The sequence below is a fragment of the Rhamphochromis sp. 'chilingali' genome, assembly GCF_963969265.1.
Source record: "Rhamphochromis sp. 'chilingali' genome assembly, chromosome: 8".
Taxonomy (NCBI): domain Eukaryota; kingdom Metazoa; phylum Chordata; class Actinopteri; order Cichliformes; family Cichlidae; genus Rhamphochromis; species Rhamphochromis sp. 'chilingali'.
Genome location: NC_137935.1, coordinates 7,372,404 through 7,616,196, shown reverse-complemented (window position 1 = coordinate 7,616,196; position 243,793 = coordinate 7,372,404). Strand labels below are relative to the sequence as shown.

Below are 243,793 nucleotides of genomic sequence, written 5' to 3'. Positions count from 1 at the left end.
AGTAAGAAGTGCAACATGAAATTATTTGAAATCCTTCCTCAAGTGGTTCCATAACTGAATATATGAGCAATTTGTACACTGAAGATTTGAACATTGTGAAACTTTTGAAAATCAATATTTCAGTCAAGCCAGATGAAGAAAGAAGCTGCCAGACACGGATTCAACTTTATTCTATCAGTCATGGAAATTCACACGTGTTTCAGTGCAGCAGCAGAATGAGCAAATATGGAGCTTTGAGATAATCCAGCCAATTTAAACTTACGGAGGGATACCAAAAAGAAGCAGAATAGTGTGACCTCTTTACTGTTTTGTGACTTAGTTTCACTTTAAAGGAACCCTCAGATTCCCTCAACTGATCCAGGTTTTACTGTGGCCTGCCACCCAGGGAATCTTTAAATCAGGCAATATGTCAGCTCTACGAAAGGTTCGCTGCACCTGGCTTTACTATAAAGTAGGCAATGATGCAGTAAAAGGCCAAGCGATGAACTGGATGCTCTCTTGCACAGCCAGACTTCAGACCAAGGATAAACCCCACATTTACCTTTGTCTCCTTCTGTCATGGAAAATAGAGAATGGGGGCTGCAGCAAGGTCTTAGTGGCAGGACAGGACAGTTCAATCAGGAAAGAAGCCAGTGCATTAAAGACACCGATAGGACTTTGATTCATCTGATTCTAAAAGCAATGAATAAAACATTAGGTATTATCTTTGAATCTACTTACTATGAAGATTGTAAAAAAGTAGCACATTATACCCATAACCTAGACAAAAAACCAGAAGGTTATACTAATGAAATTACATACAATTTACAAGGAAACAATACATTTCAGATCATTTTTGGTAGAACTTTCAACATGTTTAATCCCACAGATCCAGCAATAAATGTCACCTGTGTAGTTTTAATGAATGGCCCATTGATGGCCAATGAAAAAAAAAAATACTACTACTAATAGTTACCTCTTTGAAAAGGAAGTGATGACTGCTCTTTTTCTGTTCTGCAATTTAGAAACAATTAGATATTATCGTGTGGATTCACTCTACATTCCCTATAGCCTTAAAATGTTTAATTTTTGAGAGTCTTTCTGAAACTACTTTTCATTTCTATTTAAGCAACGAGAAATAAAATAACTGGGGTTTAAACTAAGAACTTATAAAATGATTGCTGGGCAGTCAAGTACTTTCATGCATGCCTACTGGATTGACTTGAACATAGCTCTATGGGGCATATAATATATGCTTTTAATGATTTCAGATCATGCTAAATCCACAAGTAAGTAAGAATATTGTGAAATGCCTCTAGATTAAATAGCTGAATTCCTATCAGTCCTAACCTCTGCCCGATGTTACTTTTTAATGTGAAATTTTAATGACAGTGTGCCATACAGAGTTACAGACAACTTTAGATATGAGCAAATTGAAAACAGAACCACAATCTTATTAAGATACTTTAAGGTCAACAAAACTGTGTAGCTGAATATATTTATTCAGGGTGCTTGAACCAAGCTTCAAACTGGTCCTGAAAAACTTGCACAAAACTCCTCATGAACACTATTACCCTTAGACCATTGCAACAATGTATGTGTCATGGATTACTCTTATAGATAATTCATTGTGTTTGTTATTGCTTCCCTTAGAAGCAGATATTATGAAATTGGTGACCCCCTGACCTTCATGCATGTGTCACCTTTGGGTCAAATTTAGTCTACTTTTATATATTCAGCTATCTGCACAGTGCAATTGTGAAAGTAACTGCTAACTGGGTAGATTATAAGGTCTTGGCAGAGGTCTAAACTAAGCTGACTGCTTTCTTGCTTGACCTTTAAATCTTCCTATACAGACTGCTCCTTCCTTATCCCCAGATTTACACATCCATCCCATTATATTTCCTCACACAATGGGTCTTGAGAAAAGTAGCTCGGATCTCCAAAACTGAATCACCACTGTCTCCAATCTGTAGGGATTTGGCTGAATTCCAAGATCTGTATAAACAAATCACCATATGTGACTCTTACTTCCTGAAAGGAAATACACCTGCAGGCAAAAATCTAGGAAATGTTGATTTTTTTCTCTGTTGAGCAGCATGAGACATCATATTTGGAAACTATTTGCAGGCAGACATCATGTGATTTAGCAAGCGCCAGACATTTTCCCATATCTCATTACTATATTTCAGTGGTAAATGTTTAGAGTAGAAACAGAGGAAAAACACAAAGTGTGAAGAACAAGAAGAAAGTTTAATCAACCAGATTTGTCATCTCGCTTCTTAGATTTACTCTTAAATGTGTCTCCCTAATGAGGCCTCACTGCGGGGCCCTTTTGCTTTAATTTCTTATGAGTGAGGATTCACAGTATATCAGATTAACTGGCGTATTTCAAGAAGTTCCCCTTTAATAGTACACCATCTGCCAGCACACAGGCAGGGTTTAGTTCTGAAGAGGGTATACTTTATACACTACACTTGTACTTGTTTTTGAATTCTGAATTGAACAACACTTGTTCAAATATCTTAACATTACTTAACCTGGAGACTTAACCGGCAAACCAAGTGACATTAATTTACAGCTAATAGGAAGGATAACAATCTGAAAATAAATTATGATGCAAGAAAAAAATAGGAAAACAATTTTATGTCATGTAAAGGTCAAAAATATTGCACATACTGTGCATTTTGGTTTCCTCAGAATAAATGGTCAAGAAGATGATTTTAGAGGACAAAAGACATCGTGTTTGATGATTAGTGGACTGATGCAATACAATGCTTTCTGTTGACTCTCACTACAAAGCGCTTCCTTTAATCCTTCTGTTTACATTCTTCCCTAATTCTCATTCTCTGCCATTCCTGTCACTGCCGGGGGGGCCAATAGGCTGAAAATCCAAACATCACAGAAACCTCGAATAACAAATTCAAATTAGCTTGCAGAATCAGAAGTCCCAAGAGTAATATTTTTACATTTAAATACCAAAACATACAGCGTGACCTGTAAAGCAGACTCAACAGCTAATAAATGATTTATATATACAATTTTATATTACATCAGATTTATATCACATATAAGCCTGTAAAAACATACTACTGTAAAAATAACCAAATATTTCCTTCAATTTAGTAGTATCTGCTAATTGTCCTAAAAGAAGATTCAGAAAACAAACATATTCCCATGATAAATCTGTCCAAAACTGTATGATTTAAGACCTTTTTTTAAGTGAAAAAACATGGAAGTGCATGTGAAAATCTCTTACTGTATGATATTACAGTTTACCTCTTACTGTAGCGGCTGCATCTGTTGGAGGACCCTTCTTTGCAGTTCTTCTCTGGCAATTTCAGGACGAGTGTTAAACTGTGACCTGCCTCAAAAGCAAAGTCACAGGGATCACTCAGTTCTAAATCACAAAGCGATTCCCTGAACAACAACGCTGCAAAGACAATTTAATACTTGACTCTGTAAGTTTTATAAAATGGAAGGACAGTAGGGAATGCATGAAGCGGCAGTATGAAGATATTGGCTGGTTGTTTTTTGAAAGGCTGTTTTTGACACAGCAGAGTCACTCTCCTTGTGTGCATGATGCAAGTGTCAGAGAAAGCTAACTCAGAATGACAAGGGGACAACCTTTACACGTGGCATGCTAGCTTCAAATCATCCAATCTGTTTTGAAATTTAAATTCCAAAAGTATTGTTTTCGGAGCAAGGTTGCTCCGCTTTCGGTTTGACATTTTAGTCGGTGTGTGGCTAACCCAATCAAAACCAGTGTAGTGTGACTCCTTTAGTCACACTACAGACAGGTAGGCCAGGTTATACACACGTTAGAAAAATGTACCTAAGGTAATATTTTTATGTCTATTTCTATGGCCAAGTCATTAAAAATATTCAAATACTACAGTAATAGCAGCTTATTTTTAACATACAAAATGTAACTACAAGTAGTGTCATCAAAAACAGCAAAAATATTGTTTTTTTAATCTCAAGCAATATGCATTAGACCCAATACCATTGAATATACTGTAGATTACTAAAAAGCACAGTATATCCTGCACACATCCACATGCATGCACACACACACTGACATTAACCTAGGGGGAGTTCATGTTTTAATTGCTGACACTATAGCTTCTGGCTCTCTGAACCAAATGGGTCCCCTTGCTGGATACATAATCCATTATCATAAATCAGATGCGCCAACACAGTCAGGTGCTGCATGAATAATTAAAGGTTGGTACATTAGCACTTGTGTGGAGGCATGTGTTTGAGCCGACATCATTGAACAGGCTAAAAGCACCACAAAACCCCTCCATTGACATTAAACAGCTTAATGCTTAGCACTACAGACAGAAATGATGTACAAGTTAGAAAGAGGAGACCACTCTCACCATCCTCCCCTTTTGAACGTAACCAAAACAGAGAAGTCCGAAAGAAGAGTATCTATGGGATAGACACTGCTCGGAGCAGTGTTCGTCCTCTGTTCTGCTGTGTGGTCGTATCTCTTGTGGTTGAGCCAGCACCCTTGTCTGAACCTGCGCGGGTGAGCCAGGTTACTCTGACTCTGTAATAGAGTCCACAGAGCTAGAGGCAGAGGAAGCAAAAGGTCGGTTCAGGCAAGAAGGCTTTAGGACTATAGATCTCCATACTAACATTAATTACACTTGAGGCAAATTCATTTGGATTTCTGCCCTGTAAGATAAGCTTTTACTGCAGACAAGGCAAGAGAGAAGCCCAGGAGGAAGGAGAGATACTCTTGATGCTGTCCTATTTGGCTCTGCAGAGTGTCTTTTATCACACAAAGTTTTGCGGCCTCTAATGCCACGCATGTGAAATTTAATCTACCCATATCTTACATGACACATGGCCAAGACTCCTTAAAATGCAAACCTGTGTGATAGCTCAGCAAGGTTCTATATGATTTGAGTTTTAGTTTAAATATGTGAATGAATGGCCTGTTGTCCTGATGGAAGCAGTCATCAGAAGATGAGCACCTGATGTTGTAGTCCGTCTGCTTCAATGTTTGACCTTTTGTGTCATTTTTGTGTTCAGAGATGGTTTTCTGGATACCTTGGGTGTAGCTACTGGATATTAGAGTTATTTCACGGACACACACGCACACACACCTATACGAACAGACATTCTGAAAGTCAGAAATTCCAAAAACAATCATTTAAAAAATATACATCACATTTATTTGTACTGACACCAGGAGTCCGTACAGAGCTATCTTTGTCTATTAATGTGTTTGGGCACAGCATGTACCCAAACCACTGTTTCCTACTTCCATACATCCAACAGTTAACAAACTGTATCACCAAGCATTGCTTAATTGCTACCAAAAAACAGAGTTTGACATAGCTGACACACACCACTGTTTTTCTCTAAAGGTAACACAATGTACAAAAAGCAAGTCTGGAAATAGTAAGATTCTTGGTTCCATAAAAAAAACTTTTTTCTCCTCAATGTGTGAATAAGAAAACAATGCACTTATCTCTACTGAGCCTCTGCTGCATTGCTTGTTAGGCAGCCAAGGGGTAAATTGATGCAGATAAGTAATGAAAAGAAACAGGTCGGCTGATCCCTGTATTACTACCACAGCAGCTTTCAAGGAATTGTTCATGCTCTGTAGAGCCCCGGAGCTGTAGGAGCCGTCTGGAAGTAGTTAGATGCCAGTCATTGAGAGGAACACATAATGTTAAATTAAGTGATTAAACAAATCCTTCCACATAATGTATACTACAGTACAACACTATTGTGATGTTGGAAAGAATGGCGCAACTCAAATGTCCGGGGCCTCAAAGAAAACTGAATTGAAAAGGAGGGACTCTGAAGAGCTGCATGTGAACTGGCAGAATCAAACCCCTTCAGCACACCTCAGGCCCTTTGAGATGGGTAAGGCCGAAGCAAGCAGGCAGTCAGAGAGAAAAAGGGAGCAGAAGACTGGTGGCTCCCTTCATGAAAGTGAGGACACCACCGTGGCCTCACCAGGAAGCTGAAGGCACCAGAAGAACCAGGAGGATTGCAGTCCATGTTAGGCTCCGTGGCAAGCAGTGCACTGAGCACTGGTTGCTTTTTGCTCGGACACCTAAGGAAAGCAAGTGGATGAGAGGAGAGTCAATACAAAGATGAATTCTTTTTTTAATGCTAAATTATGTATTCAATATAGTGGTCTATATATCGGGAGCGTGTAGCTGCATGGAAATAATCTTTTTCCTGAAGGGTGGAAAATGAGTGGTGGAATATAGAGACAAAGAGGAAAACTGCAACTGCCTTTAAAATCTGGCTGGTCACACGTAACACTGCAAAGTTTCGGTTCATTCTGTTGCTTAGAAGTTAATTGGCTGTGCAGGAGTAGGAAGGTTTGTGTGGGCGAGGTAATTAAAACAGTATTAGCCAAAGAAAACTTGGCTCGCTGAACAGCTGTGGTGACTAAATTAAGGGCAGGACATAAGATTGCTACAAAGAGAAAACAGCTTGTGCATAGAAATTGGATTTCAGAGGTCATGTAATGTGAGTGAGAAGAGAGGCAACTAAGCAGCTTCCAGCTTACCAGAGGAAGTGACAAGTCGAACTTGGGAGCTGAAGGCTCCCTCTCCCCCTTCACTGAGCGCCCGCACCTCGATGACATAAGTGCCTCCCTCTGGCAGTGAGAGCATGGTTGAAGGGTTAATGGTTCTTGTCACCTGGTTGTGGCCTCTGCCCTCCTGTTTCAGTAACACCTGCATTACATATGCACATTGAAGGTTTACTTCACTTTTTATTTCCCCGTATATCACACTAAAAGTGCATTCAGACCCCTATGAAAGAAAAAAATGGTCAAATAAGCTAAGTGTATTTGCAGATATATTCTTATTTGTTACAAAACTAGGTCAGTAGAAATGCAGCAAGCCAATCTTTATGAGAAAGTAGTAGTTTGAATGTAAACCCTGCTGAAGGTAATGGTAATACCTATTGCATTTATATAGTTGTGTATCATAGGTCATTTTTCAATCTTTTCGAGAGGTATCATTTCTCTAAGATACAGTCGGGGAAATAATTATTTGATCCTAATAATTATTCAACTTTTATGTAATGTGTTTTTGTTTTCGTTGATATCCCGTCTCTCTCCATTAAAATGAAACGACCATAAACATTAAAGACTGTTTATTTCTTTGCGAGTTAGCAAACATACGCATTCAGCAGGGGATCAAATAATTATTTGCCACAGTGTATAAACTATAAACATGGCTACTCATGTGGAGACGAGGAGAGTTTGAGATCAATCTTTAGCAAAATCGAGGATAGGATACTTTGTTTGGGAACTTTTCCTCCCTGCATTAACAATTTACCAGATTTTATGTAACTGAACAATATAAGGATGGATCATTACCATGTACCCGATGACATCAGACTCATTGTCTTTTGCCTTCACGGGGTCCCAGCTTAAGGACACATTGTTGCCCTCCTGAAGCCAGTGAAGGTTGGCTGGTGGCTGAGCAGGAGCTATGGATATAACACAACACCCAAAGTCCAAATTTAAAAAGACTTTAAAAGAGAGCTTCAGCCAACTAGGTCAATTACTACACTTTCTACAGGCAAGCAAACTTAACAAGTAGCCTGTATTCCATATATAGTATTATGAGATTAGTGTCAGTGCTGTACTCACGGGGTTTCCTGGTCTTGGCTGTGACAGCAGTACTGCCAGGACCTTGGCCAATGCTGTTGAAGCCTTTTACTGTAATGGCATACACACTGTTCCCCTCTAATCCTGTCAAGACCATCGATGTCTCATTTTTTACAGTTTGTTGTTTTTTTCCTGACTCCTCCAGCTCCATATCCTTCCAGTAGCTGACCTGTTAATAGAAATTAAGGACAGAAAAATGCAAGAAGGAGAACGTTTTACAAAATGTCACACACCAAAAGTGTGCAAAGAAACAATCACAGACATAATTTATACAAACCTCATATCCTCTTGGTTTTCCAGGACCAGGCGTGGGCGATTTCCAAGTCACTCTAATTTCTGAGGAAGAAATGCCGTAAGCTTTCACATCAGACGGCGCTTCCCTTGGCTCTGTAAAACAACAGTGAAGATCTAATGGAGAAAACAACTCCTCCTCTGTCTTTAAAATTCATACAACCATGAATATTAACTTACCCCCCTCAGCAGAGTGGATGATGACAACTTTGCTAAATGGCCCATCTCCCTTATTGTTGTAGACACCAACCTTCACTTCAAAGGGGGTAAGAGGAGGGAAGGTCTCGTCCCTGTATTTGTACATCGTAGAGTCTGCGGAAGTCACCATCTTCTCCTTCCACCCTCGTGTCCCGTTGGCACGAAATGCAACAATATACCCAAAACCCTCACCATTTTGGAACTCCTCAGATACAGGCTGAAAACACAGAAAGAGGAGACTCAATCACCATGGAGTGTATTTCACTGGTATAAGAATACAAAAGCAGCTCAGCAGCACTTAAACTCTTTGACTGAAAGTGCATCATTTTCACAATTTCCAATCTGGACAGCTTCATCATTGAAAGCAAGGATCTCATTGAATGAAAAAAGAAGTTTCTCCTCTGCGGTAATCCCGTTTAACCAGCTTTCAATTTCCTACCCATTTACTGCAACTGTCTGCCAGTATTAATAAAGATGCAGTCAGTCTTGAGCAATGGAAACAAATCATATCTGGCTCAGTTGTGCCCATTATGTAGCTATTTATCTTTCCATGTCTGACAGGAGGATTTTGGGGACACGGGTTTCCAGTGATTATCTGTGGTTTTCCTATAGTGGTGAAACTGGGAAGTGTCTTCCACAGCTGCTCTGTACTTAATCAAATCAAGTGCCAATTTATTAAGTGAGCTAGAATCTAATTAAAATATGAGCAGCAGGGATTAAATCTTTGGCTAAATTTATTGACAAACACCTGTACACCTGTTTTTGGCAAGTATGCTGCATTTGCTGTAATGTGTTGATTTGCATAAGCTTCAGAGTGATACAGTCCCCTGAAGGCATCACCCGCATTAGTTATCTAGTCTGTAGGGGGATTGCGCGGGAATAGAGATGTAGTTCACATTTCATTCGACAATGACCAATCACCGTGACTGCCTAATTACAGGGATGATCAGTGGAAATGAATTAGCTTCCATCAAAATTATTCTCACGGCTGGCAGAGATTTGAAAGAGATGCCAAGGAACACAGGTCTTTACAAAACAGCGTGAACAAATTAGCTAGTTAAGTTCAGAAAGACTTTGGGATGTGAGATAGTCACAGATAAGCGTGGACACAGTTTGAACTGAGGTAAGTCTTAAGGCTCAGTGATGGGGACTATGGAGGCATCACTAATGGTCCTCCCTTTAGCTACAAGTGTAAAAGCAGTCTCTCACAGTCGCCTCTAAAGAGATGGCTGAATGAAGCTGCAGAGACTGTTTAGTCATTCATCCTGCTTAATAACCCTGCCCACCATGGCTGTCCAGGCTCTGACAACTTTCCACAGATGATTGGAAAGGCGGAACTGCCATGCGCTCACATGCCCTGACTGCCAAAAAGGGCTAACATTCCTGCTCCGTCTCCTCTAATATCCATATCCATTGATCACTGACAGAGTCTTGATTTATTTCCAAAAGCATTTAGCAGAAGCAAGAACAAATAGGGTAGAGCTAAAACTACTTAAAATGCCAAGAACCAGAAGGAGGCTACTGTATCAAAGTGAAGTGTCTCAGCATTGTGCTGTGATTCTCTCGAAAACTGACACACTTCCTGATGGGTGACCAATTCTTGTACCTCAAAATTGGCAGAGAGACAATATAATTCTTGAAGAAGCACTTAAATTTTTCACTGTTGTAGGCTCGCTACTTCACAAGTGACTTGATCTGACTGGAGAAAATGTCTGAATGAAAACAAATGAGGAGACTGAATAATGTTCGCTCTCACTTTTATGCTGAGCCACTCGTGGAAGAACCTAATTCTTCAGATCATGGATGTGCGTGAACGAAAGTCACAGCTATAAACCTTATGAGGAGAATCGTGAGCAAGAAATTGCTGTTTGTAATTATTTAAATTCACGCATGACTCATAAGGGCTCTTTATTAGGCTTTTGTGTCATACCAAGCATCAATCGTTATTTTATGAGCTTTATGTGTCCCTCAACATGGGGCGCTATGGTATTTATAAGATGGATGTCATTGTGCTATACTAGCCAAGCTAATGACACTCTTGAGTTATAAATAGGAAATGGTCTACCACCAAACAGCATCCCATCTGGAATGGACATTATCCCCCATAATGTGCCATGGAGGTGCACATCTCCTGATGTGAAGGTTATCTTCCCAGTGGCAGTTGGGCTCCCATACTTAATAACTACAAGAATAACTGTCAGTTGCCTCTACATCTGTTCACTGGTCCCCTGTTAATGTATCCTTCAGCTGATCTCAATTGCAAATTCTCAGCTCTGCTCATAGCAATTCAGTAGCTGCATTGGCCTGAATCTGGCTGAGAGCCAGGCTGTCCACTTGGAAATGGTTCATACTAATATCCCGCTTACTTGTTGTGAAACTTATTATATTTTCTACAACTATTGTAGCTTGAGATTACAAACAGATTTTCATAAACACCTCTGGATTTAGAGAGAATGACGCTAAGAGTCAAGGTTAATCTTTACTGCGCCTCTCTGGTGGGACCAAATTTTAAATTCAGTACATCTTAATCACTTGCCAGACTGATGTAGCTCTGTGTAGTAAATGGCCCAGCTGGCCGTCTTTGAACCGTGTCAGCAATTTTTGCAATTATTACCAAGTTGCGCCCTCTAACTTTAAGATCCGTGATGTTTAAGCAAATTTCTCAAGGCTAAATTAGAACCCTGTTTAAAATGCAATGAGCTATGATCTTGAGCCACTCCTTGGCCACTGTTAATAATAAGCTTGTAATAAACATGGTAATATTGCCACAGCTCCCAACACATCATCTATACATGTTGAAATGCAGAGCCATTTATAACCACAATCTGCACATGTGCTGGAAATGACTGTAGACAGATGTTTAGTCTGTTATCTCGTGTATGTTCTGCCTTTGTACAACAGCCAGTTCAACGGTTGGTCCTGAGGAAAACTGTTCTGTCCCAGTGGGCCAATGACTTTCCATATCTGAGTATAAATTCAATGAAAGTCAGAGAAAATCATCCAGTATATCACAGCAGATGGGTCTCCCACGTCTCTGTGTCTAAATGGAAAAAGGTCACTTTGCCCTAATGATGAATGTTCACCTGAGCCCCTCACAGCTCACATGGCATCCTATGTGATATACCCCTCTAGGAAAGGCAAGGGAGATAATGTGCATCTCCCTTGCCTTTCCTAATAAAAGGGTCAATGCTGCCTTGGAGTTCAGTGCATCACCACCTGGGTTATTTTATCTTTGTTTCTACAGCTGAGGAACTTTCCAGTATGTAGTGCAAACTGTCGTGTTTGTTGGAAATGACAGCTGCAGTAAGTTACAGCAACAAAGAAGTAGAGAAATTCTTTTCAATCAGCAACACACCGAGGGCCCAAGCTTCAAGAACTTTTGAGTTTAGGGTGTAAAAGCGCACTTTGGTCTGCTTTTGACCACCTACACCTGACACAGCTGATGAGAAAGAATTCTGTAGTGCTACAGCTTATGTCACGGTAGTATAGTTAAATGTGGTTTACCTCTTTGTTTCTGGTGTTCAATAAAAAAATAGATAATCTTACAGTTATGTCTTCTCTATGCAACAGTGCACAATTGTATTTGGTTTGCAAATCAGTCCCACTGTCGTGCCACATGTAGAATGGAAGTAGAAATAAAAGTGTATTCTTATATAAAAAATATATAACTTAGGGTTATCAAAATTCATTTTCTAGTTTTTAGGAACATTATTTACATTTTTTCCAAAACATCGCTGCAATCAAGCATACAGACTATGCACACCTGGACTGTAATTAGAACTGCACACCTCCAGGTGTTACTGTGGCCAGACATGTTCAGAAGAAGATGGAGTGTGCAGCTGTTTTCCCTGGTTGCCCGGTGTTGTGAATGGAGACACAAGGGGGAAACTGACATGAATGGTTTGTTTTGAGGAAATTATCAGTGGAGAAATAATTTCTAACGGATCTACATGTTTTTCAACAGATTTCAATGTGCGAACCGTAACAATCTGTCAAGAACACGGCCGTAGAATAATTAATCAAAATGAAAAGGTTGGTGAACATAAAAAAACAGGTTTGGGTATTTTGCAACAGTCAGGTGTTTGATTAATAACTTTTGGAGTGAATGCCTGTATTTGTGGCTTGACACTGGGAAACACTGCTTGTTAGAAACTTTATAACGTGTACACACAGAAGGTGTAGTGGGCCAATAAAAGCAACAATGCCATGATAAGAAACTGTATGTGTTATTTTTGTGATGTGCTGAAAGTGGACAGATGAACAATGAATAAATAATTCAGGTTTCAAGAGCTTTGTATTTCACAAAAGGAAACGATAAAAACTTATGTGAACTCGACACTTGCGCTCTCAGTAGGTAAGCCTTGATTGTGGGTAAAACACACTCATGTTTGACACCATTCTGTCACGGTCCTGGGCCTGTGGCCCAGTGTTTTGATTCTATATTATTGTTTATTGGGCTGTTTTCCTTTGGGTTCTTGGCTTATGACTACTGGTGTTTTGGTTTCTGTTCTATATTTCTTAGCTTGTGTATTCCTTTGCCTCCTGTCTCTCCTGATGTTCTCTTGTGTATTTTGGTTCTAGCTTTCCAGTTTAGGTTTTCTGTTTGGTTTTGCTTTGGTCAGCAATAAAGCTGCCTTCAAGTTCACGTTTTGCCTCCGTGAGTCCTGCATTTTGGGTCCAATTCCTGCCTGCCACACAGCACACCATGACACATTCTCGGTAGTTGGCCACTCTACCAACTCATTATTGAGTTGTCTCCTTTCACTTTGGGGCACATGAAGTCACAAACAGCTAGAACTGAAGAAGCAACCTCAGTGTTTTCAAGTTCATCCTTCAACTTATGCCTACATGTAAATAGAGCCCTGCTGTTTATGAACTATGGCCTTTGCACATTGTCTAAAGACATTTTAATTTTGGAAGTTTTAAGTGAGTAGAAAATGTCTAATGAGGTATATTTGTGCACTACATAATTTTCTCTGATACCTACAGTACTGTGATAAAGCTGAGTCACCCCTCATCTTGTTACCATTTTTCTTCCAAGAAGCCCGACTTTCTTGTAAAGTTAAGTTGTTTTTACTTTCAAAGTTTTCCTTTGGACATTGGCTGCTTTATCCATCATTTTTTGGCCTAGTCCTTGTATCTGAACATTTTAAGAGGAATGTTTCCCTTTCTTGGTTAAGCACTTAACACTAACCTATGTTGTGTTTTATGACCTTATATATTCAAGCACAGAAAAGTCACCTGAATCGAAAGATGAACCAGTTCTGTGTCTAGACATTCCGTAGCAAAAACAACATATCCATGTACGTTAGCACATTTCCAATTTTTCCAAGGAAAATATAAAGAAATGAGAGTTGACTCTCCACTTTTGCACAGTGCTGTATCCCAAACTTGGTTCTTACAAAAGGAAATGTAAAACCTTGTATTAGCAGGATAGTGTAATCACAGGTACTATTAATTTGTTCTATACAAGAGTCACAACTTCTCTAAGATCTCGTTTTATTTTTTCGAGCTGCTGAAACTTTTGTCTATGTGTTAATTAGATCTCCCGCTGATGGTTCTGGGAATAGCATGACAATTAAATGCAAGTCCCTAAAAACACACCGAGCGTTACTGCAGCTAGTCATCGCATCTCACCTCAAGTGAATGCAACTGACTGGAAACGAATGCAATCATCTGTGTATCGTGAAACCATCAGACCATTTCCTTCAAGCTTAGAACCACAAGGACTACCGTCATCCATCAACCATGCTTTATCCTCCTTAATAATGTCTGACAAGTATTCCCAGGAAGTGAAGTTTTTTAGGATGAGCAGCACATGCAGCTCATGTGATGGCAACATCTACATGATTATTAGATGATACGCATTTTTTTTCTTTTTGGTAGTCACTGTTAAACAGTGAATAAAGTCAGAAATGTACTTAGTGATGTTTACAATAAACCTTCTTGCAGTGGGCTCGTTTTTACTCTCGGATTACATTACTGATTCTCATCATGCTGTTTCAGACGCGTCTAGGCGATGATAAATTTCCTTACACAGAGTCCCATTATCACATTTTTAATCCTAGTGAGTAATACTTCCTCAAGTTAAATGATGAATATTTACAGGCTATAGATGTCTTCTTATGTTTACTCATGTAAATGATCCTAAAAATAATCATCATGATGTGCCTTTATGCATGTGGGTTTCCACTACCAGAGGCACTGCTTTGTTCTACAGGGTCACAAGAGAAAACGAGAGGCACTATTTTATGAATCCAGAGAATAAAAGTAATCGGAGATAAGATAATAAAAATGGTATTAGTATTTCTAAATCCTTTTGGGGTAACATTTATTATCAGGGTAACTTTGACTTGCACTGATTATTGCAGTCATTATTCCTTGTTCTTCTATCTTCAATCTGGCCTCAAGACATTGACAAGCTTTTTATAAGATTCTGTAAAAACAGGAGTATGTTTATATATTTAGCATCTTGAATTTCAAAGAAAAACCCTTCTATATGTTATTTATGTGCTATTTCTGCTTATGATTATACGGTCTCAGAGGAATTCCAATGTTTGGATCTTGTGCTCGTGAGAAGTATTATTTTTAAATTAAGGGATTTGCCTTTAACACATTTAATTCAACGGGGTTTTTTTTTTGCACATTGTCAAACTTGAATGAAATTGGACAGAAAACCTACCTCCCACGAGATGACCAGTTCATGTCTGCGCCCATTTCCTCCACTAACGTTTGATGGTGCCACTGATGGGACTGTGGAAAACAGAGAGGTTAACACTGACTACAAAATCTCCTTTTTTAAAACTATAGTCAAAGCATCAGAAAACAGCTAAAAAAAAAAACTACCTTATTTGGTGGCTGTGCCTTCACTGAAACATCTGTCAATCAAAGTGAGAGCTATTGTAGGTTTCCAGTGCTGTGTTTTGAACTGGAACCTATTTGTTGACATTTAGATCACGTATTGTAACTTTGGGATGGATTACCACAACTGTGCGTAGATACAGCTATTAGTCTGTTAATTACGCTGAAGAGATGGGACAGATTAAATAAGCCACTTTGAAATGACCACTGACCTTTATAATTATTGCATTTTGTAGACGGAAAATGAGCAGTTAGTGAAGCAGCACAGTGAATTTTTGCTCACCGTAAATGCTATATTTTGCTGTGTTGTTGCCTTGGGGCTTTAAAAGCCTGGCTGCTTTTACAGAAACACTAGACTTGTTGAAATTCACATTCATAAGCAGCTTACTTTCAACGTCCTCCCCAATTAAAATAGAGTACATAAACAGTGGGAATACAACATGGTTCTGAAGTGGCATATGGGGGCAACAGCTAAGCTCTCTAACAGCAATAAGTTATCAACTGGATTTTGAATTGACTATAATAAATATAATTGTGCTCTTACAGCTGATGTCTGTCAAAATCTGTATTACCTGCTTCTTTAGTTCTAACTCCTCTCGAAGGTGCACTAGGATCTCCGGTCCCAATTGCATTGGTGGCCACCACTCTAAATTCATATTCCACCCAGGGGTTGAGCTCCACAGCCATGGCTGACTCCATGTCTCCTGTCACTGGCTCTGGGTCTGCACACAAGAGTATTTCCTGTGCGTTTATTTATTCAGAACAACGTTGCAGTTATAGCACTTCAGTTTTCCTTATGTACAGTATATAATAGGTAAGTACCCTAAGTGCCAGCTTAGCGCTTTAAAGGTGTTTGCGGAAAGCACATTGAATAAATCAGTAAGGTATCATATGCCTTTTCTAAAATCCTCTCCAAAGAATAGTATAGCATGCAATAAACAGAAATAAAATGCAACCAGGAGAGGCCAGAGGTTTTTTTTATGGCCAAACAATCAAAGGTTTTGACTTCAATCATGCAACTAAGTAAGTGTTTCACTGTGAAAAGCCACTGAAACAGGCAAGAAGTGGAACAGATCTGGAAGAGCAACACAGCCTGGATTGTGGCCTACAAAATTTTTTTTTTTACAAAGTCTGTTGACATAGTCTACATATGAAAACATACTGTGCATAACATTTCTTAAATCTAATCCTGTCAAACTGTAGAATGACATAAAAAAGGGTCACAATTTATGCCTGTATGCAAAATGTCAGTGTTGGGAGATTTTAACCTGCCTTTCAGTTAAAAACTAGTGTGAACTGAGCCAACAAAAGATTCCTTTGTTCTTATGGACTGTACAACTTCTTTATCATCCTCACAGATTCACTGTGACTTGTTATATTTTCACAGCAGGTGGTGATGTTACACAATTTGCTTTAAAGGTGATATATGGCATTTTGACGCATGAACAACAGCTTAAAACGTTACAGAGTGAAGGTGATTTCAACCATTTTTTGCAGTTTCAGCAGAACAAACCAATGCAATTAAATTACAGCCTCAGACTAAAGGAAAAAAAATCTGATTTTATGAATGTATTTAGAATAGAATTACAAGGAGATAATGCAACTAATCTAGTTGCTTCAGCACTGCCATGATCAAGCGTTGTCAATATTGATCCTGCAATAACAAACAAACATTGACTGAAAGCATATCCATGTCACAAATGAACCAGAGGTCTCTAAAGCAGTGGAGCTTACACTCTTATCATTCACAGCGGCTCACGATGAGATCACTCTGTCAAGCAGGCTGCTCTCCAAACATGAGCTGATAACTCTGTTTGTAAGGAGCAGGAGCTAAAAACCCAATCCCCTTCACGCTAATCTTAACAAGTTCAACACTGACAATATATCAGAGAGACCTAATTGTGCTTTATCAAATTAAATGTAGTTGAACAGACATGATGTGAGAGGAGGGTATACAAAGTATGATTTATATATCTGTGGGGATGAATCATTATCACACCTTAAACTCTGCTATAATTATCACACGCCATATTAAGATGGATTACACACGACGCTTAGCAAGCCTTCATTCTTTAATGCTAAGTGATAGTAATTGATGGCTATTCCATGTAGTTACAGAAGAAAAGGATTTCTTTCTAAGCACTGAAAGTGCGTTTTTTACTAAATGAACATAGATCGGTTTTATAATTCAAGCCCAAAAGGTTAATTTCCTACTTACTGCTGACATGACACTGACTAAAATTCACACCAGTGACATTTGATATGTGCTCAAATTACTTTCTGCTGAGCACCTCTGAACAATAGCCGAATTCAACTAGAAAATGACAGAAAACTGTGTTTCATGTTCTTTATTAAGACCGACTAGCTGTCGCACTACAGCACCAGCCTCAAAGACTGAAACAAACGGGCGCATCAGCCACATCTCCTCCTTCGCTTAGTGTCTGGAGGAAGATGAAGTGACTCTTGCTCAACACGCACAAGGCAAGGAGCAAAATGAAATTACCCTTTTGAGAACAGTGGTATGAGTGCAAGAGGGAAGGGTAATATGTTGTATTAGTTAATAAGTGTTCTTATTTAAACTTGTACTACTGTACTACTACTTGGTAAGACAGTATTTTTTTAAAGCCATAAGCATTGTCGGGATATGACAGTGCTATTTTGTTGGAAACTGCAGTTTCAAAAAATAGTCAATTCCAACAGAGTCTCATTTTAACTTTACTGGAAAAAATAAGCATGTTTAAAACTTGACATAAATGATCCCCATAGTTAATTTTAGCCTAAGACAACTTCATAGATATCGACTTTTAACATATCTTCTTGTGATTTGTTTAATTGTACTACTATACACGACAAGAGCATTTTTAAAGCCTTCTAAAATTAAAAAATTTAATATTTAATATTACAGTTAGTTAAAAATGCACTTGCTAACCAGGTTATCTAGAAACAAATTCACCAACTTCCAAGGTGCAAGGAGACGTAGAGGTAAGTTCAGCTGCATATTCATGACTCACATGGACAAGCAGATAAACTAGAACTAAAATAAACTCAGACTGCACTGGAGTGACTTCATACTCTGTTAGGCATAGCCTTCATTCAAACACTTGAATGAATGAAACAGTGAATACGATCAATTTGCTTCTTATTTATCCTATCGTATCCTATTCCTACTGTTAAAAATCTCACACGTAGAAGGCAATGTTTACATGGGCATCAGAGAGCACTGTTTTCATAGTTTTTTCTATAGCAACTGTTTAAAACGAGGAATTCAAACTTTTAATATAAGTAAGAGAAGATTGCCAAAGAAAATTGTATTTGTTTCTCTTGAAAACAGTAACCTTGATCAGGTTGGATTGATTCTCTATCTTGGTATAGAACTTTGGGCAGGATTACGACCTTTGTATATATCCTCACATTAACCTCCCAGATCTACAGGCTGCAATTTGCTCCTTATTGATTACCTGTTTTGACAGTTTGCCAACCTAATGAAAATGGGCTTCGGGCCTGTATATTATAAGTGCTGATAGGGCTGTGGTTGTCGACGCCACGTGTCCACGACAGAGTGGCTGTGGTGTCTGTGATCTCCTCCACTATCACCACTCCAGGTGGTCCGGGGGGGCCTGGTGGAAGAAAAAGGAGACACAGATAAAACATGTTTGAAAGTTTAAAAGAAAAAAACGCTTCTGAAATGGCCACGCAAAAAAGGAAAAAACCAAACAATCATCAATCTTTGCTGCTGTTTGAATCAATTTTTAAGCTGGCCCATTGTGATGTTTTCATTATGGGCTGTTACAATTAGATACACTAATGGATGCAACTGCGGAAGCATTAGGAGGGAAATGCAGCTGTGCGTGTATGGTGACAAATGCAGCTCCCTGTTGTAATCTTTACACAAACAGACACCAGACAAGAACACAACATACTAAACTGACTAAAGTGAAGCAGGATGCAGGTTGACACAGATTCATTGCCAAGGATTTGACGATGATTAAGGGATAGCGACGCTTCCTTTTTGGATTTTTGGAGGGAATTGCCAGTTCTGCTCAGCGTGACTGGACGGCAGGCCTTCCTCTGTTTTAATACAGCTGAACATATGTTTACCTAAGTCTTCAGAGGTAAACGTATACTGCAGCTAAAGCAAACATCTAAGGACTCTAGAGGGAACAGCTGTAAATGAAAAAGCAGACAGGTGGCGCGCTCAGTGAAAATCAATCTACTGTGTCCCCCCAAAAGTGCCCATGAGAAAGCTACACTGCAAGGGCCATTTCTTTGCACTGTGGGATCCAAATAATTACTGTCATAGGCGTCTATATGGAATGTTTTGCCAGTGTTTGGGCAGTGAATGAGTTGATTTCTATTAGCTACAGCTAGTTAGCAGCTTAAGCTTTGACAGGTAGGAGACAACTTACTGTTTATTTTATGTCCTTTCTTATTAATAGTATATGGTATTTAAATGTTGTATCTGCAGATGATGCAGATGCTTAAAATAACAATTTGAATTGTAGATGTTTTGTACCTTGGAAACAAAGATATCTTCATTATATATAAAAAAAACTGAAGTCTGCATGCAAATAACTGCATCAACTCAAAATTAATGTGAACGATACATGCTAGCCATTGCCAGTGATAAATACCATCCTTTCTGCAGATGTGCAGTTGACATGACAAATATCCACCTATAATGATGTCCGGGGGATGCATTCGTGCTTCTCTACCATGTTTTATATTTTTTGTTATTAACTAATGCATTTGTTTTGTTTTGTCAGCTGTAATGAAAACATATTAAACTGTGGCTCATAACTAGAGGTGCATATTAAATTGCATACTTTACATACTCTGCTAATAATAGCGCAGATAATAATTCATTTCTAGGGAGCTGTGTTGCAAATCCCCCCACCGTTTTTCATCCCAAGTTACCTGTCTGATTGCTCACCATAGGTTTTCTAATAAAAGTGAAAAATCCACAATGTCAAATGAAAAAAAAGAAGAAGTAAAATAACGACAAACAAAACTATTTTTGTTGTACTGGGTTTTAGTGGAGTTTCTGTTCATAGTTCCTCTCCCTTAAAGAGTAACTTTCTTTCAACCTATCTCCCCTCTGATTGGCTGGCTGTCAAAAATGTCACACAACTGGTATGGGTTACTGCTATAAGCCTGAGATGACCATATTAATGCCACAGCATCCCTACTCAGTGACATCTTTACATATAAGCGTAGTAATAATTTTTTTAGCTGAAGGTTAAAAAGATGACTTCATTACTTGAAATTATGAAATTATAATTGTTATATATGAGAGAAAATGAAACACATTCGAGGTTTACTTTAAACCCCAACACTAACAGTTTGAGTCTACCTGCACAACAGTATTCCAGTGTCACTCACCAACCACTGATATTAAAGTATTGCCCGATTATAACACAGACAATCAACAGGCAAAGCTTAACTTGACATAGATTTGCTTTCATTATAAATATTCCTGCCATCTCCCATGAAAACTCCCCAGGCAATGAGGCTTAAATAGTGTCACTCATAAAATGATGATTAGCCTGACAATGCGTTAATGTGTCATTACAACAGTCAAAAAAAACAAAAAGCCCAGAACTTGCATGGGCAATTTTCAGCAACAATCAAAAAATAACCAACGCATTTGATCACTAGACATTTCAGTCAATCTATTTAACAGCACATAGCAAACCTGTTCATGCAGATGCAACATCTGCTGAGGACATTCACCATGATAATGTAAAATTAGTAGAAATGATCAAAAAGGGGCAATAATGTGGAAGTAGTCTTGGCGCAATTGTCCCCAGCAGGAGCAAATCTCTAATGATCACTGTAATTAACCAACTTCCCAGATGAGCTGCACTTGTAACAAATTGGGCTAATTTAATAGATTCCAAGAAATTGTTAACATTATTTCAGAGAATTACTAATAGCTTTAAAGCACTGGCTCACTAAATTTGAAAGTCTGTCTTGGGCCCACATGTGCCCAATGCCCATATGTTCACCGAGATAGTTTTTCATTATGTCAATGTTCCTGTTCACCTAAAAGCTAGCCAAGTGGCACAGTGACTTGGACTAAATTCTCCAAGAGTGTGCAATACGGTAATTCTGTACTGCAGTTGTGGATTAGTTCAAGAGAAGCAGTAAGTCGCCAGCAATAAAGAGCGCGCAAGACGTCACAGTGTACTGCCAGATAACAAGCTTACCTCGCACAAGAAGTTCTGCCTCTGCAAATACAGTGTCAGCGCTGGTCTGGGCTCTGCACCCGTATTTCCCAGCATGCTTCAACAAAATGTTCCTAATCATCAGATCCACTGTTGAAGACTGCTGCAATTGGGAAAGGAAAGCATTAAAAAGTTAGGTATTAGGCAAGCCTAAATGTGCTCGACACAAAAAGTGTGATTCCTTTACATCTTGTAGAGGCTCATGTGGCTTGAAAAATTCCTGTTTAATTCAGGTGCTTGCTTGGTGCTACATTCTTCAGCTACCCGTATTTTCTCTCTGCTGAAATGAGAAATGCCTAAGGCAAGACTGGGAATAATTCAAAGTCTACAGGCAGCTGTTTAGCAGGAAACCTGATTAAAATTACAAACCATGCATCAGCCAGGCTTCTGTTGTGCCTGTAAAGAATTGTCACTGCAAATACTTCCTCCCTAGAGGACAGGTTGTAGCAGAGGACATATCAGGGCAGATGTGATTTTAACATCCTCTGTTGATAAAGGAATAGTGACATAAACAGGACTCCCTGCTAGTAGCTTGCTGATTTGTTTTCAACTTTAACATTTTATGGTTGGTCACAATTATGGTGACCAATTATTTTTTTGCAGAGAGGGAAAATAGCACCTCTGAAAAAACACAAAACTAAATTAACTTGTATAAAAATGTTGCACCTTGAGGCAGAAAATTATATATTGATCTATTGATCATCAATTGATCTGCTGGTCCTAAACAAACAAGTGAAACATAGAGGTCAGAAGCGGTCCAGCAAAAATAACAAAGATAAATATGAAGAAGGTGAAAAGACAAGGTTAGTGAAACAGTCCTGTAGCTGAGGGAAGCCAAAGGTTACATTTCTTTCTGTGTATATTCTGCTTTTGCTGGTACATCGCATATAAAGGATCATTGATCCTGTATACCCTGGTCAATTCTAGAGGATAAAAGTCAAAGAGGAGATACTGTGCTATATTAACTCTAGATGGGAATAACTACCGTGTACTTGTTGTGAGCAGAATCTTAGACTTTGCCATAACCAAGCCAAGCTTGTCAGCTTTGAAGAAAAGCTGACAATAGCCTTACCTCTCATACTAAATCACTGGTGACCCTGATAAACCTTCAAAGCTGAGCCAGTATGAGTCAGTGTCTCATTTTCACAGTTCACAGGTGAAATTCAAAACAAAAGGACTGTCTTTGATATGCATAAATGGGTTATTTATTGACTCGCTTTGATGATACCACAAGGGTGTCTGACCTTTGGCGGACCTGATTCTTTTTCAGGTGTAACAAGTGTTCGGTTCAATAAGAATACTAGTAGGAAAATTAACTTAAATAGGTTGGTTGACAGGCTCAATGAATGTGGAAAAATTAAAATTAAACAAAAGGGAAAAAAGCCTTCTGTTTACACAGAACATATGGATATTTAGGCAGATAATTAGATAGACAGAGATAAATAGTTAGATAGGAACAAAAGCAAATGTGTTAAAATTGCTGTTAATAGTACTATTGCTCTTACTCGGGCTCTTACTGTTTGGATGTATTCAAAGTGGCCACCGTCATACTGAAAGTTGATTGGTTTCTGGTTGAAGAACCACTGGAAAGCCACATCCAGTGACGTGTCATGTGTCGCCTTGCAGCTCAGCACCACACTCTCCCCGACAGTCACCTCCACTCTGCTCGGGCTAAGCACCACACGCATGGCCTCTGAAAGCACAAAGCTGCTGCACTGTCACCTCAGGCTAACGGAAGGCAGTGCATTTAGCTGTGACATCAGAGGCAGAGCAATCACGGGAACCCAAGCCTAACCTGGGCAAAAACACTCACCTTTGTCAGATAAATATCCTGGTTAGCTCTGTTCTAAACTGTGCGCAGTGCAGCTATGAGACATACTATTACACTGCTAGAGTGTGTCCTTGTAATATGATTCTTGAATGTGAGAGGCCTTCTTCACGGCTGAGCAAGCACAATAAATTCCCTGGCACCCGAGCAAAGGTGGGGAGGAAAAAATGACATTGGGGACTGTTTACTGGTGGCCGACTTGTGCTAATTTGGCAGAACATAAAGGCCTTCAGGGCATCACTTACCTTTTACCCACAGTATGGCAGTCATCTCTGCCGAGCCCAACTGATTCTCTGCCCGGCACACATAGTTCCCCTCATCCGCTCGGCTGGAGTTAACAATTTTCAGAGTGTTGTTCCGTAACAGCATAATCCTATAAGAAAGGACACAAAAATCAATACTGGTATGAGAAACAATTCAAATAACAAGTTCAAGCATGAGGTTATATGTTTTGGGGTTGTTCGGGTTACAAGAATAGTAACATTCACTATCGGTAAGAGCATATGCAATCTCATGAGATATGCTTGAAATACTAACAACTAGATCTACATCTTAAAGTTGTTTATATAACTCAATTTCAACAAACTATGAAAATAAACACATGAAATAAAGATTAATCATAGTAAAAATGTGAAAATGAATTTGATTTTTTGATACCACTAAATAGCTCCACCATGCACAGGATTAAAGGGAAATGCTTTTAAAGATAATGAGGACAAGGTTTTGATGTCAAGAACAGAGAAAGTTATTTCTCTGACTTTCAATTCCACTACAATGCTTTGCTATATTTAATCTTTAAAAGAACACAATCAGCTGCAATTTATTCTAATTGCAGAATAATTTAAAAGTCACTGATGAAACATTTCAGTACAAAATCTGCAGAGAACACTACACAAAGTAAAATAATAAGAATAGATGACAAGATTCTTTGTTAGGTATACATAAATAGTGCATTCATCTTACAGACTGCTCATGGTAGCGCCAGAGAAACCTTAAATGTTCATTTAATGTATCTAAAGCAAAAACTGTCAAATGCAGATGTACATGTCACCAAGCTGCCCTCCTTAAATACACACCGGAGACACAAAAAGAAACAGCCACAATCCCACAGCTTTCCCGTCTCCAGTTGAAAGACAATAGTAATTAGGTTTTAACATTTCTCTCTGAGTTGTAAATAACAGCTGGAAAATGCATTGGTAGCTGTGGCTGTAACTATATACAAAAAGCCTGAGAGCAGGTGTGTGAGCAGATGGCTATAGAGCAGGATTCATGTTAAAGTATGGCATTGTGACCATGTTGTGATCATGTCACGCTGCTCTCTAGGGCAAACCGATTCCTTTGTGATGTTTATGTTATGTCTAATTTTAAACGGGGAGGTGGTTAATACTTTGAAATTATTGTTAGTTTTGTTTTTTCAAATTCTTGCCTTTGAGGCAAGATATATAAAAGTGTATGAACTCGCACCAATTGGCAACTGAGGTGCATCCACGTACTTTTTCTTTTTAATTAGAAAATTAATTTCACTTGTCAAAAATAACAAGGGGGTGTGAGGTTTTCCGGTCTTTTGCCGTAATTTAATTCACATTATTTGGCATTCACATTTACAACACTGAGCACTTTCATCATGGGCAAGGTGATTAAAATTGGCAAGGGGATCTTCACGAGGGCGTGACTAAAAAATCTTGCCACACATACACAATTCTGTGGCAATCTGCAGCCAGGAGACATTTTTCAATTAGCGTAAAAAAATTTACATCTGACAAGGACACTGAGGCAGAAAGGACAAGATAGGGAACGCTGGGTAAACAGAATATGTGATGTAAACATAAGAAGATCACAGCTAAACTATAGGATTTGAAAACTTCATCTAAAGAAAGATCTCTGAAGTGAAATAAAACAGATTGCAACAATATACTAATTCACATATGAAATTAGTAACCTATTTAAATTATTTGTGGAAAACATTTTGCAATAATAAAAAAATGGTGAAATTATGCTCTTCCTGATTGGCTCTCAAACAAAGTGTTTGTAGATTTCAAATGAGTCTGCCATGTGCTTTCAAACTAATAGGATTAATACTTTCTATTTAAGAGACAAAAGCCCTGAACATTAGTGGAAATCCATGTTAATTACAAACCTTCATTAAGTCAGCACAGCTGTCAATGCCAGATAAACGTGACGCTCGATTCCTCCCGGTCTTTCATGAATAGGACGTCTCTACACCCATAAACTCTTTACTATTGGAAATGGCAGAAAATCCTTACAGGAGTCACTCTGACCAAGACCTGCAAACGCATATCTCCTCGTCTCTATTTTGGATTTTTCAGATAGAAATCGTCCTCTCACAAGATTGATCTCCATTTGAACAGCACCTCCCACAAACACACAATTACCTGCTTAACCTACTATAGCGACCTTAAGTTGCAATGCATAAGATGTCAAATTGTAATTAGATCTGAGTCTGCGATTATCAAAACGCTGAATATGTTAAGAGAAAATCTATACGTAAATGTGAAACACTGATTGTAGAGCTTATAAAGAAAAAAAACAACACCTCACAAATCTAAAGATCGCACTTTATAGTGAATTATATATTACTAGGAGGGGAGAGATTAGCAATTTCAGACAGTTTATTTGAAGTTAGATATTAAACAAGATTAAGGTTGTGTTGTGATATGAAAAACATCTGCAAAGGTTTGACAAAAACCTTAGCGCCATTAATCACGACCCATCCATCAGTTGCAAGAAAAATGTCAAAAAAGAACCCTATGAAGACTATTTTAAATTTAATCGAAAATGAAATAAATAGCACAAACTTCCACTAACCTCTGAAACGGTCCTGATAAACTAATCCCTGAATATTCTTCCACCTGTTAGAGAAAGGAAGATTTGTCCCTGCCTGTTTGAAGGAGCCACATACTGAGGATCTGATTATCAACTGGCTGTCCTTGCTGTGAGGCTGTTCAACAGACTGCTGAATCTTGGCCGATAAACAAAGGTTCCATTCTCTCACTCAAAACTTGAGATGCTCAGCCATGACTGATAATTTCAGCGGCATCGCTCAGTTTGATTGATAGACCCGCGCCTTGCTCAGCCCCCTCTAGGTGCAATGGAGAGATGTTTCTCATAAAAGATGATGCATCAAACTGCATGTGAATTCCAAATGCAATTGTGTGGTCTAAATTGTCAGCATCCTTGAGAAGGAGGTGGGGTTGAGTATGAGTCTCCAGAGCTTTGCCAGTACCTAAGGTGTTTTATTTTAGCAGTGACACTTTATTTCAGTTACAGTAATGAAACTGTGATGTGTTACAACAAGATATGTAGACAATTCCTCAAGGGCCTGAGCTCCAATGATAACAGTGGAATTTATGCCATAAAACTAGGATGAATAACAATATAAAGATATCGAGGGAGACAAACTTTTCATGACTTCATACATATTTTACAGAGCAATTAACTTTCTCTCATAATATTTTATTCTCTAAACTGTACAGATGAACTAAAAATCAGATTCTATTACAAAAAAGAGCTGCGGCACTGTAAATCTACGACTATTCAAAGAAAATGTATGCTGCCTCTCCCAGTGATAAAAGTGGAAATGAATCCTTTGTCAAGTCTAAAAGATTTCTTTCCAAACACTGAAACAATTCTAACAACATATTATTATACAGGATGCTCTACTTAAGATAGATTATGTGTTTTACATGTTTATCTTAGTTTTTACACAAATACTTGTACATAATCTTAGGCTTGTGGTGATATACTGTTTAAAAGCAAAAATCATAATTAAGAGTAGAAATCTACCCTACTAATAGACACGCCTGTAACATTGAGCCCCTGTACACAGTGCACACGACATGTATCTACAGTGGTTTTTGAAAACAACCATATCACACCATACACCGTGTTGAACATATGTCACATTTCTAAGTTTAACATGATGACACACACATTACACACTCAAATATCCTAAGCAGAGCTATTAGCTCTGAGGTTCTTGCAAGTTGCATGTAAAGGGACAAATGCACAAAAACAATTTAAAAACTCCATGCATTCTAATAAACAAGATCAAAATAAGATATCCAGTATGTTAAAAGTTACTTTCATTTGAGAGTGGTCATGTTTGTACCTTTTATTTGGTATTATCCTCCGGTCTCCTCTCTTCCATGTTATCCGTGGTTTGGGTGATGCCTTTGGTTTGCAATCTAATGACACATCTTTTCCAAGTGTGGCTATGACCCGTATGGGATTGGGGAGAAAAACGGGTGCTGATGCTGTGTAAGACAAACGACAAATATTTCTTTAATAAAGATTCACTACTTTAAGTGCTTATTTTAAGGGACATTTGATCGTGGATGTAGCTTTAAAACAATCTATGAATCAAATGACTTCTAACAAAATGCAGTATTACCATCTTCTACCAGAATGTAAGCCCCCACTTACAGCAAAATTCCACAAGCTAGCTGAATAATCTGTTCAGTGGAAATTTGGATTCTTGTTTTATTTTATTTCATCTGAAACTGTTTTCAAATTCACCTGCTTACTTAAGAAATAAAACTAAATAAACAAAACAAAACAAAAAAAAAACCCATATACCTGATGCTTATTGCTGTTTTAATTACTGTGCGATTGCTGAAACTTAAAAAAGTTAAAAGCATAATGCAGTTCTGACTTTTCAGCTGTGGTATTTCAAAGTAATTATTTTAAAAATGCTAGAGGGTTCAGGCTGGCACATCATGACTCAGAACACTGTGTTAATCGAAATTTACTGCAAATAACTACAATTTTCATAACAAGTATTACAAGGAGAGCTTTTATGCATACATGTATTCTTTTATTTACTGTGAAATGAGCCACTTTGGCTATGTATTATAATCACACACACATACATATATATATATGAAATTTCAATTAATATAAGTGCCTTGCAAAAACAAATGAAGCAATAATTTTGTAAGAAAAAGGCTTCAGGCATTAACGTTGTGGCGCTAGCATATAGCTTAGTTACAAATCAAGGCCATCTACAGGCTACAGGGCTTAGTCAACTGTGATTATTCAAATTCTGAATGATGCTTCATAGGTGACATTATACACAATGACAATTCAATCCCATCTGTAGCTACAGGCTGACCCCCTCTCTCCTTGTGACACTTGTGTCTTTGAGCCTCAGTAGCTGTCTGAGTGGCAGAGGTCCCTCTAGACACGAAAGTAGCAGAAAACAGAGCAGTTGCTGTGCGTATTTGTTTTAATCAAAATAAGAGCAGGCCTACAGCTGCTGGTGGCAGTACCCGTATTACTTCACCCGCCACGCTCCCATAAGAGCTGGATCGAGGACAAGATCACAGACGTGAGGGCAGCCGCTGCCCCCACATAGCCTCTAGTGATCGCTCATCTGCAGGCTGTTATTAGTCATGTAATCTGTCCTGATAGTGTTTGCTTGTGGACATCTCCACAGAGCACAGGTCACCAGGAAGATGTGCCTGGGGGTTATACTTATGAAAACATTCGTCAACAGTCTCTAAATATCACAAGTGTGACTCTGTCTCCAAGGAGGGCAAAAAGCACCTCCTCGTCAGCACAGATAAAACTTTTTAGAAAAACATCACTTTTGGTTCTTGCAGGCAAGCCTTTGAATTTAAATCAACTGAGCAGTGATTGTTTTACACTGGTTTTATACTAATCTTTTAAATATTGGGCAAAAAAAAAAAAAAAACATATCCACTTGCAGTAAGATTTTCAAAAGGCCACAGACTTGCCTTCAAAAAAGGGCAAGCCATACAGACAGTAAATCAAACTGTCCCTCAGGGAAACATGAAAGGGGAATGGGTGTCACAGATGTGTCCCAGTATAGAAAATGACAGGGAGAAAATACTGCATCAAGACAGAACAGTGGACAGCTATTCAGTATGACTGTTATGTTTTTTACCCAGGAGCCTCAAGAAAGAACACAGCTTCTTTGGCCTTTAATATCATTAAAGTGCTTCTGATGGAGGTTTTGTTATGTACAAAAAACCAAACCAGCAACAAGAAAAAGATACATATACTCTGATACTCTGTTAGAAATGATGAGAAAACTTCACCATCAATATATAGACCATGTAGGCCGATATATTAATGGTTATAAGTGATTATTAAGTGATAATAGTAATGACTGACTAATAAATGGCCGATGAAAGTCATGTCCGGATCGAAGATTTGTTTTCCTAAGTAATGGGAGAAGTAATGTAGTCTGGGCTTTGATGACAAACGATAGAGCGAAGATAAGATTCTAATGGAGTCATTAAACTCCATCAAAGAAACCATTGATGTCTTCCTCTTAGTGTTTGCTCCCATTAGTATAAATCTATACCTACAAGTCATTGGTTTTTGTTTTCAGAATAAGGTAGAATTATTCAGGACTCTCCTAAGCTTAATGCTTGCAGACACCTCACTGAATATAACTATAAGAGGCGTTCTTTTATTCATGCCGCCCACCGCCTGGGTTAAATCAGGGACCATTGATTGGCAATCAGCACATCTCACAGTTCAGTGTTCTCCGCTTGCATTTCAGCAACCCGCCCTTACCTATCATGTAGTACCTTATTCAACTGTCAATACTGAATGTCTGCAATTTATTCTTTGCAGACATTCAATAAAACAATATGCAGAAAGGGAAAGTAACATAATTAAAGTAATTCACACCAACCCTTTCTGTTTTTGATACATTCTTTTGCTCAACTTAAATCCATTTAGCTGATACCTAAAATCTGGAGTTCAGCATTAGAGTAGATGGCCGCATATTTGTTTTCTGCAACACACTGGTACATTCCCGAGTCCGCCTGCTGCACTTTGTGAATGGTCAGTTCCCCATTCACTATTTCAAGTCGACCCTGGAACAAAAAAAAAAAAAAGAAAAAGAATAAAGGAATATCCCTCCTGGATGCGGAGATAATTTGCAGGATTGTACTGCATATAGTCGATGTGAAGATTCACAAGGATGATTCAGATGTTCCATAGAGCAAAAGAAAGGGTACTGTGAAGTAAAATGGGTACCTGCGATGTCAAGGGCAAACCATTACGAAGCCAGCGATAGGTGGGCCGGGGCCTCCCAATGGCCTTGCACTCCCATTGGAGCTTCTCTCCACTATCCATCTGAGTATCATTAATCATTCTGACCCACTGCGGGAGGGCTTGAAGATAGAAAAAAAGATTACGAATAAGTAATGTATCCTTGAAGTGCACACCAGGTACAAGAACGTGCATGCATGAATACATCGTCAACGTACAACGTAAAAGGCTGAATTTTGTATTAGAGTTGAATAAAATCAGTCACTGATTAAAAATAAACTATTACGATTACTAATTTATAAATTAAGTTTCAAATCAGATGTGCCATGTATTTGATGTTTGTGTACATGTTGCTTTTATTAATCTCAGTAATATTTTATGTTTTAATTAGTTAATTTGAGCATTTTAATCTTTAAAACCATCACGTCTTTTGTTTTTGCATTCTCTTTCATGTACACTAATGTTTTTTATTTGTTGTTTATCACTTAACACAAAAGTCCTCAAATCTGGGCACTCCTTAATGGTTTTTGGTAACATGAAACAGAATAGCATGAAAAAGCAAAAGAGAAGTTTTGATTCATGTACTGCACAACAGATCTATAGCTTATTTTGGGGACAAGAAGTAAGTGTATTAAACCTTTATATTAATTAGTACTACAGACCATGCAAATTGTTTTTGCATGTATTTTGCAAGAAAAAAAATTTCAAGCCCAGCTTTTTATTGGGGCTCCGATGTGTAGAAAGCCACTCTCGTAGGGATCACTTTCATGTTTTTGTGTTATTGTCAAGCTAACATGCTCAAAACTGTAGGGAGGTGATAGTAACTGAAGGAAATCAAGAACTAAAACTTATGTCAAGAGGCAGGAGCACTTTTGCACTGAATCAAATCAAATCCCAAGTGAGTAAGCACTGAAGCAATTTTGCTTGTTTGTTCGCTACACTTATTTGTATCATGTATGTCAAAATCTTCTATCTTTCCTTCCACTTCACTGCTGGTCCAAGGCCAAGGCAAACTATGCAATAAGCAACTGCCCTTCCTGGGGACTCACCATCAGACTTTTCTCTTTTTCTCCACAGCCTACTTTCTTGTGTTCCCAAGGCTCCATCCACATTTCCTGTTCAACTCCACATACTGCAGAAAATCTCTCTCACAACTCAAGATCTTAACACTGTATAGGCTGTAGGTTTTTCTTTTTATCTTCTAGTCTCTTTCCATCTTGCACCTCTGATCTGTGGTTGTGACTTTTTTAAATTCTTGTACATTTACAAGATTATAAAATATACAAGAACTTTTTACTGGGGCAGGAACATTCTGTCAGTCTTGTGCGGGAAAGAAAATGCTAATCAGCGAGTCACAAATCCAGAGTATTTCTAGTTTATTTTAATCCCTTTTAGCTTGAATGTCTTTCACTCTCAAACAAGACCTTATAGGCAAACATCAATATATATATATATTAGGGGTGCAACGATACACAAAATTCACGGTTCGGTTCGATACTTCGGTGTCACAGTTCGATATTTTTTCGATACAAAAAAAATGTTCATGCTTTTTTAATTTGTCATTTATTAAAATTATAAATATATTTTAACTCAAAAGTACAGTTTTTAAATGTAATGTTGCTGAAACAACAAAGTAATAAAAAAATAAATCTATCTGATCCAGAAATCACTCATCTTTGGAAAAGAGAGTTTATTACAGAGAAATGGTTCTTTCCAAAATAAAAGCTATACTATACGCTTCTTCTGGAGTATATTCTCAGCAGTGTTGCCAATTTAGCGACTTTGTCGCTATATTTAGCGAGTTTTCAGACCCCTTAGTGACTTTTCTTCTAAAAAAAAGTCGCTAAAAAAAGACGTGAAAGTGCGTATCGCTTTTACTCTCAACAAGCAGCGGGTGCTGTAACGCAGTCAGTTCTTCTTTTACTCTTTTGCTGTTTTGTGGATCACAAGGTTTAAAACTACTTATAAACACACACACAAAGTAACTCCACCAGAGTGCCTAACACCGGTCCAAGCCCGGGTAAAGGAGCAGGGTTGGAATTGTGACATTAAAAAAACAATAATTGCTAAAAGAAATTTAATTTGTAGTTCTAAATAAACTCTAAATGCATTTAGGACATTTTTTACTCACTTTATGTCTCTTCCACGATGTTATTTCTCTCTCCAACAACATAGGTTACAATTAGATTAGCATGACCAATTATGCAAATTAGGCGATGACTCATTTAGCGACTTCTAGCGACTTTTAGGACAACCAATAGCGATTTTCCTTACTGAGGAGTTGGCAACACTGATTCTCAGCAGCATATTAAACATAGCAGATCCCCATAAGGAGAATCATGTGCTAACGGCTGTCTAAATGACTCGGGTAAAGTTTGCAGCATGCGTACTTGTTGTTTTTGTCTGCTTCCACTTGTCTTTGCACTAGGGTGGTGTCAGCATAAATGTGCAGTCGTATTCATTGTGTTCCCACTAGTGCTGTCAGCTTTAATCTGAAATGACGTTAACGCCACAACACGGCAAATCTCCGTTAACGAGCTACCGCGGATCACCCCGTGCTTCAGCTGGACATTAACGAGCAAACTGCGCTAACGCAGTAGTTCCCACCCATGTAATTGAGCATTGCATGGCACATTCGACATACTGTTTTACTTTGCTTACCTTCAGGGTCATACTTCACATGAAAACCAAAATAGTTCCAAAGGCCAGATCTGAATGAGGGTGGGGGAGGTTCAATTTGCCATGTTGCAACAAGCTTAGCTTCTGTCTTGCTAGCTTGTGCTAGTGGTTAGACTACACGCCTTTGGAACAGAGGATCGCAAGTTCGATTCCTGCCTGGGGCGTCTGTATCCAGTAAGGGTCCTAAGGCTAGACCCCCTATGCTAAGCAAGCCTACCGCAGACATGAGCGAGACAGATAAATATGAAGGCATGCCGGCTCGGACGTCGCCCGGATCAACAAGGTCTGCGTCAGGTGTTGAGGAACCAGGGCACCCTGACGAAAAGTGGGCTACTGGAACAAGAAGGCATCGGTGGGCAAGAGACGAAAACAGGGCGTTGTTGGAATGCTACTACGCAAGTAACCCCGGCAGAAGGGGCTACATGAATAGGATGAGGGACCTATGGATTCTTCGATACCCAACATCCACAATGACGGCGAAACAACTAGTAGCTCAGTGTTCCAACATTCGAAAGAAGGGACTGCTCTCACAGCTAGAGATTGACGAGGTACAACACAAATGCTACGGCAAGGAGGAGTCAGGACGCCAGGTCAGGGGGGCGATATCATCACCCCCACCCGAGATTGGGTACATAGCCCCAAGTGCGATAGGAGAAGGATCGTTGAGTGCGAGAGGAACTGACCTGAAAAATAGGATCATGGCCAAGCTTGAAACCTGGATCCCCCGTAGCCGGTTACCAAGATTACGTGAAGTACCCTCAGAAGGTCTGCTAGATTATGTTAATGCAGCACTACGGGCAATACCTACAACCACGATTACCGACACTAACAAGCTGATCTACAATACGGCAGCAGTGATCAGTGAGATGCTTGGCTACAAGTTGAACAGCGACAAGGGGCAGTACCCTCCATGGAGAAGGAGGCTAGAGGGCAAGATCAAAGTAGCACTGCTGTTCTGCATAGGCCTGAACCCCCTCAGTGAGATCATTAACAAGACTGGCTACGGATACCGACTACGGAACGGAGCAGTTGTCAGCCACCTCCTGTACATGGATGACATCAAGCTGTATGCCAAGAGTGAACGAGACATCGATTCACTGATCCACCCTACCAGGCTATACAGCAATGACATTGGAATGTCGTTCGGACTGGAGAAGTGTAGCCGGATGGTAACAAAGAGAGGGAAGGTAGTCAGAACTGAGGGGATTGAACTACCAGAAGGCAACATTGCAGACATAGAGGACAGTGACAAGTACTTGGGGATCCCGCAGGCGAATGGGAACCATGAAGAGGCCGCTAGAAAAGCTGCAACCACCAAGTACCTGCAGAGGGTCAGGCAAGTCCTGAGGAGTCAGCTGAATGGTAAGAACAAGATCCGGGCCATCAACACGTACGCCCTACCCGTGATCAGGTACCCTGCTGGGGTAATAGGCTGGCCAAAGGAGGAGATAGAAGCCACTGACATAAAGACAAGAAAGCTCCTTACCATGCATGGAGGGTTTCACCCCAAGTCCAGCACCCTGAGGCTGTACGCTAAGCGGAAGGAAGGGGGCCGGGGACTGGTGAGTGTCAGCACCACAGTCCAGGATGAGACAACGAACATCCAAGAATACATTGGGAAGATGGCCCCAACTGACCGAGTGCTCAGTGAATACCTCAGGCAGCAGAAACCCAAGAAAGAGGAGGGAGACGAGGAACCATCATGGAAGGACAGGCCCCTGCACGGTATGTACCACCGGCAGATAGAGGAGGTGGCTGATATCCAGAAATCCTACCAGTGGCTGGACAAAGCTGGACTGAAAGACAGCACAGAGGCACTAATCATGGCAGCACAAGAACAAGCTCTGAGCACAAGATCCATAGAGGCTGGGGTCTATCACACCAGGCAAGACCCCAGGTGCAGGCTGTGTAAAGATGCCCCAGAGACAATCCAGCACATAACAGCAGGGTGCAAGATGCTAGCAGGCAAGGCATACATGGAACGCCATAACCAAGTGGCCGGCATAGTGTACAGGAACATCTGTGCCGAGTATAACCTGGAAGTCCCGAGGTCAAAATGGGAGATGCCCCCAAGGGTGGTGGAGAATGACCGAGCTAAGATTCTGTGGGACTTCCAGATACAGACGGACAAAATGGTGGTGGCTAACCAACCGGACATAGTGGTGGTAGACAAACAGAAGAAGACGGCCGTAGTGATCGATGTAGCGGTTCCGAATGACAGCAATATCAGGAAGAAGGAACACGAGAAGCTGGAGAAATACCAAGGGCTCAGAGAAGAGCTCGAGAGGATGTGGAGGGTGAAGGTAACGGTGGTCCCCGTGGTAATCGGAGCACTAGGTGCGGTGACTCCCAAGCTAGGCGAGTGGCTCCAGCAGATCCCGGGAATAACATCGGAGATCTCTGTCCAGAAGAGCGCAGTCCTGGGAACAGCTAAGATACTGCGCAGGACCCTCAAGCTCCCAGGCCTCTGGTAGAGGACCCGAGCTTGAAGGATAAACCGCCCGCAGGGGCGTGCTGGGTGTTTTATTTATATATATATATATATATATATATATATATATATATATATGTGTGTGTGTGTGTGTGTGTGTGTGTGTGTGTAAGTCTAACCAAAAAGTTGTAATGCTTCTTGTGACAACTTTTTGATGATGTTTTTGGCTTTAGAACTCACTTTAAATATATTTTACTTAGCTTAGCCAAAGCTTATACATATATTTCTGGCATGTTTTTGTTTAAGAAATTAAATCCTCCAAATAATGTCCATATTAGCGTATACTATGACACACCTTCCCAACTTAAATGGTGCACATTTCACTGTGGTTTATTTCTTGTGCAGTGTGCAGACAGTGTGACACCCGCATTATTGAGCTGTTTCTCTCACAATAACATGCCAAGCACGTTCTATTCTTTCCATATGGCACCTTCAGTAGAATACTTTTTTTGTGTGGTTTGATTGAATGATTATGGTCAGAAAGGTCTCCCTCACAATAAAAGTGCAAACTACCAGCTAACCTGTGTAAATTACATTTAGTGTGAGGCTGCTACAAATTAGGCTCACTATTCTCCTTGTGATGTCAAGAGAATGGAGGTTGCCAAGAAGAACAGGGCCTTGAAAACGTGTCCTACCAAGGTTGAAGCAGTCCATTATCTTGGGCCTAGCACATGGCACAAATACTGAGGAACTGGGAGTCATGCAGCCTCAAAGATAAGTTTATGATCACAGAAGGCGACAAACCAGGCAGAAATTCATTATTAGAAAACTAAAAACTGTTCTTAGGTGAAATTCACCCCAAAATGAATAATCATACACAAATACAAAACAGATAATGAAAATTCTTGATTAAATTTTGCAGTTCTTCAGTATTTTTTAGATGAGATGTATCATCAATAAATAAATAATAATTGTTAATAATATAAACAATACAGAAAAAAAATCAAATTATGCACCTGGGAGCAAACACAGAAGTCTATTAAGCATCAAATGAACAGGGATGTAGTTTAGAAGAAGACACACTTATTAAGTTCTCTCTCAGCTCAAACAAAACAACACATTCCTTGCTGTGATGAATCCTTGCTCTTGGATTATCTTGGGTAGATCAATACATAATTATAGCACGGGCTGTTCAGCAAATTCCTAAGGAACAGTCTTCAATTTGAAAACACTAAGTGGCAAAGATTACTTTATGAAAAATGAGTAAGAAATTCAGAAGGACCAAAATAGCAGAGCTGCTGGTTAGACTGTCATTCCTGGAATGAATGAACACTTGTTCTAATACAAGCACATTCTTAGATAATGCATAATAATGGAGTGTGTGTGTGTGTGTGTGTGTGTGGTAGTGGTGGGGTGTTTGCCAACACCACATAATCAAAATGTGCCATTTTTTTCCCTAAACCAGTGAAGACAAAAACATGTAAAAATACTTAGACTCACTGTAGACCTGCAGATGTCCCTTGAAAGCAGTGCTTCCTCTTGGATTCTCAGCTTTGCATTCATAAGTTCCCGAGTCCTCTAGTTGAATATTGGGAATCTCTAGCACAGCCTGAGATTTACGGAGTCTTGCTTTCTTGGGGATGTTGCCATTTATCTTCCTCCACGTGATGGTTGGCACTGGGCTGCGAGAAGAAGAAAGTAGCATGGCACACCACAGCATGTAATACAGTAGCATAAATAATACTGAACTACAGTATAAAGTGTACAAGCAGAATTACATACAGTACGATCATGATTCAATTCAGAAATAATCATTTAAAGAAATTCAAACTCAGGGCTTCCTTAAGAAAAGGGACTAGAATAACATGTACCATATACTCACAGATAAATGATCTTGTAATGACACTTTCAAATGCTCCAAGAAATTTAGGACTTGTCTTTAATAAATTTTAAATATATGCAGCCTGTGAAAGCTTTAAAAGATATTTAAACCTTTTGCATCTTCAACTCTCCATCACTGATATCCCTCTTTAATGATCATTGACTTTTGAATGATGAAAACAAGTGGTTTAAAAGTTTGAAGTAAGAATCTTTATGGTGCTTTTGCATTGAACTTTTTTTGACTCATAAAAATGTATACAAATACAAACTTTATGTAAAGAGCTTTAGCAGGGGGACCTTGCAGACACTGCAAGACTAAAATCCATCACAACGCAGTTTGTGTTACTCTGCTGTTCTTGGTGGGTATCGTCCCAACTGTCTTCTGAAACTCCTGCCATATTTTTTGGGCTGATTCACCACGTGATCATCAACACTCCATGAGGCAAGATTTTGTATGAAGCTCTGGATCAAGGGTGATTTATGACCATGTTATATTTCTTCCACTTCTAAATAATTGCAGCAACATTAATCACCTTCTTGCAGGCCATTCCAGCTAGGGCTGTGCGATATGACCAAAATCTCATATCCCGATATAAGAATTCTATCGTCCCGATAACGATATAAATCACAAAAATGTAAAATTTTCTGTAAATTCTGTGAATCTCGGGCAGCTCGTCTTGCGGGAAGTGTTTTCAGCTGCGCGTCATGTACCTGGAGTCGAGTGTTTTAACCGATGCATGAAACGATACATTTTTAGACATAAGTTGTAAAGGCCGCCGTTTCCTTTGTGAGTATTTATTACACGGCGTGCTGCGGGGAAAAGCCTGTCCTAACGTCTGCGTGTAAGGTTTATTTTTTAGCACCTGGCGGCTCTTTTTTAATTCTCATCCGTAAATAATCTGCTCTTTCACGTGATTCCGTTTATTTTGAAAAGTCTCAACAGGATCTTGAGCTTTATTGCGAAAGGTTTATGTGGAACATAAACAAGCGGACACGCGATGTATGGCGTTATTTTGGTGCCACTATTCTGAGCACACGTAAAAAAAATTTGCAGGTGCAAGTGTTGCATTTTGAGGAGAAATTTATTTTGAGCAAAGAAAAGCTAAATTTGAGTGAACAAACTTCATTGCTGCGTGCAAAAAATGTATTTCAGTGTTTGAAATATTTATTTTGAGTGAAGAAAAGCTTTCTCCTCAAAATGCAACACTTGCACCTGCAAATTTCTTTTGCGTGTGCTCAGAATAGTGGCATAAAAATAACGCCATAGTAATGCTGTTACCGTTGTTGTTGCTAACCACAACGCATAAAAACAGGCGCTTGTCCGTCTGTAGTGTGGTTATATTAAATATAAGAGAAAGAGAGAACTTTAAGAAATTAATATAGCCACTACAGTGACCATCAAAACGATGAAAAAATATTGCCGTAAACAGTTTATTTTGCGACACCACGAAACGATAGATGTTTTTATATCGTCATCCGATATATATCGTTATATCGAACAGCCCTAATTCCAGCCTTCTGCAGGTCTACAGTTTCTGTCCTTTGACAGCTCCTTTGGCGGTGAAGAGGTTGGTGAGGTGAGGTTGAGAGGTTGGAAAGGCAAAAATTGATTCTGTGGACAGATGTGCTTCATACACACTGAGATTAGGAGTATTTATAATTGACTGAATGATTCCAATCTGTGGAAGCCAGAATTCTGGCTGGTTTGTGGCAGATCAAATACTTTTTCATGTTACATGTTTTTTCCTGTATTTTTGGTTCATATCATGTCTCTCTGTAACTACCATAAAAATTAGAGACTGCTCATTTTATTTATTTTATTGATGAACAAACTCACTCATTTAATTGAGCGTGTTTCTAAATACAGCAGGGGATTGAATAATTAGTTCCATCACTATGCTGTATAATTTCTATCAAGATCTTGAGGTAAAAGACAACTTTGGCTGTCATCTTTCATTTGCACATAAGTCATGAAAACCCATGATAGTAATTTAATGTTCTGCTCTGCATATCAAACAATGACCCTTTGACCACCCACGATAGATGTGTCTCACTTGTTACAGTAAATATATATATAATAGATATAACAGATACCAGACATTCGAGGAAAAGGGACATTATTCAAATGAGGTTATTACAAGATCAGGGTTTTTTCTTTTTAAATAATTGATATTCCAGCAACCATTATCAACGCCTGTTTATTCATGTATTCCCCTAAAGATCCCTTTGATAGATTACTTGCACATGCAGAGAGTGAATGTCATCCTATGTATAAGCACAGTATCAGTAGTGACTATATGACTAGATTTGACAGTTTTGTGAAAGATAGAAAAGTGACACCATACAAAGCTCCACTGAACCCATCAATCATTTAGTCAAGACAGAAATGTTACTCCCTTGAGCTGCAATGGACTCAAATTAGGATTCATATCACGTTTTATTAAACAAATGTTTCTTTTTCATTTTGGACAGAACCTCCGTGTGATGTTCGTGACTTGTGAATAGGAATAGTTTATAGTTTCCAGAAAGAACATGTTAGAATTACCAAAACCCCAGATTTCTGAACATGAGTATACTCTTATCTTTACTAGAAAGAGTCACAAAGACTTAATCAGTATTCATGAATATGCCATTGAGTTGCTGTGATGCACTTCATTGTATGTTATTGATGGACAATTTTCTGGAGACCTTTGCTCCAACTAAACTGTTGACAAGTCAGATAACAAAGGAAATCTGTAGGGACTATGAGAGGTTGGACGATGGGGGTAAAACTTCCTGAGTCCATGGAAGGATTTTGCTTTGGAGACTGAATAATAAGCACTGGGCCTGCACATGTTTGCTGGACTGGAAGGGAACAGGTTCATTCATTGTATGAAGTCTTCCTGTCAGCATCTTCCTGAAGCTGCAGACAGGTAGACAGTAGACTCTGAAACCCTGGTGATTGTGGTCTGTTTCATCAAACTCTAAAAGTAAGCATTTCATACCCTAACATTTTGAATGAGTCACACACTGGAGTTTATGTGAGGTGTTATGGTTTTCAATTGAAAAATGTACCTAAAGGCAAGCTTTGCAGATTACATATTAATTAGCAATCCACACAATTGATGCGCCCTCATCTGGACTTGTTCCATAATAAAGGTGCAAAATTAAATCTAATACCAAAATATAATAAAGAACTTGATTCCTAGATAATGCCTCACTATTTAGCTAATTTGCTAACTCTCAATTTCTTCTTTAAAAAAAAATAATTTCCAAACCATTTTAAAAGAAGTATCCAAACGAAAGACAAAGGTGTTTTTATTAACGTTTGTATCAGAGCACAAACATTAACAACAGCACAGAGAGTATAAAATGTGCTGTGTTAAGAGGTACAGTTTCATGCTGACTAAGTGGTCAGCTTTAACTGCAGGGCTTCAAGAGCTTTATTCCCTCTGGGATCACTGAAACTAAAAAGTATATCTACTACTCTAAAGCAATTTGGATGAAACCTTCTAACACATGCTACATATTATATTTTAAGTGGAAATGAGTGGGTTGAATGTGTAACCCATCGAATGTACAAGGCTTTTTGAACTACAATGAACTTCATAGTCTAGTAACCCTTGAAATAAAAGCAGCTAACAGAATTGCACTTTCCAGAGTTACTTATAGATGATCCTGTGAAGGCAGGATTTCAACTTGAGGGTGCGTGGTTCTGGCATTTATAATTATCAATCCATCTAATGTACAATTATCCAAAGTTAGGTCACAGTAATAACAGGCTGAGCATTGTTTTTACATGTTCTTCTCTCTAGCAACATTTTCTAGTACCTCCCGGGGGATCCTTGGGTGTTCTAGAGCTAGATGAGATGTATAATCTGTCAGTGGGTTCTGGGTTTATCCTGGGCTCTCTTCCCAGCTGGGTGTGCCTGGAACACCTCCAGAGGAAAGCACCCAGGAGGCAACCTAACTACCTAACCTACTGAACTACCTAACTCTCCTTTTGACACGGAGGCTTTAATCCAAGCTCCTTCTGGATGTCTGAGCTTTTCACCATATCTCTAAAGTTCAGCACAGCCATCCTACGGAGGAATCTTATCTGGCTGTTTGTTTTTCTGAACTTATTTTTACGGCCATTACACAGATTTTGTGATCAAAGGTAAGGGTTGAAACAAAGATGGACTGGTAAACTGAAAGCCTTGCCTTTCGTCTCAACTCTCTCCTCAGCACAACAGTCCTATTGCTATTGCTGCACTAATCTGCCAGCCCACCTTCCCATCACTCATGACTATGATCCAAAGGCCTCCCTCAGTCCACAGCGTTCTCTAAGAGAACCTCAAAAAGGCCTCAGACTTTTCAGGGAGGCAACATTAAAATCAGCACATCATTGATAAAAACTTCCAAAAGGCCAAATATTTATGAGTGGAGCTTGAAACCAAAAATGTCTTTTTAATTAGTTAGATTTTTACTTTATCTAAATTTCTGCTTTTAAAAATACCTTTGAAATTATTTTTCAAAGGTTCTTTCAAAGTCACTGGACTCTGGAATTACTGTATAACTGTAATATGTATTTTGCTTATTATTTCTAGTCAAAGCTGTAATTTACCTTTTTTATGGATGAAGGAACTCAGGAACCACAGTGATTACTAATTCTACATGGTGCAGTTAAACAAAAATCTTGATTAATTCCTACAGACATCACTAAAATAGCTCATGATGTGAACATAGTTCAAAATTCCTTCAAGTTAAGAGCAGTATTCATATTGTTTTTGTTTTCATTGTCTCATTGTTCTCTTCGCCCTTCAGACAATCACATCAAGGAGCTTTGGCATTCACACAAAGAGCTTTTCTGCCCTGTACTAGATAGCAGTGCCATCATACATATTGATCAACAGGAGTACAAAACCCATTTTAACTTCATTTTCAGTGCTATATAAAGACTGGCATTTCTTAATGGGGTGCATTGATAAATCATTCATCTCTGCGTAAAAGGGTAAGTCACTGGGATCACTGTCTGACTGAAAGCTATCATGCACAAATTACTTCATTGAGGGAGGCACAGGGCAAGAATTCAAGCTGTTTGGCTGTTCAGTGGGTTTCCCATCAAGCAGACTGTTCAGAAACTCCTGCTTTGCTTGATAGAAAAAGCCAAGGGGAGTGAGATTATAATACAGTGTCTATCTATTTAGGGAATGACCACCATAATGTGGATAATTAAATTAAATCAAAGTAAACAATTATGAGGCCCTTAGTCATCCGCAGATTAGAGACTGTTTGCACTTAAGATAGTAATGAATAATTTATACTGCATAAATACTAAATAAAGAGCAAAGATGATAAATTATTACCAGAATTATTTTGTGTCATAAAAAAAACACCACTGCAATGGTTTTGCAATCTTGCTGATTAGACTGATTTTACCAATAAAGTTCCGCTTTTCGTCATCTAGCCTACCTGTGTTTAGAGATAAAGTCTTTCCCAATTTCAGAACTTTGACAAAGAAAATAAATATTCCAAAAGGCAATATTGAAGCCAGTAGCACTAACTTTAGTAACTGTGGAGAGTGGTTTGGATTTAGTCTCTGTGGAATAAAGAGTGTTCCCTCCTGGCAGACAACTATTACCAATTTCCCTTTTTTTTCCTTCCAAACACATAACCTTGGCTTTCTACATTCATAACGGACCCTGAAAGCACCCAGGAAACACAGCTACATTAGGGCTCTCAATTATAAGAACACATGGGTCCCTAGGGCTGAATTCCCCATTCAGTCCCCCCCCCCCCCCCCCCCCCCCACCATGCACTAACATGCCATCTAACAGCCAAGCTACGATGCAGCACTTCTCTACACTCACTTAACATACTGCCTGAAGACAAGATATGCCTGCTTCCCATTCAGGTAATGGAATAATGTAATTTAAGGAAGAAAGAAAAAAAAAACACAGGCAGGATTATCTAAAGGATCTCTCAGCAACAGAGCAGCGATAGGCTGTACTTTACTGTTCCTGGTGATTAATATGATAGTGCTGTAATAAACAACTACCAATATTTGCGCAATATGTCCTTGTTTACTTACTTTCCTAGAGCGAAGCACTCCAGTCTGACAGTGACTCCTTTGGCAACCAGAACAGATGTAGGGAAATGCACTTCAATTTTGGGCTCATATTCACCCATGACACCTGAAAAGGGTTAAGAAAGAGAAATTGTACTCATTAGAAGCAGGTATTGCAATAGCTGGTTGGTCTCCAGTTTGCTATTATTCCTTTGCGTCTTGCAGTGTGGACACAAAAACAGACTGCAGTGATTTAACAATTTGATGTTATGGCGATTTGTTCAACTTTGTTGCCCATATACAGACAAACAAAGAAATAAAAATAATTTAGGCACCCATTTCCTCTTTCACCTGCAATTTTTTCAAAATAAGAGTAACAACTGAAGGATAAAATTATATGCTATAAATGTATTCTTCCTAGAGATTTGTGTTGGTTAAACCTCTTAAAATGAACAGTATGTTAAATCAAAGCAGTGTTTAGGTGTGGAATGCACATTGTGCACACCATCTGGAAAATCATTTTAACCATGAACCTTAAGTTTATACAGTGTTATTTTAATAAGACTATTTAATTGACAGAGCTGTAAAGCACACAACTTAATAATTATATTTTGAATCCCTACAAAAACAGTGGGTTAAAGCATGAGCAAGATTAGCTAGGGTTAGCACTTTGGTAGATTGCAATTTAATTTGTCTTAATATGTCGCAGATACTTGGAAGATGTGGGAATGTAAGGAAAAGTCTGTAGGTGACATATTAGCTTTATACGAAAACACAAACAGCACATTAAGATGACGTACAAACAAAAAACAAACATTCTCCAGCAGAAGAGACAAAATGACTCCTACTATTGTCCTCAAGAATTAGTAATCCGCTCAACAATTCACAAACACATTGTGAAGGACACAAGTGATAACATGTTATCAGTCTTGCTAAGTGCCACTATGACTAACACCTCTGTTCTAAGCCATCGCCAGAGGACGTTTCCTTTGTTTATTCATCTGTATGTTAAGCCGGCTATTTATTTTCATTTACTAGGATGATGTGTCAGAGATGGTAATAAACAAAAAAGAAAAAAAGTGTAACAAAGAAAAACATCATCATTTAAAGGGATTTACTGTTATCTGTCTTATTAAATGGGTGTTTGCAATACGAATATTATCTGAATGTTTTACTTTTCTCAAAGGAAAATATGTGTTATATTTAAATCCTTTATTTATCCAGGTAAAAGTCTCACTGAGATTAAAATCTCTTTTTCAAGAGCCAAGGCCAGGATAGAAGCAGCATTTGTAACAAATACAAATATAAATGAGCAAATATAACTGACACACAACAAGCAACGAGCAAGCAAATACAGCATCCAGTTCACATGCAATAATATGAGAACAAACGCATCCTCAGGAGCATTCACACTGACCAAGAGAACCATTTTTTGATCCTTAAAAAATGATATAAAACCCCTCAAAGAAAATCTATTCTGCCAATTTCAGGTTCTTCTGTAAATGATTCCAGGAAAAAAAGGGGGGTGACATACTTTAAAGCTCTTTCTCCAAACTGTGTTCTGACTCTGGCAACGATTTGCAAAATATTGTGCCAGTGAAGGCAATACTGACTACTTTTTACACAGAGATTAACAGTGTATACATATATAAACAACCAACAGGAAAGTCTGCAGGCATACAAAGAGAGCCGCTTAGCAGCAGCGTGAAGAGAACGGTGACATACGGTAATGTTAAATACACAATCATTGCATTTGAACATCACACATCCACAGCTGAACTTGAATACACATCAAAACATATCAGAGCATGTGTAGCACGACTCCACATGCATTATAAAGTACATGAGCACCAGGACAAATGACCTGCTTGACATTTGAGAAACCATAATTACACCTTCTACTACATGCACCTGACACTTTTTATGTGATAAAATGAATGAAGAAAGGGAGTGGGGTTATTGAATTGTGGCCCACTATGCATGGAAAAGGAGTTTTATGATATTTGTTCCAAAGAACTTTTCAATTTCAATCTCATTCTCAACATTTATGGCTCCAAAGCAGCCCTTCACATATAATGAATTTGCAATATTTCACTGGCTCTTGCCATAGTATATTCAATATCATATTCAGTCTCAGTGGCTGGACTTGATAGAATTGGAAGAACTAATGTGTAGACTCGGTGTGCTAAAACATTACCAACCCTACAGCGTAGCATTATATTTTATGTTCCAATTTCATTTATTAATCACATGAAAATTTGATTATTTTCTCGTTGTATTTCATTCTTCTGCCAACCAATTTCAAACTATAATGCCTGTTAACTTTTACCGAAAATCCAAGTTAATACAAATTTAAAAGAATGTATTATTAGGCCTCTGACCCAGCAACAGATAGGTTTTATGATGCCGATCAAAATCAAAACTTCTGAAACTTTAATTGAAAATAAAATAAAAGGAAATAATAAATTGACAACTCCGGGTCATATATGCACTTGATTAATTAATCTGTGCATGTACAGATTATATGCATTATATGCACATTATATATTTGTTTTCATTAAAAATAGCACATTTAACGCTCTTTAAATTAAATGTTTTTAAACTTCAAAAAGAACATAGACGTATACAATGTGCTATTAAGAACAATGACAATTATTTTCTTTCCTTTTCAAATGTGTATTCATTCAAGGACAGGGAGTTGTTTTGACTATGCCTCTACAGTATGTTGGCCAAAAAAATCATTCTGACATCCGATATATCTATGAACCAGAGGTCTTCAATAATAATTTAGTAAAGTGAAGCAGAGAAAAACATGCCCATGCGTAGATGTGCCTGCAAACATTGTCTTTCACTGATATTATTGACACAGTAGTGAGACAGAAAATATGTTATGACATTAATGACAGCTGTGCTGCCGAAGCCCAAATAAAAATTGCAGCACTTATCTGTATAAACGATAAAAATACACCATAGATTTTGGTTGCATTTCTGTATTTATAAGGTACTCTCCCAGCTACATGAGATTTATTGATGGATAAATTCCTTATTTTTCACTAACCATAAGACATGAATATATCTGCAATTTTTAGTCCAGTTTCTTGAATTTTGTTTTATTACCTCAGATTTAGCTACTGTTTATCCCTATAATGCCATTTGTATCATATTTAATACATGAGTTTCTGAGACCTCTATCTCATCAACATGATCAATACTAAACTTTTTTTTTGTCTAAAATTGTTGTTAACAAAAAGTTGCCAAAAACAACCAATGTATCAAATGCGATATCATAAACACCATGATATAGCAAAAAAAGTGCAATTGCTTCGAAATTCACTAAAGCAGAAAATCAAAGAGGTGTTTCTGAGATGAACTGTTTTTAAAAGGTGTATTAGTCTGGAGTTTAGCGTTTAGCCCCGTTCTGCTGAAGGTGGATTGTGATCTGACGATCAATGGCCTCCAGCTGGGTATAATGGAACCCAGATGCTTGTTTTGATTAAGAGAGTGAGGGCTGGAGCTGACAGTGGTGAGCCACGCACAGATCCAGCTTGAACTGTCTGCTGTGTAATAATCACTCATTTTTACTGAGGCACAGATTGCAGTGTCTAATTGGTCAGACTCCAATGACTGAAGGGTGGGAACAGCACGGCAACATTTGGGCGACTGCTGTGAGGTGCGCCAATGTAATTTTCAGAATTTTACACCCAAATTCACAACATAAGAGGCTGCTAAGCATCATGAGATTTGAGCAAGAGATGCCAAGACGTTCTTTGGCGTAATGGACCTACAGGTGTAGTGATTAGATTTGGCCGTGTTGTGTTGCAGGTGAGGGTGCTGTTCTTCAACCCATGTGTCATTACCAAATAGGACACGGTTGGTGCAGAACTCATTTTCCTTCGTTCATTCACTATTTGAAAAAAACAACAACACAGCAACAACTAATCTTCTGTTTCTTTATCCAACCATGAAAAATATTAAAATGCTAATAGCCGACTGACCATATGCCCTTATGACTACATTTTGCAGCTCAGTTACAGAGACACAAACCAATTTAGCACTGTTATGTGCAAAGTGTTTTGTATGTCTCAGAGGGCCACTTCACACAAGGTTATGCAAATACAGAGCAAGAATCTTGCCGGAAGGCATGTAATTGTAAAGAGGTAAATTTGCGTTGTAACATTTGGAACAAACGTGTTTCTGAGGCACAGAGGCCATTTCACAGATTCACTGGGGATGTAATCTCAGTGGCTCTTTGAAACCTTGACAAAGACAGGCACCTGCGTGAAGTGATGGACGTTTCTCTGTGTAGTCGGATGTAAAAAAGCCTGTAGGTGAAATCCACACCTGTATCCAACAAACAGCTCCACACCATGGCTCCTGAGAGGCTAGTATAAAAGAGCAAATTCCCATCCACAGCAAGGGCCATTGATTCAGTTAATTTTATGCAGGAAAATGATTTCCCCGATGGCCAGTTTCACCAAAGCACATTGTGAGCTAAGAAGGCTCCCCGCACTAATGTTAAAGCATTGCTCACTATCTATTTATGGTGTGTATGGAATTCAAAACGCCCTCTACAAACATGAGGCTCAGTGGAAAGCAGAAGAACACCCGACTTTATTAACCTATCTGATCTGAAATTTTCCTCCAAATGCATTTCTACACAATATTGTACACACACAGAATATAAAATGTAGTTTTAGCTTTCTGTTACTGTCAAACAAACATTGAACTTTAAAATTTTCTGTGTTATGTACCCAAAAAAACACTCACCGTCGGTTTTCAGTGTCAGAGGTGTTGGGGGACTAAGAACTCTTGCATTTGTCACTGTGTTTTTCACCAGACAGATGTAACTTCCTACATCAGAGGGCTGCACCTTCGAAATATAGAGGTTTCCCGTGTCCTGGGAAATGAAGCGTCGACTGTCCTCGGCGACAAACGAGGGGAATTCATTAAACACCCAGCTGTAGATAATCTCTGAAAAGCAAGTTAAGACAGATACTGTAGACATTAGGAAAAAAACTTTTACATGTATGAATTTTGATCAGCTCTTTATCTGTGTAAGAGTACCCAAAAAGGTCTTCTTAACCTCTTTAACAAATAAACTATTGCAATGTACTGAAATATAACATTTATATACTAAAAATACACTGGTTATGAAATGGTCTAAAGTACTGTATAGACGCATTTTGCATTACTGCTTATTGCCTAACACTGCTTAATGCTCAATATAATACTGAAACAGTGATGATTTAAAGGAGTCATGAGTATGGATTTTATGTAGCAACAAAGCCAATTGATCATCACAGACTAAATTAATCTAAAAAATAATATTAAGGTGCTTAAAGTTCAGAGAAGAAGACTTTAAAGACCCTGTTATTTGCAGGGAGGTTAATCTAATTAACCGGTGATTATCAGAAAGGTAAAACTAGCATATGATAGGGTATCATTCCAGGACAGAGTGATTCCAATAAGCTTGGTCATGTGTATGAACGTGCTTATGAATGTATTCAGAGTCATTAAAAACAGATTTAGCTGGCTTTTATAGCAAATAATTCTGAATGATTATCGATGTAGATGGATCACAATCTTTTTTAGATTTCAAACAAAATGCAGTAAGAGTAGAAGATATAAATACCTGATACCTGTAATAAAGTACTTGGTAAGATGTATTGTATTTTAGCCATTTGTACCTTATGAATGTGGCAGAAGCGACAGTTTAATGTATGGATAAATGGATAGATGAATATGGTAAATACAGAGCTAAACTGTGACATATTTCCATGTGTTACACATTTATACATAGCCAAGATCAATATTAAAGTGTGAAACACAATTAAATTCAATCTGTGGAACGCTGCATCCCATTGAACATTGAACTTTTGTGCTACAACTCTTCGATCTGGATCCATAATCCATGAAAGAAACAGACAAAGAAAGGATAAGCTTCTTGTCTTCTTGGTAAATAATGAATAACTGATGTTTTAAAGATGCAACATTATTAGTGCACAGATCTTATGACTAAATTCAACACTCAATTTAAGCTCAGTGTTAGTGGACTCCTAAATACTGTATTTTAACAGATTACTGTCCAAAGTTAGCATCATATGTTGCTATTCTTCCCCGAAGAGGGAAGAACAGGTAAAATAGTGATATTCCAGATTCTGGTCCACAAGTCAAACAGGACCCTGTAAAACTAAAAAGAATAACTTAACACAGAATATCATTGCTGATATAAAAGATAACAGACCTTGTTCTAGACAATAAGCATTGTCAAAGACGCCAGAGTTTCATTACACTCTTTCTATTCTTTATACGCAGCATTTACCCAAAACACACAGAAACTTCTCAAAACCATCAAACGGAAGATGATCAACTTTTCATATCTCAGTGACTCACAGCTATTTTTACTCACAAGGCCTTTGCAAAATAAGTGACATTTTAATGTCTTTGAATCCTCCCACAGCCATTTTAGCCCAAACATTTTTTAGCACTCCCTCTTCAATATGAATTTGAACTGTGACACACCAAAGCATTCATCACAGTAGGATATTCTATGGATGAGGCATCTAATCAAAGTTTTTTGAGATCATTTTTCATTTCGTGTAAGCAATGCCGAAGAAATAAATCATAATCTTACCTGTATTGTGTTTTTGAGTATAATCTGTAAATATGAAAAAATAAGCATCAAAATAAAGGCTCAACAACATGTTGAGACTGGCCTCTCATATCCCTTTTAAACCTAAAAGTTAATATCACAACATAAAAAGGGGAGATCAAGTACTATTCATTTTTGGCCTAAAGTATGATTAGTGTAGCAACGCTTTTTGTGGATAAATGCAATGCTGTAAAAGCTTAGAAGCTTAGGTTTATAGTTGAGGGAAGGTAAGCTTATAAAATAGAAATCAAGACAACAATATCCAAGCTTGTTCCCTGACAAGCAGTTTGTATCTTACTGTATCATTTAACCACATATATACACAAAGCACAAATGTATTTTGTAGATTAAATTTTCAATGGATTTTCTTATTTACTCTTTAAATGCTGATTTTCTGTTAGACTAATACATTTTAAATCTAATGCAGTTGCCCTGAATTACGCATTTAACGGCTGAGTGATTGTATAATATATTCTGTATTGATCCACTTGGCCCGCATAATGAATATAATGCAAGCAATTCAACACGGGGGACTTAAAGTATGTCATTATGAAACCTGGGTCAATTTTACAGTTTATAGTAGTAAGACTGCAACAAATTTCAAAAGACAGAAAATCACTATTTCCATTATGCTGTCATCATGCTAACATCATCGCCAGTGTTTGATTTCAATCACATGCCAATCAGAGTTCCAAGCATTCAAGAAGAGACCTTGGTCAAAAAATTAAATGCATGTATGTATGAGGGGTTGATTTTCAAACTCCCTGTGAAAAATTCATATTCACACATACTCCTTGAGCAAGGGCAACATCTGCACTATGACTGATGAAAAACTTTAAGGTTGAGAAAACTCTGTACTACACTTACATCTGTCAGTCATTACGCAACATTAATTATTGACTGCGTCTCTTTTAAACAAGCTATTTTGTCACCGACTCTCTGGTTGCTACCATGAGATGCAAAATGGCATCTAGAAATGTGTATGGGTGCTGAAGAGCACTTGGCAAACGTTCCCATGGGTGCAGTGCAGGAGAATGACAGAGCTGATGCAAACAGAAAACCCCATAAGAGCTTATATTTAAGGACGACTATAGAGAGGGATATTAAATATATGGCATTAAAGATGGTGGCTGTGTGAAATAATTGGCCGTGTAACATTTCTTTCTAGTTGTAATGATCCAGTAAATTTAATCTTTCATAAGTGGAGTTCTGGCTCTTTGGTCACTGTAACTTGGCACACTAATATGAACAGCATGGATAGATGGATAGACAGGACAGTGAACAGCTATGAAATATAAATAATCAAAATACAATGCATAACATAAAAATAAACAGTGGGAGCAATAACTCACACTGGAGTGGTAATAAAAGCAAAAAATGAATTTCTTCTTCTGCCTGTGATTGAAAAACTAAACTCTTACCTGGTGAATGGGGAGGAGGGGTACACATGAGTACCACACCTTGGCCTTCACGCACAGAAACCCCACCCCGGGCCTTTGTACTGAAAGCACCAAGATCTAGAACAGCATGGAAACGAAAGCTTTCAGTGCAAATAAAAACAAATACAGTAAGATATAATGAATTTATACAGAACCATCATTATTTCTGCTGATAGCCTTTGACTTCATCATTTGATGAGGGAAGTAATTTTGATTTGGTGAGGTAACAATAAAGCTTTTGTTCTCCCCGAGTGATAGTACCTCCACAAAAACATGCTGTACTCAGCGAGAGACAAAGAACAGACAGCTTATGTATTTCTTTTGAAACTACGTACTTTGAACCACTACAGTGGTAAAAAACAACAACAGGAAAATGTTAAAAGCCAGTAAAAACCAGAAAGTTGCATTTTCTTTTCTATTTTACTTTTTTAATAAGTTCTAATTTAAATCACATGGAACTTTACAATTATAGAGTTATGTGTCCAAGTATGTTTTTTTGACCCTGTTGTTACTGTTCATGACTAGAACAATGGATGTTTCATTCCAGAATTGTAGCTTTTTGGAGCATAATGATGGCTGCTAACATTTAGCTGAAGCAATGGCAAAGTGTGGAGATCAAGTGACAGACCTCTAACCTGGGGCAGGTGATTAGGTCTTCATGGCCTTCATTCCATAGTCTTCACAATTATGCCTCAGAGTGACTTGTGAAACCGACTTTGTGGCACATTTAATGAAAATTGTGGTACATGCCCTTTAAATATCATGTTTATATATACACAGCATAGTCAGTGTCTTTAAAAACTGAAATAAAAAAACCCTCACTGGATTACTGAACTTTGTTTTGGTGAAATAACTAAAGGATAGTTCAGGTAGTGACCACACTGAAAGATTAAGAAAAAAAAACAAAACAAAAGAAAAAACATTGGGTATACGGCACTTTTTCATTTAAACACCCAATAGAATGACCTGCCACACAACTCGGATTTGCAAGCACTCAGTCCACACCACCAATCAATTTGCTATGCCCACCATTTCCTATGCCTAGAAAGAGACAGATCCAGCACTAAATGGACAGTTTATCAGCTCCTGACAGTGAGCAATCTTGGAACAACAACACACAAAATTAAAAATCCTGGAATCCCAATGACTGAAGATAGCTTCTTTTAATGTCTAATGTCTTTTACAAACAACTGTGATTGATCTTTTATCTAAAATTGATTCCAGTCACATTTTACATTCAATTCAGTGTTAGATGGGGACAATTGGCTTGTCCACATTTCAATGTTTTTCACTGTTGTTGACTTTAGAGATAGGTATTTCTATGAGTTGTACAGCTAATACTGCCAGTGGGGCGGCACGGTGGTTAGCACTGTTGCCTCACAGCAAGAAGGTCCTGAGTTCAATTCTACCATCTGGCCAGGGTCTTTCTGTGTGGAGTTTGTATGTTCTCCCCGTGTTTGCGTGGGTTCGCCCCGGGTACTCCGGCTTCCTCCCACCGTCCAAAGACATGCACTTTGTGGGGATAGGTTAATTGAACAATCTAAATTGCCCATAGGTGTGAATGTGAGTGCGAATGGTTGTCTGTCTCTGTGTGTTAGCCCTGCGACAGACTGGCGACCTGTCCAGGGTGTACCCTGCCTCACACCCAATGACAGCTGGGATAGGCTCCAGTGCCCCCCACAACCCTGAAAAGGATAAGCGGAAGCAAATGGATGGAATACTGCTAGTACCTACTTACAATTTGGATGATTTACCAACTGCTTATTGATTCCTGTATTTTTTTTTTCTTGGGGTTTTAGAATTTATGCAACTGTTTTATTTTCTCTGCGCCTAAATAAAATTTGCTAAAAGAAGAAAAAGAAATTGTTCTGATGCAGGAAACACATCTAGCTGACAAAGATCATGCAAAACTTAACAAATTAGGTTTCAAACATGTCTTCTATTCCTCCCATAGTTCTGGGAGGCGAAGGGGGTGGCAGTTTTGATATCCTCAACTTTGAACTATGAACATATTTCGGAATTTAAAGATAAAGAAGGCAGATATATATTGATAATGGGTAAAATTCAGGGTATAATGACTACTCTCTTAAATGTGTATATTCCCCCAGGCAGTGACTGGTCCTTATATGAGCAGATTTTGAATTTGGCAACAACAAGGAGTCAGGCAATTTTCATTTGCGGTGGTGACTTTAACGTCACATTAAATGCCAAGTTAGACTCTTCAAATGGAAAAGGCGATCAGAGGAGTATTGGAAGAAGAATGGTGCATTTTATGGACGATTTTGGACTACTAGATGTGTGGAGAGATCTACACCCAAATGACAGAAAGTATACCCACTTCTCAATTCCACACAATGTATATTCTAGGCTAGATTATATTCTCATGTTTAAGAATGACCTATTTAGAATTAAAAGCTGTGAAATAGGCGCTTGTACCATCTCAGATCATAACCCGGTTAATCTTGAGATCTGCCTGAATAGCAAAAATAGATCAACCTTATGGAGGCTGAATACAAACATTTTAAATTATCCAAATATTAAAGAGAGTTTGAAAGAGGAAATAGAAACTTATTTAGAGTATAATGAAAATGAGGAGGTATCTCCAGGAATATTATGGGATGCATTGAAGGCAGTAATTAGAGGAAAAATAATTAGTATATCCTCTTACCTGAAAAAATCTAGGTGGGAAAACCGTTGTCAATTAGAAGACAAATTGTTAGAGCTACAACATCTACATTCTGTGACGCTGGATGATGATATCAAATCTGACATAATAAAACTTAGGAAAAAAATAGATGATTTAAATATGATAGATATACAAAAGAAAATCGTTTTTATTAAACAACAGCAATGCGAGGTAGGGAGGAAATCACTAAGACTTCTGTCTCTTAAACTTAGGAAGCAACAAGCAGAGAGGACTATACATAGAATAAAGAATCCTCTTAATGGACAAATAGAAACTGAACTGGGGAAAATTAAACTATGCTTCCAGAATTACTACAGAAAACTTTACTCCCAATCTCCTGTAGATAACAACTCTATTGTCAATACTTTCTTTTCAGGTCTAAAGTTGCAAGGTGTGACAGAGGAACAAAATAAAATGCTGTTGTCCACAATAACTAAAGAAGAAATTTACTTGGCAATTAAAAGATTAAAGGGAGGGAAAATGGCGGGGCCAGATGGGTTCGGCCCTGAATGGTATAAAATAATGCAGGATCATTTGATCCCCACCACGATAAAGACATTTAATTGGGTAATGGAAAAGAAAATTATCCCTCCTTCATGGAGGGAAGCAATAATTTCCATTATACCAAAAGAAGGAAAAGATCAATTAGAATGTAGCAACTATCGCCCAATCAGTGTGTTGAATATCGACTACAAGTTGTTCACATCTATTATCTCTAAGAGATTAGAAATGATATTACCTAGGTTAATACATAATGACCAAACGGGTTTTATTAAACATAGGCAGGCCCAGGACAACATCAGAAAGGTTTTGCATATATTGCGGCAAGTTGACAAACAAAAATTAGAGACCTTAGTGTTAAGCTTAGATGCTGAGAAGGCGTTTGACTCAGTGAGATGGTCCTTTTTATACAAAGTGCTTGAGAAGTTTAATTTTGATAAATCTATAATTGATATTATCTCAGAGTTATACAACAAACCAACAGCTAAAATCCAAATCAATGGGGACCTCACCGAATCATTTATACTGGAACGAGGGACACGACAGGGTTGCTGCATTTCACCGCTGCTTTTTGCTTTGTTTATAGAACCATTAAGTCAGTGGATTAGGCAGAGTCAGCATATAACATGAGTACGAACGCCAGGAGGGGAACAGAAATTAGCATTATTTGCTGACGACTTACTTTTAACATTAACTTGTCCCTCACAGGCACTCCCCCATCTCATGGAAGCACTATCACAGTATGGTTCTTTATCGGGATATAAGGTCAATATAAATAAAACGCAGGTATTAACTTTAAATTACGAACCACCAGTTGAAATCAAGAATCGTTATAAATGGAAATGGGATGCAGATAGCATTAGGTATTTAGGGGTGGTAATACATCGTGACTTCACCAAAATGTTCAATGCCAACTATGCCCCTCTAAATGAACCCATAAAATCAGATATACAAAGATGGAACACTATTCCATTTCTGGACCTACACTCCAGGATTGAATCAATCAGATTAAATATTCTTCCCCGACTGCTGTATTTGTTTCAGTCTCTACCGATTACCATACCACAAAAACAGTTTGCGGTATGGGATAGAACATTGTCAAAATATATCTGGAATGGGAAAAAAGCTAGAGTTAAATATAAAACGCTTCAATTAAAGAAAGAAAAGGGAGGTCGTGGGCTTCCCTGTCTACGAGAATATTATTGTGCAGCTCAGTTAAGACCGCTGATTTGTCTCTGTTGTCCAAACTACACCGCCGGATGGAAAGATGTTGAAGGAACAATAGTAAAAGAAATACCAGTTTCAGCTTTAATATCGGACATAAAATTACAGAATAAAATACATATGGCAGATAAACCTATACTGCAAATAATGATATCAGCTTGGAAAGAAGTAATAAAAATTGGTGGTTTGGAAAATGCCTCTAAGGTTTTAAGATGGTGTGCATATGATTCGGATTTTACTCCAAATCAATATGATAATAGATTCAAAAGCTGGATTTCAAAAGGTATAACCAATTATTATTCATTTGTCCATAAGGGTGCATTTCAAAGCTTTGAATCTTTAAGGAGTAAACATGACTTGGGATCTGATGATTTTTTTAGATATCTACAGATCAGAAATTATTTTAATCAAAACTTAAAAGTGAACCTAAACGAATTACAATTTGTAGAAACATTCTTATTACTAACCAAATCTGAAGTGCAAAGTAAAATTATTTCTAAATTATATAACAGCATCCGGCGGTGTAAAAACGACATATTAAAGCGAAGTGGGAAAAGGAGGGTAATTTGACAATTACAGAGAAGTGTTGGGCTCACGCATGCAAGATACAGTGGGCTACCACTGGGTCTAATGTTTGGCGTGAATTTTGCTGGAAAAGCATTATGAGATTTTTCATTACCCCTGCTCAACAAAGATATCGAGGAATTGGTGATAAATGTTGGAGATGTGGGGGAGATGGAGCTAACCATTTCCACATCTTTTGGGACTGTAAAGATATTCGCCAGTATTGGTCTCTAATCCATGATCATTTACAAAATGTTTTTTCATTTGTTTTTCCTTCAACTTTTGAGACCATGTTTTTGTGCAATGCACCAGTGGATAAACTGAATTCCAACGACAGAAGACTCCTGTATATCCTTCTGGCCGCAAGTAAAAAGCCTCTTACGAGAAGATGGCTTAAGCCTGAACCACCAACGATAGAAGACTGGATACATTCTGTACAAGAGATCTATACGATGGAAAAAGTGTCATTTTCTCTTAAACCTCAGAGGGATACCTTCTACGGAATATGGTCTAAATGGACAGACTATGTTAAGCATATGAGGTGTGATTTTGTGTATGATGTTACAACCCTGAGTTCTACGTAAACCTACCTGCCCTGCTGCCTCCTAACCCTAGTTTTTTGTTTGTTTGTTTGTTTGTTTGTTTGTTTGTTGTTGTTGTTGTTTTTTTTTGGGGGGGGGGGTGTTTTTGTTTGTTTTTGTTTTTTTCTTCTTTTCTTTTCTCTTCTTTTTCCGTCTTCTTTATTTTTCAATTATAAGTTAAAATGTGACAGCAAAGAAAATGTAAAAAGGCAAACTACTGTTATGTTCAACAGCTGTCCCAATAAAAGAGATAATAATAAAAACAATAAAAGAAGAAAAAGAAAAAAGTTTGCACATTTGCACATGCTTCACAGTTATGACTTTGATGTCACTGTTGTGCAATGTGCTCATGTCAGAAAACATGCCAGCACTGATAAAAGAAAAAAGCAGGAGTAATACAGTTCCGATAGATTGGAACAGGTCTTGAACCGGAACCAATTTCTGATTCCCATCCGTAGCTGTCTTGCCATTTTTTCCTGTTTTAATTGTCTTGGACAGCTATCCTAGAGATACTCTGTCATAACACCTTGGCCCATTTGGAAACAGCATGCCACCAGAGCACGGATGGAAATGATTGTCTCTGCGCTCCCTATTGATTCACCCGCAGCTGTCACCACCCTGTCTTCTATTGTCAGTGTAGCTTTGCTCTACATCTTTTCCCTTTTTTATTCCAACATAACTCATGCATTATCTTTGATCAATATATTTAATTAGTAAGCAGACAATGAGGAAGCTACATTGATTTTTTATCTAATGATAAAATAGGATAGAATATGAAATGACTGAGTGAGTAATTGGTGAGTAAATAACACAGACACGAGTACAGCCACAGTAATTACAGACCTACAACGTGGCTGCGGGAGTTGGCAGCAACCAGATGTGGATATGAGCGTTTCAGTATATTCTCTCCCTTTAATAAATTCTGCCAGGCTACATGTTGTGGAGAGAAGGGTCTTCTTGGGCAGCTTGCCTAAATTTGTCAATAATGAATGATATTCCAGACCTTAGTATATTTACTTTAAGGGCCTACACTTGCTATGATGTGTGTCTGAAACACACGGTAAAGGTAGACAATTCCTGGGAAACAACTCCAGGCACACAGGAAATTCAACATTTTACAGGAAGAAGCAACACAAGGGGGATATCAGGTAAGCACTAAGAAATCTGAAGTACTATTTGATTAACAAGTGCAAAAAGCTATATAGACAGAATGATCATTTAACATACAGGACAAATTAAGACCAAGTGGGTGCTTCAGTCATTAAATATGGTATGAAACCAGAAGAAAATATAACGTCCTTTTACAAGCTAAAGCTATGTACCCGAGTTAATATTATTGACTTTTTCAATAATGTAAAAACAAAAACAAAAAACATGGCCATTAAAGCTTCCAGAAAAATTACAAGTCAACATATGTCCATATAAATGTTTAAAATCCAAGTCAGTGATGAAATCTGCAGCAAGCAAAGGAACAGGTGCTTAATGTAAATCCGATATTTCAAGGTCAGTATGAATCAATTCAATCAATGAGCTTTACATCTGATAATGTAGAACATATCAGAGTGGTGTGTGTGGCTCTTCCAGTGCTTGATTTAAAGCATCCTGATAATTTCATTACTACTGTACAGCTTGGAGTGACTTGAGCCTTGGCCAGCCTCACGTCCGCAAAAAGAGAGAGGGGGAGAAGGACTCTTCGGAGAGAAAGATCAGACGCCTCCTTTCTGCCTGCTGCCTTCAAAGTCACGGCTGAAAAGCAGCCCAAGTGTGAGTTCAGTAGCTCAGAATTTCAAAACAAAGAGAAAAAAAGCATCCTACTGAAACATCTTTCGAACAGAGTACACGACCAGTGGATAGAATATATAGAGCCTTGACTCAACCTTTCCCCATGCACTCTGCCTTGTCCACTCTTTACTCTCTCATGACTCAGTGAAGCAGGGCTGTGATCAGTATGGCCGCTATCTATAGCGAGATAAATGAATACAGTGCATTAACATAGAGCCACCACCATAAATGAGAGACACTGACAGCCTACTCAAATTGATTCAGTCCAATAAGTTAAAAAAATGTATTTATTTAAAATAAATTTAAACGAATAATAAGATTAATTATTATTACTATTATTATTATTATTATTACTATTATATAACATAACCAGAGATGCAATAGCTCATCTGACTCACTATCCATTACAATTCACACATTACTGTAATGTGTGAAATAGAGAACAAAAGTTTCCTGAGTCATATAAAGTAGCAAAAACATTTAGGTGAACTGACACACACACAAGGGCTGTGAATGTTTATTATGATGATATTATGATGAGGCTTTCAAGATGTTCTCTGATAGTACTTATTAAGTTTTTGTGCAAAACAATATCAAGCCCATTAACCTTTAGTATTTTAAGTAGGCGTGAATCAAACTCAACCTGCTGCAGGTACTATATAGAAGTTGGAGGCTTCTTTCAGACCAGGTAAAGGACTTTAGTATTTACAGCGCTGTGCTTTAAATTCTACAATCTAACTGGGGTAATCATGTTCCAATCTAAAGTCAAAGTTACAAGAAGCCAGGTTTCTATATGCTGTTTAATATGCGTGTAATGCATTCCACAAGTCACATAGCTTGAACACTGATTTCTAGTTCAATAAAGCATCAATTACTCCATTAAAACGTTCAGTTTACATGGAAAAGAAGTACCCATATGAATCTGAACCAGGTAAAGCAATCAACCACTGTGCTACTGCATAAAAATGTGCAGTGCTAACATGAAAAGGGAAGGAAAAGTTGAGCTTCATGCTGAGTGATAAATACCCACCATTTGATATGCTGAAAGAGCGAAGGAAGGTTCTGCATTTAAATGTGTGCTGCAGGGCACCTTTCTTTGTTTCTGTGGCTAGCCTTTTGAAGGGCTGCACTTTAAAGAAATGTAGCCTACTGCACATTCACGCTGCTGAATATTTGTAGTGCACGAAGCAAAAGAAACAGTCACACAGATGTGTTATTTTACATGGTAGAAAAAACCCTGGAATGAATCTAGTGAAGAGAAGAAATGATTGGACTACTATTTCTGCTCATGGTTTAGCAAAGGCAGCTTCAGTCACACAAATCCCATGTTAAATATCATTATTAAATAAACAGCAAAGCAGCTGGTAAACATAGTACACAATCTTTGAAATTTTTTAGAAAGTTTCTCTTATTAGAGCTTATTTTTTTAATTACATCATAACAAAACATATGAATTTTGTTTTCTGTGCATACATATTTTTTATTGCTCTCAGGTATAACAGTTTAGCATAATGAACTATGTGTAAGGATTGTATCAAACAGCAGTACTTGCAGTGTTTGATACTCATTGAATTTTATATCTATATATATCTATATAGATATATCTATATATCTATATATATATCTATAGTAACAACATGATGACCTGCCTGTTATTGAAACTAGAAAATCCAATTTTGTGGAAAGGTTGTTTGGATGAAGTTGATGTGTGACAGTTGGCCATCATCTCACCTGACACACCTGCCAATCAACACAACATATCCCTAACCTCACTATCTGCTCAAACCACATTTTTTTCAATATGATTACCAAAGCAAAATGCACACACTTGAAGAACTGCAACAGTAAACAAAGAGTGACCAAAATATGATCCACAACCCCAGTTCCAAAAAAAGTTGGAATGCTGTGTGAATAAAAATGGAATGATTTGCAAATCTCACAAACCCTTATTTGCTTCAAATCAAATCATATGCTCTGGAGGTTGCCCAAAAAATGCATCTTTACTGATTTTAGATCAATAGAAATGAAACTTAAAAAGTATTTACACAAAACTAAAAAAGCTATACATAAAGAGTCCATTGCAAAACAGAAAACTGATTCTTTAAAACACAATGCTGAAAAACAACAAATGTACCTCTTTAAATATGATGGTTGATACAGAGTCAGGCCAAGACAGTTTAAATTTATCGAAACAATGGTGGACTCTACAGTTTTATTTGGTACTCTACTTAATTTTACTGGGGATTACAGACATTTGCTGTCATTCAGTGCTGTCTGAAGTTGTTGTGTAAGGCCTAAAACTTCAGAAGCACACTACTAACCATCTTCTAAGAAAAAACAAATACCCTAAAAGGGGGAAAAAAACCTAAATGAATTAACAGAGTGTGTTAGTATGGGAAGTATGGTAAATAGTTGAACAAAGTTTCAGTTCCAACTGAAACTTTGTTCAACTTTGTATTAATTTAAAATCATCAGTTCCTCCAAGAGGAACCGAGTGGATCATGAGAACGCCAGCAAAATACCCACAGTAGTATAACATAGCCACTTGATTCCCTGAATATAGAGGATGAAGGTTCATGTTTACCTTTTAAATTTTCACTCACATGTATCTATTCTTATACCCATTGCCTCGGATATGAGAACTACTTTGAGATAGTCAACAGCATTAGCTGTCAGGGTCCTCCACTGTGAAACCTAAGGAAACACCTTCTATACTTTCCCATGTTTGCCATGTTCAACATCTTTATGCTTTGGGCTTAGACTTATAAATACACTAGGTGCTTAAATGGGATAATAAGAGCATAGCAGTAAAATAATGCTAATATTAGGTATAGATAATGCAACCTGATAAATTGGTTGTAGATTAGTTTGTTTTTTTTAGAAGTAAAAAACTCAAGCATAAATTTGTACATGACCCTTAAGTTTAAAAAGGAGGAGAAAAAGATCTGGATATGTTTGAGAACACAGATGAGGGTACATGTTGAAGTACATCTTGCGTTCCACACAAACAGGCACAACTTTTTTGAAGCCTGTGCATTCCAGCCTGCCAAGCAATCTGCCTTACACTTAAATTAGGACTGGTCCTCTTTTGATTTTTATTCACTTGGATCATATTGATATATATGAAACTTTGTGAATGAATGCAACCAAAAGTAAAGAAAGCACTTGGTTCTCTGGGCGTCAAGAAATGCTGTGTTTTTATAGAGAAGTTCATCCATTTTGCCTGCTACACAGCTGCAGGCCAATCTAGTGATGCCTCTTAAGTAATTCTGTAGGAACTCTAAAGCTCCATAACACTGGATGAGACTGTGTACCTTTCTTTCTAGCAACAACTCAGTGACTGGGAAGGGTAAACTACTGGTAAGAGTAGTATGGTCATTGCCCCCTGAGGAAACTGAAGAGCACCCCAACAATGCATTTTGACTAAAGGATAGTGTCCCTGGTGATTCCATGTGTGCCCTCTGATATTTATTATACTGTGGGAAGAAACGTGCAGTTTGGTCTCATTTAACACTTGCACTCGAGTGCATATACCCCTTTAGCAGTATCAGATGGAGCTTGTGGGAACTATATTCAGCAACAAAACAAAACAAAGCATAGTGTTTATTTATCCCTAGAACCAAACAGGGCTATTTTGACTCAGAGAGACAAAAGGGCTTAAAGCTAAGTATTTGCTTCATAGAAGTTCTTAGTCTGACAAAAATGAAATGCACTTTCCATTTGTTTTAATAAATACTGACTTACAGTGCGGTTATCTGAACTTTACTAGGTAGAAAGTTGGTGTAATAAAGCAGAGAAATCATACTCACATGCAAACTGTAATAAAGCATCTCGACTGAGGACAATCCCAATGCTGTTCTCTGCTTTGCACTGGTACTTTCCATAGTCAGTGATCTCACTTGCATTGGAAATAATTAAGTTTCCGTCGATGAATGTGTAGCGGTAATCTGCCTCTGAATCTACCTGCGTCCCATTGATGTACCAACTGAAAAACATAAGAGGAATAAGGTTTTTGTTATATTTGTGATGAATGACCAACTTATTTTCGAGTTAAAGCTGAAATTTCAATTAGCACACAGACAAACGAATGCCACACCTGTATGTGGGTGGTGGATTCCCCCGTGCCTCACAGTGCATCACCACTTTCTTTTCATCAGAATCCAAAGGAAAAATAACATCATCTGGCTCCTGGATAAAAACAGGCCCAAACTCTTCACTTTCTACAACAAAAGAAGAGATGGAGAGAAGATGATTATAATTATCATAACAGAGTGCCAGGGGGCTTTCTATGAACTCTGGAATTTGATTTGTGCATGAAACAGTAGGAAATTTGCAATTTTTCACAACATTAAAACCACCTGCTTAATATTGTGTGTATCACTTTTATTCTGTAAAAGCAGCTCTGACAAGTCAGGGCAAGGACATGACAAGTCTGGGGTGCACTGTGGGATTTGGGGACTTTAGGTTACAAGATGGGGCGCTGTGGACTGGACTTGCTTTGGTGCATTTTTGATGGTCACCAAGATTGGGATCTAGAGAGCTTGGAGGCTAGGTTGATGGACTCCTTGTTGTGATTCTTAAGCCATCAGGTTACATTTTCCTGCTGAGGGAGGTTGCTGCCAGTGGTTAGTCCATGTCAAAGTAACAGTTAGATATATGTGAGGACCTGAGGGAAGATCACTGCACTATGGACAAAATATTCCCTTCACCTGTCTGTTTTTTAATATTGTGGCTAATTAGTGCATTCCAGATTGAGCGATATATTTTATAACTAATCTGTTAGTTCTAACATTACAAAGAACTGAGTAATCCTCAAAATGGCACTCTAAACTGAATTTTGAGCAAGAACACCTGAAAAGCATTGTCCTTCCAAGAGCTATAACAGCTTTTGAAGTTAGAAGTGATCCTTTCCTCAGGGTAATCTTTTAGGTTTCTTATGTTAAAAATGAATGATGATATAAGTTAAACCTTTAAGATTATCCATTAAGCTTTTATCCCATTTCTTTTAGACGTTTTTGGACACACTGCTGTTTGACTAAATGGGCGAGTGATTAACGAAAGACAAGTGATGGTCCTGACTTTGCTATTTACTAAAGTATTTTTGTTGCCCTGGCTTGGGAGTGCAAAGCAGGGAGTGTACATCTTCTATCTCTTTGGGCTTTGCACTTGATATCCAAGCACATACAGTTTGCTAAACAAAGGTATCAAATGGTAAACAACCATGTTAGGGGACTGATAACATTAGTACGATATTGTTATCCATCTTCTCTTCTTACAGATTTGTTTCTGTCCTTTTACAGAATAATTTAAAGATGCTGCCACTGAGCAGAAAACAGGCATTTTTTTTATTTGTTGGAGGGAATATTATAACACAAGCATTATTTTTTCTGTCAATCTTTCTGCAGTGTTCACCTTCTTTGCTATGGTGGATACCAGGCCTCTATTTCTTTCTTTCTTTTTTAAAATAACACTCTTGGCAAGCAGAAGAATACATTAAAAAAAATAAAAAAACAACAACAACAACAACACACACACACACACACACACACACACACACACACACACACACACACACACACACACACACACACACACACACACACACACACACACACACACTAAAAGGACCTTATCTGATATTCAGCAAAATTATTTACTGTATGTAACTCTAATATAAGTGCTTTAATATGGTATTAATCAATTGCTATATACAAACAAATGTAATAAGACAGACCATTGCGTTTAAATGGGAACACAAGCTCATTTCAAATACGCTGTATTGAAAATAGTATTTGCTTGTCTGCCTTAATATGCATATGAACTTGAGTGACATCCCGTTATTAATCCATAGGGTTTAATATCAGCCCGCCCTTTGCAGCTATACAAGCTTCAAGTCTTCCAGGAAGAAGACTTGAAGCTGGAACAATGGGAATTCTGACCATTGTTCCACAGTTCATTTTATATTCTGTTTATTTTTTATTGACATCAGTTATCTTGTATCTTTATTTCTTACACCAAATTAATAACTGCACATTGTTTAGAGGCATTTACTACTCTGTTACTTTTGTGACCTCAAGTTAAAAATCTATCTTAGATCATTATTTTAGCCTCTGTTATTAGTAAGCAGTAGGTAAATGAACTATTAAACTTATAAATGCATAATGCGCACTAGAAAATTACCAGCCATGCGTTACCACATCACTGACTTCCTAACTCATAGGATATCCCAAAAGCAAAGAAATATGACATTTTGAACACTTTTGATCTTTCATTTTAAGGCACAGAGCACAACTGTCATCAAATGCATGTGCGCGGTTCAAAGGGAAAACTGTCATACTTTTGTTCTTTTAGTTGAAAGCGTGCAGCATACATGGGGGACACATGGGTTGTTAGGAGTCCAGAGGTACCTACAGTGTGACCTCATTAAATAGATTTTAATGAAAGAGCTAAGATGAAACTGTCAACCAATTTGCTATACCAATATATACAAGACACGATTGTTTTACAACAGTACAGAGAAAACTTTAGTTGTAAACGCCACTGAACTACAGGTTACAAAAAACTTACCCAGACATCAATGTTTTTTGGAGGTATAATGTTTTCAATGTCCTTCTAGCTCTGACACAGTAATGTGTCAATAATCACATCAGAGGATATGTGTCAGACAAGGAAAACTAAATTGTTATGACACATATAAGTTGATTTACTTCAACTGAAGGGTTCTTTGGTGCATAGATTTTAAAATCCATTTACAAAACACCCAGTTTGTTACCTATTGAGCGGCAGACTGCAAAATGAGCATCTAACAAAAAGGCAACATTTGAGTTTGGGGTGCAGGCCAAACAAAACTGTGCAGGCGTCCTTGCAGCCTTCTTGCCAGCAAGCAGGACAGGGCACATGGGTACATCCTCTCTCAATGTGCCAGTCTTCTGCTTTTCTCTGAACAGATTGCAACTCCTCCCTCCCACAAAATGGGACCTGTTAAGGAGGGGTTACACATTCTGCCATGAGCATCCACCTTTCGGCGACAAGCATGGTGCTGGAGAAAATAGTCTCACTCCTGAGGAAGGGAGCAATAATGATGGGCCTTCAGAGGGGCGTCTCCTCTAGTGTTCGGTGTATTGTAGCAGTAAGTAAGTAAGTAAGTATACGAATTGATCGTTTTTACGCCCAAAAAATATTTTTCAGTTTTTCTATACTGGTGCACATTCCTAAAAAAAATCATCCCAAAGATTGTAGAATAATTAATTATTATCAAACAGAGCTTCTCAAGTCAGCCGGGGAAAAAGCCTGCCTTTTAAAAAAAAAGAAATATATAATAGACAGAAGCGAAATGTCAGTAATTTTTTTATTTATTTCAGTATCATTCAGCCCTGGAGTTTTCTGCTTGACAGTCCCTGTTGCAGTTGTGTTGTTTCTTCCGAGTGCTCTTTGTTTCATTCGGCTGGTAACAGAAAAGTGATGCACCTTGTACGGCAGGCTTCCTAGTTGCATTACACATCAGATTTACAGACATTGCAAAAGACAGCTGAATCTTGTGTTCTTCAAAAGAATTGCACATTTAGGGATATTCTAAGCTCTGTAAACAGAGCTTCTTTGAAGTTTGCATGTGACACAGGAGAATATAGTAGCTGAATATATATATATATATATATATATATATATATATATATATATATATATATATATATATATATATATATATATATATATATATATATATATATATGCAAGTCATGCATGCTGCTGTTTAAATCAGTAGTTTAAGCAGCAGCATGCCCTCGTCAGAGACTAACACGTACCTTCCCTACCTTTCATTGACATTAAAAAACTCAAAGCTAAGCATGATAATATCAGCTATTTTTGTTAACTTCATAATCATTGAACTTCCAACCTGCAGTGGCTCCATGCAATGCCAATGGGACAGCCAGCTTAACAACCAACTGGTTAACAGACATAATTACACTGAGCATTTTGCTTTAGTTGGCCTTAGGGAAGGTTTTTATCCTATATTTTGCAATACTGTTTATTTATGTGATACTTTTGAATTGGTTTAGGAGAGAAAAGAGAAACAAATAACAGAAGTAACTCTGCTTTATTTTGTCACAAAAAATGATTTTTTCCCCCTGATAACACTAACAGTTTCAGAATCTATCAGTACATTCAGTTAATGGCAACTTTGCTAGTGTAAAATGTAATTTTTATAATTTAGTTAACTTACATAACAATCCTCAATTGAATTCTCTACTACTGAACTGAAATTCTTGCAGCACCCAGTTTGGATGTGAGCCACTTTCTCAAGATTGTTTTTTACAGTCTCCATGTTTTGGCTCTGACATCCAAAATATTTGTCACATTTGTGGCCACAACTGTAACCATAGATTTAGTTCAGTTAACCGTTGTCATTAAGAGCAGAGCATCATCGTGTGTGAGAGTTGGAGAGATAACATTTGGAAGATAAACATGGCAATAACAATCAGAGAATTATCCCCAGAACCCATTTTAATACACTTAGGGCATTCATCACTAGCTGACACTGCATTTGATCTGGTACATAATGTCAGCAATGCAACAATACGAGTGACTCAACCTTGAGTATTTGCCGCTATTTACAAATAATCCAATGACAAAATGGGAATCATGTTGTTTTTTCTTCCCGTGCTGTATATAATCTCTTTCATACTGTCAGCAATTCATTGTTCTACAGGGAAATAAATAGCTTTTGAAGTAATATCCTCATCACTGGAGGAAAATGAATCAATATTAAGTTGCAAACCTTACAGTGCATATAAAGCAACTGATGTCAGTCCTTGCAGTGTTACTAGTTCTAAAAATAAAAGAAGCCCATCAGGTCTTTACATTTTCTGCATCTTATTTAAACATAAACTCACATAAACTCAGCAATATCAGTGTGCTGCACCTGTCCTGCTTAGTTTAGCGAATGGGCCACTGAAAATTATTAAAATATTTGTATTTCAAACACAATCAAGTTTCAGGTGAGTCCATGTCATAACATATAATATATGTTGCTAAAAGGTGCAGGAAATGCCAGAATTGACTTATCATAATATACATTCACATGGAATTTATATGATATTTATATTTATATTTATATATTGCAGGAACAGAAAAACATAGGGACAGACAACCTAAAAAACGTAATTAAACTCAGGAAGTGATATTAGATAATATCGAGCTGAGCAGCACCCATTTTTATTGTGATGTCAATCAGCATACAAATATGTGGACCTAATTCATCAGTCTAAATCATATTATTATAAGAATGATATATTATTACATCTGATAATAATATATAATATATAATAACATCCAGCAGTATTGAATATTTAAATTAAGTTTCATCCCCTTAAGTGAGGGAAATATGTTTAACAAGGAAGAGAATTCCTACAGTGTTCAATCAGTGAGGATGTAAACACCTTCAGATTAAAGCAGAAAATTAACACTTAAGCTTCACACTTAGTGTTTAATTTTAAATCCAGTATGCTGGAGCCTAAACAATAAATGACTATCACTGTCTTTCTTGGCAACACTGTAATTCTGGTACACAGTATATTATTTACAATGCATTATTGTGCAGACAGCCACAGGAAAAATTCATATGCATTCTGTTAGCGCTCAAAGGCAAACATAATATGGATTTAACTGACTTTACTATGGGTACGGTGGGGCAGTGCTATATACAGTCGCCTCAGGGTTTGAACCACTGAATGACTGGCACTTTTCTATATGGTGTTTGAATGTTCTTTTGGTGATTGTTTGGGTTTTTTCCAAGCGTTCCAGTTTCCTCCCACAGTCTAAGGCATGACTGTTAACAGTCTGAGACTGAACTCTATCCTCCTACAGCATTCTAAATTGGTTTTAGGTCTACATGTGAGCGTCAGTGGCTGTCTGTCTCTTGGCTATCTCTTTGTTAACCCTGTGATGCACTAGCAACTTATCTCAAGAGTTTGTCTTTGGAGTGTGACAAGAAGCCAGAGTACTCTGATGGAGTACACACGCACATGGAGAACATCCACACAGAAATCCACCAGGACACATTGCAAAAAGAATGATTGAATTATTGATTGATAGACTGATAGAAAGAGCTAGAGTGGTCAGTTGGTGTCTGCTCCAAAGATCTGGACAGGGCAACTTCAAGCTAATGTTCTGCAAAACCCAGGTTGCAGCATTATTTTAGTGTGTCCTAGTACTCTCTCCAATTTGAAGGCCAAGTTCCATATAATATGGGATGTCAAAGACAGGGTACACTGGCAGCTGGTGGATTTTGGTGGATGCAGTGTGATGGTGTTGGGCAGCATATCCCTCACTGGCAACGTTTGTCATCACTGGAGCCAATCCCGACACTGAGAGATCAACTTGAGAATCTGCAACAAGTGGCAATCCCATATCTCCACAGTCTGAGACTGAACTCTATCCTCCAACATGACAACACTCGTCCTCACAGAGCAGGGTTTATCAGGGACTCCCTCCAGACTCCCTTGTGAGTGTAGAGGTTGGAATGGCCTGCCTACAGTGCTGATCTTAACCCTACTGAACACTTGTGGGATCAGCTTTCGCATGCTGTTTATGTCAGAAACACACAATCAGACTGGCTGACTTGCTGCAAATGCTGGATGAAGAATGAGATGCCATCCCACGGCAGTGTGGTACTATGCTGGTCACTAGCATGAGGATGAAAGGCCAGGCTTTTGCAGCTGTGCATGGTTGTTCCAGATGCTACCAAGGTACCTGCTTGTTAAATTAATACATTTGTTGAATGTCAATTTGTCTAAAGTTTTTCATGGGTGCAACCCACATACTCAATTAAGGAGAAATAAACAGGCTCCAGACTTCCCTCAATTTTCAAGGCTTCTGGGAAAGAATCTGCGCTTCAAGGACAATTTTTTCCTCAATTATTTGACACAATTTAATGACATTTATATGAAAAGAAACCTGACAACCTGAGTAAATACAAAATTCTGTTCTGACAACATTGTATTTTATTCTATTGTATATAGTATCTTATTCTATTGTGTACAGTATCTTATTCTTATTCTCTTATCTTATTCAAACGTTTTTGCTACTGTAACTTTGTACTCTCCACTTTCTGCTGTAAGATAACAAATTTTCCACATGTGGGACTAATAAAAGTTATCTTATCTTTTAATTGCTGATTTAACTTACTAAGGGAAAAAGTAACTACCCTGCTTGTTAAATAATTAATTAACTGTGATTAAACACTTTTTAAATGCATTTATTTTTATTTAGGGGCAGCATGGTGATGCTGTAGCTAACACTGTTGTCTCACAGGAAGAATGTCCTGTGTTCGAATCCACCATCTGGCTGGAGCCTTTCAGTGTGTTTGTATGTTCTCCCTGTGTCTGTGTGGGTTCCCTCTGAGGCTTCTAGTCACACTCCAAAGACAGCCTCCTGGATAGGTTGCTAGTGCATCACAGGTTTAACAAAGAAACAGACATGAGACAGATGGCTACTTGTGCTCATATTTACACCTACAGCCAATCTAGGAATCCCAATTAACTTAACAGCCAAATGCTTGATTGCAGGTTTGCTGCCAATGGTGGCACAACCAGTTATTAGGTTTAGGGGGCAATGACTTTTGCCAGGTAGATTTGGATAGCTTTTTTCTATTTTCAATTAAAATCGATATATTTTTTTTTACACTCGGTATCTTAGTCTAATAGGAGAATCTGTTTGATGTGTCTAAAACATTTAAGTATGACAAATATGCAAACAAATTACTAATCAGGAATGGGACAATTACTTCTTCACAGCAATACTGAAGAGCTGTTCAACCAACATGTTTGTGATAATTTGAAAACACTTGAGAGTTGGATAAAAAAAAAAAAACCCCATATCATTCTTTAAGTGCATTTGTATTTGTTTATGTGTTTGTCTGTAGAAAATACAAACACATACACAAGCATATGTGTCATTCAACTTCGAGTGTCATGGCCATCTGTCAGTCATAGAGTCAAAAAACGCAATACCCCCTTCAATCCACCAACGGTACATTACTTATTGGCATCCATTTCATCCACTGAACATCAATCCGGTGCAATGGTATAATGGTCCTGTCAACACTGACAGTGGAGAGGCATTACCTTCACCTTGGTTATATAGATGTAAGTCATTTTATGGCTACCTAGTGATAATGCTGTCAGAAAGTAAAAAAGGCAGAAAGATAGGCAGAAAGGAATAGACAAGCGCCTGGAACAGAAAAGAAGGTAACAAAGGAAACAAAAAATGAAAAAAAAAGGATAGATATTATAATTTTATGCCTGCTTCTAATATGACTCACTTTATTAGGAACTACTGATCCGGTTTGACAATAGAGAAACTGCTTCAGATTTCCATTAATGAGCCTTCCAGATGCAATAAGCATGATGTAATTAATCACATCAAAGCATCAATGTGTCATTAGATCCTCAAGACTTATTAATTCTTGAAATCAGGACACTAAGTGACCCATGTAAATTTATGATGTTGTGTTTCCATTGTGCATTTTGGGTATTACATCTTGTCTTTGACATAGCTATCCATTATTTCTTTCTATGCTGGCAGAAGCACAGTGAGCACAATATTGCAATGATCCCACTTCAATTTTACAAAGGGCATGACCCTGGTCTCCCCGGAGAATGCGGTGATAACGGATAGGTACAATTCATTTCCAGACCAAACCTAAACAGAGAGAAACATATAAAGTCTAACCTAATATGGCAAACTCTTGCCAGAGTGCAGACATAGCAGAGTGCATTCACACCAATTACTTTTGGAGGAGCTCAGTCAAACTCTGGAGTGCCTTCCCTTTTGGTTAGGCTCATTTTGGCGGGTGAGAACACTGTCATCTGAACTTCACAATTCAGGTCTCACCCCTGTATAGGGTGACTTGAAAGTAGTTGACCCCGACTGAGAATGTAATCCAGAACTAACAACAGAAAATAGCGTGAAAAAGTGGTGCTCTCTACTTATAAGGAGTTAGAAGCTGACATTGATAGCTAGTAAGACATACTATGCCATAAAAGAAAAAACATACTCAGCTTTCTCTTCCTACTTTGCTAAACAATGTATACTATAAAGTGTAAATTAAGTCAAAAGGGATCCAAATATTAAGTATCCATGGATAAAATGGGAGATGACTTCTATGCAGCAAAACAATTGTCCAAATTCTCCCATTAATAAGCTTTTGTGTTTATATATATGTATCCCTGTTGAAACATTTGCTTGTATATATGCAAGTATGAACGCAAACTCTAACAAATCAAAAACTTTTGAGAGAAAACAAACTGAGATTTTGACTGCTCCATTAGTTTTACCTTCGCTTCTATAGTCCTCCTGAGAGCTATGCAGACTCAGGGCTGACAGGGGGTGACTGGAGAAAGCAGGCCAGTCAGGAGTCACCAGCCCACTGCTGTAGTGTTGAGGTCTGCCGCGTGAGTTGACCACTGAAGAAGAGCTGTCTGGCTTCATTCGTAATACTGCTGCATATGATATAGGCCGTGCTGCAACAGCTCTTGCAAAATCTGGGGGGGAAAAAATGTGGAACACAGTTTAAGGATAAATCATTTATGTTCAGGATGTTAACTGAAACTGAAGTTAAATTTGTCAACAATAACAACAAATTCAGTTTTAGTGGATATTTGTTGCAGCAAGTCGATGTCCAAATTGAAAGAACAAATTATGAAAGCACTAACCTTTTTAATAAATAACAAAGAGAAAAGTACTCCAGTGTAGTGTATAGTATAAAACTCAGCAGCAAAACAACTCTAGTCAGTTTTCATTCTGCAAGGAATAGAATAATTTGGAGCAAACTAGTGCTTACAAACGAGGCATAGCACACAGGCAAAAATAAAGGAGAAAGCAGGTGTGTCGTAAAACTCAGACAGTGAAATAAACAGAAAAAAACAACTTACAATGTCTAAAAAATGCATAGAAATGATATAGTTGATCTAATTTCTGAGTAAAATTGTAACCACAAGGTCTAAGAGATTTGTGTAAGATTAAATATCTGTCTGTTAAAGTCCCAATATCCACCTAATATAAAAGTCATTTTCAAAATCACTACCACAGTACCTGTTAAAAAGGTGTGAAATTACCCATAAAGATTCTAATTTCTTTTTTAAACATTTTTTTTATTCTACAATTTTAATCTAGGAGTCTGTTTTCCCATTTGCCTCTCATACAGTCTGTTTTTTGTTTTTTTTTGGAGCATCTGCTGCGTAGCACCATTTGATGTACTGACTAAAAAGGCACTTATGATGCCTTAGGTGAAAACATGCAGTTCTTAAAAGGAACCACAGACACACTGCATATTCTGGAGATTACTGTCATCAAAGTCTCAAATTGAATAAAATGGTAAGTGTAACAGAACAGGAGAGAAACAGATTCCTTTAAAGTCAAAGAGACCGTGGAGGTTCAGAATAATATCCTCTCTGAAAAAAGATGTCGAGGCTGTCACTAGTCATCGCTGTCACCATAAATGTCTGCAGCATATTTCTGAAGAATTCAGTCCACTTTTTTAATGGTATTGTTCCAATTCGTTTTACTTTTGTGATACTATTAATATAACTCAAGAAAACATAAACAATTAGTGTATTTTTCTGCTTGAAATTTAATCCTCGTTTCACACGTTTCAAAGCAACTGCACGATACAGCTAAGGAATAGCTAAAATTACTGGTACTATGGAACCAATCCTGTGCAAATATATGGCTCAAACTAAAATGCATAAGACTATAATCTTAAAGCTCAAGAAGAACTTAATCAGATATCTGCAAAGAAGGGTGGGAGTTTCTTACCCTACATGATAAAGAGCTGTGAAAGAACTGAACAAAACTGAGAAATAATTATGTGTCCTTGGGGACTTGTCAGCTGCAAAAAAAGAAAAGAAAAAAAAAGCAATCTACAAATGGAGAGCAGGCAATTACAGTATTACATATTCTGCTGAGAAACAGGATATGGAACTCCATTTGAAATTAAAGATACTGTGAGTTTGAACATTGAAAAGCAAAGCAATTAGTAGATGGTTGGTAGTCAGTTAAACCATTTATCCTGCCAAAAATCAGCTTAGTTTGTGGTATAAATCATATTCTCACTGCTGATGCCTGCAACAGTACCTTTCAGTACTTCATTAAATGTGCCTTTAACACCTGGAAAGGTACAAATCGTATTAACTTGAGAGAGAATTCCAAAATAAAATTTTAGCTACTTTTTAGAGCCTCAGTAATACGGCTTAATGGCATTGTAATAATGCAATGCATTTATATTAGCACTGTTTGTAATGTTCAACATAAATATTTTAAATGCAGTATTTGTTAAAAAGCGCTCCTGTTATGACGTTATTTTTGTGCTGCTATTCTGAGTGCACATAAAAAGACTTTGCAAATGCAAGTGTTGCATTTTGAGGAGAAAATTATTTTGAGCGAAGAAAAGTTTAATTTGAGCGAACAAAATTCTGCTGCGTACAAGAAATGTATTAGTGTAGCTAAACCTATTTTTGGTTAGTATGTTATTTGTTTTAAAAATTTATAATTTTTAAGCCCATTGTTGGTTTTAATCTAGCTTAAAGCAAACCACTCCACTGGATTTGGCTACATTTTGGACAGTGCTTCCGGAATAGAGTAGCTAGTGAGCTGATTGGAGAACAAAACAGCTAATCACAATCTTCGCATCCAAGTCTGTGAATGGTTGGTTTTGTGGAACATTTATAATGTGTACAGAAAGAGTTGAGCGTGTAGGGTGCAGAGATGTTGAGCAACACACTGAGAGCAGGTCCGCAGATATCTGTCAGCACACAGAGCAGAAATCTGAGCAAGAGCAAATGCAACAACTGAGCGAGAGGGGCTGTTATTGTGTGTGTATATGGATAATAGCAAACACTGAAATACATTTCTTGCACGCAGCAATGAATTTTGTTTGCTCAAATTAAGCTTTTCTTTGCTCAAAATAATTTTCTCCTCAAAATGCAACATTTGCACTTGCAATTTTTTTTAAATGTGCGCCCAGAATAGAGGCACAAAAATAATGCCATATCCTGTCATCCCATGCATTACCTGCATGGGAGGAGCATGGTCCCCCATCAGAGTCCAGTGGGGGTCAGGAGCGCTACTACAGGGTCCCATACCTACCATCCTAGATTTTGTATACCCAAATCCAGTGGAATTTGCATGGTTGAGGATGGCCCAGGAAAATATTCTCCCAGCAGATGCAACAAAACGCTTCAGTTTCCAGATATTATTGGATCACCTTAAGCTGCTTATTGCCGACTCCTGTAGCAACTTTAGGTTCCCTTATACCAACACAATGGATGCCCTCAACCAGCAGTATGGATAGCTGACCCGTCAGCGTATTGCAGAGTTAATGGACAGGCAACTTCTCATATCAGGAGATACCAAGACCTTCAGGATATTTGGTCTAAAGGTACGATTACTGGTCAGCATGCTTTCACAGTTACGGAGGGAAGGAATTGTAGAGATGGAATGTGGGTCTCATGTGTCAAGGCTGCTTGAGAAACTGACCCATGGTATTAGGTGTAGTTTCCAGCAGTGACACATTCACCCTCAGAAAAATGAGCTTTGAAAACCCAGTTGTTACCACACAGACGAGGGCCCTCAGTCACGAGAGATGCTCTCTTTGTGACAGGCTACTAGTAACAAAGTGCCTAAAGATATGATTTAAATTTCATTTTTTGCTAAGTTATCTATAATGTGTAGACACAAAAGTGTCTCATCCTTAGAGTTAGGGGCCTTCAAGGATTCACAGGTCAGTGCCAATAAATCTATGAAAATGGTCAGGTCAGTGTATTTTAAATCCAATCATTGGAAACGGGTGAAAAACTTTGAAAGCGCTTGAAGACAATTGCTCGAGACCACTTTAAAAATATAGCAAAGAAGTTTGACTCTTTAGTAGACAAAATATATAGACATGAGGTGTACTTTTGCACAGTATTGTAGTTACTTATGTATGAGATGATGGGTATGCAGCCTGGCAACATGACCCTGTAGGCCTGGTGTAGGGTAAAGAAACCCTGGAGAAAAACTAGAAAGATCTGTCATGCCCTGCAATGAACATTTAGAGTCACACAGGAATACAGAGTGAGTCACACAAAGTTCTGCTTATGATCGTGTTTGTCACACTGATTTTTTTTTTGCAATTCAAGCAGAGCTCAGAACATAATATATAACTGAATTTTTTATAACTGAGCTGAGGCCAAGCTATCAGAAGCAGACTGGTGTTAAGCATATTTGATGCAAAAATGTATAAAGCAACTTAGTATCTTTGACTGACAGCTAAGATGTAATGGTTGAAAGAAGCTGAATGATTACAAGGAAACAGCTTGTAATAAAACAGGTTGATCTGTTAAAAGATGACAGCTGCAATGACTTCATTTAGTCAAGATTTAAAATACTGTCAGGACATACAGCTAATTTCTCTCGCTAAACAGGACATCTCCACGTAAACATGCCGTATCTCATCAATGCCATTTGGCATACTTCCTGCAGTGGAAATAAATAATAATGTTACTAGATTCATCAGACTTTAACGGTGATAAATAATAATGACTACAACACTATGAATGTGCATATATAGAAACGGATGTATCATTTTGTAACCAAACCACAGCACCTAAAATCAGAATCAAATCATTAGGATACCTGAGAGAGTACAAAACTATGAGGGGTAATTTTTACCAAAGGACTAGTGAATCAAATAAAAGCTTACCCCAAGAGTATTAACACAAGCCTTTGATGCAAATTCAGACTGGGCCGGAACCATAAAAAATAGCCCAGAAGTGTTTTTCACAGTACAAAATGAGTCATACTTATTGGGAGCATGGGATTTTAAAATACTCATGAGCTTGAGCAACATTATGGTTTCATTTAATATATAACATACTGTAGCTATTGTAGGACTATCACAATTCTGACACACTCAGATATGATAATCTAGTGTTTTTTAAATATTAAGGTCTAAGTAGCTTTCATTTTTTTGACATTGTATTATACTTGATGTACCTAAGTGTCCCTAAAGTAATAAACCAGTAAGACAGTCATAACTCCTGACAGTCAGGTTGATACAAGCTAAAGAAACTGGTTACTAGGTATTTTTTGAAGGATTTTCTGAAAAACTTTTGGATTGGTGGCTTTGTGAATTTGTGCTATCCCGTGCGCGACTTTTGTTAAATCAACGGCATAAGCTACTGTGTAGCTAAATAACTGTAACACAGTAATTTCCTAACCGTTGGAATAAATAAAGCATTTTTTATATCCTATCTTGTCTTGCCCTTTGTGAAACAATATAATACTTGTCATTGCTTTTATAGGTCTAATTGTATTATTAATTGTTTTAATAGCTTTTACAATACATATATAGACTTAGCACGTGAATTATACTTCTGCGTCAGATCTACATCGTAACTTTCGCCATAACGGGAACCCCATTTTAACCCAATGCCACAACCTTCTGTGTAACTTGGAGTGCATCTCCCGAGAAATGTCTGTATGTACTACTAGTTTGGCTGAGGCATACCACAATGACTTTGAATGTCATGGAAGGTTGCAGTGTAGGGATAAAAGGAGTTTCTGGTTACATGATTTAGGTAACCTGAGTTGGGATGTACATATTTCCTGCAGAAGACTAAATCAAGCATTAGACTGTTACACACTGAATGCACTGTGAAAAAAAAAACCAAACGAATTTCCAAATCGAAAGTTGCCGTGTAACGTATGTAGACACTGAACGTGTTGCATTTTTGTGATGAATTAGTCATCAAAAAAATGCATTATGAAAAAAATTACGTCAACATAGAGGCATGATGAGCTGGTTCTGATTTCTCTTAACAATAAAACTAAGAAACTGAGATTCTGGTTCATCCAATTCTCACGAGAAGGCAGCAGTAGGGAGAATTTCGTAGTTTGATCCAGGAGTTGAAACTTTATCATGCTTTTGTACATACTGCAGGATGTAAGTAGGGCAGTTTGAGGTCTTGTTGGCAGGGCTGAGATCACATCTGAAAAGGCAGAGAAATCATTTCAGAGAGCCGATTGACCCGGATCAGCATCTCGCTGTGTCTGACGTGAAAGACTAATATTTTACTATTTCCACCTCATTGTGTGTTCACTGCACATCTACAGAAATTCAGTGATCTGATTTGTCCGATCTGTTTAGTCAGATCCCCCCAAAAATCTAAAAAAAATCAGAAAAATTGAGCTTGATTTAAAAAAAAAATGTTGCAAATTTGTCCAGTTAAATTACATGGTTGGTGTGAATGGTTGCATTAAGAGTAGATGAGTAAGAAAAATATTTTCAACTCATGAAATATTGGCATGGATTTTATGCATCTGGTGTTTAGAGAAGAAGCAGCGATGAAGCCTTTTTCTCCTTCATATCAGTAAACTAGTTCTAAGTCACACATGAACAGCTTAGTTTCACCCATTATGGATGAGTAATGCAGACACACCTGAGTTTAGTACATAGTCGTTGCTCATTATGCCAGGGGTTCAAGATGGTACAATAAAATACTGTGAATTACTAACACAGCTTTACCACTTAATGCAATAGTAAAAGTGCAGTGCCTGTAAAGTACATAACAACAGTGGTGATTAAGCTACTGTCATTTCAATGAATTTATATTGTAACAGCCATCCAAATATTATTTATTGTTTCCACTGACTTCATAAAAAAGATATACACTCACAAGCCACTCTTTAGGTATTATATTATATATAAAAGGTGCTGAAACATTCCTATGAGATTTTAGTCCATATCAACATGATAGCATAATGCAGTTAATGCAGATTTGTTTGCTGTACTCCTATGGTGTGAAACTCCTATTCAACCACATCTAACAAGGTGCTATTACATATATTGTCATTCTCAGATTACTTGAGCTTTGGGGCATGCTGCTTTATCCTTCAGGAAACAGCCATCAGAGCATGAGTACATTGTAGTTATAAAGGGATGCACATGGTCAGCAACAACACTCAGGTAGGCTGTGGGATATAAATGATGCTCAGTTTGTACAAAGGGGCCTAAAGTATACCAAAAAAATATACTCACTACAGCACCATCACCAGCCTGAAGTGTTGACACACGGCGGAATGGATCTGTGTTTTTATGTTTTTTATGCCACATTGTGACCCTACCATCCAAATACCGCAGCAGAAATTGAGACTCATCAGACCGGGAAACATTTTATCAATCTTGAATTGTCACATTTTGGTGGTTCCTTATGAACTGTGGCCTCAGTTTTCTGTTCTTGGCTGAGTGGCACCCAGTGCAGTCTTCTCCTCCTATAGCTGCTCTGCTCTACAGTCATTGCTTCAAGGTAGGATGTGTTGTGCATTCAAAAATGATCTTCTGCATATCTTGGACAACAAGTTGTTATTTGAGTTACTGTTGCCTCCTGTCAGCTTGAAGCAGTGTAGCCCTTTTTGTCTGACCTCTGGCACCACCAAGGAAATTTTAACAAGAAAAAAGCAGAGCCTATAAACAGATATCTTGATGCTGCTACTAAAATAAAACTATACATATTTGATTTTAACAGAGACATGCATGCTCCCTGGCTTGTTTGGAAAAACTATGCAAAATTATACACTGGCATCCTAGGTACCAGACAAGCAGACAAACAAAAAGTTACTATTATAAGAAACATAACATAACGTTAAAGGGATGTTGTACAAACTGCATGTATGCTTTAATTGACATAATATGTGGTGGAGGTTATAAAACGTATCACTGTCTTTTCTCAGGAAAAATAGCATTCCTAAATCCTGACAAACACAGCAGTCAGACAAATAACTTTTTTTATTTGTTTGACTGCTGAAGCCAACGGGCACTTGCACTTGTCAGCTGTCACCTTCATCTGATAAAAGCAATGACCCTTGCAGATCCTGCTGATCCCTATCTTTCAGTGGGTGCAAAATCAGTCACACTCATTGTTGCTGAAAGGCCTGCACTTGCTGTATTTCAGGGAGCTCCAGAGCAATGCCATCGGTGATCGTTTCAGGTCTTAACACCACCTTCATGATAACATCAACAAAGGAGGCAACAGCCATTCTATACTTGAACAAAGAACAAAAAGTCAAACATTCCTGTTACCTTGTCTTTATTATGACGTGTGTTTTAAACTAGAGATGGACCGATCCGATATTACGTATCGGTATCGGTCCGATACTGACCTAAATTACTGGATCGGATATCGGAGAAAAATAAAAAATGTAATCCGATCCATTAAATATCACGAAAGCACCTCACAAAACTTGCAACACGCCGTAACTCACCTCAGAACGTATGCATCACGTGATAGAGCAGCTGTGGCATGCAGGACCTGTTGGTGGTCTGGATAGCATTTGGAGCTTCGCTAGCAACCCGGCATTTCATCTCCGACAAAGTTATCCCGAGAGAAGTAAAGCAAGTGTGTAAGTCCATCTCTGAATGTTTGTAAAGCATTCCCACGTTAAGCTTAACAAGCGACTGCCTCTCGCTCTCCGGCTGCTACTTCAATCGTGAAACTGCTTAAATCAGCTGATCGGCTTTTCTGTCGCGAGTCTGTCTCTCGTTTGTTTTTGGTCCACTTTGCGCCAGAAAGAGCAAACCAGCGGCTGAACAACAGCAGCACGTTTAAGCTTGATAAGCTGTTGTTAGAATTTATTTAATATTAATTTCTACACCAGGATCTTTTTCTACGTAGCTGACGGCTGGTAACTGTGCAGGGGCGGATCTAGCAAAGTTTAGCCAGGGGGGCCGATAGGGCATTAACTGGGAAAAGGGGGCACAAAGACATACTTTTCTTTCTTATTCTCATTTAAAATGTCTAGCTTTTAATAAATAATTATCTGACACCCAAAGTTCTAATTTGATGTAAAATGAATAGAAGTCAATTACTGTATATAGTGACTATTAAGTCTAATATATATACCCTAGTAAGCTATAGTACTTTTTACTTTGGGAAGGTACCATCTGTGCAGTCTGCAATTTTGTTGAAGAAAGATGTTGAATCTATTTAATATTTCTTGAAAAATAATTGATTTCTGTGCATTTTTTTTCACACTGCATCAAATTAAGGTTGATTACGGCGATTAAGCATCATGAGGTGGAGCGTGAGGGGTGGTTCCCTATTTTTTATTTATTTAATTTTGTTGTTGCTGGGAGTTGGAACCCTATTAGTTAGGCTGCTTAATATTTACGCTAAGTACTCTTTAAAATACCAGAATAGGGAGGATGGTGTAGGTCTAAGTTTATTAGATTGATCAGTATTGCTGAACTATGAAATATTTTTTTTGTATACAGGTATAACAGAATAGCTTTAGTGTAGTTGTTGTTTTAAACTTGAGTATGAACTTGCAGACTTGCAAAATGCAGCAAGATATTTTAAAAAACAGTTTTGTTGATTAAAAAACACTATATCGGATTCATATCGGTATCGGCAGATATCCAAATTTATGATATCGGTATCGGTATCGGACATAAAAAAGTGGTATCGTGCCATCTCTATTTTAAACTACTAGACTGTACGTTTACTTTAATGGAGATCACCTTTCTGTAATAAGCTACTCTAAATTATTATGCAGTGTGCCTACAAAGGACACGTACATGGATTTGAGACAAGGGACTTAACATGCAAACAAAACAACAACAGAGGTGAAGGTGAGGCTAAAGGAGGATGACACGTTTCGAGTTAACAGAGGTGAGATCTGGAGAAACAAACACTGGGGAAACACTGAAAACCTATCCACTTGTATTAGGCCGTTGGGCTGACACTGTGCAGGGCACAATATGCGAGTCTTGTGGGGCTTTGTCGGCAGCCTCTGGACAATGGTGTGAAAAATTAATTAGAATAACATACAGTAAGTAGGTGAGACATTCGTGGGTGCTCAAGTAGATGGACATGATTAGGCATAGCCTGTAAGATTAATGAAGACCTTCACAGGAAGATTATATTGACTGAAGCTGATTATGCTTGAGACCATTTATTCAGTGGAATATCATTACAGATAGAACAATCCATACATCATATGCAACCTCACTTCACCTCATATCACAGTGGACTACTTACTAAAACCCAGTCTTTTTTCATGATCCTTGGCGTACGGTGGGGATTGTATGAGTTGCTTCAACCTTGCCACAGTAACAATGAAACCGCAATGGTACTGTATGATTTATGGTATTAATGTGTCATACCTCCTGATGGCAAGTGTGGGAGTAAATTCAGTATGCTGCTTGTACTTGTTCCTTTTTTTTCTTAACATAAAATTCATATTGAAGATGCATAATAATCGGACAAAAAAAAAAAAAGTCAGAGGTTATACGTTTTCTTTATCCTGATGGTTGGACCAAAAATAGACTCCACTGTCATGCATTTGCAGAACTTAAAATGCAGACTCTGTAGACAATCGAACAAACGGGAAACACTTTTATTCAAACTGATGGAAAATCCCAAAATCCAAATAGCAAGGTTCATATAGGACTCGACAATTTGGGCAGGGATGACACAAGGAGCAAAAACAGACACTGTGAAAGGGAAAGACACCATTATTTATTTATATATATGTGTGTATATATATATATATATATATATATGTATATATATATATATATATATATATATATATATACATACACACACACACACACACACACACACACACACACACACACACACACAAGAGGGCAATTAGGGGAAGTGAACACAGCTGGTGTAATGAGACAGAGGTGGAAATGAAATGAAATACAAAGCACAAGAGACAGTGAAAATAGAAGAGGAATTAACAAATAGGAAACACAAGTAAGTTAAAAACAACTTGTTCAAGGTGTGATGGTGAAGTCCAACATGTTGAAATTAATTAATCTTGAAACATTTTAAACTGATCAAATAATGTACAGGAAACACAGGAACATGACATCCACATTCCTTGTATTCAACACGGTTTAAATGTACCAGGTTAGCACAGGTTTGTGATTACTGATGACTGCTTTTCCTGTACACTGACTAACAGACCATGACTTTTGGATTATTGGAATGCTAGGCTAGTGGGAGATGCAGTTATGGAATGGGGGTGTCACTTTTTATAACAACTCCATATTTTAAAGTTTATTTTTCAAGGTATACAATTACAGCAATATATATTCATTGCATGGTCCGGCTCTGTGTACTGCATGCAAATACTCATTCGTTTCCCCACACACAGCCATATTTCTGTCATTTGACTCTTTTGCCCTTGGTGAAAATTACTTCATGCATCACTTATACGGCACTACACATCTATATTCCCTGCAACCCACTTTTAATATTGAGATACCTCTGAGTTAACCAAGGAAAAGCTGAATTACCATTCCACACTTAACACTCTAAGAAATATTATATTTCAATCACTGGTGGACTGAGGTGGGAAAAAAAAGAAAAAAAAATGGCCCCAGACATTATGCCTGCCCAACCCACTTTGTTAGTGCCCTCTCCCTTCTATGTCATAGAAGGGTCCACACCCTTCTATGACAACGAAGAGAGGCACAGGGGAAAGTAAAATAGAATGGAGCAACTACTGTCTTCAAACTGAGTATTTTCTGTTCTCGTGGAGAACAGTGGGTCAAAAATCCATTATACAAACCATTGTGTCAAAAGTATTATACTAGACAAAGACAGCATCACACCCGTGGGAACAGCTGCTCACGGCTCCTACTGCTGATAATATTGAAAACCAGTTTGAAGTGTGGCACTCTTACTAAAATGTGACACGTCTCTGATAGTTGTGAGTACTAAAAGCACACTTAGTTCACAGTGCTGTTCTGACTAAAATGGAGAACTACAACTCTCTCTCTCATATATATATATATATATATATTATTACAACATTAGTCAAATACGTGTTGTATAAATTGAACAGCTCTTCCTCAGAGTCCACATATGGAAGATTCAACTTCAACGTCATTATGACCCAAACTATTTGTGGTATCACAGTTTTCAGGCAACAACAATTTGCAACAAATTTGCAACAATTGGACTCTATTCATTTCAGTTACCTTCAAGACAAAAATTAGTGTTAATGTATGGATGAATGATGCATTCAAGTCCCTTGAAAAGTTTGGCTGAAGAAGAATGAAGGCAAACAAATTTAAAAACTTGTCATTGTCAAGCAACAATATCTGCCCCAAATATTTAGAAAAGGGTATTCTGAGTTAAAGCTCTGTCCTCCTGGAGTCCTCAACTAAATGGAGCTGGTCTCACAAACTGAATTTGTGATTTTTAGGATGTTATTCAGGTTGCAAAACAATGTCTTGACTCAATATTACTACCCCCATATTTTGGCTCAAGACAATGTGTTTACTGGTTTATGCTTTACAGATGCTATAATTCATACATTTTGGCTGTTTTTGTATTTTTCTCTATTGGCATATGTGTTTTGTGTAATTTAGATGTTTTGTTGTGTGTGTGTGCGTGCGTGCACTACTACTCTGTTGGTGGTATTGCTGTCTATTGTAGCCTGTACACACATGCAAAAGACAATTTAATCTAAAGTCATATCATGCTGTTAAATAAAGGTTAAAGAAAATGAAAAATATGCACATGCATAACAGTAGGTGTCTTATTTTTAGATTTTTATGCAATCATGAAATACTTTTGTTTACACTGTGATAAATCTCCTGGCATTGTCATTCAACTAAATCACACAAGAATGAAACAAAGACTGCATTTCCTGTATCCAATTTTCAGCTGAATTGCATAGATATGTTCAGTGAATACTGCAGCCATCAGTGTAGGGGAATTGATGACATTCTTTGTATTTCCTTCTTTCTATGTCACTATATGTGTAGTGCAAAAAATACCAAGTTAAAAATAATATAGCAAAAATATACAGCATTTAAATACTTGAGTTTGTTGTACATAACAGTATATGTGAACATATGTTCACCTATATTCCAGAAGGAGAAACAACCTTGCATTCTTTTTTTTCTGAAAGGAAGCTAGTTTACAAAGCAGGAAGACAACAGAAGTCATTGTAGTAGTACTGAGATGAGACACCCATAATGAGCAAGCAGAGCAAATTCTGTCAACTGTACACATCTAAGGAACCAGGAAACCAAATCCTGAGATCAAAAATCAATGGACAGAATTGGCTCAACTGAACCAAATTAACTACACAAGCCGCTAAGTCCCTGTCCATAAACTTGATAAACTGTTGAAGTCTTGACAAACAGAAAAAGAATTACTGAAAACTCTTCTCTTTTCCACAGTAACTTCCTGTCAGCTAATTTTAAAAAGTCCAAGTCACAGTTACTTAATAGTGGAATTTCTGTTAGTATTGATATCTTCTTACCACCTTCATACATACACCAATACCTTGTAGTATTGCTTTCATTGGGAATTGGTGCCAAATGTACTACTACTACTGTAAGATTCGGTTCATTGTTAAGTCCCATAGTAGACCTTAGTGAACCAGAGTCTGTTGACTCTCCAACCAGTTTTCCTATTTCTCTATTCATGTTTGAAAAATCAGAATCTTCTATAGCAACCGTGGCCTGTTCTGTTATCGCACATAAAGCAAAGAGACACCCACATAGAGACACACAAGCCATTTATGAGAAATTTCTTAAGTGCTCATGTTGGGCTGAAAAGCTTTCAATAGTCACTGCACTTTGCAGTGATTCTTCTTGTGAATTTAAAATACTTTTTTTTTTTTAAAAAGGGAGAATAAACTCTTACATTTCTTCATGCCTTTAGGGCACATTAAAAAGCTATACAGAAATTAGAAAACAGGAACTCACTATAATTATCCTCCTTCACACTTTGTGATGGACAGTGGTCAGCACTGTCAGTGATGGTCAGCTGTCAAATGCTACCAAACATGAGTGTTCCACAGTTTGTTAAACAACTCCTTTTATATTTATGCTTCTATTTGTGTATCATAAAGCTCTACTGAGACCATTGCTTTCAAAGGTTTTAAATAGGACTCAAAAGTATTGTAAAAGCATTGCATTTAAAAGTTGAAAATTGGACACTTTGTGACGAAAAACAGCTTGATTAAAAACTAACTCAAAATTGTCAGTCATCAGCTTTACCATCTCCTTCACACATTCCCACGCGCTCCATGCATTGCTTTTACAAAATCCCTGGGGAAGCAATGATTACAGTTTACAGACAGCAGTTCAAAATGCTTATGATTAGACTACATCAAACCTTATGGTGCTTTTGAAATACAAGCTCAGGCCTGTCAGCTGATGGAGTTCAAGCTCAAATTACCACTGGAGGCTTGTTAGGCAGCTTCCCTGCTAATACCAGTAGCAGAGGTTTGGGAGCCCACACTTTGGCTTTCTTGAACAGTATACAGTAGTTGCTGGGATGTTAACATTTTCAAATTGTGGTAAATGTCTGGTTTGCTGTAATGTTAACGCAGCACTGTGAATAATTGGCATTCTGTGGTACAAACTGTACTGTCTACAAAAAACCATGTGTAATAGATTTATGTCAATATATAAAATAAAATATATTCACAATCTAATGAATGCAAAACAGTGGGTCACAATCAAAGGTATAAAAGATATTTCCTATGTGACAGTCCCAAGAAACGAATTTTAATGTTAAATTTTTTTATTGAATAATAATTCAAGCGTTTTTTTCCCCCCACAGAATTATGTTTAGTGCTCCTATGCAAATACCGTATTTCCCGGACTACAAAGCGCACCTAAATATTAGCCGCACAAGCTAAAATCAGGGGAAAATCCTGTTTTGTACATACATTAGCCGCACCTGACCAAAAGCCGCAGGTGTTTCAATGTTGACTTATCATATGTAAGAGAATATGCACAAAGGGAATTGTCAGGAAAGAGATGGCTGTTTGGAGACATCACTTTTATTAATATTTTGAAAAACAAGTTATGGGTACATATTTGCACATGTAGTACATAACAGTAGCCTACAGCACACCAGAAAAATAGATTCGGACTACCTTTTAGGCTCAGGTGCAGTGACACAGCTTTAACAAGAAGAAAAGTCAGTCATTCACCATCTTTCTCTTCTTCCTGCGCACTAAAACCACCAAAGTCCTCTTCTCCAGTGTCGGATACAAACAGGCTCAGGATGGCTTCGTCATCCACTCTTCTTCTCTCCTTCGTTGTCACTTTCAAAACCAAAGAAATCCTCATTGTCAGTGTCAGAGTCGAACACCCTCAGAAGGGCCGTGGCGGTGTCCTCCTCTCCATCATGCAGCAGTCCAGCCCTTCAAAATCCGTTGGTGATCGTGGATGTTTTCACACTTTTCCACGCTGTCAGAATCCACCGGTGGAGTTGGGCATAACTTGCTTTTTGGGCATAACTTGCAAGTTTATCGCCGCTCATCATCCACGCCTCCCGCTGAACGCGTAGCGCTACTTTGAAGTTTGTTTTTCGCGCTACTTCGTACGGCACTACGTTGCCTGGCGGACGGACATGTGACTAACATACCACTCTTGAACCCCGATCCTTCCGCCAGGCAACGTAGTGCCGTACAACAGCGGAACACACAAAACAAATCGTCTTACGATATGACAAAAATCACGGACAATCCATAGAAAAGCCGCACCTGACTAAAAGCCGCAGGGTTCAAAGCTTGTGCAAAAAGTAGCGGCTTATAGCCCGACATTTACGGTACTTAAATTGCCAAGTACCCTGTGAAAAATCATTAACTAAGAAATATAATCAGTCCAAGACAGTGGAGTGGGAGTCTGTCTGACCACAAGATTAAAGGCTCTCTGGAGAGGGAGCTGAGTGATATCAAGGACCATCACAGAGGCAACTTGTCCAGCCAGCCCGTTGGTGGGAAAATGAGAGGAAGTGGGTTGGAGCTAGACATTTTTGAATTTGTCACCAAATTGACCATTAATATATCTGAGTGGCCCACCCTAAATTCTGTCTGTGGCAAATGTGGGCTAACAACACACAATACTGAATCAGGAATAGTTGCCTGAACAACAATGGTTGTTTTATACAGGATGAGCTATTTTCATTCGAACCATAAAATGAGAAAAGTGAAAAGAAAGATTTGTGGGGTTTTTTCTTTGTTGCTTCATGTCACTTCTATACAAGTTAAATAATTTTTTTAGCAGCTAAAAATAAATTATATCTCACTTTGTTACTTTGTAAGGTTGTAATGTACAATACTGCTCTACAGCAGCATACCTAACTTTAAAAAATATGCCCACAATTTATTCAGAAGCAAACAGCCTCAAGAGACAATGTTTAAAACTCAAGAAACAGTTGTTTCCATTTATTATTTTGGTTTAACAGGCAGACCAGTGAGGTCAGTGCAGCTTCTGTGACTTCCATAAATGAAGCTCAGAGAAAGGCCCAGAGTGCACAAACCCTTCTCTGGTGGGTTGAAAGAACTGTTAAAAGGGCAGAATCCATTAGACCGGCAAATCCATGTTCTAGACTGACTGAGGGAGTCGCTTGATCCGTAACTTGAAATTTTGCGCTCACTGCTAAACACACTAGTGAAGATGTAGCATGGGAAGATAATGGATAGCAGACAGATAAAGCGGAGCACTGGTATGTTGAAACTAATTACTACTAAGCCAGTTAAGCCTGCCTGATACTTTAAAGGTAATTGGATATACATTCATGTTACGTAAATTTACTTTTATTCTTTCTTTATTAATTAGGTAGAAAGGTATGTATAAAATAAAACTTGGTAATGAGTAATTACTTTGTACAGCAGCCACAGAAGGTGTGCAAAGGTGTTCCCAATTTTATCTCCTTTAGAAACCAAGAAGAACCTGGCACATAAATTCTTGGATTTAAATACAAAACGTGTCTTTTTAAAGATGTGAAAGTGAAAAAAATATCCCCGATATTTGACACCGATAAATGAATGAATAAATAAATTCTCCTACATGTGGCACATTTATCCCCGGCAAGTTATCATTTTAGATATTACTGTATCATTTTCTTTTTGTAATATTAATACTTTAAATTATTCTGTACATATTTTCTAAATAGTCTCTGAACACTAGCTCTTGAATTTCTTACCTGAAAGGCCACTGATGACAGACAGGAGGAGGAATGGTTTCCATGGTGACCCCATACTTGTTGAAGAGGTCCCTTCTGCAAGAATGTTAGCAGGTCTGCTTCTTCATTAAAGCTGCGCCTACAAACATTAGGAAACAAATCAGTTGGTGGGAGGATGTACCTCTGTTTATCACATACAACCAGAAGAACCCTGTAGAACACAACAGCTGTCAATCAAAAATCCCTGTGAAAATCTCACTGAATAGAGCGTGCATTTATTTTCTTATCACATGATCACAGGGATGTTTCACACCACACAATCTGGACTTCAGGGGGGTTACACATGACAAGATTGCTCCCACTCCATAATTTCATGCAAAATTTATACAGTGGGCAAGACTACTATCCCATCCTGGGCTCTTCACACCCTCTCTAATTGCATGCAGTCTATCACGGCTATTAAATTCCCATTATACCACAGAACTGCTGTACATCTTGTACTGAGAAAAATCCAACATGCATCATGTAATCAGATAGTGACTGACACCAACTTGGCTACTGAAGTGACAAATGCATGCTGCAGTTACACAGTGTGAATAGTTTGTGAATAGCAACAAAATCCTTGAAATTTCACGATAAAGAATGTTTTGCAGCTACAATATATAAAGGACTCTTTGAAAGCACTACGTTCGCCTTTTGCTTAACTCTTTTGCTTAACGCTTAAAAGGAGCGCGTTTTATAAGTCTGTAATTATTTTCAGCTGTATTTAGAGAAAAGAGGCTTTTTTGTTAAGTAAACAAACCTTATAAACCAATTCTTATACACAAAATTCAACGACCAGCTAAACCTATTTTAAGCTTCAAACTAAAATACACAATAATATGTGAATAGTAATAATTGGGTCATCTGCAGGTGATTTAACACTAGATTCTCCACAAACAGGTGACGCAACACAGCAGAGAGCTGACCATCATCCAGCGCTTTGCCCCAGCTGCGTTGTGAACAGCTCCCTGCACCAACTTTTCATGGCACTATGATATCATCACATCTAGCCAGGATTATGACTTACAGGCATTGAGTCATAATTCCACAGATGGTAGCTTCGCACCATTGGCTTCTCATCCAAGCACATCCACTTAACGTCTGAACCAGCGGTTCCTCTCGTACTGAGCGTTTTACTACTCCAAAACACATCATCAGTAGAGTAAATCTGACCTACCTTAAGACGGTAAAAGCCCAAGCTCACCTTTCTCTTTTTAGTGGGTGAATATTCAAAAAATGGATTGATAATGCAGAGCAACTGGGGCTTTACTGCATTATCTGATGTGACACAATAATCGTTTAATCTCAGTTATCTTGTTTTTATAATTGTTGGAAGCCAAAGTGGTAATGTAGACTTGTTCAAACTTAATGATTGCTTTGCTTGATCTATTAAAAGATCATTCCCAGTGCATTTTTTAACAAATATAAACGTAAAAAATAAAATAATAAAAATTAAAAAATAAAATAAAAATAAAAATACTGGAGTATGTTTCATTCCTGCACAAATGTCCTTTTTTCCATTCAGTACCATCAGTTATAAGTTAAGCATAAAACATGATCACAATAGCAAACACTAATAAAATATCCACTGCACCTCAACTTACGGATGAGTCTACAGTGCTAACAGGATATATATTGCATAATATACAGTTTTTGTGGGCCTGTGCTTTGAAAAGAATAAGGTTTGCTGACCTTGTTATTCATGCTCATTGTCAATAATCTCTATATTAAAAAGTGGTATTTCTCCAGTTATCTGACAGGAGTGCATTCATTTAAAATCTCTTTTTTTTATTTTGCTCTCTTCCACTTTTATCTCAGTGACAGTGTCTCTTATCTTTATTTAAGTCTGTGTCATTTAGATCATTAACACAGCTGCACAGACAGCTCTGAGGGTTGAGGGAAGCATGTCCAGATCCAGTAGGAGTTATGTCACATTCATTATTTATCCGTCCTTGTCTTTGCTTCACCTCATTCACTCCCCTGCAATGCACAATGCAGCAGCAGTACTGCTGGGTTAAATAATTAGTAACACAGAAATTAGGCTGTTATTTAGAGAGAGAAAGAGAGAAAAACATAAGGAAATGAAAGAGAAAGAAGAAAGCAAGGTAAACAGATTATTCTTACTTGTAATATATGCAGTTTTTTTTTTGTCCTCAGCTTGTTCACTGCAAGCAATCAGCTATTTTCCCTATAAATAAGGCACCTGTAAAGTTTTTTTCTTTACAGGTGAAAAACAATGTCAAACTCAGACTCAAAATGAGGAATATGTTTTTATGTTCCTATTTCTTAGCCATTTCTTATTCCTTTCCATGCTTGGTAATATAAAAAAAATAATAAATTAAAAAACTGATTGTATGCTGTCTAGACAGTTGTCTGCACAGGCTGTTGAAAATTTCTCTTCTTTTTGGAAAAAAAGTGTTCACCCTCCTTCACCTCTCTCTGACCTTTTGTGCGTCTCACATGAATACAAGGGAGTAAAAATAGATCATACAAAAGCAGCGTAAGAGAACATGAGCAGAAGGATTCTGCATACATTAAAACACAGAAAATCACCTAAGACAGCCAAGCAGTTTCTCTTCTTTCTTGAACACATGGGTCAGCTCATTGACACACAAACTCCTGGACACGCGTTGGACTGAACTACTCCCACATTACTCCCCAGGTGATAAGTGAAACCAGAAGTGTCTTTCTTTTTTGTGGATATTAGAGGAAAAAAAGATGATACTCTGTATCAGGTTGCCTTAGTAGCAGTCTTAAGTAAACTTCATATCCCACACCATTTCATACTGTTTACACTTACATTTGCAGGTAGTGTAATAAGACTATTTAAAATATAGCTCAGTAATTCTACTAGAAAAAGGTGCAGTGCCTTTGAATACTATTCATGCTATAGCTTGTCTGGTATGTGAGCCCAGAAACTGCTTCAGTTGTAGTGAGAGTCACTGAGGAGTAAAATTCACATCAGTCCACTGCACACTTAAGCTGATGAGAGACACTGGGTTGCTTTTCCTCAAACCTGTGTACTTTCAATAGGACAGCTTCTGCTGTCTGGGAATGGCTGGGACGTGTCTCTGGTCATTTTATCTTATGTTTTCAGTTGCAGTAGAAAACTGTTTACATTTTTTTTTAATTGCTTGTGTGAGTTGTTGTTCATTTGTCCTTAATAGAATTTAGTAGAGAAGAGCTAGCACGTCATCATGGCCTATTTTAAAAGATTTCTTAAAGCGCTGATGTCTTATGATGCAAACATAATATTGCTGTAGCGGGGTATTTGGTATGTTGTACCAGAGAAACTAAAGTGTATGAGTATATGAGAAGGACATTTTTATAAATGTCACAGTTTTAAATTCCAGCAGAGCGCATTTATCTAGGCTTAGACTCTGATTAGGCAGCTGTCTGATAGCACAATGAGTTTGAAGTGTAATCCTTCAATAAGTGGAATATAAGCTAAAATGTTTCTTGGTTCTGCTGTAAGTCAGATATAAATGGCTTATTCATATTTGCAGGACGAAATAAAGATCATCACTTTAGTTTAGGCATCAAAATATACTAATGAATGAATAGGGTTCTTTAAAGAAATCTAAAGTATTTAGCATCACCTGTGACCTGTGATTAACAGGAAGTGGAATGTCAATACATATTTTTTTTTTTTTTTTGTCAGGTATTTGTCATTTTAAGAGATCACGGGTCCTTTTTGTATGTATCAAGTAAAGTGTGTTGGTAATTAGACAACCTAAGGTTTAACCAACTCAACTGCTCTGTGTTTCACGGAATCCTGCCAGACATGCCATTTGTTGAATCAGCTTTCATTTTCCAGTTAACCGTAAATTTCACATGGAGAAAAACAATTTTAGATAGCCTTTGATTCACAAGCCAATACAATGGATATTGTACAAACAGAAACTGGGCCCAAAAAAAGTAAATAATTCACAAGCATAAAATTAATGTACGCTTAATTTGACATTTTACTCAAAGATTTTATTTAGCCACTCTTATCATATGCTGAAGAATTCTAAGAGTTTGTATTTTACTAAAAGACAAATATTTTGTTTTCTACATAACAAAGTGATCTACAAAAAGAGTGAATATTCAGTACTCCACAGTAGCCTGCAACTTTTCATTTATATACATTAGGGGGCTGTGGAGCTGAATCCTGCAACACTTCTGTCCAGCCGATCACAGCTTAGCTAGAGGAGCATTAATGAGGTGGTGCAGAGGTTACAACAATGTCCACTGACAGTCCTCATTGTGATGCTTCTACTTTGTGTTTTCACAAGACGAATTCCATTAAATATGCGCAGACATTGTTTGTCAGGCTGAGTCTGAACAACACCAGTCGCAAACATTGCCTGAAAACATTCCCCAGGTAGCTATATTCTCATTAACTGCTTATTGCAGGATATTGTGGAATTTTACACAATGAAGGACAAGCACATAATTTAGATGCTTCCGACAGCCTTCTAAAAATGGAATGAATTATGATGATTCAATTACAATGTAGCGTGACACTTATGTATTTTGACGGGACCTGTTGTTGTTGTATGCTTGTAGTTTTTTTGTCACCAGAAATATTAAGCCCCCCCTGAAATTCATCAATTTGTTATGGATTATTCAACAACTTGGACATGTTTATATTTTTGCTTGAAAACAATGATGTCTTGGATGTAACCTTTGTATTTTTTAACAAAGGTATCAACAAATATTGAGTCATTCAGGAAAATGAAAGCCATGATGGCAAATGTGCTACCACAGATATCCAGATTGTGGTTGTAATGATCATTTTCACGCTCCCTTGCCTCACCTTGTCACCTGTTTCAATTAGCATACATTTTGTGGATCAGGAAAGGTAAGTCTACCAAATGCTGAGACCAGAAATGTAATCAGTACCACAATAGTATATTACAGCATTTGTCACTGATAGGAACACATTCAAATACACACACACACACACACACACACACACACACACACACACACACACACACACACACACACACACACACACGCACACACACGCACACACAAAATGTTTATTTGCTGAAATTTAACAGATGTATGCAATCAGATACATTCTCCAGCCCTGCAAAAAGCAGTGTGTAACTTGTCATCTTACTCTCAGAGTCTGTCAACACGCTGAGTAAATAAAGTAATAAAACAACTGGGCAACATGGTGTTGGATCTTTTGTACATGTACAAAACTAATTGTAGCTGTAGTATACACAAAGTAGTTCCAGTAGCATCTGCATCAGTAGAATATACCAACAGCAGAAGCACAAATACTCAGGACACTGGCAGCCACAAACATCTGCCTGCTCCTCTGCAAACATCTGACTATAATCATGCTAAAAATATGTTTAAGAGGTGATGAGTGAAGCCACTTCACAAGTCTATGATGCTCATCTCTGCTGCACTTGCTCACTCATTTGTGGATACTGTCATATAAACACTTGGTGTCTATATATTATATACAGCACTATGCAAAAGTCTTGAGCCACCCTTTATTATTTTATAGTTTTCAAGGAAAATGGGAAATAAGTGCAAAGATTTAATGAATAAAATCATAAATGGAAATGTATATAAAGGCTTTTTTGCACAATTCTAACAGGCTTCAAAGTCAGTATTTGGCATGACCCCCTTTATTCTTCAATAAAACTCAAGAACAAGAACACAATCGTTCTTGCTTTCTTAAAAGATATCCCAAAGCTCCTTTTGCCTTTTGTTCAGCTCTTTATCAAGATGATCCCGCAATGTTTCAATAATGTTGAGGTCTGGGCTCTGGGGAGGCCAATCCATGACTGAGAGTGTTCATTGTGTGTGTGTGTGTGTGTGTGTGTGTGTGTGTGTGTGTGTGTGTGTGTGTGTGTGTGTGTGTGTGTGTGACATGACAGAACCTCCACTCTTTTACCTTTTACTCCTTTTCTTCTTCACTCAACTGCTTTTCTGACCTCATTTCTATATGTTGAAGATATTATTAATTAAATTTTTGATTCAAATTTAGTTCATAATTCAGTTTTTCATAAGACAGGGAACCCTTCCAGTGAGACCATGTCTGATGAGGCTTCAGTGAACGGAAGGAAGATCAACTTTAGGGTCACATGTATCTCTCAGGCAGGTCCTTTGTCAGGTCTCAGTTAAGCTATTTTCCTCAGTTTAAAGGACAAGACCTCCAGATCCTATTCATCTGCTATTGATCTTTCTTTAAAGACACTTTTTCTGTTGTCCTTTACTTGTCCAGTTTCCTCAGACTTTTTAAGGACATACTGCACAACATGCCAAGATGCGCCAAGTTTTCAGCTAATAGCTAATTGGGAATCAAAGAGCTGCTAGGTACAAAAATACTTGTGTATGTTTTCTGTAATCTGTAGCAAAAATACTATTTTACACCCATCCCATTTTTTCTTAGATTCAACTAAAGAAATGGGAACCAATAATGTGTTTTTGAATAATGTTGCTAGTAGCAAGGTAAAAGTAAACTATATGATTTACAATTGGTTGCTTGCAATATTGGCTGTTTTGTGTAGAGACAACAGTGGTTCATGCCTTGAGTTAGGTGCCTTTCACTGTAATTCTTGAATGATTCATAGGTCAGTGCTAAGTAGCTTAACATTATTTTGAATGTAGTCAAGTGTAAGGACTGGACTGCAAGTGATCAAAAAGTAGTCAGTGTCCAAAGAAAGACTTTGAAAGACCTTCAGAAAGCCTGTAGAACTATTTTTTAAAAATTAAGACCACTTTATAAAGTTTTTACAACTTTATAAATATGAGCAAGACTTTTGCTCATATTTAGTGGACTGAACTGATCATACTCATATTCATTTGCTCCTGTAATTATCAAAGAATGATAATGCTGAACCTTATTGTAACATTACATGTACACATTGTACCAGAACCACAAATGTTTTTATACAACAATATATATATATATATATATATATATATATATATATATATATATATATATATATATATATATATATATGCTAAACTATTTTCTTTTTTTTTACTAATTGGATTAGACTGAAATGAATGTGGGAATGAGGAGTGGGAAATGTATGAAAGGTAAGATTAGGTCATTATTTATTTAATTTACCATAACCATGGTTCTGATATAGTTTATTAACCACGATTGATAATTTTTTCCAGCATAAAAACCTTCCTCTTCTGTTTACGATTACTATTTTTATTGCTAAAATTGAGTTTTTGATGCTTTTTTGTTATTCCTTTACTCTATTCTCCATATTTGTATTATTTTTATTGTTATTATTGTCAAATTATTATTATTATTATTATTATTATTATTATTATTGTTGTTGTTGTTGTTGTTGTGATTAAATATTATTATCATACTGGACTAAGTGAATTTCCAAAGCTACTCCAAATCCCAACCTTACATCATCATCTTTTTCATGCTTCCTTTTTTGACCGACCCCATCACCTTTTTATATCTGTGGGATGTAGACTGGGATTGCAGCAATGACACTGTGGGATGCTCGGAGCAGCTAGGGGGCCAATGGAGGCTCCAGCTGAACATTTCTGGTTTTAGTTTTAAAAATCCTTAAAACACGACCAAGATCACATGTCTGTCAGCATCCAAAAACGGGCTCCCTCCACAGGTTCTACCAGCAGATTCATAGAGATTAAACCCTCTGGATCAGCTTTGTCAGAGTTCTGGGTTTGCGACTGAGTAGTTCTGTTTCAAACTTTGTAATTATATTATTTGATTCTTTGATTTATTGTTGTTCAGTTTTGGTTTTCTTTAGTTCTTAGTGATTGTAGTTCTTCCTCCCTTAGTATTTATCTTAGCCTGTGTTTATTCTCGGTTCCCATGTCTACGCTGTACTTTCCCGTGTCCCACGCTCCACATCTAGTCACTCTTGTCTCCACGTTCCCTCTGTCTCTCCAGTCTGTCTCAGTGTCAAGTCCACGTCCTTGTGAATGCCTCATGCTTCCTGTTTTATTTTGACAGTCTGTGTCCTATGTCAGCGTATTCTGCTTTGTTTCCTTATCTCATTATGTCAGATTAGCCCCAGCTGTGCTTCCCTCCTGTTTCCCATCCCCTCGTTACTCCCTGGTGTATTAAGCCCTGTGTTTTCCTCTATCTGTTGTCATGTCGTACCACTCCCATGTGCTGTCTGTGTGTCCTGCCTAACCCCAGTATTTCCTAGTTCTGGGTTCACTAATTCTGTGGTTTGAGTTTAATGTATCTAGTTTTCTGTACAAGTACTGGGGTTCTCCAGCAATAAAGCTGCCATCTTTAGTTTACCCTTCTGTGTTCCGAGCCCTGCTTTTGGGTCCTCCTCCTGCCTGCCACACAGCAGATAGTGACAAGCTTCTTCCTATAAGAGGTCTGGAAGCAACTCCGAAAACAGACTAAAACAAACTTAATTATATACAGCTGAATGACTCAGTTGTATTTTATTCACCCATTTATTAATCTGTTGTCCATATGCATCCTGGTTCCTCTTCTGATACTACACTACAGGACTTAAAGTATATAATATGTACAGAAAAATTTGGAGTTAGATATGCTTCAGCTAAATCATCTCTTTTACATGTTCATATTCATGCATTTGCTGTGGTAAAATAAATCTAGATAAGTATAACAGAAAACACAGCTTAGTGATATATTTGTATTTCCGCCAAGACAAACTACTAAGCTCTTTAAAATGTCTCGTTACACACTCTAGAGGTTTTAATCCGAAAGCAGAGGGTGAGGTTAAAACATGATGATAATAATACTGGGATTAATCTTGCCACCGTTTCACTCCTTTGACCAAGACAAGCCATTTGTAAACATTAAAGCCGAGGCAAACTCTTAAAAACAACTAATAAGCTGGACCATTTACAAGAGAGGATAATGATGAATGTTAGAGAAGCAAACTTTTGATTAGACTTAAATTTTTGGTCCCTGAATTGGAATGTTTGGAATATATACTAAATACATTGCAGATGAATCCCCTCAACTAATATCACTGAATGTGCCCTTGAGCAACCCACTTTGCCTGCATTTGTGTCTATGGACCTACACATAATGTGCAGTCGAACAAAACTGCATTACATTAGAAAGTAAGCAGCATTAAGAAAATGTGTCCTGAAAACAAACCCCTCTACTAGATTGAAGTGTAAAAAAACCCCCATTAAAAAACAAACAAATGGTTCTTTTTTGCTTTGAGGCAGACAGTGTTTTATTTGTCCTGTTGTCGAGCCCCTTAGTTGGTAAGTTCCTGGTCCTGCCACTCGTTTCAATGAGATGTGTGCTTAGAAATAACATGGAACCTCAGGGTGAGGTAAGCAGTATGCATAACACTATTAAGGGTGAAGCAGGTGGCAAATGCAACAAAAGGAATCAATCTGCGAGCCATGTCAGTGTTCAGGTTGTTTTAGAACACCTCCTGCCAACTGCGCGTTTACATATTCTGCTCTGTTGCGTTTTTTAGTGTTTTACCACTGTTGTCTACATTGTGGCTATTACATGCCCTTTTGTACCTCTTCTCTTCGCCCACCCCACTTGCTTCTCATCTCTTCCCTCTTGTTCTTAGGTGCAAGTAGGCAGACTCTATATTTCAGTGCATATTGAGACAAAGCTGGTAGCACTCCCTCCCTGTTTTTGTTACTTTTGACCAGCTTTCTCTCTTGGTGTGGTTGATCTTTGTTATGGTCTACATTTAAACGTCTTTTCCTGATAAATTTAATCTTGGCTCTGTATTTTTTCTGTATTCTATCAGTATACTGCAGTCACAGAGTCTTGCTGAGTTTCTCCTTTCCTGAGGCTGTTGCTCTAACAGGGGCAAGCAGACTCCTTGACTGCACCCACAATAGAAATAAAGCCATCCCGTTCTACTTGCGCCTGACTGTGAACCAATGTATCAATTAAACATCTCACAGTCTCCATGTCAACTACATTCATTATTATTTCATTATAACCGGAGCACCCCGACATCGACAGCTATTAAAGCATATATTACTCACAACTCCACCGGGACCATAAACTCATACAGAAGTCTTAATCTAATGCAAAACACTACTATAGAACATGCACCAAATTATAACAGCAACATTTTTCAAGATTTTTTTTTTTCAGCTGCCTCACGTAGTACACGAAGCAGTGTAATAAGTGACTCATTTAACATTTAACAGTGCATCTACATGTGCCAATTCTAACCTTTTTGTGAGTGTGAATAAAAAAATAAAAAAAATAGCTTGGTGAAACAAAACAAAACCTGTTCTACTAATGAAGAGAGAAAAAAACATGTAAAACTCATTAAACTTGATAATTATATACAGCAAATTAAAGCAAAAACTATTAAGTTAAAGAATTGTGCAAATTTACAATGGGGATCTAGTGTTTGCTAGATAAAGTAAGCTTAAGGCTTTCTATGTTTGATCCCATATTGTTGACAGTATGTGAATGTTTACCAGTGAATCCTAAATGTGTCAGTATGAACCAGTTAGGGTACAAAATCTATTGATCATTAACAGTATTTATGGCATACAAAATACTAGGCAGGTGCCTAATATTTTGCAAGTGCCTCATATCCTGCAATAACCCATCTGATCACTCAGAGCATGGACACAGGACCCAAGCAGACATCCTGTGGTGTCTTCAGAGGGCATGCTGCTTAACTTTGGGTGCTTGTGGTTTGCTTGATGGAGACTCAGTTAGAAGGATTGGGTTCTTTTTGATGCTGCTTAAGTGCTCATGTTAAGTTTTTTTGTGGTTTTGGTTTTAGTTCTTTTTTTACTGGGTAAGTATTTTGTTTTCAATTCTGGGGCTTATTCTGGGAATCAGATTTTTTTTCCTGCATTTTTGAAATGGATACTAGGTCACCTTGTCCACTTGACATCCTTCTCTTTTACAGCAGAGACTGTCATGCTTGAGCTCATCTCACTGTTGCTAACTTTAGCAGATTTTTTTTTTTAAATTTTACAGTATCCTACTGCTTAGCAAAGATATCAGCCAATGACATTCCACTGATGGTACAGGAACCATGCCGCCTCCACGCCAACAAACATGCAATCCCCACGCCTTGGGTAAGTGAGCAGTGAAGCCTCAGATAGTGATAATTTTGAAAGTAAATAGAGCCAAACACAGCAAAGACATTTTTAACTCATATTTTTGGTGATTTTGTTGTACAAGAGTCACAGTCACCCGTGTAAAGTTTTGATTTATCTCCTGTTTTCACTATTAAAGCTCTGAAGCCCAACAAATTGTATTAAGAAGAAGATCTATGGTTTGTCAAAAGAATAGTACACTTCACCAGTCTGTGATTTTAATGTTGTGAGTGACTGTGGAATACATTGCTAAAAATGTATCTGCACGAACTACAATAGTAAGCAACTTAAGATGAAGACTATCAAGACCACAGTCACATGATAGACACTCCACTATCATTCTTTTCCTGCATTATGATACAAATACAAATTATAATGCTGATACCATAACATCTATTATCAGCCAATCCTGACCAATATCATCAACAAGTAAATCTGATCACCGTCTTGTTCACAAATGAACAGACAGTTAGACATCTACAGACAAATCCTGGAGCTGCTATAGTCATAACATTACTCCTGACACATGAACAGCATCCACAATGCCTTCACTGGGACATGGGGACAATCCCTGAATCATAGAACTACATTAAAATAAGACTCATTTTGATACACTATGCAAAAATACCATCATCCGAGCCCCCATTGTCATTGTCATTCATTATTTCATTCTCACTGGTTTGGCTCCAGAAAGGCTGAAATAATGAATGAATGAATGAATGATAATGAATCCAGAAAGGTCACTTCATGACATCAGGTTTCAAGTCTTGATGTGCACCATGACAGCATCAGAAAAAACAAAAACTGAATTAGACACTGAATTTGTTAATATACAGTTAGGTGTGTAAGTATTTGAAGAATAAGACTACTTTCTACTTTTGCCTCTGTACACCACTACAGTAGATTTTAAATCAAACAATCCAGATATAACTACATTTTAGATTTTCAGCTTTAAAGGTTCCAATGGAATAAAATTAAATTGCATTGTGAGGTTTTTATGACATTCAAGCCTTAAACTAAAGTAGGTAACTAATGTTAGCTGACATTAAAAGGTGTTCAGTCTCCTCATTGCTTAGGTCTTCCTATATTAGTGCTAAGCAGAGTATAATAGCGTGTGGTAAAAACACATGTTAGATGTGATGCTGATAGTAGCAAAAAGCACTATGATTTTTAAATTGAGGCTGTAATTGAAGTAACTGAAGGCCCTGCCCCAAATAAATAAACAAACAAAAGGAAACCTGGATGAAAAAGGAAACCTGTGCAACCTCTGTAGGGTCCAGGTGCTGTATCACATCATACCACTGGTAGTGACGCTGACCCGAGCCAATTGCTCAAATCCTTTAATTTTTAAAAAAAATCAGTGTATCAAAGAAGGGTTAAGTGACAGCAAATAAATAAGTAAAATTTTATTTATATATCACCTTTCAAGATAAAAATCACAAAGTGCTTCACAGAAGCTAAAACATAAAAATAAATCAACCAAAAGCAAGTTTAAAAAGATGAGTTTTTAGCTATACTGAAAATACTCAAAATTTAGACTTCAAATTAGAATTCAATTTAAATGAACACTTTCATGTTTTTCCATCAGTCTAAGAACTGAAAGTGTAGTGAATACTTCAAACAACCATGTCCACACAGGAATAGGAATTAGCTACCAATCATTGCTGATAGCGTCAGTGTTCTTAGGTCTGATGGAAATCAAATGCTGAGGGAGAACAATGAATTTTGAAAATGTTAATGTCCAGTTTATAACCAATAGTAGTATGGGGTATGTGTTTCTCTCATTTCATGTCATTCTAAGTGCTTGAGTGCTGCTAAACTCAGCTGGGTTTCTGTTTCATTCATTTGCATCTGTTTGTGTCTCTCCTCCGCTCTTTCCTTCTCTCTTTAATACAGCCGAATTCACAATAAACCTGTTATCATATAAATATTCCTTTTCTGATCCTGTGAACACAATGAAATATGGACTTTACCACAGTCCATTAACCATAGGAAACACTGCTAACACACAAGCCACTTGCCAAGCTGCTACTCTGTACAGCTGAAATCTGGATTTTGACACACTGACAAAATCTTTATCCACATGTTTAAAACAACGACCGTGTTGAGAAATTTGCTACATTTAAAAGCAAAACAATCAGTCACATTTAGAATAAACACTTATTTTTTTTATTCAGGCCTATGTAATCTACTCGTGCGCTGCACTGTTCCTTTTGGCTGGTCCTTGCTGTTCTTCCTTAAATGAACTGTTAGAAATGCAAACCAGTACCAGTCATGTTTCAGAAAAATTAACATTATCATTATTTGTTGCAATATTAAAAATATATGTGAAACTTCAATTGTGCATTCTGGGGACGGACGAGACTAACATGAATATGTTTTAAAGTGGTAGAATATGTGGCTTTTAACCAAAGGGTTGCATTATCTGTTTATGAGTTACACCTATTTATTTTCCACTGACCGACATTTTTAGAGGTTTAAAAGTGATTAGACAAAGATAGTTTGAAATATAACACACTAAACACATAAAATAATTCCATATTTTATTTTATATAATATTAAATAAATATCATTATATTAAAAAAAGCATTTTAATCCTTGCAGTCAATGACTGCTTGAAGTTTAGATCCCATGGAGATCACCAAATGCTGCTTTTTCCCCAAAGACGCTCTGCTAGGCCACGTCACTGCAGCCAGCAGCAGTTGCAGCTTGTTTGTGGGTCTTTCTGCCTTCAGTTTTGTCTTCAGTAACTGAAATTATAATTACTCTTTGCAAAACCCTTGGGCTGCTTTTGCAGTAAGTTTATTTATTTATGGTAACCTGATCAGATTTGCAGGATTGCAGTACTTTTAAATGTTTTTTTGACAGTTTTCACCTTGCTATAAAAAGGACTCTTTAGATTGTAGAACTTGTCAGTGAGTGTTCTTGACTTGTGAAATTGTCGTGCAGGGGTTTTTCTTAACTAACCTTAGTTGTCTTTTGTGGTCTTTCAGTCTTTTTGATATTCCTGAATTCTCCAGTATATGGTTGTGGCGTGGGTGTGGTCTCTGGCCAGCTGCAGAGGAGGGGTGACGCAGTGAGCTCCTGGGGTGAACAGGTGTCCTGGGATCTGACAGTGATTGTGTCTCTTTATATGTTGGCAGTGACAGCTGGAGGGGGGAAGCGGACGTGACAGCAGAGAGAGAGAGCGGGAGTGTCTGTGTCCCAGTAAAAACCACAGTATTAAATAAAAGTTCTGCTGTCATCATATTCGCTCCAGCGTATGTTTCTTGGGTCCAACGTTACAATGGTAAATCGGGTTCTAATATAGCGCTTTTCAGCTCTACCTGAGTACACACAATGCTTATACAACGTGCCTCATTCACCCAGTTATATAAACACTTTTTATTCTATGCTTTGTAGGAGTTACCTAACTTTGGGTTAGTATCTTGTATAAACATGGGATGCAGACTGGAACAGCCAGGGATCGAACCAACAACCTTCCAATTAAGAGATGACCTGCTTTGCCTCCATCACTGCATCAACATTTCTATGTACGTTATACTGCGAGTTCCAGGGAGCAGCTACCAATAAGTATAAATGTGGCACTAACATCCAGAGGTTTCATTAGTTTACCTTCTTCATTGAATTCAAACACCTGTCCATTTACGTTTGAGCCTCTGCCAATGGGGGACTAGAAAAACAGCTGTAATTTCTGGACAGTAAACCTTGTTTATTAATCTTAAATCTTCAACTTTAAAAAAATCACTACTGTTTGCTGTAGATTCCACTATATACAGGGCAAAATTAGAAGGAAAAAAAATCTGTCACTACAAATTCTAATCGAGTGACACATTGTAGGGTTTATCTTACAATATAAAGCGCCTTGAGGCAACTGTTGTTGTGATCTGGCACTGTATAAATAAAACTGAATTGAAATTGAATTAATGGAAGTAGGTTTTTTTTGCTTTTTTTGTTTTAAAGAAAGGCATATTTTTTCCACTCTAATCAGTCTCAGCTTCAACTCAATCTCACGTTGATGGAGAAAGGTGTAAATTTAACAAAAACAACATGAATGTTCCTAATCAGTGTGCTGTTGTTTTTGATTAGAACTACAGACAATGTGTATGGAACAATAGTGCTCATGAACATTCCCAAAGATCAGAGATGACATCCTCGCATTACCAAGCTTTCTCCACTGAGTAATAATGTATATTTCTAGCCATAATTTACTTTTTTTAAAAATTCTATTTTCATTTCGTGGTCTTGAGGAAATCCAAGCAGAAATCTATGCAAATGAAATTATTTCAATGATAGTTCACAATCTTCTTGCAAAAGCACTTGTTATTTCACTTAATTCAGAAGTATGACCAGGTGTCCCCCCCCCCTTTTTTTTTTTTTTTCCCAACATCATAATGTAACTGCAGTTAAGATGTGGTAATTTGCCCTGTTAACATACTGGCACAATTACATAAATCAAAAGTTGGTATTTACGAATATTTTTGCTAATCCGTTTTATATTTATGGTATGCCCTAAAGTCGCAATAAGCTGCTACCTCTTCTGGTACCACGGGTTTATGTGAAATCATGATTAATGCAGCTAAAGTTATTTTGGTAGTCTTGAAATCATGACTACCAAAATACGAAAATATTATTTCTACCCACTTTCTTCTCATGCACAATTACAAAGAATAGCTAGATTTAACTAAAATGAATTTATGTCTAAGAATCGTGGCAGTTGAGCCACCTCTCCAGCTCTAGGTCTACCTTTTAGGTTACATGTAAATGTTATTTTAAAACAAAAAACACATTTCTAAAAGTAAAATTGAAGCATTTAAATGTCACTCTGCATTTGTTCTGTACACATTTTTTAATCAATTCAATTTTATTTATATAGCACCAAATCACAACGCCTCATCACGCCTCAAAGCACTTACTTTATTTTATTTAAATGTCAGCTTTCAAAGCCACCAATAATGATAATAACAATAACAACAACTAATAATAATTATCATCCAGCCTAATTCAACATAAAAATGCAAAGTATGCTTGAAGGCTCACCACTTAAAATGTTTTATTTTAAATGAGCAAAGAGGGGAAAAAATAAAATTTTAATCAAAACAGTTTTTATAATTTTGTATAATTAAAGAAAAATATCTTAATTTGTTCTTAAAACAAATTTAATTTTTCAGACCTACACTTACACATATGCATGTGTGTACACACACACACACACACACACACACACACACACACACACACACACACACACACACACACACACACACATTACATATAAAACTCTTCACTGTTATTTCTTTATATTTTGCTTCTAAAAAAACACATGTGCATAATGCATTATTATGCATAGTGAAATGGAAGTATTCAACTATAGGTAAATCTTCAAGCTTTGCTAATTTGTAAAGTTTTATGTTCTAATATACTCAACTGACGTTTTAAAATCCTACTGTAAAAACAAAGTAGATGTTTCCATTACTGCCGAGTGACATCAAGGTAAGAGGTACTTCACGTTAAATTGACTTCAACAGATTCGAGTTCATTTTATCTTGGCCTTTGGCACTGAAGTGTCTGTTGTTAATAAAAAAAAGCAACAGCTTTCTGTCACTTGATCTGAAATCTGAGTGACTACTTTACATAACAGACGTATAACTTCTTAAAAATGGAAAACTGCACTCCTATGAACACTCTCCTATTACCCTAACAGATTTTTGAAAAAGGCATAGAATTAATAGATTGTGATAAAGCACGCCAAGTCATTCTGTTTCATCCTGACTTCACTAGGTCTTCCCACACACACAATTATCTCTTCTGTACATTTTGTTCATCCTTTCTACCACCTAGCATTGCTTTCTAAAGTCTCTGGCTTCCACTTATTCACCCCTCAATGGTTTTAATTGTCCCGATGACCTCAATCAAAAGACAATTACCAAAGGGAAGAGGAGCACAGGCAATTATTGTCTCCACCATGAGATAGTGCACACCTGAATGGAGCTACCTCCTTTCACAGTGTTAAAATTACATGTGCTGCCTGGCTGTTGTGATGAAAAAGGGAGAATTAAGTGTGTGCCTGAAATACTTATATGTCCTTAGAGAAGACTGAATCTGAGAACATACTGACACTTTTAAGCCAAATGAGCAACGTGGCACACATATATGAAGATATGTAAAAGAATTCAGGCCAAGCTAAGATGAGTTGGAACATGGGATAAGAGAGGCATCAACCATACAGACATTTTTCATTGTGACATTGCCTTCCTATTAAGTAAGTAGCTTTTTTTTTTTTTTTAGAATTTGGCAGTCTGGTGATAACTATGCAAATAATCCTTACAGTAAAAATGTGATACATTCCACAAACTTACATCATCATGAAATGAATGCACTGAATGTTAAAATCCACCATTGTTTTAAAATCAGAGCAAAGATGCATACTGAGGCTGTTCAAATGTCTGTTTTTGGACTGAGTAAGCTGAGCATGACTGGTTGTCTGTCTGGGTTCTGTGATGGACTTGCAACATGGCCAGGATGTACCTTGCACCTCACCCTATGACTTATCCCACTCACCTGCCTCCCCATTATGGATAGATGGATGAATGATTCATGAAGTTAACAAACATCATTAAAAGGGAATGACATCAAACTTTAAATATAATTCAAATGAAAAAACAATACATGGAAAACAAGAAATAATGGAAGGTAGTGGGGGAAAATAGTGATAGTTAGACACTATCTATGCGTTTTGTTTTGGGTTTTTTTTTTTTACTGTAAAGCTTGTCCTGCAAGGCCCGCCATCAGTCCCTGTTGAACTGCCTTAACTTCAAATCTGCAAGTACAGATGGGGCCAAAGAGAGACTCAGGTGACAGTAGACCCAGGTAGATCAACATGGCAGCTACAGGCTGAACATCACTGAGTCAAAGCAAAAGGCCAGCTGTTGCGCTCCACGTAAAGCAGTCTGGATAAAAGACCCCGAGAGATCCAGAGGCAAGAACAATACATGTAAACATTAAAATTCTGTACAAGGTTCACACAGAAACTCTGAGTTTTACTTCATGAACATATATAAGGACACATGCATGTTAACAACCATTTAAATATTGTCATATTCATGACATCTCCTCTTTAAAGCAGGCACCATTTCTAAATACATTTGTGTTCAGACTTTAAAACAAGCAGATTGTTTCCAATTCAACAGCTAAAAGTGGAAAGTTTTTATCATTTTGTGCTTGGCAGACTTTTTTATGAATTTTCCATCTGTAATACTGCAAAACAAGAGTAGAGTGATAATGGTAAGGACACCAGAATACCTTTAATGTTGTGAATGATGTGTTAACCTCCAGCAATAGCCTGAATGCCAACACCTGAGTCTAATCAAGCAAACTCTAATCTGGCTGACTGGATCAAAATAGCACCTGGTGATTTCTTTTTGCTGTTCTGCATAGGCCTGAACTACCTCATTTAGTTCATTACAAAGAATAGTTATGTGGGTTTTCTGCCAGTGTATTACAAGCCCAGTGGGAGACCAGTCTTAAGTGAACATCCCTCAATCAAAGCGCCAGGGTTTTAGGCAAAACCTGACCATTAAAGTTGCTAATGTACCATATTAGCCTTCTGGTCCTGTTAGCCATTTTGACTCATAAATAAACAAATTGAGAAAAAAAAAATACAAAGTAAAAGACAAAGTAAACAAAGAGCTGTCTTCAAGATATGTTTTTACTTATGTAGCAACAACTAAAACATATTAAGTTATGTCCACCAACTAATGTAGGCTAGATTATTCCTTGCTATATAAAAAAGGTCATCTTCATCCTGGTGAAAACCTTTATTCCCCCCATCAAAATGAAAGCTGAGTCATAAATATGTTAATTTCCTTCAAATAAGACTGTTGCTTCAGAAAGAACTGTTATAGTGGCAGGGTAAACCCTTCATCGTTAAACTGTAAGACTTGACAAATTTGTCATGTTAATGATTTTCAACTCAATTTTCCAAAAAGATATACTCTCTGCGCATACTAGGCCATTTGAAATGTATTCCCCTGTCTCCCACTTCTCTGAGTGGTGCACATTTCTCAAGGGATCTTTGAACATGTCATATTTATAAGGTTCAGTAAGATAAAGAGAGCCTGTTTTCCTGTTTATCTTTTTGCTTTCATGCTAGTAACTTATACTGATAAAAGTCTTGCTTTAGTTCACACTGTGTTTTTAGCAGCGAGGTGAACAACAAAATACAAAAACATTCAAGTTTTCTTTGTGAATTCAGTCAGTGTGGTGCCTTCTCAGGCCTTCTATTAAGAAAGTAAAGCAATTGAAAAATAAATGTAAAGATTTTTTTTTTGGCTGAGGTTTGTGTGAATGATTATATTTAAAAAAAAAAAAAATCAATAGTGTCTAACCTTGTAAAGGATGTATTTCATGAGTAAATGGCTCTAACAGCATTTTGATCTCCAGTTTTTTAAAAAGCATTCCCAAAAGGAGTTTTAAATCCAAATCAAACTGCAAAGTCAACACATTTTAGAATAAACAGCATAGACACCCATTAACGGATCTTCACAAAATTTCCTGATGAATGTAAAATGAGTGGTCAACTATATATTAGTTGAAAAAGTTACTATTTTAATGTAAAATGCACCAACTCTAATGAATGTTGGAAATCTAGTGTCTTATCTATGTATTCCAGCTCTACCATCCATCTAGATGACAGTATAACAAAGGTCATATTGAAATAGTGTCAAGGACTCATTTTAGCCCTGAATATTTTAATTAGCGCTGTGCCATATCATATCATCTGCAATCCTACTGGTATAGTTCTTTAAATTTAAGTGTAATATTACAATATCAATAATATAGTGCTACCATGTGTTTATGTTCCCTAGCACACATGATAATCAGTCAGGTCTAGGCACATCTGACAGTGAGAGCCACATGGTAGCCTCTCATTATGATTTAGTAAAAATGGAGCTACTTCAACAACCTCCTGCAAAGCACATTACTAAAAAAAATGCAAGAATATTGTCCTTCATTTTATTTGCACTAATAAATGCTGCTGCCTGGAAGCTGCAATTACTGATAACATGTTGGCAAATTTCCTTGAAATAGCATGATATCATTTTGAGGTTATGTCACTCACCCCAAACTATAATTACTGCTTTCATTTGTTTAGAGTTGCTGATTCGAGACAATCAAGGAGACAGCTGAACTCTAAAAACTTTTAAAACGTCTTGAACAAAAAATATGTCCAATTAATTTTCAAGTTCATGTGTATTTGTATCAAATGAATAACTAGAAATATTTGATCAAAGTGTGGAAAGTAGTAAAGAAAAAGCTCACTGGTTCTGTTTCATTACAAGTGTCCACCAGCAGATTTGGGGGGGAGCATAGAGGTCACACCTCTCCTGGATGTGAAATGGGTTGTGGGGCATATCATTCCATGCTCAATAAAATGCTAAGCACTGCAGATCTGCAGATTATACACTGCTTGGTATAAATTACATTTTACAGTTGTTTAACTGCTCTAATTAAAATACTTTCTCTCACCATAAATTAAACACATTTCTAGCGCAATACCAACGTATACCAAAGGGCATAATCTCTTAAAGCATCTGGTTATATTTACTTTTTCATCAGAAAATATATGTAAATTAATCCGTTCTTCTAACCTTAAAACACCGATAAAAATACAGCTTTGCATGCACTGGCTGGCTGGCACTAAACAATCCAGCACCCAGAAATATTCCTCTCGAATATCCCTCTTTTGTTCTGCTTTTTGGACAGAAACAACTTGTTTTAACAGCTTTGTTAAAAATAGGTTGTGTGTGGATATATATGTGTGTGTAAATAGTGAGGGAAACATTACCACATTTACATTTGTTTACCCTCTGCACACGGTTTTGCAGTATCATACAGTTGGGCAAGACTGCTTCATAAACACACAAATACACAAAGAAATGCACACATACACACCAGTTTTGAGGACCTGAAACTTTGTACTTTAAATTTTCCCTGGCAGAACCACAGTTTCCATGTGTCACACAATTATGCTTTAAATGAGCTCTACTGAAAATTGAGAGTTAATGAGTATGTGATCTGGCACAGAAGGAGACTGTCTCAAAACTAATTGTTGGATCTCTAGAGCTCAGGTCTGCACAATTAACGCATCCACTTGTATTGCTAAGAACAAAGTAACAGGGTACATTTGAATAAAACCAACTAAACTAATGTGTTAATGATGTTTTATTCTATAAATTAGTAGCTCTTAATAGATGTATGAGAAGAAATATACAAAGCAAAGGCATTTTGTTGTAAATTCTTTGTTGGTACACAGATGATTAAATGAGGTGCTCTGAAACAGAAGTGGTGTAAATGGATTTATCTGCTAAAAGACAAAAAGAAAAATAAAGGAGATGCTAAGATGAGCTTTTATTTTAAAAAATCTTGCTTTGATGGTACAATCTCTGCAATTTAGCCAAAATGCATTTAATCAAGATTAAAATTCATGTTTGGGATTATGTTGATTTCTGACTGAATGCAGACAATTAAGCAGAGATGCAAAGTGAATGGTGGGCAGGAAAGAGGAATCCAAATATTAGATCTGTAATGTGAAGTAAAGGTCGCTTCCAACATAGCAATAATGTGACCTGATTTTCCTCGCTCAAATCAAGGGGCACAAGTTGCTATGGTAACTATAGTGTGGTCCACAGAATGGAAGCTGGTAGTAAAGATGCTTTTAAAAGAAATCTGCATTAACAGTCTGATTAGGAATAACTATTTTTTAATGTGTGGTCAATTTCGAAGATTCGTGACTTAAAAATTAAAAACAACAGCTACTGAAACATAGCCACGTATTTCTTCATCATTCATTCCCAGTGCAGTTCTCAGTGCAGTCCCGTGGTAATATTTATGGCAATGATATATACACCTAATTAAGCCTCAGTTTATTTGAATCTGATCTCAACAGTCCAGATCCTAAAGTGATAAAGTGCTTTCATTTTTACTATGGAGAACACAGTGATGCTATATACTAGTTCATATAAGCAACTAAATTTCTATTTCTAATTTTTTTAAAGCGGGATCACTAATCGCAATGAACAAATTACAGATAATAGTTCATGCAAATTTGATTATGTTGCACCAGTGAAACTGTGGTTCAAAAATAGATTTGTATTGTAGGAAAACCCGAGGCTGATGTTGTAAGATGACCATGAACAATAATCAACATGATTAAAGCATTTCAGCCTTTGTCTTGGCTACTTTGAAAACACAAGGCTTTTCACAAGTATATGGAACAGTCAGTAAATCTAAATAAGAAATGGCCACACACGCGCGCACACACACCCTACTTCCAGATAATAAATTATCAAATCAAAATTTATTTATTTATATAGCACATATTAAAACAACAATGTTAACCATAGTGCTTCACAGTCAGTAAAAGCACGAGACCATTAAAACAAACAATAAAACAGGACAACAAACAATAGGTAACAACACAACAAGCTAGAACAGCCAACTAGTTAGAATCAAAAGCCAAAGTACAAAGATACGTTTTAAGACGTAATTTAAAAGACTGGATAGACTCGGCAGTACAAATATGAACAGGGAGTTTATTCCAGAGCCTAGGTGCCACGGTTGCAAAGGCCCGGTCACCTCTCGACTTCAATCGAGACCTAGGTTGTGCTAGGAGCATGTGATTGGACGATTTAAGAGTTCTGTAGGGATGGGTACCAGTATCCAGTGCCATTATGGCACCGGTTCTGACATAAACGATAGTAACCAGACCAAAAAGCAGCGCACATTTCGGTGCTTTATTTCGGTGCTCTTTTTTTCCCTGAGATGCCATACACTTTGGATTCCAGCCAATCATTTTACCTTTGCGAGCGTAGTAGGTGGGACCAGGTACGTATGTTCTTTTAGAGCAGAGCTACAGATTAAAAATGCACAGGGTGAAGCGGTCAAAAGTCTGGCTGTACTTCACAGCAAAAGATGCAAACTCAGCAGCCTGCAACAAGTGCTTTAAGGTGATACTGTGATACTGTCAAAGGAGGTAACACCTCGAATCTGATGAAACACCTGGCGACGTATAGCATTTTGTTAAAAGCCGAGAAATGCGCCGTATTTGATCTACTGCGGGTGGGTTGCCTGTTATCAGACCCGGAGTTAGCAACATCCCCCAAAAACCCGAAGAGGAGAGTCCTGGCCCCTAGCCCTGCCAGTGTAGCAGAAATGATGACGGATGGTGATGGCAGCAGCAGCCGTTCTTCTCTGCGTGAGTAGCTTAATGTTGTTCGTGTGTAATTTACGTTGAGTAGGCTAACCACGTTATTAAATTAATGCATGTAAGGTGAACTACCAAACACCGTCATAGTTACATGCGGCCGTCTTCATGTTTGATGGCAGATACTCCCTTCACCCTGGCCAAAAAGGCTAAAATGACCAAAGAAAAAGTGGAAAACGGCTAAACATGAGAGGTTTTTGGACAAAGTTGGTGTTTTTTTCCCCCCCATTGTTTAAGCACTGCTTCCAGCCAAGAGTGATGCCATAAATCCCCTATAGTTGCAGAAAAGGCTAACATTGTTATCTTTTTACAAAAAAACAGCTAAACATGACAAAGTTTTTGTTCTCCATTCTTTAAGCACCAGTTTGAGCACCATTTAAGCACCGGCACAGTTTCAAAAGTACCGGTTTGGTACTGGTATCGGATAAAACCTAAACGATCCCCATCCCTAGTGCTCTGTTGGGATTGTATAAGTGGAGTAGTTCAGAAAGATAGCTGGGTGCTAAATTATTCAGAATTTTAAAAGTGAACAAAAGAATTTTCAAATCTATGCGATATTTAACAGGGAGCCAATGTAATTTGGCTAAAATTGGAGTTATGTGTTCATATATAAACAATGAATTTAACCACTTGGAATTTTTTTTCTTTTATTCTCTATATGGACAACAGTATCGGACCACACGTCTTAACATCAGAATTCTTGTTTTTTTCAAACACATTGCTAAAGATGTATAAAATCAAGCATCTAACCACACAGTCTCGTTTTCCAAAGACTTGTGAAAGTCTGAGTTATTCTAAAGAGCTTACCGAGGTTCCTACTGTACAAAAGTCATCAGCACTCTGCTGACTCAATAACTGCCTCCTCTGGCATTAACACCAGCAGAAATAATGCACTGGGAGCTTCATATCTTCATAGCATACCTCTGTCACCGCCGCTAACTTTTCTGAGACATGTTATTGAATTCAATTCAATTCAATATGAGCTCATATTTTTTGTGAAATAGTACAATGTCTGAGTTTAAACATTCAATATGTTTTTAGTTGGGACAAGGCCACATTTACCATAGCATTACCTCTTCTTTTACCAACGGTTGGTAAACATCTGAGAACTGAGGAAACCGGCTGTTGGACTACCGGAAGAGAAATGTTATCTCATTTTTGTCTGATATAGGATCGATTCTAGCTGATCAACAGTCCTGAATTAAATGTGTTCAGTTGATGAAAGATCTGGACTACAGACAGGCCAGTTCAGCACCCAGACTTTTCTATTACAAAGCCATGCTGTTTAAAAAGCAATGTCTTATTGGAATATGCCACACAGCAAAATCTCCAGTGTTAAATTAACACTGGAGATTTTGCTGTGCAGGGTTTCCCTGAAACAGATCAAGATGGGAGTATATGTTGCTCTAAATCACATATATATCTTTCACCACTGTGCAAGCTGCTAATTCCATAGGCACTGATGCACCCCCATATCATCAGAGATGCAGTTTTTACAAAACCATGCTGATGGTTAGTGGGATGGTTCCTCTCCTCCTTAGTCCAGAGAATGTAGTGTTAATGTTTTCCAAACCAAAAATTCAATTTGTCTGTCCAAAAAACAGTTTTTCACTTTGTCTCAATCCAGTTAATGAGCTTTGACCTTGGGAAGACAGCTTTAAGATTCTCTTTTTATGTCCAGTCGTGTTACTCACCGGTTGTCAATTAACTTAGTAAATAGCAAAAATGCAGTAAAAGCTTCTTATATTAACCATTTACTTCTCCAGCCTTCTGCTGTCCTGGTCCCAACTTATTAAAGACATGTTAAATTCAAAATGAGGCAATGCTTTTAATAAACTGGTATTTTGGTGGGCTTCATTTTTCAGTCCTAATTATTCCGTCCTATTTTGTATTTGAATACCATTACAAACCAAGTTCATTATGAAAAAAACTGCACAAATTTCCCAAATTTTTGAATCTAAACTCATCGTGTAACGCATATAAAACATCAAATGATTGCATGTTTGCAGAAAATTCATATTAAAAAATGCACAGTGGAAAAAAATCAAGTCAACAAGATTCAGTTCTCAGGGGAAGGCAGCAACAGGCAGAATTGTATGGTTTGATCATGTAGTTGAAGCTGTATCGTGGACGCTTTCATACATTTTTCAGAATGTCAGTGGGGAAGTTTGAGCTCTTCTTGGGACAGCTGGGACCACATGTGATTTGCAGAGAAATAATTTTAGAGAGTCGATTGATACAGAGCTGCATCCAGCTGTGTTTCTGAGGTAAAACAGCAGAAAGATGATTGCCAAATGCAGTTGTCAGATCTCTTTATTCGGATCTGAAAAATTGAATATGGTTTGAAAAAACAAATGCTTCATATTTGTCCAGCCAAATTATGCCGCCGCTATGAACAGCTGCATTAGGCATAGGTGAGTCTGATTTCCACTGATTTTACACGTCTGTTGTGTAAAGGGCTTTACCTGACTGTAAACCAGTCGTGAACTATTGTATAGGAGAATTCAGCTTAGTATGGTTTATCTACTATGTGATTGATTGAGCCAGTATATATATAAAGAAAACCTGTTCATTTAGATGTAACCTCCTGGGCACTTTACATTCATTGCATTACATTACAACTTTTACAATTAAAAGTTCACTATACCTTTTAGCTGTTGCAGAACTTGGTTTAAATATACATTTTACTTGTCATTTACAGGATCTTATTTCAGAGCTATCATTGTGTAACATTTAAGTTGCTTTAAGTCCTCTTGGTTACTTACCAAGTGGAAAAGTGAAACAAACGTAAGTCTCGCAATCCCTGAGAAATATATCCAGCTCCAAGTGTAGTTAAAAAACTGTTCTGTTGCACTTGCAATAGAAAGAAAAACTTTAGTCAGCTCATTCACAACCAAGAGAGTCTGCAGAAGGGAACTTGCACAAATTTTCCATGTATGGACTTTTGCAGACCTGTCCAGGGTGCACGGTGCCTGTCGCCCTAATGCACTTACTTTTACTTTTTGCAGTCTGTTTTTAACTTTTGTCAAACACAGAGAACACCTGTCTGCTGACAAAGGTATCTTGGGCTCACAATGTTTTAAGGCTAAGGCTAGTGGTCTTAAAATATACATGAATGGTGAATAATCTGACTGCTGCATTACTCTGCTCACATATACTATATTTTAATATAGTACATATTCCCTTTAAATGGTCATTGTTAACATATATTTATGTTTCCTTTTATCAGATAATAGAAAAAAATGAAATAGTACAAGAAACATGATCCACTGAGACAATAGTAATAACCAGCAGACACATCCAAATCAAATTCAAGCTGCTGTTTTGAAGTGCTAAATCCAGATTTTATTACTACAACATTTTCTGATCACTCAGACAGACAGTAGATTCACATACATACAAAAAAGAAATTAAATGAGGAAAAAGAAAAAAATAACAATTTTATATGCACTTCTTTTTTTTTTTTAGCACAATGCAAAAAAAAAAAAAAATCAGTGATTTTAGTTGCTTTTCTCTCCTCTGCTCTGATTTCACCACTCCAGCTGTTTTCAGTGTGTGCTCCACTCCATGTTGAAAGTTCATCCTTTCCTCACCCACACAGAGTGAGAAAATAACAAAGGAGATACTACTAGAACTTAATGTTGCTCGAATTGAAGACTGTGTGCTCTCTAATTGTAAGAGCAATAAAAGATTTCCAACAAACGACAGTAAGCAATGACTCTTTCTCGGGCTTGTCTTTGAGATAAAGAAACAGGCTGAAAATTCCTTCACTATAATGGCTCTCTGCATGTTTTTAAATATGCTTAGGTAACGCAGAAAATTAGATTAGACACTCTGAGGCTTGATTACAAATTAATCTGTTTACCACAGAACAGTTTGTGGTAAGTAGAATAAGACTTGGAAAAAAAGAGAATGGCCCTTTAAACCATTTGAAACCATCCCATAAATGTTTTCCCTTTGAAGCTAAACTAATTCAATTACCTAGAAACTGTAGATCTAAGTGTGTGCGTTTCAGACCAGAGATTCTCTCCTGCACAGCAGATGTTCTACGTACTGTAGCTGATTAATTACAAGCCTTCAGTTGCCGAACAATCGGAGTTGCTTATGATGTGCTAGAATGAGAATTACAGTCAATAATTGTAGAGTTGTACAGCTTAGTGAATGTTCGGAACTTTTTCAAAAAAGGTTTGGCCAGTTTTATTTTCACAGGCTGCACTTTTGGCATTTTCATTTTTGTGTAGCCCCCCCCTTTCTGTCACATCTCTCATCAATCTCCCATTATGTTAACTGCAGCATTCATTGTTCCAACAAACTGCTGGAAAATGAAACAATCCAGCAGCCTCTCACCCAGTGCTCAGAGGTTGCCTATCTTATTGTTTTATTAAGAGCATAACAGCATTACAATTTAAAGAGATATTAAGAATGGATAACGTTGACTTGAAAATTAAAATATAAACCATATAAATTAATTGCACATATTGAAGTAATGGTATAGCTACTGTGAAATGCGGGAAAGAAATGAAAATGAAACCAAATGCAAAAAAGGAAAAAAATAAAATATTTAATCTCGCTTGTATTTTTTTCAGTATCATTACAATGCTTCTCACAGCAAGCTGACAGCTGATATCAAGAAATGGTGTAAACCCAAACATCAGCATTCACAACACAATAGCAGCTTTGTATAGATGCTTCACAGAACAGCATCCTTTCTTTTATTTCCTGTAAAATGCATCAGTGGGTCTGTCTTATCCCAACACCTAATGAATCCTCACATCATCCTAATATCTGGAAGACATTTTACTCTTATTAAGTCTGACAAAAAAGCCTTTTTTTAACACCATGGATACTATATACTGAAGTGTGTTAAATTGAATTCCTTTATCACACAATCCCAAGATCATTGACTTTAACTAACGTGTTTATATAAGTTCAAAGTTAGGTACAGAAAATGAAAATCACCCAAGATCAGGTCTTGCCCATTCATATGAGTACCATTATATCATAGCCTAACAAAACAATACTTCAGAATTTATGCATTCATAAGAATAGAATAAATTCACTGTTGCTGTCACAGGAGACCGAATGGTGAGGTACTGCACAAGACAGCTAAGCACAACAGCCTTCTCAGTTGTTTTCCAACAGATTCCTCCATACACATTTCATCTCTTGGGAGAAAGAGGCATGAGAGTGGAATATAACAACTCAACATGCAAGAAAGGTGACCCTAAAACACTCTCTTCTTTTAATGGACAGCATTCCCTTGGAAAAATCCCTACTATTAGGTTCATCATGAAGGAGCAGACGCTACGAAGGACTTGACTTGAAATGTGTCCAAGAACTACTGAGGTTACTGTTCTGGAAAGAATATGTCTGCACTCTGAAAGAGCTGACAGTAACCTGCAATTAGAATCAATGGTGTAAACATGCATATAAAAATACAGCACAAGTCAAACAAAACTGTTCTCAAGATGATTCCTCATTTCCAATCAAACTTTTACAAGAGAAAACACAGCACATAAAAATCGTTAATGCAATAACGAGCTAGAAAACAGCCGTTAAGCAACAGGGCCTAAAGACATTTTCACTAGGGTTAAAGATTAAAATGTGAAAGGTAATTCGACCTAATTATGTTCAAGACATGATTAAAAAGTTCCGAGACTGTTGCAGTTTTCCAATAACTGAGAGCATCACGCACATTTAATAGGTGCAAGTGGTGTAGAAGGGAACTACTTTGATGGGGGTGGCGCTGGATTACTTTTATGGGCGCGGCCTCAGGACTTGTGAAATGTTACATTAAAATCACTGGTTTCTCAGTGTTCCTTTGATTTCTATAAACACTGCTCATGCTCTCCGTGTCTTTGGAGGTAAGACTTATTAAGATACCACAGGAGTAGATATGGAGCTGTAAAGTCTGGTGTGAGCTCCAATGAATTTTAAGTGAGGCATAAAAAAATTGCCTCCTAGGAATCATTTGGCGTATCAATGCCCTGCTTGAGGTAATGAGAAACAAAAATTAAATATATAACAGTATAAAAAAGAATGCAAATAAAATTATGAATCTTAGGTAACAATGACTTATTATGCCTCAAATTCTATTGAAGATTATACACATAGCTTGCAAGCAACCCCTTTTTGTCTGTCGTTATAACACTTTTGAATGCATTCCCAATCTGACAAACACAAACTCGTTTACCAGTTACATATATTTTTTTAAATGTTTTATTTATTTATATAATCAAATTTTACTTTCTTTCATATGAAAGTCAAAAGTGTCACTAAATTCAGCTAATCTTTCATTTTGTACTATCAGCATGATGCAGATATAGCCTTAGACCCTGTATTTGACTCCCATGAAACTGCATAGCCAGTTTTTACACCTTCATCTCACTAATCTGTCTAGAGCATGAGATTGTTAGACGTTTGGAAGATAAAAAATCAAAGAGTGTTGTGCTTCATCATGGCCCTGGTAGATAAGGCCCTTTACTGTCACATAAAATCAGGAGCTGCCTACTGGAAAAACACTCCATCCTCGGGCTATTCCCCACCATCATCACTACTCTCTCCATACCATCTCTGCAAATACTTGGTGTTCGCTTCACTGACAAAGTCCTTCCTTACACCTATTTCAGCACGCAAGTAACATGTTGAGTACAGGGTGCTACTGCGCAGATTTCATCAATGAAGTCAAAAGGTTTGCCTTGTTGCCCCGATAATCAACTAGATTTACCATTTCAACTAATGAGAGACCCATATTTTGATTACAAGTGTGTTCCTGTTTTCATTTCAACTACTACTTCATAAATGCATTGCTTTGTTTCAGTTAATAACCTTTAACACTTTAAAAGCACATATTTAAGCTGTGGCGCAGAGGAAGCCTGCAGGTATCTTCAGATCACTTGCTCAAATTAAACACACTGAGGACAGCCCAAAGACAAATGATACCAGGGCAGCATAATTAACCAACCTGAGGCTGTGGGACATATTAGCAAACCAAAATAAGTTATTTTAGCCATTCTGAAAGCAGTAGAAATCAAGAAAGGAAAGCCCCAGGTTGATGCAGTCACGTCACTTGTTTTAATTACACACTGCTAACTCACACAATTGTTATGGTGCGTGGTGTTTTTGTACAACCTCCTGGCTGCAGCGCACGAGTCAGATCAAAGCAGCGACGTACATACGAGATGAAGATACGAGGCTGAAGGATGCAAAACTGCGCTCAAATTAACAGTACTTATTTTGTTCACACACACGCTTTAGCATTGCAATGTCAGTGCGACTTAAGATTGTCTGTTTGACTCATTGGACATCAAATCCAAGTCATTCATAACCGTGACAAGTGGATGAGGATGCTGAAAGTCAGTCTTTGTTACACAGATGCTTCTAAGCAATTATATAAATTAAGTTGTCAGATGGGTCATGAGGGATGTTTGTCTTCCAGGCTGTGCTAGACCAGCCTGCCTTACAAACAAAGTGCTAGATAGGAAGACAGCCAAAGAGGAGTTTGCCACTGTCAAGATTACCAACACTTCTTAAAAGGAATTTCTTTAATCCAACAAATGCATGTCATCTCAAATCACTGCATGGAATATTCCCAGGGCCTACATTGTTAGTCACGATTATGTTTTGAGCACAAAATTAAGCCCTTGCATCCTCTGGACAGTGAAAAACATGTTGTTTATATATTTGAGGATGCTCAGCAATTTCCTATCACTGCCTCACTGCGCTTTTGTCACCATAGAAGTAGCTTCAGAGTGCTCTATACAATAAAGCAGGATATAGTGTGATATCCTTTGAATAGCTTTGCTCACAACACTCTACAGGGACATGTTGAGCGCCACTTGTGCTCCGCACAACATTTTTGTCCGTTTTCACTTTATTAGTTGCAGATTTGTCAGTGAAAATATGATTCCCTTGGGTGGTGAGACAGTTTCTATCCCTAGCCTCTCTCTTGTCACTGCTGATATGCATTTTTTTTCCCCCAAGTGTCTCAAAGGCCTTCACCAGAGTTGTCGTTTTTAATTAGCCATACCCTAAATGCGTGTCTGTTGGCCCATGTCAATAGTCATTTAATTTAGGAGGATGGGGCAGCTGTAACATCAAGACATCTTTCATTTCAATCAAGGTTAGCCGATTTACTAATTTGCATTTCATCTCACACCTGCCCCCATGTGGATTTACAAACATTTTAAAGCATGCGCTGCAAGCAAATAACTGATTTACATATGATAAAGATAGGGGTAACCTCTAATTCATGCCAAGTGAAACAACCACAGCTGTGCGTTCCCTCCACCTTTCCCCCTGATATGCAGGTGAATCTCCTTTTGATTACTGCATCTGGTGACTTGAACTATACATCTCTTGGTGAGATGAGCCATTTTCAGATAATCTTAGGAAATTAAACCCAGCTGTACAATGAACTGATATGGCAATCATTTAAGCACATAGGGCTTATGAAATATAGATATACATCTATAATAATATTAAGGCAAATTATAGGACATTTGAAATCCCAAGCATGCCTCCAAGTTATACTTCCATCATTAAGTCTTAATGGATGCTCTATTACACTAACAGAAAACCATAGAGCCACACTGTGATGTGGGTTATATGATTGTAACACTGCTATACAGTTTTAGAGATATAATTCAAAGCTATTTAGCTATTGGTGTTAAATTTGACCTATATTTAGGTGAGGTTTCTGTTTTTTACCCTTTTTTTTTCATGGTGAAATATGGAAAGCTTCCTTGAGTCATAAATGCTCCATGTTTGTTAAAGTGGAGCCTTGTCCTCATGCTGAGAGTGAAATATACCAGTTGGAATCAGGGGAAAATAAAACAGAAAGCCACTGTTGTAAGAAAACAAAGATACAAATGGTTTTGCTGAATTTGCCTGAATTTTTTGACATTGTAGTAAAACTCCATATTGACTGCATCCATGTTGCAAGCAGTGTAGCTCTGCCACGGTGTATTGTATGTGACGTAGGCCACAGAGTTTAGAATAATTCATGAGGCAAATCAGAGAGAGAAGGCTACTTTTCTTTCAGCATATCCCACTCTCACATACACAAACTATACTTACACCATTGCGTATGTAACACGCTGGGTGTCAATAAAGCGAATGCCATATATTTCACAATTTTACAATTTATGGAGTAAGAACTATTGTTTTTGTTTTTTTACTGTTGGAAAATGTCTGTCTTTTTCTTGAGCTTCACAGATACATGCTGCATATGAACATCTACCACCTTCAAAGCAGATCTGAACATCTGCTACTACATGTCAGCTTCTGGGAACCACTGAAGGATGCAGAAAAAACTAGTTTCTATATTTTTAGAAAAAAAAATGTTCCAGAGGCTCATCATTTAAAACTTTATGACTCTTAAATATTGTATTGACATACTTAGTGACCTTAAATTATTACAATGCTGTTTCTTAGTGCCTCGGAGTGGCAAAAATGAAGAAAACCCCAAGCAGCAGGGGAGTTACTGACAGCAGAAAGACCTTGAAAGGGTGCATTTTTCTTTGACAGACTTAATTCCTTCTGCCACCGCTTGGCTAATTACTGTCATTGAGAAGAAAGTCACGCAAACTTCTAAGGGGGAAAAAAAAGAAAAGAAAACATATCCTAATTGAGTAATTGCTTAATAATAGCCATTTCATTTCTGTGCACCATCCAAACACATCAATAAGACCAAACACAAGTCTGTGAGCCTAAAAGCCACAGTGGACAACCAACTGTCACCAGTGCACTTAGACCATACTATTACACTTTGCATTCAACACAGCCAAGCTGCAAAATTAGAGTTTGGCAAATCTGCATATCTCTGATTGGATAATTCCTATGGGTCTACTTGTGTGGTAAGTGGTGTGTTAGAAGCCTCCTGTTCTATTCTAACCTAAAAATGCAATCCTCCCTCCAAAAATACAGATCTTCTCCTGCCCTCACAGTGTAGCTCTTTTTCTTACAAAGAACATTTAATGGACCCATTTGAGATGCTAGAGCTCAAATCTACACATTGTTTTTTCTTTTTAAGACTGCTGAAGCTTTACTGTAGGACACCGCTAATTTGACTTCAAAACTGAAGTCATTATTTCAGCTAGCCCCAGGCGCGATGAGCAGCTGAAATGGTTCAATTTGACACTTTGTTGTGTGTTTTGTGCATCTTGAAACAGCTCCATCGCCCACATGCTTAATTTTGACTCTGTCACTCTTTTGGAAAAGGTAGAAGTTATTGAAGCAGCGTGGTTGGAAGTAAGCAAAGCGGACAGTCTGAAATCTAAAATGCACCCCCCAAAACTATTCAGCTCCTTACAGGTTTTCATTTATTTATTTATTTATTTTTATGTTTTTCATGGATATCTCCAGGTTGTAATCTCCGGAACTTGTCTCTCTTCAGACAACCCGCGTTCGCTCTTACAGATCCAGCTCTACAATCGATGGGAAAAATAAAAGAAATGCGAGTAAAGTGAAATACTTTAAAATACTCACGGAAATACAAAAAAGTCGTCCTCGGTCTCCGGGTGATAGCTGCTGTGGTAGCTGACCCAAAAGACGGAATGGCAGCGGTTATATCCAGTGAAGTCCGGGTCCTCCTCTCTGCCGCTCTATGTGGTTAGTCAGCGCAAACAGCACATCCTTAAGCACAAACAGCAGGAAACAGGTACACTTCTTTCGGTCTCGAGCTCTTTACCCCCTAGAAGCGTGAAAGCTCGTCCTCGACTTCGGGGAGCTTACTGGATGTGCCGTGCGTCGTGCTGGACGTAGCTTTGGTTTAGTCTCTTCTCTGTCAGCCTCCACCGCTGCAGCCGGCTGAGGCTCTGTCTGCAGCGCAGCATCCCATCTCCCTGGTGCTGAGGAAAAAAAGGTGGCCCTTAGATAGTTATAAGGAGTGGCATTGCATCAGTGCATCGGTTTCTGCCACTGTACAAAGATCTTGGTCGGAATATGCTTTTCTATCTGCTGGTCCCTTTGATGCTGAAGTTGATTAAGTGGGGGTGGAAAAAACCTGCTTTGTAAATGGCTGAATATACCCCCTCTTTTCAAGAGTGGGCATATAATGCTGACTTGGGTTTCTCCCCTTTTTGTTCATTACCGTAATACATACACGTCTACAGCCCCATTAACACATGTGTAAGGCACTGATAATTTATTAAAACTAATTTTTATATACATTTCCAGTCGAGTCTTGCTGCTGAATTTTCTCCCCATTTTTAGCCTATTGTGAAATATGACAAAAATGTTTTTTTTTCATCGTTATTTTTAACATTCACCTTGTTAAGGTATTAAGCAATAAACAGCTACTGTATGTAGCAAATGGCTAACTTTGGCTTAGCATGTTTCACCAATTTCGCAGATTAAAGTTTTAAATACAAAATTAACTTGAAGCTTATTTTTTCCTTCTTCATCAAACACCTGGTGTTGCGCTGTGTTCATTTAAACAGGAAAATTTGTTACCTGTTAACTTTAGGGTCTGAAAAGTAAAACTAATGTGGAGCCTCTTAAAGCTGCATTTTTTTGTAATGACCAGGTGGTGGAGATTCTTCTATAAAGAAGTCTTAGTAGATGTCGATAGAAAATGCTCTCTTGATCTGTGAGGTTAGTAAATTCATGATAAGTTTATGAAGTCAGTCACATTTTTTAAAGTCTTATTTTATACTCCAGGATTTACATTTGTGAATTCAGGTCATATTTAGAGACCAAACTGACAATAAAGCAGGTTCAAGGATATGTAGTGTTGCCTGGTTTTTCCCTCAGATCCACACCCTTTGATGCCAGATTTTAAAACCATATCAATAGTAAAACTAATACTGAATCTGAAAACAAAAATGAAAAACCAATTATTTAACAAACCAAGAAAAGAGCTGAAGGTGATGTTTGACTCCTTGTCAAGGGACTGTTTGACAGGACAAGTGTTTATTGATGATCATGATTGACTTCAGATCCATGCAGACTTCCCGGATCAATAGGCTTTACTACCTCACTGAACTTCAAAGTAAGATCAGGCGAATCCTTTGGTGGAAAAGAGCGTTTGTTTGAGTTATGTCTGGTGGGACGTGTCTTCTATTTAAAATTAAACATGGGTCCTCAGTTCATTTCTGTGCAACTGCTTCTTTTATGCTCTTTTCACAACCTAAAATTATACTTTTTGAAGACTTTATTATATCGTTAATAAATGAATGTTATTTCTATATATTTATTATTTATTATAATGTTTGTTTTTCTGCATTTAAAACAAAAAAAAATTGTGTGTCATGTGGCAGCATCCCCATCCTCTCAACAGAACATTAATGGTTCTAGACTAGAGAGTATAGATTAGTGCCTTCTGTTTCACATATCAGTTACTTAGCTCATATTGCCACCCTCTGCTGTGCGTGTTTGACTGACAATATGGAGCTAACAGCCTATCTCTATCCCCCATCATTAATTAAACAGTACCCATGAGTGAATGCTCTTCCTATTGCACAATTGATCCATTCTGCTGCTTGTAGCTCTTATCAGCTTTTAGATCACATCTTTTGAGAAGAAGTAGTTTAAGGGTCCTTTTTACAGCTTTACTTGTTGGCACTTACATCGTTTAGAGAGCTTTCCTGATAGTGTACATTATGAATTGTCAGAAGATAAGCCCATTATATTTTGTGTGTACTACCTTACACATCATCATTTTAGAGCGTTACCTCCGGTCAGCGGATTATTTTCGATGAGAGGATATGAAATATCAATCAGTTAGTATTTTTCAGTGTTGTATGAACAATATGCTATTATGGTTGTAGAGGAGGCGCTTTGATCCAAAGTTTGATAGTAACACAAATGGAATTAACTTTTTAAAGAGCAATGCCTCACTTTTGAATCTTACCAGTTACACTATTTTGTTGTAGTGTAACCTATTACCCTATTACCCTGCTTTCTACCACCACAAGTTAAATTTATGCCTTGTTTGTCAGTAAAGAGGCATATGTTGCATCTTTACAGCTATGGAACAAACACGCAACATTAGAATGTTTGATTATATAGGAGGAAGGAGACATTCAGCCAGTCTTTACAAACCTCAAGAGTACTGATAATCTGTGTTTGGTCCCCATTAGCACCAGTCTAATAGAGCTGTTCTTTTCTTGAGTAGACATTTAGGTGGTAACCAACTAATTTTCATATGAACTGTAATTACAGCTTTGGGGGACAACATGACAACATGCTGTTGGCACTAAGAAGACAGCCATGCCATGTAATTAGAGAGGTGGTGTTTTGCAGCAAGAAAAGGATTAAAAATTAGAACCTGACACACATGTCCCATGATTTGCATGGCAGGTTCGAAAACTTTCTTAACTGTTAAGCCAAACTAATACTGGTGGGTTAAATCTGTGAGTATAGCGCCACATTGCCTTCTTCTTCCAAATACAATAATTAACTTTGATGTGGACTTGCTGGAAGCATGTTAAGCTGTGAATGATGGATTTAAATTGTTTTGGGCAGATTCCTGAGGGGTTTCACTCACTCTCATTTATGATTAAGACACATGCCGGAGTACTATAGCTGTAAAATCAACAGCATGGCTGGAACACGTCTCTGATCAGTCATTTTACTTGGCAGGACCTGTTCTTTACATAATCTTCCTTCCTTCAAGTCTGTCTCTTTCTGTCAGTGCTGGAGTGAACACTTTCGCACTTCTAACATTGTCAGAATGTGACATCTGTAGTTTGTATCGTGGTATGTTCTGTTGCAGCCGACTGAATCCCAATTTCCCAAGAAAAGGCTAAGGAGATGGCTATCCTCAGCATTTGGACTAGCACAGCAGTATCCACGAACAAAACGTCTTAATTTATCTTCATTACACACTCTGAGAGCTGTGTTGTGCTACACTGCTCTCTGCTTCACCGTTGCTTTAGTCTGCAGCAGGAACTTTTGCTTTTAATATAGAAGAGAGCACATATTTTTGGTGCAGAAAAGAGGAAATGTCTGACATGATATTTCTGTTGGGTCAATATTTGACAGTACTTTCAATTTAGCAAAAATGCTGGAGTGAGCATTTCTTTTAAATAGTTTATACTGTATTTGTGTACGTATGTTCATCTCTCTGTCTGTGTTTTATTTGCTAAGTGTAAGTCGTGCATCTGTCTGTTCACACGTGCCAGCCATAGAAACTGCAGAAAAAAACTAAAGGTATACTAGTACAGATGGTGAGTTACATTAACATGCCTAGCAAATTTAAGCAATTTATATTTATTGCTCAGCAGATGCTGACTGGATAGAGGTGGTAAATTATTATTTGGTTGGTAGACTGATTCTTTTCATTACTGGTAGCACCAACATCTGCTGAGTAGAGTCTTTATGCATGCAAGTGGCTGGAAAAAGTCACAGCGAGAGGCTGAAGATTTAAAGTCTGTTTAATGTAAACGAGATGAAATGAAACTACAAATATAAGCACAGCATGATTTAAGATACAACGAAAAGACACTACGTATTCAAAAGAAAACCAATAGCACCTTATGGTTGAGAACAGACCAAAGAGTTTGAAAAAACAAGAATATTTTTTTCATCCGTATTTTAAAATGCTACCCATTTTACCCTGGCACATAATGACAAATGGAATGTACCTGTGATTTTACAACTTAAGGGACAAATAGTGCATTCTTAGCTTCACAATAATCTCAACTCAAGGTCTGGTTGAGTTTTCAGAATGCTTCCCTGCTTATAAGAGTAACGAATAGAAATAGCATGAACAGTAAAAACGGACAGCGCCAGAGCAAATCTGCGCACATCACCAAAAGTGGGAAGGGTTGAAGTTCATCGACCAGAGACCAGAAGATCCCTGAAAGAAGGTCAAGGAGGCAGTTCACATGTCTGATGCCAGCTGTTCATGGAAGCTGTAAGCCTGAAAAAACCTGCAAGCTCACCTTGGCTTATGATTACTTTTCTTTTTTCATGTAACACAGTATTTAGAATAGAATAGAATAATCCTTTAATTGTCCCACAAGGGGAAATTTGGTTGTAACAGCAGCCAGAAAGACACATATACAAACAAACAGTACACAGGAAACAGAACAGAAACATACACAATTTTTCTTACATATTTACATTAAGGACGATGGTTACTATAAACAGAGTACTGTAATAAACAGAGTACTGTTTCATGAAAGGGTTACATGAACTGAATTGTATTTCTCTTATATTATGATTACTATATGTATGCTAGTGATATTAAGCGCAGTGCTCATTGGCATACTTTGTTCAATCGTGCAAGAAAAAGCAGGATGGAAACTGATTAAAACAGCTTTCACTTTTTGCCACACTTCGTTTGCTTCAAAACAACACTTTCTCATTCCTATTTCACATGCGACTGGACTGACTTGTCATAAACTATACAAGCAAGAATGCAGGCATAGTCAGGTCCACTGATCAGACGGATGACAGAATGCATAGGATGTTTCAGAGTGTGTATCCTGGTAGTGTTACAAACATGGTTAAGCTTGTAACAAGAGAAGCAGTCCACGCACACACATTCACTTAAAAGCTAATTTGTTTATTTAAACAAATAAACATGAGATTAGGTGTGGAGATCTGGCTAGTGGTCAGTTCTGTCAAACTGGAAGTATGTCCAAAAACTAAGCATAAGGAAAGAAAGAGTGACCTGGGACATCAGGCATTTCATAGGTTTGGCCATTCCGACCTTTTACATGCAGCCAACTGCCCACTCCAGCTCCTGTAAAGGGAAACAGGTCTTCAAGTATTTTGTTTTTGTAAAACAGTAAAGTAAAATAAAAATGAATAAATTATAAATGATTTTTGTTGTATGAAATCACCTGTTATAATTTATCTTTCACACCTCGCACTAACAAAATTTTTGGATATATGCTAGTTAGGTTCTTATGTAATCTGTCATACCCTTCGTAATGAATGGCTACCTGACACTGATGACTTCCATTGAAACCATTTTTGAAGTTTTGGTGAACAGTAGATGAGTCAGGGCCAGAGGCATCGCTCAGGTTTTCTCTGCTTTTTAAGGACTTAAAATTCAGATACTGTTCATCATTTTTTGGTCTGATTCTTCTTCTTTTGTCCTCCACTTGACAAGTTTCCTCAAATTTAAGGACACACTGCACACCATGCAGAGATATGCAACATGTTTGGCAAATGGCTCAATTCCTTGTCAGGTTGGCGGGATGAGGGCTGGAGCTTACCTCAGCTACCATAGGGCGACAGGCAGGGGACACCCTCAACAGGTCACCTGTCAACAACAACATCATTCTGCTCCTGCTACTGTACAAGGACCAGGCTGAAAATGAGTGAAAAAGTAACCAATGTTCACAGAAAAATTTCCAGACAACTGCTAGTCCGGAGAACATTGACAACTAAGTCTGGCCCCATGGAAGCAAAATGTAAAGAAATGATGAGTGGCTCAAAACCTTTGCACAGTATTATGCATAAATTCATGTTTTAAGAATGTGTTTTCAGAAAAAACATCCTTTAATATATTTTCAATCAGTTTCTTTATAAAATGAATCAATGTTGTGTGTCACTTTGTTTAACATGAAAACACTTGCTCATTGTGATTATGCGACAGTTATTACCCAAAAGTTTCCCAAAGAGCTACAAAACTCTTTTGGTTGTAGTTGTGGTTCTTCTATGTTTAGTTATCAACTTCAACATCTTTGTGTTGGTTAACTTTTGCAGCCCTTATTTTATTTTTCTGGTGCTTCTGCCAGCAGTGCTAAGGACTACATGGCAGATAAGCAAAGTTAGCTGGTGATCATTAAACGTGTCCAGCAGGAAAAATCTTTAGCAGTGAAGTTTCATTATTGACTGAATCACCATTGTCACTGAACGGATCACTAGTTTTGCATTTAGCACTTGTTAAGCACTAGTTAGCAGTTCCACTCGCTCGTGAGGTGGGGACAACAGAGCTGTCACATCAGCTGTGATTCAGTCTTAATGTGTTCGCTCTATTTCAAAAAGGCTGCTGGGCTATTAACCTCAGATAACCATTTATTTTTTTGTTTAATGGGAACAACTATGTTTCACATAGCACAACATTAAAAGCCTAATTTGCAATTAGTGTAATGCTGATATGAGCTGTTTTTTTCCAGCTTGAGCTAGAAACACACTGAACATAAAACTAAACTAATGGTACTTAATCAACACTGGTAAGAACTTATAGAGCTGCGTAGGAACAGTGACATGGTCACCTACCGTAGAAATGTGGTGTGTTTCATCAGCAATAAGCACTTAAAGTTTTGGTAAAAAGAAGGTTCACCTTTCTTCAGTTCTATCGTTTTATGTTTTAGGTAATGAAAATAATCTGGTTCTTAGCAGGTCTTAAATGAGGTAAAGAGAACCTAGGGTGAACAACAACACATGGCATATTACATAGTGTCATTATACACAAGGTAGCCCTTACTTCAAGTACATTGAAGTAATGGTCTCAAGTCAGTGAAGTAATGCTTTCCTGTATCAGTCTCTCCTATTGCTGTGGACGAATTTTGGCTTTTCTTTAAAATTGCTTTTTTAGCTGATCGAGATTTGCCAGCATTTTGGAGCATCTTAGCACAGGCAGAGAAGAGGCTTTGTCACGGCCATTCTTCCAAGCAAGCCAGACTTGTTCAGTTTCTTCTATTTGTACTGTCATGAACTTTAACATTTTACATTCTAACTGAGCCTTTCAGAGTCTGATATGCAGCTCCTTGGATTTTTGCAGTTTCTCTGAGCATTGTACAGTTTAACCTTGGGATCAGTTTTCTGGGATGTCCACTCCTGGAAAGATTGGCAACCTTTTGAATGTTTTCCACTTGTGACTAATCTTTCCTGCTCTGGAATGATGGACTTTAAATTGTTTGAAAATGGCCTCATAGCCCCTCCAAGACAGATAAGCAGCAGCAAATGCTTCTTTAAGGTTGCCAGTGTCTTTCTGTCTTGTCATCGTGTTCTCACACACCTGAATTAGAAAGACCAGCAAACTGCCAAAACGTTTTTACTTGCTGATTAATCAAGTTGATTTTATTAGGAGCACCTGGCTGTTACTTTCCCTTTTTATCCCTATGAAAACAGTGAGAAGCAATGTGTGAAAATCTACATACACCCTGTTTTTTGGCAATGTTTATGAAACAGTGTAACATGTCAAGTGTTATGTTTTATCTCTGGTCGTTGTTGTCAACCTAAGTGAAAGACTTCTTAAGCATCTGATTAATTTGTATGTCGTTATGCAAAAAACTTTAAAACTTAAAGAGGGTGTACTTTCTTTTTTCCATGACTGTAGCTTATTGAAAGTAAACAAACTACAGTACATAATAAGTGGCCGCTGGAGCAAAGTTTGAACAGAACCATCAGGAATGTGATTTGCGACTCTGAACATTTAACAGCTAAACACCAAAATTTTAGAAACTCCCCTCCCAAAAGAGTAAATGGAATCAGTGATAGTTTTGCATTAATCAGGCAGACATAACAATTCAAATGAGTGCCAGTGCTGCTTCAACATAATAAATGTTTCTTCAGGTGTAAAATTGTTTCCAAATGATTTGAGTAAAAACTAATTTGCAACATTTTCTTAGATTATTCACAGTGTGCTTTTTTTAGTTTAACAGAGAGAGGCGGAAAAAAAAAGAAATCACACTCCGAGTTTGCTGTTTATTTTCATACTACTCTGTGCTCTAGCCACTGAAGTGTTGTCAAAGTCATATAGCTGTCTCAGCGACCAGTAGATCCACCTGCAGAGAATGTGAGATTGTCTGCTGTCTCCCTGCAGAAATACAGAATGCATTTGTCAGTGCTTGTGCCAGCAGAATGCTTGTATCTCGAATCGCCCCCATCAGAATCATCTAGTGCAGATAGTCACTCTGGTGCTTTCTGCGCTGCTGAAATAACACACTCCGACTCCATTCAGCTGTGATTGGAAATAACAATCATAATTACCACAGCGTAATCATATCCCTTAGCAATGACTGTCATCAGAGAAATACCATTACTCTAATGTCATAACAAATCAGCTGGTTTCAAGAACAGGAGCCAGAAAAAGAAGAGGGTGGGAAGGGTTGGACTCTATAATTGGAAAGGTTGACTATCGTGTATCATGTAATTTTATTCTGGAAAAAAAATGCTGTGTCACAATTTCTTTGCTTGGATCTGAATATATTTAGTTTGATCCTTTGGTTTTTGTCTCTAAGGGTTCCCCATAATTGAATCATCCATTCACTCTTTTACCCACAAACCATTCACTACTTCTTTGTTAGACTGAAAAAAATTTGCAGGGATAAAATTGGGGAAAAGTGTGTTGGTGGATGCTGCCACTCACTCTCTCTCCCTTTGTGGTAGGATTCTTCATCTCCCTTGTGGCGGCCCATTTGTCCTGGAGTAATTCATTACCTGTTCAGTCAGTAGTGACAACACTTCAATTCCATCTGGCTCTACAGTCTCCTGGGGCCCCACTAGCCCCAGAATAATAAGGACAGCCACCAGGAAACATATTTGCTCACCTATTACCTCAATAACTATGTAATGATTGATTCCTTGTTGGATTATCCATGTGTCATAGCACAGCCAAGAGCCCCTCAAATGAGAGAATCACTACTCACTCCACCTGTCTTCATTCCAAATCACAGATGATAAACCAAGCATACGCAAAGGAATATGTGGCAGCCAGTGTGAGTTTTTCACAAAGCAAAGTATCATATGTCAGTCAAGATGTCCCAGCTGTGTTTTGGAGTCTTGAACGCAATGCAGAATTGATTCTGTGGCAAAATTCTGGACTATGAAAAATGTGTTTCTGTCGATGAAAAAAAATAAAATAAATTTCACTGCCAATGAGAAAACTGGTCAGTGTTTTCAAGGGGGTTAAAAAAAACGACCAACAATCCACAAACATACAACGCACAAAAAATTGCTGCTTTGAATCTGCTTCCCTCAACATAAAAAACTGTTTTCCCTCCTCCAAACGTGGTCAGTTCAATTCTGCTGGAGCCGCATGTGATTTCTACACCAAATTGCATGGATTACTTCAAAAGAAGAAAATATCGAAGTCATAATGTTTCTATTATGTAAGAGCAATAATAGTAGCACAGCAGCACGATCCAAGGACACAGTGATATTTAATAGGGGTAGAGCACTGTCATAACCCAATTGACGGGGCCACCTCAGGAGCTGTGTTGCAACCACCCACTGCAGACTGCACCCTCCCAGGGTATCACTTCAGAGGCCAGCAGCTGTGCCTGACAGCTGGACACACATTGTCGTCCTTTCCCTGCAGGAAGCTCAGGAAAGGCTTTCTGTACCCTAGAGCTACACTTTGAATTCACCCTTGATCACAGTAATATTCCCTTACCCGACCGGAAAACATAAAGTGTAAGGCATGACGCTTCCTATGGTGCCAATCACACAATATTTTGGGCGTGTAACTGGCTCTTTCATCTCAAGTGATTTGCAGTGGACTCAACAGTGGAATAAGCTCCTAATCACCATTATAAAAATAATTATCTTGCAATATGAAGGTGCGCAACCATCAGAAAGTCACTCAACCAGAAAATGAGATACATTTTTGGAGTTAATTGTTCTCCAGTTTATAAAGCTCTTTGTGCTGACATCACGGTTTATCTGTGGTTTACAAGTCATCATTAGTATTTGAATTTGCACTCCCTCCACCCTGTCTCTTTCACACACCAACAACACACACACACAGAAACTCACAGAGCACATTTCTCAGTCTTTTGCTCTTAGGATCATGCGTCTGGGATCTGTTCCAGCTCGGCTAAAATTGATTAATAGTGGCTTTAATTCCACAGAATGCTGACTGCAGACTCTGCAACTGTGTGTCTTGAAACATGCTCCTTCCAGTCTCATCATCTAGATGTGTGTTTTGGAGAACTTAATGAATAAGTCATTAGGAGGTGACTATGATTGATGTTTTAGAAACAAACAAGCTACCATCGGCTGCTGCAGGAATCAGTGTGGAGGCTCGACTGCAAATTGCAGGTAAACCAACTGCGGAGGGCGCATCCATTTCACCATATGTTCACTGACTTCCTGATGACAAAGTGTTCATATGCGGTTTGTTATTTAAACATGGTTGTCTTTCGTGCAACTTTGGGATTATGCATTGGATGTGGCAGTTCAGTAAATTCTCCCTTCACAGAACGTTAATCTTTATCTGTGATTTTTAAAAAAATCAGTTTCTAATACTTAGACTTGGCAGAAGCTAATTAGAATAAAAAAAACCCCAAAATTAAACATCAATCTCTGTAACAAAAATGCTTTATAAAATATACTAATTCAGCAGAAAGAGGAAGAATTGTATAACTGGTTAGCCACAGGAAGAAGGACCCCCTGTGATGTTCAGTGGAGCATTAGTTTTAGAGCTCTAACAGCCGACTTTCACAGAAGTACCTCCAAGTATTTCAGTACTTTCACTGGTCAGGCATAACTGCTATCACCAATTAATATGAAAGGCAGCAGGTTGTCCTGCTCACTCAGCTGGCTACAGAGCATACAGCAGGGTTCCCCTCTGTGGAGTAATTGTGTAGGAATCTCCACTGATCAGCCAACAGAAGCTCAAACTGATGTCTCAACAGTCGAGACAACAGAAGCATGAACTGTAATAAGGTGAAACAATAATGAGATGTCTCCATCAGAGTTTTACTCTGATACTTTTTCTCAGTTACCAGTTTGAGCTTCTGCTGTGTTTTGACAGCCTATGAAATTCATGTAATGGGAGGCTTAAATCATCAGCTGAAACATTTACTAATGAAATTCTTTCAGTAGTTTGCAGCTCTTCGGGTCAGGCTGGTAAGGGGAACATGCATACTTTATCGTCTCAGCCTCAGTTTAAGATCTAGGTTCGGATCAGGTTTTGCCTGTAGCTCCTGAACGTTATACTATCAAACAAAGCAAAAATGCAGAAGAGGAAAGCTGAACAGTGGGAGGACACAAATCTTTTGACAGCATATTTGTGCACGTATGAAAACAAATTTTATATTCGGCATCACTCTGCATGATTTGCTATTGCATTTGTCTATTCAAAAGACACTTTGGTGATTTGAAATACCCACTAGACTGTAGGGGATGTAAAAACCTTCTAGAACCATGTCTTATAGTAACGCCAACTCAACATTTTGCCCTCCCCAGGCTATAATACAGCAGCGAAAAGGTAATAAGCTGCTCTAAAGACAAGAATTCATGCAGAGACAAGCTGTTGAAATGGCTCTAAGTTGCATTACCACCCGACCCTTCAGAAAAACAATTTCAAATGAATAACTGCTGTGTAAAACATAACCTCATATAATTTGGCCCAGCCTTTTTAAAGTGCCATAGAAATAGAATGCAGAAATCTTGTAGAGTGCACTGCAGCCATTACAGATGATTATGTTTAACCCGGGTGATGTAGGCGAAGCCTAATGATATTAAAAGTTGCAAGTTGAAATACCCAAACAAATTTGTGCAACACAAACCACTACTGTGTCCTTTACAATGACTCTCTTGAGGCCTGAATACTAATCTCAGCACAGACTGTGGCTGCACTGGGCAGCTTCCAGATGTAACTGTGTGTGAAACTGGCCGAGTGTGAAATAAGAATTGCAGGAAATGTGCTTGCATGTTCTGAATGAATAAATCTTTTTTTAACAAAATAAAAATAACATTTATGATTGCCTGATTTTCGCTGTTCACATGTACGTGTAATATATTATTACTCTATGACACTGAAGTTTTGACAGCTAAAGAACCAGAACCATGGATATTATAATTCAGTTGAATTTTGTCTTGAAAATTTTGCTGTAAAGCAGTTCCTGTTACAACAACTGCACCCCTGTTTGAAACAATTTGGTATTACCCACAGTTTGTGCAGAAAAATGAATGAATAAGATTTCCAGCTGGCTTTTAGACAAATACGAATAGTAATAAATGTCCCAGTGGCCAGATTTGTCAACATCCTAGTGGCCCTAGGCTGGCACATGCAGCACTTTCTAATTGGCCTCAGCCGGGCCCAATTAAGCCATTTTATCAAGGCTAGTCTACCACATGCTACATGCTCTACCATGAACATGAACAATAAAATGCGTTTCTGATTTCATTGCTGATTTAAAATGATACCTGTGCTTTCTCTGACATTTATTATCCAAACATCCAAAAGTTATAAATTATTATAAAAATTCTGATGCTGTGGTAGTTCCAGTGTTGTCAAAAAACATGCATACACCCCTATTTCTTAAACTGATACAGAGATGGGATTTTCTGACAATGTACTGCAGTGAACTACACAATATTGGCAAGCAGGCAGCAGTCTCTATGGGTGGAACAGGTGCTGAGACAGAAAGATGGGTACCAGGAGTGCTGGAAAAGAAAAATGCTTCAGTGCCTGTTTGGGAGAACGTTAAGTTATAAAGGACAAAAGGTGAGACAAAAAACTGCCAATTACTTTTTCTTGACATAACTTCTTTTAGCTATGCCATCACATCATCTCCATTCAGCCCACTGATGTGCTTGCTGCAGTTACAAGTGTCATCTGACTGTCGAGCAACAGTCACAAGTCACTTTGTTTTACACCTGTCCAATGGATTGTTAACACATATATAATATGTTAATAATAATATGACAGTAATGTATTTTCGCATGCTAGACATGGTTAAGATGATTGGTTAATTGGGAAGAACTTTGAACATTGCCACACAAGATGCTTTATAGAATTATACACTGCGATTTTCCTGCACAACCATCTTTTGGGTTTACAGAGATGAAGAGGAAATGTCTGGATGTGCAGCTGACAAATCTGCAGCAACTGCATGATGGCATCATATCAATATGGGCCTAAATCTCTGAGGAATGTTTTCAACACCTTGCTGAATTAATGGAAAAAGAAATAAAAAAGTTCCGAAGGCAAAAGGGGATCCAGTATGAGCACGGTGTACCTGATAATGTGCCCAGTCAGTGTATATACAATAAAATATTTACATACATACTCAATGATCGTATAGATCAGATCCATTGGTTAATGTAGCACTATCCACATGTTGTAATGCAGCTTGTGTGGCATAGAAAGAAAAGCACAATAAACCACTACACTTTTAGCTAAACTTTTTCTGTGTTTTGCTAATGAAACACGAGATAGACACACACAGAGATTTATTTCCCACTTGCAGTGTGAAGACAAACTATCATGTTGTAGGCTGTACCAGTGGGAGGGCATGTAGTAGTGTAAATGACCCAGATTATTTGTTTATTTGATATTTTTCAAATAGTTAAATCCCTGAACGAATTATACTTTATAATATAGATTAAACTCTTATTTTGAAATTCGGAACGGGCAACTTCCGGGAAGGAAGATCGTACCGCAACTGCTTGCCACAGAAAGGATTAATGAGAAGGTTATCGTTTTCCATCCATCTTAAAATTAGCATCTAGCTGGAAGGCAAACAGGTATGTTTGTGTGTTGTATTTGTTGTTTACATTTCGGACAATTTGTAAATGTATTACTTGATTGTTAAAAAGTTTATGAGCGATCTAGCAGGCTGATGCTAGCACCTCCTGTGCCTTTTCTGTGAATTGATTAGCATAACAGAAACGTGGTTATATCAAGTGAATGTTTATTTGTTTTATGTTATGATTACAGCTCTTACGATGTGTCTATGGCAATTTGTGAATAAATGGGTTGGAATACCCCACCATGGTCCATCCGTAATGATCATTGAGTGCATCGTCTGAATAAAGTCCGGCTGGAATGCTACAAGTAGTGATTAACCTTCTGTACATACAGTAAAGAAAGAGAGGCTGTAAACAGACTGATATCAGCTGGGCATCTGTTAAAAGTAAGGCAGTTTTAAAAACAGTATTGGATCAATTTCATGAGGGTATGACAGTATGAAAAAATAGATACCATCGAAATTGACTTACACTGACTATAAAAGCTTAAATTGACTTACACTAACAATAAAAGCTAACAGAAGCTACAGTTAAAGAAAAACTCTGTCATATTGCATCCTGGTAGCATAGGAGCTAAATAGGAAAAAAAGATAAGATTAATCCTCTAAGTTAGTGCTCTTAGAAATCAGTGAAGTTGGTATTCTTATAGAAGCCCCTCTTCTGAAGCCCCTCAGCCTGTTAGCATTGCAAGGCTTTCTCCGCTGATCAGGAAAGCATCAATCATTATGGAAGCTTCCATATTACTACACACACTCTCTAATTACTGTACTTGTCTGAGGAGCAGCTCTGCAGCCCAGTGGACAGCCAGGGTGACTTTCAGGCCTCTGCAGAGAAATGAGAGGAGACCCCCAGCTGCTGAGCTTTAAGCCGCATCAACATCAAAACGTCACTGTATTGATAAATGAAAACAATTTTCTGTGTCTCTGTCTTTATGTGTTTATAAAAGCCTCAAATCAATTTTTGTGAAGCACAGCCACTAAAGCTAAGTAGCTGTTAGCAATATTTCTGTTGTACATGCCCAACATAATAATAAAAAAAAAAGTCAGTGAGTTGCGTCGCAGACATCTGGCACAGCTTAAGGCCTTTCATCGTCACAAGTAAGAACTCATATTCTGAATAGAAATGAGAAATTTTCTAATTTGGAGAGAGATACAAAAGAATCTTATGTCAAGTCACAACAATCAGAAAACGATAAGCACTAAACAGCAGTAACAATGAAACACAAAAACTGTACTGTCACATCAACACATTGCTATTATTATTATTTGATTTTTGTTTACAATTGCGCTTGTAAACAAAAATGAAATGTGAGGCATATCTAAAAAAAATTTTTAATCCTCTTTATGGAGATCAAAGAAGCTTGCAGTAAAGTGAAGGCACTATACTTGGGGTAATTTCAATGTTTCTCACTGTTTGACAGTCCATAACTCAGATAGTTGACTTGACTCAGGTCCTCAGATAATCTAGTGGCTCCCGATCTTTGCTTTCTACCTGTTACCATGTTATTTATTTTTAAGTTTCTTTCGTCTTTGCTTAACAAGCTACCTTTACTCTTCTCCCCCTGCCAGAAAAACCTTCTTTACGGGGCTCAAAGGGAATTATTCACAGTCTCCTCGGGGCTCTGACAAGGTCGTGGGCTTTCTGTCTCCCCTCTCCCTTGGCTCTGTTCTGAACCATAATTGATTAGGTTAAGCAGCAAGAGAGGGAAGGTCACGCCTGCAGCGGGTGATCTGGAGCACGCAACAGCACGCGTGGTCACAGACACATGCTCTCCATCACTCGGAGACAACTAAGACATGGTGAATACGAAGCACACCTTTGAAAATGATTTGTTAACAACAATATCTGTTTAGCTTTAAGATACAGCCCAAACTTTATAAGCTCCAAACCACTGCAAGATTTTCACTTTTAAAAGCGCATATATACATGGCATTAGTATGAATATGGCAAGCAGAATATCCAGTGCACAGGGAAAATCTCAAAGTACTTTCTAACAAGAACTTGTTCCTGGAATGAGCTGGGATGAAAAAGATCCTCTGCTCAATTTGTGCAGCCTGGGTGCCTCTGATTCAGTTTGGCTTCATTAGTTAGAACTGTTCTTGAAGGACATGAAACTTTCCAAACTGACATAGGCAGACATGATGGAGGGTAGTAAAATCTAGGGCTGAACGATATATCGCATTTGCGATAATATCGCGACATGATCAAGTGCAATTTTCTAACCGCAAAGGCTGCGATTATACTGCGATTATATTATACAATTCATGGGCTGCATCCTCCTGAGGCCGCATTTGTAGACCGATTACGTCACAGCGACGCGCCGAAGGCTGTCCAAATTACTACCATATCCCAGAATTCATAGCGCGGCCCAGCCAAACTCCAGTTTCCAGCAATGGCGGCTGCTACTAAGTTTTAAAATTACTCATACTAATCTTTCTGGGTCACAAAATAAACTTTTAACATATTTTCAGGCGAGAAAGTAGTTGTGTAAACATCAAATATCTGCTCGGTTTATCAAGATATCCCATATTTGCAAAAGTGCTTCGACGTTTTCAGAGGCGTCTGCTACCCACCAGCTCGACAGCTAGCCGGGAGCTCGAAGGTTACTGATGCGGCCGAGAACGGCACAACTCCCGGCACATCATTTTCAGATCACCGCGGAGTTTCGCTGCTCGGGTTAAACGTAATATATAAGTCACTTAGACAACCTAAAAATGTTATTGTTGGGCTTTTTTCAGTGTTTTGTTTGTTCGTGAGTAAATCGGTTTGGCTGAGATTAAAGTTATTAGATTAGATAAAATAAAACTTTATTAATCCCCCGGGTGGGTTCCTCCTTGGTTTTCACACAGCTGACTAAACGTCAAACAGAAAACTTATTAAACAGAAGTATGAGACAGTCGAGAATTTACACCAGTGTCTGGTTATATTTTAGATAGCAAGAAGCAGACGGCCGAGTTTATTAAACTCCACCGAGACAGCGGTGACGCTAATCAGAACTAGACCGTCCAATTTCACGCCTTTAAATTTTAAAGGCGTGTTTGTGTGTGTGTTTATACAATTGCTATTATGTTTGCACTTTATGTGTAATGTTACTGACTGCAGAGATCAGTAAGATGTGTGTATTTTTTATTTATTAGTTTTATTTATTTAATATTATTTTTTAATTGAATGACTGTCTAGTAGTTCACAGATGTCGAAAAACTGAGTGTGGTAAAGCCACTGATTTTTTTTATGTATATTTCTGCAATCTGCACATTGTACTGACTTTCATTTTAATGTTTACACCAGGGTTCCTTGTCAGCACTTTATGCTCAGATGTTTGTAAGCTAAAAATAAACTATTGTGTATGTTCAAATATACTGTTGTGATTGAAGAAGTTAAATAAAAATGTCAGTCATCAATTCATGCATCACCTCATGTCATCATAACAGAGGTCTGTCTTCCAGGAAAGAACAGTTTAAAATTAATGTAATATAGTATTGGCCATACTATATGATGTATTGCTTGTCTTTGTTTAATAATACAGAAGACAAATACCTTAAAAAATAATCGCATATCGCATCGCAATCGCAATATTGGGGCAAAAAATCGCAATTAGATTATTTTCCATAATCGTTCAGCCCTAGTAAAATCTCTTTCTTGCTTTGAAATCAGTCAGGCAGCACAGCAAATCCAAAACCAGCAGCTGCTGGCCCAGGTTGATACCATTCATAGTAAAATATCAAAAACTGACAATGCTCACAGCATGAGTAAGCAGAGAATAGGATAATTCAGTTTTCACATTCAAAACATATTATTCCTTCTTGGAAAGATGAGTTTCGTGTGTGTATTTTGGCCTCTGATGAGTTCTTGGAAATGTTAGATATTTATGTAGATATTAGGATGCGGTTCAAAAATGAAAACGAAAGCAAAACAAGAAAGCCTCGTGTATTATTGATGGTCATAATGTTCAGGTTTCATCGCCATCCCCATATGGTTAGAAGTCTGAACTCTCTGGTTTCTTTGCATTACTAAAAGTCAAAGCACATGTTGTGTTACATTGGACATAAATGATCTGTCTTTATGCACATTTGTTTTGACCCATTATTTCTTCTGGCACATCTGCCACATCAGCAAATTGCAAATTGTAAGTAAACAGGAGATGGATATAACCAAACACAAACAGCACATTTTTCTCACTTAGTCCCAGCTGCATGTACCCATGAAAAATATTTCTGAGTTAGCGTTTTGAAAAATCTGGCTTTTGGATTTGTGCCTTCACCCCACAATGACAAGGGTCAGGGAAATTTCCCTTTGTTGTGCTCACAGGATTGAAAAAAACAACAACCCCAAAACATTCAAATTCAGTCTAGGAAAGTAAAATCCAACCATAAACTAGGCTGACTGGGCTATTTGGGTAATTTGATAAAAGCAGCACTTAAAATGTTTTCCGAAGAACAGGATTATTAGATCAGCCGGTAAAAAGAATAATACTGAAGTGATGTGATATTCCATTCAACTGTGAGCATTTAACACCCATTCATCTAAATGCAGTTGCTGTTTTTAATTTTCTCTGACTGAGTAGGGATCGGTTTGACTTAGTCAAGATATATGAAATACAGTGCGAACAGCAGCATGTGAATGAGCAGCAGGACTCTGTTATCCCTATGCAGAGAGCGGCTCGCGAGGCAGGTCAGAGTGATGATGAGTCCATCCCTTGCGAATAAATTGGGGTTGACTTTGTGAGGGCCTTGAAGGAAGGGAAAGGGAATAGAATGAGAATGTGCTGTTGCTATGCTGCAGGATAATATTCATGGAAGATGAGAGGCAATGGTAATGTTAGGTGAGGTAGGCTGCACAACTTCGTGAAGCCCTTGTATGGGTGAAGGACGGATGACCCCAGCCAGTGGCATTGCTGTGAAGGAAGATCTTACTCAAACTGAAAGATCAAATTGAGATGACACTCTTGTTTCTGTCAGTGACTGGAGAGAAAAAAATAATACCATACTGTAATGTAGTTTCTGGCTTCATATCATTATGTTGTCTTTTCTAGATTCAAAACAAGATCTTGACAAAGAAAAGAAGTCCAAAAAACCCCCACCACGTAGCCCAGTGTTATAAGATTCCTGGAGAAATCTCCCTCTTTTTTTCCTTGGCAGTACATCACTAAAGGCCATCTTTTTTTTGTTCTCTCAAAAGGGCAAAGCCTCTATTGAATATTCATAAACGGCTCATTTTGTAGACCTCTGTTTTTGAATGCATTAATGACACACAAAATGTTTTTTTTAAAAAGAACGCAGCAGTAAAAAGCAATAAGAGTGTATGACTTTCTGAAGGAGGTCATTAAAATTCAAGACAATAATGCATCCTTTTAGAAAAATAGCATTCTGAATGTAGCAACAGAGTTGAGCAATTAAATTATTTAGACCTCCCACAGCGAGAAACGGTGCTAATTAGCATTAGACTACTTCAGCATGATGAGATGAGCCAGTATCACACAGGTGCAATTGTCACTTTGTTTTGTTGAATAATGAAGGAGCTGACACTTGTTTCTAGGGCTTGTTAAGACCTGTGCACAGAAGTCAAACTTGCTCTGTGAAAGGCCACATGTGCAAATATCAGCATAATACGCAATACAACAGAAAGAAGCAAAAAAAATAAATCAAAAAGCTTTGAGTATTTAGTTTATTTTTATATTCAAGAGATAATATCTCAGGCTGTTAGTGGTGTTTTAATATTGTAACGACTTAAAAAGGTCAATACTTCAATCAAAAAGGAAGTCAAAAATAACCCAGCCGCTCAGTGTCGCTCCACTTTTCCAAGGCCAGTGGTCTGCTGTGCCGTATGATTGTTCCATGTCTGTAGACATGTTGTCTGATGTCTTTTCTGAAGTACAACCATGGACAGGCCATGCAAGTCCCTTTCTTCAGATCTCAGTGCAAACAGAAAACATACTTCAAATACATACATCTTTAATTTCAATGCACCGATGTTCAGTTTAATTTCACACCTGTAAACAGATATAGTAGTTTCTACTGCATATATCCACAGATGTAGGAGCATACTTGCACATAGTGAGTGCCTTGCAGTCATTGGTTCACACCAAATGGAAATTCTTTCCACATCATGCACTCACAGTGCAGGCAGACCAGGATTTCCCATTTATGAATAAGTGGAAGAGGCTGAGACACATTTTGTACTCGTGGCAAAGTGGCCCACCTTCTTCATAGTGGATCATAGTTTAATTTGACTAAGTAAAAACATGACTAATTATGAGGCTCTCCAATTTCCTGCCGGTTCGAGAATGTGCTGGCCTTTCATTCAGGAGTGGCAAAATGACAAAAATGATACAAGCAACATAAGAGACACGCTGTTAGGCTGCTGAGTGTGAAGACTGTGTCAAAAGTTCATGGCAACAAAATGTTTGATTAAATGCTACAAATTTTACAACTTTGTTGACTTCTAGTCATGCTCGCTCCTCTATGCTGTGTTCATTTTGACTGAATAATCACTCATGCACAACCACCCACAATCAGTGTCAATTAGTGATGATAAAGCAGCATTACGTACGACCCCCCCCCCCCCCCCCGAGCTACTATTTCAGACGGAATAACAACATAAAAAAAATAATTCCATCATCTATTAATGTCTGTCAAAGAGAAACGTGACCTCAAACATGTTAGCTGACAAACAGAGAATTCTGTTCATGAATTTGGAATCAAAAGGCTGTTTGATGTGCTGTGACAGGAGGTATTCGTCCGCACATATCTAGCTTTGCCATGTTTCAGAACCCTGCGTGTTGTGAGTAATCCTGTCATGGTTCGTCTCTGTGTGTGTGACAGTGAATCGGTGGAGGAAAAGGGGTTGGAGGGGGTTGCTGGGGGTCTGAGTGGAGCACACTGCTTGTTACCCAGACATGTGGATGAGTGGCTGGCTGAGGAAGAGAAGCTCCCTACAGGGGAGTGATGGCGGCGTGCACACAGACAGCATGATGAATGAGGGAGGAAAGCTGCAGGAGGCCATAAATCAATATCTCTTCTTCTATTCTCTCTTTTAAGGTGGATACTCCCATACACGTCTTCTTGTGCTGTCTTATTTTAAAGATGATGGAGGAACACCCTGAACTAACAGAGTTATATCCCTTAACCCAACCTCTGGGCAACTGTTAGCCATTCTGCCTTTCGCTGCCTAAATAGCTCTTTGTGCAGAATATCACAGCTTTTTCCTAAAAGCAGCCACAACAAATGAAGTCATCATCTGGTCTGGGGTGTTATAGGACTGAGTGCTCTATCAATAAATGCACTGGTCCGACTCAATGAATGATTTATCAAATGCTTTGTAGATCATTTTAGAGCTGTTGTGTCTCCTGGGCCAAGACTTGAGATCATCCATCCCCATTCAGCATTCCTCTTTACAATAGCATATTGCTGAATAAATACACTGTCTGCAACACCTGGGACTGCCATTGTCGAGACAAAAAAAATACACATTTATGTGGAGGGAATCAGAATGAAATGACTGTCTCTGTATGCTAGTATAAAGATGTTTTGCTCCAAGAAAGGTATTTTTCTAGTAGATAAAGGATTGTCTCATCAAAACTGAAAAAACACATGCCACCTGTCTGGAGACTTTTTACTTTCTGCATCCAACATTGTCATGGACAGTTGTCAGAGCACCAACAGACATTGTGCATATATCTCAGTAAGGCCAACATCTTAGACCAAACCAATTATTTTAACAAACTGGGAATGAGAATAAGTTGGTTGTCAAGAGTGGCACAAACAGGTTTAAGGTGCAGTACGTGTGCAGGGATAAGAGCTCAGTCCGGGAGTGCATCCTTTTTGTCTGACCAGCAGTGTAACTCTGAGGCTCTGTGGCATAAGACTGTGTGAAAATTACATTCAAAACTCTCAAACAAATAGATGCAGATTTTGCATTTATTGAAAGCCTCACACTAATTGTGTTTTCAGGCATTCAGAGAGTCAGTGCAATTGATTAAGGAGCACTCAAACACTGGATAAAAGTTGAAATCCAAAAATACAAGTAAACTGATTCAAACTGAATTGAAGAAAAAAGCCCTTTAAGATATATGTCTAAATCCTGATCCCTAACAGACATTGGCCAGGCCAGCCTCATCCACCGAGGAGACATTTGCTTTGGCGCTTCCTCCATTATTGACTTGTCTGTATCAGGACTTCCCATGAGTATTGAGCAAACAGAAGGGGCTGGAGAGAGCTGTCTCCCGTCATCCCCTGGCTCTTTACTCTCCTTGACAGCATCTAAAGGCAAATATTTGACTTGAGATAAGTTTCACATTACCAGGAGATCTAAATTTGTTGGCAGAAATAGTATGACCACCATCTTCTTTGGGGAGCGGAAACTGAGCTGAAGCATCCAAGTGTCACTGGCAAAGTGACCATCACACTTTTATGTGCGATTATGAGATTTTACTGATCACTGTGGTGTATGTTCTCTACTGCTGTGAACACCGCATTAGACAAATTCTGATTAAAAAGATCATTAAAACCCATTTTAGCATGTGAATTACACATAATGTCTCACTCAGTCATTCAAGCAGAACTATTCTTACTAAACCTGCACAACTCTCAGTGGTTAGTCATCTTATTGAGCCTCAAAAGGGACAACGGAAAAAGTTTGAAATGCCACTGAAGCAGAATCACTGAAGCGAGAAGAAAACACACCCAAGGTTCAAAGTGTTAATGAAGCCCAAGGTTGTTTGGGGAAGAGAAGTTTAAGTTCTGACAAGGCTTAATAGCTTATTAATATGAATTTGACATGAAAAATAACTTCCCAAAAAGCCATCGTTGGCGGAATAAACAGGTCCCCAGAACATCAAAAACACGTTGACGGTAAATTGATGATATCAGTTCCAAATTTTAAATACAAAGAAAGCCACATTTAATCCTCCATCCATTCATGTTTGGGAAACAAAGCTTTCAAAATCTCCAAGAAAACACAATTCTCTAACAAATCTGGCTTTTTATTTAGCAGTCTTTGCTATTTGCAGCACAGACTGTTTTTATCTAACATAATAATACAGAGATTATTACAGGTGGCTTGGATCTCCGACTACCTCACCGACAGACCACAGTACGTCAGGCTGAAGGACATCACGTCTGACACAGTGGTCAGCAGCACAGGAGCACCACAGGGAACTGTGCTGTCCCCTCTTCTCTTCACCCTGTACACCTCTGACTTCTGCTACAACTCTGAATTATGCCACATTCAGAAGTTTGCAGATGACACGGCCATCATGGGGTGTATCTGGGATGATCAGGAAGAGGAGTACAGAAGTCTGGTGAGGAACTTTGTCGCATGGAGTCACACAAACCACCTGCAACTCAACACCTCAAAGACTAAGGAACTGGTTGTGGACTTCGGGAGGTCCAGAGAAGGTCCACTGCCAGTTCAGATAGAGGGGGAGGAGGTGGAGGTGGTCAACAAGTACAAGTACCTCGGGCTGTGGGTGGACAATAAACTGGACTGGTCATGCAACACAGAGCACCTGTATAAAAAAGCCCAAAGCCGACTGTACTTCCTCAGGAGGCTGAGGTCTTTTAACATCTGCAGGAAGCTCCTGAGGATGTTTTACCAGTCAGTGGTTGCTGGAGTACTTTTCTATGCTGTGGTGTGCTGGGGGAGCAGCACAGCAAAGAGGGACTCATCCAGGCTGGAGAAACTGATCAGGAGGGCTAGCTCTGTGGTCGGCATGAAGCTGGACACTCTGGTGACAGTGGCAGAGAAAAGGACATTAAAGAAACTGATGGACATTATGGACAATGCTGGGCATCCTCTGCACACGGCCATAAACAACCAGAAGAGTCTGTTCAGTGACAGGTTGCTTCTCCCCAAGACAAGAACTAACAGACTTAAAAACTCCTTTGTCCCACACGCCATCAGACTGTTTAACTCCTCTCTGGAGGGGAGAGGGAGGGGAAACAGGAGGACAAAGGAGGGGGGAACAACTAAGCTGTAGTGCCTCTGCACCTCACTGTACAATACCTTGTGCAATACTTTTTGTAAATAGTCAACAGTGCAATAGACTCAATACTTGAAATGTGCAATTCACTTGTATTTTTATTTTTTATTCCTATTTATTCTATTTATCCCCTTTGTATATTTTATTTATATTTGTCTCTGTATTTATATATGTGTGTGTGTGTGTGTGTGTGTGTGTGTGTGTGTGTGTGTGTGTGTGTGTGTGTGTGTGTGTCGTTGCTGTGCTTTTTTTGGAAGTCGAATTTCCCAGAGGAACCCACCCGAGGGATTAATAAAGTTCTATCTTATCTTATCTTATCTTATCTTAAGCTCAGAAAAAAAAAAGAAAAGCAGAGCAGCGGGGGGTACACTTGTGGTTCACAGCAATCACTATACGTATATGCGCTACTTCCATCTGCCGACCGACATCAAAGAGACCCACTGTAGGGGGCTTCTAGGCTCACGCAATGCAAATCATGCAGTGAAGAATGGTGGAAAGAAGGAGAGATGGGCAGCAGAGAGCACTGAGATAAAAATGCTCTGCATTACAGTGTGCTCATGTGTATTTTAGTCTTTAAGAATATGTATAATTTTGCATGTATTTTTCACAAATGAAGTCACCATATTCTAATGTCTTTCTCTTTGGGTTTTCGGGTGAGATGATTGAGCAAAAGTTGAATATTTGGATTGGCTCAAACAGCCCTGTAAATCTAAAACCACTGGGGACTCGCAGATTATTTTTCAGCATAATAACCTGCAGCTCTGAGGATAAGTCTTCACCTTCACAGGAAGAATACCTCTTCTTTCTCCTCTGAAGAAAACAATCGCTCAGAAGACTGCAAAATTCATCTGACTAATGCTACTTCCCAATTGTCAATCAATTTTATGCACAACAGAACCAAACACTGCTCTAATTGCGTTTGTAGAAGATCTGTTTGGTATTACATTGGCAAACAGTGCTGAACCACCCACTTCCACTTCACTGAACAAGAAAATAGGGCCTCTGTTATGTTGGCAGGGGAGGATAAATCTGCCATTCCTTGGGAACCATCACACCTCTATTGGACTGAAAATGTTACCACACATGCAAATATCAAAGGAGCATTTTATGACTAATAACTACTTTCAAAGAGCTGTTAGCTGAACAAACAACTGCCACTATTTGGACCGTATGTTCACGGACATGCAAAGTCATTTTTTCTCTGCTACGGTAGAGGAAGGTGAGCCTATTGTGTGGATGCACCAGCAAAATAGAGTCATCAAAGCAAGATTAAAATTTCAAGCCCTGTGCCACAGGATTATATCTTACAACCCCATGGCTCAAACAGGAGGTCAGCAACAAAAGTCAAGACTGAATAAAAGATAATAATTTACCCAATGAAAAGAAAGCGGATATTATTTGCTGTCTCTGTTTATTTTGCTATTTATTTATTTTTTAGCATCATGAAAAATATCACAAGTATCAATAATTTAATTTAATAATTTTAATTTAAGCTTCTTCTCTTCTTTTATCATCTCCACATTATATGGAACTTTGATGTACAAGCATTTAGACACCATAGATATTACCAGCTACTGCTACCTCAATAAATGTAACTTTACATAGAATATGAGGCTAGTCAGGGAGCCTTGAAGGAATTTTCTTTCCTTATGTCCAGGATTAATGAGCTCAAATTTGTAAAACTGTAAGCAACATTTAATCGGTTATTATCTTCTGCTTTTATCTAGATGAAAGTTCTGTGTCTCTTGCTTCTACATTTGTCTGTCATATTTTTTTAAACAAGAAATCTCAAAGAGATGTATAATTTTCTACTGTGGTGTAAGGACCTTTAAGTCATTTTAATAACAAATAAATTTAACTGAGATGTTCTGCTGTTTGATGTGTTAAATACCAGTAGGAAGAAACACCTTGCAAGCCTGTAACATTATACTTTGTGTGGAATGTGGTTAAAAAAATGCATTCATTGTCTTCTGAGGGATATGTTTAATGTTGCAATGGTTGTTTTGCATGGACTCCTAACACATGAACACAGCAGATGAGAGCTGCTTCACTGTGAACAAATGGAAGAATAGTGCCTTTTGTAAATATAATATAAAAAGACTTCTCATTCAGTTAGAAAACATCTTAAGCGAATCACAAAAATAACAAGTGTTAAACAGCGTTGTTTGGTCGAAGCTGGCAAAATGTTCTGAAATTAAAATGTTTTTCACTCATTTGGAAGCCACTGATGTGCTGTAAAATTATGCAATCTGTTAAAACATGAAGTTATGATTGTTAATATGTGCACTTTGGTGAATTTATTAACATTTTGGACTCTCACTGCTAATGTTTAATGGTGCTGCATAAAAGTGGCTCACTGGATCAAAGTGTGTTTAAACTATGCATGCTCTTGAGCGTTAGGTCCTTTTTTTTTTTCAGAAAACAATTAATCACGCTGGACTCCCTCTGTTTCAATATGGCAATTAAGGAAAGTAATGCATGTGTATAAACCAATAATGACCAACATAAACAGCATTAACTTTAATAACGCAAGCTGTTGCATCTATGAAATCGAGGTACCTGTGCTGGTTTCACTCTAGGATTTAGTAGCTGCATTTAGCATTTTATATTTGCTGAAGGAAAAAAATGAAATCAACTTTAAATAAAACCTTGAAGCTTATGAAACTGTCACAGAGATACTTTAAACCCATAGTGCATCTTTGATTATAACGTTGTATTATGTTGCACTGAGTTGATGTTACCTGGCGACAGAAATGTATGTGGACATAAACAGGTTATTGAGAACTCTAGAAACACATAAACATAAGGGGAGCTATTAACAATACAATGTGAAACTTTTTTAGTAGGTAAAACCTTCCAATGAGGTCACATCTATTACTGATGTTTTAAAATGTATTCAATGACAGTTTTAAATAAATAACATTTAAACTAAAGCATTGCATAAAGGATTAGTTGTGAATAGTTGTGCAGATAAATTAACTGTGACCTGTTAATGACACTAGATGACAAGTTGAGGGATTATTAAACATTGTTCTGAAGGGACCATGATAAAACAAATGTCATGGCAACACATTTGGCAGTTTTTTGTTTCAACCAGACTTGTGAAAAAATGTTAAGCAATCTCCAAAGGAATTGATCCAAATCTTTAATCAACAGGCTAAAGTCATAGACACACTGTCAGGGCATTAACAAACCAACGTCAACAACCAGGAGCCAAATATGCCAGAATATGTGGAAAAGACAAAAAATAACTTTTGTAAATAAATACAATACAAAAAACAAAAGTAATACCATCAGTCTGGCAGTACAAAAAATGCATGTTTAATAGTTTTCCACCATTCACTTTTCAGACCTGGAGGCTATGTCTTTCTCTTATACACACTCTGTGCGCACACTTTTTTTTTTTTTTTATATCGCCATCTCAAGCTGATCATTGGGGGCGGTTGATGAGCTCAAAGACTGGCCTGACAGCAGAGAGCAGGTGGCCTGTGTGGGTGTGAGTTTTGAGAACTATACACACATTGTGTTTTCTTTTCTTAGATGGGGACAAAGCCTAGATTCCATAATGAAAGTCTATCTGACCTCATCATACACTCAACCCAAGTAGAATAACATGTCCTTTTTTGTCTGTATATTTTATTTGAATTTCTATTTAGAATATGTTTGCACTCAATGCTCACCAAAACCCATGTGAAACCTTTGGCTGAATGTCAAGATTTGAGATGTGATGTGCTCAATAATAACAACTGAATTTCAAATATTCAAAGCCCAACCATGCAAAATTCAGACAATTTTTAATGTTCTTCTTATTTTGTTATTGTATTTTCCATTTAGTCTGCCTGCCTGCCTGCCTGCCGACGTAGATATATATATAGATATACATATATACATAGATAGATAGATCAATTATGACTTTGTATGTTTACATTGCATGTTACAATGGAAATTGAAAGTAAAAACAAAGAAAAGCCCTGTTCTAAGGTTCAGAAAAAAAGAGAATTAAAATCCCTCCAAAATGTTTTTTTCATAAAGCCTATGTTTTTGTGAAGAGGCCTATGAATAAATGTATACTAAAACAAGAACTGCATGTGGCTCACTCTGTAATGGAGAAGCCCATTATCTGCAAACTTTAAACTGAGCTTGCCTTTTTTCTCTCCCCTACTGGACGTCAGATTAAAATACCCCTCCGAATCTTCACTCCAGCTATGTCCATTAGTCTACAGTCGACTGCTCACCTCTGACATCTAATTCAGAATTTCAGATATTACTCTGAAAGATGAGTGAAACACATGCTCGTGGCACATCTTAGCTTAAACAGTCATCACTCATGGCAACATCACAGCTTTTCTTTTTAAGTTCAAGGCGATAAATGTAGCTTGAAAGCGCAAATACACTTTACAGACATGGCATTTATAACTCAGGCTGAATCAATAAGTAACCTTTAACAGTGAGATGTTCGTCATAGAGATGTTACAGAGAAGCAGTGATCTCACACCTCCACAAAGTGTTATAGTGATGCATGTCATGAAACAACAAAGGTGAAATGTTTCAACTAAATTTCACGTTCATACATTACTGAGCTGTGCTGTTAGTATACTATTGCTTAATGCTACTTTAAACTATGTATGGTAGCTACACACTTTCCCAGGAAGGGTAACATTATTGATATTTTGAGACCTCTTCATGCTCTGTTTCCTTAAGTGAATTTAACATCACAATAATGAGCAAAAATGGCAACAGATTTATCGACTATGAATGCACACGCGATTGCCTTAAAAGTAGTGGCACATACTTTAATTGGTTTGGTGTAAACACTCAGGTCTAGACGAGCGCCCTTCTTTAAACCCCGCAGGACTTTCAAGAGCACTGGAAGAACATATGCTGCCCACAGCATGTGTAATGACTGCCATCAGAGCCATCAATAACCATTATGTTCACCCAGACATTTATGTTACAGTTACAAGGATGAGGAATGAGGCATTTAAGTCAGAGGGCAACCTTTGCAAACTGGTTTTAAAAAGGTCCTGTTCAGCTTTGTTTTTGATTTTGTTAATGAAATACTAAATGATGGGTAAAGACCAGGAATGATCTTGTCTAATTGTATCAAAATGATAATTTATAAATTAGTAGGGTATGAATTGATAAAAAGACAAACTTGTCATAGCAATAATATTGTCTGAACTAAACAAACCCGCTATCCAACTACAGCTGGATAGCGTAGTGATACGACGACACACCTTTGAAACTTAGATTCCCACCTGGGGGTGGTATCTAGTAAGGGTCCTGGCTAGACCCTCCCATTGCTAAACCAAGCCCTGAGATGGTCTGCAGCCTGTCTGCTCGGACACAAGCATTTCACTGCATGTTGTACTGTGTATGATTGTGTATGTGATGAATAAAATAAAATAAATTAATTTAACATACAGTCTAAGAAACAGAAGAGCCTCAAGGAACTTTTTGGGATTTCTTGGCATTGCCACTGAGTTTAATAGGTTCCTTACCTTTTCATCTAAAAATAAAAAATAATAATTTCGCTAAAGAAAAAAAGCTACTTTCATGGCTAAAAACTAGCTAAAAACTAACTTGATTGCATCTCAAAATAATTTCCCCCAGGGATCAATAAAGTATTCTGATTCTGATTCTGATTCTCTCTCTCCTCAACAAAAAGTAATGTGATCATTGTAAATTCAAAATAGTTTTTTTTTAATACAGTCCAAGAGTTCAGCTCCACAGCTCGCTCTCAGTAAAACAAATCAATTTTTAATTGATTCCTCTTTGATCATAACATATATGTATGCACAGAAATGGAGTTTTAAATCTTATGCATCTGAATTTTTTAAGATATAGATTTGTGTGAAGCTGCTTTCTACTCTTAATAAAAAGAAATTAGATTCCTCCTCTTATTTATTTAATTTTTCCCTCCCCAGACGCCTTAACGCCCACTCACATCCTGGGCCATCTGACCTCAGGAATTCGCATGATAAGGTGGGGCCAGGTTTCACAATGAGCTCACCCGAAACCCTGGCTGATTGGGACCCACACCCAGTTTCACACCTTGGCTCAGGCGATTAGAGGATCATCAGGGGGTCCTTTTGTCCCTCTGTGGGGGGTTACTCCCACTAGGTTTAAATCTGGGACTCCCCACCATTTGACCTTAGAACTGAAGAAGCTTCTCGGATGAGAGGTGAAACGTCTTCAAGTAACTTTAAAGGTAGAAAAGCCAAATGGCTACTCTCTGGGACTCTAAGTGTAAAGAAGTCCAGACCCTTTTCTTTGCAAGCTCCTTTGAATACAAATAAATACTTTAGCATGACATTAGCATGGCATTTTAGACAGATCTGTTAATTCAAAGTGTAAAAAGATTCTACATCCATCCATCCATCCATCCATCCATTTTCTTCCGGTTATCAAGGGCCGGGTCGCGGGGGCAGCAGCTCAGGCAGAGAAGCCCAGACCTCCCTCTCCCCAGCTACCTCCTCCAGCTTATCTGGGGGCGTTCCCAAAGATATAATATCTCCAGCGTGTCCTGGGTCTGCCCCGGGGCCTCCTACCAGTGGGACAAGCCCGGGAAACCTCTCCTAGGGGGCGCCCAGGGGGCATCCTTGTCAGATGCCCGAACCACCTCAACTGGCTCCTTTCGATGTGGAGGAGCAGCGGCTCTACTCTGATCCCCTCCCGAATGGCCGAACTTCTCACCCTATCTCTAAGGGAGAGACCAGCCACCCTTCGGAGGAAGCCCATTTCCGCTGCTTGTATTCGTGATCTCGTTCTTTCGGTCACTACCCACAGCTCGTGACCATAGGTGAGGGTAGGGGCGTAGATCGACCGGTAACTTGAGAGCTTTGCTTTTACACTCAGCTCTCTCTTCATCACAACAGACCTGTACAGCGTCTGCATCACTGCAACCGCTGCACCAATCCATCTGTCAATCTCCCCCTCCCTTCTCCCATCACTCGTGAGCAAGACCCCGAGATACTTAAACTCCTCCACTTGGGGCAGGGTCTCGTCCCCAAAGTGGGCACTCCACCTTTTTCCGGCTGAGGACCATGGCGTCAGATTTGGAGGTGCTGATTCTCATTCCCACCACTTCACAGTCGGCTGTGAACCGTTCCGAGGCGAGCTGGAGGCCATCACCTGATGAAGCCAACAGGACCACATCACCTGCAAAAAGCAGAGATGAGATCCTGAGGCCACCGAAATGAAAGCCTTTCGCCACTTGGCTACGCCCAGAAATTCTGTCCATAAAAAAATATGAACAGAATCGGTGATAAAAAGTTAAAAACAAATCAATAAATATATGTCCTTGGTTTTGTGACACTTTTTTGACAATTTAGAATCAGAATCAGAATCAGAATGGGTTTATTGCCAGATGTTGAGGTTTACAACATTAGGAAATTGCTGCGGTGCTTCAGTGCAGACAATAAGAATTAAAGTGCTATGTAGAAAGAAAGATATGTGCATGAGATATACATGAGATATATACATGAGAATAAGAATTATGAGTGCTACGTAGAAAGATATATACATGAGTGCAGGTGCTACGTAGAAAGATATATACATGAGTGCAGGTGGTGATCAGTGCCAAACATGAAATGATGCAGTGACACAGCGTAGGGTCATGTGTTAGTGGCGGGGACAATCATGTGGTTATTGTTCATGTGTCCAACAGCAGAGGGGAAGAAACTGTTCTTGTGGCGAGAGGTTCTGGTGCGAATGGACCGGAGCCTCCTGCCTGAGGGGAGCAGGTCAAACAGACTGTGTCCAGGGTGAGAAGGGTCAGCTGAGATCCGGGCTGCACGCCGCAATGTCCTGGAGGTGTACAGGTCCTGCAGAGATGGGAGTCTGCAGCCAATCACCTTCTCAGCAGAGCGCACAACACGCTGCAGTCTTTGTTTGTCCCTGATAGTGGCTCCAGCGTACCACACGGTGATGGAGGAGGTGAGGATGGACTCGATGATTGCAGTGTAGAATTGCATCATCGTCCGTGTTGGCAGGTTGAATTTCTTCAGCTGCCTCAGGAAGTACATGAGTAGTACCTCAGGAAGTACCTGCACGGCACAAACATCCTTAAGATGGGAACATACATGAATATTTATGATGTTACACTGTATGAACAGAGCATTTTAAAGATTGAAAAAAATCATTTTTTTTGGATTAGCATTACTCCTGTCATATTTCCTGTGTTCCCCAAGTGTTGTTGATATGTTCTTAGTATGTTGCGATGAAATCATCTATGAGTGATCCATATTGGGATTCATATTAAGGTTAGACACGCTTCCATAAAGGGAAATGTCCTCTTCGGGTTGGGATGTTTTCCTGGGAAAGCAGGCTCCTTTCAGACCAAGTTAGTATCAAAAATTATTGAACATTCGTGTCTTAAATCTTTTTCCTATCAAATATCTAACAACTCACGTGATACCTTTTACCTGTTTTGTTGCCTTTATATTATTTTAGATCACTGCAGAATTTCAGAAAATAACTGCAGTGCATCTGGAACCAAAATTTGTATCTGTGTTGGACCCCAGCTGTTTTCTGCAGTGTGTACAATTCAACCCAATGAGAGTAGTAATCCACGAATACATGAATACAATTCCCCCTGGAATTTAATGGATAGGGAAAAATAAAAACAACAAAAAAGCAGATCTTCTAGATATCCCAAAATCTCTAAAGAGGTGGACAAATACATTTAGGACAGATGTTTCAAGTATCTGTCTAAAACGACTGATCCATTTTTCCCACCAGCTTAAAACTTCCAGATTTGTATTTTTGACAGACAATTTTGTCCACATTTTTTTTTTCCATCAACAGTGTCACTAGAGGCCCTGGAATGACATTTGGAAGAGTTTGGGTTTGAAAGTGAGTTTGGCATACCTCATTTATGTCCAGTATCGCTTGGAGGGAAAAAAAATATATAGTATCGGTATTATCATCCAAGCAGAAGATACAGATCCAGCCTCTGAGATCACCTATGGTCACATCCATCACCTTCCGCAAAGTAGATGGAACATTGTTAATACCAAAAGGCATACCTTTGAGTTGGAAAAGGCCAAAAGGACATGGAAAACTCTCCTCTTGGCCCCAGTGCTGTACATGTCTGTCTAACATTGCCAACAACCACTGTCAGTGTTGGAGAAGGGAGTCCAATTTTTTTTAAACAGTAGGTAATGGATAAACATCTGTGCAACCTATAGTGTAAAACTTTGTGTAATTGACAAACATTTTCTGTTTATCCAGGGAATAAGGACCAGCGGAGAGAACCATGCAGAGGATAAAGGTTTGATGATATCCATTCCAAACATTTTGTCAGTGATGTCTATAGTTTTGCATGGACTCTGTAAGGTTGCTGCTTAATAGACAAATCTTGGTAGATAAAGAATATCCTGTCTATTAGGGGACACTGAATTCAGGAAGAGAGCCATAATCTGTCCTTTCCAAAAATGACCTTTCTTTTGTCCTTTTATTTTCAGACGCCACTCATCTGAGAGATGTTTTGGATTAATTCCCCACCTGGATTTATGAATTAGGATCTCGTGGCCCCTTGAACTCCGTTAACTCAAAAGCACTCACATTTTGAAGCACATTTCAAAACAGATGTCCACACAATTACTATAAACACGTGTATTATAAACACAAGCCCATCAAAATAAAAAAGTCTTTCTCGGAAAAATTTGATAAATAAGCACCAAAAGCAATGAAGAAAAAGAAATACAAAAACACCTGCGTTTCAGTTCGATCCATGACAATTTAATGAATTCAATTCAATCCAATTCAATCCAATTCAGTTCAACTGGCGAAATGAAAAATGACCCGGCCCAGTCCCTCTTTATTCAGCAAACAAATCATGTACCTAGATTTCCCTCGAGAGGATCTTCTTCGCTTAACAAAACAATAGAGGATCACTGGGGCACTGTTACACAGTTTAGCTGCTTTTTTTCCTTAAAAGGATAAATCCTCTTCCTTGAACAAACAGAGGATCTTTTTAAGTAAAAACTAAAATGTAAAATTTTCCATGCAAATAAATATAACAAAAACAATTTACAGAAATGAAAAAGGGATTATTATTTCCTGAGTAGTCTTTGAAGACCAAGTTGCTGTATCTTCCTGGCACAACTGGTATGCTGATACAAGTCCGTAGCCTCTAATCCAACCCTGACCCTTATGTCATGACTGCCACAGGCAAGTACAGATCATCTCCAAGTGCTTGCTCAAAGGGGTTTTTGATTGTTTGGGTTTTTTCTGTATTATTATAGGGTCTCTACCTTGAAATGCAAAGTGCCTTAAGGCGACTGCTGTTGTGATTTGGTGCTATATAAATAACAATTAATTGAATCAGATGTTTGGCATGCTGACTCACTGAAGGGAAATATATATGTACTGCTCGAAAAAAATAAACAAACACTTTGAAAATGCTTCAATTTGCAATTGGAAAAAACAAACAAACAAAAAAACATTCTGGATATCTATACTGATATAGACTGGGTAATGTGGTATTAACAACAGGATGCCACATCATTTGATGAAAATGAAAATGATCAATCTACCGGGAATGATACAACCCCCAAAAATCGAAGTGAAAAAAATGATGAGGCAGGCTAGTCCTTTTTTACAAAAGCCAGAATTGTCTTTTATATGTATGCATGCCTGACAGCATCAGGGCATGCTCCTAATGAGACAACCAATGGGAGGGCTGCCTCCCAGATCTGGATCAGGGTATCACTAAGCTCCTGGAAATTGTGAAAACAGCATAGGGTCTGACAATGGATCAAAGGATTCACAGTCAGGGTGCCATTCTCTTGTCTGCAGAGGTCACTGTACATCCATAGAAGCCCCACCACCAGACTGATGAGGCTATGCGATGTTACAGGCAGCATAACATTCAGCTTCTCCAGACCTTTTCATGTTTGTCACATGTGCTCAGGGGGAACCTGCTCTCATCTGTGAAAAACACAGGGTGTCAGTGGTGGACTTGTTATTCTATGTCAAATGCACCACGGTGCCGGGGAGTGGACATAGAGCCCACTAGAGGATGTCAAGCCCTCAGGCCATCCTTGTGAAATCTGTTACTGTTTGTATGTTCAGAGAGATTCAAACAAGTGGCTTGCTGGACATTGTTATGTAGGGCTCTGGCAATGCTCACCCTGTTTCTCAATACACAAAGGAACAGATAGCAGTCCTACTGACGGGTTAAGGGGCTTCTACTTCCCTGTCTGGCTCTCTTAGGGTAACTGCCTGTCTCTCAGAATCTCGTCCATTCTCTTGAGAATCTTATGGTAATGGCACATATTGATCTGCTGTCCTTGATGAGTTGGAACACCTGTGCAACCTCTGTAGGGTAGGCACTGCTGCAACACGGACCCTAACAAAAAGCAAAAATAAGTGTAAAAAAACAGACAGAAATGATGAGGAGGGAAACAATGTCAGTGGCCTCTGCTTTACAAAACTATTCCTGTTTTGCAGATTTCTCATTGTTGCCCATCTAGTGCATCTGTTGTTAGTTCCATTAACACACCAAAGCAGCTGAAATTAACAACCCTCTCTGCTACTTAACTAACCAGATCAAATCTGCTCAATATAGAGTGAAAGGTTTTATTTTAAAAAAAATGTCTTCATTGAGTTTTTCATTCATCAAAAGAGAAGAAAATTACTAATCATAACATACAAAACAGACAAACAAAAAACCAACACAAACAACAACAACAAACTCTTGCATCACTGACATGCCGTGTTTGTGGACTGCCTTTTTTAACAGTATGTTGTCCACATTCTCTTCAGATAAGTCCATATCCTGTGTTACGTTCTGGTCCCGGCAAGTAAATAAACGTAACAAATAGTTTGCCCCACTCACTTCCCACCCACGCAAAAACCCCAACAACGACACCGTTTTTAAGTATTTAAGCAGCCATTTATTTTCCTCAGCAGTGAGCAATGCCAAAACAATAAACAAAACTCCCTATAAAACAATCCCTAGTCTTCCCTACACCAAAATAAAAAGAAGCCAAACAAAAGACAAGTCACTTACCTATCTATCTAACGAAAAACAGGAGAAAACTTGTTCAACAAAAGAAAACGGCTTCTCACGCCTACTAGGCTGCGACAGTGAAAGTTATACAACAAAGGAACAAAAAAGTGACCGCCACTGGTTAACTTATTTACAATTATTTACATGGCAAGGCTAGAGGTACACGTGAATACTCCAGCCTGCACTACAATAATCACACACACACACAACTCCGTGATCGAGTCAACGGGGTTCCCCAAAAACCCTGCCAGGTGTCTGTCATCCGGACGTTAAGTACTGGAGGTGGTCCATCAATTATCCAATCCGAGGATAGGTAAAGACTCCACCCGGATACTTAGCAGCCACGCCTAGGTGTCCACCTTCTAGGAGAGGGAAAAAGAAAGAAAAGGGAAAATACCACCAAACAAATCACTGGGTCATAACAGTTTCCCCCACCCAAAAAAAATCAAACATCCAACCCCACACAAAGATGTTTGATTTAAGCCCTAGAGAGGGCATCAGCCATAACGTTCTCTAAGCCCTTTTTATATCGGATCTCAATGTTGAAGTCCTGAAGGAGTAGGGACCAACGCATAAGGCGCTGGTTACTGTTTTGCATCCGAGATAGAAACTGGAGAGGGTTATGGTCAGAGAACACAATGGTTGGAACAGGACTAGATCCCAGGTACACTTCAAAGTGCTGCAAGGCCAATAGCAAGGCTAAGGCTTCCTTTTCAATCGTGCTGTAATGCAGTTGGTGTTTTAGAAATTTTCTAGAAAAGAAGCAGACTGGGTGGTCAATGCCATTGTCATCCTCCTGCACGAGCACTGCACCTGCCCCCAAAACACTGGCGTCCACCTCAAGCTTGAACGGATGTGTAAAATCAGGGGCGGCCAACACCGGAGCACTACAAAGGAGAGCTTTAGCAGCTTCGAAAGCGAACTGACATTTCTCTGTCCACACAAATGGCGATTTTGGACTGGCAAGACTGGTTAACGGGGCTACTACCTCAGAGAAGTTTTTGCAGAACCCACGGTAATAACCTACCATGCCCAAAAAACGCCGCAGCTCCCGGCGAGTCTGTGGAACTGGAAAGTCTACTATTGCCTGCACTTTCACAGCAACAGGGAGGACTCTACCTTGTCCTACCTGTTTCCCTAGATAAGTTACAACCGCCTTTCCAAATTCACACTTAGCCAGATTCAGTGTCAGAGAGGCATCATGCAACCGGTCAAATATTTCCCTGAGAATCTTGAGGTGTTCAGTCCAGGTGGAGGAATAGGCCACTATATCATCCAGATACACTTCGCAATTTACGACTCCCTGTAACACAGTGTTCATCAGTCGTTGAAATGTGGCGGGGGCATTTCTCAACCCGAACGGCATGACGGTATATTGCAAAAAATGATCGGGTGTAACAAAGGCACTGATTTCCGATGCGCGTTGAGTTAAGGGGACCTGCCAGTACCCTTTTAAGAGGTCAAGTTTGGTTACAAAGTTTGCCGAACCCACACGATCGACCAGATCATCCATACGTGGGAGAGGAAACGAATCGGGTTTCGTAACAGCATTTACTTTTCGGAAATCATTACAGAAACGGGGAGTTTGATCGGATTTTGGAACGAGAAGTGATGGTGAGCTCCAAGAGCTATTACTGGGGAAAGCAAAACCGTGGTCAAGAAGATACTGGACTTCTTGCTGCATAATGGCCCGCTTAGTGGGATTTACCCGGTATGCATGCTGCTTTATGGGCTTATGGTCACCCACATCAATATCATGACTTAATACATGCGTTTGAGTGGGGATGTCACCGAAAAGAGCAGAGTAGTTTGTAATGAGCTCACGGACATCAGACTTAGCGGGATCAGACAGGGGCGCCAAATAGGCATCCAAGTCAGCCAAGATTTCAGAGTTCCCAAGACGCGCACCCGAAACAGAGGTGTGCCTGTCATCCAACCCGTCATCGCCGGGACTATACAAGGGTGGAGAAACGGATACCGACACAATAGGTGACACAACAGGTACCAAACTAGAGCGGTCACGATCAATGTATTCCTTTAGCATGTTGATGTGACAGACGCGACTTTTCCTCTTACGATCAGGGGTTAACACCACATAGTCCGTCTCACTTAGTTTGCACTCAATGACATACGGACCGGAAAACTTTGCTTGCAGGGAAGAACCAACAACCGGCAAGAAAGCCAACACACGGTCACCTGACTGGAACATCCGTACTACAGACTTCTTATCAAAATGTGTTTTCATTCTAACCTGAGCCTTTGCCAGCATGTCACGAGCCAAAGCACAGGCATTATGTAGCCTCTCCTTAAACAAACTAACATAGTCCAGAATATTTTCTTTCGGCCGATGACTATCTGAGAGAAATTTCTCTTTCAGGAGACGTAACGGACCGCGCACCGTGTGGCCAAAAACCAAATCAGCTGGACTGAACCCCAAAGACTCCTGACATGTCTCCCTGACGGCAAACAACAGTAGTGGCACCCCCTCATCCCACTCACGGCCAGACTCCGTGCAAAATTTGCGAAGCATGTTTTTTAGGGTTTGATGGAACCTTTCTAATGCACCCTGACTCTCCGGGTGGTATGCGCTTGAAGTGTGATGAGTGACTCCGAGCTCTGTCATGACCTGGGCAAAGATTTTAGACATAAAGTTTGTGCCCTGATCAGTTTGGATGCGTTTAGGCAACCCGAAAGTGGAAAAAAACTTAACTAATGCTTTCACAATCCCACGGGTTTTTAATGAGCGTAGTGGAATGGCCTCCGGATAACGAGTGGTAATACACATCATGGTAAGTAGGTATTGATTTCCGGACTGTGTTTTAGGAAGAGGACCCACACAGTCAACAATGACATGTTCAAAAGGTTCCCCAACAACCGGGATGGGTTGTAGCGGAGCAGCGGGAATCGCCTGATTTGGTTTACCGGCAAGCTGACACGTGTGACACGAGCGGCAGAATCTTACCACATCAGATTTGAGACCAGGCCAAAAGAAATAACGGAGGACACGGTTATATGTTTTTGTGATTCCCAAATGACCGGACATAATGTGGTCATGTGCCAAGCTTAGGACCTGGGGACGAAGCGACTGCGGAACAACAATCTGCTGCACTCCCTCATGGGTGCAGCCAGAACTGGGAGTCCAGTAGCGCATCAGCACCCCATCCTCAATAAGGTAGGACGCAGATCTCCCACTCTTAGGCTCGGTCACATACGCCCAACAAGATGACAAGCTCTCATCATTTTTTTGAATTTCTATAAGCTTGTCTTTATCTACTGACAGAGTCATAGTCTCCTCATCCGGCTGAAGTGATACAGAGACAGGGGTACCTTCACAGGCGGGTTGCAAGCTCAGTGTGTCTGAAGCGCTTAAGAAAAAGTCGCTAAGACCCACCACGTCACCCTGTTTGCGTGCCTGCGCACGTGTCACAGCACACACGGGAAACAAAGGAACAGCATTTGATGTAGCACAAGCGAAACCACTATTATCTGTAAGTGGTATATCAACTACTTCTGGCGACGGAAAAACTGTGCAGCCAGCTAGATCGTTTCCCAAAATGATGTCAATACCTGCCACCGGTAACTGGGGTCGCACCCCAAGCTTAACCTCACCAGACAAAAACTGAGACGAAAGCTGCACCAAATGTAAAGGAACCCGTATTACACACATCCTAACTCCCCAGGCTAACACATCAGCCCCACAATAGGATTGAGCTGAAAACGGTAAAACCCCCTCACGAATGAGCGACTGTTTCGCACCAGTGTCTCGCAAAATACTGACAGGAGCCCGCCGATCTTCCCCTATCAAGGAAACAAAACCGTGTGACACAAATGGCTTAAACTCCTCATCTACCTTATCATTTTCGGGTACCATCACCTCCCCCAAAGGAGGAGGGTTTATCTGTAGAAGGTTTATTGGGGAAGGAGATGCACCCTTCCTGGTCATTTCTTTTCTTTTCAGAGCAGGGCAAACCGCAATAAGGTGTCCCTGCTCATGGCAAAAAAAACACACGCGGTTCTCAACGGATGAGGGGATGGCACGGCGGGTGCCCCTTGGAGACCATCGGGGCGGGCCACCGGAAGACGAAAAACTGTGAGCAGGAGCCGAAAACATCACTTTATGTGTCAACACAAACTCATCAGCCCGTATAGCAGCAGCGGCGAGAGTCGTAACCTTCTGTTCGTTTAAGTAGGTTACCACAGTGTCTGGTAGTTGATTTTTAAACTCTTCTAACGTCACCAACTCACGCAGGTCTTCCAAGGTTTTTACTTCTGTAGCATGACACCACTTATCAAACAGAGTTTTCTTTTCTCTGGCAAACTCCACATAGGTCTGGTTGGCGGATTTTTTCCCATCCCTAAATCTCTGCCTGTAAGCCTCTGGCACAAGCTCGTAAGCGCGTAGGACAGCAGCCTTCACCGTATCATAGTCAAAACTGTCCTCCAGAGAAAGAGCGGTGCATACCTCTTGAGCTTTCCCCACCAATCTACATTGGAGTAAAAGAGACCACACATCCTTTGGCCAGTGCAGCGCACCTGCGATACGTTCAAACACTGTGAAATACGAATCCACCTCAGTTTCCCGAAACGCCGGCACCATTTTGATGTGTTTACTCACATCAAAGCCACCACCTGGCATCGGGGCCGGTGGCTGCGGAGATGGCGACTGCGGGGATGATGACCCCGGGGAGGGTACCTGCGGGGATGATGACTCCGGGGAGGGTACCTGCGGGGATGGTGACTGCGGGGCTAACCGAGGTACAGGAGGGCTGGCAGACACAGAGGCTCCCCTCTCTACCTCCAGAGCCCTGATCCTCAAGTGCATAGCGTCCACCTCCAACTGCTGTTTCTTTAGCTCCACCTCCTTAATGCGCAGCGTTAACTGCAGCTCTTCCACAGAAGGGCTAGGCGGAACAGGGAGATTTTTCAGTGGGGCAGAAACACCAGCAACAGCCCCCAGCTCAACCCCCCCTGCAGGACCCGGCTCACCAAACAACCCCCTGTCCGTCAACTGGACACACAGGAGCTCCCTAAGCTCTTTCTTCTTCGCAGTCAACGGCACAGTCACATCAAAGAATTCAGCAACAAGCAAGAGGTCAGCCTTTTTACACCTGTCCAACTTCTCCGCAGACGGGCTCAGAGTGAAGTCCTCCAACTTAAACTCCATCCTAACACACACACCCCCCCACACAAGAAAAAAACCGCCAACCAAGAAAACAAGCCAAAAAAAAAGAACACAAAAGAGACGAGCCCCCAATATGTTACGTTCTGGTCCCGGCAAGTAAATAAACGTAACAAATAGTTTGCCCCACTCACTTCCCACCCACGCAAAAACCCCAACAACGACACCGTTTTTAAGTATTTAAGCAGCCATTTATTTTCCTCAGCAGTGAGCAATGCCAAAACAATAAACAAAACTCCCTATAAAACAATCCCTAGTCTTCCCTACACCAAAATAAAAAGAAGCCAAACAAAAGACAAGTCACTTACCTATCTATCTAACGAAAAACAGGAGAAAACTTGTTCAACAAAAGAAAACGGCTTCTCACGCCTACTAGGCTGCGACAGTGAAAGTTATACAACAAAGGAACAAAAAAGTGACCGCCACTGGTTAACTTATTTACAATTATTTACATGGCAAGGCTAGAGGTACACGTGAATACTCCAGCCTGCACTACAATAATCACACACACACAACTCCGTGATCGAGTCAACGGGGTTCCCCAAAAACCCTGCCAGGTGTCTGTCATCCGGACGTTAAGTACTGGAGGTGGTCCATCAATTATCCAATCCGAGGATAGGTAAAGACTCCACCCGGATACTTAGCAGCCACGCCTAGGTGTCCACCTTCTAGGAGAGGGAAAAAGAAAGAAAAGGGAAAATACCACCAAACAAATCACTGGGTCATAACACCTGTCCAGAAATGGTCCCCGTATACATTCAAACCAAGAAGGAAAAATTTTAGGGTCTGTCGGGAGCTAAAATTTCAACTACAACCTGCACATCCTCCTGAAATATTTTATTTTATTTATTTTATAATATTTATACTTTATGGGCCATTGCCATCCCTTTCCATGTTTTCCACATTTTTTAAAGTATATTTAAGTGTATTGATAATGAAAAATAAAACAAAACAAAAAACAACTGAGGTCAAAGGCTTAAGTAGACATGGCTAACTGTCAATATCTACAGGAGGGATTAAAATATGAATGAAAAATGTTAGGTGGAGTGTTGGTAAAACAGCTGGTTAGACTTATTACATTCAGACATTCTCATAGATGCCAATCTGATGCTGAGCCTGCATCTGGCTGTATTGTCACACACTGCACATGGTTAGAGCTGCTGTCCTGTCTCCATCGTAAAAGATTTCCTTGCTGATGAACTAATAAAGTTATTAACATTTTTTTCATGCTCCATCTTCTCTGCATCACACAAGTTGGCCAAGGTGGTTAGCAAGAAGAAGCTCATCTCTTACAATGCTAAATCACTGAAGCTCATTTACTTGCTAACGGTAGCTGTGGTTCCACACAAAGTGCCGATTTTGAACTGACCTCAGAGCAGTGAAAGCAGACCAGTGGCAGCTTGCCTTTTGCTTAACTGGATGGTTTTTAGTGTCTGTGCATAGCATTGCCATCGTGTCCAAGCAATTGTATCAAGTAGATGTGGTGTATCTTTTCTCACAGTGCAGTTTTAAAATTTGTCAGCCCCAAAAATATAGGGCTTCAAGAACTGATGCAAGCTTCAAGTCTATCTTCTTTTTATCTGCCACGGAGGAGTCAGCAGGTACAGACTTGTCAGATTTTGACCACAGTGCCTCAGTGGTGATAGCTGGGAGACTGATACTAGGCCAGTGCTGTGATTACTTGTATGCTGTTTATGTGGTTGTGCATTTTCCTTACATATTTTTTTTAGACCTTCTTAGTTTCTTGTCAATCAAACACACAGAGTGCATCATAAAATTTGGTGTAGAAAAGAAATAAACAACATATATTTAGGCCTCTGCTGCTCCTTCATACTTATTTTTGCAGCCAGTCAGTTCAAAGTGAATACATGTACTGCATACATTTTCTCATATTAAGGATCTCCTCTATAATTATCATGCACTGATGTTAATCACAAGTTGGGAACATCATCTCCAAAGTTTAATTAGAAGATGTCATAAAAATGAGAGTACTATGATGTTATGAAACATGCGAGGGGTATTCAAATGATCCGAATATTTATTTTTGCAATCTTTAAAATTTGCATATGCACATTATAGTATATGGTAGTCTTAATATTATGGATGTGGAAACTGAGATGAAAAGCGTAAATTATTCTGCTTAAAACGTTCATTTTCAGCTCCATATTTTTATCCTTGTAGTCTGCTGCAGCAGCTTTGTGTGATTCACAGTAATTCTTTTGAATTCTGAATTTTATCCCACGCCTTTGTGTATCCGCTCACTGTTCATTCATTGTGTCAAACAAGCTTTAGCTTTGATTTCTTTAAGGAAACCCTGCCTGTAAATGAGCTTTCTTCTGATTGGATGCCTGCTACAAACAGAAGTTTTAAAGAGCTGGTGGGAAGGGCTGTATGCCTAAAATGAGATGCTTCTTTCCAGTTTTCATCACTTAAAATATATATATATCTATATTTACATGACCTGGCCAGTCAGTGACATTTACACTGCATAGCAACAAAAACCTGTCAGCTGCCCGCATCTTTACTGAACTTTGATTGTGGAAGGAGGAAAACTGTCAATTTTGAAAGTGCATGTGGGGACAGTCAGAAGCATGACGTGCTTTTTACCTCTAACTAGGAGAAAAAGAGTCAGTCACAGTGAGTGCACACAGCTCTAAGCAGAGTGCTATGCCAATGTTTGGCCATAAAGCACCAACTTGGAGAGGCTGTAGGAAGGCACGAGTGAGAGATGTAATGCTCAGAGGAGACCAGAGGACGTGCACTTCCCATTAATTGTGGCTTCATGCCCATGGCTGCAGTTGCAGGGAGTATTTGTGTGTTGATGAGGACACTAGTGGCTTCCTCCTACATCTACAACCGTGCCTCCTTAAGCAGAGTTGAGAGCTTTTGGCATTCTGAATGTGAACTGCAGTGACAGCAGTGGTCCAGCATACAGTAAGCCAGATGAAACTCTTAAACCTGGATTTCAAATATCCTTTCAGTGTTAAGGATGCGTAGTACTCTTAACTTCCCCCTTTTCTCTTTTGATGTCATTGCTCCTGAACTATAAATAAACTTCTACCTCAGAGACATTAAACTGACTCAGAGTGAATTTGTACTTGGGGCACCAGAGAAGAAAGGAAATCTCGCACTGCTTTGTTTGACGTCCACGTCTTGGCACAGTACATTTTCTCTGGACAATTCTACAGACTGTCACCTCAGCACAGGCTGAACTCTAAACAATGGCTACAGCAAAATAAGAAAGACAGTGCACAGCTTTGCCACAAATAGAAATTGTGTGGTAATAAGTGTTCATCTAAGGAAGAGAACTGCTGAGTGTGTGGATTAATTAGAACTACTTTTTCCATTTAGAATTCAATTTAACAAAAAACAAAACAAAAACATTGAGTAATTAGTTAAATAAAATTAAAAGTTTACAAGCAAAAAACTTTCCACCTGAAAGCCATGGCTCAGAGTTTCTTTCTATTTCCTCCTGTTCAGTTTTCACATCTAAAACAGTTTCTTTTTCACTGTGCATTTGTTGCTGTCATTCTTTCCTCATTCTGTTTGAATGATTTAATGGATCCAAGTGTGATATTAATGGTTTCGTGTAAACATTTTCGTGGCGCTCAAAATAGTCTCCTCTTGTCTTAAAAAAAAGTCCTGTTCTGCTAGATATGATAAACATATTTGATGGCAGCCTGTTAATGAGGCTCATCCTGTTTACCAACACCAAGTAATGGTACCATTATCCAACATTAATCATGTGCTAGTTATTTATTTATTTTGTTTATTTCATGCTTTTTTTGAGGGGGATGGGGGTGATTTTATCTCTTCTCACAGGTATAAGTTCAAATCTTGGGTAAACAAAATGCCTTAGCAAAAACTTATTATTTTCCAAAGCTAATGAGGTCATAACAAGCAAATTCTCTCGGTATGTCATTAGTCAGTCCGTGGGGAAATGATAGTGTTCCAGGTATGAAGCAATTTATTTGGTTTCTCACCAGTGCATGTTTTCACTGTGAAACCTGAACCTTGTCCACTATAATGAACACTTGACCAAGAATTTGACTATAGAAAAATATGCTGGAATAGAATAATTTGCTTTGGCAGCATGTACTTGTTAAAATGTGATGTATCAGTGTTGCAATGATACACTGTCTGGATCCAAGTCTCCACTGCATGCTGTAACGTTTGAACAGAACTGAGGCCCAAGCTCTGCATCTCTTATAATCTTCTATTATCAGCACTTTATTAAATATATCTACAGCTACAAATTTAAGCTATAACAGCGCAGAGTATAGCCATCCCTTCCCTGTCACCAATATTTTTTAATGGTTTAGAAAAGGTGAATTTCTGACAGACAAAATAAGCTTTCAGTGAAGAGATTAAGGTCAGGATCATAATTTTCTGGAAGCAAATAAATCATGCACCATTTCATTTAAAAATAAAATTTAAAAAATAAAGACGGTGCTTTCCAAAATGTCAAACACAAGGTTTTAAAATGGTAGTCCACAAACCAATGATTGACCCATGGTGGCAACACCCAAACAGAGCACTCCAAGTGATGACCCAGAACTCTCTTTTATTACTTGGGCTGCAGGGACTGAATTTTCTGTTACAAAGTTCTGGTTACTCAGATAATTTTACACTAAACTTTTAAGAGGAACTTTCACTCACTTTTCTATGGACTGGTTTATGCTTCCCATTCATTGTGACCACATTTCAATGAAAAGTGAAAGACACTGTAAACATTATATGTAATGAGGTTAAACAAAATCCACATTTTTGAAGATACACCACTGAATTAAATCCTAAGTGCTATTTATCTTTATCTTGAGAGTTCATAGTAATAATATGTCATAAGCAAAAAAGCTGGCTAAATAGAAATGCATCTATTTGAATTCACTGTAACTTTTTATTTATTTAATTCAAATTACAGAAGGAAATCAGGCACATCAGAAGTCACTGGTGGAAACCTTAAAAATGCCTTCATAAATATTGTAAATCAGATTCAGTATAATTCATTTGAAGGTATCCATACACACTAACGATGGAAGGCGTTACAACTCGGTGAGCCGTAGGCGGGAAAGAGATGAATATAGAATCAGGCTTAGTCTAAATGTGTGTGTGTGCTGTGTGTGTCCCCATAAATGTTTGGTTTCTGTTGAATTTTTTTTTGTATAGAGCAAAGTGTGTCCCAGTTTCCTCTCTCAAACACACAAGAACACTCCCTGTCCAGCGTGTGTTCTCAGGAAACATGCAAGGGTTTCTTTGTTCTTTCTCACCCTTTGCTCATCAAAACTTGAAACTAGTTAAAAGGAATCTAAAGGTCATAAATGGGTTTGATGGTCCTACTATTAATTCACACGTCAGTTCAAAGGCTTTCTTAAGCAAGAGAGAGATTCACCTGCTATCTATTCATGTTCACTTTATCATTATCATTGGTCAAATAATAAACTATTCCTAAAGATCTTGTCTAGCTTAGTCTTTTATCCCATTTCAGAGTATAATTGAGTCAGATGTTTGTTATAGTGAGGTAAAATAACACAGTTTTGCAAGTTCAGATACATTACCCATGACAAAATCAGATGGCGTTTAACCTCAGGCTGTTTGTTTTTCCTCAAAACCGTAGATGATGTGATAGTTTCACCAAACCTCAAAAAATCTCCAGCATCACTGAGGTGGAGTTTAAAGATGTGCGTCTATTTTTAGATGTGCGGATTAGAATCAGGCTCTAAATGTCCAGTGAAGCGTGAATGATCTTTTTCCAGAAGACAATTTAACTTCATTTGGCATTTGACCTGAATGACACAGCTATTTTCATCAAGCACAACGTTTTGGAGAATAAAGACGTCCGCACCTGTTTCCTCTGGGCGTGTTTTTGCATCTTCTTGTATCTCTATTAGCTTTTTTAAGAATGTGTATGTGTAGGCCACAGTAGACACTTTAGCCTGTGGTGTGACTGGGCTGTGAGCCAGCAACATCTGCAGGGGTTGTGTGAGAGTGCTGCACGGCGAAGAAGCTGAAGATACCTGATCAGTGTGATGGATGCCTATGAGCCTTGTGTGTGCACCGACATGCGCACCTGCTGCCCGTGCCCCACTTATTGAATCCATGAATCAATTTAATGAGCGGAGGACGGGGTCAGGACTTCAATAAACACCCCACCAAGCTTTCAGATTTAATGTCTGCTAAATGAATGATACTGTATGTTCGACAAACACCCACAGCACAACACTTCAACTGTAAATTGGAAATTGGTTTTGAAGCAAACACCATGTACAGTATGTGCTGTTTGCTTGGTAAGTTGTACAGCTTGTGCATAAACATTTCCAGCATGTAGTTTGACTGCAAATGAGTTCAGACTAACAGCAAAGTATAATTTAGTTGTGCGCCTCTGTGTGCCTGAGTGTTTGTGGCAGGGTAAAGAGTGAGACTTGAGAAAGAGAATCAGACATCTTCCATTGGTAATCAATACTGCAGCAGTGACCTGAGCATTTGCTTCGTGATTCCTCCCAGTTAGAGCTACAGGGCTGGCTGACTGACAAATATTCACAAAATCATGATTTCCAAATGGAAAAAAAACCATGGTGACTTGTAGATGTACATATGTGCTGATACCTAAAGCCATCATTATCCTCCTGCAGCAAACCTTTGAAAAACCTTGTCTGAAGGTCACTGTGCTGCTTTGTTGTATAGTCAGCTGGATGCTCACAAAATTCTTTTCAGCTTCAACTTCTTTTCAGTTGCTCATTTTTGCATGAAAATAACCCATATTCATCTTGTAGCGCAATTTCAGGGTAAAATAATTGCTGTCAACCTCCTGATCTTCGCATGCTGTGATTATAAACTTAGTTTCTCCTCTACTGATTTGTCCACAAGTATGCTTCCATTTATGAGGTCATTCCATGCGTTGAGGATACAGCAGAAAGGACGAATGGTTGCTATTTAGATGTCTGTGGCAGCAATATCCCAGTAGTGAATACATTTTTCTTCATCCACTGGGGACGCAGAGACTAATGGAGCATGAGAGTGGCATTTCCCCCGGAGTTGTGTAGCTGAGTCACGCCCCCGTTTGGAGAGGAGCTGCAGGCAGCAGTTGTAGGAGACTGAGACCAACAGGGCATGCTGTGAGAGTCTGGGCCAAATCGGGGGCAAACATCGATGGCAGTAATTGGAGACGAGCACAGCAGGGTATTTCATACATTTCTGATCCATGTGGCTTCATGGACTATCTACTGAGTGTGGGCTTTTTGGGGTGAAAAGAGGTGATTGTTTGTGTGCTCGAGGTGTTTCCCAGTTTTTGCACGTAAACTTGTGAACCTCCCCCCCATGATGTATGATCCATGTTTTATAGGTCAAGATTTCATTGATTGAATGAGTACAAAATTCAGAGGCGCAGAGTACGTTTTCATACAGTGACTCTACCTGTGAATAGAAGTGTAGACAAAGAAAAGACACACTAAGCTGTAGCTGTCCATCAGTTTTTCTAATTTAGAGGAGCTCCAATGGAGCTATTAGTGCTGTATTTGTATTGAATCAATATCATTAGTCTTTTCATTACATTTGTTTAAAGAACTCCTTCTCAATCAATCCGTCTGTGTCTGCTGCTTTCTTTTTGCATTAATTCCTAATCCTGTCTTGGTTATAGAGGAACTATAGGCACATGTGTAAACATTAGATGAAATGAACACCTTAAAATTATGAAAGCATGATATAAAATAGCTTTGAAAGCTGGATTTTCCAGGATTCAGAATGCACTTTATGACACACAGGTGTAATTTCCCAGTAATAACTTTTGGTGTTATTTAAAAAAAAAAAAACAATTTGCATGTTGTACATTGGAGTTGTTAGCAGAAGACAAAAGAACACAAACATCTATGTAAATATGCCCAACTGCTGTTTTAAAAGCACAGCGGTCACAGAAAAATGCTGCACGCTCATAGTACTTAGCTTCCTTGCTTTTAGAATAATTGCAATTGAAACATGTGTATTTAAACACACTATTGCAGTGCATTACTAAACTTGTTGGAAAAGTAAAAGGTTAGCAGTGGGAGTCACATCCTGTGAGTCTGTTGAGGTCTCTTATCAGTGTCTGCTGCTTATCACTCAGCCCCACAGCAGCTGAAACACACAGAGACTGTTCTACCTGCACCTGACAAGAAATTATCTTTATCACTGTCTATAGCGTGACATTCTCTTGTGTGGTTTTTTTTTCCTATGGATCACAGATGAAATTATTCAGTGCAAACAAACAGCAGAAATGGGGAGACGATAAGTGAAAATTATTTGATACTTTCACAAACAGCAGCAACCGTCAGAGGCTCTTTCACTCAGAACCACCATTACGCATCAGTTCATTTTGTGATTGTGTTTTAAGCTGATTTTTGTTTTAATAATAGCTTCAACATGTTGATCATCATTTAGCTGAATATAAATAAATATAATCACATTCAGTTCTATGGGAACTTTTCACCACAGTTAGCTCATTGTGGTATTGCAGCAAATTTGCTATCATCAACCCTACACAAGTCTTCCCCAAAACCTAAAGGTACACATGTAATTAAGTTAACTATGGGCGATCGTGGCTCAAGAGTTGGCAGGTCGTCTTGTAATCGGAAGGTTGCTGGTTTGAGCCCCGGCTTTGACAGTCTTGGTCGTTGTGTCCTTGGGCAAGACCATTGCCTTTACCCATTGCCTTCTGGTGGTGGTCAGAGGGCCCGGTGGCGCCAGTGTCCGGCAGCCTCGACTCTGTCAGTGCGCCCCAGGGCAGCTGTGGCTACAATGTAGCTTGCCATCACCAATGTGTGAATGACTGAATGTGGTGTAAAGCGGTATAGGTTCCTTAGGGACTGAGTAAAGCGCTATACAAATATAGGCTATTTACCATTTAACTTAAATGCAGCTTTGGAGAGCAGCTCAGGGCTAGATAGATCATGTCAAAGCACTTTTATTCAAACAGCATATTTAAAAACAGTTCAGCTGTTGTGCTTTCAGTTTAATGGCAATGCAAGTATAGAAAAATATACACAGAATGGGGAATGCACATTAAATGCAAAATTGCTGATGCTACACTTCACACAAGTTAATTGGCTATTCATCGTTTTATTGACCTCAAGGGTCATTGAAATGCCATTTCAATTCCAAAGAGGGTGAATCCTAGATTTTTACATATGGACATTTCTGGCTTGGAGTAGTTTTTAATTTGCCCACAATTTCATATGATAAATGATGTGTTCAGTTGGAATGGGCTATTAGTTGGATGGAATCACAAAATTACAATCACCCATTAAAATGTTTTAAGGAAATACAATCAGATATATGGCCCAAGAAATCAATTAATGCATGGTAAATCACCTCAATGGACCCAACAATAACTGTTCAATAGCTATGATGCTGATATGCATCATAGCTACATAAGTTGTTCCATCTGCATTAAGTCAATCATGCAAGCGCAAACTGTTCCTCTGTCATATTGTCACTTGATGTAACACACACACACACAAGCCAAACAAAGACACCCCCCCGTGTGTCATTTTACCAACAATAGTGTGAAAACTTTAGATCTGTGGAAGAGACAAAGTGATAAATGGCTTCAGTGAACTTTATTATTTAACTTGTCTACAACAACTGTTTTACTTCTTTCATGAATTTTACTGTATATGATCTGTCATTTATTATTGCTGTATGTTGGGCATGAAATGACTTGGTACTGAAAACTTCTTCTACACTGTGTCCTCCCTCTCTTTGCAGTTATTAGCTCCAGACATTAGGAGAACAAGTGGAGTAAAATGTCTCATTTACAACTTTTAAAAATTCGTCATTCTTCAGCCTATTCTGCATTAATGATGCAAAATGACACAAAGTACCCTGCCCCGGGGGGAACCTACACAGACTTCATTACAAGGTACTTTTAATTAGTCTTCGTAATTAAAAGCAGAATATTGGGTGCAGAAAGGCCGGAAGCTAAATTGATATGGCTATAAACATTTGCATGTTCATTGGTCAGGGTTAGCAAACCATCTCGTTACTCAGTCAGATCCGACAAGAGGCTGGAGAGCTGAACTGGAGAGGGATTTAAAAGAAAATGTGTATGACACCTTCTTAATTAAGTGGGAAGGGAGTAGGGGGGCTGTATAATGAGAAAGTAAAAACTAGGTGTGAAGTTGAGTATAGACATTTTCTCTTCTATTTTGGGATGACCATATGCTACAATATGTCGTCCAGAAGGGCTTTGTAGTATAATACACACCCAAAGGCATATACTATTAAATGTATCCTCCAGCTGCATGCTAATTTGCAGTGTCAGGTTAAAAAGACTATAGTACATTATAATGATGGAGATGGTTTAATGAGTTGAATAGACCTTTTTGAATCGAAAAAAAGCATAGCTATATGTATGTATGTATGTATGTATGTATATATGTATAAATAATATGATACAGGCACAGAAGGGGAACAAGTGCTTACAAAACAGTATGAGAGGTTTTTATCACATGTGATGAATGCAGTTTATCTCAAATAGCATTTTACACATGATTTGAGGTGTACCTAAAAATCTGTTCATATAATAATAATGGATACTTTATTGATCCCCATGGGGAAATTTCTTGTTTTTTCTCTGCATTTGACCCATTCACTCAGTGAAGCAGTGGGCAGCCCACTAAACAGGCGCCCGGGGAGCAGTGTGTAGGGACGGTACCTTGCTCAGGGGTACCTCAGGGTAGCCGTTAAGTGGATTCGAACCGCCGACCTTCCGATCATGGGGCGACCACTTTACCTACTGAGCTATCCCTGCCCTATATAAGCAATGTAATGCAGCACTGTAATGTAGTGGTTAGCACTACCACCTCAAAGACAGAAGTGCCTTCTTTGTGGAGTTTGAATGTTCCTTCAGCGCTGAATCACAGAATAAACGAAATTTATTCACTCTTTAACTAATTTGTGAGATTCATAAGAGAAATCGAATCATTCCGTAAGTTCCAGACACTGCAAAAAGTCTTTGGTTTATCAGCCTAAAAGTTAAAATACAGTTAAATACAGACCTCATGTTTTCACTTTTGTTGATTTTCAAAAAAGCATAGAGCTTATTTATGCCAGGCCACGCTCTGTAACAATCACAGTACCAACACATTTTCCCGAGCCTTTGAAATTTCAACAGTAATACATTCATCTTTCTGCATTCCCAGTTGTTTAGGCTTAGTTTTACCAGGTATAATAAACTAGATGGAGGTCCCGGAATAGAGTCATTCTTTAAGAAGAATGGTAATAAAAGTGAAAATGTCCAAAAAATGGATGAGATTTATAGGAAGTTCTACAGAGAGTAGAAGTTTGCACTGTTTTATGTGCTGGTGAAAACAAGCAAACGTTCATTTTAAAACATGAAACCTGTGATACTTCCAGCAGTCCTGCTGTGTGCTGTCAGATTTTGAATGTCTTCAATATTAATCAAGTTTGACTTTTTTTTCTTTCAACATTTAAACCTGTCCAGTCACATTTCAGAACATTAAATTAGAGTTAAATGACATGGAGCTTCCATGAATCATTAACCTCACAGCCTCAGAATTGTTCAAATCCATGCCACAGAAAATGAACAAGCGGCAATTATCTTCTTCTTGAGCTGCCTGGTTGCATAAGAGCTCAAGCTGAGTATTCAGTTGAGTTTCATTAAATGGGAGTTCAGTGTTCTGTTAAACATTTTGTTGCTTTGAAAACTTTTAGTGAAACTTTTAGTTAATAAGAAAAATATTTATCACAAAATTGCATATTATTGAGTGGCATCTATATTTCAACTGAACAGAGGAAATCCTTAGACATTCCTGAATCCCTGATCTCTACGTTGAGGCGATCTAGTGGGAGTGTTGGGCAGCCACTCTTATCATCTTCTCACCCCCTCTCTCTTACTTACTAACTCACTTACTTGCTCGATCTCTCTTTCATACACATTGTGTGAGTGCAAAAATAAGATCACAAAGCAATATCAGTATCATCAGTACAGCTTTTCATCTGCATGATGGACAACATACAGGAGTTGGGTAATGGACACATTTATTAAAGCTTATGCTATAAACATGGTTCAACTTGTCTACCACAAGCCCAAAACAGATTTAGTGTAACTAAAGTAATATGAAGACAACTGTAAAGCCTATAAGCATGGAACAGAAGAGAGACTCCCATTAACAACAGATCCTCACAGACAGACTGGATGGGTCACCGTGCCAAACAAGCACACTCATTTACAAAATTACTTATTCAACAATTATTTCCAGAGAACTAGCTTCTAGATATATCACTCAAACACACACACTTGTTTTCATATCTTAATCAGACATCTAATTGACATAATGCTTTCCCACGCTGCTTGCTGTACACCATCGAAAATGAAAGCCCAGCCCTATCCCTTAGCCTAAACCTAACCATAACCTAATTGTAACCCTGACACTAAAACCAGATATTGAGCCTCAAAAATGCCTTCAAATTCAAGTATAGTGATGTGCCAATTTTCTGTCCTCACAAAGATGTCTAAACGTTCAATTCAATTCAATTCAATTTTATTTATATAGCGCCGAAAATCACAACAACAGTGGCCTCATGGCACTTTATATTGTAAGGTAGACCCAAAAATAATTCATACAGAGAAAAATGCAACAATCATATGACCCCCTATGAGCAAGCACTTTGGCGACAGTGGGAAGGAAAAACTCCCTTTTAACAGGAAGAAACCTCCGGCAGAACCAGGCTCAGGGAGGGGCGGGGCCATCTGCTGCAACCGTTTGGAGAGAGAGAAGGAGGACGGGATGAAAGACATGCTGTGGAAGAGAGACAGAGATTAATAACATGTATGATTCAATGCAGAGAGGTCTATTAACACATAGTGAGTGAGAAAGGTGACTGGAAAGGAAAACTCAGTGCATCATGGGAATCCCCCGGCAGCCTACGCCTATTACAGCATAACTAAGGGAGGATTCAGGGTCACCTGATCCAGCCCTGTATGCTTATAGCAAAAAGTAATGTTTTAAGCCTAATCTTAAAAGTAGAGATAGTGTCTGTCTCCCAAATCCAAACTGGAAGCTGGTTCCATAGAAGAGGGGGCTGAAAACTGATGGCTCTCCCTCCCGTTCTACATTTCAATACTCTAGGAACAACAAGTAAGCCTGCAGTGCGAGAGCGAAGAGCTCCAATGGGGTGATACTACAAGGTCATTAAGATAAGATGGGACCTGAATATTTAGGACCCATCTTATCTTAATGTAATCACACACAGACAGAGACACACACACACACACACACACACACACACACACACAGACAGAGACAGACAGACACACACACACACACACACACACACACACACACATTAGTGTATATTTTTCAACATTTCTTACTGAACAAAGTATTGACAATGCTGTTGAGGTCCAAAGACCTGGGAATATTCTCATCGTTTTGTCTTCTCTCCTTCTTCTACTTTGAAGCACCATGTTTTGTTTTGTTTTTTGCTTGGCTTGGTTAACTAAATTTATAGTGCTGTGCTGCATGTCAAACATCCAACTGTGACATAGTTTGTGCGGTTTGTGCTCATTTTCCATAAATGACAGCACAGTTAGGAAGTACAAGTAATACACTTACCTGGTATGCCAAACACTATCAAAACTTTTCAGAAAACTTTTAATCAGCACAGTTCAAATTGACTTAGCATGTGGAGCTAAAATTCAGTTCATAAGAAAAACTTAACTGCATAAATTAGGCTTTGGTTCACAAGGTAGAACCATGACTTAAACATATAGTGACATTTTTAAAATACTTCCAATATTAAACGTAGTGAATACATATGCATGCCATGTAATGCAAATTTGATAATTATGTTGACTGGGCCCATTCTACAGCTGCCTTCCAGCTGCGTCATTGGAAATCTTTGACAATGACCACATCCATTAGTAAAGAAGAGACACTGAATAGTTTGAGTATGAAAATTACATTTTTTGAAAACATGATTGGGATGTTGTTTTTAATTTTCTCATTGGTCACATAAAAACTTTAAAAACTAACAAACAAAACAAAAAATGAAACAAACAAACAAAAACACTACAATGCCTTGAAAAAGTGTTAATTAGTGGTCTAGTCAAAGTCTGGATGCCCAACTACCGTATTTCCCGGACTACAAAGCGCACCTGAATATTAGCCGCACAAGCTAAAATCAGGGGAAAATCCTGTTTTGTACATACATTAGCCGCACCTGACTAAAAGCCGCAGGTGTTTCAATGTTGACTTATCATATGTAAGAGAATATGCACAAAGGGAATTGTCAGGAAAGAGATGGCTGTTTGGAGACACACCCCTTTTATTAATATTTTGAAAAACAAGTTATGGGTACATATTTGCACATGTAGTACATAACAGTAACCTACAGCACACCAGAAAAATAGATTCGGACTACCTTTTAGGCTCAGGTGCAGTGACACGGCTTTAACAAGAAGAAAAGTCAGTCATTCACCATCTTCCTGCGCTCTAAAACCACCAAAGTCCTCTTCTCCAATGTCGGAAACGAACAGGCTCAGGATGGCTTCGTCATCCACTCTCCGCTTCTCTCCTTCGTTGTCACTTTCAAAACCAAAGAAATCCTCATTGTCAGTGTCAGAGTCGAACACCCTCTGAAGGGCCGTGGCGGTGTCCTCCTCTCCATCATGCAGCAGTCCAGCCCTTCAAAATCCGTTGGTGATCGTGGATGTTTTCGCACTTTTCCACGCTGTCAGAATCCACCGGTGGAGTTGGGCATAACTTGCTTTTCGCAAGTTTATCGCCGCTCGTCATCCACGACTCCCGCTGAACGCGTAGCGCTACTTTGAAGTTTGTTTTTCGCGCTACTTCGTACGGCACTACGTTGCCTGGCGGACGGACATGTGACTAACATACCACTCTTGAACCCCGATCCTTCCGCCAGGCAACGTAGTGCCGTACAACAGCGGAACAAACAAAACAAATCGTCTTACGATATGACAAAAATCATGGAAAATCCATAGAAAAGCCGCACCTGACTAAAAGCCGCAGGGTTCAAAGCTTGTGCAAAAAGTAGCGGCTTATAGCCCGACAATTACGGTAGTTATTAGATTTAAGGGCAATTACTTTTTCACCTGGGTCCAGGTAGGTTTGGGTGTCTTTCAGTTAATATATGAAATCACTGTCATTTACTCAGGTTATCTTTGTCTAAAATTAAAATTCATTTATCTTACACATGTGTGAAAATCTGTGCAAAAAAACCTACAAAATCAAGAAGGGAAAAACACTTTTTACAGCACTGTACCTCTCATTTGAAAATGCAATGAAAGCTACATTTATACTGTCTTATTCAACTAAGAACAAGATAGTGAAGAGAGTGTGGCAATTATTGAAAATTGCAGGTGCCAATAGCTAGATATTGTGACAGAGCCAGTCTTTCTATTTCAGTCTTTATGCTAAATTACCATAACCAGCTGCTGGCTTCAGGCATATATTAAATAAACACTTATGAGGAAGGTGTTGATTTATTATTTTTTCCACCAACTTTATGCCAGAAATCAAAAAATCTAAACCTGGTGCTTGTTTTTAAAAACACAGATGTGACTGAAAACACAGACTGGATGATGCAAATTATTTTTTTAACCTTCGAATTACAGTTTCTGGTCGTTCCACGGTGCAGCACAGAAAATCACATCACCAGCAATGTGCAGAGACAAAATAAAAAGCATTTTCTTACTCTAAATGCTGGGGAACAATGCAACGATCAAAGTTTTAATTTGATTGAATTTTATTTAAAAGAGTTTTAGTAAATTTTGAAGCAATTTTACAAAGCTGATAAATCATTTCTGAACTCAACTGGAAGCAATTTTCAGACATTAATCAACTAATCTAACTCCAGTCTCAGCTGTGCTGCTGTTCTGTTGCAAAAAGTAATTTTACTTAGAGTAGGCTTTCTTTCTCTCTTTTTCTTTCTGTCTCTTGCTCGATGTAATGTATGCTGATTGCAGAGCCTATAGAGAGTGAACCAGCTGCCTCTGATAAGCTCTGCATTGTAATCTGTGCCAGGTGAAAAGAAAAAATAAACTTCCAAACTTCCAGATGCCAGTTGTGAAATTCAGTCTACAGCACATTTAACATAGGGTGGAAAACAGGTGTCAGTAGATGTTTATAGGATGGTGCTGTTAAATAAAAAAGGGTAGTTCCACCAGTCTCATTTTGAATGAGTGTAATTAGTTAGAGTTAGTTAACAAGTTTAATGTCTCCCAATTTGTACCATAGCACAGTATTTCTGAAAGAGAATGGGGGAGAAACAATGTAAACATTTTCAAATATGCACTATTTGGATCTACTGCTTACTAGACTTTTAGAGTGGATTAGTCTTGATTTATTAAACCAGTGCTTTGTTTGATGAAGATAATTCCCGACAGAACCATGTTTCCCACAATTGCATCAGTTTCCAGTTCAAAAAGCCTCGAAAAACATCAATAAAATTTGTATAGTGTTAAATACCCCAATTCTTTGATCTTTGGGCTGAAGGAAGAGCAACACGGTGTATAAATGCTCAATCAACAATCTCTTTATTCCATACGATTCTCATTATTCCATACAACACTTTGAGCATTACAAATGTCCGGACAGGAGATGTGCACAGGAGGGTGTCTGGCAACATCTCGAAGTATCTAACAGTTACTCTTATAGCTTCTTCCCAGGGCCATAAAGCCTAAACCATATTCTTTCTATCTTACGGTGCCTAAGTGACGGCCTTGGCTTCCTGTTTTATCTCCTCCTGATGAGATGGGGCAGGAAACTCTACACAGTATGTTCTCTTCTCTTTGTAAATGTAACTAATATGTAGTAAGAATTGGCTGGCGAAACATTGGTAGAGTTTCTGAAAGTGTATGAGTGACACCTAGTGGAAGACATGACATGAGCCTAACCTAACCCAACACACTGCATTGTTCAAATTTTGATTAATTAAATAATCACTGAAAAAAAAACTTTAATTAATCTAAAAACTGATTTGGTATTTTAGATGCCACCGATCTATAAAATCAAATAAAAAAAATATTTATTAAGTAATTTATTCATTCAGTTATGGAATATGTTATTTTGAAAGGAAATCAAAACAAATAAGTTCAATCAGTGGGAATAGAATTATAAAGTTTTAACATTATAATGTTGGAAACTCAGTAAATCAAACAAGTTGAAATGTTTATGTTTTTAAGCACAGGGTAACTTTTTTTTTAAGAATGTGAGGACCTGCTTTGATTGCCACCCTCTCAGTGTGAAGCAGTGGTAGAGACTGTAACTTGACCTTGGCTCTTAATGGCTGTGCGACAATGGTGCCCCGTCCCACTGGCCTGTCTGCCCCTTTGTTGTGTCTATTTATATTGTCCAGACACAGTGCAGAGGTTATTCAGAGGTGCCAGTGAACAAAGGAACAAAGGGTGAGAAATATTTCTCTTATTGTCTCCACTCTTATTGCTTTTTTCAAAGAAAAACTTTGAGATTTGTGGTTTTCATATTTTTTTTCTTTTTAACCTGAACATATAATTCAACTTATCAGCTGTGAATTTCAGTTTTTTGGTCAGCATGTGACTGTAAACATGTTTCTGGTTTGACTTGTTCTTAGATGATCACGCTGCTGTGTTCTTAAGCCAAAATGGTATGTAAAGTAATTTTCACTTTTTAAAACTATCAGAAATGTTTAAGTCTTACTCTACTTGAAAATTTTACTACTGTTACTACCTTCTGTGCTGGGTTATCTCTCTCATTAGGTAAAAAGCATGAAGATGCCAGTGGGCTATCATAAGCATTGTGACAAGTGTTACAATGTCCACTGTCAAGTCCCTGCGCAGACCTCTGTTTCATGTATAGTCGTGAAATGTCACAAAAACTGTGGTGCAAGCCTCCACATGTGCAAGCAAGAAGAGCACCAGCTTCTCTGTCCAAATGAGATAGTGCCTTGCCTTAATGTTTATTATGGCTGTCCTCTCACCATGCTGCGCCACAGGCTGGCCAAACACTTAGAGGTCTGTCCTGCCAGCTTGGTCTGTTGCTCTCAGGAGTGGAACCGCTGGCCTATTTCAGAAAGTGACCTGACCTTTTATAGAAATGTTTCTGAAAACCCTGTGGTAAACACTGAGGAAAATCTTGATGTTGCTATGGCTCATAGGGACCAAGAGCAGCTGTTTCAATCAATCAAAATGAAGAACATTTTTCCCGAGTTGATATTGGAGGATTCTGCCGTGCAAAACATTGCTGCTGGAATCAACAGTCCTGCAGATAATGCTTGCTGTTCTGTAGACAGTGGTGAATATACAGAAAATGGCAGTGCAAAGTTGGACGAAGAACTGAGTCAAGAGGAGAGAGATACTTTGGCAAAGTGCACAGATGTGACAAGTATTCAAAATTATAGCTCCTGGGAGAAAATATTCAATAAGGAGAAGGAGGGATGCAAGCAAACCATCAAAAACCTGAATAAGGGAGAAAAAGGAAAAGAAAAGGAAGACCAAGAATCATCAAAGAGTCAGAAAGAATTACACCAGGGTGGAGAATGTCCTGTAACTGCCAGAACCATGGACGGTGCCACTGGCCTTGCACCATGGCAAGATGGGGTCCTTGAGCGTTTAGGCAAAGAAGTCAACATTGCAGAATATAATATGTATCTGGTGCACAATGGGGTAATGCTGATTAACTTTGGGCAACTTGCTGCTTGCACACCAAGAGAAAAGGATTTTGTCTATGGGAGTCTGGAGCCCATTGAGGTGAAAAGCGTCCGAACATTTAATGTGCCTACCAGCTATCGAGCAAAGCGCAATCACTTGAAAGACCCCTCGCGCAAGGCCCAAACCACACACCAGAGTGTTGACACTTCAGATCTGGGCATTTCAATTGAGGATCTTCCAAAGTGTGAAGAGGTTAGCACAACACTTCTGTGCTCCCTGGAAAAAGAACTGAAGGGACATTCGATCTCAGAGAGTGTGTCGACAGATGGTCTTTACACAGATATAGGAACACAAACGTACATCTTTTCTTCTGCACCCTTCAAGCAAGATGCTTCCTTAGCTGATGTCATAGCAGGTAAACCTTGTCGTCTTTATTTATACATCGAAGCAGAATCTGTCACTAGAAGACACAACAAAACAAGTTCAGCCTTCAGCTACATGTGTGGCCACTACTTTCGCCGTGATGAATACTGCTTTCACTTCAAGAACGTGCATTCTGACATACAAGCCTCTCTAAATGGCTGGTTTCAGCAGCGTTGCCCTTTAGCATACCTTGGTTGTACTTTCACCCAGATGAGGTTTCACCCAACAGGTCAGGAAGCAATAGTTAAGTTCTCCAAAGATGGCAGCACTCTGGTACTCCAACCAAAAGCCAATTCATCACTCTGTGCAGGTGGGAAAACCTTCAGTCCTAAAAGGAATGATGCACAAAATCTGGATCCCCTAAGCAGCCTTCCTTTGGAGATCATTCAGCATATTGCTGGTTACCTTGACAGTTTTACATTGTCTCAGTTGTCCCAAGTCTCCCATCTATTGAGAGAAGTGTGTGCCACATTGCTGCAGGAGAGAGGGATGGTCTCCCTCAAGTGGGAGAAAAAGAAACACTCCAGTGAAGGAAGTTCCTGGATTTGCCAAAAGAAAGCAAGTAATCTTATTTATCTAGATATATTGGTTTTCTTTTGCAAATGTGTTTTTTTTTTTTTTTTGTTATAGTCACTTTATATTCCCTGACCTGTAAATTTGATTGCATTCACAGATAAGTGTGTGCACCATATTGTTTTACCATTTCTATTTATTTACATCATGTCAAACTTCTCTATCAGTTTCCCTTTAGTACCTGGCATCATTCTATTAACTTTCACTGGAAAATCTGAGTCATTCATACAGTATGACAGCAGCTGCACTATAAACACTCCTGACTCTCAATAGTCCTCTCTAACAATATTACAAACTGAGCCGCAGTTGTGTTGGCAACAGTTATTGAGTTCCCACTGAATCAGACCCTGGAGATTTACTGCCTTTGTCTGTGTCCTTGCAAAATATCAGCTTCTTCTAAGGTCAGGAACCACAAGGAAATGAAATTTAGTTTTCTTTCCTGACGTTGGTGCCCAAGCAATGGTTTGCTAATTAACAGCAACAGAAGAAACAAACAAACAAAAAAAAAAAATAGCACTACATAGCATATAAAGAAAAATAAGGCGATTGTAATTGGGCATTATTAGAGGTTCACCTACGACAACTAGAATTGAACCCTGGTTAAAGTCACACAGTTAGCTAGCTTGGTGGCTCAGGCCACTACCCCACAAGGATGCCTGTTGGTCCTGGAGCCGGAAATTAACTAAATCCTCTCTGGAATTATTAGAACTGAGTAAAGGGTTCACATTTTAAGTGGTTCAGATTTATGAATACTGAGCTGTGGAAATTTAAATGCATGTTTCATTAAAGTACCATCTCTTCAGGACAAACGTTGAGCTGTGCAGAACTTTTTCAGGCTCTGTAGATGCCTGCTTATCATTATTATTAAAGAATTTTGGTAGTTTACAGAAATACCTGAATTTGGCAGCTAGGGAGTTATAACAAAATGAAATAATTAAAATCTTTTGACTGAGAACACAACTATAATGTTCCAGATTTTTTGAAGATCAAATTAAATATGCTGGTAAAAAAAAATTACTTGTTGTTGGTGAGCAGCGAAAATGAAGGTGGGATAGATAAGACATCTATTTTTCAGTTGCAATTTGGTTGTACTTGCTTTCATAATTTTTTAGCTACACAAAGTAGTTTTCCTGCTAACAAACGTGTGATCAAAGCCCCCCTGCTGGAGGTAATGAAGCAAAAAACACTATCAATGCACGTGTGTATATTTTTGCATTGACTATCTCTGTACTGCAGTGATCATGAGACAAAGAGCATGCCGATGACATCAGTGATGTGGAATGGCCTGAGACTTTGCTGCCAGTAAACAGAGTGCTACCATAACAAGTCAGATATGTGATCATTCATGGAAACATAGGATGTTAATAAGACTGTGTAGGCAACAGCTGGGTATTTGCTCTCAGATGAATTGCATAATTTGTATACATTTGTCACGGATCAAAACAGAAATAACACCATGCCCTAACATGTGATAAAAGTATTATGCGATCTAGATTCCATGGTATTTAAAAATACATTCCTCCTCATCGCAGTATACTGTAGCTGCAAAACAGTTGATAGATGCCATGACAGCCTCCCACACCTCCTTCAATTCTGCCTCTGTGTTTTACAGGTTTGGAAATTCAGCTCTCAGTTTTCCTCTGTGGACAGATGGAGCTTCAGCGATACTCCTTCCATGTCAAATCACCTGGGAACCTGCTCCTTCTACCAGAGAGAAGATCGCACTGAGCCGGTGGCTTTACCCTGCCTGGGAGAGGTCAGAGACAAACATGGGAAACTAAAGCATAAAAGATAACGCTCACGTTTCAGAGCACAGCGGGCAGACCACAACACGAGTTATGCCTTGTTTGAAATCACTGAGACGTAACATGTATGCACTCATCTGAAAAGTGGAAAAAGCCTCCGCATGTAGAGCTGCTGTATAAAATCAGAGCTGCAGTGTGTTAAAGCCCTGCAGAAAGACAATCTGTCGTATATTAGAAATAAGAATAATTTAGTGTAACAGGATATCTTGGTGATGTAATCATCCTTTTTTTTTTAAAGCATTTACTCAGATCATTTTTCTCGTTGGTGTGCAAAATTCTCTGAGATGGATCTTGTCATGCAGTGTAGTGTGGAGAGAAACGTGAATGCTAAAAGTCTTTTTTGCATTTCGAATTTTCGCATTTGGGCATGTTTTGCCTGGGGAACATCCTCATGATATTAGATGAACCATTTGGCATGACTGAGATGACAAGTGCTGTTTGTTCCAGCACATTTCATTCTTATGGTGAAAGGCAATGTTTGAAAGAAAAATCAAGGAAGGGGAAACGCTGATGACTGTTTCAGTATGACAAGACTGACATCTAGTGGATAAAAACTTAAGTATCCCATCTGTATCAAATGGTGTGGTTTGGCATTTTAATGCTGGAGATTACATCACATGCTGCATGTGTCATATTTAATAAAATACAGCAGTGCTTGCTTTGTGATGAGAACAACTCAGTTTGAAATAAGTGTGATCTGCATATGTGAATAAATGTGATTTTTAGCTGGATTCGTGACTTTTTTTAAAGCAGCACAATGAACAGAATTTAAAGAACATCATAAAAAGGTTAATTTATTGATTTCAGACTTTCAGAGAAGACGAACATCTAATGTTTTACATCACTGCATGTCAGATGTTTCAGGGTTGCGCATTTTGTTGATCACCTCTGACAGCATTTTGTTACACAGGGCAGCATATGGATTAAGGACCACAGCTTGTTGTCGAGCAAATTCACTTCCAAGTGCAGCTGCTTTTTCAAAATCTGCTCTGGCTTCATCATTCTGGCGTGCTATTCTATGTAAAAGGCCTCGTTGCACCAGCGCCTGGCAGGCAGTACGCCCAGTGCTGCCGCTCAGAGCAATCGCTTGGTCCAGATCCCCCAGGGCTCCTGCAAAGAGAACAGCACCGTGAACCAAACACATGTCTGGAAAGTTGATTTTTTTTTTTTTAGGCCATGATGTTCTAAGATACTCAGCTTTGGCTTTGGGTCAGGCTACTGAAAAATTCATTCTGATAAACACAGCTGAAATGTGCTTGAACTACTTTTCTCTCAAGTACTGTGGAAATCAAATAATGAGGAAAAAACAAAAAGTCATTCTCAAGTAAACTGCTCATAACCGAGCATTATCCATTCAAAAGCTTTATATGTATTAGTAATATCCTTGTTCTACTGGTTCAACAACACATAACAATGACTTTCAGATGAATAGACGTTCTTTTAGAAATCTGCAGTTGCTAGTGACATGCTAGTCATTAGTGAGTCAAGGACTGTTGTTTTTGCCTACAAACCTGCCCTTCTTATGTCAGGCAGCAGGTAAAAGCAACCAAACACCACACTATCTCAGAGCACCATCGCTGTTGACAAAGTGCATCAGCTAGACAAAGCTCCGGTATTCACGCTGGCCTTAGACTCGGCAGTCTGATAAGTTGGCACACCATGGCATCTCTGGAAAGGGTTATTATTGAATTTGTTGCACATACCTGCTGTGTCCCCCTTCAGTCGCAGGGCCTGTGCCCGGTTGTTATAGGCAGAGGCTCGCTGAGGAAGAATCTGGATTGCCTGGCTGAACAGCTGAAGCGCAGTTTGTAAATCCCCAGTCTCTGCTGCTGAGACACCCCGCATCTCCAGCTCTTTCACTTGCTTCAGCAACTCTCTGTCAAAGCCACTGTCTGGCAGGAGGAGATAAACAGGTTGAAAAAGGACTCAAACTCAATTGACAGGTACCGTGGAAAGGAAAACAGAGAAATGTCACTCGGAAATCAGTTTGGATTACAATGTCATGTTTTTCGCAGCCCAGAAATGGAATGTGTTCAAATAAATTCAATATACTGTGACATGATATGTTGAGACACACCAGTCAGAAGCTCATGCTCACCATCATCAATTAATTCCTCCTCTTGGTTTAGGCCGGGAATGTCTCCAAAGGGGGTGGTGGGGTTGAATATAGCCTGCAGTACAGCTCTGTCATGTGCCGAGGCCATCTTACTGTCTTACTGGTGTCTGCAAAACAAGGAGAGAAAGACAGGAAGAAAAAATCATTCCACCAAAATTACAGCAGGACAGAGATTTCTTCCTCCCCTAACTTTTGCCATTTCTATTAGCCAATCAGAGAAGGGGGCGGAAGCAGAGGTGGACTTTGAGATTTTCTGGCACTAAATACATCTGCATCCTGTTAACTAAGAAATGCAGGCCAGTAAAAACTGCATACCGCACAGCACAGACATAAGTACACCAGAATAAACTGGACGTCTGTAAACATTGGAAAAACTCTTATTGTTCACTTTATTACAGTTCGTATATTATCAAGATTCATTTTTATCATGATTGTATGTGTTTGCTTTATATCATGACATGTTCACATATGTTTAGTGTCTCTTTCAACCCCTCTGTAAAACACTCTTGCCATGTTTGAATAGTATTATACAAATACTGTTGGCCTGGCTTCATTTGACTCTTGTTGTTTTGGTAGAAGGAGACAGAATAACCCTAATGTTTTATATGATAGTTTGTGTTTGCTTGTTTGATTTATCCATAAGCATACTCTATCCATGGTGGGCCATTTTATTAACCACACAAACTGTTGCCATGAGTGGCAAAGTGGCTACTTTATAAGACCGTAGGTGTACCTAATAGAGTGGCCACAGGTGAATGCACACAGGTGCGCCAAATTAAGTGACCAGGATTTACTTAATAAAGTGGCTGGCCATAGGACTTTATCATAAAATAATAACCGTTACAACAAATACTGGGTGCTTTTATTTTCCTTTGGTTTGCTAAATTTTTGAACAATTTATCGCCCCAAAATTTACTGTTCATTTTATTCAATTTATTAAAATTTTCCAGGAAAATCAAATCCCACTGATGATTTGATTTTAGTCTCAAAAACACAGGAAAAAAAAAACTCATGTAAAAAACATGAGACCCTTGCATAGACACATTTGGGTGTTTGTGGATTTTGTGCAAGAGGTTGTTTCTCAGAAAGCTCTAGTAAGTTGTTTGTGGTACTAAAAACACAGGAAGGAAGGAAGATGATGCCGCATCCACACAGATCAGAAGCTATAGTTGCCTATCATCCCTACTGCTTGCAGATGTTCCTCCACTTAGCAATATCTGTACCAAAGTATATATACACATTGATCAACTTGCGTATTTGAAAACTGAGAACCATCAGTAAAAATATCTATGATGGTTCTGTTCATCACTCTCCTTGTGCTCTCTACAGGTAACTGAGCTCTTATACCTCTAAAGAAAAAATGTTGCTTTATTGTATGTGATTATTAATATCATTGCTGCTCCTTTGTGCTGCTTTTATCATAGAATTTATGCTTTATTTTAGTACTTCTCTTAGTATATCTCAAATTACTGCGTAGAGAAATAAAACAATTGCATAATAACTCATTTTTGATGTAAAGAAGCTATGTAAAGGTTTGCATTTAGTGCAATTTCAACAAGTTCCAATACATGTTTGTGGTGAGTGTGACTCAAGAAGTACAGTGGGTTGTCTGTTAATCATACGGTTGGTGTTTTGATCCCGTCTCTTCCAGTTTTCATATTGCAAACTGATAATATACCCCGAATAGCCCCTGATGGATTTATGCTAGTCTATACATGTTAAACAAGATGCTTAGGCATAGAATTGAAGCACTCTATGAATGTGTAGATGATAAGGTAAAAAGAACTCTCAGTGTTCAATTAGAGTAACAAAAGCACTATATACGTACCAATCCAGTCTAGGTGCTTGGTAAAGTTGCTGTAAAGTGGTACAACTGAAAGTTTCCCAGAACCTTCAGTTGTAGTACAGGCTGGTACCACAGTAATGATCCTTTAACCACATGTACCCACATTGGGGCACACAAGTTTTACCACAGTTCTGACCTTCTCAACATTTATAATTGTCATCAAAAGGCTTTCAGAAATACTAAATTGAGCATGTGTAGATATCCAAATAAAGCTCTGCTAATCTATGGTACTTAATGTACTGGCACAACAGCAGTGTGGGCCAATGACACAGAGTTTGGAGTTTTGGTTGGTTTATAATTTCTTTTAGTTTTGAAAGTGGATTATATTTGTCGGGGTTTTTTTTAAATAGTTTTTTGTGTTTCCTTGTGTTCATGAATTTCATTACCAATTTGATTGATCATATGTTTTCCTATTGTTTTATTATTTGCACCTCTACTCTTCAGGTTTGTTAGTCTCTCTTTCCTTCCTGTCTCCTCTGTCTTCTCTTGTGTTCAGTCCTCGTCTCTGTGTTAGTGACTTCTTGTTTTATTTTTCTGTTAGTGGTTCCATGTGTTTAGTGCAGGGGTAGGCAACCTTTCTGATGGCCATTTAAAATTTCCTCAGAAGTCACACACAATATAAAGAACCACTTTATAGAATTAGATTTGTTTGCAGATGTTGGCAGCTATCAGCGAATAGTTATCAGCTATTTGAAACAAATCCATAACAAGAACTCCATAACAGCAAATGAACTGTACAACAGAAAATACAAATGCTATTTATGGTCTCCTCACAACAATGATAAGAAAAATAAACTAAGCCAATATGGCATGTCTGTTAATACAGAGACACACATGTTAATCTGATATCTGGTCTCCCACTCAGAGACACAGGTCTCCGAGTGTCCAGCATTCAGACGGCTACCTGAGGACACTCATGTGAGAAAAAATCTGCTCACACAGACATGTAGAGCCAAATACTGTCAATAAGGCCTCTGCAATGTTCTGAAGACAGTTAAACTTGTCAGGTAGTGATGTCCAGCAGGTGAAAATGCAAGCTCCATGAACACGCACAGCTGTGGATTCCAGCTGCCTTAATGTTGCATTAACTGGCATTAACTCAGCCAGTTAATGTGAGTCAAATCTAGCTGCTCATTAAAGATTTCTGGTTTGATCAGAAAATAAAACATTGGTCCATACGCCTGAAAGTCACAAAAATGCATTGTGTCTCGAGTCTACGGATTTATCCATATATTTCCGTGGTGCTGATGCTGTGCTTAGCGGAAAGCTAACAACGTCCCAAGTTATTTTTAGCCAATTACAAGTTGAATCTAGTAGTTGGGTTTGTTAGCTAAGATACTGTCATTAAGAAGAGGTACAACTAATGTGTCTATGCGAGCTGATTTGCGATGTGCATCGCTGGCGCGGCCATTTATATTTTTAATGCACCTTCTCAGATTAATTCACTGCGTGTCGTGCCCAGGCCTGGACTGAGACAAAAAATCGGCCCGGGCATTTAGACTAGAGACCGGCCCCCTAGGTATTAAAGCCATTAAATGAAAACAAATGCTGTTGTGACAGTGATGTACAATCTTGTTGGTATATGTATGATTGCTATACATTTTATGTCTGATAAAAACTTTGGTTGTAAGCTTCAGATAATTATTTAATAACAGCCAGACATTTTAAATGAGAATAAGAAAGTATTTCTTAGTGCCCCCCTTTCCCTGTTAATGCCCTACCCGCCCCTGCACAGTTACCAGCTGTCAGCTACGTAGAAAAGGATCTTGGTGTTATTTGTCTCTCAGAAACAGTTCATAACTTCCCTTCAACTCATTCATGTCACCTAAAAGGTAAACCTGTTTCTCCATCACCTGTTCAGCTCTGATGATTCAGTAAGGACATCTCCTGGTTACATCTTCATGTTTCCCTCTCACCAGATATACAAACCGATATCATGACCAGCAGCTTTTACAGCTGTGGCTCCAGCAAACATCAGCTGATACTAGAAATTAATATTAAATAAATTCTAACAACAGCTGATCAAGCTTAAACATGCTGCTGTTTTTTAGCGCGACATCCGGCGGTTTCCTCTTTGTGGCGCAAAGTGGGCGATAAACAAACGAGAAAGAAAAGCCGATCAGCTGATCATTGATCAGTTTCATGATTAAAGTAGCAAAAGGAGAGAGAGGGGAGAGAATGAAGAAGAGGCAGCTATGCAGCCTAACCACAGAATAAATCCACATTTGTGTCTCAAACTGCGTCCCTTCTCAGCTCAACACGAAATGCGTAATAATTTCTCTGAATGCGGGACGATTCCGTTTTTTACGGGACGGTTGGCAACTCTACTAACTAACCTTATGAATAAAATAAAGTTCACTATCAGTAACATCATAGCACCCACCCAGCTGTATAGAAACTCTGTCATGCTAGCTAGTACCCAGTACGAGTTATTGTAACTGACTGTAAAAAGTCAGCACAACGAAAATAAACTCCACCTAAACTTAGTTTATATCTGACCCAGATAGACTGCAGGTCATAACTTCTTACCTGAAGTTCAGTTCACCTGACACTCGGACCGGCAGCTGCCTCGGGTCTGTCCTTCTCCTGCCTCCCCTTCCCTCATCCACCTGCTGGCCTCCACCACTTGTTAATTTTACTGAATCTGTGGAAGCTCCGCCATAGCCACCACCAAACAACTGAGTTATTTTACACACCAGCCAGCACCTGGCCAATCCACCACCTTTCATTATTTATACTGTTACAAAGGGAAAAAAAAAAGTCACCGGGCCACCGAGCAAATGCCCGGTATGCCCGATGGCCAGTCCAGCTATGGTCGTGCCATCAGTTAACCCTTCGTGTGCCAACTGTGGCACGCGTGCCTAGGGTTGCCGACCCCAGCCCTATAGTATCGTTTAACATCAACAGCAGAAATTTGCTGTACTTTGCAATATAAACTATCATTTCCAATACTGTAAATAAAACATAGCAAATAAAAAAACATTAGTGGTTCGTGACCCCCTTCGATCAAAGCAATATCCATTTGAAAACCTTTGTCGCAGTATGAACAGTGTAACCAATGGGAGATTTTGCCTGCTCAAAGAGTTTCATGTGAATACATTTTTCAATGTTCCACAAAGAGAAGCAGCAGAGATAAAAGGAAAATATTCATTCTGCACAGTAATAAATTACCATAACTTTATGCAACCCTGACTGATTTTTTTCTATCCTGCTAAATATTTTATATTTTGTATTAGAGATGGCACGATACCACTTTTTTATGTCCGATACCGATACCGATATCATAAATTTGGATATCTGCCGATACCGATATGAATCCGATATAGTGTTTTTTAATCAACAAAACTGTTTTTTAAATATCTTGCTGCATTTTGTATAAGTTCATACTCAAGTTTAAAACAACAACTACACTAAAGCTATTCTGTTATACCTGTATGCAAAAAAAAAATATTTCATAGTTCAGCAATACTGATCAATCTAATAAACTTAAACCTACACCATCCTCCCTATTCTGGTATTTTAAAGAGTACTTAGCGTAAATATTAAGCAACCTAACTAATAGGGTTCCAACTCCCAGCAACAACAAAAATAAATAAATAAAAAATAGGGAACCACCCCTCACGCTCCACCTCATGATGCTTAATCGCCGTAATCAACCTTAATTTGATGCAGTGTGAAAAAAAATGCACAGAAATCAATTATTTTTCAAGAAATATTAAATAGATTCAACATCTTTCTTCAACAGAATTGCAGACTGCACAGATGGTACCTTCCCAAAGGAAAAAGTACTATAGCTTACTAGGGTATATATATTAGACTTAATAGTTACTATATACAATAATGGACTTCTATTCATTTTGCATCAAATTAAAACTTTGGGTGTCAGATAATTATTTATTAAAAGCTAGACATTTTAAATGAGAATAAGAAAGAAAAGTATGTCTTTGTGCCCCCTTTTCCCTGTTAATGCCCTATCGGCCCCCCTGGCTAAACTTTGCTAGATCTGCCCCTGCACAGTTACCAGCCGTCAGCTACGTAGAAAAAGATCCTGGAGTAGAAAGTAAGATTAAATACATTCTAACAACAGCTGATCAAGCTTAAACGTGCTGCTGTTGTTCAGCCGCTGGTTTCCTCTTTCTGGTGCAAAGTGGGCCAAAAGCAAACTAGAGTCACGGACTCGCGACAGAAAAGCCGATCAGCTGATCGTTAAGCAGTTTCATGATTGAAGTAGCAGCAAGAAGAGGCAGTCGTTTGTTAAGCTTAACGCAGGAATGCTTTACAAACATTCAGAGATGGACTTACACACTTGCTTTACTTCTCTCGGGATAACTTTGTCGGAGATGAAATGCCGGGTTGCTAGCGAAGCTCCAAATGCTATCCAGACCACCGACAGGTCCTGCATGCCACAGCCGCTCTATCACGTGATGCATACTGCTCCGACGTGCTAACGTTCTGAGGTGAGTTACGGCGTGTTGCAAGTTTTGTGAGGTGCTTTCGTGATATTTAATGGATCGGATTACATTTTTTATTTTTCTCCGATATCCGATCCAGTAATTTAGGTCAGTATCGGACCGATACCGATACGTAATATCAGATCGGTCCATCTCTATTTTGTATACACTTAATGTGAATCAAATAAATCAAAAAATGGAAAAACTCACTTGATTGCAATATTTAGTACAGCACAGTTTAAACTCTTTTTATCAATTAAAGTTATCCAAATTTCAAATAATGATCTTGTACATTTTTCTCCAAAATAGTTAAGATAATATATCAATCTCAATTTGCAGCATACAGGAGCAATTTGGTAACTAGACATCAAAATTGGCCTCCATCACGCCTCTGTCTGTGGCTGTAGAACTAAATGGAAAAATCCATGTAGTTCTACAATCAGCAGAAGCCAATCAGAAAAAATCAGACTATGTGAAAGAAAGTAGCAGTATGCATCTGGCTCATCAACAGTTGCCCAAAGCATTGCAAACTTTTTCTGGGTGTCAGAAAATGTGTTCTTTTTCCAATACTCCTACACCTAAGGTCATAATATCAAAACTAACTGTGGTAAGTTGATGAAACTAACACATTACATGGTTAAATAGTTCTTCTAAAAGTTGAAATAGATTTTGTTTGCATAGGATTCCTAGAAATTGGTGAAATTTGAGGAATGAAAAATGACGCCACCATATTTGATCATATGCCCTGTTTACCTATAACTACAGCAAATGATGGTAGGCCGATTTTCAACATATACCATGTGCATCTATTAAGCCATACTTAGGAATAAATGTATGTAATGTAACTAATTTTGGACATTTTCAAGCAATAAATAGTGAAAGGTGTGATTTTGCTCCTTTTTATGACTTTATTAGTTTATATTATACTGATATGACAGATAATATACTTTATTATTTTACTTCATATAGTTTATTTTTTCTGAGTTTTAATAATGCTATAATTTGTCTAGTAATTCAGTAAGTATTTAGTATAAGTATTCAGTTTAATATTTGTCTTCTTAGTTCATTTATAGAAAGAGGAATTATCAAGTGTTAACGAGTGAGGCCCAAAATACAGAGATGCAGATTGAATTTAAAAAGACAAGCAGTTTATTTGTGCTAATGATATATGCAAACACCCGGGAACATAGCTGAAACTGACTGCAGAAACAAGACTGGGAAAGTAAAACTATACACTAGGGCTTGATATGCACCATCTGGGGCTGATTACTATATTACTGATAATAAAGAAGACAAATACAAATATTTGAAACCTATACAATTCAATTCAATTTTATTTATATAGCGCCAAATCACAACAAAAGTCGCCTCAAGGCGCTTCATGATACAGAGAAAAACCCAACAATCATATGACCCCCTATGAGCAAGCACTTTGGCGACAGTGGGAAGGAAAAACTCCCTTTTAACAGGAAGAAACCTCCGGCAGAACCAGGCTCAGGGAGGGGCGGCCATCTGCTGCGACCGGTTGGGCTGAGAGAAGGAAGACAGGATAAAAGACATGCTGTGGAAGAGAGACATAGATTAATAACAGGTATGATTCAATGCAGAGAGGTCTATTAACACATAGTGAGTGAGAAAGGTGACTGGAAAGGAAAAACTCAATGCATCATGGGAATCCTCCGGCAGCCTGTCTATTGCAGCATAACTAAGAGAGGATTCAGGGTCACCTGGTCCAGCCCTAACTATATGCTTTAGCAAAAAGTAATGTTTTAAGCCTAATCTTAAAAGTAGAGATAGTGTCTGTCTCCCAAATCCAAACTGGAAGCTGGTTCCACAGAAGAGGGCCTGAAAACTGAAGGCTCTGCCTCCCATTCTACTTTTAAATACTCTAGGAACAACAAGTAAGCCTGCAGTGCAAGAGAAAAGTCCTCTAATGGGGTGATATGGTACTACAAGGTCATTAAGATAAGATGGGGCCTGATTGTTTAAGACCTTGTATGTGAGGAGCAGGATTTTGAATTGAATTCTGGATTTAACAGGAAGCCAATGAAGGGAAGTCAAAACAGGAGAAATCTGCTCTCTTTCTAGTCCCTGTCAGGACTCTTGTTGTAGCATTTTGGATTAGCTGAAGGCTTTTCAGTGAGTTTTTTGGACATCCTGATAATAATGAATTACAGTAATCCAGCCTGGAAGTAATAAATGCATGAACTAGTTTTTCAGCGTCACTCTGAGACAGGATATTTCTAATTTTAGAGATGTTGCGCAAATGGAAGAACGCAGTCTTACATATTTGTTTAGTATGTGCGTTGAAGGACATGTCCTGGTCAAAAATGACTCCAAGGTTATATACATCTTATACCATGTATAAGATGTATATAATTATTATGGACATGTGATAACAGAGAACTTTCTATTTGAAACAGTGTAATAGTTCTGCTGTTGAATTGTTTTCTACTGACATGCTCAATGGAGCTGCTGTGTGGGAGATATTAGCGCACTCTACAGAAATAGAAATGTTCAGCGAGGGGAGGGGAGAAAAGTGGTGCAGTTGTTTAAAATGTGCAATGTAAACTTTATTTTGCATGCTCAGTTCTGTTTTTGACTGTCATATTGGTCTAAAGTCATGGCCATTTACCCACTCTCCCAATAGATTCAGTGGATTTATCAGGGCTGATAACAGTAATTATCTTAAAGAGGTGTCATGAAGTGATATGTTAACTGTTATAGTCAGTCTTACAAATACAAAGTTGCAAAGAGGATACTGAAGCTTCATCAGCTATGATCAAACCCCTTTGTTGAAACTTAGCTAATTCAAAAAATGTACAGACAAATTAAAGCCAAACTGTATCTGTTATTGATAAACATGAATAAGCTTTGAACACATAAAACTAACTTGATCTTGATCTTTTATTGCTATTTTGACTTACAGCTCTGTGGTTAGATTCATCTAGTTCTCTGTGCTGCTCCAGTACATCTGCTAGACAGGAGCACTGAGTGGTGTAGTTGAACTTACTGCTGAAGTGAAAGTGGAATTCACCACAGTTTGAGATGCACAGCTGATAAGAGTGAACTCTAGTTTCTAGCGTGTTCATAAAATTGTACTACAGCCTTAAAGAGTGCTGAATGTCACACTTGTTTTCTCAGTTCTTCGCAAAAGGAACAAAGAAAATAGTTAACTGGCACATCACAAACTATTCACCTTTTTTTAAAGAGAAAAATCTAAGGTTAGGGCTACCACCAAATGATTGATTCAGTTACAAATACTCTCAATGCCAGTTGTATGCTCTTTGATTTTGAATTTAACTTTGGAAATGTCTCAGAGTTGATGTCTCTGTTTTTCTATCTGAATTCCTGTAAATGAGTAATTTACCTGTGACATCTAAACAACCTGTGATCACTATGGGCAGGCTATTTAGCCAGAATAAAAGCAAAATAAAAAAGGTGATAACCAAGCGCACATTTTTCATTTAGTCTAAAATCAGATCAGGGACACTCAGCTCTTAAAAGTGGAAAAAATATGTAGTGCACATCCTTGTTCACCAACGGTTATACCCATACTGCAGGAAAATGATTACAGTATCAAAAGAATGTCACTGCTACTGTCATTGGTGAAATGAAGAGCACTGAGCAGACTCGGGTATAGGGAGACTGAAAGTAATAGCTTCAAATAGAGGTGCCGTTGTGTTACAAATGGGTGATAACAGCAGCAGGGAATACCCAGATGATCAAACATGGAAACACTGTGGCTTGTCAAGGTTCTCATTGGCTTAGAAAGTAACTGCAAGTATCTCCACAAATATCTGTAAGTGAGTCCCAGAGATGAAAATGGTTCCAGCTCAAAGCCTTTTCCAGTGGTTTCCAATTACTGACAGCAGTGATCTGGAACAAGAGGGAGATTGTGGAGGTATGAGTTTCTGGTACCTTTAAAAGGATAAGGCAGATCTGACATTGAACTGTAGTAGATGAAACACAATGTTTGTCTTGATAGGGGGTCCTCGGTTATTATGAACTGCATTTTTGGTTCATTTTTAGCTTTGTGAATCTTACTTTACTCAAATGATGTGGCTGTTTCAATTGGCACACAGATCCTGTGGCATTCAGAGTTGAGGTCTGTAGCTAAACACTTCTTTCTGATATTCTTGTTGTGCTGCATTATGCTGACATATTTATTATCAACTAGGAGTATAGGATTTTGCTGCATGCTTCTATTCAAAGAATATCCACAAGGTTTACCCTTTAGCTAATGTATTAAAAATGAAATGAAATGTACAAAATCGTGCATGTTGTGAAATATTGTGGCTGCAAGGCAATGGCTACTGTTGGCTCTACATGATGTAGGCGTATTTGCCTATTTATTAGTGATCAAGAAAAGACTTCATGACCTGAGCCACAGAGGCAGACTACCTCTGGGAGACCTCACAACAGAAAGGTCAGGCTAAGGTTTATTTAAAAAATACAAAAAAATACAGAATTAGAGTTCTGGAACAAAGTGCTGTAGACTGATGAGATAAAATCTAAAGCAAGAATATCTCACGATAGCTTGAGCTTAAAAGCTGCCAGTAGAACTGGCACACTAGCATTTTCAATTCACTGCTGATCAAGGAAATGGGATGCACACAGAAGTATATAAGAGCTTTGGATGTGCACAGATTCCAGAAACTCTCTGATAACATTATATTATTAGGGAGTTTTTTTTCCTGTTTTTAGAGGGACCAAAGTTTGTTTTAGGGTAAAGAGGTGGAATGTCATTGATTAAAGTGGCTGCTGTGACTGGGAGAAAAGTTTTAAGCATGTACTGTTTATGCTTTAAACATTTAGGGCAATGGCTGCAAAGAGTTTGCAGATTATATAATGGTTTTTCCACATTTTGGACAAAACGATCCATCTCCCACTTCTTTGAATGTTGATTTAAATATGCTTAAATTAAAGGTTAGATTTGGTACTTAATATCTATCATTTTAATTCAGTTAGAATGGCTGTAGCACATACCCTGAAGAAAGAAAGAAAGAAAAGCAATCATTCAAATACTTGCAGTTGAGGCTCTGGATTTAAACGTCTGTTATACTTCTGCATTTTTTTCTGAAGTTAAATCCTTTAGGCAGAAAGGTTACTTTCTTAGATGAGGGAAATCTGTGAGAAATAAAGACTTGATTGCTGAGCTGAGAGAAGTTTCATTTTTAGCCACTTGAGAGAGCTCTTGCTGCTTTTATTTCAGCTGGGCCTCCTGCTCTCCTTCCACTAAGTCAGCACACATAGCTTGATCCTGCAGGACTCCCATTTTCCACAGGGTAATACAAGTTAAAGAGTAAGGGCTGGGCTATCATGTCCACGGTCACTCAGTAAGAAGTAGATTTTCTGCAGACCCATGGTGTGTTCCCCATGGTCTCCCTTATAGTGCAAAAGCAGAAAGGCAATTGTGTGCGGATTATCGGTCTCCTATTACCACAAATGTCATTGCATCAGCACCACTTAGCCTGATTATGTCAATAGAGAAACACATTGACAGTATTAACAGACAGAGGGTGGTGGTGTCTTTGGCATAGACCAACAGGGAAATTGCCAGATAATCTAAAAGCATTGACCAACAGTGGCAGCACTGCGGTAAAATCCACACATAAACAGCAGTGAGTGCATTCTTTGTATTTCTTCTGAGCAGTTGCAAGGACAATAGATTAAATCTGACTGTAAAAGCAGAGAATAAATAATGGAGCAGCATTAACTGGTGCGCTAACAGGGAATTAAAGCGAATGCTCATTAATTGTTAGTAAAATGGAAATTTCCACCACCAGTGAGATTTTGTTTTTTACAAGATATCCACTGAGTTTAGCTGAGCAGCTAAATACAGATGATTAAAATTTTGTAAGAAATGTTTCTTTTCTTCTGCTTCTTTCATTTTTAATGTCTGGTAGAGAAATTGACTTGGATAACCTAATAACTGTGAGAGGCTTTAGCTTTGCTCCACTACTGTCTGTAAATCTGACATCAAAGCTTGTGCTCATAATCCTTCTGCCCTATGGAGGTAAACAGGGGCCTCTGTGGCCTGGCCTGTTATGATGACGAAGGACTGTTGCGTGCTGTGCAGGGGCATTCTGAGCTGGATTAAAACAAAATAATCTGCTCTGCGGAGAGTTAGGGAATAAATGCAGTGGTATTTATTGTGTTAGGTAAATAAACAATGTACGCCTTTTATGGGAAATCTTTGCTAACATTGTCTGTGCTGCAGCTCAATAAGTACTACATCGTCTTGTCTCAGAATTGCAGGGAAAATATTATCCATTATTTCTGAATCCTGTATGCTTAATTTAAAGCTAAAAATGGATGGCTACCCAATTTAGCCACCACCTTTGTCATTTTTTTTAATTTGTAAATTGCACAAAATGCCGAACACCAATATGAAAACACTTCACAGCTTAAAGCCCTTTTGTTGAACATTGTAATGGGTTGTCCATGTTCTCAATCAAGTTATCCACTCTTCTTTGTGTACTCTATGACCTTTTGTGAATTTGTAAACAAGCTCCAATAAACATGCTCCGATGTGGAAATTCCTTCTGTTTGCCTCATGTTTCAGCCAGGCTCAATGTGGAAACACTGTCAGGCGCCACTGATGTCTCCCACAACGTGTGAAACGTGCTGCATGTTGGGGAATCCATATTCAAGCTCATTATAATTTATTACCAGCTCATATTGATGTTGTGGTTTGGTTTTTCTATTCAAAGAGGCTACTCAGAGTGCTCTAGTTTCAAAACTTTCAAACCCCAAACTGATGAATCCAAAGACTTGTGTGTTAGATTAAATGGTGATTTCTAAATATGCTGAAGATGTGGATGAAGTGTCAACTTGTCCAGATTGTAACCTGCGTCATGGCCACTGACAGCTAGGATAAGCTTAAGCATTCTTGCAAAGCAAGTTGGATAAGCTGTTAAGAATGTGGATGGATAAGGAAATGGATAAAATAGTATGACCCTGATGGCTCTTTGTGTGATTGTGCGACTATATGATGTGACTCCTCGCCTTGAAAAGCAACCATAGACTGTGTCTCTTTACCATCAGGGTGATTATAAGACAAGAAACCATTTGCATGTTTAGATTTAAATATTGCAATGCTGTATTTCATGGGCAAATGTCAATGGACTCGTGGACATATATTTATTCTCTGACTGACGTGTGATGCAGACAGATCTTTACTGCATTTGCTGCAACTTGACAAAAATGGCACACAATAGTAATTTTAAATGCTAATTTTAATCCTTAAACATATGCATTAATTAGCCAGGTTTTTGTTAACATCATCTCCACTATGCAAATTAATATATTTAGAACTGTCACTGCACTGCTTCCATCAGGCTGAGATGCATTACATTTACCATCCAAGTCATTCTTGTATGAGATGTCATTTATAAATGGGTTAGTAAAAACATTAAAACCCCAAACTGATGAAGTGAACATTGATCACCTTGTTGTAGTGTGCTGTAACAATCTTGGGGCCTGACACTTATATGAATGTACTTTGAAATGGAACAGCTACCTGAAAGTTGTTGTAGTCCAAGCACACTGCTTTATGTCCCTCCAGAATACTTGCTTCCTCAACTAGCAACACGTCCCATCACACTACAAAACTGGAACACGACAAAGAGCTCAAGGCAGCGATCGAACTCTCCAGATCCTGCAGATCATGGGCATTCAAAGACTGCTGTAACAAGTGTGATATCCCCACAATCCACAGAAGTTGCCTTCTGAATAATGCTGTCTGTCACACACCACAAGACATCATTTGAAGTCACATATCTATACACAAACAGGTCGGAGATGTTTTGACGGTATACAGGGGTGGTTTTAATATTGTGGCTCATTAGCGTATATCACACGTTCGACTTTTAAACTGCCAGGCCTAATTCATTATTGACTGTAAAATAGGCAGAGTATATATTTTTAAATGGTAGAATTGACATTGTAATATAATGTTGGACAAGACATACACTGACTAAGAACCATCATGGTTTGTGTTTTGAATGCAACTCTATCTTTTGAGTTTTAAAACAAAATTAGATTCACGTGGGCATACACATTCCCTCATGCTTCCAACCAACCAACCAACCAACCAACCAACCAACCAACCAACCATGATTAAAATCATGATTGCATCAACTGAGGCACAGAGGAAAAACTAAATCCAAATAGCAACTTTAGGATTCGGGATATCTGGACATGTAACTGTAATGTTTTCCCAAAGTAAAGTGGTGGAGCGTGGCCGGAACTGTCATAACGAACCAAGGATGATTTATGGTTTTTACTAGGGGGAAATACAGTGGGATTTAAGAGGAACAGGTTGCTTTGTTAGAGAGGTGATGTGTACACCTCAGCTGTTGATATAAAACAACACACTGAAACTTTAGGACAGAACTAAAACTAGTGAGGTGAGCCATTCCAACAGATTTCCCCAGGCTAATGTACATTTCAACCCTTCTGGGATTGTTTTGCAGATTTTGAGTGAAATTTGATCTCGGTTTGGAGTCATAGTGCATGCGCACAGATGTGTGTCTTTAAGGTGAAATTTAACCCATCTGAACGCATGCACTTGAATTAATACAGTGTTAGCATGCAATTTAAAAGTGTAATCTATCTACATTTAGAATATAGAAGGGACATTAAACAAAGAACATGAGTGGAAGCTTTTGTCACTAAATAATTAACTTTATTGAGAGACAAACATACCAGTGCTTAATGATGTATTCAATTTTTTTTCTATTGATGTCTAATGTTAGATTAGTGCACAGAGCTCTGTTGTACGTGCTAGTACAAAAGAGCAAATACATGCACTAGTATGTGCTAGTGCATGTATTTGCAAATCATAAGTCAAATTATTCCTTTTTTTTTTTCTTTTTCTAAATGACATCAGAAACAGCAGTATGCGACATTACGTGATGGCAGAGCTTCAGTTCATCCTTTGTCATTTTTTTTTTTTTTTTTTAATAAATAGGACAGGGGGAATGAATGAGAGAAAGAGGGGGAGAGAAAGAAAGAAAACCAAAGGGGAGAAGAGACGGTGAGAAGGGGGGGGAAGAGAGAGAAAAAAAAAAAAGAACTCCTGGGTCACCTGTATGGAGAAAAAAAAACAAAAAAAAAACAAACAAAAAAAAACAAACAGAGGAGACAGCAAACAACAAAGAGCAACATAATAATAGAGAAAACAAAGCACCATCACAATAAACTAGCTAGTCATAGATATCAATATTTACTAAATAATAAACGATATTGTGCAGCACGCAAGATAGACAGCGCACAGTGTGCTTTGAGGCAGCAGCCAAGAAAGCTTTAGTCCGCGTCTGTGAATACCCATGTGTGCATACCTGTGTGGATCAGCATGCTTGCATTCCAAAGGTTTCTCCATGTAATGATCTGCTAGGGAGTGTGGGGGGGCCACAGCCCCGTCCTCCAGGGTGTGAAGCGGGTATGGAGGAGATCAAAACTCCAGACATCCAGAGGCCCCCAGAACACAAGAGACCAAGGAAGACCAACAGAGGGGCAGCCGCGCCACTGTTCCAGTAAGAGCTGAGGAGAGTCCCAGATGAGGGCTCGCCCAGCAGCCGCGGAGCAGAAGTCAGGGGGAGTTGCAGTGACGCGCCCGTGAGCTCCGCCGGCCCCCAGCTGTGCCTGAGTGACCGAGCCCCAGGCCGAGAGGCCGGGGGCACCCCACCTCCAAAGGGGCCCGAGCGAGCCCCAGGCCCCAGGCCCCAACAAGCGGCCGCCAAGGAGTGAGCCGGTGTGTACCCGGACGCCCACCCCCAGACACAAAGAACCACCAACACACCGACACCTGAGGGAGTCCGCCACCGGCAGGGGAAGTGGTGGTGGGTGGAGATAGGCCTCCAAACCTTGGAGGGCCTGAGGTGTCCCCAGAGAGGTGGCGTCTGATACCCAACCTGACATATAGACACAGACATACAGGCACACACAGACACAAACATCCATTCCCACCCTCATGCTCTCATATGCACTCACTCCACACTCAACCAACGTGGAGACAGACATAAAGAGACGCTGTACACACAATCACACTCCCCAAGCGTACTCTACAAACCGGGTCTAGGTACCCTTGCCCCTGGAGGGGGGAATTGCACCCAGACCCAGGTGGTGTTACCCTTTTCCCTGCGGTGGGGAGAGGCAGACCACCCCGACTCCGCAGCAGCAGGGAGGCCCCACACCCCAGACCGCAGTTGGACGGCCAACTCCTCCTACTAGCCCTCCCGCTCCAGCAGGCCGCAGAGAATGGGGGTGGGAGAAGACTTCGGGATATCTGGACATGTAACTGTAATGTTTTCCCAAAGTAAAGTGGTGGAGCGTGGCCGGAACTGTCATAACGAACCAAGGATGATTTATGGTTTTTACTAGGGGGAAATACAGTGGGATTTAAGAGGAACAGGTTGCTTTGTTAGAGAGGTGATGTGTACACCTCAGCTGTTGATATAAAACAACACACTGAAACTTTAGGACAGAACTAAAACTAGTGAGGTGAGCCATTCCAACAGATTTCCCCAGGCTAATGTACATTTCAACCCTTCTGGGATTGTTTTGCAGATTTTGAGTGAAATTTGATCTCGGTTTGGAGTCATAGTGCATGCGCACAGATGTGTGTCTTTAAGGTGAAATTTAACACATCTGAACGCATGCACTTGAATTAATACAGTGTTAGCATGCAATTTAAAAGTGTAATCTATCTACATTTAGAATATAGAAGGGACATTAAACAAAGAACATGAGTGGAAGCTTTTGTCACTAAATAATTAACTTTATTGAGAGACAAACATACCAGTGCTTAATGATGTATTCAATTTTTTTTCTATTGATGTCTAATGTTAGATTAGTGCACAGAGCTCTGTTGTACGTGCTAGTACAAAAGAGCAAATACATGCACTAGTATGTGCTAGTGCATGTATTTGCAAATCATAAGTCAAATTATTCCAATGCATGTATGAATATAAATAAAGTTAAAACAACCAATCAGTATCCACTCATCCATCCATCTATCCAAATTCCTGGTTACAAGGTTTTAGATTGCAATATTTTAGAACATTTCAGGCTTTTGTACAAATCACCAAAATACAAAATTGTGTAACTAAGTCAGGGAACTAGAAGTACAGCCATTTGGGATACTGAGTCATGGAGGTACTCTTCATGTGATCCAAAGGTCCACTGCCAATAATGCTAAGGAAGGGATAGTTTAACTACTTACCTTGGAAATCGGTAATGCAGTACCAGATGCATTGCAGTCTGCTGTTTTGGTTGCTTAAAAATGGTTTCCACTGAGGTTCACTAAGTAATATTGGCTTCTTCTTTTCAAACCAAGGTATGTAGCTCAAAGGGAAGTGAGGAAATTCATCCACTGGGAGCGAGGGAAACGCCACCTTTTGTTCCAAAAGTCCAAGCCCTGTTTAAATCAGTGACAAAAACAATACCCAAACCACTCTGCTTCTTCTTAGAGAGACAGAGAAGTGTGTTAAGTGTGTTAAGCTCTGTAGCTGCATTTTCTTTGGCAACAATAAACCTTGATAAGTTGGTAACATCAATTCCAGCTGATGCATGTGAGTCTGATATCTGCAGGGAATTAAACACTATATCATAGTTAGAGGCAGTGTCTCAAAGAGGAATATCATTACAGTTTGTCCATGAAAAATATAAATGATAGATGAACACATTGTCACGGTCTGGCTGGGGCAGACCGTATGTGTTGCAGAGGAGGACTCAAACGCAGACCAAAACGTGGTGTGGATTAACAAAACAAGCCGTTTATTGAGGTTAGCAACGAGGGTACAAAATAATAGGGCATCGGTGAAAACTAAACAATAACCTAAACTGGGAGAACTAATAACAAAACATGAAAAACCTTAACCATAGTGAACTGACATGGGTACCTGGAGATGAGACATGGATGAGCAGACGACCTGACAATGGCATGAAGAAAACAAAAGGCTTAAATACAGACATGAGGTGATCAGGGGAAGTGGCGACACATGGGGGAAAACAGCTGACAGACATAAACCTAATGACAGGACCAGGAGAGGAAAGCTAAATACAATAAACAAAGAACACATGACATTGTCAGAATAAAACAGGAAATACTAAAACATGACAACACAACTTAACAGACCTAATATGTGATGAATAAATACAAAACCCCAAAACATAGAAAACCCAGGAACAATAACTGCCTAAACTAAAGGCAGATAGGAAATAACACAAACTAAATCACATAACAAAATGAGACAAATACAAACATGAACTCAGAGCGCTGGGTCAGAGACCCAGCCTGTGACACACATAATCCACAAATTCACTTCTAGTCTCAAAATTTGGCAACAAAGATGCTTTATCTTTATTTCCTTTTGTACTATAATATTTTCAGTATATTTGGGGTGTATTCTCTTTTATACTGTGTTTGCGTTTCTTTCTTTTTTCATATTACACATTAATGATGCAATATCAACTGCATTTGTGAAGAAAATTACATTTTGCTATTAAATGTATTCCTCTACAAAACGGGTATTATGCTCGCTCCACCGCATTGACAATGAACACATATAACACTATTCAATCAGTGTTACTCCTCTGCTCATCTGACAGCTCTGTCTGGGTTTATAAACATGAGTAAGAGTTTTTCACTGCACTCGCTGACATTTTGATTGGTGCTGAGGGTTTCTTTAGCAGAAAGAGTAATAGTCGGTGGTTCTGACTGTGGAACAGTGAAATAAACAGTGTTATATTAAACAGTTACATCACAATTAGATATTCTGTCAGTTCATGAATTTGGTAACAGTGCAGATACTTATATAGGTGCTTATTTTGAAAAAGCAAAAGATAGAAATATTCTGAAAGATCTAATCTAAGGGGCAACGCACCTTTAAGAATCAAAACACGTAAGCGGAAGCTTCTGTCATTCCTAAATTACTGTAATTGAGTAACAACAGAACGAGATTGCTAGAAGATGTATGCAAGCAAATATTTTCTGTTGCTGTCTAAGGTAAGATTGGTGATACTGAATATTGCAGTTTGATTCCGGTGTTTATCTACAATGTATTACATTGTACCTTTAACATCAGAGGCAGAAAATAAATACAAAACGCTCCTCCACTTGCAGTTTTCCCTGGAAAGCACACATCATCCTACCATCACATTTCTCATGCATTTTTTAGAGTCAACTGTTCTCATGCCAGGATGCACTTGAGAAGGTCTAGTTGATCTTTGTAAGGTGCCATCTGCATGTCTTTAAAGTACCCTTTTAGAAAGTTAAACAGGCACATGAATATCCCTGGAGATTATTTACCTGAATTGCATAGAAAATAAGATTTTTATGGTGGAGTAGACATTACAGTTTAGCCACAAAGTAGAATGGATAGCCTTGGTCCAAAGCTTATTTAACACTTGATGTCATGCGGCTACACCATTTGTGCAGGCGGGATAACTCATTTGGAAAATGAAAAGTCCCTTGGAATGATGTGTGAGATCTAATCGGGCGCAATATTGTATGGTTTGTAGATTACTTCTTGTCAGCCAGTTCACCGGGTGCAAAAACGGTTAGTTAATGTGTCAGGCTGGATTGTTTGAAAAACTGGGCATAGCTGTATAGAACTCAGAGAAACATTTCATTTCAAAGCAATATTGTTCAATCTATGTTATCCTCAGAAAGCTTGCAATAAATACACAATATACATAAAAGTAGTAACTGTGAAATAGATCATATTCATTGCTATTTCCCACCAAGACTACTCAGTTCTATGGAAAGCCTTAACAAGCCTGTGTGCTGATGCAGTTATGCATATTGACCAAAGGATGGAGCCCAAAGACAGAGCTTCCTGGGCCTGCTGCTGGTCACTTGAAGGGATACAGTCTGTGAGGTTCGTGCACGGAGACTGAATAAAACATGATGCCTCTCTTACACCTTCAGCAATACAACAGCACTGAGCCTTCATTTCATCACCGTCTAGCTGAAGTTGCATTTGATTTCTTTTTTCCACATTAGAGTATTCCAAGGGCTTATCACTCAGAGCAAGATCTCAGGTTTTATTGTGGTAATTGAAAGCTCCAAGGTAGTTTCCATTATTATAAGTCAACAAGGTATTAATAGAAACAAAAAAGGAAAAGCATTAAGGGCAAATTTGCTGGTCTCTTCTTTAGTGACTCATAACAGTTGTATCTGGAGGCTGCACTGTTTTCATCTGGCGCAGGTCTTTTTGGAGCTGTCCGCCCACTTGCAGTTCCCATGTAAATACAGTTGTTTGTTATGAGCTATAGTTCTTGCTGCAGGTTTGAGGCACTGACCTCAGTCCAAATCTAATTAATCAACAGAGCAGTGCCACGTCCCACACCATTAACCTTTTTTAGGAGTGAGACAATCATAAAAGGCACAAGCCAGACCTGTGAGATAAAGCCCAGTGATTTTATAAACTCAGCCTCTGCTGCTACTGTTGGTTCAACTGTTACATCAGAGTAAGTTTCCAGCAAGCAACTTGTCCTGTTTAGGCTGTTTTTGTTTTACATTGGAGACTGTACTCTCAAAAGCAGTTTTCTTAAATAGTCATAAACAAAAATGCTTTTACGTCTTGTTTAGTTAACAGTTAAACAAAACACAAAAAAAAAATGGTGTTATGTGGGCAGCAGCACAGTGGTGCAGTGGTTAGCCACGTTGCCTCACAGCAGGAGGGTCCTTGTCCCTGCATGGGTTTTCTCCAGGCACTCCAGCTTCTTCCAATCTGTTTTCTAATAGATTGGCAAACTGTCGAAGGTGTACCTCCACCTCTGTTGCTATGACAACAGGGACAGTCTCCAAGGATTTTAAATTGTTTACAAAAGATGTTTCGAATGGATGTTATATATCAGTATATTATGCTTTACTTAACATTAAAATCTATTTTTTAATGTATGTCACAAGGTAGTCTGAGAAATAATTCATGATCAGTGTATAAAATGCTCCAGCATGTTCCCTTAAAGCATGATGCAAGCTTTAAGGGACAGAACGGAACAGTGGGCTTTACACTGTTGATTTATTTTAACTGTGATTTTTTTTTTTCTAACCCTAATCATTTAGTTTTGGTTGCCAAACCACAAACTTTTCTCAACATTTATCAAGTCATTTGGTGTGACTTGCCACATTAGCAGAATACTTGCATAAGTCATTTTTAAACACAATGACAAACTATTTTGTCATTTAGGCATGACTGAGGGCAATACTGAAGATGATTTAACTTTCATGTAATTAGGTGCACATCTTCAACCCTTTAATCTGCCAACAAGCAGCTCCAGAAGTTGCACTGGATACTTTTTGTCTTTCACCTAGGCATTACTTATGCAGGAGAGGAGGACATTTCCTTATTTAGTTTCCAATCTTCTTTTAAATTCAAACTGTAGTCCTTCCAGTCACAAGTCTGTTTTTCAAAGGTCAGCGAATCTCCAGGAGAAATAACCATCTGTTTCACAGTTGTCTTGTGTACTCTGTTTGGAGATGTGAAAATAGAGAAAATACAACTTGCCATGTGCACAGCAAACAAAAAAAAAAAAAAAAAGGGGGGGGGAGGTACACTGTCAAGTGCAAGAAAAAAAAGAAGAAGAAAGAAGAAACTGAAAATCAGCCAAGCATCACCTTGTGCTCTACTTCGTATTTTTTAAAATAAAAAAGCTACTCACTGTTTTCCATATTTGGCAGTGTGTGGTAACTGATTATTTAAATGGTCTTTACTAATAGTAAATCATATATTGCACATCAAAGTTTACTTAAGGAACAGAATGTGTAAGCACATAGTTATTATTACTACTGAGTACTTTCAGAAATGAATCACACAGCAATGCTAAAACATAACATTCTGAAGTTATTTAATAAAGAAAGGGATAGTTTTATATTTCTGAATTTCAAGCTGATACTTTTTCTTCATTAAATTCTTGTCATTTTGCTTTTTATCTGTAATGGAAGTCAATGCTTATGCAGCAGACCTGATTCAAATTAGGTTTCCAACAATGAAAATCCATCGTCTGATTCTCTTTCAGACTTCTCAGAGCTTGACTGCAAATACCACCATTCTAGCAGTAATCTGTAAAAGGGAAATTTAGGTGGACCTATCTGGGAGACCTTTGGATGCAGTACTTTTGCAAAAATAGACTTATGTACATAATTAAGTTACATTTTAGTATTGGCATAATTAACTTAAGGCTCCTGATGATGGCATAGTGTTGAAACACTAATGAAGGACCACTTGGATTTAGCAGAAACAACTTCTGCAACATACGTACAGACACACATTTAAAAACAATTAACAATGCTAATGGGCAGAGCAGCAAGTGACCCTGCAATAAGAGCCAGAGGACTACGGTTGCAGAACAAGCAACATAAAAGTTAGAGGACTATGTACAATAAATCAGAGAAGGTGAGGCATCAAGGACAACAAATGTAAATGTGATGACTGCACAGCACTATTGGAATTATTTCCCTGTAGTCAAACGCAGCCAGTTCTCTTTCATAGAAAGTGTGAGGAAAGTTCAATCTCTGTGCCACCACTGATGCTACATTGCCAGGTTTTATCTGACCAACAGGTCAGCTTGCAGTTTTTCATTTATTGTGGCTTGGGCCTTTGCGACTCCATTAACTTTGGAATTCTATCACTGTAGCTTATCTGTACATTATTTTGTAATTATGATAATGAGTAGTTTTTTTCATCATTTCCACTGCTGTGGAAAACTAGCTTCTGGCTGGTCGATTAGAGACTGAATTAGCACACATATTAATAAAAATGAGGGTCGTACTGTAGGAGAGAATGGTCTGTGTCATGTCGCTTTAGGTATTTAGGTAGGTATCCCCTTTGTCAAAAAGTGTTTTTTGAGTGATTTTACTTACTCTAAATCAACCCTCTTTAACAAACCTTAGACTGGGTGTCCTTGAGATGCAAGTAGCTTGACTCACTTGTAGCAGGACTTTTGTCACACACAAAACCATAAAAAAGGACAAACAAGCATATATGGTAACATTTTCTGACATGATGCAATGAGCAGAATTTTTAAGTTGTTAAGAAAAGAAACATCTACTAGTCAGCCCCCGAGAGGCTTTTTACTCAGGCGTTATTTCAGTTTGTTGGTGGCATCCTTGGTGAGATAAGATGAGATAATCTCTGATTGTGCCCTTCTCAGCTGAGTGGCAGGTTTCATCTGCGTGGGATGCCACCTAATGTGACAGGAGGTGACACCCTGGAACTAATTTATTCTGCTCTTAAGAGAAATTCCATTTCTCATCTGTCTGTGACACATGCAGCAGTACATATCATGTAGTTAGCAAATTATAGAGACGTCTCATTGGCTGACCAGTGTGAGAAATTAAGTGCTCCTCTGCATGTGCTGAATCCACCTTGGCGCTGTAGAAATTATTTTAGTGTAACAAAAATCTGAAAGTGATACTTTGAATAAAGTATGAGGTAGTCAGCTCATGCCCCGCAAACAGGGGCTGATGGCAAAACAGGTAAGCACATGATGTATGTCACTTTAATAAATGTATCAGACTGTGGAATCAATTATAATTGATCCCCCATTTATGAAACTTGGCAGGGACATTTATTAAACATCTGAGGGTTTGGGGTTTGATTAAATGGGCTGAGTGGCTGGGTCTGGTTGTTTTCATGTCAAAACAGCACTTAGTTGTAAAGTGCTTTAATAGTGTGTCAGATAACATTTACTTGCTGGTTGTATATTGTCATTTGTGGACAGGTGTTGGCTCCGTGAAGGGTGTAAAGCAGTAACTTTGCCTCACATTAAAATGTGTAATAGCTAGGATTGTAAACAACACAAAACACGTCGTTTTCACAGGGAGGGTTCTAAAACTGTGACATGCTTGTGTGTTTTGGGGTTTTTTGCTTACTTTTATTGTAATGGAGACGCAGGGTTCCTATATTTTACTCATTCATTGATGATTGATGGACTGATCCTGGAAGCTAAATATGTAAGGCCCAACATTTTATTAGGGCTATTCTTTATTGTTTATTTTGAGAGTATTATTTAAGTGGCAGTTTTTGGAAGGTAAAAATAGCAGAGAGGACGACTGTCAGAAAGAAAACCTCAATCAGAATTGTTCACAACTTGCAATTACTTGTCTTGTAGACTGTAATACTGGGTTTCATATAGTAGTTTACTAAAAGTGTGTGTTGATATAGATATTAGCAGTTCTCACCTTTCTTCTCAGCAGGACATGAAGCAAAGGAGTGAAATTAGCTCAGTCAGCTGCTTGGGCCAATCCAAAATGGCAAGTTAGGGTAGTGTTGTCATCGTATCTCATGGTATAAATTGATTTATTTACAGGATTTTTATATGTATATAAATATTGTTCTTTGTTTTATATTTTAGTTTGATTCTCGTTTATGAGGATATTTAGCTTTTTACTCGGTTTTGTTAACCCCCCAGATTTATGCCCTCCAGTTGCATTCAGAGTGTTGATGTTTGTGAAATCCTGTCCAAACAGAAAGACCGTTTCAATCTCATTCCTCTTTGTTTGAATCTGAAGCTACTGTTTGCCAAACTGACACTTATCAGTTGGCCATGAGTATCTCTGTGTCTTTGCAGATGGTCGTATTTCTCTCTTATTGTTTGCCTTCCGTCTTAGGACAAGAAGATTGTTGTAGCTTTACTATTTTTGTGTTATTTTAAGTTTTGGTTTTGTAATATTTTTCATTCAGCTTTAGTTTTTCGGTTTGTTTGTGTTTCCTGTGTGGTACAGTCATTTCACGTTCTACTTATAGTCTCACCTTTTTCTTATATTTAAACTTGCCCTTCTTTTTAGTCCCTGTTTGCCTTTAATGTAACATGCTGCTCAGTTAGATTTACTCAGTCTCACTGGTTTGCCTTTACATGTGCCCTTTTAGGACCAAATTGTCTGGTTGATGAGTCATGCACCAATAAGATTACTTTTATGTAAAAGCACCTTTTTTTTTGCTTTGTTTCAATGCTAAAAAGAGGGTGAGAATTGCCTCGGTATAAGAAGCAAATAAATTCTAATAGTGACCAGGAGAAAATCACGACACGCGGTCTGGTAATAGGGAACACTACACTACTTTTTTTTTTCAAAGCAACCTAGTGGGCCAGGATTGTGATTCTTGCCTGCAGTCCATGGCCCAAGGAGATCCCCTAGGCACCCTCACGCTCACTGTTTGATAATGAAATTTACATCACAGCGACCCAAGTGGACCCTAGCAGACTCACAGACACAGAAAGTATAAAATCCATTGAAGTCTTCTGGCTAGGGCCTAGGAGTGCAACTCTCAATCTCTTCCTCTAGTCCTAGGTGCATCCATCAGGCTGGCGACCTCATAAATGCACAGTAAGCTTTTTCTCCTTAGACTTCTCTATCACACAGGTTCATACAAGAAGTTCCCAGTCCAGTCCTTTGTTAAAAACGTCCCAAAAGTGGATTAATATTTCAATAGAAAAACAGATTATTAAAAAAAAAATAGAAGCAGCCAGATTTTCTCTGTACAGCTAAGGACTTCAAACAGCACCAAGCAGTATATTCAAAAATTCGCCTTGTAATTTTACTTTGGCTTTTACTCGGTGGTAAAGTTCTGGCAAAAAAAATGTATGGCTACGCAAGCACTTCAGAAATACTTGGTTGGATTTTAGGTAATTGGTTACATTTAGATAACCTACTAAAAGTTGGAGGAAGATTTACTAAATGGGGTAAAATAACATGTGACCACAATCCTCCACTAGCATTCATAGGTATTTTATGGGGGATTTACAAAGGTTGCACAGTTTTCTAAACACAGAAGCAGTCTCTTCATTTTATGATGCCTTTGTATACACCCCCTCAATGTTTCTTGTAACTTGCACATTGTGCACCTTTGTGGTCTTGCTAGCTAATTTTGCTGTGGAGGCAGCTGTACAATGACAATAAATAAAGTTCTAAGTTCTTAATATCTAATATCTATATTTAATAAACAAAGCACGCTTTTTTTGTATTAAATATGTGATGTGGAGTGAGCAGTGTCTGTATTCATCACATTCTGGACTATCATGCCACAGTAAAAAAATACTTTATTACATATTAGATATTCTATTTTAAAAATGGAGCTAAATATTTGATAAGTCAGTGTTTTTATAGGCACATGACTGCACATGCCTACAAAGGTGGCATTTTAGATATTCAAGTTAACAGTCTTTAGTCAGCCAATCAAAAATAACATTAACACAGCAAATGAGCCAAAATGGGAGTGTAGCAGCCAGTGGTAGATTACTTTGTAGGAAACATTATTTATTTGAGATTATCTGAGATTAAACCCCAGACTGGATCAAATGTATTTCCTGTACTTAAACTTAAAATATTACAGTCAAGATAAGCAATGACTTAGCTTTTAGTGACATTAGATTTGCATTTGGGTTGCTCTCCTTACTTTCCCCTTACGCTCTCTTACGCACACACGCATGCACACATGCGCGCACACACACACACACACACACGAAACCTGCAATTCAATTTCAGTAATCAGATTTATTTTCACCATAGACCATGCTGTTTCCGCCAGAAGCTAACATTGGAACCTTTCATCAACATCTTGACACAATCACAAGTCAAATGTCTAATTTACATTTGGCCTCGTGCCACTGAGCTAATTAAAGATTTAAATTTGTTTGGATAGTGAACACAAATCAATAGTTCTTCTCTTTAGACACTTTAGTGGAGTCATCAGTTGCAAAGTTTAACACACAAGTTGGTTTAAGAAGCCGTTGCAGTGACTTAACTTGTGCCATTTGAAAATTGCTTCCCTGCTTCCTCTGATTCATCTGATTTCCTGGTTGCACAAGCATCGTGCATAATGCAGTAATGATGAGTTAAATCTAGTGTCTTGCATTTTGTTAGAGAAGGAAATGTCAGATGTAAAATCTCACAACTTAAAGTCATGAATTTAGATGGAATTGGTCTTTTATTAATTCACTGATCATTTATTCACGTTGTGCTCTTCAATTCCTGTTTAATACGTAATATTTTATTTTGTAGCAGTCATTGCAATGGTGAAGAGTGCTGTAAAGGTCCTGTAAATGACAAATAACCATGTTTAAGATGATGTGAAGTGTCTGCCCAGGCACTTCACATCATCTCTTGAAATCCCCTCAAAGTCTATGAAGGTCTTTGGAAGAGTTGAGAAATAGGATAGAGTTTTATAGACTTATAATGAACAACTCTCCCTGTCCTCTTAGAAGCAGGGAAAGTCTGCCTGTTGCCCTGTCTGGCCTTTTTGCCTTTTTGCCCGTGTTGATCGCAATGAAGCACCTGAAAACCCTAGCAGACTGAGATTAGAGAAAGGATAGAAATAAAGTTGCTGCTTGGTGAAGTGGTCATGAACTCGAGGTTTGAGATGTGCATGATGAATGTAAAAGTAAGCGAGACTGAAGAACACCATTGGTTCACTGGAATACAGATAACCTGAAAAGTTCAAGTAACATGCAATATATCAGATTCCAATTCAGTGAATATATGCCAAGCATCATTAGGTGAGGAGTGAGGGGTAGAGTAGTCCTCTGGAGATCAGGCATTGTGGCAGATAATCGTGCGGTGCAGGCTTTTAAACTGTAGTGAGTCTATATATTTTTTGAGATGGCAATATTTTATTGCAATATTAAAAAGAACATGCAAAAGTGCTTCAGGTGTTCAAAGTAGTGGATTCAACTGATGGTTTGACCATAAAGCACAGGATTCAGACAGCTAATCCTTGAAAGGAAGGCCCAGAGTTCACATGTCTAGTTTTCTATTGTGTAATAGTGGGACCTTTCATTCACTGATTTTACCATCACCCAAAATGCAGCACTATACTACTAATACTATTTTAGAATTTTATGGGAAATGATGATTCATTTTCTATAATAATGTGGAAAATTTTGATGGCATACATTAAAATGACACTATGATGCATCGCCTCCATTTGTCTGAAGGTCTTCCATGATGAGTTACAGATATATTTCCTGGTAAATTAATGTCAAGTATGTGTCCAGCAGTTATGTGGATGCCGTTAGATTTCATATTGTGGCACTTTCACCTGAGAATTGTCTCACTTCAGCTCTGCTCTCAGAGCATTAGTTTAAGATAGCTTCCCGAGCATGCTGACCTATTTGTAACATCTCTGCACTGCATTCTTAACAACTACAGTGTGAGTGAATCAGTTTGACTTCAACAGTTGTTGCACTGATTTGGACTGTGATGTGCACATGCTTTGCACATTATTGGATATTTGCGCCAAGATTTCAAGATTTGATGCAATTAATTTGTACTTCATCATCTCAGAAAATAATAACTTCCTTCATAAAAAGAATTGGAAATCAGAACAGCTAAAAACCCTTAAAAGAAATGTCAAAAAGATCTGTAAAAGCAACATGATGTGAGTTTAGATGTGACGATGTCCTACTATTCGGTTGTCGAAATGAATAGTGAATAATCATTTTCATCAGAGAGGTTCAACTCTTCTCCTGTTTTGGGTCTTATCCATGTGGAACATTTTAGTGTACAAGGCTAATCTGATTATTCATCCATTGATGCCTGAAAGCTTGCAGGCAATGCATTTTAACTTGGAGTCAAGCAAAGTCAATTTTTACTCCATTACTTCTCCCTTCATACATATTTCTCACAGTCCTTAAAATTCATTTTAATCAAAATCTATAAAAGCTAGTTAGCATTATGGTAATTGTGGTCATGGCCCAATAATTAGCATTTTGTGGATGCTTTGCTGGGTAGCCACAGTTTCTAGTGTGTATTATGAGTCTGCAGGTTTGACTGTTTTATTGTACCAAATGAATATTCCTTTATTCCCAGACTCTGCCCTTGGCATTCTTGCAGTCACTTTAAAAATGTTTGGCATTTTTGTCTCTAATGAGCAACTATGCTGTTAAAGCCTGATGGCATCACAGGTTTGACTCACACAAAAGTGCTTTATTTCCTGCTATGGGAGAGATTTCTTCATGATTGCAATTAATCTCTGGGCTATTTCAGGCAAAGTGAATAACAGGAAGATTCAGAAACTTGAGTTCTCCTACTGTCTGCAGAGAATTTAAAATAAACTTTCTGCGAGCTGTGTAGCATGAAATGATAGCACTGTGTAGATTAAAAAAAAAAAAGAAATGTAGGAAACCTGTCTGTAGAAGCAGAATGTTCATAAATGCTACAGTTGATCAACTGGAATCCAAAAAAATGTGAGCAAAATAAATAAATAAATATCCTGAAATACATCACTGAATTTTGATATCAAACGAAAGATTCTATGCGATTTGGAATTACCTTCTCAAGTTTTTAGAAGCTATCTCTCCCTAAAAGAGCTGACAGTTCAGGGTGTTCCCAAAGTTTAATTTGTCCTGTTCATCAAGTGTTTACGCAGAAACCTACTGTCAGAAACCAGCTCAAAGAACACACTCACCTATAATAGATGACCTGAATGAATGTGAACTTTTATCTGGTGTTTTTAGGCCCCTGGTTTCAGTGGATGTACTTGGCTATTAAATTATTTACGTCTTATTTAGAGCAGATTGCCCCATTTGGCTTTTGAATGAGACAATCAAACTTTAACACGCTGTTCATGAGAAAAGGCACAACAATCACGACTTCCCTTGTCTACATCCTTGTCAGTGACTTTAGTATCATTGTTAGATCAGCCACAGTGCTTGCAGGCTATAGTTGCAAAGCAATGAGAAAAAACATCATGTTCCCTGTGCATCTTGCACTCTTGCACTTAGGAGCTGGGACGTTCATGCATTCATGACTTTCCTGTCTGATCGCTCTCTTGTGCTGCTTTCATGTTATATTTGTCAAAATTCATTTCTTGCAGTTCCTTGCTTTAAGGTTTGCTTTAGGGTTGCTTTAACCTAAGGTTGGTGTGAGGTGTAGGAGCCTAGGACCCCAACTCAGTAAAGGTCTTCCACATTGGTTCAATTGTCTTCTTCATTTTTCTTTTTTCTTTTTTCAGTTTACCTCATTCTGGCCATCAGCACTACCCTGCTGTCTAGCCTATTACAGTATTAGATTTGATGAGGATTTACACATGGTGCATTTACATGATGCAATTGGAGCAAGAATGAATAGTGATACTGCTTCTAATTACTAGATTAAACAACAATAATAAGAGTAATTTATTGTTGCAAGTGTGTGCGTAGATCATTTTATGTTAGATTGTTTGTCCTCCTGATAGGAGCAACATTAAGCTGTAACACTCAGGCGGGGATTCCCTTAACTGTAGGATTATGCTTTCATTTGTCAGCAGCCCTGCTCATTATACTAACCTATATAACTCATGAGAGTTATATAGGTTAGCATAATGAGACATTTCACATGAGATCTTAGGGAAAAAATGGACGAAGGTTTGGAGTACTCTGATTCAAAGGAACAGGACAGGATCAAATAGAAGAAAAAGGTCTTTTGCCTTTTCAGTAAGCCAAAGTGAAACTGCTTAAGTTTTATTTAAACAAGCAAAGGTTATGCAAAACATCTGAAGAGGAGTACACAGCTGCCCTGGAGGTTCAGGGATGGGGCAATGGAAATGTTCAGAGAAACTCAGGTGACTAAATGTGTACTTAAGAAAATGCACGGCAGCACCAGGCAGGGTAATGTTTGCACTGACAAAGCCATTCAGGGAGATTCAGACTGTATCAGCACAGAAGAGACAGGTAGCAGGGAAACATCCAAGCACACAGTTTAACTTTTAAGGTTTAAATATTTAACAGAACATCTTCATAAAGCAACAATGAGTTTAATGTTTCAACCGTTTATTAAAGCCGTGCGCTCTCTTCAAGCTAGGATTAAGATCCACTGTTAGCCGCTCCCATATTCCAACAGTGGAAGATGCTGGGAATATCTGAAAACATTAATTTGTGAGAGAAGAACTAAACTGCAGAAATTTAATCTAAAGCCATCACCACCGGCAGTTGTAGCTAAATCCAATCCAGTATTGCAAACGTAGTTGGTTTATCTGTTAATAAACTTCTCCAAATATGTAACACAGGAACAGAAGCGAGTACAATTACTATGTTAGCCGTGGGGAAGCCATATTGTAATAATACTTCTCAGTAAGATTCACAAGACATCTCCGCTGGCTTGTCGGACTCGGATAATAATCAGATTTCTGTTGACTACTCAAATGATTGGCTAATTATTTCAGTCCAAAAGTGAGAATATATATATTTTATTTGACTTAATAACATGCTTATCAGTCTAAAGCAAACTATATTTGGATGTTTCATGTAGAAAAACAGAAGGACAATTGTCAGGACAACTCCAAGGACCACCAGTTTTATTTAAGGGTGTTGAATAAACAAGGACTCATTAGCTCTCATCAGTTAGAGGACACAGTGATATTGTGCTTAGGAAATTGTAAACTGATTGTCAATATCTTTATAATAATATAGGTTTTTTTTTAGCCCTTCCAAACCACAAAATGACCTTCAGTAACATATTCGACTATTTCATTTCAAAATACATCACTGATATTATGTGCTTCCTTATACCTCATTAATAAAAGTGGATTATTAATCCCATTTTTGCAACATTCGTATCTCTGAAAATGACAAGCAACCCTCAGCTGAGAATTTGTTGACTCTTGCAAAGGATAAATTAGCCGTTATCTGAGACCTCTTTAACTCTGACTGCTAAACAGGTTTGTGCTGGTCCACAAAGTCTAAACCACATATGGCCAAAACATACCCCAAGCTTAAGGTAAGGTTTACAGTAATAATATAGCAAAAGTTCCCAGATGCTTCTGTGTTTTAACATTGGTCAGTCAATTTAGTTTCTCAACTAGAAACAAAAGGAGACACGTGGAATAATCCTTGTGATTCTGTATGAAATTAGCGTATTCTTACAGATGCAGCAACAAAACATCTTTATTAATCACTCGGACTATTTGAGTCTCTTCACGACACGCAGACTAAACGCTGCATTTTATTAAGCTCACATGTGATATTCTCATCTGTGCCCTCCTGCAGGGTTATATAACTCAAACATCCCTGAAGCCAGTGAGATAGAAAATGTCGTCTTCAGTTCACTGAGGCATACCAGCCCCTGACAACCATTACTGTGGCCCCGTGCTTCTTCTACATTGTGAGCATGAATACATTTCAATGACTCCCACATGCTCAATCTTTCATGACAGGGATGTGTGTGAATTCTTAAGCCAGCCTCCCTACCTATAGTGCAGTAGAGCTATCAGGGTAGTAAGCTGACTGGCAGAGGAAGAGGCATTTCCTTTTTACACGCTGTCACAGCTTTCTTCACTTACAGCCTGCAACATTGTTAAAAAGGAATAAACTATCTTTTATGAGCAAAGCTGTGTCAAAACAAGCTAAGGATGAGCCCTGGCAATAATAAAATAAAGAGTTGGGGATTTGATTCAGTTTCACATTAAGAAAAGATCCTTTCAGTGATAACTAAACTTACGGGATGATTGTAATGGTCAGCTAAGAGTTAAATTTTTATGTAAAGAACAGCAGCATAAACACTAATCGTCTTGCTACACAATTGATTGCAATGCCATCCATTGCTACATGAATGTTACCATCACTAAATATGCAAGTGAGAGCGGTGGCTAATGGTGCTTGCCAATAGGGGCTTGAGTTGATATTATAACAGATTGCACTCCAGTCAGGGTCTAGCCAGTGGGAGAAAGGCACAGCTTCTTTATTCATGTAGAAAATTGCAAGCACAAAGAGGAGAGGTAAACGTCATGGATGGGAGAGAGTTGTTTACACTCGAAGGGAAATTTTACACTTCAAAGGATTGACTGTGTCTCAGTTTTGACAGTGAAAGATAAAGGTTATTTGAAATACATTTTTCCCTTTATAGTTTCCAATCCAAGAAGCCCTTATTGGTCCTGTAGTATCTCAGCCGTATATATGTATATTTTTTGGAAAGCTTATTGGAGCGCTCTTGTAAGAAATTTGCAAAATTGAACAATAGTATGTCCTCATTTGTGATGCTTAACTTTCTCTTTCATTTGTCACATCCTGCGAAACCCCACACATGCTGTGTGGCACATCAAACAGACAATGTGGATGTGTGATTCTTATTAAAAAGAATGACAAATGTGGAGAGAAGATTAGGGTCTGGGATTTACTGTTGAAAATGAAAGATGGTGCAGGAGCTGCCAAGAACAAAAGAGAACATCTAGATTTATTGAATGATATATATCTCAAAAGAAAAGGGGGGGGTAAATTTGGCTACACATTTGTATAAGGCGATCTCATCTAACTTTGGCCAGAAATCTATCTTCCATCTCTCTATTTCAAAACTATAAATCAAAATAAATATACGAGTGGTCATCTTCCATAAAGATGGGTTTCGCAGCAATAACTTAGATCACAGATAAAATGTACTCTTTCAATGGTTGTGACTGAAGCCTGAAAGTGTGTACACTTTTTATGCCAACTATTTTCTCCCAAAACCCGAGTGCAGCAAGCTTTTACCTGTATGATGTGTCAAATAAGTTGTCGTTTTCCTTCTTTTGATGTGCAGTGTTTTGTCGTCTTCCTGCGAGAGCCCTTTTTGAGATCTCACTTTCAAAAAAATTTCCATCTAAGCTAACAAGATGAAAAGTGGTTTGAGGCAAAGCTAGCATAAACATCATCTGCGCTGAGATTAAAGCGCTTTTTCTATGATGAAAGTGCATGCTTAGATGTTCTGCTAATTTTCACCTGTTTCATTCTTAGCGCTGTCAGCTCCCGTTGTCAGGATTGTGTTGGCGTGGCAAATTTGAATGTCTGGATGTGATCAAGAAAGTATGGCGGAAAATACACTGTTGTTAGATGTGCTGAAATACTGAAGTACTTTTATAATGGAAACAGTGTGAGACTCACTGAATTTGACTAATTGAGTTTTATGATGGGGGGTCTTCAAGTGTGACTGTGATTTAGACGTACTATTATTGTGTTGGCCTCTATTCATCTGAATGAAAAAAGTCACAAAGAATCAAAGCAAAAGTGCTCTTTTAAGATATCTAGGACTAGATTCATCTTTAATTAATCTGTCCTTGAGTAGTCTCTGTTATTTACATTTAGCATACGAAACAGGAATATCATGAAGGCTGCTGTACACATTTGCTGAATGCCTGTCATTTTGTTTGACCTATTTATATTTCCTTTCGTTTATTTTTTATATGTTTTATATATCTTTTTAACAAAAAAAAAGTATTACATTTTATTTCAGTATATTTTTTTAATTATGCCTTTTTATCTTTGAGAGGGGCAGTCCTCTCATGACATTGCATATATACTTTAGGTCTAGTAAAGCTGCTGCATTCCCCTTAATTAAAACATGACAAGGGAATTTAATTAGTCATACACTAACCTTATTTAACACATACTTTCTTTGAGCAGCACAAATATTTACACGTCCTTTAAATATTATACTAGCAGATATACAGTATGTTTTAACTGACAGAGGTAACTAAAAGATGGAATACTGTTCCAGACAAAGTAAACACTAATCCTATAAATCAGGTTACTTTCAGAAAAAGATAGATGGCATTTAGGTCACTAATTTGTGTGGCCCCCAACTTGTCAGTGATATCCGAGAATGTGGTGAAGGCTGTTAAACGTGACAGAAAAGAGAATGAACTTGCTGACACATGTAACCCTCAGAGATATCTAGAAGACTTGCCTGTAGTCAGGCAATTATATGAAGTAACCTTGTAGGAACCAAGAGCCAAGATGCAGTGGTAGGAAGAGGGGAAAAAAGGAACAATATAGCAGTATGTCTTTCAAAGCGACTCCACTGAGTGTTTTGACAAAACCCCAAAGCCCTGCAACAGAAGAAAACTGGAAAGCATAGATATATGTAGCTCTGCCAAGGCCACATAAACCACTAGATTAGTTCAATATTAGTTTCTTTTCTCCTTTAATCTGCACCTAATCTGCCTCAAATATTAACACTTATAATCATATAGGTTGTCTGAATGCTGCCTGGTTCAAGTCAAATGAATTGTGTGCAGTCTGAATTGGCTGCAGTGTGATTAACAATGTTTAAATAAAGTTAACACATTGTTATTGTAATTTCTGCTATGGAAAAAATAAAGCTAAGGATTATTTTATCACTGGAAATCTTTTCATATCAGTTCCGTGTGAGAGTCCTCATTGGATTTTGCTTTCATTGAAGGTCTTCCCTTTGGATTCCTGTCTTTGATTCACAGTGTGTAGACTTCCCAACAATAATAAAAAGTCATAATTTTATTGTGCAATTTAAACACAAAATCCAAGGATTTAATAATAGCTAGGTGGTAATAGATAATGATAGATCGTTGCAAACCCATAGATTGAGAAGCACCAGTCTATATATTTATTTTGGGTATATTTATTTGAATGCAATTTTTAAAAATGCTTTAAAGGTTCAGTTTTCAATGAAATGTTATTTATATAGTGCCAAATCATAACAACAGTGACCTCATGATGCTTTATATTGTAAGGTAAACCCCAACAATCGCACGACCCCTTGTGAGCAAGGACTGGAAGTAGCTTATTTGCATGCTGCTACAATATGAATGTATAAATGTGACTCTTGGTGTCTGCATTGACATCGTTCTAGCCGAACCAAGTTAATGTAATAACCACCATAAAAATCATGCTGGCTGAAGGAACCTGGTTGAACTTTTACCTGAAAAGGACAAACTGAAAGACCAGACTCTTCATTCTAAGAGACAAGCAATGCATTTATTTTACTTTTGAGATTCTTTCACATCGGCATACAGTAAATTGATTTTTAGAATGAAGGTCTTCATTTTAACATCCCAGGCCATTTGTAACCGGGAGAGCGAGAGCTTCACATCAGCTCTTTAAAAATTAAGAATTATTGGCTTCCAGGAGAATATGAAGAGGAGTTGTTCACGCTCAAAATACAACTCTCTAAAGCTTGACTCATATGTGATGATACTTTTGATTCTTTGATCATTTTCATTGCTTGTTTACCCAGCAGCAGTTGGCCCAGGAGAATTTGATAGGTAACTACAGAGAAAACCAGTACTCTTTGCCTTGTTCGTCCCAAAAATTTCTTTTATTTTTCATTGAAAATAAAGCCTTACAAAGTCAGTAAGCAAGATTAACACCAACACTTTGCAAGCTTCTTTGAACACCAAAATAAAACATTTGTGTAACAGTTATTTATTTATACTTTATATTGAATTATTTGCTACCCAGTAAAACTGCCTTATGTGTTTGGGGTTTTTTTTTTAATTTTGTTTATTTGGAGGTTTTTTTCCCCATTTGTGAGGAAGGATCATTACGTTGTTTCACCAAGCTTCCAGATAAGTAGAACATGAAATAAAGTCATTATGCGGGTGTCAGTACAGCTTAAATGAAACTAACGTGTAAACATAACCCATGTGTGATAGACAGCTATTTAATATAGTCAGTTGCAATCATATAACAACGCTGTTTATCAATTTTCTGCTCCTGTCACCTCCCACAGAGATGCTGGCTTTAGATTTTGTAGAGGAACAACTTTAACATTTGATTGTCAGCATGAATCAGTGGTCGTCATACAATCAGCAGATGTGTATGCAGTTTTGCTCAAATTTGAGCTTTTAGCTGAGTTTTTCTGAACTCCATCAAAAGACATTATCTGTGGAGAAATAATTTGTTTGCCTTCTCATTGTGTTTCCTTTGTAGTTGAAGTTTAGCACTTCAGCACAAATGATTTAAAATCTCAGCTATGGGAAGCTTTTGAAGTCCCTTTATTTGATGCACATTTCAGCTAGACTTAATTATTAAAATAGAACTCAAAAGAAAAGCTTTGCATATGGGACATGTTGTCAATGGAATAACAACTACACTCACTGGCTATAGGACAATAAGAAAGAGCATGTTTTAGGCTGTGTGTGTGTGTGTGTGTGTGTGTGTGTGTGTGTGTGTGTGTGTGTGTGTGTGTGTGTGTGTGTGTGTGTGTGTGTGTGTGTGTGTGTGTGTGTGGGTAGCACAGCATGTGGCAGGCTACTATCCCCTTATACAGTTTGCAAGGACAGATGTTGTTTTCCATTATTTCTATTGTGCACTGGTTATCCACAGGAAGCCACTCAAAGTCTAAATAGCACTGATCCATGATACCAGAACCTGTCATCAAGAAATATCTTCTTAAATCTGAAAATAAAATGTGATAGTGAAGATGGGGTCGAAGTTTGCATACAGCCTCAAAGAAAAGGGCATTATGAAACTTTAAAATGCTCCACAGGAACACGCAATTTTCTTTCCACAGGCTTCTCATACAGTCTAACATGTTGGCTTTTACCATATAAATACTGGTATTACTGTTATTACATATCTTACTGCTATTATTGTTATTACTCAGATTGTCCTCTGTGTGAAGAGCCAAGGGTAGTCAACATTTTGGACCTTTAGTGTTTTGAATTCACAGAGTTCGTACCATTTTCAGAGTTACAGCATGTTTCTACAAGGTTTATCTTTTTATGATACAAAGGGAAAAGAAGATTTAATGAAGCATTTATGACAGTAAACCTTAGAAATATCACTGTGTCTCTGTTGGATGACCTAACTATTCCATTATCTCCTACTTTATGTACAAAGTGGCTGAATATTGAGCTCTATGATTATTTCTGTTTTTAAACCACATTTCAAAGCTACCAATATCTTAGCATCCTGAAAAATCATTGATGCTGTTGAGCTCATGAAGAAGGAAAGAGAATATTTAACAACTGTTTAATTTCACATCATTCAGCCTGTTTTGACCCTGTTAAAATGAATATTATTGATTGAACAATGGATACTGGTATATTTCTGGATACCGGTCAGTGGATGTTTCTTCATAACACTATATCTCCATTTATTTGTTGCCTCTGAACACAGTGCATCTTCATTTTAGTTTTGAATAGGACAGAGGCATATTAAGAACTGAATATGCAGTGTAAATGCAGCTGCCTCATTAATTTGAGCATAATCTACAGTTTAGTAATTTGACATGATTTATGATGCACTGCACTTTGGGCTGAGGAAATCATGAAATAATGTATTTTGTTTTTCATTTGAAATAAGAAAATCTGTTTATCTGCGCCAGCAGTTTTGCCAGATGCAAAGCTAATGACAAAGGAAAAATATTGATGTTATCTATCTTTTATTGGTGCAAAACTTTATCCATGTAAGTTGCTTGCCCTGAGATGTATCGGACGTCATCTTATGTGGGGAGGCTGCAGTCTGACTGATTAAAAACACTGAGATCTAAATGGAAGGATAAATCGTGTTTGCTCTGTTTTGTAGGAACTGCAGATTGAATATCCATTTCAGTTATTCAGAAACCAGTAACACAATTTAATTTATTACCTGGGTTTTTCTGACTCAACAGTTCATGGCCTAATATGTTAGTATGCAGGTGTGAAACTAGAAAGAGAGTGCTGGACATAATGTGAGGCTTTTAAAAGAAAAAAGTCAAGTGTTTGACTTATATCACGCTTGATGTACAAGACCTGACAAACTTTATGTCTCTATTAGAACTGGACATAGCAAGCAATGAAAAGTTCTACAGTACTTAACAACAAATAACGCAAAATTCATAGTTACACCTTACACACACGCACACATATTTACACTCCAAAGCAAATATATATCCTACACAAACGACACTGGAATGTCATTCCTGTGTGGAAGTGTGGTCGTATGGACGCAAGGGATGGTACTCGGAACTGAGGGGATTGCACTACCAGAGAAGGCAATATTGCAAGTAACTGGGAATCCCACATGCAAAGGGGAACCATGAACGGGCCGCTAGAAAAGACACAACCACCAGATACCTGCAGAGAGTAAGGCAAGTCCTGATAAGTTAGCTCAATGGGAAGAACACACTGGCCAAAGGAGGAGATAGAAGCCACTGACATCAAGATAAGGAGGCTCCTTACCATGCATGGATGAGACATAAGAATCATAATCCAAGAAACAACAAAGATCCATGAGTACATCAGGAAGAGGGCCACGACTGGCTCATGTTTTGTGAATACCTCAGGCAACAGAACCCCCCCCCCCCCCCAAAAAAAAAAGAGGAGGAAGAAGAGGCACCATTAGAGAAGGATGGGTACCTGCATGCCATGTACCACCAGCAGATAGAAGAAGGGGATGATACTGAGAAATTCTACCAATAGCTGGACAGAGCTGGGCTGAAAGACAGCACAAAATCAACAATCATGTCAGCACAGGAACCGCACAGGAGCAAGGATGCCCCTGAGACAGTCTATCACATAACACCAGGTTGCAAGATGCTAGCAGGCAGGGCATACATGGCATGCCATAACCAAGCAGCTGGAATAGTTTAAAGGAACACCTGTCCCAAGTATGGCCTAGAAATCGCAAAGTCAATATGGGATACACCTCCTAGGGTGACCGAGCTAAGATCCTGTGAGACTTCCAGATATAGACAGACAAGCTGGTGTTCACTAACCAGCCAGACAGCGTAGTGGTGGACAAGCAGAGAAAGACGGCCGTAGTGACAGATGCACATAACAACATCAGGAATAAGGAACACGAGAAGCTTGAGAAGCTCGAACTCTTCTCCAGGCACAGGAATAAATAAATCAAAACTAAAGAGTGAAATCCAAAACTGCTGCCTAGAGCGATTACTTTAGATGTTGTCAGTTTCTTTCCCTCTCGAGGCCTTGTGGCATCTTTTGGTATAAAGTGATCAGAGACCATTCAGGTTGGTAAACATGAGCAGACTGTGTGCAGTTTACCAAGTATTTTGCAACATTCAAGTTTAATTTATTCAGAAACGGATTTCCTAAAAACGTCTATCTTTACATCAAATTCTAAATTGGCCCCTTGAAGTTAGAATGAAAGGGACTACTTACAAATGCTATTAAACAAAGTCCACGTGTAAAATTATGAAATGGCTTTTTCAAACGTGCATCCCTCATTTTGAGTACAGAATGCACTTTGCAAAGACCATTTGGCCAGCAGGTAACAGATGGCAGAACCCCTATTACACTTTCATTCATGTTTTCATTTGGGTTTCCAGTTAGCATAAAAGACAGGGAGACAAAAGCAAAGGGTGAAATGAGAAAAAGCGTCTGTGCTGCCAGTTAATGGCATTCAAGCCACTCAACACTTTTCATAAATAGTTAAACCCATTACGTTTTCAGAAGTGTTAAAAGGGATAATCACAGTTTTTGACTTGTCAGCAGGACATTTAGCGTAGTCCTGACCATTCTGCTCAGTCGTTCAGCTAAAAGTAAAACTAAATCACATATTAAAAAAAGAAGAAAAAAACAAAACTTTCTGTTGGTTCTGCTTCATCACACTCATATTGTTCATTGTTGTGGAGAGCAAGACAGGACAGAAGCAGATTAGACTGTCCTCTGATGAATGCGTTGGAGATATCACCTCACAGGTACAGGTTTACACAGAATTACAAATATGGTGAGGCAGCTTGTGACAGGGCAACAGTGAGGCTAGCGGAGTGCACCCAAGTGAGACAAAATACAGCTAGATAGTAAATCACTGGCTTTGGCTCCTGGGGGCAGTCACACTTTTGAGCTGCATCATGGATGAGGTACTATATTGGCAGTGAGCTGAGGATGTGTTTGAAGTGATGAATAGTGGAACCCAAACACATAACATATCTGGGCGCAATTTTGTTGCTTAGTATACAGCCAGGATAAAAGCGGATAAAACAGATTCATCTTCTCAGCCCTGAAGAAAACCACTTCTGCTTTTTTTTTTTTTAACACATGAAGTGTTTCTGCTCCAGTGGTAACTGCCTGCACCTTTTCAGGTTTGAAAACATTTCGCACAGTAAATTGAGCATAAAAATGCATTTGTTAAGTTGATTCTTGAGTGTTTATTTGTACCCATTTTGCTATGTGAAATAGCAATGATATAGTTACTCCATGACGTTAACATTTTTACCTAACTTGCAAAAGAGCCCTGGATCAGTTTTGGGAGGGGAGGAGACGCAAAACCAGGATCACTTAAACCCGAGGATTACGTCAGGGAAGGCATCTGGTATATAAAACCTGTGCCAAATCAAATATGTGACTCTATCTGCCGTGGTGTATGCTTGGAAAATGAGGGACCAGTCCAATGCGTCTATAGTATTAACCTATATTAACTTAATGTTCACTGTACTGGCATAGAAGAGTAATTTGGAGAACTCACTTTTGTGACTTGATCATGTTAAAAAAACAAATGACGTTATTTAGTCATCACCATAATTGCTGGCACAAAGCCAGTGAAATGGTAAGAGTGCCCTTCCAAAGAAGTACCAGAGGAAAATGATGTTTGAAAATAGAGGAGCAACAACGTACATGCCTGAAGTGAGTTAAACCATCAAGTGTCCGTCAAATTAGCCGTTAAGAGCGTTCACTCGATTTCTTCCTTGTTCTTTTCCTTTAGAAGGCTTTTGCTGTTGGGTGGACTGTTCTGTTGTTGTCCTGCATTGCAGAGGAACCTATAAAAAGGTATAAGGCAAGCGGTTATGACAGCCCATAGGAAGGTTTACCCAGTATAGTCCAACCAATGTGTAAAACTTTCCTGAAACCATGATTTCTGACACTACACATAAAAAGAGAAACAAACTTCAAGATTTGTCTTCTTAGTTTCTCGACTGCAGTATAGAAATGGAAAAAAACAAAAACACGTCTAATACATGAGAGTCAGAGTTTCTGCTCCTTACTCTGACTGTGTGCCTCTTTGAAGAAATAAGAGGGAATGTAAAAAAGTACATTTTGCAGACCTTGTCACAAGGGATTAAAGAGTATTGGGACATGATATACAAATATGACAAACCTGTGATAACAGTGATGGAATGGAATTGGAAATGTTGTACCCAGTTTTAAAAATTCCTTTTATATCGCACCAGTACCCACCCCGCTGTCAGTGTGATATTTTCTGTTCTTGGCTCTGCTCTGGAATATTGGAAAGCAGCTGTAATTCCTTTGTAGTGTATTGTTGTAGTTTCTGATTCCTGGTTTCCAAATGATTACAATACAATTCTATCTTCACCTCCATACCACACCGTGTACAAGGATCTTAATAGTTTTTTCATCATTGTAGTTCAGCAGAACAGCAATACATTGAATGTGTACGGCATAATCATTTGAATGTGTTTTCTAAGGTATACTTTCACTTATACTTTACGATATTATTAAAAAAATGACAAAAAATGACTTGTCTGCAAACAATCTGGGTAATCAGGGTTGCTAAGGCTGGAGCCTATCCCAGTTACCACAGGGCAAGATGTGGGATACACCCTTGGACAGATTATCAGTCTTTCCAGGGCTAAAACAAACAGACAGACAACCTATGGGCAATTTAGATTCACCAGTTAACCTAACCCCACTAGCTGCATGTCTTTGGACTGTGATTTTTCACTGGTTTTAACACCTTTCCTGCTTTTTTAGTCATGCTTATAACAGTGGCATATAATATCATTAGCCTGACAATGCTAACATAAACCAGTTGGATGACTTTATATAGTTCCACACTATATGGGACAAAGCAAGTCAGTCCAGGTTGATGAGCACTATTAAATAATGTATTTAATAACATCTGCCCTGAATCTGCCCACTTTTAATGGGATGATAAATTGTGCACTGGCTTGTTATTTTAAGAGCCATATGGCTGTCTCTCAGGAATTAATTAATTTCATTTATATATTTGAAAAGGTGGGCCTACTCTAATTCACATAAATTGTCATCAAAATGCAGCACAGAAAGGCTTTTAGTTCACCCTCCTGTTTTTATTCCACAATAACTCAGCGGACTTCCTGTTCTACTATTTCCTGCCTGTGAAAATATATTTACAAACGTTTTAAGGTTACAAACACAATCACTATTCAAACCTTGTTTGTGATTTGATATGGGATTCGTTCCGCTGCACAGTATTCCTCGGGGTAGAGAAAATAACATGTTCTTTTATCCTAGCCACTCAAAAAGGTAGTTTAAGATTGAGGCAAGTCTATAAATCTGTAAAAAAATATCGCCGATAACTCAAAGCAATCAGTGAATAGCAATATTAAATGGCATTTCCTCTTGTGTTGTTGTCTGATTTGAAAGAAAATAAATAAATAACAAAAACAAACAGTCCCCACATGGGGCCTGTGTGAAGGATGTACATTATCTTATGACTCTGCAGTCTGCTCTCTTGGCTGCCTCATCAAACATTGCCATTATCCCAGATCAGCATGTGCGACATGGGTAGATAAGAAGTGGTAAATTACACAGCAGTTATATACTGCAAGTGGCAGGCAGTATATTTCTCCCCAGCAGCTGCATTAAATCGCATCCTCTCGACAGAAAGGTGTCTCCTCAGTTTGAACTCGTGTGTAAGTCTTTGCAGCATGGTGCCTCATCTCCCTTTTAAAATACCTCTTACTTGTCCTCTGTGGAGGTTTCTGATGTCCCTCAGCACATATTACTAAACAGGAAATTGCACGGATAGACTCCTCTGGTGATCCAGATTCTAATTATGTAAATGAACGTGATTTTATTTTAAGATTTAATGCTGATAGTGAACTCCCCAGTTTTGGTAAAACAGGATTCTGCCTGGCTGGAAGGTCAGTTGCTTTCTTTCATTAGATGTCCAGCCTTGAGGTATTGCCAACAAAATATAATGACTTTCCTGCATTAATATGCTGATCAAATTCTGGGTTACAGGCATAGACATGTTTTTTTATCCTCACATTTCCCATCAGATATTCAACATCAAATATGCAGGAGCATCATCAGTTTAGTTTTAAGCACACTGTAACTGCTGACATCACATAAAGAAGCATGCATCCTCACTGGCCATTTAAACATGAATGGATAGCACTCATGGCAACGCCTGGCTGCAGAGATCATTGCAATCTGTTTGGTTTCAAGAGTTATGCATTTTAAATGCCCCCCCCCCCCCCCCTTTTTTTTTTTTTTAAGGAAATGACCTTGGAAGAATGCTTAAGACACTGTTCTCCAATAGTTTATCCATGCAAAAACATGAAATTCCCTGCCCTCCTAATGTCCTTTTCAAATAGTGTATCAGTACAATGCAGAATTGTTAGCTCATACAGCTAGAGTTAATGAGATCATTGCTAAGACACAGTGCTTTTCTGAAGGAGGTTTGGATAAAAGGTACACAAAGTAACCCTGTAAGGAAAAACTGGAATATACATAGTATATGTGTTCAGGGAGTACTTTAGATGTAGTCAGAACAGGCAAACCTTGCCTCATAGCATCACTGTCATACCCATAATCACATTAAAAATGTCCTCTCAGCTGCCATTCCTTGCAAGAATTCTCTGAAAGAAGGTTTGTCAGTGATGCCAAACTGGTTTTAAATATGATCCCCCATCCCATGAAATTGGTTACATGTTCTAATATTGCATTAAAAATGAGGAATCTCTGTATAAATTTACGCCCATTCTGTGGTTTTTCACGACAACCTATTTCAACCTATTTCAAATAAAGTGGTAGAAGTGGACTTTTTCAACAAACAGATATAATGACATAGAGGCATAGCTTATAAGTAAACTTCCAATGAATGACATCTCAAACTAATGATGCTATCGTGACTTTGATCGAGGGATCTGCACTACACTTATTGGGCACTATAAATAAAAGCGAACAACAAAATAAAGACAAACGTCACAGAGAAGTATTGCCAGGGGTTGTTTTCATAATGTAAATATTGAGGGCAAACATCAACATTAAGCCAAATAATACCGAACATATCTGCAAGCTTCAGTAAACTGTGTTTCAGGATTTGTACTTCACAAACTCACAGCGCACACAAATTTCTGAGCAGTGATAACTGTCATCCTGAAGGTCAAGATTTTCAATAGCCCGTCTTCAGAATTTGAGATAGCCAAGGTATGAAGAGATGGAGATAGAATAAGAAAAAATGATTATAGTGGAATCTGGCATTTTCTGGATGAATGCACTTTGGCACTCACAGGCTGATTGTGAGTGACACTCTATGACTGGGCCCAGCCCATCTGAGCATCTGTGCTGTCAGAGACAGAGAGGGGAGAAAGGGGGTCTGGTTTTGTGATCATGTGGCTGTTATTTTCTAGCCGAATAACTTACAGCTGGAAGATTATATTCGACAACAGTATGAGAGAATAAAGTAAGGTTGGCATTTCTTCGTTTTTGTTGCTGTGCTCTAGTGTCAGGTGATTTAATGCACTTCTGGCAGCCATATTGGAAGCACTCAGATCCTAGCTTCAGTGGATTTTAACACCTAATTGTATTTCTAAACAAAGTGACAACGTTGTTGTCTCAACTAAATTTATTAGACATGGGACTACTTTAGCACAAATACATCTGATTTTGCTTTAAGTTGCCATCAGCTTATTTGCTAGAGAAACATACTACTCTAACCATCACTGTGTCAGTTTTAACACATCAGATTTTCACACCAGATGAGTTAGGCAGCCCACACATGGGTTGCCGGCTGGGGAATATGCTTCAGTGTCTTGGAAAGGAAAAACAAGAATCTAATTTATTTTCAGAAAGGCACAAGTTTAACAGTAGTCCATGTGGATGTATCGCATCCACAGCATCAAACAATGTAAATATCACATCTTGTGACATAAGTGCAACCCACTCAACCAAGCAATACAAATGTCCATTATTACTACTACCAAAATGAAAGAAACAATAGAAACAATAATATGATTGATGACCTGTACAGAGTAAAGCCTCTCGCCCTAGGATAGGCTCCAGCCCCCCCCTAAGATAATGATGGATGGAAATATGTAATTATATTAACAAAGTTACTTTTGAATACTTGTTTTGATTGGTCCTGTAGCAGCTAACTAGCTTTAGTGGTCTAGACCTCTGCATCACTCTGATTATGATGGATGGCAGCGATATGTTTTGGCAGTGTTTAAAAGCAGGAACTTTATATCCCCTGAATCAGAAAACACATCGCACACTGCTTCGATATGTAATTTTGAATTATCGATACATTCTTACGTCATAAAACTATAATAACTCACTACCTGCAGCATATTTTTATGTGACTGCTGTAATGTTTGAGCAAAATACACATTTTAAAAAAGTGGAGACATCGCTGCCATTGTATAGCACAAAAGCACAGTGCGTTTATCTTTGAATGTTTTTCAAGACTGCTACAATGATGTGTAACACCTATTTGGCATTTTTTACACTTAAAAGCAATAAATAAACTACAAGAGTTGTGTAAGTGTAAATGTAACTGTAACGTAATGCATTTTAAAGGCAAGGAAAACCAATTTCAGTTGAGTCCTACAGTATATGTCTCGTGATATTTGAGGAAAATTTTAGCTATTTTTCATGTTTTAGTAGTTGATAGAAATTCTACATGGCATAATTCCGTTTTGGGTATCTTTATCTAATCTGGCTGTTTGGACAGTTTTTCAGTGGACCGTCATGATGTTGTCAGTCACAGATATCTGGAGATTTATGATGCAATCATGAGCTGCGATTATAGACTGCTACATAAAACAAAGGTTTTCTTTGGCTGTGGGAAGCAGTTAGGCTGCTTTTGTTCTTTCTGCAGAGCTCCTGTTGGCTTGACCTAAGTCGGGATGACATGTTCACCTCTTATCCTCAGTACCTATTTCTGGATGACTGTAACTTACTCTGACATTGCTAGGGGCAGCACTTCCTCTGTATTACTCATGATAGAAAATCTCACTGATGCATTTTGGCCGTTATTTATCTCAGGAAGGAAAAAATAAATAAAAATATGAAATAAAATTCTGAGAAGTAAAAGGGAGTAAAATGTATTTTGCAGCAACAAAATTGATAGTGTAGAGTAAATAAATCATTTAGCGGAATTTCAAAGCTTTAATGAGGAAGCAAGTGAGAAATTGAATTATTTTGTCAACACTCATCACTACTTGGAATAAATCATATACCTAATCATATACTACCAAATCAAAACAATAAGAAATATATGACACAGGAGTTTTGTTTCAGAAACTAGAAAATAGTACAGCAAATGTAAGATACCATGACTAACTAACACAAGTTCATGTCAAAATCGGATTTCAAGTCAATGAGGACCAGCAGTCACTTGAATATTATTTATTTGTGGACACAGGGGCTTTGTGTAGGATAGTTTCAAATGCTCAAGGTTGGACATCCACCAACGATATGTACAGGAACTTGTAAGTACAATGCATAGACTACAAATATTGTAATCATTACAAAAAAGTGGTCCCTTTCCATTGTGATGTCCAGTGGCAAAAATAGCACTACATCCACACATTTTTTAGGAATGATCACAAAATGATAACGAATTTCTTTCTGCATTTCAGGAGGTTAGTGGCATTTTCACTAACATTGCAGAATTCATTTGTGATATAAAAAAAATCATCTTCAAGAACATTGCCAGAAGGCGTGCTGAATAGTTTAAATGACTGATCAAGTTGTACATACTTCAATTATTGTCCAGTTTGGTGAATAATCTGGAAATATAAAGTGTGTCTGATCTATTCAAGTCTTAGGAGGTGATCAGGCAAAGAGAGGTTCGGGGAAAAAAAAAAAAGCAGAGTTCACTTGAAACTCATTTTAATCAACCTTTTCTCACCACACATAATAGGCCACATTTTTCTATCTAGTCCATCAGGATAATCACCTTTGGTTTCTCATGGTGCAATCAGTTTGACTCAGTATCAAAGTTTAAATCACAGAACGCAGCACAAAGGAGTCTTTCAGAGGTCTGAAGGTCTGATAGAGAAGGAGGGTCCTGGTGACACGACCATTTGAATAAAATATGCTTGAAGATTAAAACCAGCTTTTGGCATTTAAAAGAAACAGGGTGGAATTTAAATAATCAAAGGGGCTTTTCTGAAAAGCTCTGTGTTTTGCTTCAGATTGGAGTTGAACCTTTTTTTCTCTCTCTTTTCTTTAGCAGCGCGGGAAAATTAGAGATTGAGATAGCGTGCATCAAAGGCAGTCACTTATACTGAAGGCTGTAATGTTGGAGTGTTGAATTCTGGATGAGTTTATTTTATTTTTTAATGTTCTTCATCACATCATTGGAGCAAAACTAGAAAATATTACCAACAGAGGTAGTTCAAACATAAACAGGGCCGACAGTAAATCTGCTTTTATGTGAGCAAAGCAAACATAATTTCGAGACTGTGAATGTCACTACTTGTATATTGACTGAAATTTGGAAATCCACAGATAGCGAGCAAATTGTCGAATCAAGCATCACTAATCTGTAATTGAGAAAAACAGTAAACAAAACTTATTGTTTTCTGTTTTATTAAGATGTGTTAATGTGTTCGCAATATTGCTACATTTTAGAGTGCAAACCTGTAGTGACCGGCGAAATGCAGACAGATCCTGAGAGGGCTGAGAGCTCAGTTCTATTTATAATGCATGGGGCACTTGCCTGTCCTCATGAATAACCTGTACTGGAATGAATGCTTCCCACTGGGATTACAGTATGGGAGTGAATGGGAGGATAATGTCAGCTGGTGTTTTAGGTGGAAAATTGGTGGGGCATGTACCCTTCCTTTGGTTTTTTTGAAAGTGGATCAGTTATTGATGACTTAAAACATAAACAAGGTTTGTTATTTCATATTTAAAACAAACTGTATGCGGTTCCCTTTTTTTAAATATCTTATTACCATGATTTACAGCATGTGAAAACCCTGTATGTTGATTCTGTAACTGCAAGCTCACCAAAGCTTTGCACTGTTCACTGTCTCCATAACATTGTGTGTGACCAGGGGGTCTTCAAGGGTTGCATAACGCTGACTCCTTTGCCTCACTACACTACTTTGTGCACTGGGTTTATTTTTCCCACATTAGGCCATGTCTCTAAATGCTGAAATTCATGTATGATTACATGTAACGGCATATAAATAAAAGAATACATTACATTGTATTTTTATCTTATACATATGTCTTGTTTTAAGACTTTATCCTAAAACTTATATAGCAGGGCCAGCTTTCCTCAGCATAGACTAATTCATCAATTATCCTCCCAAGCCAACTGAGCTTTGACTTTCACTGGTTACTGCTTGCAGTCTGGCCTTGTGTCCTGCTCACAGCATTTTCAGATTGGTCCTAAGTAAAACCTAATCAATACTGCACTCCATATTTGTGAGCCAGAGATGACAGAAAGGGGGATGCTTAAGCAGGATCCCACTGCTGTTAATATATATGTGCAGTTGCCATAAACACCACACACAGTTGTGATGAATTTTTATGATAAAAAAAGGTTTTAATCTTTATGACCAACATCACCTCACATTTCCAGAATTTTGTAGTGGCAGAATAAGCACAAAAACAGAAAAAAGAGGCGCTTTTTTTAAACCTGCCCTGTCCAGCTGTTAGTTTTTCCAATTAAGGGTAGATATGATTTTGTGTGACATGATGTGACATCTTGTATCCAGGCTGCAGTATAATACACTATGTTCCAATAAAAGCCAGTCAACATTAATGTTCAATGAAATTGTTCATGCATTAGTTTTGTGTGACTTCAGTGGTAAGACAAACAGCAAACCACTGAAAAATAGATGAGAAAGATGAGATGGGGTTTAGAAAATGCAACATCCTTGACCTCTAATTTCCTACTTCTAAATTCAGACGAAACTGAGGTTAGTGGACTTGATCCTAAAAATCAGTGTGTCTAACTAGACATTTACTTTATATGACATTGCATTGGCCCCTAGTTCACTGTGAGGAATCTTACTTGTAGGTTGTAATATTGTAAATTAATTACTGTTAGTATCATAATCACCCCAGCTCTCAGACTATAGAGCTGGGCAGAACTTGTGGTTCTTACGACTTTTAAAAGTAGAATGGGAAGCAGAGCCTTTAGCTTTCAGGCTCCTCTTCAGTGGAACCAGCTTAGGCTACTGGGGGCTTCCCATGAAGTACTGAGGAGTTCTTCTTCCCTCAGCCCCTTTTCACTTCTTGTGTGTTTATACCACTATTGTATTTAATCATTAATAATCATTAAACCTGGGCTTTTTCTATAATTTGTCTTGTCTCTCTTCTGTCTTCGCTTTCTCCTCATCCCCATAAATAACTGACTCTTCTTGACCCTTGGTATTTATGTCTAGAATTGAAGGGTCTTTACCTTACGATATAAAATGCTTTGAGGAGACTGTTGTTGTAACTTTTCACTATGTAAGTGTAACTGAATGGAACAGTGCACCTCCACTGTAAGTTAAATTTTCCTTATTTTTCATTTACTAACAGGATAGTTTGCTGGCTAACTTCCCCATAGACCATCCCCTCAAAAAGCTATGGGAATCATCTGGTCTCATCTTTTGAGGTGACAAAAGGTTATTAATAAATACAGTTGCCAAAAAATAAAATAAAGATACATTATGTTTTTTTTAATAAATTAAAAGTAGCCTATCATAAAGTTGCTCATTACTGCATAAATGTAACTCTATTATTTGGCCAAGTAAGAATTTGTGGGGTTTTGTGTCTGTTTTATACTTTACAACAGAAAAGTCTGAGAATTAATTGGATAACTTGAAAATTGGATTCCAGTTACCTGCCACACCTCTGTATGAGCACTCTGTATGCCAACTCTCTGACCTGTTCTATGCACGTTTGTCTCCCACAGAGCAGACAGACTCAAAGGGGAGTCCTCTGCAAAGCGTGATGCAATAGAAGAAATCCTCTGCCAGCAATAACAGTATTTTCAAGGGTTTCCTGTTATCACATTAATATATAACATCCAAAGAATGTTGCAAGTATGTAAAACAATTCAAGATATCGACTAAAAGGGCCCAAACATAGTAACGATTTCTATCTGCCTTTGAAAGCTCTGTGTCAGCCAAACCCTTATTTAAAGTTGCACTTTGTATTGAAGCATTTTGTTTTGACTCTAAACTAAGCTGTGGTGACTTAAGCAAAAGCAATGCTGAGGCACTGTTGTATTGTTTGTGGTGATTAATAAGCCCATTGACCCCTAGGTATCATTGTGTGAAAAAAAAAATGTGATGACTCAAGCATTCAAGCATGATGAATAAGGGCATACTGTGACTCTAAGGGTGAACTGAATATCCTGTTTGCATTGTTAGTTTATAATATGTGTTTAAGCGTGCCATCCTTTAAATTGCTCATCTCTACAAATCACTGTATCCTGCCTAATCCAGCATACATCCATTATATGCGTGAAAATACTCTTCAGTAAATCACCATAAAGCATTAAGAAATTCTAGCTGTAAAATGTAAATGTAAAAAAAAATATCAAACATTACTGATTGATTTAATTGCAAAGCTCTGTGATTCTCAGACATGCAATCTCCTTTTCATATTTAATACCAGCAGCCCAATTTACTTTTTAATTCCTTTTTCCAACCAAGAACAAAACAGGCGATGGAATTTGTAAACAACTGTCTCTGTTTTTTCCATCTCAGTGCTTTGATGTGACCCTCAGGTGATGCCAGTGGGATTGACAACACGTTCCTGCAGGGCTTTCGGATTTGGAATAAATCACCAAGACAGGCGTTACCCTCTCGGTGCTTTGCTCCTGGACACTAATATATCTCCTATATAGCTCACTGCCCTAGTCACTTCGTTCAGATGAGAAAAACGACAAGGTGCCTTAGGGGAAATGAATTGCATGCACGCAATTTATTAATACATGGGAGAAATAACACCTCATAAATGTCGGTAGGTAAGGCGAAGACAGTGTATATTTGACAACGATTAATTTATTCCCGACAACGCGTTGCTTATGATACAGAAAGAAGGTGTGAAACAGGCTTTTTCAAGTGTATCATGTCGCAACGGGAAAAAATAAGAGACAAAACAAAGAGAGAAGATGTTGGATATGACACCTTTAGATAAATAAACACACCATCAACTGTAAAAACAGATAATGAGGTCAATAATAAGTGAAAACATCTCCAAAACAAAGATAAGCAGTAATTAAAAAATGTGGTTTTACTCATCTAGTAATAGCAGTACTGTAATTTCCCAGTGTCATAATTAAACAGAAACATGTATGAGAACTAAAATGACAACACGCTTCTACTAAAGGTGTTGTTATAATAAGACGAGCCCTTAATTCTTTGTTATGTTGCTTTCATTTTTGTCAGAAATGGTTAGGGGATTGAATATTGGATTACATCCAGATTAATGCAAAACCAGTTGGCAGATTATCCAATGGCTGCATCACATCTTATTTCACGGGTAAATAAAGGATCAAGAACACATTAGAGACTACTATCGTATTTAATCAAGTCAGAGCTGAACATTATTTGCCCACGTGACATAATAAAATGTTTCATTTGGATGTTAAGTATTTATGCCACAAATCACATGACCTCTTAAAATATCTCTGTCTTTTTCATATTTTATGCCTCCTGCCTAATTTAAAGGAAAGAATTAGAGCATAAAATTACTTAGCTCTCTACGGGGAGGAAGCGGTGGACACACACATGACATTAAGCACTATCCTTTTCCTCACCCAGAGCTGATGCCAACAAAAGAGATATTTTGCTTCCCACAGACTCTGAAAATGTTCAGTGTAAAAGCTCACTGGCATCAAAAAAGTTGTGTTTTTTCAGGCTGATGTGGGAGTTGACTTTTATGTATTAATCCATTCGGTACCAAGAGCTTGAAATCCAAACATGCAAAGTTGTGAGGACAGGATTACATGCTGCAGAATTAGAAAATAAAGAAATAAATAATAATAATAATAACGTGATTAAGTTTGATGCCATCTGCAGCCAGAAAATCATCCTTACTCTGGAATCTAGAAATTTCTCCTCTAGGTAAGCTATAGTGTAGATTTTTTTTCCAATTATAAACAGGCAAAAAAGTCACCTGAAATTGATCCTAACTATATTTTTTTAATATATATTTGCAGTGGGAATCACCAGACATTCCACAACACGATATTCTGACAATACTTCACTCACACTATGATATCATTGTGATTTTTAACATTTTGTGATTTTTCACCTTTTTTACAACTGCAACTTGTGTCTTCAAAGTTAAACTTGGTCAGAGTGTTTTTTATAATTTTTTGCTACAAAATAAGATTATCAAATACCAACACTGTCATTAAAACCTGCCATAAATCTTGCCACAAGACTTGATATCAGTCTGAATGGTTTCAATTTGGTAATTACATGCAATCTGTTTGTGATAACATAGCAATTAAATGGGTTATATCATATAAAATCACATATCTGTTGCTGTCTACATAGACAAAAACTCACATTTAACAAAAATTTAACATTTAGTCATATAGCCAGAATACAACCAGCTGGCAGCCAGTTGGGTCGAGTCAATTCAAGTTGCACTCACTGACAAAGACTCATTCAGAGTGATGGCAACATGTTGTCAGTCTGACTGCATTTATAAACTAGACAACAATCGTTTGCAAAATTTTGAGAGGGATTGCAGTCAATCCAAGTCAGACTGCAACTGTTTGCAGAAAGATTGTCTCTTATTAAGTGAGGTGAGCGTTCTTGCTTGTAGTATTCCCAGAGTATTTTAGAGGGAGAGAGGGAGAGAGAGGCCAAGAAAGAGAGAGAGACTTTAGTGCCTAAACTGGATTGGTTGGATTTGGGAATCATTTTCAGTTTGATCCTTTCAGGCTTTCACCCAGTTAACTAAAAACTTAAATCAACCTTCAAAAACTCTGCTGCCCTTAATATTTAATGATACATCTGCAATTTTCATTTCTCCTAAAATCTTATTCAGCATGTTGTTCAAGAAATGGTTCAAAATGTTAAAACTAAGAACAAAGACTTCAAGTGGCCACTCTGGCTGGAGGTAATTCATTATCCACAGTATCTGCACATACACTGAGGATGCGTAGGGTAGATGTATATATAAAAACACACCAGGAGTCTGTGACAGGCTCTGAGTGCAGGATGGGTTAAATTCTTTCCAAACTGCACGAATCTGACAGCATTACTGAATTAACACACACCTACACACACACTTATATGTACATACATACACATACACAGACATAAATATATATATGATCTCCCCACTAGAGCCGTGTTTATTCGAAATGACATATTTGCTGCCCCATATGCTCTAGTCTCATAGTCTTAATTTCTTTCATGTCAAAGCAGCAGACATGACTGTAACTGGAACACTCCACAAAGCCTACACAAGGAAAGAGTCTTTGTTACAGATATATAGGTAAGGCAAGGCAAGGCAAGGCAAATTTATTTGTATAGCACAATTCAACAACAAGGTGATTCAAAGTGCTTTACAGAGACATTAGAAACAAAAACAAATAAAAAGCATGATTTAAAATTAATTAAAACAAGCAAACAAACAAACTAACTAAACACACACATTTCACACCTGTTCGCACGATCTGAACCCTTATCGTAAGGGGAGCTACCAGTCCTTCTGTGGACGAGCTACTTTCTATTTTAAATTCCCTGAATTTAAAATACTCTCTAGACCCAGTCTAGACCCAGTTGGGGAGCTACCCAGAGCTCTAATCCCACACCTGGTAGAAAAAATATGAACTTTTTTATGCCTCCTTTTTGTCTGGAAAAAAAAAGCAGTTCAGTTTCTCTGAGAGCAACATTGAGGCTCCAGTTGAGAGAAATAGCAAATGTTGCATGTCATTTTCATTTGCTAAGTACTTAAAACAAAAGCTATTTGCAACCACTGGCACAGAAACGCATGCTGACAAGCAAGTGATTGTATACATTATATAATTTTTTTATGTAGAGCAAAGGCACTGACCTCTACAAGAAAAGTCACTTGGTCTCCAGAGATTCTAAAGACCAATCTCACAGCAGCATAACAGGATGTAAAACAAGCATGAGTAGCTCGCAGCATCAGGAGGAGTGTTAGCTAAGCCAGCCTTGACATCTCTTATATAATGCTAAAAGGGAGCGCTACGTTGGGCTCTAACCAGTCTTGGGCACAGCTATTTCAATAAAGAATATTCCAGCTCCACTCCCCGGTAATTCTGCATTGTCTGTATTTCTTTTATTATTCTTTTTTTGCATAAATAAAATGAACGACCCGTGTCCCAAATGGACTTAAACGCATCGCCTCCTTTGCACCAGATGCACATAGTGCTCATTGCTCAGTCAGTTATTTCGAATGTAGGAAATCCATTACACATGCATCATTGATTTTAAGCTGCATTTGCATTGTGAAGAGCCTTAGGTGTTGACTGTGTTGTAAAAAGAACTGTGTTTTTACTGGCAAACAAAACCCCAGCTAAAGCAGACACTAAGCACTTTTTGTAGCTTTCTCAGACTGTTTCATTATGGTGCCTTTCATGAATTAATAAAAGCAGGAACAGATGAAAAATAACATTTCACAGTGTAGAGGCTTTGATTTCTCTCAGACCAGCATGCTAAGCATCATTTGGTTCAGTTCCTGAGCTGGAACATTACTGGAACAGTGATTATATTTTCTTAAACTTCTAAAAAAAATTAATTGAATTTTTTGGCACTTTCCCAAATCAGGTTTCGCAGTAGGCATTTTCTTTAAAGACTGCAGGTTGTGTTTGAATGTTGCACTGCAGGATCAGAGTGTGGGTTGTAATGCACTCATTCAAAACATTCATTCAAAAGCCAAATGGAGGTTTGAACTCAACAAAACTGTAGGGCAACCAGCACTGATGATATACTATATATCCACCCAATTTTTTTTTTTGAAGTAAATAAAAACAAAAAGAGCCTTTTTATTTTGTTTAATAAAGGTGACTTCCACCCCAAAGAGGTGAGACAAATCAGAAACGTAGTTTATAATTACACCCTGTGTCAATGGATTTATACAGTATTGTGCGAGTGCTGTTGTTAAGCTGTTATCTGAAGTTCCAGGCTCTCTAACTGTGCCTGTGAATGTAACATAACATTAATCACATACTAACAACCAGAAATTACTTTGAAACTCTTTGGTGTAAAACTTTAAATCCCGTACTTGTTAAAAGGTACGCTCCAATCAGCGAGAAGGGGGCTTAAATTATGGTAGATGAAGTGTTATTATGCTGCTGATTGACCCTTTATGATGCCCTCCATTCTTACATCACTAAAAGTTCGATTACCCAATTGCATACACATAAGATTTATTTGCATTTTATTTACAGCAAGCGTTGATGATGTGACTCTAGTGACCATGACATTGTCTCTCGGCAAATTTGCATAATAGCAAGTTAGGAGAACACCCCTGCAATAGTTTCAAGTCCCTATAATAGCAAGCATGTGAGATACTGAAGTGTCCTTGAGCATACACTGTAACTGCTCCAGGCATGCTGTTTTGTAGCTGGAGCCACAGTCTGACCTCTGTAAAAAAAAAAAGAAAAAAAGAAAAGAATAAAAAGATAGTTTCCTATTCAAGAATCTGTAGCCTCTCATGCATAAAGAAAATTCAAACTGTGACAGCTTTCCTATTATAATACATGAATAAAATACAAAATATACAGTCTGCAGCCAAGCTCAATTCATGGAAGGGAATCTTTCTCAAATATGAAAAGGTTTCTGTGAGAATGTGGAAATCGCATCAGACTGTTGCAATGATTAATCTAAGCACTAATCAATGTCAGCTATAATTACATGTTGCAATGTGTGTT

General features: G+C 38.3%; 5 protein-coding genes across 15 annotated transcripts; 2 read left to right on the top strand and 3 right to left on the bottom strand.

Moving 5' to 3' along the window:
• Window positions 1-5,170: 5,170 nt before the first annotated feature.
• cntn5 (contactin 5) lies at window positions 5,171-122,804 on the bottom strand. 7 transcript variants are annotated; one of them, XM_080888202.1, is made up of 26 exons: window positions 122,579-122,804; window positions 122,377-122,492; window positions 88,551-88,668; window positions 71,871-72,077; window positions 62,633-62,756; window positions 62,346-62,521; window positions 51,181-51,276; window positions 49,742-49,765; window positions 47,875-48,078; window positions 43,132-43,234; window positions 36,699-36,880; window positions 30,074-30,210; window positions 29,781-29,910; window positions 27,171-27,315; window positions 23,287-23,414; window positions 22,719-22,906; window positions 21,196-21,316; window positions 18,448-18,606; window positions 15,562-15,711; window positions 14,811-14,881; window positions 8,111-8,345; window positions 7,917-8,026; window positions 7,622-7,808; window positions 7,346-7,458; window positions 6,527-6,695; window positions 5,171-6,061 (listed from the first exon to the last, which is right to left on the bottom strand). In XM_080888202.1, exons 3-26 carry the CDS (start codon window positions 88,603-88,605, stop codon window positions 5,958-5,960), a joined length of 3,318 nt encoding a protein of 1,105 aa, XP_080744328.1. In that variant the 5' UTR covers window positions 88,606-88,668; window positions 122,377-122,492; window positions 122,579-122,804; the 3' UTR covers window positions 5,171-5,957. The 7 variants fall into 7 exon arrangements, with proteins under 7 accessions (XP_080744328.1, XP_080744327.1, XP_080744329.1 ...); XM_080888201.1 differs by having other exon boundaries at window positions 122,377-122,804; XM_080888203.1 differs by having other exon boundaries at window positions 22,731-22,906; window positions 122,377-122,804.
• A 13,367-nt stretch (window positions 122,805-136,171) lies between these two features.
• Window positions 136,172-155,843, top strand: LOC308400630 (uncharacterized protein). Of its 5 annotated transcripts, XR_013972393.1 has the most exons (3): window positions 136,180-136,272; window positions 155,489-155,528; window positions 155,722-155,843. XR_013972393.1 is itself a non-coding variant. In XM_080888458.1 (2 exons), the coding sequence occupies exon 2, from the start codon at window positions 145,529-145,531 to the stop codon at window positions 146,249-146,251; it is 723 nt and encodes a 240-aa protein (XP_080744584.1). In that variant the 5' UTR covers window positions 136,198-136,272; window positions 145,328-145,528; the 3' UTR covers window positions 146,252-146,331. The 5 variants fall into 5 exon arrangements, 1 of the variants encoding a protein (XP_080744584.1); XR_013972394.1 differs by lacking the exons at window positions 155,489-155,528; window positions 155,722-155,843 and adding an exon at window positions 136,466-140,270 and having other exon boundaries at window positions 136,172-136,272; XR_013972395.1 differs by lacking the exons at window positions 155,489-155,528; window positions 155,722-155,843 and adding an exon at window positions 137,060-140,270 and having other exon boundaries at window positions 136,174-136,272.
• A 2,908-nt stretch (window positions 155,844-158,751) lies between these two features.
• LOC308400974 (uncharacterized protein) lies at window positions 158,752-164,161 on the bottom strand (the record flags this gene model as incomplete). Its single annotated transcript, XM_080889037.1, has 2 exons — window positions 162,967-164,161; window positions 158,752-162,936 (listed from the first exon to the last, which is right to left on the bottom strand). The coding sequence occupies exons 1-2, from the start codon at window positions 163,435-163,437 to the stop codon at window positions 158,752-158,754; spliced, it is 4,656 nt and encodes a 1,551-aa protein (XP_080745163.1). The 5' UTR covers window positions 163,438-164,161.
• Window positions 164,162-181,089: 16,928 nt separating this feature from the next.
• Window positions 181,090-184,886, top strand: LOC308401047 (F-box only protein 40; the record flags this gene model as incomplete). The annotated part of the gene is made up of 3 exons (XM_080889107.1): window positions 181,090-181,101; window positions 181,205-183,076; window positions 184,704-184,886. The coding sequence occupies 3 exons, from the start codon at window positions 181,090-181,092 to the stop codon at window positions 184,884-184,886; spliced, it is 2,067 nt and encodes a 688-aa protein (XP_080745233.1).
• A 785-nt stretch (window positions 184,887-185,671) lies between these two features.
• Window positions 185,672-188,865, bottom strand: ttc36 (tetratricopeptide repeat domain 36). Its single transcript, XM_080889334.1, has 4 exons — window positions 188,841-188,865; window positions 186,995-187,119; window positions 186,600-186,788; window positions 185,672-186,006 (listed from the first exon to the last, which is right to left on the bottom strand). Exons 2-4 carry the CDS (start codon window positions 187,098-187,100, stop codon window positions 185,738-185,740), a joined length of 564 nt encoding a protein of 187 aa, XP_080745460.1. The 5' UTR covers window positions 187,101-187,119; window positions 188,841-188,865; the 3' UTR covers window positions 185,672-185,737.
• Window positions 188,866-243,793: the final 54,928 nt, after the last annotated feature.

What these genes read in the sequence shown, in the direction of transcription:
- cntn5 (XM_080888201.1), bottom strand. Translation starts at nt 88,605, where the DNA reads ATGGGGTCACCATGGAAACCATTCCTCCTCCTGTCTGTCATCAGTGGC. An exon ending in AATCCACCACCCACATACAG is followed by an intron (nt 62,522 to 62,632) that starts GTGTGGCATTCG and finishes TATGTTTTTCAG; the next exon opens with TTGGTACATCAATGGGACGC. An exon ending in GTTTGCCCTTGACATCGCAG is followed by an intron (nt 29,911 to 30,073) that starts GTACCCATTTTA and finishes TTTTTGTTCCAG; the next exon opens with GGTCGACTTGAAATAGTGAA.
- LOC308400630 (XM_080888458.1), top strand. Translation starts at nt 145,529, where the DNA reads ATGGGGTGTATCTGGGATGATCAGGAAGAGGAGTACAGAAGTCTGGTG.
- ttc36 (XM_080889334.1), bottom strand. Translation starts at nt 187,100, where the DNA reads ATGGCCTCGGCACATGACAGAGCTGTACTGCAGGCTATATTCAACCCC. An exon ending in GGAGGAATTAATTGATGATG is followed by an intron (nt 186,789 to 186,994) that starts GTGAGCATGAGC and finishes TCCTCCTGCCAG; the next exon opens with ACAGTGGCTTTGACAGAGAG. An exon ending in ACTGAAGGGGGACACAGCAG is followed by an intron (nt 186,007 to 186,599) that starts GTATGTGCAACA and finishes TTCTCTTTGCAG; the next exon opens with GAGCCCTGGGGGATCTGGAC.